The sequence below is a fragment of the Rattus norvegicus genome, chromosome 17 (genome assembly GCF_036323735.1).
Source record: "Rattus norvegicus strain BN/NHsdMcwi chromosome 17, GRCr8, whole genome shotgun sequence".
NCBI classification, from domain to species: Eukaryota; Metazoa; Chordata; class Mammalia; order Rodentia; family Muridae; genus Rattus; species Rattus norvegicus.
This window is the reverse complement of record NC_086035.1, coordinates 80,206,928-80,435,271: the sequence shown is the minus strand read 5'-3', so window position 1 is coordinate 80,435,271 and position 228,344 is coordinate 80,206,928. Positions and strand designations below refer to the sequence as shown.

General features: G+C 42.1%; 1 protein-coding gene, 1 long non-coding RNA gene and 1 other non-coding gene across 4 annotated transcripts; 2 read left to right on the top strand and 1 right to left on the bottom strand.

Annotated features, from left to right (window-relative positions):
* Positions 1–6,443: 6,443 nt before the first annotated feature.
* Positions 6,444–6,508, top strand: LOC120097971 (U7 small nuclear RNA). Its single transcript, XR_005495926.1, has one exon. It is a non-coding gene; the product is annotated as a U7 small nuclear RNA (small nuclear RNA).
* An 18,130-nt stretch (positions 6,509–24,638) lies between these two features.
* Positions 24,639–222,133, top strand: Itga8 (integrin subunit alpha 8). The gene is given in 30 exon segments (NM_001173972.1): positions 24,639–24,992; positions 25,576–25,709; positions 55,400–55,500; positions 58,430–58,553; positions 64,907–64,968; positions 67,109–67,154; positions 68,968–69,093; positions 70,044–70,088; positions 72,712–72,755; positions 74,272–74,328; positions 77,075–77,127; positions 88,041–88,246; positions 90,414–90,605; positions 124,371–124,416; positions 126,921–127,028; positions 133,568–133,623; positions 134,376–134,530; positions 135,977–136,114; positions 136,622–136,689; positions 138,664–138,811; positions 147,137–147,229; positions 152,150–152,229; positions 160,922–161,002; positions 170,773–170,878; positions 175,875–176,033; positions 191,545–191,673; positions 198,167–198,280; positions 208,837–208,938; positions 217,645–217,767; positions 219,523–222,133. Coding segments are annotated over 30 exon segments (3,189 nt in total). The 5' UTR covers positions 24,639–24,786; the 3' UTR covers positions 219,610–222,133.
* LOC120097958 (uncharacterized) lies at positions 127,291–134,680 on the bottom strand. Of its 2 annotated transcripts, none has more exons than XR_005495905.2 (3): positions 134,525–134,680; positions 133,049–133,237; positions 127,291–130,187 (listed from the first exon to the last, which is right to left on the bottom strand). It is a non-coding gene; the product is annotated as an uncharacterized LOC120097958 (long non-coding RNA). The 2 variants fall into 2 exon arrangements; XR_005495904.2 differs by having other exon boundaries at positions 132,936–133,237; positions 134,525–134,629.
* Positions 222,134–228,344: the final 6,211 nt, after the last annotated feature.

The window sequence follows — 228,344 nt, the reverse complement described above, 5'->3', positions numbered from 1 at the left end:
CAGTAGGCAGGGAACATGTGGGAACAGACTTGGAAGGTTAAGAGCAGCCTATTTGCTCTGACATCAGTCATCTGGGAAGTTGGAACTACCGCCTCCTGTGTCTGCTGAGCTAGAAGACCCAGGGGTGGAAGGGTTGCTGCAAAAGAACTTTTAACATGCTGAAAGTGGAAAGTGACCCATGTTGAAAATGACAAAGGCATTGTCAATGGTGTAAACCTCTGTCCCAGAACAGTTTTCCAGCACTGAGATGCAAAATGGAGGTTGAATTCTAATATGCTATAATTGGTTCCAGAGTAGAAGCATTGCGCGACAAATGGTGGTTTTCTAGAGCTAGGGCATCTGGAGGTGGGGTCTAGTTAATATTTAGGGTATTGATGAAAGCAGAAGACAGTGAAGCCATTCCTTACACAGGCATTAGCAGGAAATGAATGTACCCTTCCCCACGATGCAAATATGCAAAGGCCTCAAACTATGTTTAAGGTTCTGTTCTTTAGGAAGTGCACAGAAGAGCTGAGAAGATAGCTTGGTGGGTAAGAGTACTTCTTCTCTAAACACAAAGACCTGGGTTTGAATCTCCAGCACCTATGTAAAAAGCCATGCATGTCTATAAATGACTATAATCCTAAACCTGGAGGATGGACAGCCAGCTTAGCCAAACCCATGAGCATCTCATTCAGTGAGACAGCCAGTCTCTAGGCAACCAAGCAAGGAGAAATTGAAAAAGATACCAGCCGTCATGCTCTGGCCTCTAAATGCTTATAAATGGGCACCCATATCCATACCTTCACACTCATGTACCACACACACACACATGTGCTGCACACCTACCACTGCCGCCCCCACATACAAATGGGAAATAAATAGATACAAGGGCAAATTTAGTCTGTGATCAAATATTTTCCAAAGAATTTGAACGAGACTTTGGGATGAGAATTCATAGCCAGAGTGAGATGTTTACAGTTGCAGACTGATTGCCATGCAAGTCTGATGACCTGAATTCAACCCCCAGTGCCCAAAAGTTGTCCTCTGCCCTCCACAAGCAAGGCTGAGACATGAGCATGCCATACACATGTTCATGTGCATCATGAATGCACATACAATGATACTAATACATCAAATGTAAAATGTATAACAGTGATCCCCTGTTCTGGTCAGATAATATGCGCATTCTGGAGCATCCGTTCCAAGCTCACGTTCTGATGATCATTACTGCTCTTTTGAAGGTTCTGGGGGCATTAGGAGGTGAGGCTCCTACAAGCCAAGGGACGAGACAGAGGTTGGTAGAGCAAGACATTCAACATCCTCCTCTGTCCTCTGCACACATGTACAGAAGCAGGCACACCTGTACACACATGTGCACTCATACACTACACACAAACGCCCATAAAAAGTCTCTTTAAAAAAAAAACTCACTCTGATGCCATATTTACTTTGAAGTGGAAGGACTTTTGCAATGGAAAGATTCCTATTTGTTTTCCCCCAAAATAACATGAAATAGCTTCTGGAAAAACCCTCAGTCAGAACGTGGATCTCATCCACCTTTATGACTTTCACAGACGCAGACACGGAGGGGAGACAGTCTGTCTTGTGGGAGAATTTGGCAAAAGATCTCATCGTGACTTAATCTGGTGTAGCTCAGGTTACAACTGCTGTAGGAAACTGATTCCACACAGTTAATAAAGCCTGCCTTGGTTGCAACCAACCAACATTGATGCTACCACTGAATGGGCTCCTTTAAGGGGCCCTTCCACATCCTGAAGACTCTGAAGTCAGGAATCTCACATGTCTTTCACTGAACAGACCATCTTTTTCCAGAACTTGAAGACTTGAGGCAATTAGACCAGATGTAGGTGTAACCATTAGACCCCACACATGCCCCGTTCAGCACCTTACAAGATCTGGAGGGCAGGGAATTCAGCTTGTCCTCTGCTGAGTCCTCAGTGCTCATTGTTTATCCACTTAAACTCAGTAAACACTTAATGACCAACTAAAGAAAAGCCACTGCAATCTTCCCCAAACATTCATACATCCTCATAGTGATTGAAAAAAATAGGAACCGTGGGCAGCTATAGAAAAAGTAGAATATTGGATTTGTATGTATGTGATCCACAGAATATAATAACTATGATTGGTTGCAAAGACCTAAGAAGAGAGGGGGAGGGTATGGAGAAGAAAAGAATTACGAGCTGTAGAAACAAAGAATATTGGATTGGTTTTTGGAGTGAGTTTATTTATAAAATGGTCAGCGTCTTTGTAAGTCTGATTGTCCATCCATCAAATGGGTCTGGAGAATCCTATAAATACCTAGCACCCACGTAAGGCAGGCAGATGTGGCAGAATACTCATTCCACCAGACCCTTTGCTTCTTAGCCAAGTGAGAGAGGGCCTGGGAGGGGAGGGGGCCACAGGACTAGATTTTAACTATTTGAGGATAAACATTGTGTTGGCACATTACTGGATATCATCAGAGCATGCTTAGAGGATGCCTACAAGTGCCGATGTTCTCCATTTGTTGTGGCTTGAATGTGACCTGTCCCTTATAGACTCACATATTTGAGCACTTCATCCTCAGGGATTAGCACTGTTTAGAAAGGTGCTTGAGCCTTTGAACATAATAGTTCTCACAACAACACAAAGTCACTACAACGCCATTCTCTCTTGCTGAGTAGAGACAGACGGGTGGGGGGAACTGGAGTTTTCTAGAATGAGAGAGTAGCAAGAAGGCAAGGAGTACAATGGGGTATCAGAGAGAGTTAAAGGGGGATTCCAAGGAGTGCTGGGGATACTGACAAAGGGGGACACATCTGGAAAGAACCTCGAGAACAGCATCCTCAACCTGAGTCATGACCCTTTGGGGTTGACTGACCCTTACACAGGGGTCATCTAAGACCGTGGGAAAACAGAGTCATTTACTTTACAATCCATTAACAGTAGCAAACTTACAGTCAGGAAGTAGCAATGAGAACAAGTTCAGGCTTAGGGTCACCACAACATGAAGTAACACGTCAAAGCATGGCAGCAAGAAGTTGAGAACCGCTGCTCTCAGGTAGGTGGAGGACGTGCAGGCACTGTACATGAAGCTAGGGCTAGCGGCACACCTGCAGTCAGGAGGCCTAAGGCAGGGTGATCTTGTATTTCAGAGCAGCATGCATTCCGTAGTAAGAACTTGTCTCAAGAAGCGGGGAGGCGCAGAACACAACTAGACTAACACTGTGTGTTTATCTTGCTGCGTGTAACAGATTGCCCACCCCTAATTGATAAATCTATAACATAATCCCTATCCCCAAGGCTCAGGAAAAATCATGTTGCCAGGGGACAGATAGTATCTTCTATATATGACAAGAAAACTGAATCCATAAAACCTCAAAAATATGGCCCCCTAAATAAATCCTGAACACCACCACCACCAGTTGCCATGCCAATCTGAGTGAAAGAATCCCTCAAGCCCCACCATACATAAGGAACTATAGGTAATTAATGGCTGCTACAACAGCATGGGTCAACATTCTTCATGGACAAGGCAAATGAAATGTTATTTAATCCAAAGTGAAGTCATCCCCAAAACAAATAAACATAGGAGCAAAAAGACTTAATAGGCTGTAATGTATATACACACATATATGCACATATGTGTATATATAAATAAATAGCATTTTATATTCAATATAAATTTATAAATGTACACACACATATATAAAACAATAATTAAAGAAGAAGAGGTTATTAGTTGGAGAGGGATTAGAAGAAACAAGGGAGTTATAGATAGAACACTGGAAATGTTATAAATACAGTACTAACATATAAAATTCCCAAAAACTTTTAACTAAAAGAAATCTCTACCTCTTCTAAAAAAACCACCTGTCACTCCATAAGTATAATATATATTAATATATTATAACATTAATATGTGACTAGTGATATGTACAGTAGAGCAGTGAATCATGGGCTCTTTAAAATATCTTTTATTACATTTATTTATTGAGTGTGTACCATGGTGCACATGTGGACAACTTGTGGGACAGTTCTTTCCTTCCACCAACTGAGGGAGCTAGGGTCCTCAGGCTTGGCAGCGAGTGCCTCTCCTGCTGAGCCATCTCCCTGGATCTTGAGCCTTACAGAGCCATGAAAGCTCCGAGTGGGTGATAAAAGCTACAGCCCTTCTCTGAAGAAACATGTATTTTTACTCTTTCATTTTAAAATTTGGGTTTTGTTCATAAACATAAAATATGTTAAAAAGTACTTTCTGAAATATGAACTTAATTAAAAGTCACAATAAATAAAAATTATTTCTTATCAAATGTCAAGAAAAAGTCAAATTTCCTTTGGCTCAACTGAGAAAATGAAATTATAGCTGTGATTTGTCTGTCTGAGTGATACAATTATATGACATTTCAAACCTACTCCTTTAGATATAATTCTTTGGTTTTGTTTTTTAGGGGTGGGGATTGAACCCAGGGCCTCACACACAGCCAACCTCTTCTCCATTTTGACTTTCCTTTTTACATAACCATGACTGTACACAATTCTATCGGGATTCTAGGGCTCGCAGCAGCAGGAGCTCCCTGTGCTTTGAGATGAAATTAATGTAGTCTCAGGTAAAGTGTGCATCTTTGAAGTTGTCCTTAACAATGACAAGAATTACCTAAACAAACATGATCAGAAGCCAGTCCTTTAGACATTGCGTACACAGGAAAATGAACCTTCTTTCAACTCACCAGTGTTCTGTTCCCCTCTTTTCTAGTATCTTCCATACCCACGTTCTTCTTTTTCCCCATCTTTATTAAATTGGGTATTTCTTATTTACATCATACCCACATTCTTATCTCTCCCCAGCCATCAAAGACCTCTGCCACCCAATCCTACTGCTGCCATGCCATAGGGCAGCAAATAAAGTCAAACCATTTCCATCAAAGAACCTGCATGCATGACCATTGGCTCCATGCCGTTCTCCATCACCACAGCAGTTGCATTGGATCCTGTCATAAATGTGAACCACATACCCTGTACACATAACTTCTCCTGTGCCTGTGATGCTATACACACAGAAAGCCCTCAATTCACTGTCACTTTCTAAAATAACAGAATCCAGATCCTGCCGATTCTGGCATGGCCTTGGTAGAGACAGAATGACAATGCTCCTGCTCTGGGGCAGGGCCAAGAGACATGGGCCTCCATAAGTGTTGATGGCTGCTGTGGACGTAAGACTTGTCTGTATAATAATGTACATATTTTTACATTCCTCCCTTGGAGGAATGTCCTCCCTGTTAACATTAATGACTCCATGATAGTCAGAGATAGCATGAATCCAAGGAGTGAAGGTGTGGTAATGTGGGCAGAATGGTAAATGCTGGGACCTTCAAGACAGCCCCTGAGGCTGTAGGAAAGAACTCTAAAAACATGAGCACAAAATATATTCACAGGACCAACAGGCTGACTCTGTGACAGGCTTCAAATTATCAATTCAGGAGACTAGGCCTAGATCTCTGTTTCCCAGAACTGGGCAAATCCAGGCAAGTCGGTTATTGTAAACCACCCGTACCCCCACCCCATTGGGGGCACAGCCAATCAGAAGCTGCCCTGCCACCTGGCCTTAGGCAAGGACAACGAGTCTGCAACAGTCTGGAATTTCACAGAGCCTAGCCAATCCCAAGACCCACACACCTATGAAGATTGAGCCAACCAATTAAGATAAAGGTCACCTACCCCTCCCTGGAACGTGCTTTTAATTGGGCCTTTGAGTTCACCTGGGTATCTCCTTCTTGGTATATGGTAGACCCCTGTATGCTGAACTTCTGCAGGATAAACACTCTTTGCTCTTGCATACTCTATGAGTCTAGGATATCATTCTTTAGCAAATCATGGACCCTTACAATATAATTTCTGAACTATGCAAAAAATATAAGGATACCATATGAATTGCATGAGGGGCTTCACAAATCTAAATGAACAAAGGCATTAATGAGCCAGATATAAAGACAGGCAGATTCCTGCGCTCAAGGTCAGCCTGGGACAGGTAGCAGTTAGGTACAGGCCTGGTTGGAATGGTTCCAGGGTTGGGAACCATTCAGCTATCTTATTGTCTGTACTTAGGCTTGCCGTGTTTTCCTTAAAGTTCAGGGACTGCTGATTTGTGGGATAGTCAAGAAGGAACCTGGAATAAATAACCGGATTGGTATGTAAATAAAAAGATAGGATTTTTTTGGTCTATATGAGATGAGTTAGCTGAAAGCTATAGCAGTTGTTTTTAATTTTTTTGCTAGAGAGCTAAGCTGTCTGGATATCTCTGGAGAGTGAACACAAGTTCTTCAAGAGTTTTTCCTAAGAAGATTTCTGCAGAAAATCCATAGAGATTGAACACAGCTTTTTTTTTTTTTTAAGAATTGTTCATAATTCTTTTAGACTCTTTTCTAAAAGGATGTCAAAAATCCCAACAATTATTTAGAGAGTGAACACAGCTCTTTTAGAATTTTTTTTTTCTGGCTTTCTAATTTTGATTGAGAAAACCCAAGAATTACTTGTTACAATTTTTTCCAACAAGATTCCTGATTTGGTTGGAAGAAACAAAAAATTTTTTACAGCAGCTTTTCTGACTTTGGTCAGAAAACCCATGAGCTATCCAGAGAACTTTTAGAATTTTTATTAGCATAGAGGACTGTCTCAACCAGAGAGAGCTGCCTGGAGCAGAAAGCTAGCTCTCTCAACCAGAGTTTTCAGAGTAGCAAGAAAAAGCTATCTAGAACAGAGCAGAGTACACACACACACACACACACACACACACACACACAGAGAGAGAGAGAGAGAGAGAGAGAGAGAGAGAGAGAGAGAGAGAGAGAGAGCAGTCTGAAGAGCTGTCTCAACCAGACTATAGAGCCAAGAGCTATAGCCGTCTAGGGAGCTCAAGTAGAGCATAAGTCACCATCTTGGACCCAGGATTTGCCATTTGTTTTTCCTGCTCTCAAATGCTCCTTCTCTCAGCAACCCTCTCCAAACTGAGGCTGGTCCTTGGCAAGATCCGGATATCATTCATCCTGAAGAGGACACTGTATGGCTTATGCCAACCCACATTTCAACAGTCACAGACAGTGGTTAATGTTAGAAGAAACAGAAATGGGTAGCAAAGGCTCTGTTTCAACTGTTGCCAAGCCAACCTTGATTTCCTTAATTATTTTTTCCTAATAGCAGAGCAGAAAGCTGGCCTGTTAACTATGTCCTCGGGGCCTTGGTGGGTCCACAAAGTTACAGGAAAGCTAAAAACATAATACTCTAGATTAGATTAGAAAGCTGTTCCTGATCAGATCATTTGGTCAAACTTAGCTGGTGACATACCAACTTCTTCTTGATTGCCATTGGCCTTCTAACCTACAGAGAACATTAGACAAGACTTGGAAAGAATGTCCTGGCTATGCACACAGCCATTGAGGGCAACTTCCCACACATTTTCAAGCCCTAAGCCATCACCATCATCCTCCCTCTTAACTACTGGCCATGAGGAGTGAAGCTGTGCTTTTAAAACTATGGAGGAGGGCGCATTAAGTCTAGTGCACTCACCCCAAAGTCTTCCCACTCATATTATGATAATCTAATAGTCTCCCTTGGTCCTGCTAAAAGCACAAATCTCCACCACAGTGAGCTGTCCACATTCGCCACAGCAAGCCTCCACAGCATGGTTATTTGGCAAAAACAGGAGTGTTTTTAGCAACAAAATCCAAGACAATTGTGAGCTACGGTCTGAAACCAGCATAGCATAGGGCAATTAAGTGCACATCTGTTGTATCTGGCTCCCAGCTACACACACTCCACCGCCTTCACACAGAAGCAGTGCATCACTACTTTTTTTTTTCTCCATAAATTAGAGGCCCAAATTTGTTTGTGAATAACCCCTGGTTATCTGTTTAAACCTCTAGATTTAAAAAAATGTTCAGAGGATCTGACTACGTATCTCAGGTTAGCCACAAGCTCCCAATCTTCCTGACTTAGCTCCCTGAATGCCGGGACCAAGGGTGCATGCCAGAGCACTGAGTCTAAAATGGTTTTTAAACTTTCTTGTGAACTTTATTTTTAAAACTACATCTAAACACTTAGTGTTTCTATGCCTAAAAATAACAAATTATTTGAAACAGACTTAAATGAAACTCCAACTCAAAGGGACGTATACAAGGTAGTGTAACTCTTCTATCAGAAATGCCTAGAGGGGAGTGACACTGGTTGCTCTCCATTTTATGAAAACCCTGATGCCACCTCTCTGTGATGTCACCTCTCTGTGGAGCCATCTCTCTGAGGTTTGCTCATGTCACCTCTCTGGTGGCTGCTGCCAGCAGCTGGTCCAACATCCTTCCTCTTTCCCAGCCAGGAAGAGAGAAAGCTTCACTTTCCACCGTGGTTAGCTGAGCCTGGACCAATCAGGTGACTGATTGTCAGGCATTGACTGGTTATGCCTGAGATGCAAACTATATCCCTGTTGATTATTGTTCCTGGAAGGGTGGGCAGCACAAACTGGCTTATGCCAGTCAGAGCCTGTCCATGGTGAGTCTATTCCACTGGACAGTACTAAAGGAATGAGTATCAGGAGATGAGCTTCTCTACAAACTAGGAAAGACTGTTGAATGCTGGAAGGCAAACACCTGGTAAATATCAACTACGCCTTCTCCCTCTACAAACAGCCATCCCTCTTAGAACTATAATGACCCATTATAAATGTCTTTAAAGCATCACATGGTTTCTAGAGACCAACTGCAAAGATAGAAATGAGATGGTATTTCTCCAAAGAGCAATCCGATTGCTGTTACAGTAACTAGAAGCTGATATTGTGAGAGCTGAGTTCTTGAATTCCTGCTCTCTCTCTCTACCACTGAACACTTTCCTGGCCCTGGGTGTCAGTACAGGAAGAAAACAAGAGTATCTACGTCATAGGGACTGTGTTAAATCATACAAGGGAAGAGCTCTTGCAAATCAATAAGTACCTATCATTGTTACCCCACCACTGGGAGACCTCTCCATGATGGACAGAGGAACTTTTTCTGTTTCTGAGACCTCAGTGCCTCTCCTGTCCTCCTAGACAGCTAGTGAACTCTTGCGAGGAGTGAGTGCATCTGCTTCCCTATCACTGCCTCACTCCAGAACCAGCTTCAAGGGAAGGAAAGAGTTAAGGAGCCAGGGGCCAGCACAGCTGAAGCAAGGGCCTTGGTCCAGAGCCCTTGCTGAAGATCTAGGAATGGGGTTTGGGCAATTACTCTGAGTGCTACTGGAAGAGTACAGCTGACAGGGACTGAGGAAAGAGAGGTAGAAGCGTTACTTAAAGACCACATCAGGGCACTTGGCTTCCTTTGTTCTGTTTTTTGTTTTGTGTTTGAGCCTGACAGGCAAAGGGCCAAGATGGGTCATCTGGTTTAGTCCCATCATCTTAAAATAAAAAACCTGGAAATTTCCCCGTGGGAAAAGAAAACAGAGAACTCAAAGGAAAAAAGACAATAGAGGGTTTAATCCAAAACATCTACAAGCAGATGTGTTGGTGGATTTTTCAGATTCTCTATGAAGGGTTCAGTTTCTACTGACTACTGATGGAGAGGCAGGTACTAGTTCCTGTGGAAAGACTTCAACTCGGGACTATGTGTGCATGTGTGTAGGGCAGAGCATAGACCCTCCTGCTCCGTACGGATGAGCAGGCCCTCCCAAAGATTTCTTTGACCTCTAGGCTTCTGCCTGCATATGACAGAATACTGGTCACAAGAATGCATCCTGCTGGATGATGAGGAGTAGGGGCAAAGCAAACCAACAATTAAAAAAGCAACCACACAAAATCCCAAACACTGTTTCAGTCTAAGGTTATCAAAATTCTTATTGGACTCTGCAGAAGATAAGGTAAAAAGGAGTGATAAAAAATGTTTTACATTTTGTTGTAAACATTTCTCATGAGTACAGCTTCAGATTTATAGAAAATTTCCAACATACACATACACACACACACACACATGCATGCACACGCACATACACATACACACACACACATGCATGCACACGCACCTACACATACACACACATGCACCTTCTGTATCCTTGGGTTCTATATCTATAATTTCATTAAACTGTGGACAAAAAAATATTCTAAAAATTAAACTTGTGTTAGGTGTGGTGGCACACATATGCAATCTATTCTAACACTTGGGGAATTGAGGCAGGAAGATTGTGGTATTCACATTGTTTTTAGTTAAGCATCATGGATAATCTACAGAGTATTTGAAGTACACAGGAATAGGTCATATGCAAATGCAATGGCAATTTATATGAGGAACTTGAGCATCCACAGATTTTGGTACCTGCAGTAGGATATTCTGCAACCAATTTTCCACAGATAATGAGAAAAAATTGTCTACGTAACATGTACATATACTTTGCAACTAGTATGACCTGTTAAAACCTTATACTACTATGCCAGGTGGGGTGGTGGTACATGCCTTTAATCCCAGCGTTCAGGAGCCGATGGCAGGTAAATCTTTGAGTTCAAGACCAATGTGGTCTACAGAGTGAGTTCCAGGACAGCCAGAGCTACATGGAAAAACCTGTCTCAGAAAACCTTACCCTACTATGATGTGCTTGTTATCATTGTTAATATTGGCTAACATTGTTAACTCAGTGTTATGATTCCCAAAATTGATGCCTTACTAAAATGTCTTCAGTTCTTTTTCTGTCTGAGGATCCCATCTAGGTACTGACTAAAGGAGATGATGTTGAGTCACTATGTCTCCTCTGCCTCTACTAGGCTGTGACAGCTTTCAGACTTGGTAAGGACACTTCTGAAAAAAAAATGCACTTTTCAGGACGTCTCTTATTAATTTGTGTCCCTGATGTTCCTTTCCATTAGACTAGGGCTATATGTTTGTGGAGGAAAACTATAGAAAGATAAAGGGTCCACCCTCATTATGTCACACCAAGGGACAATAGCCACACAACCAAACATGGATGACTTAAGCTTCATCATGTTTACCTGTTTATATGCCTCACACGAAGTTACATTGGGGGATTCAGCCATTAAGCCTACTTTTAGCTATGCTTGTCCTCTGACCTACATACAGTGCTGTTGCACATGTACATCCTCTCCCACACACATCCCCCCCCACACAAACACACACATACATACACACATACACACACAGCAAGTAAAGTAAACACAAGCTTTTGAAAGTCACTTGGATATTCTTTATTTGAAAGGTGAAGAGTTGGGGTTGGGGATTTAGCTCAGTGATAGAGCGCTTGCCTAGCAAGCACAAGGCCCTGGGTTTGGTCCCCAGCTCCAAAAAAAACAAAAAAAAACCCAAAAAAACAAAAACAAACAAACAAAAAACAAAAAAAAAAAAAAGAAGGGGGAAGAGTTAACTCCATCTCCTCTGTGGGAACTGTTTGATGTTACCATGCTTGCTTCAAAAGAGAGCACAACACGATAGCTCCACAATTCTAAAGACCCTTTTCTGTGGTGTGGGAATCAGTTTCTTCTCTCCACTCACCTGTTTGTTCAATATTCATCTACTGACTGGGTGGTACTGGGATTGAGCCCAGAATCTCATGCTCGCTAGACAAGTGGACTACCACTAAGCTACATCTTAATGGCTCAGTGACCCTGGATCATAAGACACTTTATTTTATGTTTTGAGTTATACTTCACTATGCAAAAACTATCCAGTAGATTAGCAAAACTAGAAAAAGGACAGCAAGCTGACCACTCTCTAAATAAAACAGCCCTATGTCTTAGAGAGATGATAGATAAAATCTTAGAACTTGGTGGTCCAATATGGTAGCAGGTTACTCACACTCAGAGAGGTCATCAGTTGGGAGATCAGTTGGAAGATATTGATCTAAGTCACGTACTATTAAAAAGATGGAATGAGCTTGTGCTAGCCTTCCAATGCTGTGACAAAACGTCTGAGAAGAGAGAAGGAGTCATTTGAGCTCACGGCTTCAGTCCATGCTCTACTGGCTCCGTTGTGATTAGACCATGGCGTGCCAGAAGCAACCACAGCCAAAAACATGGTGGTGGGAAGCTGCTCCCCTCACAGAGACTATGAGGTAGAGTACCAGAAGGCTCCAGAGACAAGATGTATCCCCTCAAAGGCGTGCCCCAATGACCAGCATCTTCCAGACCAAGCTGATTACTGGCTGAGTCATCCATGAGCTCCATTGATGAAATCAGCATGGTTGTGATCCAATTCCCTCCAGAACATTACTAGTTGAGAATCAAGTCTTCAATTTGTTTTCCCAAATAATTAGGAAAACATTATATTATAATCCAGTCTTAGTAGATGAGAATTCATTTTAAACCATGAAAGGTACTAAGCCATAGATTCAGAAAGTTCCTTATATCACAAAGTATAAGTTAAATCACAACGATAGCCATCATATTAAAGCCACCAGAAACCAAAGGCGAAGAGAAACGTGAGAAGCAGACATGTTTGAAAATGGCTTATCACGTTTAGAAGAGTAGTAAGGAAACCGAGTGGGGATTTTGGGGCAGAAGCCAATGAAAATTCAAAGGCACTAAATGGTCTTCAGATGAAAACATAAATTAGATTAAGTCAGTCAACCCTAAATTTGATATATAATGAAAAACATCTTCCATAAATAACAGTAAAATAAGGTTGTTTTCAGACAAATCAAGTATCAACTGTGAAAAATGCCACTAGCAGGTCCTAATGAGTGAACTTCCGACAGAGTGGAAATAATTGCAAAGAGATAAACGGACATCTTGTAAATTGTGACGGTCAACAAAACGGTAAGTGGTCAGTGATATTAAGTAGGTATTGTTTGCATAAGGAATAATAACAATGTCTATGGCTAATTTTTTTAGAAGTAAAATATGATAACAGCATAAAAGTCAGAAGGGGAAAAATCATATGCTACAAATAGGGTTTATAGTTTTCTAAGGGCTCTAAAATTTCCTAGGAAGGGGCAATTAATTAATAGAAGATGTTAATATGAAGAGGGGGTAGAGGTAAATGAATTTGTAATAAATCATGAAATTATAATAAATGAATTATGAATAATGAATGAACATTAAATAAAAATACTGTGTAAGTTTAAAGGAAGATAAGATATCAGAGCAAGAGGAATATGGAATGAGTAGGGGAAATATGAGAGAATCTTCAAACTCCAATCTACAACATTAAATGTGAATTCATTAAATGCTCAAATTAAAAGACTCAGACTACAACACATAAAGCATCACAACCCGCCTGTGTGCTAGCTCGAGTAGTCACGCCCAAGGGGAAAGGACTGAAGAGCAACAGCAAACCAGCAATAGCCTACGTTCTGGGGATTCCCTGCCTAGGAATATGCCCAACCAAATGCCTCCAGAACAATACAAAGAGACATGGGCGTAAGTGATCACAGAAATATATGTATAAAAATTCAAATGTATCAACAAGGGAATGAACAAATAAACCAGATTCTACTTATACAATGGAGTACCACACGCCAATGCAAATATTGAATACATTTTATACAAATAACAACAGAGACGGGCTACAAGCATGTTAGTCAAAATAAGCTGGTACAAACAATATCACATATCACATATGAATGCACTGCTATACACTTTAAAACAATACAATAATAAGCTATGCTTTTTAAAGGAATATACATATATATACACATACATATACATATGCATACACACACATAGATAGATGATATAGATATAGATATAGATATAGATATAGATATAGATATAGATATAGATATAGATATAGATATAGATATAGATGATATAGATATAGATATAGATATAGATATAGATATAGATATAGATATAGATATAGATATAGATATAGATATAGATATAGATATAGATATAGATATAGATATAGATATAGATATAGATATAGATATAGATATAGATATAGATATAGATATAGATCTGATGCCGCAGAGGCCAGAAAAGGGCATCAGATATACATATCTGATATGGTTATTGTGAGCAGAATCTGTCTGGGTCCTTTGCAGGAGCAGCTAATGCTCTTAACTGCTAATCCATCTCTTCAGAACCCTAAGATATGCTTTTTAAATTTGCATTACAGTTTTGAGGACAGAGGCAGTGATTGGAAGCGACCGGAGGAGCTCTGGAGGATCTGGTATTATTTTCTTCCCTTCAGTGGTAATGCTGTTCTGCTTTGTGATTATTACACATTGTAATTACATTTTATGAATTTTTGTTATATTTCCAATTTTAACTTCAATAAATCTTCAAGTCAGGCATGCTGGTAAGAGCCTGTAATCACAATGTTTGCAGGAGTGGAGGTAGCAGGATCATTATTTGCAATAATGAGATTCTATCTCAAAAGTCAATGCTGGGGATGTTGCCCAGTGCTAGAACACTTGCCCGACATATGCAGAGCTCCGGCTTTTATCCCCAGAACTGGAGGTAACTCCTCCTGGCCATGTTTCCCTATGTACCTGCCAGTCAGTCACATAGTCCTCTTGGCGTTTGCTTTGTGTCTATCATGTCTCCCTGTCCCTGATTCGAGTCATCATTCCAACTCTGTTGTTTTACATTTCCCACAGAGACTAATCTAAATATGCAGTAACTGCTACCCAGCTGTCCTTCATTCACCAGATAGACTAACGTTTCTGAAACATCTTTGTGCCATGTTGTAAGCGAAGGTGTCTGAGGGTACCTGGAAGAGAATGGGGGACACCAAGACAAGAGTCTGATCAAGGCGACAACTTTATTTTTCCCCAAGGCTGAATTTATACCATAACATGGGTAACAGAGGGAGGGGGGAAGTAAGAAACATTTACACAGGCCAAGGACACAATATTCGTGTGGTCAGGGAGTAGGCTGATGTTGACAGGTTGTCAGAAAGGTCACAGGTTTGTCATATCTATTAGTCAGCAGGATGTCTTTATCATATTATTATTTTTCTTGACCACCAGATTTGTATTAGTCTTCTGCAGCTGACTGGGGATTTTCCATGAACCTAGTCATACTTAATTTAAACATCAACAATGGAGGGCTTCAAGGGCATCCTCCCAACACCATGTCCTTGTCCTTGCAGGGCTCCAAGAACAGACCTGACAGGGGCAGCAAGGGGATGAAGAAAAGACAATATGTAGACACACAGAAAAGCTTGGATTGAATGTTTTTGTTTTTTTGTTTTTTTTTTTCTCATCCCAATGGCGAATCCTCAGCACCCTAGGATCTTAGTGAAGGGAGAGTTGGGATTATGGTGTACAGCTCAACAAGGAGACAAGGCTACTGCATATGAAATAAACAGGAGGCAAGGTTATCTGATCTTGGTAGAAGCAACCTCTTGGGAGGCAGGGGGAGCTTCCAATATCCAGGAGGAGAAAGCTGTTGTGGACATTTTTTCGTATACGTTATCAGTATATGCACAGGGACCAGAGGGAGGCTTTGCCATTCACCTGTTTGTCACCTTGTAGGTGGAGGGGAGACTTGGCCACTTCCTATGGGTCTGAGGCTGTGGTTCTCGACATGGCCTTGCCCATGTCAAACAATATATGTTTACCCAGGACTTCATTTACCCACGGCTTCCTTCACTTCCCTCACCATTTATCAAGGTCTCAACATAATTCTTTAAGGACCCTATACCCTTCCTTTATTGCTTTTATGAGAGAGTTTAACCAATGAGACTCAACGAAGACAGCAGAACACAGTTTTGCTCAAGAAGGGAACAATTTATAGGGTAATTTCAACTAACTCGGGGTTCTCAGTGACGCATATGAGAATGAAACACAAAGCTAATGTTGTTACATACACAGTCCACAATCAGCTAGAGGTGTAAGCAACTGATGAATGACGTTGTTTTCCATGGAGTTCGGATGTAAGTTTAGACGTTTAGTTCATACCGTCTTCGCTAGTTCACGTGATTTACCATTAACGTGGTCATTTTGCAAGTAGGGAAACTGGGGAAAGGAGAAGCAATTACTTAGGCTCCTACAGGTGGGGACACGGGGCTCTAGATTCCCAAGTCTAGATTCAGAACTGTAGAGAAAATCTTTTGTACTAAGTAGAAGCATCACCTGTCAATAAAAAGCCCATGGCCAATGAGCCGGGGCAGGATTAGAAGGTGGGACATCCGGCAAAGAGAGGTTGGACACTAGAAACTTTTCAGTCATGAAAGATTCACCCAGAATGCTGATGGAGATAGACCCATGAACCTGAGGAGGGCTAACTAAGCATGACTTAGACTAGTTCAAATGGGATAACTGAGTTATGACCTGGTGGAAATGAGCCAAAGTTATTGGCCTAGACATTTATGCATATGGTTTTTAAACCAGTGATGAGACTGACTGTAAGATTAGGGACTGACGAGAGACATTTACTAACTATGCTCCAATTTTTCATTACATGGGTTTGTGTATTGCCTGTGGGTTAAGGAGTTCATACACATGCCACAGTACTCATGTTAGAGGGCAGTGTGTGAGATGCACCTCTCTCCTTCCTTCTGCAAGGGACCCTTTACCACTCATTGACCCATCTTGATATTTTAGGAGTCTATCATTTCTCAAGAGTGTGAGGAAAACGAGAAAGAATACACAGTGGTTGGGCCCTTACCACATGATTGATAAAAAGAATTAGCCTTTGGAACTCCCAGGATTGCCACTGGTCCCTTGGCTTGGCCCAAGAGCATAAACAGATCAGTTTTCAGGGATTTTAACGAGAGTCACTCCAACATCTACTCTGAACAAATCTTTCTTGCAAGCCAGTTAAAAATCAGGTTAACTTTAATCCATTTGACACAATTCTTTTCCTTCCAGGAATATTATCTTGATTCCTTTATGTTGGGATTTTGACTTTCATCTGCTGGTTTTAATTTAACTTGTATTTCTAGTCTTCTGTGCATGTACCCAGAGGCCTTTGGGGGGGGGACACATAATTTTAAATAAGTTAGAACATTAAAACCGGAGAGATCATTTTAAGTCAATTTGTCCCATGTTAGGAAAGATAAGTAGAAGGCAAGAAACTCACTTCCAACATGTTCAAGCCGTTCTTTCAAAGACCGCTAATGCTGAAAGCCAGGCCCTCCCCACATAAAGGACTGTATCTCATCTCGAGCCATGATTCACAATAAATTCATTCTTCCTTAAGTTGCTTTGCCCAGCATTTTGTCACAGCAGTGGGAAGAGTAACTAGAGCAGCCTACATGTCTGTAGTCTTCCCTAATGAAAAGTATCTCAGGAATGCTCTCCTCAACGGAGGAGAACATGTGTCTCCAGTCAGAGCATTTTCAGATACCACCCATCAGCTTTTCTCCTGGCACCCATCCATTTAATTATATTCTCCTCTTCACTCTTCCTTCTTTTCATCTATGTCTTAAATAGATCCCAAGTTCTATATGAACTGTCATTATCTCTTGATATCTGTGGGTTAGGTCCAGAGCCCTTGTGTATACAGAAATCCAGGAATGCTCAAACCTCTTATAAAATGACGTAAGACATATATAATCTACGCTCCTCCTCCTGCGTACCTAAATCACTTCTAGATCACTTAGAATAATAACACAACACAATGTCAGGCTGGTAAACAGCTGTTTACTCCAAGGGGAGTATTAGGACAAAAGAAAGAAAAAATCTGTTAATGTTTAGCTCAGGCTCCACTTTGGATATTTTCCTCCATGGGTAGTTTAAGGCCACGAGAGTAAGACCTGTAGACATGGTGGATAGCTGTGTTTCTCTTCAATTACAGCTCCACACTGGCACAGTGCCCGGGATGGAATTAAGGAGCTCGAGAGGGGCCTAGATGCTGAATGCTTGGCAGGAAATCTGACTTAAATTAGCCATTATTACAAAAATACTAATCAATTGTTTTACATTCACGTCCTTCCCAGACTTCCTGCCTGCCTCTATCCCGTCTTCTTATTTTTTTTAACCCTAATTATGAACACTAATGGTGAACAAGCTGCAGCAAGGAGATAAAACTCCTAATGCGTACAGGAGGGATCACCGGGATTATTTTGAAACTTAAATTATTAACACCTCATGTCTATTTTCAAGGGTTATTGAAACTGTGAGATCTCACAAGAAAGACTTACTCTTCGTGGAAAAACCCAAACACCTCAATGGGTTCACAGAGGACACCAGAGACCAGGCCAGGACACCCCTGAGATCGAAACACAGCATTCCTCCCTGAGGTCCCAGCACAGTCAGAGCAGCATACCAGACACTTCAGGCTCCAATTCGCCTTGCGATTGGAAGGCTTTCTTGCCTATTTGTAGGAGGTTTTCGGTGTCCTACTGACATAAACCTCCCAAGGCTGGGACAGCATCTTTGTTACATCCATGGTTGTTGCTGTTGACTATTCTGCACCTCGTGTTCGATAGGCAAGCCCTCTAGTACTGTCCTAAACCACCAGCCTCATTTTATTATATATGTTGAGTCTGGTGACTGAAGAGTTTAATTCCCCCACTCCACTCCCCAGGGCTCCTATTTAAGTCCAGAGCAAAGGGGAAATGCAGGAATATATTCAAGGGTCCCTCTAACAGTCTCTCAATGTCCTTAATGTGCTAGGGTTTGGAACCGCACTTAAAAATGAAAGGTCTGTTGTTTTCCCAAATCCTGCACACCAGGATTAGAAAGTAGATACCCAAGTTGTGCCTGAGGGGCTGGGGGGCTGGGGGGCTGGGGGTGCAGGCCTTAATCACTGCCTCTGTGTGTGTGTGTGTGTGTGTGTGTGTGTGTGTGTGTGCCCGTGTGCACACACACAATTTCCATTTGGTTCATTGAGCAGATAGTAAAAGGCATACCCCACCCACCAGACCTGTGGAGTTAATTCAGAATTCTGGAGCAAACAGGGTTTTCTTTGAAATCTGTCGGTCACCATTCAAGAACCCAGTTGTAGGTTGGAATTCCCTCAGGGGCTAGGATCTCAGGAAGATTTGTGACAAATCTGAAAGCTCAGAGAAATACATCTTTTCCTCAACTACTGAGCCAGTCGGGGAAGAATTGCCTTGGGAATCTTTGTTCTTGAAGCGCAGCTGTTTGGAAAGGCATGTTCTGAAAGGATCTCGTTGACTAGTGGAAATTTTCCTCAGATGAACCCAGCTCTTGGCTGTGCTTGGGCTTCTGCCAACCTGAGGCCACTGCTCCAGCACTTGTAACTTAGAGGTGGTTAATAAAAGCACGAAGGAAAATCATAAAAGGGAATGACAAACAAAGTCATCAAAAGCAGGGGGGAATGATTTGACTAAGATGAAATTCACTCTTCAGAGACCAGAATAGAAAATTTGCAGACATAAACTGATGTCAGCCAGAGACACTAGGATTTAACTTAAGTTTAATCAACCAGTTCCTATTAGTAATTTCCTTTACTGTTGTGGGAAAACTGAAAAAAAAATAAAGAAGTTGAGCAAAAGTAAAGTCTGTAATTGCTGTAACTGCCCAGACTAAAAGAAAGGTCAGAAAACCAAATTTCCTCCATGCCATTTACCTTTAAAGTCCATCGTGGGCCTGAAAAGGTATTTCAGTTGGGAAGGCATGTACTGACAAGGCTTATCTCCTGAGTTCAATCCCTAGAACCCACTTGGGGAAAGGAGAGACTGAGTCCCACAGGCTGCTCTCCAATTTACACACACACACACACACACACACACACACACACACACACACCACACACGCTCACTGGGTAAATAACTTTAACAGTTTAAAAGTTTAAAAGCTGAAGGGTCACTTAAGAGCACACTGTTTTCACACTGGCTTGTTTCATAAATGGTTTAGTGAATGAATGTAATAGTGTCAGAACTCCCAGGCATCTTGATGTTAACACTTGACTACATTCCATCATATAAAGAAACAGACTCAAACGCAATCAGACATCATAATTGATCCTTAAGTTACATACATATTTATATATTTGGCTATAAAGTTGGCACTCGCTGGATAAATGTTACAGCCTCTCTATTTTTAAGCATTTTGTACACGGCTGCACATCCAAGGTCATTTTCCTTTCTGGCACTGTTGTTTATTTTTGGAACATTTGAGCCAAATCTGTTCCGTCTTTGACCTTTTGGTTCTTTTCTTTTTAGGGAAACAACTATGTATACCTTTCTTGGTATTAAACATACACATACACTCACATGCTTGATAAACAGTTCCCAGACTTGCTTTTCGGACCAATAACTCGGTGCCCCGAGAGCTTTAAAATGTCAAACTTCTCACTGAGCACAAGACCTGTCACTGTCCATGAGTGCCTTTGACGGGACCCAAGACTTTCCTGATTGCTGTGGTTCCCAAGTGCCAGAAGGGTACAATGTTCAATACAATCTTCAAAATCCCCCCCCTTTCTGAGGGGGGAAGGGCCTCAGAAAGGTCAAAGAGCCCTCATCCCCCTCTGTTACAGATAATGAGGTACCATCAAGCTTACCTGGAAAAGAGCATGGTTGTCTTTTGCCCCACAAACAGCTCTCATCGCTTTGCTCAAAAGGTCAGTCGCAAACAGCTTATGCCCGGAGGAAGGCAATTTCTCATGCTTATCATAGCTGTAAGAGTGTTATTTTTCTTTTGTGTTTTCTTTTGGCTTTGAGATAATTAATTGAGATAATTACATCGTCGCCCCCTTCTCTTTCCTGCCTCTAAACCCTCCCATGTCTCCCTCCCCAATCTTTCCAATTCACAGCATTTCCCCAGTGATTGTTGCTGCATGCATTTGTGTGCATGTACACATACACATTTTGATTTACACATACATTTGCACACACCCACATATGTAGGAATCTAAATGTAACCTTTTCAGTTAACATAATGCTGCCTATATATACGTTTTCAGGGCTGATCGTTTGGTATCAGCCAACTGATTGCTGTGCTCTTCCCTGAGAGAAATTTTCCCTTCCACTCTCAGCTCTCCTTGGCTGCCTGTAGCTTTCTCGGTAGGACTGAAGCCTCGTGGTCTTTCTCTCACTCACTGCGGAATGTCTGCGGCTGATCTTGTTCTGTTCATGTTCGCCTGTCCCGTTAGTGAGACTTCAAGGACATAGCTTCTGCCGTAACTCACAAGCACAGCCCCATAGCTAGAACCTCAGGCTCTTACAACCTTTCAGTCCCCTCTTCTGAAATGATCCTTGAACCTTAGGTGTAGACGTTGTTTTGCGGATGGATCCATCAGGACTGCTTCATGACTCTGCATTGTTTTCTGTAATGGTCTCCATCCGCTGCAGAGAAGTTTCCTTGCTAAGGAGTGAGGACTACATTTATCTGTGGATATGAGGACAAATATTTAGAGTGTCATTGTGGATTATGCTGGTATAGTAAAGAGGTGGTTCTCCTCCGAGATCCATGACTTGACCAGCCCTGGGTCATTGGCTAGGTTCCCAGTACCAGGCATGATTCTCCTCTTACTGAGTAGGTCTCAGGTCTAATTAGAAAGCTGTTGGTTACTGCCAAGGTCTGGGTGCTACCATTGCACTTTGGGGTTAGGGGGCCATGTTAGTCACTGTTGTGGTTCATAGGCGTCATAGCTGGGTAGTGCTGTTGGTTGGTTCCCTCCTTTTTAAACTTGCATGGTGTCTTCTGGTCCATGAAAGCTGGTTCTTAGGGAGGAGGTTTCAGATTGGTTTCAGATCAGGGTCCTGTGGGCCCTGCGTCTGAAGCACACAGTGTCCTCAATAATAGAAACTCATCGTCAACCTCTAGAAGTCAAACAAGGGCAGTACCAATAGTCTGTCATGAGGAGATCTCTTAGACAACCCTGACCAATGACTTCTTTCATACCTGGTGTTGGGGTTTTTATTAGGTCAAATCACATTATTCTCTTGTTTGTGAGCAAATATTGTGCTTTCGGGAACCTTAATTGGGGTTCTCAGCTGTTATGTGGGGATGATAGTACTAAGAATATAACTTATATAAGCAAGAGGCAAGTCTATTTTAAAAGAGAGGAGCAAAACTTCATCTGTGTATGTAGCAACAGGAAATGAGACTGGGGAGATGGCTCGCCTGGTGGGCACCGTGCCAGCCGTGGATGAATGAAGACATGAGCTTGAGTTCTTAGGACCCATGTGAAACCTGGATGTGGCAAGACATGCCTGTAATCCCATCACTGAGGAAGCAGAGACGGGAATATCCCTGGGGTTTGTTGGCCATGCAGTCCAGCCAGGCTGAATTCGTGAGCTTCCGGTTCAGTGATCTCCTATCTGAAAACATAAGGAGAGTGATTGAGGAAGAAGGAAGAAACCAACAGCTACTTCTGGACCACACACACACACACACACACACACACACACACACACACCACACACACACAGACACAATACACACACATGCACCCACACATACATATACACATACCTGCATATACACAAGTTTATATGCACAAACAAACAAACAAACAAACACACACACACACACACACACACACACAAATGTTTTCAGTACCTAGGTATGTTGAACAAGAAGAAAAGCTGAGATATATTCCAGAGAAATAAGCAAGTGGGTACATTAGGGATGCCCTGGCAATGAGTTGGTCACCATATAACAGCGTTTATCATGCTACTTCTGTGCAGAAAGTCTGTCCTTAACCAAGTACACACCTAGGGCCATGCTGTCACTTTCTATCCTCTTAGACATTCAACATAAAACTAAGACTTCCCTGCAGTATAGCATTCAAAATTGCAGTACCCTGGTGTCAGGAAATTCATACCTTGTAGTTAATCCCCAGCCTTAGTGACCATGAGAGCTCTGAGGAGTTCCATGTGTGTACTGTGTGTGAATTGCTCTTGTGAGCTCATGTGGGGAGTCTTTACTCTTAGGAATATCTCAACCAAAGGAGCAAGCTTGGTGTCCAACATAAATTGACTTTAGGATAGAGAAGGAAAAACAGTCAACTGGTCTACCATTTACTCATAAGCTCTTATGTCTAGGATTGGGCAATACAATTAGGAAATGATGATGTGGTGATTTGACAGGAAGCTTTGTGACAACTTGCTTATTTTGATTTTTTAAAATAGGGACAAGTAGAAACACAAAATTTAAATTATTTGACAAAGTGGGTTATGAAGGAAAACAGATGAGAAAAAAATTTTTCCCCAGTAGGCTGAGATTTTTGTCTAGTCTACCCACGTTTGAATCAACCTACTGATGACTCCTCCAGTTGTAGGGAATGGTACTAATTTATCTTATTCATCCACTCCCCACATTCTTTTCTCCCAAGTAGGTAACTTAAGACTCAGCTTGAACCCTTCCTGTCTTGCACCCTCCCCTAATCTTGGCCTTTCCCTTAAATTTTATGGCTTTTCTCTCCTTCTGCTCTGTTAACCAGGTTGGGGCTTCTTCCTCATCCATCTCTGTTTTCTTTCCATTCAAATAACTGCCCATGGAACATCTGAATCTCTGTTGCCTACCATATTTCTGCTCTGGTTCTTTTTGCCTGGTCTCAGGATCCATCCAACCCTATTTCAGACTACTCCCTAGTTACTCCTTTTCGCCACGATCTTGTGCATGGTCGTCTAATACTAGGTGGTTAGTGTCTTCAGTGTTTCCCTCGTCTGCACCCAGGGCGTCCACATCTAAGTCTCTTATTCAAAGTCTCACCCACATCTGCATTTGTTTCCAACTCTCCTGAAATTACCCAGAAATTGCTTGCCTGCCCCCTCCATATATATATATATGTATATATATACATATATATATATGATTTGTTTGATTGATTTTCTGTTCTGTTTGTTTAAGAAAGTATTCTCAGGCTAGCCCTGAACTTATTAGGTTAGCCCAGGCTGTCCTCAAACACAAGATCCTCTTACTAAAGCCCTACCACCACCACCACCCACCCCCAAATAAAACAAAACAGTGTTGGAATTTCAGGCATGTGTCACTGCGTCCCACACTTCTTTCCCTATCCTTAAACTCTGGGCGACCTCAACATCATGCTGTTTTATCACCAACCTATGTCCTGAAAGTTTTTATGAACTCTATGAAAAGTTCATTTATGTTTATGAATATATATATTTTGAAAAGCCATTTATATGCATTTCTTGTCTACTCCCTTCACCTTCTGGTTCCTCGAAAAATCAACAATTAGTACTCATGGGGTGGAGTGCCTGATATTTCATACTCCTCCACCCCCTCCCCCAAACCCTGCTTTTGGAAACTGTGAAGTTCTTTGTCACAACCTCACAAGACAGAGATTTACTACCAAGTCATACAACGGGCCCTCCGGAGATGCCTTTGAGAAAGTCTGGAGAAAACCTACAGGATTTCTTTATTAGTATGTCAGCGGAATAGGAGAGGAAGAGGGTTGTTACATTTCAATCTCAAATCCCATTCAGAGAGGAAGAAACTCATTGACCCTACAAACCCCTCAAGGGTAGAGGTGACACCCAGATAATCACTCTTTTCTGGAGATGGGTTCCTCTTTTGCCTCCTGGTATCCGAGCGGCGCAATTGTGAGAAAGCAGTAAATTCCCGTCCCCTATGGAACACCGCCTCTCCAAAATAATGGCTTGAGGTGACACCCATGAAATTTAGATAGTTCTTAAACTTGCTGTGGAAATCCAGCAGGCGTCATGCCCCTGCCTGGTCCTGGACCGCAAGCTCCAGCCTGCAGCCTGAGAATTAGCCGCTAGAGGGCGCCAAGAGCGCGCCGGCCCCGGCCGGGAGCTGGAGAGGGTCGAGCGCGGGATCCACTGTTCCAAGTCCAGAGCGGTGGGGTTGGCGGGCCGCACAGGAGAGGACTGTCACTGTGGACTCACCGAGCTCACTGACCCGGGACACCGGCCTCTGGGGAACATCAGGGCTCCTCCTCCTCTGGCTCCACGGCTCCCGATCCTGGGTGAGCAGCGTTTGGGGCAGAGGACGATGTCTGCGAGAACCCACCGGGGTCCCCCGGAGAACTGGGCACCTCCGTTCGCTTGTCTCTGTTGCGTCTCGGCCGTGCTGGGGATGCTGTGGTCCCCCGTGTCTCTGGCGTTCAACTTGGACGTAGACAAGCTCACGGTGTACAGTGGCCCCGAGGGCAGCTACTTCGGCTACTCGCTGGACTTCTACATACCTGATGCGCGCACGTAAGTGGTTGGGTTGGGTTGGTGGCGCGCTCTGGGGTCCTGTCTCTGTCCCTCAGTGGTTTCCGCAACCAGGAGGAAAGGATGTCTAGATTTCAGCCAACTGCCCACTCCCGATCAGATTCTGATCTCTGCCTGCCATCAGCATCTTTACTCCTGGCTTACGCTAGATAGATGTGCCGGGTGAACCCGGACTAGGAGATTCTCCGTTGGTGTATAGTAAGTTCGGATTCATTATACAAAGAAGAGAGAGTGGGGCGGAACAGACTTGGGTCAGTTTTAAAAAGAAGGACCACAACGCAGTCTGTTCTTATCGAATCTCATAGTGCCTTAGGTTGCAGGCAGTTGGGAATTTGTCTTTCCCACCACTGTCTCCACCTAGATAGGCAGAACCATTAGCAGCCTTTTCCAAAACCAGGTTTCTGGTGATCACAGGCTTCCAAAGAGGAAATCAAGTTTGGCAGTCTTTCCATAGTAAATCTGTTTGCGCCTGCCGCTCCTGCAGCAGACCGGTGGGCATGCTTCTACAGACTGGGCGCGCAGGTAGACGACCCATGAGGAGTGACTTTCTCCAATCTCTTTGCAGAGCCAGTGTCTTGGTGGGGGCGCCCAAAGCCAACACTAGCCAGCCGGATATCGTAGAAGGGGGAGCTGTCTACTACTGTCCCTGGCCTGCAGAGAGGTCTGCACAGTGCAAGCAGATACCCTTTGACACCACCAGTAAGTGATGTTATTTTGTAATATGGTCCCTGGTTAAGAACCAGAGCCATTCCCCATGGCAACACTGCTTTTGTCCTCCGAATGTAAATTTGAATGTTTGGATGCATCTGGTAACTTCCGTTTCCCTACTGTTTCCCACTAGGGGGAGTGGGTGCTTGGGACCAGAAGAAAGTTACAACCTGCGGGGCAAGGGGGCACACTCTTTTAATCCTACTTGGTTGGCCGAGGCAGGCTGATCTCTTTGAGTTCAAGGCCGGCCAGAGTTACAACTTTACCTTCACCGTAGAGAATCGGGTTGTTTCCCAAGCGCAGACCTGGAAAAAACACTCGCTTTGGCGTATTTGTCATTCTCTAGTTCCCAAATCCGGAGGTGAGACTTGTCCTGCAGACTGTAACCTGGGTGCCTGCCATTCTAATTCTTTACAGAAAGAATTTTCTTTCAAAATATTGGACATTAGATGCAAAATACTATAGGCAGAGTGTGGATGGATTGCATTCATTTCCAAAATCCCCAGACAGATGTTTCTTATTTAATTAAAGGGAAAATACATTTTAAACAATTCAGTCTGGTTGTGTTTCGTCTGCTATTTTTTCTTTGGATCCTGAGAAAATAATTTAAAAGCGGTGTTTTGAAAACATCATCACTCGGTGTTTTAGCTTGTACCACCCAAATGTTAGTATTCAAATAATATATATTATCAGAGAATAAATACCTTCCTTTCAAAGATGCAAATATGTTAGGTCAAATGACAGGGTGTGATGGGCAGTGGATTAAAATACCTTGTACATGGCATAACTACTTTATGACATCATTCTTGCTTTCCCTGTGGTCCTGTGGTTATCTAGATGTTCTGCATCTAGAATTTATATAAATGTTCATTTTCACAGAATTTTTTAAAAAAATTATTGGGTGATATGTACTCATGACTTTAACCTTTATCATTTCTGTTGAGGGGGAAGATAATTTCAGGACTGTCAATATGGAAATTATTTTAAAGAAAAAATATGCAATCTTTACTTTGAATTATGACCCAATTAGAAAAATGTTTCATACGAGCATTTTTGAAATTATATTTCCATGTGCATCTGTGGTTACAATATCTTGTTTAAGATTTCAGTAAACAGTTCAGTTATTTGAAAACAGATTTATAAGCCTTTATCTTTTTTTTACATTCAAATTTAGCAGCTGGAAATTTAACATCTTTTGTGAACAAAATCGTGCAGTTTTAGATCCTTACTGACTTCTAGTTTCAGAATAAAGTTCTGGGGCTGGGGAGATGGCTCAGTTGGTAAAGTGCTTGCTGGACAAACATGAGGGCCTGAGCTCCAATCCACAGCTCTGTCAAAGCTAGAAATACTGGGGTGTGCCTGTGACCTCAGCACTTGGGTGAGTGGTGGACAAGAGTATTTAAGGCACTTTCTAGTCAGCTGATCTTGGCTAAAACACGGTGATCACCAGGTTCTGTGAGAGGCCTTGCTTCAAACAATAAGGCAAGAGTGAATGGAGAGAATATAGCCTCAAACTCTGGCTTCCACACAAGCTACTTGGGCAAGAACATCTGCACACACGTGTGCACACATGCATATGCCATACACATAGGTACACACAAAGACTTTATCTAAGGTTTAATCATATAAGCACAAATCATTACCATTTTAATTACCTGAGCCAAATAATTCTTGTAAGATTTATTTGTATTTATCTCTGTGTGCACCCGCCTGTGTTTGTTACATGTGTATGGTGCCCATGGAGGCAGAAGAATGTGTTGGATCACATGATGTAGGGGCTGGGAACTGAACTACTATCCTCTGGAAGAATAGCATGCTCTCCTAAGTACTTAGCCATCTCTTCAGCCACTAATCTGTATTTTTAAAAAGTAATTTAAACCCAACCCTTGAAACAGAAAGATACAATGTATTATACTATTTGAATTTGTATGCAAGAGGGGAAGCATTAAATGTTAGGATAGTTTTTTTTCCGTGAAGTAGCAATGACTAGTGATACAAATGAATTTAAGAAGTTTATAGCACATTTTAGAGTGCATGAAATCGGGATGCAGTTAGCATTTTCTTTTCATTTGCTAAAAGGAGAACTGGTACAAGTCCAGATCTTCATCTTTTTGCCCAGATGAATGTCTTTTTAAGTGATATTTTCAGTTGATGTCATGATTCAATAGATAAAAGTCATAGAATCTAGATATCAAACTGACTTTTAAATTGGCTTCTCCAGCCAAAACTTTCCATTTAAATTACAGTAGTTAAATTACAGTAGTTAATATTTTCCAACATTTGTTCTAAAGCAATTGTTTGGGGCTTTGAATTCACTTTCCTTTAGCAAACTAATGCTGAAAGATTGGGTTCAGATTTCCAGAATGGTCCACAGGAATGCACTTAACCCATATTGTAGTTGAACTCATATTTGCAACAGAACAGAAAGGGACAAGCTAGGGCAATTTTGGCAATTACCTAAGTAGAAAAATACTATCAAGAAAAGACCTTTTTTTTTTACTTAGATGGTGAAGAGAACTGGCTTCTTTGCAGAACATAACAGGGTGCCTCAGCACTCAGGCATGGGAGTTATGTTTTATAAATGTATACAGGATTTCTGATTTGTGTGTGTGTGTGTGTGTGTGTGTGTGTGTGTGTCTGTCTGTCTCTCTCTCTCTCTCTCTGTGTCTGTGTGTGTCTGTGTGTCTGTGTCTGTGTGTGTGTGTGTGTGTGTACTTGTACAAGTGCATATGCACGTGCGTTTGTATATGTCTGGAGACCAGAAGCTGACTCTGGGTGACTTCTTCAATCTCTCCCCACCTCCACATATTTGAGTTATTATCTTTCACTGAACCCTGAGCCCCAAGATTTGACTCTCCTCCCTGGCCAGGGAGCCTCGAGGAGCCTCCTCTCAGGCCTCCATACTCATGCAGGAAGCACTTTCTTGACCAAGCCATCGATCAGCCTCAGCTCTAAGAACACTGTGGTTTTTCTTTCAAAGGCAGTGAGGTACGAAAAGGCTGCACAGAGTTCCAGAGACACGAAGGGTTCAGGCTGGAATTAATACTTCAGTCAGAGACGTGAAGGGTCCAGGCTGGAATGAATACTTCAATGACCTAGAAAAGTGCAATCTCACTGAAAAAGAAGATAGAAATCTCTGGGAGAGAAAACAATCCCCATGTCAGCCGAGAAGGGGTACTGTGAGTTCAGAAACAGTTTTTCCCCCTATAGAAAATATGGGGGAGAAGGGGGTGTGAACCAGAGAAGCCTGGAGCCCCGGTGTAGGCTCCTGAGTAGACGCTGATGCTCACACCTAATCTGTCCAGTTGTTTTGTTCACGTGGCCCAGGAGAGAATAAACAGTAGCTGTAACTTGAGGCAAAGCGACGAAGGCAAAGCTGGGACGGCAGGAGCGGACGGGGCTGCTTCCTACTTGAGCCTTGTCTTTGTGACACGCTCGACATTGGCAATGAGCATCGCCAACTCTGGGTCTCGTGGTCTGCATTGTAGACGCATAAATGTGGCCGATCACTACGGCAGAGTAGCTCCTCTGTGTTCATGCTCGTCATTCCTAATCTCTCACACAAAATGACTATGTAAACACATATTCCGCGAGTCAAGAAACCAACCCTAAAGGTATGGCCAAGACCATACGATGCAGACACGGGCTGCTTTCTGAATTCCTCCCAGAAAAGGGAGAGAGCTGGTCTTCTTGGAGTAGCAGTTCAGGATCTGGACTGGGTCTATAGAGCCAGAGAGTCGCTGGGCACCTTCTCTCTGTTTACTCTGCCCCGGCCGCCATCACCTGCTCACCACAGTCGGATCTGCAAATTCCAATGTCAAGGGGCTAAACTAAGAAGCGATTTTGGCAAGAGGCTTGGAGAAACCAGATGCGGCTTGTTTTTGGTGGAAATTATGGGTTGTAATGGCCCTAGTTTATTTAAGTTCCTACCGACTCTGTGTTTAAGGTCCCCAATGTGTTACTGCCCGAGTTTTCCTAGAAAAAGGGAGACAATGGCTTTTCTTGAGAAAGTAGGGGCTATGACTTAGGGACAGATGGCGTTCATGGAACAGTGAATAGTGTCAGGCCTGTGTGTATACTATGTTATATACTTTCTGGTATTCCTCTGTAACACTAACCACCATCTATGTCTTTCACTGTGGGCTTTTCTCGTTGAATCTCAAGGCAAGATATTGAGAAAACCTGAGTTTGTTTTTTTTTTTTTCCCCTCAAGGACGTTGTTTCAATAGGTCCCAGCCCTGGGGTGTCTACCATTCAGTGTTTTCCTGGTGTAACCCACTAACTGTCCTTGGTTAGATACTGAAGGAACCCACGAAACTTAGTTTCAGAACCTACCTTAAAGACTAACCGCCCTCTTTTACAAGTTACCTGCTTAACTCTTTTTGTGAGCTGATCATCGTCTCATTTTTACTTTATCAATCAACTTGGATTTCATTTCTTACTATACGGTGCAATAAATACAAAACTAGAGGAAATTTCCAACAGCCCAGGACTTCAAACGCACGAATACCATCGAATTCTGGTCCTTTCAAGTCCAGAAAGAGGGGGTTTTAAAAGAAGCATATGGCTGTGGGGGAGGTGCAAAGAGGAGATAATTTCCCTGCTCTGTACAAAATCAAGTCATTCCAAAGAAGGACTCCTCTCCCCCCCCCCCCGTTCTACCTCCCCCATTTCAATGGGATGGAATCCCTCTATTTGCTGAATCGATTTCTCCCCCCTTTCTCTCTGCACCGTGCCCCTGTCACACACAACTCAAAACCTCACATCTGCCTCGTGCATGTGAAGCTACTCGTCCCATTTCTTCCTTTTTCCTCCACTTTCTCCAGCGATGCGTGGATGCCATCAAGGTCGGTAGACTAGAATCCTTCTGGTCAAGGATGGGTGAATGTGATCGATGTTTTCAGCTATGGCTCACAAGACGGTAAATGGTGGAGTGCTGCACCCAAAAACCATCCAGGAAATATTTGACGGTTTCGGATTCCCGAGGGACAAACTTGGAGAGGAAAACGAATGGCATGTGCTGGTAACAATAGGATGATCACTACAGCAGTTAAGACACAGGAAGTCGAACGGGGTCCACTCATAGTTAGAGACCCATGTGAACCGGAAACAGGAAGAGGTGGGAGGTGCTGCCCGGAGAAGCCAACTGAGAAAGACTGCTAGAGTGTGCCTTACTGTAGTATCTTTGTGGGAAGGAAAGGGGGTGGGGCAGAAAATGTTAAGTAATCTGGCTAGGGCCTTTCAAAATCCCAGAATGACGAGATTTTTGCTGGGAGTGAGTTGGAAAATGGAATGCCTTGTTTTGGGGCAGCTGGCTCCCTTCCTGTGGCCTTAACCTACAGAGTGAGCAGTTCTCAGCATCTGGCTGCCTTATACCAGGACTGGCTTGTTTTGTGATAGTGTGGGCTGTGCCAGTTTCCTTATGTGGGACGTAGGAAACTTGTCAGTGACAGAGCCTTGCTTTTCCTGCCTCCCCCCCCCCCACTTCCACCTCCCCAGTGGTGAGGAGATCATGTTTTGTTCAGGAACAAAGAGAAAGGAAGATACAAGTCAGAGCTACTCAAGCAAATGATGGAAGGAAGACCTTGAATGTGACAAGGCTCCGGAGGAGTGGAAGGCTGTACTCCAGGGAGCTCAGTTGAAAGGAAGAAGACGGAGGAGACACCCAGGAATGCCCTTCTCCTTTGAAGGGTCCACCATGGAGCCAAGAGCCCTGGAGCACATGTAATCTGGGCCCGGTGGAAGGCTGAGGTCAGAATGTGGACAATTTAAGGCCTCTGTGGGCTATACAGAGTAAGTCCAATTCCAGCTTGGACATCTGAGTGAGACCCAGCTTCAAAATGAAAAGACAAGGGAGGTGGATAGGACTTAGTGACAGAATGATCGCCCAGCGTGTAGAAAGCCCTAGGATCAATCACCAATCCCTAGCTCAGCAAATGGATAAGGATAAGGATGAAGAGGATGGGGATTTGGAATATATGTGATTGGCAGAGGGATTTCTTAACATGGATGAGGCCCTGAGTTTGATTTCTATAGCCGAATGAAAGATAAATAATAACGTTTTACTACTCATAAATAAATACAATATATAGAAATATTCATATATGTATGTATATATATATGTATGTGTACACACATGTGGAAAGCACTATGTATACAAATGCATATGCACAAATAGCACTAGCCATATGCTAATTTTGTCTGACCCAGGATCATTCAGTTCACCCTCTACTTTTCCCATGAAAATTCCCTGATGGCTGGCCTCACAGAGACACCAGCCCAGCATTCCTAAAGGAATCTCCATTGGCTCAGACTTCCCCACAACAAAACAACTAGGCCCTGATAGGAGAAAGGAGGAGGCATCGGACCCCACAGTGCTTAGCAACCAAGGGAGAGGGAGGAAGCAATTAGAAAGAGGAAGCCCTTGAAACTCCAACTAGAAATAGGAAACAGACCCGCTCCACGGCTAGTTGGGTAGCATGAACGCCAGGCGCCTGCTGCTTAATCTGCAAAATTCTTTCAAGAAGCTGGAAGTCTGTGTGAGGGGACAGGCTTCCAGGTTCTTGGCAAAAATACTCCAGGCAACAGACGCAGTGTTCTGTGAGAAAAATTGGAAATAGTCTTGAAATTCTCCCGAAAGAAGAAAATCACACTTTGACATTTAAGCAGACTGGCTGAGGTGTGCACTTGTGACAGCCCTGGGTATCGAGTCCTGCATCCATGATGAGGACAAGAGAAACATGGCTGATACAACAAACAGGTTTAGTACATTTAGTGAAAACGCCTAATCTTTCAAAATTCAATTTCAGCAGCGTGCTTACCAAAAACATGTGTAGTTGCACACAAGGTATATCTGCACAAGGAGTCCTAAAATAGATTAGAAGTGACGTCAGTCGTAGGCCATGTTATAAGGAGATTTGAGATAGCCCAGCAAATGGCGATTCACTGATAAGTGGTTTATACTCAAAACAGTCTACGTCCTACACCAGTTCTGCGCTGTTATGGAATGCAGATGGGTAGAGCTTGGGTGAATGTCACAGACAGTCCGGGGGGAGTGCAGCTCAATCTTGGCCATGTGGAAAGGCCAGAACTGGGATCTCAGAATCAAGTAGCAGCACCCCAGAGGTCTGTCAAGATGAGAAACATTTCAAGATCCACAAACATTGCCCAAAGTGATCCCTGGCCCTTTGGATTATTTTTGTAATGCATTTTTGCAAAACTGGGCCTCTCTCGAAATGCCCATTGAGCACTCCGAAGGGGCTGAGTCAAGCTTACGGAGACAGCAGGGGGCGATTGGGGCAACCTGGTGGGACTTTCTGCATCCTGGTTATTGTGGTGCATATTTGACTAAATGTAATTGCCCCAATCCATAGAAGAACACAAGAGTAAACTCTCCTGTGATTTGTATAACAGCAAGATCTTTAAGTGAAAAGAAAAAAAGAGCCTGTTTGGAGAATACAAGAAAGCTATATATTCAATACCATCGAATTTGTTTCTATAACCGTTGCTTTGAACACACGGGCATTAAGATTCTTTAGGCTATGGCAACTTCTGATCTAATAAAACCAGAATCCGTGAGAACACAGATTTTGGATGATGGGTGCACACCATTTCTCCTGCCTGAGACTGAGGATGTAGAACCATCTTTAATGGTAAAGAGCCATCATTGAGTAAGGTTGAGTACGAATTCATCCGTTCAACAAGATGTCCTAACCTGCAATCGCAGGGCTTGTGGAACCTGAGTCCCAGTGGCACCTCCCAGATGGCACCATTATAAACCAGGCTCTTGCCACGCTGCTTAACTAACACCTTCCCCCTGCAGTGCACTGCCGCTTTTTCCTCTGCACGCAAGCACGCAAGCACGCACGCACGCACGCACGCACGCATGCACGCACTCTCCAATTCACTTTGGGCTGTTCTGTGGCCTCTTCCTTAACCACCTAGAATAACTTGTTTTTCAGAAATGATTTTCTTTTGTTGTTGTTGTTTGGTTTGTTTGTTTTTGTCTTGTTTTGTTTTTGTTGTGGTGGTGGTTGTTTTATTCTTTAATCCTTTGGTACAGTCCAGTTATCCCCATCTCGGTCTACTCTCTGTTCTCTTCCCATTCCTCCCTGCCTCCCCGCTCCCCGCTTCCCGCCCGCCCCTGCCCCATCCCTACCCCTGTCTCCAAGAGGATGTCCCCACCCCACACCCCACACCCCAACCCCGCCACACCTGCCCACTCTCTGAGGCCTCAAGTCTCTCCAGGGTTAGGTGCATCATTTCTCCGTGAGGCCAGATCAGGCAGTCCTCTGCTGTTATGTGTCAGGGACCTCGTGCCAGCTAGTATATGCTGCCTGGTTGATGGTTCAGTGTCTGGGAGCTCTAGGGAGAGGGGACAGAGAGAGGAAAGGGGGAACATGATTGAGTATTGGGGGCAGACAGGAGAGAAGCCCCGAGGGCCAGCAGAAAGAATGGAAACAGGCAACATCGGGAGGTAGGAGGTGGGGGGACTCTCCGGAATGTATCAGAGACCTGGGAGCTGAGGGACTCTCAGGACTCAAAGGGAGAGACCTTAGATGAATGTCCTACAGTGGGGAGAGGGAACTTGTAGAGTCCACCTCCGGGGGGGGGTGGGGGGGGGACAAAAAACAGGGCATCAAGTGGAGGGATGGGGTCGCCATCCCACAGTCAAAAACTCTGACTCTGAATTGTTCCTGTCTAAAAGAACTGCAGGGACAAAAGTGGAGAAGAGACTGAGGGAAAGGAGGTCCAGAGACAGGGCCAAATTGTGATCCAGCTCACGGGGAGACTCACAGGCCTGGCACTACTACTGACGCTATGTGTGCTTACAGACAGGAGCCTAGCATGGCTGTCCTCCCAGAAATGATTTTCTGATCAAAAAGTTACTTCCTTCATCTCCTGCTGACACTTCCGAACAGAATTTGTTTCTAGAATTCTAAGATCACCACACATCCTTTTAAGGGAGAAAGATAATAACAACAATAATAATCTCAACCGCCTAAATACGATAGTAAACCAAGTCAATGCCGTAAATCACATAAATATGATAAATTCACAAAATTGAAGTCTAAAAGGAGCAACATGAACATGGGAAGTTACCTTTGTCTTTAACGTTAACTTTAAACATTCAAACCCGGGTATATAACTTTTGAAGAGTACCGGAAGGAGAGGGCAGCGGATGGCTGCCTGCTAAATACGGTTCTGGGTTCAAGAGAGATCTCAGTTGGTAAAAAGCTTGCCGGCTTGCAGGCCCAAGTTTGAGCCCTGTGACCCTCGTCCTAAGTTTAGTTCAGTGAAGAATAGTTGTAGTACGGTGCTGGGGAAGCCAGAGGAGGTCAATACCACGTGTTATTTCGCAAATGCCCCTCCCACTTTTTTGAGACAGGGATTCTCATTGGACCGTAACTCACCCAGCCTGCTAAGATGGCTGGCTAGCAAGCCCCATGATCCTCTTGTTTCTGTTTTGCCAGTACTGAGACAACAAGTGCATACCATCTTGCCCGGCTTTTTAAAACATAGATCCCAGGGCTAGACCTCAGGTTCTTGTTCTATACCATCTCTCCAACCCTGTCATAATATCGTTTTCCTTAAAATCATCTTTTATTTCCAACAGATATTTACTTATTATGGCATCATCTAAAGGGAAAATAGAGTTTTAAATAAAACTTAGTGACATTATACAGGCAGACCTTCTAGACTCTAGCATATGGTCTCAAGGAGAGCGTTGGCCTTGCCTCCGTAGGGAGTGCAAGGGAAAGCAGGGACAAGGCGAGAGGCAGAGAGAGAAGTGTATGAGAATGTGCACGAGCATTTACTTCAAATGGAGTCAATCCTCGGCGTTCTATCACTACCACGGAAGAGCATACTCCAGGGGCTTTAAACAGCTCACACTGATTGCCATAGAGCTCTGAAAGTCCGAAAGTCCAAGTCTAAAATTGGTCTCCCTGAGCTAAAGTCAAGATCTTGGCAGAGCCACGTTCTTTCTGGAAGCGCTTGGGAAAAGCTGTTTCCTTGACTTTCCCAGGCTGTAGCCTGCCTCTGTGCTCTGGCTGGTGGCCCTGCCCATTTTTAAAGCTCCTGGTGTTGGCCACATGCTTCTGTATGGCTCTCCTCTGGGCTTCCTTTTCTGCTTTGCAGAACTCATGATGTTACATTGGGCTACGTTCATCAGCAGGAGACCCTGCCCGTCTAAAGGTCAGGTGACTAGCATCTGTATTATACTTCAGACACAGTTCTCCTTTATTATTATTTACTTATCACTCAGTTATAAGTTTGTAGACATGTGATGGTTTTTATTTTTGCCTAAGAAATTTTATTTTTTGCTTAAGAAAGGGCCTAAGTTCTGTGAAGCTTATGAAGAAGAAGTATTTTAGAGTGTTGTCCGGGTTAAAATCCGGAGGCGAATGAATGAGGGCAACAAAAAAGGCTTGTGCCTAGAGAATAGGGGAAGAGTAGAAAGTTAGACCAGAGAGGCTTTGGAAGCGAGGTTGGGTCATGATCTTGAAGGCCCATGGCCTCTGATTGTATTTATGCATATATACACACACGCATGCTCTCAGGAGCCTGTGTGCAGACACAGGTACACAATTTTTAAAAAGAAATAGGTCTAAAAAAGAAATGAATAAACGCATCTTACAAAGGTTGGTAATTGGGTGCAATCAGCCTTTTAACTATGGCCATTGGAGACACTGTGATGGAAGGCAAAGGTCAAAGGTTTCATGAGAGCCATTGAAACATCATGGGAAACATGGCTTCCCAGAGACCTCCACACCCTCTGGTTCATACCATTCCTACTCCCTCTTCCACAGTCACTCCTGAGCCAATCACTGGGTTAAACAAACAGTATGTGGAGTTGGGAGGAAGCTTTGGTGGGCAGGAGATCTGGGAGGAGGTGCACAGGAGTGGATTTGAACAGAGTACATCGTATACATGTCTGAACTTAAATCCTCAGACTTAAAAACAATACCTCATGGGTAACCACCCAGTTACCCAAGGAGCTGAGATCTGTAGACATTTTAGGTTTCACAAATACAAAAAGGTCCAAAGGACATCTCATCATCTCCTGAGGAAATGTGGATGTTTTTAAGTACACGCACAATGCACACAAACCAAGTCAACATTGCGCTAACCCAATTTCATGGAGTCAAACGAACAATGCATACAGTGAAACCTTCTAAAGTCTTTCTAAAAGCCTGGGGCCATTTAGATACAGTCCTCACCCCTGGAAAGACACCCAAAACAATGCCTCAGCAGGTCTGCATGCATTGGTTCTGCCGGACATGACGCAGCCATCCCGTGTGCAGTCAACCATTCTAATGTCTTTTCTAGAGCTTGACTCTCCTTCCTGCTTCTTCCACTTCAGAGGGAATTGTGGTTTGGAGAGATTGGGGGTTTCGACATTTGGTGTTGTAATCTTTCAGGATTATGGTTTCAGAAATTTTTATATTCAAGGCACTACAAACCTTACAGACTTTTGTCTTTCAGAATCGAAACACTTAACATTATCTCATGGGATTGTGCCTGTTAAGATTCTGAGCAGCACTAAATTATATGGTACTTTAATAGCCAGGGCTGAGATTTGGCTTTTTATAATAAAAGAAATGCACAAGCAACAGGGGACTTTTTGAGTAGGAAGTAAGATCGTTTGAATTATGATTTTTTTTAAGGATACATTGAGCTTTTGGATGAAGAATATGTTATCCAGAACGGAACAGAATGCAAGCCAAAACAGAAGCCAGGGGGACAAGGCAAGGGCAGCTCACAGCCGTCCAGGGGTAGAAATACAGCTTGACATGAATAGGAATGGGGAGGAGGGCAGCGAGAGATGGATGGAACCGGATTTCACATCTAAGTTGAAAGGATCTCGTTCTGGATCAGATGAACAGTGTGAAAAAGGAGGAAGAGTTTGACCTTAGTTCCCAGAGTAAACTGACTTGAGAGTGGACACTGGGAAAGGAGCATGCCTTGGAGGAAATAGCAGGAGTTGAATCCAGATATGTGAAATTTGAGATGCTTATTAGACCTCCAAATGGATGTCAAATGGGCTGTTGGATAAATAGACCCAGGCCTTGTGCAAGATGCCAGGGATTTTAAATTTGGAAGTGGTGTGGAGATGATATTTAAGACAATGGCTGACTTAGGGGGGCATGTGTGGACCAAGCGTAGAGCGGCGAAGTGAGTAAATAGAAAAGAGGGGACCTCGAGGTTGAAACTGAGACCCAGAGCAAATCAACCTCTAGAGAAGGATGGGGGGCAAAGGGGAGTATGTAAAGTACAGGAAGCCCCGTGAGTCAAGATGTCAGCAAAATGTGGTGAGGAATGAAAGGATTTGTTTTGGTAACTGAAGGTTGCGCGTTTGGTTTTAAAAAGCAGTTTCAAGGGAATATGTCAAAACAGACTGGAAACAGATGATGAGAGAGAGCAAATGTGCAAAGCTATATGTGGAACCCAGAAATTTTAATAATCCAGTAGCTACCATAGTGTGGCTGCAATATGACGGAAATTAACCAGAGGGGATGGAAGGAAGCAATGTTGACAGAAGGAGAGAGTGATGAGCATAAGTGGGAATGGATGGGGCTCTAAAATAAACAGGGGGTCTAGCCTTGGAGAATCATGAAGGGAAGAGTGTTCATCATTAGTCCTGGGTGGAACAGTGGGAGAGGCAAAGAGCTGTGAGTAGCTGATGCCTTATGGGATGCAGAAAGGAAGTGACCTTTTTTACCTCACATTGTCTTCAGATTTTATCAGTGAATCAAAAAGCAAAGCCATCAGATGAGAATGAGGAGGCAGAGAAGACTTGGAGGAGAGGGAAAGGTAGATACCATGAACACAGAACATACCGAGTATTGAAGTAACAGAGTGCCCATGAACCATTCTCAACCATTTTTGTATGCATTTCTTGAGTGAATGTACCTTTGTCTCCACTCACCTCATAGCATGGCTGTACCTGGAGGGGTAGAATTTAAGAAAAATCTCCCAGAAGATAACTCCATCTTGGAGGTTAATCTTCCAAAGTATAAACTGCAGACAAAGAAGTCCTGGATTCTGTGGTGCCTGTTTGAACAACGTCAGGAAGAATTATTTTTTTTAAAACTCATACGAGGTGGGGGAAGGTGCCTTCTACGCAACTCTGGCAACCTGAGGTGAAGTGAACCCCTGGAACCCATAAAAAAGTGGAAGGAGAGAATCAACTCCAGAAAACTGTCCTCTGGTCTCTGGTTAACAGGGTTGCCTCATACCCATGTGCACAGGCACACGCAAGCGAGATCTATGTAAAACCATGTAATTGAATGAGCTCTTTCCTTAGACAAATGGTTGGGGTCATTTTTAGTTCATCATCTTCTATCAACTAAGATAGAATTCTGAATAATATTCAACCAAGCAACAGGATGGTAGCTAAAATATACTCTCATATGCTACCAAGAGAAACTAGTTTACACAGCCCTTTTTCTGAAAACCAGTCAGATACTGTATTTAAAGCATACCTTTGAGGTCATATTGAAGACCTTTTCGTCACCTAGTGGTCTTCCTGAGATCCCTTTTCATTAATTATGCAAATAAATGATCAGGTACTAAATAAAAACATGCTGTGCCTTTGAGAAATAGTACTGATATTTGAAGTTCTTAGGGTTTTAAAGCTGGACCTACACCTGAGGCACATGATCAAGAATTCCATGAGAGGAAGAGAATTCTAGAAGAAAGGGAAAAATCTAGAAGAGGGGTTTGATAAAGAATGAATATTTAAAAATCAAGGAGCTAAACTAAAGTCACACTGGTTGGAAATAACAGAATGATCCTTGGCAAGATGGCAGGCTCTTCATGGCTAGATTTCAGTGGAGAAACACCTCTGCCACTGAGGGGAAAGAATGGATTTGTAGGGGGCAAGCTGGAGCAAGAGCAGCCATGTTAGCAACAGAAGCTGAAGAGGGATGGTGCAGCAGCTGCCATGAGGGATGGTGCCTGAGGTAGAAAGAGAGGCAAGAGATTAAGAAAACCAACCAGCAGAAAGTGATGGTGGAATGGACTATGAGGTTGATGATTGTTCATGATGTAGTCTGGGCTCCTGACTTGGTTAACAGGGTTGCCTCATATTACAGAAAATTAATGGATAAAACAGATATGACAGTCTGTCCGTGCAATGTTTAAGTCCTAAGAAAACCAGTGCATTGAAGTTTTGTAAGTCAAGGAAAGCTTACATCATAGGAAAGGACATAGAGAGACAGCTGAAGGGTAGTGTGTGTGTGTGTGTGTGTGTGTGTGTGTGTGTGTGAGAGAGAGAGAGAGAGAGTGCAAGTGTGTGTGTGTGAGTGTGTGAGTGTGTGAGCGTGTGTGTGTGAATGTGTGAGTGTGTGTGAATGTGCATGACTGTGTATGTGAGTGTGTGTGTATGAGTATGTGTGAGTGTGTGAGTGTGTGGGTGTGTTGTGAGTGTGTGAGTGTGTATGAGTGTGCATGTGAGTGTGTGTGTCTGTGTGAGTATGTTTGAGTGTGTGAGTGTGTGTGTTCATATACATGTGCATAGGTAAGAGAGAAAACCGACCTAGTCAATGTGACTATAGCAGAGTGATTTGTAGAAGTCAAGGTTAAATTGATGTTTTTTTTCACTGCAGACCGACCACAGACAAGTCTGCCTCTCAGCCTATGCGCCACACTTGGGAGTTGCTTTTGTCCTTGTTTCTAAGACGACCTACAGGTGGCTTATGATTTCTCCTGGGGAGCTCATGGCTTTGCTTCTTTATTTCTAATTTCTTGCTTCCCTAGCTGTACCATATAAGTCAGCAGAATCCCCGCCCTCCAAAATTTGCTCACACTGTCTCAACAAAAGTCCATATGTATTTGCAGAACAAACTTTACATAAAATTTGAGTTAAGTCACATATGAAAAACATTTCAAATATTATTATATAATGTAGAAAACTCATTCATTTTTATTGCTAAACAAAACTCTAAATAGCGCTGTTTGGCTACTATAGTTATTCAAAACAAGAAGCTGGGAATGTGTTCTCTATTCTTTGGGAGATGACTTAGATATGGAAATAATTATAGAAAAATTATGTTCTTATCCAGGGCAGGAAAATATATAATAGGAATTATTGTAATATAATCTTTACTATTGCTTTCCCAAACCCATACATATGAAAATTATTATTTAAACTCTAAAAGCACAAATTTGTCTCATTTCAGCATCTTAATATTTGGTTATGTACGGAGGAGAACACTGAAATTGTGGTTTTTGACAGATGAATTTAAAAGTTTCATAATTTTCAGAATGGAATAATTTATTTTTCTGTTCTTAAATTGTGAATGGCTGAATGAGTTTACCATGTGGAGCAGAAAGTACATCCAGAAAACGGGAGTGCAATGCCCTTTCAGCTGCTTGACATTAAGTAACTTACTTTCAGCTTTTTAAGTTAACACTTTATTATTTGTTAAATTCACATCATGCACCTATCCCACTCATTTCCCCATCCCTTCATACCCACCCTCCACCCTTGCAATCTCTTCCCCCAAAGAAAAAAAATCTCACTGCAGAAGCAGTAATCTGTCATGGTCTGTCCCTCAGTGTACCCTTTGTTCCCACACCTCTTTGCTTTCAAGTGTTCATTGCAATGAGTTGTTGGTCTGGTTTGCAGCCTCTGGCTCCTACTGCATTATCAATACTGGATCCTCACTGGGACTCCTCTCAGATATCCTGTCATTACCCTGTGTCTTGGAGACCCTGCAGCTTGGGATGTACACGACTGGCCCCTTCACAAATTCCAGCAGTTCATAGATAGGGTAGATGTTGGGGTGGACCAACTTAAAGGCCTGGATCTAGGCCTCAGTGGCAGCTGAACTGGCCATGCCACCAGCTCTCCCACACCTACACTACCAGGGTGAGGCTCACCAGCTCTGCCCAGGCTAGCTTACCCAATGAGGCAGCCAGCAGGGGACGGGGCAGCTCTCCTGCTCTCAAGCCTTCAGGCAGCTCATCCAAGCCCACTCCGGCAGGGCCAGCTCTATTGTGCTGGCAAGGTACAGGGCTCACTCTCCTGAGTGCTGCAGCTGGTGAGGGGCAGGGCTAGCTCTCCAGCTTTCATGACCTCAAGGCCAGCTCTCCTGCCTGCGGTAGGTGGCAAGGTGTAAGGAAGGGATATGAAGTTACTAAGAAAGAAAGAAAGGAAGAAAGAAAGATGGAGAAGAGGAGAGAGGAAGGAAGGAAGGAAGGAAGGAAGGAAGGAAGGAAGGAAGGAAGGAAGGAAGGAAACAAAACAAACCTCATGGTCCATCCTTGTCACAAAAGAACCAAGAAAGTATCTCTCTTGTCATTGCTATATCTTTAAGATGACAAACTGTCTTTTAACCAGGTATAAAGCATTTCCCCAGGTCTTGTATTATCCCCAGAATACGGGATAATCCCATCAGCAAATAACAGAGAAAATACTTCAAGCTGTTGTTAACAACATTGCTTAGTCCCTATTATTAAGATCCACAGAGAAGGAAGCTTCTTGCAAAACACTTCATTGTCTCAAGTTTTTAAAATAACCTACAAACTTTCAACCTAAAAAGAGAATTTACAACCTTGTATATTCATTGGCATAGAACTCAGAGGCTTGTGCATACCTGGAAAGCACTCTAACGAGGAAATCCATAACCAGCCCTTTTGTTGTTTGTCGTTTTGGGACAGGGTCTCACTAATTACCCCAGGTTAGCCTCAAACCTGTAATGTGCCTGCCTTTGTCACCCAAATGTGAGGACTGCAGGCATGAGCCATCCTATCGTCCACTTACAAACAGGTTTTAAGAAAATTACTTAGAGAAGTTGGAAATAAGAAAGGAGTGTGTGTGTGTGTGTGTGTGTGTCTGTGTGTCTGTGTATATGTGTGTGTGTGCATGTGTGTGTGAGTGTGTCTGTGTGTGTCTGTGTATATGTGTGTGTGCATGTGTGTGTGCGTGTGTGTGTCTGTGTATATGTGTGTGTGCATGTGTGTGTGCGTGTGTGTGTGTCTGTGTCTGTGTGTGCATGTGTGTGTCTGTGTCTGTGTATATGAGCGTGTGTGCGTGTGTATGTGTGTGTCTGTGTGTGTGTCTGTGTATATGTGTGTGTGCATGTGTGTGTGTGTGTGTGTGTGTGTGTGTGTGTGTGTGTGTGTGTGTGTACTTCAGTGGGGAACAGGAGAGAGCTACCAGACTAGAAAGGAAGCCTCACACGTGGAGATCAGACAGAACCTGTGTCCTCTGATGTCAAGAACAGGGCGAGGGGACTCAATCTGTTAGGCAAAAGTAAACATTTCATTCACACTCCATGTGCATTTGCACATTCATGTACATATCTCCTGACATACGGTATACATATATGAGGTAAGTCACCAATTTCAGTTAGCAAATTACCCGGTCAGAATAAAACATCTCTTGAACATCTGAGGCAGAAAGGAGCCAGTGAAATTTATTTAAACACTGGATCTCTCAACAGCCAAGAATGGAGCCCCAGGGAGTTCTTTAACATGGGGAAATTGAGAGTAATTCATTTGGAACTTTAATTTTCTTTGACATAAAACCCAACCCATACTCTTTTCTTGAGTTTGTTTCTTTTAGATAAGGGATCATCGGACACCCTCATTTTATCTTGAGCTTTGCGTATGACTCTTCTTTATTCTCACAAGCATAGCTTCAACCTAAAGGCAACTTTTACAGCACATTTGATGATGACCAAGATTTAAACGTTTAAAGATTTCTTTCCCTCTTTTCTTGATCAAAACTGTCTGGACAGCTCCCACAACAGCTTGAAGAAAGTCCCTGAGGCGACAGGCTTGGAAGTGATGGCCGAAGGCTAGAGCCAGATTTACTGTTTCTTCCAGAATGAGGTCGAGAGTTTTATAAATAGTTTTCCAAAATTGTTCCGTCTGCCAATGCGTTTGGTCACACCTGTGTGGTCTTAGCCTTTCCTGCCCTCCTCTGGTGATCTAGCCTCATATCGTCAATTCTTCTCATTTTACTAAACAAGTTAGAGAACTCTGCTCTTACTCATGTGTGCGCCACCTTCTACAGCACCACATCCCACACCTGCTCTGAAACACGCATTCCCCCAAATAAAAAGACCTAAAGCTGGCCGGCTTGCCACCCACTGGATCTGTACCCGGACTGCCCAGATATACCAGCTTAAAGGGGATCACGCACAGCCCGGAAAGCAGAGTGGGCCAAACACTGCTGCTTGCTGACAGAAATCTGTATTTCTCAGGTTGGCTCTGTGTCTTTTTGGGGTATCTTCAGGTTTGTCTACACCCCCAGATTATAGAAAATATTAAAAGGAAATGTAAAGTGTGAATCTCCCTCCCTCCCTCCCCCCTCCCTCCCTCCCTCCCCCCTCCCTCCCTCCCTCCTTCCCTCCTTCCTTCCTTTCCTTTCTGACACGCATGGACTTACTTTTTCAACAACAATAAAATCATGTTGAAGAATTTATCCTTGTAAACTTCTGAATAAATGCATCAAAACTGGACCATTCATTCAATGAATATTTATGGACAACTTACAGGGTGCTGTGAATTATTTAAGAAGTGGAAACAGTAGAGAAGAGACAGGCTGTCTTTATGCGTAGAATTAATGTATATTATGAAGGGAAAGCCAACACGTGTGAAGAATATCATACTGTTATCTCAGACAAGGGTCGGTAATATTAAAAAAGTTACAAAGAATGACAAGATAGTCAGAGTTGGGTGACTTAAGGACAGTGTGTCTTGGGGAGGTGGGTGTTTTAACTTCCACCGAGCAACGAAGAGGAGAGTGCTCTCAGGCTGGGATAGTACAATGGGTAGAACATTGTAGACAACAGGAAGAGCAATGGCAGTAGGGAATTCTTGAAGGCTGGGTATGTTCACAGGGCAGATCATCACTGTGTCTACCTCTTAACAAAATCCACAAACTGATGGTGTTTGAGGCCTCAGGGAATCTATGTTGCCCCCTAGGATATGTAATAAGTGTTTTGTTTGTTTGTTTTCTCCTCGTCCTCGTCGTCGTCCTCCTCCTCCTCCTTCTCCTCCTCCTTTTCTTCTTCCAGAGATAAAATAACCATCATTGAGCAAATCGAGATTAAATGTTCAATAAGTGGTCGTCATGGTTTAAATGTGCAGTGTGTCCCACGGACTCTTGTGTCTAACACTGCTTCCCGGTAGGACACAGATAAGGAAGGTTGTAGAAGTTTTAGGGCACAGGGGTCGCAGGCAGAGGTTGGCTGCTGGGGGGGGGGTAGGCTCTCAAAGTATAACCCAGCCCTAGTCCAGTCTCATGCAATCTGCTTCTTCACTGATTGGATGGGACTAGCCAGGCCACATGACAAGCCAAGTCACGTGACTTGGGCCAGGGCCCCTCCTGTTGACATGGCTTCTTCACTGGACACTGAACGGAAATCGGTGTCTCTTCCATTCGGTGGCTTCTGTCAGTTATTTGGTGACAGTTGAACGCAAAGGACGTAATCCAACGGTGTTGGGTCACATGGCTCTACCTGCTGAACTAAGTACACAGTGTGTAAGGGCGTGAGGAGCAACGAATTCTGCATGGACAGTAAGCGCCATAAAATCAAATGACAGAAAAAAAAAGAGAGGAGATATTCACAACATATAAAACGAAAGAGTCAATACTCCAAGCGAATGATTGATCATACAATAAGTAGAGTCAACATGCAAACAAGAAGATAAGCAAAGGATATAAATGAGAAATTAATAGGGAGGAAGGAATGGTCTACAAACATAAAAAGGTGACCAAAGATACTATTATTGAAGGAGCGTAACAACACACAGCAACAGCTACAGCAGCAGCTACAACAACAACAGCAACAACAATGGCAAACGGAGATGCCGTTTCCCAGCCAAGTGGCTGGGAAAACCTTAACTGTCCTGAATAATAGATTCCCCATCCTGCCCCCGGCTCTGCTGGTATAGCTGGAAATTACAGCTAACTTTAATATCTGATGAACTGGATTTTATAAGAATGCTCAGATCCCACATATTTGGTAATATCAAAACAAAAAAAATTAAATATTCGTGTGCATGTGAGATGGATACCTAAAACATACGTGACTATCTAATGGGATATATAATACTACATAAGGATTATGTGGGAATGAATTAGATTTATCTGTTGGCCAGTCTATCCACCTGTCCAACAATGCACCCATCTATGTGTCTATATACCTGTGCGTCTGTCTATCCAGCTAGCCCTTCAAGCTGTCTCTTGCAGACTTGTTAAATGTGAAACCTAAAGATTACAGAATGCTGTTTATCGAATTAAAAATATTCTATCGAATGTTAGCAAACTACAACTAGACTGTTGTTGTTGTTGTTGTTATTCTTAAACAACCTGTAAGCTATGTGTACTTTTAAATTTTAACTGGCTAACAATTTAATGAATAGTTCATTACACATAAAAATTCTATGGAATTTCAGTTTCTGTGCCCATACATAAAATTCTTTGAGACTCAGCCGAGCCCAGGTTCCTATGTACTAGCTGTGGTTTGATTTCACTATACGTGTAGGCCTGGGCAGTTGTAACAGACTGTGGAAGACAGCAGAACCTGAAACACTTGTTATCTGACCCTTGACAGACGCTGAGCCTGAGTATATATTGTTCATGAAATTATTTGTGTGCTCATGTGCATGCCTGCATGTGTGAGTGCACACAGAGGCCAGAGCTCAGTGTCAGCTGTCTCCTTTGTTTGTTCTTTGTCTTACGTTTTTGAGAGAGGATCTCATGGAACTTGGAGCGCACCAGTGTGGCTAAACTAGCTAGCTCAAGGATGCTCCTATTTCTCTCTCCTCAGTTCTTGGGATTACACAGGCGTGTGCCACCTCATATGGCTTTTGTGTGGGTAATGGGGACCAAATTCAGTTCATTATACCTGCAGGCTAGCATTTTGACTGAGCTCTATTCTTAGCTCCAGTACTATTTTACACACACACACACACACACACACACACACACACACACACACACACACACACACACGCACCCTTCATGATTCAGCCAACACACCTAGAGGAGGAAGATAGGATGGTAGAAAATGAACTGTAATGTTTATGAATGTGAGAAATCTGGGATACTTTCAATTCTGCCCTGTGTGAACACCAGTGTCTCTGTGCTTTTCTATATTAACTTTGTCCTTCTCTAGAACTGAAAAATCCCTTCAGGTACATATCTACATTTTATCTAAATCCTTCTATTGGTGAACAGTTAGTTAGGTTAGTTCTGTAACTTAGCTGTTGTGAATCACGCTGCAGAAATGTACACATATTTTTGTGATGTGTTGGCCTGTAGTCCTTTGGGTGAATACCCAAGAGTGGTACAAACTTGGTCATACCAGTTTATCGATATGTTCTGTACAATACTGTTGTATTCTCCCTTCTTGGAGGACCCCCCCAATACTGTTTTAATGGTGACTGAATTAGTTTATATGCAGTGTATAAGAATTCCATTTGCATAGGGGTTTCTATTGAATTTCTGTCTTTTGTATCTTGGTTTCGGAGTTCTGTATATTTTAATTGTATCGTTGCTTCTCTGGAGAAAAAGGTCATATGGAATTTTACTTGTTTATTAACCTTGTGAAGGTCTCCTGTCACTTGGGAAACTTTAAATTGCATACGGTTACTTCATAAGTGTTTCCCAAGTTCGGACATTGTTTCACCTGTCTTTTGTAACCTGTTAGAGGGTTATTAAGATAGAGTGGTCTTTTTCCGGTCTGTGCAGTGCAGAATGCTCTGGGTTCCTGTCATTAACACAGTTAGGGTTTGGGTTTGGATCTGAGCAGGAAAATAGAGTGCGCTTTGCCGGTGGTCATCAGGGAAGAACTTACTACAGCATCTGAGAGCCTGTGAACCCCGGGAAGAAAGCAGCATCCATGGATCAAGGCAGCCAGGAGTGTGCCAACCACAGACATGGCTGTCAGGAGGACCTATAGGAGCTGCTAAACCGGCCAAGCATCATCTGCCCCTCCTGAATCCCACGAGTCTGCCTCCAGCTGCACCAGACAGTGACAGGCTCCCCGGCTTCCTCCTGGCCAAATCTCCTGTGAGTTGCTTGTTCATCCTGAATTTTGCTCATAAGAAAATCCTAGAAATGTGTCTTTTCACTAGGGTGTGCTGGTCTCCAGCTCCATCCATTTCCCTTCAAAGGACACGATTTCACTCTCCAAGTAATAAAACTCTCATCGTGTAAAAGGGCCACCTTATGTCTATCCACTCACCAGCTGGTGGTCATTCAGCCTTCCTTATCTTGGCTACTGTGAATGACACAGTTATAGACAGGGGTGTCTAAGGATCTCTGTGAAACGCTGACTTAGAATCCTTTGGGTAAATAGCCGGGAGTGGTGTTGTATCGCTGGATCCTGAGGCAGCTGATTTCCACCGTGGTCGCATCCTTTCATACGCCCACCAAGAGCGTAAGTGGGCTTCTGAGTTCTTCTCGGCATTTGCCACTTGTTCTCACGGCAGCCATGCTGGCTGGTGTGACGTGAAATTTCAGCGCAGTTTTACTTTGCCTTTCCCACCCAGTTAAAGACATAGAGTTATTTTTCAAATGCTCACCGTCCACATTGTCTTTTGAGAGCCGTCTGTTTATTGATCAACTTCATTTTTTCCTCGTGAAACAGAATTTCTATTTGTTTGCTTTTATGTTATTTGTTTAACTGTATTCTTATTGTACATGTGCGTGATGTGCATGTACGGGCACACGAGTGGACGGAAGACGACAACTTTATGCAGGAAGTTCTCTCGTTCTACCTTCACGTGGATCTAATGGGCTCAACCCGATGTGACCTGTACCCTTCTCACTGAGCCACCTGACCAGCCCCAAACAGAACCTTAAAAATAAAATATAAAATGTAAGATCAAATGAAATATCAAAGTTGGACAAGCCAAGCCAACAGAAAAAGAGAACTGTAAGAGAAGGCACAAGAAGCAGAGACCTACTTGTTGACGGATTTGGGAGCCCCATAGAATACTAAACTGAAACCTGTAATAGGTATGCAGAGGACCTGGTGTTGACCTGTGTAGACCCTGAGGTTGCCGCTTCAGTCTTTGTGAGTTCACATGAGCTTGGCTAAGTTGTTTCAAAAGGCCTTGTTCTCCTAGTGTTCTCTGTCTCTTCTGTCTCCCCGACTCCTTCTGCCTCCTCTTCTGCAGGTTTTCTTGAACTTTGAGGGAAGGGATTTGATGGAGAAATCTCCATTAGAGCTGTGTTCCAATCCAAGATCTCTTTGCATAATGTCTGGCTATTAGGTCTCTTTGTGTGTTCCCATCTGCTGAGGGGGAAACCTCTCTGATGTTGGCTGAGCAAGGCACTGATCTATGAGTATAGCAGAATGTCATTAGGAGTCATTTAATCATTACTTTTTAAAAAAATCAATAGCATCTGCTTTTATTCTAGGTCTTGGACTCGCTTGACTCTGGTTCTCTGTCACCCCAGCAGTGTCAGGCATGGGTCACATCTCGCAGAGCGGGCCTTAAGTCAAATCTGACCTCCATCGATTACGCTCACAAGATTCATGCCGCCATTGCCCTAGTGTATTTTGCAGGCTGGACTGATTGGAGATCAAAGGCTTTGTGGTTTGGTTGGTGTTTAATTTTCTCTTTAGGCAGCCTGTGGAGTACCATGCCGTGTCATAGACACTGGAAGACGGGATGAAGGGTCTATGTGAGCAGCATCTCTACCTCCCCATGATAAATGAGTCGTGTGGGTGTTGTCTTCTGCAATGGGGCCTTACCGCCAGTTTGTAGACCCAAACAGAACTTTACGAAGATGACTTGTGTACATTCAGAGTCCATGAAAGAATAACACACCCACATCCTAACAGATGATCAGAGGGAACTGAGACCGATGTAAATGGAATCTTCTCTGTTACAAGACTTGGGTTGGAAATGGAATCAACAAAACTCATTCATTGGCATTTTTCAACCAGAAAAAGATGGTTTCCCCCAAATAACCATACTTTCCTCTCTGGGTAAAGTTATCATCCAGCTCAACCTATAGTAGCAAAAAACCCAAAACAAAACAAAACAATAATAAAAAACACAAACAAATAACTTAGTCGCCACCCAGACAGACTTAGGCCACTCCGTCTCACAAAACCAAGTAATTTTCCTCATAATTTACTTCTTTCCTTACAGAAGCCTGTGTTTCTTAAGCCCTGTGAGGATCTCTTTTAACTATGGATGTTCCTAACCCTTTTACTAGTTAGAAATTTCAAAGCCACTCCAGTACTTTCTCCCCGGGCTTAATCAAAGCCACACTGACAACCTGGTGAGGTGTCACGCATTTTCTCCCCAAGCCCCACAAATCACTAATATAGCCTCGTATGCGTCGGTGTCCAGGAGGCCCTTTCCAATTCCCAGATGTAGGTTGGACTTTCTGAGTTTCTAATTAGATGCTTTAAAAAAAAGGTTATGAACATTTGATCAGATTGCTAGAAGATTCTGCTTCACGTGACTTCCCATTTATAAATATCCTCCATGCCATCTCTTCGGTGTGACTGTGGTGACTTTGACCACCTGAAAAGCAGCCTCAAACAGAAGGACTCACACCAGTTGGGCGGATCAGCTAACATCACCCAGTTGGTGGAAGCAAGATCCCTCGGCTGTGAGTTTTTGGTCGCCCATGCTGCCTAGACATAAATGGCGTGTTTATAAATTCCATTCCAGCCTTTCAGCTGCAAGATGACCTAATTCTTTGCCAGTTGTGTTCATTTGGGGTGAAAACTTCCAGAACTCGTCTTTTAAAACACACTCCGGAAACATCAAAGCGAAGATTTTTGAAAAGGAAATTCATGATTGGCCACTAACATGTCGCGGTGTAAATTTTAGATTCAGATCGAATATATTATTTTTTTTAAAAAGTGTCCATAGTCACAAGTAAACTCAGCCAGAGTCTTAATTAGGTGTTTATTTTGGCCTTACCTAGTAGGGCTTAGAGTTTCATTTTATAATGTATTTATTTGAGAGATGAGGAAGAAAAATAAAATCTGTACAAGAGGAAACACATGCAGGTAAGATGGCTCAGGTCAAATCTCCTTAAGAAAACCTCAGCCTTTACTCAACCTTTAGAGCACCTTGTTGGGGCGGGGCAGGTGAAATCATGTGGCAAGCTGGTCTATGAACCGGGAGAAGGGAAGATCTCTGTGTGTGATTGGGACCTGAAGTGCATTATACTTGGGCTAAGTTTCTCCCTATCTTACCTCCATCTGGTGGAGATATGCACAAGGGAGTGGAAAGCCTTACTGACAGGTTCTCCTCAGTACTACTACAGACACACATTACCCAGCTCTAAGCCAACCTCTGAGCATCCTTCATGCTGGCTTCTGATGCACTCTGAGAAACTTGCTGTTCATCTGGCCAGACAGAAGGTGTTTTTTCTTTTCTAAAGGTTTCTTTTTATTATGCAATGTATGTGTGTTTCTCTGTGTGTATAGATACCTCCCATGTGCACGGGGGTCCTAAAGATAACCTCGGATTCCTTAAAACTGAAGTTATAGGCAGTTGGTTATGAGTGGCCCAAGTGCGTGCTGGGAAGTGGTGTCTTGTCCTCTGAATGGGTAGCACTCTTTATGGCTGGGCAATCGCTATAGTCTTTAGGGAGAACTGTGCATGTTTTACAACAGAAAATGACTCAGCTTTCTTCAAAGCAGTGACAGTGATCTGGTGGTCAGGAATTACTGATATGTACATTCAGGTTGCCCAGAGCCCACAGAATATAGAAGATGGAGTTCTCTCTGCAATACGAAATATAAGGGAAACTTTCCTTTAAGTTGGGAGAGAGCATCTACACATTTTCATTTTGTACACATACAATGAAGGCCACTCCCATGAAAGCTATTTTTCTTTTCAGAGCAGGGGATCATGCATGCTAGGCAAGCACTCTACAACTGAGCCATATTCCCAGCCTGAAAACTGTAGCTTAGACTTAAAGAGATGTTCCCACAGTGTATTAAAATTAGGTTTCAAATATATTTAAATTGGCAAGTATATATATATATATATATATATATATATATATGCTATAGAGTATCTAAGTCAAACTATTTAATGTATCTATCACTGTATTAGTTTTCTGTTCGTTACTGTGATAAAATACTATAACCATGAACAACTTTGAGAAAAAAAAGGACTTTGGTTCATGCTTTCAGATGACCAGAGCCTATCATGATGGGGTATGTGTGAGAACAGAAGCTGTAAGTTGATGGGCTGGGTTGCATCTACACATAGGGAACAGATGGAAAGAAATAGGGTGAAGCTATACATCTTCAAAGCCTTCCCTCAGTGACTTTCCTTCTCTAGCAAGGCTGTGCCTCCTACAGATCCTATAACTACCCCAAACAGCGCCACCAACTGGACTGCGTGCTCAAATACAGGAGCCTAGGAGGGACATTTCTCATTCAAAACCACAACAATCAACTATAATCGTTAACATTTTTTCCTGTCCAAATAGCATTCAAAATCTATTCTCTTAGAGTTTTCTTTATATAATTAATTATTAAAAAACCATTGGCTACATACTGAATGATGAATCTTCAGAATTCACCCATATTGTTGCAAAGGATAGAATTCCCTTACTTTATCAGGTCAAATAATCTATCATGTTTTTTGAATTATTCTTTAATCTCCCTTTACAGTCCAACTGCTACCCACTCCCTGTCCTTCCCCCAACTGCTCCCCATTCCATACCTCCTTCCCCATCTCCAAGAAGATGACCCCACCCTCTCACTCCCACCCTACCAGATCTCCCCACACCCTCATATCAGCTCATGTATGCTGCCTGGTTGGTGGCTCAGTGTTTGAGAGATCTGGGTGGGGGGTCCAGGCTAGCTGAGACTACTGGTCTTCTTATGGGGTTGCCCTCCTCCTCAGCTTCTTCCAGCTTTTCCCTAATTCAACCGCAGGGATCCTCAGTTTCTGTCCATTGCTTGGTTGTGTGTAAGTATCTGCACCTGTCTCTTTCAGCTGCTTGTTGGGCTCTCAGAGGGTTTTTGACCCACATTTTTTTTAACTCATTCATCTGATGGAGCACACTAAGGAAGACTCCATATCTTGGCTGTTGTGAGCAATTCCACATTGAGCAAAGTATGAATATCTGGTCAATATACTGACCCCATTTTCTTCTATATAGACACTGGAGGGGTGCAGATGAATCAGTTCTACTTTCAATCTTTGAAAGAACTTACCTATTGATTTCCAGGGCAGGTGAACCTATACCCAGCTGCTGTAAAGGTTCCTTTCTCACATTCCCACCAGAAGTTGCTTTAGTCTTTTTAGTAATAATGTCTTTCCTCTTCCTGAGCTGAGCCAATATCTCACCATGGTTCGAGTTCTCATTCCCCTGATGATTAGTGTACTGAACACATTTTTGTTTACCTGTTTGCTACCTTTATGATGTCTTTGTCTGAGAAATGCTTGTTCGAGTCCTTTGTTCAGTTTTTAACTGGCATTATCACTGTCTTGCTGTCGGGTTGTTTGAGATATTAACTTATCAGATGTGTGGTTTGCAAATACTTTCTTCCACACCATAGGTCATGTCTTCATTCCATGTTGACACAACCCCATGGTCTATTTTTGCTTTGTTGCTTGGACTTGCAGAGATCATGTTCAAAAAAAAATCTTTGCTGAGACCAATGCCATAAAGTTCTCTCTTAACATTCTTTTAGTAGTTTCCAGGTATAATTCATTTCGAGTGGGTTCTGTATGTGAGTGTGTAGGAGATAAGGGTCCAATTTTGTTCTTCTGCCTGTGGTCACCTAATGGTCCCAACCATTTATTGAAACACTATTATCTATTCTCTGTCGTATAGGCATAACATTTTTGTTGAAGATCAGCTAGATAAACTGAAAATGTGTGAGTTTGTCTCTGTGTTCTCTACCCGGGCCCATTGGCCCATGCGTCCATCTTTAAAGCCAGTGTGATGGTATTTTGATTTTTATACTTATGCCAACGTATTATATGTTAAAGTCAAGTAGCTCCAATGTTTCCAGGTTTGTTCATTTTGTTTATGGTTGTTTTGGCTATGTGGGGTCTTTTCAACTCAGTATGAAATTTTCTTTCTGTAAAGAATATCATTTGGATTTTTAGAGGGATTGTATTAAGTCTGCAATTACATTATCATGGACACCGAACAACAGGAATTCTTCCAACCCAGGAACATGGGCTATTTTTTCCCCCTGATTTGTGTCTTTGTCAGTTTCTTTTGTGGGTTTGAGGTACTAATGTACTAAACAAATTTGGTAAAAACTTATTATAAAATTGTTGATACTATGTTTAACTGTGTTCTTTAATTTATCCACAGCTCATTGTTAATATATAATAATCCTACTGATGTTTTGGAGGATGTCAAGAGTATCCTATATAGTCTAAGCTAGTTTTGACCATTATATGCAGCATAAGCTGCCTCAAATTCACAATCCTAATGCTTCAGCTGATTTGGGGACTGGATGTGCCACCATAGTTAGTTCTGGTTTCCTTCCTTCCTTCCTTCCTTCCTTCCTTCCTTCCTTCCCTCCTTCCCTCCTTCCTCCCTCCCTTTTTTTCATGTGTGCATGTGTGTGCGTGTGCGTGTGCATGTGTTTCTGATAATGTGTGTGTGTTTCTGGTACCATAACCCAGGCCTTTACATATTCAGAACAAGCACTCCATCGTTTAGCTATGTCTCTAGCTCTCTCATTTGTGTTTATTAATTTTGTATCCTGAAACTTCATCAAAAATTTATTTCTCATGTTTTGGGCTTTGGGAAGTTTGTTTTGTTTTGGAGCATTTAGGGTTTTTCACATATAAAAGCACATTACCTGCACAGAGAATTCTTTTCCTTCCTTTCTGGTTTCAATGCTGATTCTTTCTTTTTCTTGTCTTGTGTAACTCTGCCCATTTCTAACTTTATGTTGCAGATATGTGGACAGGGCAGGGGTTTTGGGGATGGACCAGCGGTTAAAAGCACTTGCTGCTTTTCAGAAGATCCAGGTTCAGTTTCCAGCACCCATGGGGAAGCTCATCACTGCCCATAACTCCAGTTCTAGGGGCTTTGTGGACACTGTTCCCATGTGTACATACTCACATGTGTATACTCTTCACATGTGTACATGCTCACATGTGTACACTCTTCACATGTGTACATGCTCACATGTGTACACTCTTCACATGTGTACATGCTCACAAGCAAGCAGACACACAGACACATAAATAGATGAAAGAAGAGGGTATTCTTTCTCATTTCTGATCCTAGATGTAAGATTTTAACTTTTCACCCAGGAGTATGATACTAACTACAGGTGTGTGATATGTGGCCTCTCTGGGTTCTTCCTGCCATCCCTAATTTACTGAGGATTTTTAGCATGAAGGAATGCTGAACATTGGCAATGCTTTGTCTACACCTCTGAAATGATGGCATGGGTTTCTTTCTTGTGGGGTCTGTGTTTGGCTTTAAAATCAGGGTAATTCTGACCCTTGGAAATATTTTCTCCTCAACTTTTTAGAAAAGTTGAAGACAGATTGGCATTCATTTTTCTGATGTATATTTTTATTGCTGTGTATTTTATTATTCTTTATTTATTGTATTTATTAATATATCTATGTATTTTTACTTGTTTACTACTATACATTTATTAATATATATTTATTAGTCTATATTTTAATTGGCCACCATACTTCATAAACTGTTCATAATTTATCATTCTTGTCAGACAACAGGAAAATCAGAGTTAATGGAACCAAAGAGCCTATAGAATTTAAATCAAACCAATGGTTTGGAGCCACAGTGAGAGCTCACAAAGGAAAAGTTGTGGTGAGTATGAATGGGTCAGGGAACTGCTTGCCTTGTGCTTCACACAGTTTAGTGCCTGGTTGACACAAATGCCTCTTGTATTTGGGTACATTGGTAGACTTACTGGCAGCTCAAAGCAATGTGGTACGTAAAACCAGAGACTCAGTGATGGAAAGTTAAGACTATTTTTTTTTTTGGTTCTTTTTTTCGGAGCTGGGGACCGAACCCAGGGCCTTGCGCTTCCTAGGTAAGTGCTCTACCACTGAGCTAAATCCCCAGCCCCAAGACTATTTTTAAAATGCTCTCAAAGGTATAGGAAATGAAACCTTTCCCCCTCTAAAATTTCAGATATTTTCAAACACTTTAAAAATTACTAGGAAAGATGGAAAATTAAAAGCTACATTTTACAGGGGTAGACACTTTATTGCTTAAGACCAATTTAAAAGGCTATTTGAAATTGAACCAGAGAAAAACCAGAAAGTCAAGGGAAAACACTCTAGGGTTGTTTAAATGTTTGTGCGTGGTGGTAACTAGTTTAGAACAGTGGAAAGGTTTCTCTTTATAGGAAGAGCTTTAAAAACTACCAGATGATCGCTACTTCTGAATTCGTTAATGATTTTCAAAGTAAGCAATCCCACTTTTTTGTTTTGTTTTGTTGGTTTTTGAGATACGCTTTCTTTGTGTAGCCTCGGCTGTCCTGGTACGAGCTCTGTAGACAAGGCTAGCTTTGAACTCACAGAGATCGACCTGGCTCTGCCTCTGCCTCGGCCTCTGCTGGGATTAAAGGCTTGAACCACCACTGCCCAGCAAGCGACCCTGCTTTTAGGCTTGGATCACTCCGCTTGCAAAGGCTCTAACTTTGCTCTCATTCTCTTACTGCTGTAAATGATTATCTGTGCCCCATCTATGGAGAAATGAATGATTTTAATAGATCTGGAGGGTTGGGTTTTTTTTTTTTTGTTTTGGCTTGTTTTTAGTTTGTAGAAGGACTCAATGCATGTATTAAACATGAGCCATGAAAGAGGAGATAAAGCCGATTGTTTTTCTAGTCCTAATTCTGCCACAGGTTCTTCATGGTAGTTACGTGGCTAAAAATGCATTTAGTAGCCAAAGTGTGAAACCCAGTGTGACGCTCCACAGGTCTAACCATTCACCGAGATGCATACTGGGTCAGATAAAGTTTTGCGTGTAGTGTTTATTTTGTTTGCAAGATTTTTTTTAATAATTAAGTATATAAAATAGATCAACTGAAAAGATGAAGAAACCAGAGTGTGCCGTGAGTGAAGCATACTTTTCTTATTATTGTTGAAATTAACTTTTGCTGGTAAAACTCCTGATATTAAGGAAGCTAATTTGAAGAAAGTTCTCTCATTTCACCAATGTATTCCCTGAACTGGCATCACAAGGCACAGTGTAACAAGCTATGTTTTTGATTTCACCAAAGTCCTAAAACTAGAACTGTAAGCCATCTAATAAGTATCCAATATGACAAATTGCATAACATTAAATCCTAGATGCAAGAGCTCAGTCATAATAACCTGTTTTCTGTTCTCTAGATGCCACACATATGATTTCATTCATTTATTAATGAGATTTCTCATGGAAAGCTCCATGTTTAGTATGGCTAGCCCTTAAATGAATTCTAAGCAAGGCTTTAATGTGACCAAATGTTTGTGTAGTGTGCATAGTTCTCAAAGTTACTGCTCTACAGTTTACCTGGAAATAATCATGGGATGTTTTGCTTATAGCCTGCAGGGTATATTGCCAATTTAAAATTGAGCATGTATCTATGGGATGACTAGAGGAGTCCATCTCCATCATGAAGCTTATCTGGAGTTGGTCAGGATGAATTTCTCTAAAGCAAGCAGTCAGAGAATCGGGCTGTTTCCCCTTGGGTCACAATACCTTAGAAATGTGTGTCTGTCATTAGCATTTGTCCTTCGAATCCTTGCTGGTCCTCAATGCTTTTGGACCTCCCATTTTGTTTTGTTTTGTTTTGTTTTGTTTTTTTAAATGAACAAAAACCAATACATTAAAACTAGTTAAAAATATGATAATGAGGTAGCCTGCCTACATAGCAGATATTGATTAAAAGTTCATAAGATAAAACTTTAGTAATAAGCTAAGGCAGTCTACAGAGCAGAGATTTATAAACCCGCATGAGTCCATTGATTCGAAAGCCATTTTGGAAAATTAACAAGGAGACAAAAGAAGATGGGCTCCAACCTCATAGGTAGCAACGAATAGCCTAGTAAGAGCACCAGTGGAAGGGGAAGCCCTTGGTCCTGCCAAGACTGAACCCCCAGTGAACGTGATTGTTGGGGGAGGGCAGTAATGGGGGAAGGATGGGGAGGGGAAGCCCATATACAAGGGGAGGGGAAGGGCTAGGGGGATGTTGGCCCGGAAACCAGGAAGGAGACTAACAATCGAAATGTAAATAAGAAATACTCAAGTTAATAAAGATTAAAAACAAAAGAAGAGATGAGTTATTTGAAGACAGCATTAATGCATCCACTGCTTGAATGTTATTTGCTGTTAGATAGTCCCCTTTTAAAAAAAGAAATTAATAGAAAATGTGAGTTCTTGACTTTTTAAAAAATAATTTTCTTTTGCCAGTTCTCGTTTTATTTAATTCAAAACTGTACTGTGAGATCAGATCATCTCTTATATATAGTTTTTTTTTACAACTTTTAAAATGAGTCTATATTAAAAATTGGCTTTGGAAGTTTGTCTCTGGCTGCCGTGACGCTCACAAGCATGCTGAAGGTCCATTAGTTCATGCGTCATTTAACATAATTACCTATAACTTTAGGTATACTTGTCAACAATTCAGACAAGATTGGGAATATTCAGAGTGGTGTAGCCATAGACTACTAGTCAAAAATTCAAATCAAGCTGTTGTCTGAGAAACCTAAATCAAAACTGTATTTCTTGCCTTTGGTATCCACAGGCTTGTGCCCCTTTATATCACTGGAGAACTCTGAAGCCTAATCCAGCAAAGGACCCGGTTGGCACATGCTATGTAGCAATTCAGAACTTCAGTGCTTACGCTGAGCACTCACCCTGTCGGAACAGTAAGTTGTTTAGATTCCTTCAAAGTCAAGTTGAGCTTGAAAGCCTTGAAGCTTAAAAGCTGCGACAGAAGATACTCAAGATCAGAATTCTATAGATCTATTCATTTGTTTGTTTGTTTGTTATTTTTATAAGCAACTAAGACACTATGGCTAAAGCGACTTACAGAAGAAAAGATTTTATTGGGGCTTACAGTTTCAGAGGGTGAGTCCACGAGCATCATAATGGGGAACATGGCAGCAGTCAGGAAGGCATGGTGCTGGTACAGTAGCTGAGAGCTTACAACTGATCCTCAAGTAGGAGGCAGAAAGAATAAGAACTCTAACTAGAATGCTTTTGTTTTGAAACTTCAAAGCCCAGCACCATGACACATTTTCCCAGTAAGGACACACCTCCTAATCCTTCCCAAACAGTTTCATTAACCGGGGACCAAGCACTCAAATATATAAGCCTATAGAAACCATTCTCATTCAAGCCACCACGATTTTCTTTTAAAAGTTTTTATTCTGCATGTATATATACACATACATGCCACAGCATAGTGCAGAAGTCAGACAATAAAGAGTTGGTTCTCTCCTTCACACCCACTATGAGTCTTAGGGATGAAGCTTGGGTCATCAGCTGTGTCAACAAGTACCCATATGTGAGCTATGTTGCTGGTTCTTCTGTATATAAAAGTCAGTTTTTAGATAGCCTTTGGTAGAATTAATCTTTTGGATCCTTGAGTTTGGCTCTCAACTAACAGTTTCTGTTGAAAATCCATACTCTGTCCCACAAGATGTTGTCTGGCCACCCTACTTATTTATGGAAGCAAGGGTGATTGGACTGAACATATTTCTAATACCAACATTGCGTTATCAATTGTTGCTTTGTTTGGAAGACGTGTCCTTGCTGTCTGCAAGCCGCACTTTCTGATTAAAATGTTGACTCCCCTTCATTCTCAAATATCATCCTGCAGTCCTGGGTTCTCCCAGAACAGCATTCTTTCTGTGCCTCTTATTCTGGGTTTGAACTAGCTGTGTAGACCAAGCTGACTTTAAATTGTTGATCTTCCTGCATCAGCCTCCGAATTGTTGAGTGCAAGCATACTCCACCACACAAAGTAGCCTTTAAAGCAAATGAGTGTAGTCCTATGAGTGCTGACATCCAATTTGGGAAATTCAATTACTAATTAATTATCCCCTGTAAATTCCTTTGTAAACCTATCTATTTTTCTACGTTTTTGGTAGATCACTGGGAGATGTACATAAACAACAAAAGAACTTTACATCCTTCTTCTTCTTCTTCTTCTTCTTCTTCTTCTTCTTCTTCTTCTTCTTCTTCCTCTTCCTCTTCCTCTTCCTCTTCCTCTTCCTCTTCCTCTTCCTCTTCTCCTTCTCCTTCTCCTTCTCCTTCTCCTTCTTCCTCTTCCTCTTCCTCTTCCTCCTCCTCCTCCTCTTCTTCTTCTTCTTCTTCTTCTTCTTCTTCTTCCTCCTCCTCCTCCTCCTCCTCCTCCTCCTCCTCCTCCTCCTCCTAATGGGAATACAATGTGGATAGATGTCACTACAGGGAAAATTAGAGTAACTTATTTTAGATATTAACTTTTTTAAAAAAAAGACTCCACCTGAAGCTATTACAGATTGTCCACAAAACTAAAAATAAAATTTCCCTCTTCTATACACTTATTTCTTTTTAGATTCTAGATTAAATTGGGGGGAAGATAGTAAGTAAGCAGATATCAGGATAAAACAGTGAAGATAAAGAGCAGATCAGGGACTTTAAAGGGACAATAATAAAGAAGCCACTGGGATATACAGCTCCAAACCAAACCTGGACTTTTTAAACCCAAGTGGTTTAAAATCATGAGGATTTTGGCAGGAAACAAAGTTTGATTTCCTAGGTGGGAGCTAGAGAAATAGTCCTGAGGTTAAGGACTTTATTTAACATCTTTAAAACTTAAGAATTTACGCTGAGGAGAATGGGACTCAGTTATTCAGTCAACACACGTGTTTACTGAACACATTGACACCAACTGAGGTGGAAACTTCTAGGTCTTTGGGAAGTTATGTCAGACGATGGTTTGCTGGGGCACACAGGTGATAGGGTGTCTTGCTGAGGTAAACACGTGAAAGGCTGTTTTCCTGGAGAAGACACAGGTGAAAGGATGTTTGGAGATAGCAAACATGTGAAAGGACCAGTGATGAGGGGGTATAAATGTGAACCACAGACGGCGGGGAGGAGCACCGAGGGTTGGTTTGGTTTGCTCCACTTTGCTCTTCTTCCCTAAAGACATGCATGTAATTGGTTTGACTCACATAGCATTGTTGAGCACAACTTGTGGTAAAGCTGCCGTCTTAGTTAAGGTTTTACTGCTGTGAGCAGACACCGAGACCAAGGCTAGTCTTATAAAGGGCAACATTTCATTGGGGCTGGCTTACAGGTTCAGAGGTTCAGTCCATTATCATCAAGGTGGGAGCATGGCAGCATCCAGACAGGCATGGTGCAGGCTGAGCTGAGAGTTCTACATCTTCATCCGAAGGCTGCAAGTGGAAGACTGTGGTTTCCAGGCAGCCAAGACTAGGGTATTAAAGACCATACCCACGGTAACAGACCTACTCCATCAAGACCATACCTACTCCAACAAGGCCACACCCACTCCGACAAGGCCACGCCCACTCCAACAAGGCCACACCTACTCCAGTTAGTGCCTCTCCCTGGGACAATCAGATACAAACCATCACAGCTGACACGGAGAGAAACTCACCCAAGAACTGCTCTTGGGGTTCCTGTGGCAGCTTGCTGCTTCCGCAGCCTCCCCTCAGGCCAGTTGGCGAGCCTGGCAGTTTCGCTAGGATTGAACTACAGCTGCCTGCTGAAAGGATTGGACTGTGGCTGTTGGTTCATGCTTGGTTCGTGCCTGGTGTCTGCCTGCCTAGAGGACCGGTCTTCAGCTGCTGAATCGTATTTGGTGTTTGCTACAGGACTGAACTTCTGACAAAGAAGATTCAGCTCACCTTTAAGAGGACTTAAGGAACTTAAGGAACTTAAGGAACTATTGCTGAACAGATCCTCTTTCCCTGTACCCTGATAACTTTTCTCTTCCACCACCTCGGCTGGATGGTGGGCTAGAGAGGTTGAACCCTTATTTAAAAGTAGGTTGCAAAACATGCATGCCTACAACGAAGTAGGGAGTGAGTGTGCCAAGAGACTACAGAAAGCAAACTGTCCAAAGGGTGGACATTCTTGTGGAAGAGAGGGGGAGCAAACCAAAAATAAACTCACAACACAATGTCAAGTAGTAAAATGTTACATAAATAAATAATCGTGTATATATTCAATGGCGTTACCCAAATCTGGAGGGACGGAAAAAACGGAAAATTTTCAGGAAGGATGAGGGGAAGAGTTTGCTAGCAGGTGACATTTGCAGTGGGAAACAAAGGAATTTCCAACAGTAGCACCTAGGAAGAGTCCATAAGTCACACATGCCCATTGACTCTGAAACCTTAGAATCTTCTGGCAGCTGTAACGTTCGCTTATGAAGCCTGTCACCACACCTTATCACGCCTTCATGTGTTATATCCTTGTGACCTGAATGCCTGGGTAAGACGCTGACCCCAGACTCTCAACCTACGAGGTGCCTGTTTCAGCATGAGCTTGGACCATTTTTTAAACACTATAAATTATAGTGGCTAAGAATTTTGAGCTCTGTGGGCACATTATCATGCCTGTTTTGGTTTTTTTTTTTTTTTAACTCTCCATTTTCCCAGGTAGAAATGTGTGGCGCCAGTGTGCAATGGAGCTATGTGGAACAGAGGAGTAGTTCTCTAGGAGCTGTTTGGCTGCGGAACGTACCTACCCTTTTCATCTACTCAGTTAGTTCCTACTTCCTCCTCTTCAAGCCACCCAAAGAGCTGGCTTCCTGTCAGGGCTGAGAAGCCACTAGCACAAAGCCTGCTTGTTCCCGAGCATATGGTCAATACCGTGGAACAGGAACAGCAGCAATATCGTTTTCAAACGAGATCCGAAAGAAGCGTCTTGTGTTACTTGTATGGCACAGTCGTGGAGGCACCACGGACAATGTGGGCGGTAGCCTGCTCATTCCTCTGAATGACACGCCTTCTGTTCCTACTGCCATCCAAGATTCTCACAGCCCTTCAGTTACCTTAGCAGTTAACCGTTGGCAATGAATGGAGATGAGCGGTGCACATCCCTAGATCCCTGAGTTTACAGTGGGAAATAACGTTAGAGACCCTGCGAGGAAGAAAACATCCTTAGGGACTCATAAATTATATTTCAATGAGAAAAAGAGAAGCGGACTTGCAGAGCAAAGAACCCATACTCTTCTCTAACTGCCGCTCAAAACAAACATTGGAACTTGATTATTTTCTCAATGACTTTGTTTTCAGTTAGAGGTCCCTGCCCCCCAGTGTCCTGTTTTAAAGTAAAGAATTGTCAGGTTTCTTCCCTTCTGCATAATGTGCAATATTAAAAATAAAGAACCTATTTCAAAAGTGCATCTTTGAGAAGGTTTGTGTGCTTACACATCATTTCTTTTTTTTTCTTTTTTTTTTTATTAACTTGAGTATTTCTTATATACATTTCGAGTGTTATTCCCTTTCCCGGTTTCCGGGCAAACATCCCCCTCCCCCCTCCCCTTACACATCATTTCTTAAATGTAATCAAACGCAATCCACCCACGTGGGTTCAAATAGACTACATCATACATTCATGTACAGAACTGAATGTGCATACATTCTACACCACTGGATTTCTAGAAAATTAGGACCCCCATAAACTGAGGTTGTATAGATGAGATTGAAAAACATGAGTTTTTCATGAACTGTATAAAACTGGTAATCAGTCCTGACTTACAGTTGTAAATGAAAGAACGAATTTGGTGGGAGACATTGTTTGTGGTTGGTAAAGAATCTTTAACATAAGAGGAGTAAGATCTGGTGTAGTGATGTACACCTGTAATCCCAAGACCGGGAGGTAGAGGCAGGAAGATTGGGAGTTCAAGGCCACTGTTGGCTACATGGTGGGGACAACCTGGGCTGCACAACATCCCCTCTCAGCCAGCAAACACAAGCAAACGGGGACCAAGGGGATGCTGGCACAGAATTGATAAGGAGAAGCGAAAACTAGGAACTGGATGGAAGAAAGGAAAGGGTCACGGTTTTGTAAAGTTAGAAGGACCAGATCCACTTTAGAGCTGTTCTGAAACAGAAGCGTGCCTAGCCTATCAGAATTTCCTGCAGCGATGTTTGCTCCTTTCCCGCCATTTCACTGAGGCATTGCTAGAATGATATCCTCAGTGAGAGAAATGTAATTGTTAACATGTTCTCATCTAACTACGTAATAACTGAGACCCCCACACACACTTAACTACATTTTGACTATAATCCAAGTATGTTGGAAGGCGTAGGGCCTCTTTGAAAGTACAGGTTATAGTGGGTAAATGTGTGATCTTGATGTCCTAAAGACTTCAATACCGATATCCTTGGAGTCTCTATGCTCACTACAAAGCCTATAGTTTATATAAATGTGTGAAAGACCTTGCTGGCTCTCCAGTTAGTAGAGCAAGTGGAATACAAAATGAACTACTCCTGGCGGGTTTGACTTCTGCCGACATTAGTATTGCAATGTCTCTGCGAGATCACTAGAATCAGAAATACAATTTTCAAATGAACATAATCTAAGATTATGTTCCTATTAAAGAGCTGGAGATTTGCTCAGGTGGCAGAGTACTTACCCAGCAGTCATGAAGCCCTGGGTTTGGTCCCAGCGCTGCAGCCACTGGCTGAAGTAGTTGACATTTGTCATTCCGGCACTCTGGAGGTAGAGGTGGGAGATTCAGAAGTACAAGCTCATCTTCGGCAACATAAAGAGTTGGAGGCTAACCTGGGCTACATGAAAACTGAAAAAGAGGTCTTTACCAGTCTTGTCTGCAGAAAGCATGCACTGGGTTATCCTTTCAAGTTGTCACTGTAGAAATGGCAGAGTAGACACTGCTGTCACGTGAGCATTTGGGGACATCATCAGAAAATGGAGGTTTTTATCTTGGGGGTTGAATAGGAGTATACACCCCAACATAAACCCATCCTTTGCTGTGTTCCCCAACTGGAGAATGGCTTGTGTAGTCTGTGTTCAATACACCTAATATCATAAACTTCGAAAGGTCATCTATGCGGTATTCGGGATCTGAAGCTATACGAAACTGTACTCAATGTTGCCTGGGATTCGTTTTAGAAAATAAAACACCAATTGCTCTGTTTAATTCGGTGTTATATGGGGAGACAATGGAATAGTCACCTGTATTGCTTATTAAAATATTTCTCAGAAATGGCATAGCAAGTATATGCTTTGATCTTTCCAGGCAACGTTGATCCTGAAGGCCAAGGTTACTGCCAAGCCGGCTTCAGTCTAGACTTCTATAAGGTGAGTCTATGGCTTCAGTCTAGACTTCTATAAGGTGAGTCTTATGGCTTCAGTCTAGACTTCTATAAGGTGAGTCTTATGGCTTTAGTCCAGACTTCTATAAGGTGAGTCTTATGGCTTTAGTCCAGACTTCTATAGGTGAGTCTTATGGCTTTAGTCTAGACTTCTATAAGGTGAGTCTTACAGCTTCAGTCTAGACTTCTATAAGGTGAGTCTTATGGCTTTAGTCTAGACTTCTATAAGGTGAGTCTTACAGCTTTAGTCTAAACTTCTATAAGGTGAGTCTTATGGCTTTAGTCTAGACTTCTATAAGGTGAGTCTTATGGCTTCAGTCTAGACTTCTATAAGGTGAGTCTTATGGCTTCAGTCCAGACTTCTATAAGGTGAGTCTTACAGCTTTAGTCTAGACTTCTATAAGGTGAGTCTTATGGCTTTAGTCTAAACTTCTATAAGGTGAGTCTTACAGCTTTAGTCTAGACTTCTATAAGGTGAGTCTATGGCTTCAGTCTAGACTTCTATAAGATGAGTCTTATGGCTTCAGTCTAGACTTCTACAAGGTGAGTCTTATGGCTTTAGTCTAGACTTCTATAAGGTGAGTCTATGGCTTTAGTCTAGACTTCTATAAGGTGAGTCTTACAGCTTTAGTCTAGACTTCTATAAGGTGAGTCTTATGGCTTTAGTCTAGACTTCTATAAGGTGAGTCTTATGGCTTTAGTCCAGACTTCTATAAGGTGAGTCTTATGGCTTTAGTCCAGACTTCTATAAGGTGAGTCTTACAGCTTTAGTCTAGACTTCTATAAGATGAGTCTTATGGCTTTAGTCTAGACTTCTATAAGGTGAGTCTATGGCTTCAGTCCAGACTTCTATAAGGTGAGTCTTATGGTCTCAGCATCTGGTATGGGACGAGTTTTTGTGTCATGGTTGCCACTGTTTTACCCTCTGTCTTTCATCCCAATCCCCAATCCCTAAACAACAATAACCAGAGAAGCTTTGGGATCATACATGTCTGGCAACTATTCTTTGAGATTTTTTTTGTTTTTGTTTGCCTGTTCACTATTTCTATTTAAATGTATGCACACAGTAATAGCATGGAGAAACACAGGAGATTGTGACACTCCTTCCCACCCAGCATTAACCGTTCTCGAATACAAATCGCAAAAGGTCATTCATAAGGATCACAAGAGTCTGTCACTATATCTCCCCTTATCGCTCAGCCCTAATTGGTGGCTTTGATCTAATTTTCATATTCTAATGTATATGGCCCCCCAGAAAACAAAGAGCATTAACACACTTATGAGGGGAAAGGATTCTTCTATGCCTTTGAAATTAGTGTGGGGAAATTTTTTAAGCCTGTGTTCTGTTTTACTATTGGTTCACTGCAGTTCACTAGATCGCTTACGTTGATATTTTCCCTGCAAGTTACTGGTTGAAGCCAGAGACTAGGGCTGCTTGCATTCGCTAAGCTAGAATTTTTGCTTTCCTTTTTGAAAGAGAAGGATTACATTTTTTTAAAAAATGATTTTCTACCTCTTTATTTGCTCATTGGAGAGAAGTGTCTTTTATAGTGTGGGGAGGCTGAGAAGACAGCTTTGGGGACTCAGTTCTCTCCTACCTCTTGAGTTGCAAGAATCAAATTCAGCTTGTTAGGCATGATGGCAAACGCCTTTACCCACTGAGCCATTTGGCTGGCAATAGATATATTTTTAAAGGCGACACTATTGTTGCCTTGAAAATAATTGAAGTGAACTTTTTTTTTTTTTTGTTGCCAAGATTTTCAAAGGATCATGCCTGTTAAGCTGCAAACTTGGTGCCTTACTCAGTTTCAGCATGCCCCCTACCTTGAATTTATATGTTCTTAAGGGACCAGGTCAGCCCTTACCCTGAATTTATATGTTCTCAAGGGAGCCAGGTCAAAGTGCTAGAGTCAAATTAAAATTGTTTAACATAACACACTGAGTAACTAGAAGGGAATAAAAAGGAAAGAAAACGACCTTCAGGCCTCTGATATAAGGACCTCCTTAAGGAAGTGTAGTTTTACGAGAAACCAGTTGTTGGAGCAAGGCTCGTTAGCAGTGACTCAGCAGCCTTTAAAACAATTGGCTTCTTGTCAACATGTTCCCTTGATGCTTCTGTTTTGCAGAATGGAGACCTTATAGTGGGAGGACCTGGAAGCTTTTACTGGCAAGGTATGTTCCATATAAGAGGAAAGACGGGTTTGTTGTTACTAACACAGACAAGCAGACACAGCACTAACCTCCCTTACCTCCTGCTCCCCCCATCCCATAGCTCACACTTTCTTGGCTGAAGCATTGTGGTGATTTGCACTTTGTTGTGCAAAGGGTGTGTCTAAAGCATTCTTTTGTCTTCTACTCATGCCTCTACCAAGAACTTATTGAAGTTATATGAGCCTTTGTATGAGATGCAGAAGACACTGTACTGAGCACACAGACTTGTTGGGTCTGAGAACAGAGGCCTGTTGGGGCTATGCTAACACTTGCTGGCTTAGTCCCTTGAGTTAGGGTCTTTCATTGAACTGATCTAGCAAGTCACCTGACCCAGTCTCCATTCATGGGGCATACATGCATACATGGATATGCAGTACTACCCCAATATGCATATATAAATATTTCTTTTTAAAAAGCCATTGGGAAAGATCCAGAAAGATGGATATATGACTGATTTGTAAATGAAATTCCTATTGAAGTTTACTGACATAGGTAACTAAAGACATTAAATAATAATATTTCCTTCTCTTAAAATTAGTTCACAAACTGAAAAAATATGTCTCATGCCAGAGATAAATGTACACTCAACATTATTTTTATGTATATAAGTATTTTCTTCTAATCTTGTAATTAATTCCTTCATTTAAAGTAGAAAAATATCTTAAGAGATTAATAATCATTTAAGCACAAAGAAAAATTTACCTGATGCAGAATTTAAAATCTTACAGAGGCTCAACATCTCCATAAACCCAGCTAATGGGAACTAGCAACAGTCAGGACTTGGGAGAAAGGGAGGGGGAACACTTAGCTAAAAGTCAGAGAAAACTGTCAAATTCTACAGATTTTCTTCATAGAGCATCTCTTTCTCTCTCATTGACCTGATCTAGCAGGTCTTGCTCTCTCTCTCTCTCTCTCTCTCTCTCTCTCTCTCTCTCTCTCTCAGTTTAGATCTCATTGGCATAACTGCCTCCTACTGTCATATTTCCATGGTTTCTCTAAATAGTTTTTCAATAAATATAAAAAGACTCAAAGATTTATTAGATCCTTCCCTCAACTGGGCTGTGAACTTTAAAATCTGTCAAGTAAGCAAGTTCCACATATATGTGCAAAAGCAATAGAACCCCTCACTGGAACGCAAAGGAAATCTTGGTCGTGTAGCCACTAGCAAAACAATGTGACCTTTAGGAATACCATTAACTTCTTTAAGTGTGTGTGTGTGTGTGTGTGTGTGTGTGTGTGTGTGTGTTACTGTTTGATGTTACAGCTCCTTATGACTGAAACATTATACTTTTGTTGTTGTTCTTTGTTTGTTTTGGAGACAAACTCTGAATCACTGGAATTAGAGGCTCGTGTCTCCTTGCTCCCTGCTCAGTTTCATGTTGAGATCTGGATTGAACCTGGAACTTCATGAATGCTATGTAGGCAGTCTATGAAATGAAGACCATTCCCAATGTAGACTACAAATTTAAACATAAATTTCACTTGCAGCCATCTTTAGTTCTTCCTATTTTTATCACTTGAAGGCAGAGAAGGGACATAACATTGACAGTCCAGAAGGAATGGATAAAACACTGCCATTCATCCTTGGCCTTCTACTGGAATGGAAAGTTCTAGCCAGTTCTAACTAACCTCTGTCATTCTGGGGGGGGGGGGAGGCAGGTAGGGAGCGAGTCTTTGAGAGCATTCAAGAGTGTGTGGTGTGGTGCCAGGTTGGCTGAGCAAGAGCCTGACCCTTGCGTTCACTCAGTTGGTCTATTCATTTGTTCCATGGCAGGTCAGGTGATCACGGTCAGTGTAGCAGACATCATTGCAAATTACTCATTCAAAGACATTCTTCGAAAACTGGCAGCAGAAAAGCAGACAGATGTGGCTCCAGCTTCCTATGATGACAGCTACCTTGGTAAGAACCATTGCTCCAGTACAGGTAGTTTCTCAGAAGGCAAGCAAATTAAATGTACGTGCAGTATTTTGTTGTTGTTGTTGTTGTCCTGATTTATTTGGTGTTATCTGACATCTTTTGGAAGCTTTCTTTCTTATTATTTTGAGTAGACCCTTACATTGTCTTTCTTACCACAACTTGCTTTTTCATGCATAACATATATGATTCTAGCTGCTATGTATAGGCTCTTTGACATTCTCCTATGGTGCATCACTGGTAGAAGACATTTGTATCAGCAGGGCTCATGCTATGGGGCAACATGACAGCAGACACGCCTGGTTTCAACAATGAAGAATAATCTCTTTAAATGCAAGATAGTTCTCGAATACTATCGTGTGCAAACCATACATCATCATTTTAATATTAATGTCTCCCACACTTGGGTGTCCAAGTGATATTTCATTGCTTTATGCATTGAAAAATTAAATTATGGTTATGTTTCGTCATTGAAGATGGAACTTTGTGTTGGAGCTCAATGACGTCCGTGAGCCATTATCCTGAAAGGAATTAAGAGTAGCTCATCGTGATAATCAATAGCAAATCCAGAACACAAAAGATGACTTCTAGAAATCATGCTTCATGGTGAAGAGTTTGCAGCTTTTAAAATGCAACAGCCACCACCTCCACCTATAGGAGCTATGAATTGGTACTCTGAAGGCTGCTCTGAAAATCTGACCTCTTTGGGCCATATGTCTATTGAACATCAGTGTGGAAGGTCTTTAATTTTGGGAATTTGTCTGAAACTGTTTACACTGGTGTGGTTATTTTTCCTCTCAGAGAACCTTTAACTTTTAAAAATGTTAGTAAAGTTTCCTGAACAACATTGTATCATGATGGCACTATCACTTTTTCTAGATACAATTCATTTCTTACAAAATGCAATTTGTTCTTTTCTTTCCTCTTTAATATAGGATATTCAGTTGCTGCTGGAGAATTCACTGGGGACTCTCTGCAAGGTCAGAGACATCTTTGAACTTAAGTCATTTTAAAAGCTTAGGGAATGATGAATGACATATAAGTCTTATTATAAATTATTGATTTTTGCTACACTAAGATTTATGGAGATGAAATGCGCATATCTATGTGAATATATTTTATAGAAAATATATACACATTCACACAGCATTTTATTTCAAAGAATTTCATAAGAATCAGTTTCACAGCCTGGTCTACATTGTGGATTCTTGGGTAGCCAAGGCTACACAGAGAAACCCTGTCTCAAACAAACAACAAAAAATAACAAACTAACCAACCCCCCCAAAAAAGAATCAATTCCTATCCCTACAAAAATCTAATTAAGCAATTAAAAATGAGGAAAGTCTCATTGTAAACGAAAACCACAGAGATGATTAAATGGCTTAGACAATAGCTACACTTGCATAATAGGTCAGAGTGAAAAATCAAGATTTTCCACTCTAATTTATAGCATTGCCTATCACAGGTGTCCTCCTCCACCTAATGTGACCCCAACATGTCAACATTGTTCCCCTTTCTTCATTAGACATGCCCAATTCAAAAGAACAGAATAAACTACTCTCATAGACAGTTTTCTTCATTGTTTATCCTGTTTCTAAACCTCTAGTCCTGAATCTGTCTTCCCACATACTTATTTTTTTAATATTATTTATTTAATAAATATGACTACACTGTAGCTGTCTTCGGACACACCAGAAGAGGGCAACAGATTCTATTACAGATGGTTGTGAGCTACCATGAGTTACTGGGAATTGAACTCAGAACCTCTGGAAGGGCAGTCAGTGCTCTTAACCAGTGAGCCATTTCTCCAGTCCAGTACTTAACTTTTTAGGCCAGTTTTTAACTGCCATGTCCTCAACTCCTTATTTAGCATTATCCTTCTATAAATGCCTGCACCATCTCATTTTCCTGCTCTTCTAAGGTTGTTGCCACCCATTCATTGATTTGTTATAGACTTTTTATGTACCTACTCTGTGCCAGGATCTGTTAAGTACTGTGAATGCAGAAGTAAACAAATTTTTCCTTAATCTCAGAGTGCACTATATCCACTCTGACAAACACAAAGCATCTGCTGTCGTTTAGGGTTCTATTGCTGTGAAGAGATACCATGACCACAGCAACTCTTAAAAGGAAAATACTTCATGGAGGCTGGCTTACAGTTCAGAGGTTTAATCCATTATCACCAGGGGTAACATGACAGCGTGCAGGCATACCAGAAACTTTCACTGGACTTCAAAAATATCTAGAATAGGCATTCAGACTTTGTATGAGTTGAGGATTTGTAAAATATAGGCACTGTCAAACAGTTCATTAGAACATCGAGAAAATATGGCCACCCATGTTCATTATTAATAGTACACGTTGGGAGCTGTGTGAAAGAGAATGTGAGGACCTAGAGATGATTCAGTGAGCAAAAACCTACTACTACACAAGAGTAAAGACCTGAGTTCTGGTCCTCAGCACCTATGTAAAACCGTGGTGCAGCAGCAAGGACCTGGAGGCAGAAATAGGACTCCTTGAGGCTCAATAGCTAAAGTCTAAGTTGAATGGTAAGCTCTGAGATCAGTAAGATCAAAAACTAAGTGGAAAAGGATACACACATAAATAAATAAATAAATAAATAAATAAATAAATAAATAAATAAATAAATACAAACAAGACAAGACAAGACAAGACAAAAAAGAATGAGGAGGAGAAAAATAATTTTATGAACTCTAGATGTGGATTCTTAATATGGAAACCTTGGCCTGTGCTGATTGGTCCACAGATGACCCTCATAACTGAACCTCCAAGGAGTACCTTTGTGGTGGTATAAAAGATGTGTCCAGAGCAGATGTTAGCGAAGCATCAGTGAAAGGTTTATCTTTAAATCACATGCAGACCTGCAAAGACAGGAGGATGCTCCAAGGGCAGAGGTGATGCTGTCTAGTATGCAAATTGCAACAGCTCAGAGTGTGACTTTTGCTTGTTCGTTTTCTATCATCTGCAAAGAATCATCAGGCAGAATGCAACTGCAAACCCTGATTTCCAGCTTGTAACACTCTGCATCGCCTTTTACAAGGTGCCATCTTTAACCTCTGCATCGCCATTTTCAAGGAGCCATCTTTAACCTCTGCATCGCCATTTTCAAGGCGCCATCTTTAACCTCTGCATCGCCGTTTGCAAGGCGCCATCCTTACCCTCTGCGTTATTCTTTTACAAGGCACCATCATCTTTAGCTCTTGGTTGCTAAATAACTTTAAATATACTGGAAACTGAAGAGATGGCTCAGTTGGTAAAGTACAACTCATGGAAGTGTGAGGACCTGAGTTCTATCCTCAGGACCTATCTTAAATAGACACTGTGGTGGCATGCACTTGTAATTCCAGGGCTGGGAAGGCAGAAGCAGGCAGATCTTTGTGGCTCACTGGCCAACCAAGAGAGCTGAGATAATTTCATAAGCACTAAATCCCAGTGAGACTGCCTCAAAAGTCCAAGGTGAACGTCTCCTGACGAAAAAACACGTACTCCAAGCACATGAGCACACACACACACACACACACACACACACACACACACACACGCACACGTTGCCTCCATCTAAATGAATCTTCTTATCCCTAGAATTGGTTGCTGGAATTCCAAGAGGAGCACAGAACTTTGGATATGTGAGTATCAAGATACATTCTAGACATCACTGTTCTATGTTCTATGTGCACTGTGCTCTATGTCTCCCATGTAACTTTAGGCCATTTTAAATGTCCTTTACTAATTATTTCCTGCTACGGTAGTGGGCTGTTTTCCTACTCAACCCGAAAGAGAACAAATGCAAGCCTGTTAATGGCATGGCTTCTGGGAGTCCATGGGAATCGAAACTGTGAGGTTAGCAAATCGCTTTTGCAAAGTCTTAATTATTAAACACACATTCAAAGTTCTATCAAGACTTGTATTTCCTCCTTCCCAAAGGCACATGCCACTGGATTTAGAGGATACCTAAAAGATAAGCTTATCTCCAGGCCCCTGATTCATTTCTCTGCTAAGGTACTTTACAACAAGTTCTCATTCCAAAATGTCAGGTTAAGGCAGATACTATTTAAACCCACTATAACTCGTTACTAAGTTAAAAAAAGACATTCACAAAGAGATGACACGAAAGGGCTTACAGGGGGAGGGAGAGAGCTCAGTCAGTTAAGTGCTTACTGTGCAAGTACAAGAACATAAATTTGGCTCTCAGACTTTGTGTGGAAAAAGTCAGACATGGGGTTCCCAATATTAAGGAGGGAGAGACAGATTGACCCCTAAAACTTGCTGCCTAGTCTGCTTAGCTCAACTGGCAAGCCTCCAGCCAAAGAAAGACCTGGTCTTAAAGAAGTAGGTAGAGGGGGGTTGGGGATTTAGCTCAGTGGTAGAGTGCTTGCCTAGCAAGCGCAAGGCCCTAGGTTCGGTCCTCAGCTCCAAAAGAAAGAAAAGAAAAGAAAAGAAAAGAAAAGAAAAGAAAAGAAAAAAGAAGTAGGTAGAGGTTTCCTGAGGAATGACAGGTGATGTTGACCTCTGGCTTCCATATGAGCATGGACACATGTCCAACTGCACCCTCACGAGCATATCCATGTAGCCACATGCGTATTTAAGATGTGCATGATGTTGATACTTTCCTACCACTCAAGAGGCTGGAGTTCAGAAGAATCCAGAGTGTGAAGTCAACCCATACTACACAGGAAGTTCCAGGTCAACTTAAGATGTATGAATCCCTGTCTGAAAAAGTAAAGCAAAATAAAATATAATCTAGACAATGTATACAATTTCAGGTTTGTATTTGGCTAAAGAGAGTTAAAGGAGACTTTTTTCTACATGGATAGGATTTAAAAAGCTTATTTTCCAATAAGCCATTTATCAGCCTCCCAATAGCATAAGCACACAGTTCTGTTTATAACAACAATCATGATCAGACAAAATAACTGGCCAACATGCCAACTGCTCTCCGTATCTTTGGATTTAATTATTCCCCTTCTAGGGTCATCAGCATGTTCTTTGTTTAAAACGTTTAACTGCCTCTTTCTAAGATCATGCTTGGGGGCTAACCAACTATTATATGTTGTAAGACTTTTAAACGATTTTAAATTGCTATCATTTAACATTGTCTGATTCTGTTGAATGATACATTGTCTCTCACTTCTGCAATTTCAGGTCTCCATCATTAACTCCACAGATATGACCTTCATTCAGAATTTTACTGGTGAGCAGGTAAAGACTTTTCCGTTGTTGTTATCTTGATACAGTCTCAGTCAAACTCTCCTGGAACTCACTGTGTAGTCCAGGTTGGTCTTGAACTCATGACAGTCTTCCTGCCTCACTCTCCCCGGTACTGAGATTACAGATTTGCACTGTTATACTCAGCCTAAGGGACAGACATTTAAATACAAAACAACCAATGTTCATATCATGCATTGATCCCTTTGTTCAGGAAGTAATGAACACTGGGTACAATGGCATACTTAATCAATCCCAGCCCACAAGCTGCTGTGTGTGGAAGAAGCAGAATGAGACAGTTAATTCTACTTCAGATGGCGATCAATGATTCGAAGAAAATACAGCAGAAGTATATAATATGGGGGAGGTCATGCAAAGGCTGACAGCCTCCCAGCAGAAGTGTGTAACACAAAGCCAGTGGCAGAGGAAGTATAGGTTTTCACACCGGAACTAGCTGGACAAGTCGGAGGCTCCTGAAGGCTGCCACACCTACAAGCGAGCAAGGAATAGTTCAGAATTGAGGGTAAATGTGTAGCACCTCCTGTGAGTGCTAGTCTAGAACTCTCTGGTTTTAAGGGTTTTCTTTTTGCCACACTCATGTGTAAAATCAAGTGCACACCATGAAGCTGACACTAACAACCTTCATTAAGTCCCCTCCCCCCATTTGTGGTGCTGAGGATGAAATGCAGGCCCTTGCACACATTAGCTATGTGCTCTACCCTGAGCTAACCCCTAGCCCTTATTGGTTTTGATAGTCTCTCACTATGGTATTTTGACCTGGTGAAATTTTTCACTTTTTTTTTCAAGCAATGAAAGTAATCCTGCCCTCCAGGAAAACAATGTCCAGAGAACCAGTTAGCAAGATTTTTGAAGGAACAGAAAGAACCTTTCATATCTTGTGCAAAAACTTGAGTTTGAGCCCAGGTACCCATTTGCTGTGAAATTTTCAACAAGGAATTTCGTACCTCTCCGGGTACTTGGTTGCGTGGTAGGGATAAATGAGGCTGGGGTGACAGAGAAGGTAGATGAGTTGGGAAGGTTTGACTAGCTCTCCGGAGGGATTTTGTGTCATAATGGAGTCTACCCTGACCCATACATTGTTCAGGAATTGCAAGAAGGAGAGTGTAGCTTATCTTAGCTACTTTGTGGGTTCTTCTTTTTCCCATCCATTACACACCCCCAATATCAGCCCCTATCACTAAATAGGTGAGAAAGAAGAGAGAGAAATCTGAATCTAATTTCATTCTTCTTGTTCTCTGATCATAAGTACTAATAATCTGCAACCAGCCTGAATAACCAACAACCACTCAACTTACCTATAGGGCTCTAGCATGTACACATCCTCTGTAAAGTTCTAGAATTCCAGGCATCAAACAATTGCAGAAACTATCTGCAGCTGGCAAAACCGTGTCTCCAGCAAATCACAGTCGATTGCTACAAAGCGACTCCATATCCCCACACCCAGGGTTAAAATGAAAGCACATTCTTACAATGTATCTGAGTTTTCTAAAGAAACCAACATTCCGAAAGTGTTGGAAAGAGCTCAAAATAGACTGGAGTTTGCTTTCCGAGGAACACAGTTTCTACTGGACTATACTTTGATTGAATCAGTGGATGATTGGAGGTTAAGTCAGCTAAAATGTCAAACTGAAGACTTAAGAAACAAAGGTGGAGCTAGGGTCTTTGGGAAGGTGCGTGAGATGCAGACTGGAGTACCTGATTTGCAGTACCTATTGGGGAGGAGCAGGTACAATGGTTAATGCCTGAACCCCAGAGCTTTGGGAGCCAGAGAAAAGAAAATGTTGCCAAGAATTACTTCCTGAATTTATCCAAGATTAGTAAAATCCAGATTCAGTAAGAGTCTCATCTCAAAAATTTATAGTAAGGAAAAAGTGAGGAAGATGCTGATCTTTGGCCTCATACACATGTACACATGCATGTGTCTGTACATACCTGTGAACATGTAAACACACAGAGAGAGAGGGGGGAGGGAGGGAGGGAGGGAGGGAGGGAGGGAGGGAGGGAGGGAAAGAGAGAACAACATGGTTAAGACAAAATGATGACCCAAACTGAAACAAATTATGGACCTATTTTAAAACAGTTCTGAGGGAAAACTGTGGGAGATTATTGTATAGTATTTACACTCACTGAAAAGACTCAGAAGTCTTATTAAATATGATCTCACTGTAATTTGATGAGTTGTGGATCTCCCTAAAATTAAAATCATATTGTGATTTAATAACACAGAAACCAAACTAGATAGCACAAGTCCTACTTTACTTTTCTGTCACTGTGCTAATGAGTGCCATCTGTTCTTTGAGGATACCATGTGGAATCTCAGAGTGCAACAGTGTAGCATCTGAAAACGCCCTGAATGTCCTCCACATGTGGTGGATCTGAGTTGATTCTGTGGGGTTTCAAGATGGCTGAACTGAGTATGCTAAAGCACTAGATGTCACAGAGAGACTACAAGTAGCAAAGAGCCTCTTAATAGTTTTGTCCACCAACTGAATGGACCTAATGTATTCAGAGGATATAGCAGCAGATGTCAGGATTATTATGGAAGGAATTATTCATTATGTCAGAGGTTAGACTAAATGACTTGAACACTTGGAACTAGGTCTTGGGTCTGTGAATTCAAATGCAAAAATGTACCACAGTGAGAGTCATTTCTCATGAATAATTAAGAGGTGACTATAAACTTGGCTTCCTGAACACAAAATCTATTATTGTATTGCAGATGGCATCTTATTTCGGATATACTGTTGTGGTATCAGATGTTAACAATGATGGGTAAGTTTATAAGAACTTCCTCCCTTGTCGAATGTTATGTCCATCCATAAAAGATGTTATATATTTCCTTCAGAGACCACATCCTTTTGTACTTCCTGAACAAGATAGAGGCTCTCTTGTTTTAACTTTTGGTTCAGGACAAGAGGATGCATGTAATAAAGAATTCTGTCATCTTATTTTATGTCTTGCTGAGAGTTTCCACATCTGCCACTTCTAAAAAGAGGACAATTTTGTTTGGTTTTGCTCTGATATTATTCAAGAAATAGTCATTTGCCATTCAAACACCACAGCCAATGAGGAGCTTGCTAATCTAATTTCTCTTTGTGTCTAGAGGTCCTCCCTCTGTGTGATACAGTTATAAAATGTTTTAAACATTTATAATTTTTTCCTTCTTCCATTGCTTTAGCCAACCTATCTGCAGAATCCATAAAGAACATGAAAAATTAAATTATTTCAAATCCTGGCAGTAAATTACAGTTGAGTTTGAACTAAACTCCACTACTGAATTGTGGTTGTATGGAAGTTATTGTATCCAAAGTAAATGATTATACACAACCTTTGTTTTATCAAGACACTTGAGAGATAGTTTGGTAAAAAGAAAACATTAGCCAAGTGTGGTGGTGAGTGTGTGTCTGAAACAAGCCTTTCTGAGACTGCAATGGGGCATTTTCCAAGTATATAGTAGAGCGTATAGGACAGAGCAGAGTGTATAGCAAGAGAAGGAAGGGGGTTGGGGATTTAGCTCAGTGGTAGAGCGCTTGCCTAGCAAGTGCAAGGCCCTGGGTTCGGTCCTCAGCTCAAAGAGAAAGAGAGAGAGAGAGAGAGAGAGAGAGAGAGAGAGAGAGAGAGAGAGAGAGAGAGAGAAGAGAGAATGAAGGGCCAAAGGAGAAGGAGGAGGAGGTTGAGAAGGAGGGAGAGAAGGATAAGGATGTGGAGAAGGAGAATGTGGAAGAGGAGGAGGAAGTGGAGGAGGAGGAGGAAGTGGAAGAGGAGGAAGTTGAGGAGGAAGAGGAAGAAGTTGAGGAGGAAGAGGAGGAGGAAGTTGAGTAGGAGGAGGAAGTTAAGGAGGAGGAAGTTGAGGAAGAGGAGGAGGAAGAAGAGGAGGAGGAAGAAGAGGAGGAAGTTGAGGAAGAGGAGGAAGTTGAGGAAGAGGAGGAAGTTGAGGAGGAGGAGAAGGAGAGAAAAGTCTGTAAGTTGAGATGCACTGGTCATGCATTTAACAAATGCCGTTGGAGGATCTCCTATGGAAGGTACTATTCTCAGGCACCTACAGCACTATATAATGTGAGTGAGGCAGATGGGGCTCTGCCCTCACAGAGATTACATGATTTTGTACAAAGCAAGTATCTGAAGTCCTTACTATATTTTATGGTCAAAGCCAATCATCTTCCATAGATCATCAATAGGTTATTTCTCTCTCACACTTACAAAACTGGAAGTATATTTATCATGGTGTGGCATACAAATAGAAATAAATTACTTCTTTGTGTCCATTCTGGAAAATGCTTTTACTATTCTTTTGTTGAATGTACGTTTTTGTTTTGTTTTTTGTCTACTGTGGATTGGTTGAGTGCTGTACTACTGCGTAATTTATGTTAGAGCTTGGAGGTGGGAGTTATCGCCCCAAATTAATAAGTCAATGAAGAGGATGTCAGATGGTGGTAAGTTCTATGAGGAAAAAAAGCTGGGAAGAAAGAAGATTTATTCAGTAGAAAAGTGAATAAATAAACTATGGTAAATCTAGAGAGTAAGAATTTACTCAGCATTAAAATATGTGAGCTGTCCAAAAAAAAAAAAAAAAAAAAAAAGCACACACACACGTGTAAACCCTAAATGCCTATTACTACATTACTAAGGAGGAGGAGGAAGTGGAGGAGGAGGAAGAGGAGGGAAAAAGAAGAGGAGGAAGAGGAGGAAGAGGGAGGGAGGGAGAGAGAGAAGGGGAAGGAGAGGAAGGAGAGGGAGAAAGGGAAGAATAAAATCTGTGTCTATGGAAAATTCTGGAAAAGATATATACTATATATTTCAATGGCTATTTGAGAAAACTGTGCAAATGGGAAAAGCATCAGTACTTGCCCAAGATTCTAGGAGGGAGGGATGAATGGGTAGGGCTCAGAGGATTTATCAGCCAACATAACCATTGTGAGAAACAGTCTTTGCATATTTGCTAAATCTCATAAAGCAGCAAGACTGAGATCCAGGTAAACGAGGCACTGGGAAAATCATTTCTGAATACTGGTTTAATGTTTAATAAATGCTCTTCTGTGATAGGAGATATGACAGTAGGAGAAACTACCCGTGAGAGGGCAACACAGGCCTCTCTGTATTTTGTCCAAATTTACTTTGAATCTAAAAACCGGTCTCTAAAATGAATTCTGCTGACTAATTTGTAGAGAAAAACAGAGATGTATCGGGAGAGATGCTATTTTAAAATGAGAAAGGTCTGTGTGAGAAAATAACAGCAAAATAGGGCCATAGCTGTAAGCAGAAGGGAGTTCCTCACCAACCAGCAAGAGAACAAATTCCCAGAGGTGGGAGGTTTCTGGAATATTCTAGAAACAGCAATGGCGTTTAAAGAGTGATGAGAACTTGGACTGCAAAATGTGTAGACTCCACTGCATTTAATAGACATGGCCCTACAACATTGCAGGGAGGCTAAAAGGAATCTGCCTCCCAGGCAGGCATTATCCTATGGACTACAGGGGATTCAGAAGGAGACCATTCTCTCTGGTGCACTGTCTGCCTGGTTATTCCCCAGAGGAGGCGGGACAATGGCGTGCAGGCTGAAGCACGTGAATACTGGATATTGTTTGAAGGACTTGCTGAGTGCTGACTTCATCCTGCAAGCTGCTCATTTTGAATGAAATAATGGCATTCAGCTCCAATTGTCTTAGCTGCAGAGAGAAAGATAACTTTAGGACCACTGGTGACGATTCCCAATCTGATGGACTATAATTATTATGGTGCCCTCTTAGAACTTCAGGAAGAAGGTAAGCTAAAGAAAAACACAAAGCCCAGACATGGCATGGCATCCAGATTCGATGAACCCACTCTATGGTGAAATCAATGCCACAGAGAGCGGTCAGATGTGCAGAACCGTATTTCTTTCTGGGACAGGCATCTGACCTCCACCGAACTTGAGTACTGAGTGACACTCCATTAGGCCTGCCCTTTCTCCAAGAGCCTTCCTTTAGGCCACTCCCATTTCTAATCCTGTGACTTTTCCCAGAGTTCAAGACTTGCTTCGAAAGACTCTCTTTCCTGGCAACATCCTCATTTACATGACAGAAATATTTAGGGTATACATTTTGCCCTGCAAAACAGAAAATGCTGTGAGAAAAGGCTTCTTTGGTTTCTTGCTGATCAAAATAACTTGTTAACAACAAACTGTTCGACTAGAAGATCTGCCCTTTGCTGCGGTTTTCAAATTTGCTGTGTGTAGTAGTTCTTTTTAAACTTAATTATTTTTTGAAATTAATAATTTTTTCTATGAAATAATGGATTCATGAACCCCCTACTTTCTTCCAGATAAAGAGCCCACAGATTTTCAGTGTCCTGATAATATTAAATTACTTGACTATGATGATATTCAATGTCCTATAATAAATAAAACGTATTCTGGAAGCAAAGGGGATTGATCGAAGGCAGATCCATGATAGAGCTGGACAACTCATGTGAAATCAAGATCATGGTGGTAGTTTATAGTGTATTCAGAGAGCTAAGAAAATCACTTAGCTCTCTAAGTGATGATGGCTCGTGTTTAGAAGGGCTTCACCCATCTAACACACACACACACAAACACACACACACACTGACTTTGTCTCTCTGCATGTGTCTTTATTTGTGTGTGTCTCTCTCTGTATCTCTGTCTTCTGTCTCTGTCTTTGTCTATCTCTCTGTCTTTGTCTCTCTGTCCTCTGTGTCTGTTTCTCTATCTTGATCTCTCTATCTTTCTGTCTCTCTGTCTTTCTCTCTCTCTCTTTCTGTCCCTGTCTCTGTCTTTCTCTCTCTTTGGGATGATCAAGACTTTTTCCACACCAAAAGATTATTAAGTGCTGTGTGTGAGACAGCGAATGAAGATTATTTGACAGTGTGCATGTTTATCTGGTGTGTAACAGAATCGAGGTCCTTACCAAAATCCAAACACCAAGAAAGAAAACATGGTGATATTAAGCAAAATGACAAAATAAGGTGATGGTTGCTGTTGATTTTACATAAGCATTTATACATGTATGTATTTATTTATATATGTATGTATATATTTTTTGAGACAGATTTTGCCATCTAACGTTCCTTGGCTAACCTTGAAATCATGATCTTCCTATCTCAGGCTCCCTATTTTGGGCTTACAAACACCACATCTTAATATTTTTATTTGGAAAAAAAAATCTACCGGTATTACAAATGGATTCCAAACATTTGGACCACGCAATTGTGCACACGCTGGTTCGTATGGGATATGATCAAGTCTGTCACGGTTTTGAAACGATGGTATATACAGACTGAGAGTAAAACAGAATTAACCTCGGTGTTTGTTTCCTGATGCAGTTTTTGCTAGGGACTTATCTATCTATGTAAACTTCTCAGGGGTTTTTGAAACAGCAAATGGAAACAGTAATTTTTGTCATATTTCTAGACAAGAGACTCTGTTTTAATTTTTCATCATAGTGCTTGAACCACGTAGCATTGTTTAGAGAAGCTTTTCGAAAGAAGTAGCTTTCAGCAGCTAAAATTTAAGCTAGATTCAGGCCAGATATTTTTATTCATGTAGGAGACGTTGTTATAAATAAATTAGGTAGAAAGTCAGGAAAAATAAAACATAGCCTGGTTATGAGTTGGATTTGGTTCACTAATGAAGCTGGCTAAATCACCTTGGCTAGTATGTGTCATAAACCAGTCAGGTTGCCTAGCTGTCGCCTCTGCAGCCCACTGTTCTGGAGTACGTCAGCAAGTGAAACCATTAGCATGCAAATTTTACTCCCGGATAAAATGATGGAGCTCCTCTATTAAATTAATTTATTAATATTACCATGCTTCTCCAGGAGTTATGCTCTAATCCTTTACGTTTGCTGTTCTCATTGGCGGGTCCCCTCCCACGATCACAGGTAGCAACTGTTTGTCCTGTTCCGCGTGTCCTGTGAAGGGTGAGGCACTGGCCATTATATCAGGTCATCAGAGCAGATTTATGCATAAATTGGAGAGAGAAATGAAACCTATATGAGATGTTTGGATCATACTTAAGCGTATGGCCTTCCAGGCAAAATGAAGTTGATGTGTGCATCCTACTCCATGAAACGCCTTTCCAGGAAAAGTTAAATCTCACCCCCATCCCCACCAATGGAAATAGGTTTAGTGAAAACTCATCTTGAACATGCTTTCTTCATCGTTGCCTTATAAATTAAACCATTTGAACATATGTAAACATCTTTATATACATAGTCTTCAGCCTATCATACACCATTACTGATCAAACTGTCAACAGAAGTTACCTGTGCTAATAAATACTTTTCAAATTTAAACTTGAATTGGGCACTCACACAGAAAAGGGATTTATTCAGCTATGATGACATACTCCTCTAATTACAACATTTTGGAGTCTGGGGCAGGAGGATCCCAAGTTCAAGGTCAGTGTTGGCTATCTGGCAAGACCCTGCCTTTAAAAGCACACATAGTTTACTGCAAATAGTCCTGATGACCAAAGGCGTTTGCCAGTTGGGGATGTATCTCAGCTGATAGAGAGTCGGGCTAGTGTGCAGGAAGCTCTGGGTTGGAGTGCCACATAAAACCAGGTTTGATGGCATATCCCTATAATAGCACTTGGGAAGTGGAAGTAGAAAGATTAGACGTTCAAGGTCATCTTGGCTATATAGCAAAATCAAGGCCACTCTAGACTCTCAGAAAGAAATACAATTGCATCATACCCAGTGTATACACACACACACACACACACACACACACACACACACACAGACACTCTCACACACACACAGACACACACACACACAGACACACACACACAGACACACACACACACACACCATAAACTTTTCCCTCCTTGGTATATATAATATATTTTCTTGGTTTTCTATATTATATTCTATTTTATTTAATTGACTTCATAATCCTCTAAAAGATTTTAAAGTACCAGCCTAAACAATCATATGAATTGTAGGTATAAGATAATATTTAGAGCAACCAAAAACTAGTCTGTGAAGCACGTCGTGACAACCGAATCTGAGCTGTTTTTTGTCTCTTAATTCTATGAGGGCATAAGTATAAATATTTAAGGTATTTAGGAGACTTATGACTTAAACATCTAAGGAAATATATCTCCAAGAAGATAAATCAAGGCTGCCACATTACTTTGGAGTTCAAACATTCCGTGAGTGTTCTGGTCTCTCACCGTCATAGGGCAAATAATTTCCCACTCCTAGGATCCTTTCTTGTGTGCTAGGAGAAAACATATTGAGCCAATTGTGTCAGCCCTTGTTATAGTCACTCCTTCATGAACCAGTCAGATGGTTTCCTTCCTTCTCTGTGGGACGAGAAGTTGTTCTGGTTAGTCTCTGCAATGGAGAACTGGTGACTTCGTGTGACTTACTTTGAGGCTGCTAGGCAGCCTCACTCACAGACAGTTAATAAATGCTCCTTTATGTTTGACGGGACAGTAGCAGAAATAAAGCCAGCCATGGCACTCTGGTACAAGACCAAGGGCTTGAAATATGGATCCCTGCTCTCCTCTCCATATGGGGCACAAGAAGGCAAAAAGTAGGGTGTTTTTTATTTATTTTTGACATGTATTTTGGAGCATTTTAAGTTGGGTGTGGGTCTGTAATTCCAGCACTCGGGAGGCTAAGCCAGAAGATTGTTGTGTTTCAGGTCAACTTGGGCTACATAGTTAGACCCTGCCAAAAAGAAGAAAGAATGAAAGAGGTAAAGGAGAGAGGTGGGAAGATGGAAGGAAGTAAGTTGGGAGGGAGAGAGAGAAAAAAATCACACTTAGAAATAATTCTTAGGCTTTGAAATCTAAAACAAAAGTAAAAGTCCATCCTAAACTCCGTCCCTCAGCCCCTACAACCTCCCCACACTGCAAGCAGCTGCAAGGGCCTCCTGGTCGTTTTCGGATGTTGCGTCTACTACTGTGCGTGACCTGCTCTAAAAGTATTTCTAGACTCCAACCATTCCCTTCTACTTGTCTGTGGCCCCTGCAGAGTGAGGAAGAAGGAAACATGAACTTTGCTCATTGGACATGAATTTTTTTCTATTTACATTGGTATAATGTTAAAATATTGGGTATTCTCACACACAGCCCAAGCCCTTTTTAATACTTCTACCATGTGTTAAATGCTACTACTGTACGGGGAGTGTCAGCGCAGGCGAGAGGGAACACGGAGAGATGTTTTCAATGGTATTCGGTGACCTGGTCAATTATCGCCCACATGTAACAAATGCAGCTATTCCCCATGCTGTACCTGCTTACGGCGGTGTTCGGTCTACATCACTATTATTCCAAGATTCCCACCCTTCTCATTCCACCTGGATTCACCTTACTTCTTCAAGGACCTTTCTTTGCCACTAGTTTTAATCTATGTCCTTCTTAGGTTTATAGGAGAGATGATCAGGAAGTGCAACATTGCCACGCTCTTCCTGGACCCTCCTCCTCCCCCTGCCCTTAAAGTCTTGCATCAGTATGGTGCAGGTTTTACATAGGAGGGAGCTATTGACAGCAAGAGTCCACTCTGTCTTAATAAGGCTCTGTGGTTCTTGCCATGTGGTGTCTATATGTATCCATCAACACAGTGTCACCAGCAGACTGCAGTACAGTGTCTTACAAATTCTAGGTATCTTCCTCCTTACCCTCTCCTCTCCCCCTTCCCTATCCCTGACATCCCCATTCTTCCGGGTTCCCACCGGTTTGCCTTTTCCTGTATGTCATCACGTAGTTGGAATTATGCAGCATCTGCCTTTTCAGATTGGTTTTTTTTTCAGTCATTAATGTGTGCCATTTCCTCTGTGTCTTCCCATGCCTTTGTGCTGATTTCTATTCACTATTGAAGAACAAACAGTCCACTGAGGACACGGTTTTTAAAGGCCCCTTGGAAGTCTCCAAGTTTTAGCAGTTATACTGCAAATGTCTCCATGCAGCTTTTCATGGGAGCTTCAGTTCCAACCCCACTTGGGACACTAAAGGGTGTACACGTGTGAGTTCACACATGTGTTAGCGTATGTGCAGCTTCGTAAGGACATGATAGGCTGCTCTAGAGTGGCTGTGTTGATGTCCACATTGCTTCATCCACACCAATGTAATGGCATTTGGAGTTTAGCTGATTTACAGTAGGACCTCAGTATTTAATTTTTCAGTTCCAATGACGTGTGATGTTGGATGTCTTCCCAAATGTTTGCATCTTCAAAAGTATCTAATTCAGATCTTTTGCCTGATTTTAGTTGATTGTGGCTTAGAGTGCTTATTATATATTACATAAATATGATGTAATTATAAAATAATCTATGGTATTCTAAACATTACATATAATAATACAACAATATATGACATTGATATATATGATTATTGTTCAAGTTTTAAGTTCTAAGAATTACTTCTCTTTCCAATTAAATGTGCTACAATGCTCAGATCATAGAGTTCTCCAGACCACTCAGTGCTCTCTGACTCCCTACTCTTAGGTACCTGCCTTGGCTCACAGAACAGTGAGCTTACTTCTAGATCCACCAGCAGATTCCCACATGTGATCAGTGCTATCCCTACATCCCTTCCAAGCTCCGGTCTTCCTCTGTCTGCAATCTCAGTACTGATATAGATCCTAATTTTATTTCTTCAAGCTGCCTTGTTTGCATTTACATGAGTGATAAGCTGAAATTATACTGTTTCCAAGTTTTGACTTGACCCACAATCCAAAACTGGATTCTTTAGATTAATAACATCACTCTTAAACCTAGCAGGTATATACAATATATTTTTCTTTTTTTATTATATCTTTATTATTCAAAACAAATTTAAATTTAAATATATTTTGATTATATCTCTCCCCTCTGCCAAGTCCTTCCAGATTTTCTGCCCTTCCCTACCCACCCAATTTTAAGTTCTTTCTTAGAGAAAACAAAATCTAATACAATAAAACCCTCCAAAATAAAAAGCAAAAGAAAAAAAGAACACTAAACTTTAACCAAATAAAAGCATACACACACTCACTCACACACACACACACACACACACACACACACACAGCTCTTTATATGTTAATGAACTATCTGAGGCCTGTTTTGGAGTGCTTATACCCAGGGTCAGTCTATTGGAGAAAACTGATTTTTCCTCTGCCAGCAAGTATAAGCAATTCTGTTGTTAACCTTTACCCTAGTAGCTAGCTTTTCATTTATTTGGTCATTCATTCAAAAAATACAACAAAGAATAAAATATAATAAGATGCCACAAAAACTATCACATCAAAGTTGGACAAAACAGACCATCAGAAGAAAAAGAGCCCCAAGTAGAATGTAAATTCCAAAATCAGGAATAGCTTGGAACAATGGAATCAGTTTAGTGTGTCATTCCTACTACTTAGAGCTTCTGGAAACATGTTGCCTGTACAGCTGAGCATGGTGGCACACATCCATAACTTCAGCATTTTGGGAGGCTGAGATTAATAGATCATGAGTTAAAGGCCAGCTTGGGCTACATAGGAGATCCTGACAGAAAAGAAAATATAAAAGGAAAGGAGAGAGAACAAGGTGGGGTAAGGAAGAGAGAGATAAAGTGGAAATGGAAGGGAACAGTAAAGAGAAGGGAGTAGAGAGAAAGAATAAAGTACCTGGCTCCTTACTTTATAAAAGTATATTATAAATATGTCATATATTAATGTATTGTGTGTATCAATAATAACATCAAAGCATTGATTTTATAACACAATTAATATACAGTATTAATGTTCTTGCTGTATTAATAGTCCAGTGTTAGTAGTAGCATCATGGCAATGTATAATTAAAATATAGGATCGAAAGCACCTGGGAATTAGAGAACTTGGCAAGCTTCAGCATTAGTGTGCGTAGAGTAAGAGTCAAAGGTGACCGTGAACTCGCACACTACTGTGTCTGCCAACAGACGCTCATCTCCAGACAGACTTGAGCACTGGCTGTTAGTAGAGGTCAGTAGAGGTCAAAGTATGTATTTTTGTTACTAGGAACTTTCTTAAAACTTCGGAAAATTAAAATCAAATACTTTAGAAGTCTCCTGACAAAACAGAAAATTTCCCATCCTGTCCACTCTGTGGTATCTACTTCTGTGATGAGGACACCTCCAGTGACTTTTGGTTTTTATCCTTATGGTAGTCACAGCTCATCTCTAAATCTAAGTCTTAAAAATATGTTATTAGACTCTTGCTATGACGTACACAGGATGACTGCATACTTCATCAGGAATAAGAATTTGCTTTCCAGCCAGCATTAATTACTTCTCTGGCCTCTCTTATTTAACCAGAGGACAGACAGGACAAAAATTATTTGAAATCTTATTATTGCAAGAAGTCGGGGTCAGCTCAATAAATTACGCACAAACTCTCAAGTCCTCAATGAAACAGAACGTGCTCAGGTTTGATGTGTTTTCCACGTGTGACTCAAGTTTCTGGAAATGCATTAAAAAGACAGAAAGGACAAAATGTCTGTGGTTTCTTAGACATTTCTTGCATAGTTGGAAAGTTCAACATGGTGACTTAACAAGTTTTATTTTCTTTAGCATTCTGCTTTGTAGACACAATAAAGCTATGAAAGAAATCTGATGATTGTAAAATGACCCTCAGAAAAGGAAACAGAGCAACGGAAACATCCTTATCTGGTGGATTACAAATACTCCAGAGAACCTTGAATGCCAGTTCTTGACTGTCCCCTCTCTCCGTTCCCTGCAGCATGGATGACATATTGGTCGGGGCACCTCTCTTTATGGAGCGAGAATTTGAAAGTAACCCTAGAGAAGTGGGTCAGGTCTACCTGTACCTACAAGTGAGCGCCCTCCTCTTCCAAGACCCACAGGTCCTTACGGGCACAGAGACTTTTGGGAGATTCGGTAGTTCTGTGGCCCACTTGGGGGACCTGAACCAAGATGGATACAATGGTGAGTTAGAACAGTGTGTGGGACTCGCTTGCCCCTCAGTGCCATGCTACCATTGCAAGAAGGAAGCTATGACATTTAAAAGGTTCTTAGTAGTGGGGGCCCAGTTATTATTGTTGACTCAATAAATTCTGAAAAATCTCAAGGCAAATTTAAGTTTGTAAGTTTTGATTAATTAAGATACTGCATGGAGATTTTCTCCTGCAATCTCTCATTGGTGACGTGAGAGCTGTAAAAATTTTCATATGAATAGATTGGAGATGTTTACATGTTGCTATGGTAGCAAGCACGTAGTTTTGCATGTTTATACTGGCCCATTCTTGGTCCGTAAATGTCATTTTAAAGGTCCTTTCCATGTTTGCAAGATGATCCTTATTTGGGGCATGTGGTTCTTTAAGTAAGCAATCCATACATGCTTCCTAGACACGGACTCAGAGAGTACTGCATGCTCACATCGAAATTCGCATACATCTTGGGGACGTGTGAGTGACGAACCAAAGCACAATGTGTTTGTCATTCGAAGAGGAAGCTGTAAGAGGGATTTTGCTGGATTTAACTAGCATAGGGAGGATTCCCATCAGATGGATATTCACATGCACCAGTACCAAGTGTTTCAGACTCAAAATTTCTTTTGAAATAAAAGTCTCAGCAGCTAGTCGTTGTTAGAGTCCTATAAACCGCTATACATGCTTGGTTCAAGAACACGAGTCAGCAGTGGGCCGTCTGCCTAGCGTGAGCGAGGCTCTTGACGCAAGCCCTAGAATAGAAGAAGAGAACCAAGCTTGTGTTAGAGGCTATGTTCTGAGAGAATGAAAAACACAGTCCCCGAGAAATAACCTGACTTGTTGCTGTCTAAAACAATCATCCCAGGGAATTCATATTGTCAAGTTATGCGTTACCTTTCTCGTCCTATTTTCTGGTTGTTTTCCCCCTTGAACCAGTTCTGACATTATTTAAAGCTAAGAGAAAAATCTCTGGGCTTTGGTGTTTGGGAGTACAAGAAAAATGTCGCCAAGCTAACTGGGCTTAAACTTGGGGGCAGCTGGAAAGTCAAGGACTTAGAGTGAAGAAAGCGCTCCTTGCTACCAAACACATGACAGTGTTTTTATTCGCTACTGAACTCATTTTCTTCTGAGTTGCTAGATTATATATCTTGGGCAAGCCAGTAGACATGAATTCATAATTTTCCTCACTATCGTATAATTCTCAAAGACAAACGACTCCCGATTCATTCAGTATTGTCCGAATAGCAACCTGCCGTGAGACATTTCACCAGCAAAAGAGACTCCCCCTCCTTTGGTAAACTCCTATGTTGCCATTGGTGACTTTTCAAACTACAAAAGTCTCTATTTAGTATTCAGGACAATCCTGATAATTCATGTGACAGAAGATAGTTGTTTTATTGGAGGGAAAGCTGGCTCTCTCTGGGTTTCCTAATACTTTTAATTATAAAATGGGCTTTCTCTCGCTGATTAGATTAGGAAACAATTAAATAAGCAGTTCATAGGGATGGAGCTTTGGATTGTATTTTTTGAAAGAAGGAACTCTTACAACAGTACGTTTCTTGGCCCACCGGCCTCCATATATTAATACGGCAGGGCCTAGCTATGCCTCTCATCATTGAGGTCCCATGTAGATAGTCCTCTGACTTCTCTGGCTCCCAACTTGGCTATGCTGCTTCCACCTCTGGATCTTTATAAGTCAGCTACTTCTCCTGAAAGGGGAGCAGAGCTCTTCCTTTAAGTTGCCTCATGCTTGATTCCTTTGTGACCTCAGATTTCAGTTTCAAGTGACAACTTGTCTGACTACCTAGTCTAAAATGATGTTCCATTGTGCCAGTATTTTAAAAAAAAACATTTAGTACACCATTTCTTGCTTTCAATATTTCCTTAATTGTGTCTCTATTCAAAGTCCCCCCCAACTACAAACTTTCCAAACACCAGGGTCTTCGAGTGTCTCATTGGCTTTGCCAGTGAGTACCTTGTACACTCACAGCACACACTCATCACGACGACAAACACATGACATTCTTCGTGTTGCTACTGCACTCTAGAAACCTCTGGGATATAGAACGAGCCATTTGGGCCTTGTGGCATTGCCTTTAGATTGTACTAAATCTTTCTTAAAATTTCCCTCTTTCTTTTCAAATCTGATTTTGTGTCCTCTGTAGATATTGCCATCGGTGTGCCCTTTGCAGGCAAGGATCAAAGAGGTAAAGTCCTCATTTACAACGGAAACGCCAGAGGCTTGCACAGCAAGCCTTCCCAAGTTCTGCAAGGAATATGGGGGTCACAGACCATCCCTTCTGGATTCGGCTTTTCTCTAAGAGGAGACGCAGACATAGACAAGAATGATTACCCAGGTAAGGTTCTCTGTCTTTTCCCACATGAGTACTTGTTTCCTGGCAATGGTCCCTTCTCTGGAAAACACATTATGCAAAGGCATTTCTCTCATAAAAGATGAAGGTCAAATTTAACATGGCACAGGCTTTCTTTGGTATGATTCCAGAGTGACTTTCACAAGTATTTAAGGCAAAACAAACAGTTCCTTTATAGTCAAGAGACATGGTTAGAAAGGCAAGATGGCTTTCAAAGCTGCCTTGGACATAAAGCTTATCAACTATGCAACCCAAGTTTTCATTGAAAACCCAAAGTCATGTGGTCTCCACTGACATTCAGCTGGCTTTAGACACTTGTCTAAAGTAATTTAGTTTAACCTGTTATTCCTTTTTAAGCTCAGAGTTACTATTAGAGTATAACCTCAATTTTTTTGTTGTAAGTTGTATGTTTTCAGACTGTATTTTCCAACCATATTCCTGGCCGTTCCAAAGACAGTGTGACTATTTTAAAGTAGAAAAAGAAAGAAATGGTTCATGATCGGAAACATGAGCTCTTCTTGATTGGCATTTTCATAGTGAGAGTGTGTGGTGATCTACACAGCTTAAATAGATACTTTACATTTTGCAGATGCCATGTAAAAGTATGGGTTCATCCTAAATGATTAACTTGGTAATCAGAACATTTAGTGGAGAGCATTGGACTTTTTGGTTTCGTGATTCATTGGTCACTTTTATGCTGGTTTTTTAAAAGATGGCTTTAATAAATCTTAGAAACCATGAATACTTGAATACTGGATGGACAACTGTATTTATTAAAGCCTGACACTTTCACCATTCTTTCCCCGAATTGGGAATTTTCCATCTAGAGGTGGATCTCCGGTTTGGGGGAGTGGTTCAGTAGGCTGATGCACAAGACTACATCCGTAATTTCCCTCGTCTGGCTTTTGTTTTCTCTTCTGTAATTAGGCAAAACAAGATAACACAACATATTATCATAAATTTCCCAGAAACTTTCCACAGCAGGACTATGCCGTGTGTTAATTGCTGTAGCAATGCCCAAAAGCCTTAGTTAAGTCTGTACTCTTAAGCTATACAATACTAATGCATGATGGTCAATACTTTGATGGGGAGAAGGGTCTACTACATAACGTGTTCTAGTTTTGATTAATTAAAAATTCTACATCCTTCATGTTGTTACTGTTCCAAGTATGTCAAGGTGATTAATGAAATCCAACTCATGTGTTGGGATTTCAGTTTGTTTAGAGAGTTATGGTCATTCATTATGTCTGTCATAAAACATCCTTTCCCCACTGGTAATGACAGGGAACTCGACGGTCAGAATGGCTGTGCTTTCTACAGGGCAGAGAAGCAGAGGATGTGTCAATCTAACAGCCACTGCACCACTTCCTGTGAAGGCTGAACAAGGGCTAAATGAGGGTAACACAGAAACAACTGTCCATCAGATTGTGTTCCTTCCCAATGAGCAGGACATGGAAGGAGAATTAGAATAAGCAGGGGGTCTTCCCTGTGTCTCTTCACAAGTTCTCAAAGTGCAGTATGGCTGGTCTTCACGTTCTACCTGGGACGAGTTGTTAGGTAATAGGATTTAGACTCAGGTTTTGAAACTTAGCAGACACGCCAGGTACTTACTGGGCCTGCTCATAAAAGCTGAAGAGATGGCGTCCCTTGGACACTTTGATTTGTCAATGCTGGAAGATGCTAAGGGATTTGAGTTTTGAACCTAGCACTCTATTTTCCAAACCACGCTTCAGAGTCTTTGTTGGCAAAAATGTTTTATCTAAGCCCCTGTATTTCCTTTCTCCTGACAAGGATATCAAGTTAAGCAGCGGCTCTTTTCTTACAGATCATTTTTGTGTTGTTGCTACCAATGTAAGGTTCTGCAGGCTACAGGCTCATCGGAAGAACTGAGAGAGGAAGGCTCATCAGTTTAAAGGCACTGGCCTACAATTATTGGAAATTATCTGAGTAGTCAAAATGATGTTTTTACAAAGTTTCATTTCATTTAAAATGCACTCTCACAGTATAAAGTGTGTTGTAAACTTTGTAAGTATTTGTAAGAGGTTAAAGGATTATCTCAAGTTACCTCCTGACCTCTATATGTATGCTGTCCCACACACACATGGGCATACAGGTGCGCACGCGCGCACACACACAAATAAATAAATTATTTTTAAATGAAAGCAATCTCAAGACAACACAAAGGAGGAGCTCACCAGACCCTGGAACTATTGCCATCTTCCCTCCCTTCACTCTCCTCTGCTTTCTCTTCTTCCTTCTCTGCTTGGTCCTGTCCTCTTTCCTCCCCTCTCTTCCCTTCTGTCCTCTCCTCCACTTTCTTCCTTTCATCTCCCCTCCCCCATAGCCTCTTTCCCTCCTCTCATTCCCCTAACTTCCCTCTTCTCTCCTCCCCTTTATTCACCTCTCCCTCCCCCTCTAGTTTCTCCTCCCCTCTCCTGTCCATTCTCCCCCTCTTTTTCACCTCATGCTCATTCTCCCTCCTCTTACTCTATATTCCTTCCCATCTTCTTCCCTTCTCACCACCTCCTCTCTCCTACCCTTCTCACCCAGCCTTTCCTCCCCCTTTTCCTTGTTCCCCTCTCTCTCTCCAGACCAGATTTCTCTGTACACAGGATGAGCTGTTTCTGCTCCCAACCCCACAGATGACATTTCACTTGAATCCACTTGAGGTCTGAGACTCATCTTAGTCTAAAGTCCCCTGGAAAGAACTTGGATAGACTCTGACACAAAGGGTGGCGTTGCCCAAAACAGACAAGAGTTGACTTGTAGACTATGCAGGCATCCGGGAAACACTCAGTATGGCAACCCTATCAAGCCAACAAAACAAAAATGACTGCAAAGAATAAGAATGGCAATAAGAAATGAGAACCACAATCTAAAGGAAAATAGTACTTGAAATGAAATATTGGTTTTAAATGTCTCAGCCGTCTTATTGTGTTGGCTGTTTTAGTTTAGAGGCTTAGAAGAAAGATAAGATGCTTCATTCTGTCAAATGGTAATGCTCTGCTCTGTTATGGACTACACACTGCACTGTGGCCAGACAAGTTGCTGCCTTTTCCAATTTTAAAGTTATAGGCAAAGCTTACAGCAAAGGACAGGGATGATGTCATAGGTGAAGTAAAGCTCATTGTCACGTGGTGGCTGCTTCTCACTGTCTATAAAGGACCTCTAAGTTGACCCATATGAAGGCTGAGTATCAGACAACCATGCAGGGGAGGCAGGGAGGAAAGCTATGTTGAGATCATACGACCTCCTGTAACAGCTCAGAGGCATCCAGAGTCAGTGACAAACCACAGGGCAACAGGCAGACAGAAAAGCTGGAGGCAGACTGAGAAGCCATTTTGCATATCCTCTGTTGTGATAGGAAAAGGACACACTGTGTGTTTCTCACTAGCTTCAGCGTGGGAACTGGATAGATGGGGAGCAGTATGCTATAGTTCAGTGGAAGATGAGAGTGATCGTGACCTTGGTTGTGATGGGATGGTCATGAGGATGTAGAGAGATGAAGAACATCTTTGTAGGTGAGTAACTGTTGTATGCACAGCGAAGGAGGGGGTGGGTTTTTAAATGACTCCCATTTTACAGACTTTTTACAGACTTTTTTTTTTACTCCCATTTTACATCTAGCTACATGGTGGGGCCACTCCAAATTCATTCAAACAGAAAACAGTGAGGAGGAGTTCCAGACCTATGGCGGAGGTGATGATTTGTAAACATTGTAAACTTGGCCTTCTGGTGACAATGTGGAGTAGGGGTAGGGTGCAGTGTGTTTAGAGCATGGGGCTTCTCCAGGGTGCAGCAGACCCAGAGGACATGGGCACTGAAGCAGTGCCTGTGTAAAGTGCCAGTCTGAGGGATGATGCAAACACAGTAGGATTCCACAACCTGTAAATTACCATCTGGAGCCCCTGCTGAAGACTGTGAGAACCTTCTTAGCCTATGAGCATCTACTGCTCAGGTCCACCACATAAGATGTTCAAGACTGATATCCATTTTGTATTTTGACAGTCTCTCTCTGTCTCTGTCTCTGTCTGTCTCTGTCTGTCTCTATCTGTCTCTGTCTCTGTCTCTGTCTCTCTCTCTCTCTGTCTCTCTCTCTCTTTCTATCTCTCTGTCTCTCTTTGTTTTCTTCCCCTCCCCCCATATTGTGGCGATGGTAGCAGTGGATGTGACGTGTGTGTGTGTTTGTGTGTGTGTGTGTGTGTGTGTGTGTGTGTGTGTGTCTGTGTGTGTCTGCTCACATGGAGGCCAGAATAAGATACCAGGAATCTCCTGTATCACTCTCTACCTTATTGTCTTGAGACAGGATCTTTCAGTGAATGAGAAGCTCCCTGCTTTCCCTAGGGTGTAGCTCTAAGGATCCATCTCACCCCACCCCACAGTGCTGAGGTTATGGGTGTATACACAGACATGCCCAGCTTTTTTCTAGTGTTTCATATAGGTGTTGGGAATTTGAACTCATATCTTCATGCTGGCAAAGCAAACACTTCTACCTACTAAGCCATCTCCCCAGCTTCCTTATCTTGACTTTCTTTAGGAAAGCCATCAAATGGAAAAGTAGCCAAATTCACAAAATACTTACATATCTTGAAAATGCAGCTTTTTAAAATAGAAGAGAATAAAATATACTCACAAAAAATTTAAAGTGTTGTTGAACAATACACTTGTGAACTTAAAAAGTATATAGTTTATGAGAGAAACAGCATTAGTGTTTAGACATTTTATAATCATTTGGTCTTAATTATGTGCATTGCCAGAAGAGAATGCCCAGGCTCTGTCATTTCATAAACAGGCACCTCCAATTCCCTGATTACTTCCAGAACATGAGCTGGTTCCAAAGTCAAAACTGATAGACATGACACACATACCGGTTTCACCCTGTCGAGGAGGAAGTGAGGGCAGACTCATCTAGCAGGGAATTCCTCCACTCGGTAAGGCCAAAGGCACACTTGAGTATTCACACACAGACACCTTCTTCATGGTTCCAATCTAAGCCAGTCAGAAACAAGACCTCAAGCCTCTATTTCCTCAACCCAGTTACCTACAGAATTTATGAAGCCAAAAAAATACAAAGACAGATTTAAAAGTCTAGGTTTGGACCAGACTAAGTCCTAGAAGTTGTTACCTATAGGAAAACAAAACTGGCGTTTACTAACACTGATAGCAACTGAAATTACAGAATGGGTTGTAATGGGTTTAGTTTTCTGCTTATTAAAATGCACACTGCCTCTCATTGCAAGATCAATAGGTTTATCTCTATAACTCTGTTGGCTTCAATCTTCCTTACTGCCTGCTACACAACCTTTCCTTCTGGTCAGTCTATTATTAACCTCCCTGTGGCGTGTTGTGTCAATTCATAAGTAGCAACAAGAATTCTAATTTTCTTAATACAACCTGGCTGCTGTCGACAGAGAAAGGGTAGGGTCAATTGCCCCAAATGTGCTCAAATTCACCAAGTTCAATATGTCATGTATTTGAGCAGGGACACTTTGTCTCCCCATCTTTGGAAGGAGAGAGGTCGGCATTGAGCAAACATGGGGTCGATTGCATTATTAATATTTTGCAATTATAAGCATGAGTGTACATACATGCACGTGTTGGGGGAACAGGGGTATGTGTGTGCCAGTGCAAGTGACCATATATTCATAGAAGCCAGAGGAGACCATTGAGTGACCGTCTCTATCACTCTCTGCCCTATTCCCTTGAGGCAGGGTCTTTTACTGAATCAGGAGTTAGATTGGCAGCCAACATGAATGGATAATCCTGTCTCTCTACCCTTCCCACCTAGCACTGAGATTCCAAGGCCGCAGAGCCATTCCCATTTTGCAACTGTATCTACTGATTCTTAAGAGTCCCAAGCATGCTAGACACTGCCGAAGATAAATATAGACTATATTCATTTGGATATTATTCTTGAATTCTTCTTATAGAGCTACATAAGCATATATATGAAGGTCTACTTTTATTCGCTCATGTCTATGTAGAGCAGAAGTATGTACAGTAAGACTGGATGACATTACCACCGACGGCCTGACGCTCAAGGAGCCATTTGACTTCTGTGAGCTTCTGCTTTCTTGGAGCATTTGCGTTGTTGTGTGTATTTGGACTTCTAAGTTGGAAAAAGATACTTACAACATAGTGTGGATATCTTAAGATAGGAATTGAATCCGCTTGTTATGGTGAGAGTCAAAACTGCTTTATCAAGCTGTTTGGTGATAGAAGATCCCGAGAAATGGCATTCTACTAGGCTGAAGACAGGCTGCCCAGGTTTGAAAACTTGACCTCCCTAATTTCTAGCGTGTTAAGAGTGAGAAAATGTCTCAACCTTAGTTTCCTCGCCTGTAAAATTGGACAAGAATGTGTAGACGTGGGGTTGGGGATTTAGCTCAGTGGTAGAGCACTTGCCTAGCAAGCACAAGGCCCTGGGTTCGGTCCCCAGCTCTGAAAAAAAGAAAAGAAAAAAAAAAGAATGTGTAGACATAAAAATTAAAGGAAGTAGGATGGGGACGATGCTTCAGTGTCAGGAGAGCTCACTGTACACGTGTGAGGAGCTGAGTTCAAGTCGTCTACACCAGGGCTGGGAGTGTCCCCTCATGCACATGTAGCTCTGTGGCTAGAGGGGTGACAGAATTGGAGGGCGGGTTAGCTGCCAGCATAGCTGTGGGTTCAGTGAGAGACTGGATCTCAAGAGTCTAAGTTGCAGAATGGTGGATACCCACTGTCCTTGTCTGGTCTGTGAGCACACTTCTTTGTATGTGCATCCAACACACAAACAGGCAAAGTTGTATGTTACAAACTGAGATCACATGAAATCAAATCAACTGAGATCATACATACCACTTAAGGGATGGCAACTCTCCACTTTACTTTTCAAAGTGTATGTTTTTGAGGTCCATTTTTTTTCCTTGCGTGCTAACATACATTCTCTTCTTTTGCTTGAAGAAACAAACTTCCCCAGCATAACCTATAGAGGTACGTCTGCTGCCTTTATCCCCAATAGGGTACGAGTTAGGTTGTAGTCACTGTGAGCCCTCTGCTTAGGAAGATCTCAGCAGAAAGTTTACCTATAGCCTGTGGATTGTTGTCACCTGAGATGATACATTCCACTCCTCAGTGCCACTGCTGGCTGGCAGATGAGGTATTGGGGACTCCCCCCACGGGTGTCTGTGCTTTGCTGGCTTCCAGAGACGGGCAATGCACGTATTTCCCAGTCCCTTAGTCATTCGAATATGAAATTATAATCCAAAGAGACCTCAATTTCTACAGGAGGACAATAGAAATTGAAAGAAACTTCTAAATTGTGTAAATGAAAGGCAGACTGATCTGTGGGGAGATGAGAAGGTCTGATGTAACACAGAGGAGTGGGAGAGAGTAAGAAAACGTGAGCATGAAAGATAACTCAGATATTCATACAGGATAGCGGAGACTTCATTTCAAAACTATAGACGCTAATTTATAGATAATGTGAAAGGTTTTCACTCTCCCATTTATGGTATCCAAATCACATGTCTTAGATGTCGTATGTGTAAAACATGTTGTCACTGGCACACATAAATAGGAGCCGCAGACATTTTCGTTTGAGAGCCAAAATGGAGAAGTGTTTAACTTTCTCCATGAGTCCTCACTGGAAGCTGAAGGCTGACCGGAGGATTCTGTGTACATTAATTGAGTGAAAACATGCCAGAGAAGAAACAGCTGTGATAGCCGGGAATCCTAAAATCCAATGATCTTGTCTAATCCTGTTAACCAGGACTGCATAGCAACTCAGCCTGCCAAACACACAGCCCAGGCACCGGAGCATGGAGGAGGAGGAGAGGGCGGGCTCTGCTGAGGAACACAAATCTCACAAGCAATAAAAACCGGAGAAAACGTGGGCTGAGGGCCAAGGCTATCATTGTCTTGTTCAGGCTCCTAATATACAGTGATTATATCATGAAGCCATTTCAGACAATTACACTCAATGAAATAAAATGACCCATCTGTTTTAGTGAGTGCTAGGGGAGAGCAGGAGAGGGAGGGGAGGAAGGAGAGAGAGAGAGAGACAGAGAGAGAGAGAGAGAGAGAGAGAGAGACAGAGACAGAGACAGAGACAGAGACAGAGACAGAGAGACACAGAGAGAGACACAGAGAGAGACAGAGAGAGACAGAGAAAGACAGAGAGAAAACCAGAAAGATAGAGACAGAGACAAGAGAGAGAAACAGAGAGATAGAGACAGAGACAGAGAGAGAAACAGAGAGACAGAGAGAGAAAGAGACAGAGGCAGAGAGAGAGAAACAGAGAGAAAGAGACAGAGACAGACACACAGAGAGAGAAACAGAGACAGACAGGCAGGCAGACAGACAGAGGAAAAACAGAGAGACAGCAACAGAGAGAGAAAGAGACTGAGTCAGAGAGTCAGACAGACACAGAGAGACAGATAGAGACAGAGACAGACAGACAGACAGAGACACAGAGAGAAAAACAGAGAGACAGAGAGAGAAAGACACACACACAGAGAGAGAGAGAGAGAGAGAGAGAGAGAGAGAGAGAGAGAGAGAGAGAGAGAGCGCAATGCAGTAAGCTAGGCCAATCTCTACTTGAGGGGAAATAAAAGGGAGATTTGATCCAAAGGGAATAATGTGTTTCCTCTAAGCTTGAAGCCATTGATTTGAAGTTTATTTGAACTGCATTCAGATCTTGTAGTGGAAGTTTTGTTCACTTCTCATAGTGCGTCCAAAAGATAGAAGCAAAGCAAATAGGACATTCTTCCTGAGGCAGCTACTCATGAAGTCATTGTAACACATTAGAAATTACAATGTCGCTCTACTCATGAAGTCATTGTAACACATTAGAAATTACAATGTCGCTCGCTGTTCTTGGAAACATGCCCATGAGTTTAACTAGAATTGATTTAGTTCAACTGAACAAGATCTTGAGTTTGAGTCAAGCCAAAAGGGATACAGAGGTAACAGCCTTCAGTTTCTAAGCTCTGTTACCCACTGGGGCTTAGCAGCTGGGCACCTCCGAGCTATGCGTTCACTGTCTAGAAGTAAAAGGGATGCGAGTTGCTACTCCAAAGGTCTGACCCACAGCATCTTTGCCTATAACTCAGAACTAGACACACCACCCCCAGATTCTTCCATAACATTCTGCAGACCCCTAAGGATTTGTCTTAATAATAAAAAGATTTGGCAAAATTATAAAATAAAACAGGTTGGGGAATTTTAGATTCCCAGGAAAGTTATGAAGATACTCACCGTCATGGTACTTTTACTTGGAGTCCCCTACAAGCAGCATCCTGTGTAACTGTAGTTCAACAGCCATCAACATGTACATCTGTTAGAGACTTAACAGCACTGAAGTGTTTTAGTTCTTACCTCCTATTGTCCCACTCTGCATCCATCAAGGATCCAGCACTGACTTTTGTCACGTTCTCTTACCTCAACTGCTGACGCTCCCTTGGCCTTTCATTTACTGTCACAACCTGGACGAATTGAAGAACGTTGACCAGGCATTTTTGAAGAGCATCAAACTTAGCTTTGTCTCGGTGTTTAATGAGAATTAGACTGAGCTCATGTATTTGACAAGAGTAGCACCCAGTGGTCCTAGACCCTTCTGGGTGCATCTGATCCAGGGAGTGTGGTCTGCTGTCTTCTCAAACTTACTGTACTTGCATGAGGGGCTGTCTTCAGGTTTCCCAACTAGAAACTTGTTTGTTTTCTCTTGCAGTATTTGAAAAAAAATACTATTAGACTATGGAAATTTCTGTCTCCTAGGTTTTTTTCACTAATCTTAGCATCCATAAGTGAGCCTTGCCTACAGATGATTACTGACAAACTGTGATATATCTAAATTCATTCTATATCTAAATCTATTCACTATAACTCTAATATAGGAAATATACAATCATTTATTTATATATATTTATTTACTTATTAATACTAATATGGAATCATAGACAATTAGTTAATTTTGTGTCATATCCCATCCTATCTCACTAATGTTGTTGAATATGTCCCACATTAAGTGACTGGGAAAATCTTCTCATAGGTTTTACTGACATTTAGTTATTGATAATCTTTTTATAAGTATTTCCATACCCTAAAACATCTCACAACACTCCAGGATTCTGTGGGGTTTTTGCTGTTGTAGTTGTTGTTTGGTTTTGTTTGTTTTGTTTTATTTTTGCAGACCTCAAGGTCAGTCTTTCTTTAGGAAGCCGTGATTCTTTCCTTTTATTTTTCCTTAGAAGTGATATTTGGCACTCAAGATCTGGACACCAAGTGTTCACACAGCTACTAGAATGCCAAAGATAAACCTGGTAATGTGCTGACTTAAATAGGCTGCCTCACGTATATCATCTGTCTACTATGATCCCTTCCCACATACTCTGTGTCTACTCCAGACCATCAACATTAAAATCAGCGAATTTCATATTTTATCACATAGCTAAACTTGAAATATATATTTACCTTATTCACTATTCACAGATACTTAGGCAAAATAAGCACTGCTCAGTTAATTTCTTGAACAGCCACTAATTTTCTTTATTCTTTTTTTCTCTCTCTCTTTAAAATTTTTTACTATATAGTTCTTCACTTATATTTCAAAGGTTATTCCCCTTCCCAGTTTTCTGTCCATAAGCCGCCATTCCCTTCCCCCGTCCCCCATATGGGTATTCCCCCTATACATCCCCCTTATTGCCCTCCCCCATATTCCCCTGCACTGGGGGTCCAACCTTGGCAAGACCAAGGGCTTTCCCTTCCACTGGTGCCCAACAAGGCTAGTCTCTGCTACATATGCAGTTGGGTCAGTCCAGGTATAGTCTTTCGGTAGTGGTTTAGTCCCTGGAAGCTCTGGTTGGTTGGCATTGTTGTTCATATGGGATTGCAAGCTCCTTCAACTCTTTCAATCCTTCCTCTAATTCCCCCCAAGGGGGTCCTGTTCTCAGTTCGGTGGTTTGCTGCTAGCATTGACCTCTGTATTGGACATGCTCTGGATGTGTCTCTCAGGAGCGGCCCCTTTGTGCATGCATTTTCTTAGCTTCATAAATCTTCTCTAGTTTTGGTGGCTGTACATATATGGGCCATATGTGTGTCAGGCTTTCTCCACCTCCTCACCAGCACCTGCTTTCAACTGAGTTTTTGATCTTAGCCATTCTGACTGGTGTGAGGTGGAATCTCAGGGTTGTTTTGATTTGCATTTACCTGATGACTAAGGATGTTGAACATTTCCTTAGGTGCTTTTTGGCCATTCGATAGTCCTCAGCTGAGAATGTTTTGTTTAGCTCAGCTCTGTACCCCATTTTTTAATAGGGTGATTTGGCTCTCTGGAGTCTAACTTCTTGAGTTCTTTGTATATTTTGAATATTAGCCCTCTATCAGATATAGGATTGGTAAAGATCTTTTCCCAATCTGTTGGTTGCCGTTTTGTCCTGATGACAGTGTCTTTTGCTTTACAAAAGCTTTGCAGTTTTATGAGGTCCCATTTGTCGATTCTTGATCTTAGAGCATAAGAGATTGATGTTTTGTTCAGGAAATTTTCCCCAGTGCCCATATGTTCAAGACTCTTTCCCACTTTTTCTTCTATTAGTTTGAGTGTATCTGGTTTGTTGTGGAGGTCCTTGATCTACTTGGACTTAAGCTTTGTACATGGTGATAAGAATGGATCAATTTGCATTCTTCTACATGCTGACCTCCAGTTGAACCAGCACCATTTGTTGAAAATGCTACCTTTCTTCCATTGGATGGTTTTAGCTCCTTTGTCAAAGATCAAGTGACCATAGGTGTGTGGGTTCATTTCTGGGTCTTTAATTCTGTTCCACTGATCTACCTGCCTGTCTCTGTACCAATACTATACAGTTTTATGACTATTAATCTGTAATACTGCTTGAGGTCAGGAATGGTGATTCCCCCAGAAGTTCTTTTACTGTTGAGTATAGTTTTTGCTATCCTGGATTTTTTGTTATTCCAAATGAATTTGCAAATTGCTCTTTCTACCTCTATAAAGAATTGAGTAGGAATTTTGATGGGGATTGCATTGAATCTGTAGATTGCTTCTGGCAAATGGCCATCTTTACTATATTAATCCTGCCAATCCATGAGCATGGAAGATCTTTCCATCTTCTGAGATCTTCCTCAATTTCTTTCTTCAGAGAATTGAAGTTCTTGTCATACAGATCTTTCACTTGCTTGGTTAAAGTCACACCAAGGTACTTTATATTATTTGGGTCTATTATGAAGGGTGTCGTTTCCCTAATTTCTTTCTCGGCTTGTTTCTCTTTTGTGTAGAGGAAGGCTACTGATTTATTTGAGTTAATTTTATACCCAGCCACTTTGCTGAAGTTGTTTATCAGCTTTAGTAGTTCTCTGGTGGAACTTTTTGGATCACTTAAATATACTATCATATCATCTGCAAATAGTGATATTTTGATTTCTTCCCTTCCAATTTGTATCCCTTTGACCTCCTTTCATTGTCTGATTGCTCTGGCTAGGATTTCAAGTAGTATATTGAATAAGTAAAGAGAGAGTGGGCAACCTTGTCTAGTTTCTGATTTTAGTGGGATTGCTTCAAGTTTCTCTCCATTTAGTTTGGTGTTAGCTACTGGTTTGCTGTATATGGCTTTTACTATGTTTAGATATGGGCCTTGAATTCCTGGTCTTTCCAGGACTTTTATCATAAAGGGGTGTTGAATCTTGTCAAATGCTTTCTCAGCATCTAAGGAAATGACCATGTGGTTCTTATCTTTGAGTTTGTTTATATAGTGGATTATATTGATGGATTTTTGTATATTAAACCATCCATGCATTCCTGGGATGAAGCCTATCTGATCATGATGGATGATCTTTTGATGTGTTCTTGGATTCCATTTGCAAGAAATTTATTATTTTTGCATCAATATTCATAAGGGAAATTGGTCTGAAGTTCTCTTTCTTTGTTGGGTCTTTGTGTGGTTTTGGTATAAGAGTAATTGTGGCTTCATAGAAGGAATTTGGTAGATATCCATCTGTTTTAATTTTGTGGAATAGTTTGGACAGTATGAGGTCTTCTGTGAAGGTCTGATAGAATTCTGCACTGAACCCATCTGGACCTGGGCTCTTTTTGGTTGAGAGACTTTTAATAACTGCTTCTATTTCTTTAGGAGTTATGGGGTTGTTTAGATGATTTATTTGTTCCTGATTTAACTTTGGTACCTGGTATCTGTCTAGAACATTGTCTATTTCCTCCAGATTTTCCAGTTTTGAAGAATATAGGCTTTTGTGGTAGGATATGATGATTTTTTTTTAATTTCTTCAGATTCTGTTGTTATGTCTCCCTTTTCATTTCTGATTTTGTTAATTTGGACACACTCTCTGTGTCCTCTGGTTAGTCTGGCTAAGGGTTTATCTATCTTGTTGATTTCCTCAAAGAACCAGCTTTTGGTTCTGTTGATTCTTTCTATGGTCCTTTTTGTTTCTACTTGGTTGATTTCAGCTCTGAGTTTGATTATTTCCTGCCTTCTACTCCTCCTGGGTGTATTTGCTTCTTTTTGTTCTAGAGCTTTTAGGTGTGCTGTCAAGCTGCTGACATATGCTCTCTCCTGTTTCTTTCTGCAGGCACTCAGAGCTATGAGTTTTCCTCTTAGTACCGCTTTCATAGTGTCCCATAAGTTTGCGAATGTTGTATCTTCATTTTCATTTAATTCTAAGAAGTCTTTAATTTCTTTCTTTATTTCTTCCTTGACCAAGTTGTCATTAGTAGGGCTTTGTTCAACTTCCATGTATATGTGGGCTTTCTGTCATGATTGTTGTTATTGAAGACCAGTCTTAATGCATGGTGATCTGATAGGATGCATGGGATTATTTCTATCTCCTGTATCTGAGGAGGCCTGTTTTGTGAGCAATTATATGGTCAATTTTGGTGAAGGTTCCATGAGGTGCTGAGAAGAAGGTATATCCTTTTGTTTTAGTATGGAATGTTCTATAAATATCTGTTAAATCCAATTGGTTCATAACTTCTGTTAGTCTGCCTATGTCTCTACTTAATTTCTGTTTCCATGATCTGTCCTGTGATGAGAGTGGGGTGTTGAAATCTCCTAATATTATCATGTGAGGTGCAATGTGTGCTTTGAGCTTTAGTAAGGTTTCTTTTATGAATGTAGGTGCCCTTGCATTTGGAGCATAGATATTTAGGATTGAGAGTTCATCTTGGTGGATTTTTCCTTTGATGAATATGAAGTGTCCTTCCTTACCTTTTTTAATGACTCTTGGTTGAAAGTCAATTTTATTTGATATTAGAATGGCAACTCCAGCTTGTTTCTTCAGGCCATTTGCTTGGAAAATTTTTTCCAGCCTTTCACTCTGAGGTAGTGTCTTTGTCTCTGAGTTGTGTTTCCTGCATGCAGCAAAATGCTGGGTCCTCTTTATGTATCCAGTCTGTTAGTCTATGTCTTTTTATTGGGGAATTGAGTCCATTGATGACAGAATGATATTGATCATGTGACATTGAAGAGATCATGTTTTAAGGAGTACAATTATTCAATTATTCAGCAAATGTATACAAAGTGCCTTCCACAGCCTAGCACTGTTCTACCTGAAGAGGATACAGCACTGAATTAAATAATGATTCAGCTCTTTGGGCCTCAGTTCCAATCCTGAAGGTGACAATGGCTGCAATGGGACTTTGACAATTGATATTACTAAGGTCCTCAGTTTCTTCATTAGTGAAGGAGACATAGTACCCAATCTGGGGTTAAGTTAGGTAATATGCATAAAGTAGCTACATCTTTACTAATATCAGTCCTAAATGAAATAGTGTCAGTGTGTAAATATAATCTGTGCCTTTAGGGAATACTGCAATCACAGAGCCAATGCGTCTAATAGTTGGCTTCGCTACAAGGCAGAATAGTGGACAACTTTTAAGAAGGTTGAATATGGGGGGATTTTAGGGAGGGCATCAGGGTAGAAAGCTCAGTCATGAGAACTTGTTATATAGCCATAAGGACCTAAATTCGATTTTCTAGAGCACTCATCAAAAGGGCCTGCATGGTGGCATTTGTCTGCAATCTCAGCAGTGGTGATGTGAAAAAAGATAGATGCCTGGGACTCCATATCAACCAGCTTAGCCTCATTGACTAGACCCAAGCCATGAGAGACAAACTAAGGTGGACAACTGCTAAAGGATACTGAGATTGCATAGTCATCTGTCTCCACATGCGAGAACACACACACACACACACACACACACACACACACACACACACACACACTCAAACCACTGCTAAGATGATCAAAAACTCTCTGGGAGAATTAAGTTGAACCAGGTCCCAAGATGTAGGTGATCACCAACAGTTATATGAAGAAGCAGCCCCAAAGAACCCAGCGGTGCATGCCAAGGGTTCTAACCATGACAACAACAATGAAGATGACCCTCTGGTGTGGACAGATTAAAAGAGTAAACAGAAGGAGAAGACTCAGTTGACACTCCAACAGAGGGTCATATGCCTTCAATATGTTATGACCACCATGTGACAAACACAATTTCCTACTTCTGAGAAGCCTTCATTATATCAAGGTTAGAGTGTTTGAAAACTAATTCTCTGACTGAGTGATATTCTAGTGAGGATGAAGAACCCACACATTTCTAGGTCTGAAAGGCACAGATTTTTTTAAAGGCTCTTGGCATACATAATGAACGTTAACTGTTTCTTTTAACCTAATAAAAACATTAGCTAATTTGTCATTGTTAGCGTACATAGGAAAAAAATGTAAAGACATACCATTCTGTGTTGTCAAATCGTGCTAAGAAAGAAACTTGATAAAAGCAAAAGGAAGTACTCTCTTCTTTTTACTTTTAGAGCAGTTTAGCCCAAATTGATCGGAGCATGGATGGAGGGAAGGAAAGTTTAGAGAGATTGGGGATATATGTTTCAAAGGCCTTGAATAATGTGTTAAATATTTGATACTGTGTTAGGAAAGTAATGAGAAATACTTGATACTTGAAAATAGCCTCAGTCTTTATAGTAAACAGAATAAAATGTTTATATATCTGGGTTCCATAACTTCAACCTTCAAGTACACTCTTACATTTGCAGGTGTGTTTGCAAATGTTTTGCAACTATTTTCCAAGAGCAAAATAAATAGATAAACAAACAAGCAAGCAAGCCCATATTTGTAACACGTACCAATTTCCACCCTGTAAATTTTTTCTACCATGATTGATTTCGAACTTTAGCAACTCTCAGGCGACAAGAATTATACAATTGCCCTAGATACAGCTGAAATGAACCCTACATAACTTACTTCTCTGGTCCAGCCACTTATAAATATTCTAACTTCCCATTTTTGTGACATCTTGTTAAGACTATCTAGGCTCTCCTTTTTCAGGAGGTAGTGTAGAAGCCACTGTGTGTATTTCTCAATAGATATCACAGTTATATTCTTATTAAGATGTGCGTATATCAAGCCTGGAATAGTGACTCAGTCCAAAAGGTGTTTGCTCTGCAAGCATGAGGACCTGAGTTTGATTTCCCCAGAACCCATATAAAACAAAACCAAACAAAAAACAGGCACAGTGGTACACATCTCTAATTCCAGCACTGGGTAGGCAGAAACAGGATGACTCCTGGGACTTACTGGTTTAACTCCAGATTGCAGTGAGAGGCTCCTTCCCAACAAGCAAGGAGGAGGCTCCTTGGAACAGGAGCTGTGGTTGTCTTTATCTACACTGCCTCTTGTTTGCCCCTGAGCCACACTGAAATAGTGTGCCTTCCATCCAAAGCTAACTAATCATACTAATCATAGAACTAACCATAACTTCCTCACACCCGAGTCTGCCACTAAGTTAAAAATATCATAACTACTTTGTAAGCAATTTAATCCAAAGTCTATTTTAAAATGTATTTAAATAACACCCAACTTGGAAATAGTAAAACTGTGGCATTTGCCATGTCCAGTGAAAGAAATCAAGTTGTATGGCTATTACGCTTCTGCATAAGGTGGCGTCTAGCCCTTTAAATTTGAACTAATTTCCTTCTAAGGATCATAGTGCATAGTGGCTTTTTCTCTGAAAGCCATGGTATCATTAGGCACAATGTGATGTGATTTACAGCTGATCTTGCTTGTAAAGACATAAATTCCTCATGCCATGCCACAGCTTTCTTGAAGCAGGTCAGGGGCAAGAGTGGCATGCACAAAAGCTAGAATAACCGTAAGCATGACCATGCCTAGGGTCACATGCTATTTCTGTCCTCTTGTTCTCTATTCTTTCTATAAGTAATTAAAGTTATTTATATGCAAGTGAATACTACCATAGTGCCTTTATTTTTATGTACCCTTTCTGTTTCAAAATCTTTGCACACCCTGGTCATTTTCCCATATTTGCACTCTCCACTTAGAAACTCGGGCCAAATGTCACTTCCTCAGGAAGCTGTCCTTAACTGTTGAAATGCCCTGGAAACACACATCTCAGATGAAAGCTATATCAGCATACTAGTATTTGATAAATATCCTTCTTAAAACCAAGGGATGAATAATGTTTTGGTTACTTTGGAGTCTGGGTGCTCAAACCATTGGCAGATACAAAAGAAACCAGGTAGAGACTAGGTGAATGCGTGACTCACTGTCAGAATGAATTCTCTGAATGCGTGAACTAAGGCACCAATAACTTACAGACACACATCTCTCTACCTATGATCCCCTGGCCCCATCGCTCTTTAACTCACCACTGGTTTCTACCTCTGCTGGAACATAGGAAGCCATTTTATCTCTGTGTAGAATGAGCATGGGAATATAAGCAAACATGAAGATGAACTTTGGTACTTCTCTCCTGGGGGGTTCCTCTTAAAACGGAAGTTCATTTTCAGCAGCTTTGGCCTTTCCTCCTAGCTTTAGCCCAACCAGACATGTTGGTATTTGTTATTCAAGCTACTGTAGCAGCTGTGTTAAGTTTTTAGCATCTATGATAAAATACAAAATAACTTAAAGTAAAATACAGTTGTTTGGCGCGCTCTCTCCCCCCCCCTCCCTCTCTCCCTCTCTCTCTCTCTCTCTCTCTCTCTCTCTCTCTCTCTCTCTCTCTCTCTCTCTCGGAATTTTTTGTCCGTCATGGTGGGAGAGAGGGAAGAGTGGCTCACATCATACCAGATTAGGCAAGAAGCAGAGCAGGACAGTGGCAGGTAGGGCCCTGGGAAGATGTAGCCCCCAAGGACACTTGGGGAATGCTTGGAATTTAAAGCCACAGGGGATCTACTCCTCCCACCCAGCCCCTCCTTCCACAGTGCCACTTCCTCTCAATCTCTGTTCCAATTTTGAATCCATCAGTTAATCAAATGCTGATAAAGTCAGAGTCCAGTCATCTCTGGGAGTGATCTCACAGACATACACAGAAGTGTGCTTTACAGGAGACCAGCGCTTCTCACCCCATTCAAGGTCAGGACTGACCCATCACATTGGTGATATGAAGAGTAGCACGCATGAAGCCAGGAGCCCACCATCATGAAACTGACACCGTCTTGGAATATGTTAACCTCAGCTTAGCTAACCTTAAAAAAACATTATCTAGACCAATCCTCACCGTTCAAGATTGTTCCGAAGACAGTTTGAAAACTCTAATAAGATTCTTATGACTAGTCATTTCTCAACTCCTCCAGTCAAGTGGAAGTGACAAGACAACGGTCCTCAGTTTCAAGGCAAAGGTTTGAGCTCTTGGCTTCAGATTCAGTCCTGTGTTCTAGAATGATGCCTCAGATAATCACAGTATAGAGCTTCTTACCAGAGGGTCCGTGTGTGTGTGTGTGTGTGTGTGTGTGTGTGTGTGTGTGTGTGTGTGTGTGTGTGTCTGTGTGTTTCTATGAGAATGTGTGCATGTTTGCATGAGAATGTGTTTGTATGTGTGTGTGTTAATGTGTGAGTGTGTGTATATGAGTGTGTGAGTGTGTGTATGTGAGTATATGTTCATAAGAGAATTGTGTGAGTGTATATGTGTGTGTGTTTGTATGAGAATGTGTGTTTGTATGTGTATGTTAGTGTATGAGTGTGTAAGTGTATGAGTGTGAGGAGTGTGTATGTGTGTGCATGTGAATGTGTGACTGTGTGTGAGTGTATGTAAATGTTTATATGAGAATGTGTGCTTATATGTGTGTGAGAGTGTAAGTATCTGAGTGTGTATGTGAGAGTGTGTATATAAGTGTGTGTTTGTATGAGAATGTATGTGTGTTTGTATGAGAATGTTTGTGTGCTTGTATGTGAGTGTGTGAGTGAGTACATATAAGTATGTGAGTGTGTGTATGTGAGTGTATGTGTATATATTTGTATGAGAATATATGTGTGCTTATATATATGTGTATGAGTACTTGTATGTAAGTGTGTGTGTATGTGTATGTAAGTGTGTGTGTGTATGTGAGTGTATGTGTGTATGTTTGTATGAAAATATGTGTGTGCTTGTATGTAAGCGTGTGAGTATGTGAGTATATGTGAATGTGTGTATGTATGTGTGTTTGTATAAGAATGTGTATGTGCCTGTGTGTAAGTGTGTGAGTGTGTGTATGTGAGTGTGTGTGTGTGTGCTTATACATACATGTGGAGGCTAGAGTTTGACACTGATATATTGTTTCTTCATTCTCATTTATTTTTAAGACCGAGCGATGCAGCTGGGCTGCTCTGTACATGTTACCCGCTTGGGTTTTCACACTGGTGCTGGGGATTTGAACTCAGGTCCTCATAGTTGTGTAGCAAGCAATTTGCTGAGCTCACCCTCACCTTGAAATGGCCCATTTGAAAAATAAAAAACTAGTAAAGTCTTCTTGAGCCCTTTCTATTTGGAGTGTTAATGGGATGTTTTTCCGTGTGATATTAATATTTTATTGATAGTTTCTTATGATGTTAGGGATCATTATCTAAAGCTATTACTTAGCCTAAGAGGTTTTTACAAGAGAGCAAATGAACAGAAAGGCTGTGATCTGGCCAGGCCTTAGATGGAATCAGGAAGCGGGTGGAGCTCTTTGGGGATGCTCAGAGCCTCTCTGCATCCTCTTTTGTCTATTCATGGAAGCTGCAGGATGTCCACTGTTTGCCTTCCCGCAAACCTGTTAAAGAAGGATGGGCAAATATCATTGCTATCGGGTTAGGGGCGATTAGGAGAGCCAAGATCCATCTAGAAATTTTACTGCCATGGGTCCTGGTCTATGCGGTTTATTGTCTCCCTTTTGCTGGGGACGGAAGCAAGGCCATATGTGTACTGAGCAAGCACTCCACTCTGTGCCTTGTCAGCGCTTGACCTCAGTGTTCACCAAGCCCCTTCCTGCATGGAGACTGGCCTAGTGCCTGAAGCCTAGCAGCACCTGTGTGCGACAAAGCATGGCTTGTGCTCCATGTTCAGGAAGATGCTGAGGAATGAGATGGTGTGTGGAGCACAGAGCCGCTGGTATAAACGCCCGTCTCCTCTACTCCTCTTCAATCTGTGATTCAGATCTTTACAACAGCCCTCCCAGACCTGGAAAACAGAACAACAAAACAAGAACAAAACCCATGCATTTCCTCCTACTCTTGTGAACAAGAAGTCCAAAACCAAGATGGTTGTGGGGTTGGCTCCTTCCACAGCTCTAGTCTCCGTTTGTGCTGAATTCAAGTGCTCTCATGGTGGAGGGTGCATATCCTGTCCTCTCTCACAATATGAGGCCTATGGGATTAGAAGCCACCACATGATAGCATTTTAAATTAACACTCCTAAGGAAGAATTTTTACATCATGAGATCTGTTTATATTTTAATGAAAGATTTAGATATGTATAGAATGTATTAGCATTTTATTCTCCCCATCACCCATTTCTACCACCCTCCCACTCCTTCTGAACCCCTTCTCCTCCACCCAGAGCACCCATCTACTTTCACGTCTTTTGAAAAAGTACACACTTCAGCGCATGATACGTAGAAAGCATATAAAACCACATCATGTTTTAATCATAGGAGATTTGCCTCTGGTAGGATATGAGAGGACTGGGAGCTTGTGGTTTTTCTGGGGACTGTGAACACATTTCCTATAAACTGACAAAGGACCCTAGTCCTGAAGAAGAAGACTTTTCCCCAGAATGTTTGCAGCTGCTGGACAGCGTGCATGTACACACACACACGCAGGCAGGCGCGCGCGCACACACACACACACACACACACACACACACACACACACACACACACACACAGAGCATGGTCCCTGACAAGGATCCAGTGAGATGACTTGAACAGTGACACCGAAAGCAGGAGGTGGGGGAGGGGTGGTCCTTGCAACCACAGGATGCTAATAATGTGTAGAAAACTATTTTCATAAGGCACACTCATTGTTTGATATTCTTTTTTTTGTGGGATTTTTTTTTAAAAAAAAAAAAGGGAAAATAAACCCTTTGTAAATCCCAATGCTGAAACCTAATACTATGTTCAGGCTCATAAAGTTTTTCTTCAGAGTTCATTTGGAAGCATTTCAGACAGATTGCTAGCATTATTGCCTTCTGGGATAAAATCGTGCATCACCCCCCCCCCCAAACATTTCTTCCTCAACTCATAACCTTTTTCTCAGTAATATTTTGCATGTTGTGATAAAATAGCAAGAGAGGCAGACTCCATCTATTTTTAGATTAACACAGTTGCCAAACTTAAGGAGACTCCCCTAATGCCGGCTTCCCACAGGCATGAGCTGTGTTTTTGCTGTCCCCCAAATGACAATTTCTCTATTGCCAGGTTGTACACACTGCCACTTTTAACCCCAGCACTCCCTAACAGGTGTCTAGTCTTAGAATCTCTCTTAGTGTCCTCACTATGTAGAGGAACAGATCATAATGGGCCCCCAGAAATGAAGTTTACTTGACTGCTTATTTTGGTCTTTACATACTTTAGGAAGAGGCCTAGAGGAAGTGAATCCTGGGACAGTGATAGGCAGGCCCTAGAAGAAAGTCTATGCTGTATAGGCCACAGCACTCTCCAAACAGGGATCAAGACTTAGTAGGTTGAGTCACAAAGGTGTGGATACATGTACTGGTTGGAAAAGCCAGGCTGAATCGCATGCAAACGTGCACACACACACACACACACACACACACACACACACACACACACACACATCTACTTCTGAAGGAAAAAGGCTACAGTATAAGGCTAGGAGGGGTTTGGGTTAAATAACACTTATCCGACCCCAACAAATTCTACTCCTCGGGTTTCTTTCTTATTTCGGGCCCTTCCAAAGCTCCATCAGATATGAGTGAATGGAGATTTGTCCAAGGGCATGAAGAAGTCAGCGGCAAGGTAAAACAGGATTTGGAATACCTAGTTCTTCACCTTCCAAATCCAGCACTGTGCCACCCGACAGACAGCACTGCATTTAAAACAGGGCTCCAAAGGTTTTAGAGGGAACTCAAGGAGAGACCGCGTGCAAGTCAAAATTGCCCTAAATGTAAATGACCAATCGTATACCTGTGTAACCACGGATATACACCTATTTCCTGTGATTCTCCAAAGTCTGGAAACATCTCTGCAGTCTCACAGTCAGACCCGACCATCTTGCTGTGGGCTGTGTGACATTAACTGGGCAACTTGAGAGTTGGAGGTAAGAGGATCTGGAATTCAAGGTCATCCTTGGCTACATGGGAAGTTCAAGGTTAGCCTAGGCTATATGGACCCATCTGGAAAACAAACAGCAGCGACCTTCCAAGAAAAATATAAGTTTATGCTCTCATAAACCAGGCACGGGAACTCATGGAGCTCCCTTACCCTGCTCCCCGCCCCATCTCTCGTCCTTCTAAAGGAAAAGGCTAAAAACAGTGTCTCATTCTTCCCCTCCTTGGCAGTCCTTGGATGACTAGCGAAGTCATCTGCCTTCCCGTGTATTTGTTGACCATAAATGTTTTATGTGAATTCTCCCCTTATAGTTTTTCATGAGTTTGTTCATGGTTGTATCAACCCATATGAGTATTTCTTTTAACAGATCAGGCATAAATAATAACTAGCAGTTCTCTTTTTACTAGGTGTCAAACACTCTGGTACCCATTGAAAAATGCTAACCTTTGATCAGGCCAACATGGTAGCCATGATTCCCTGCTGCTTCTGTTCTTTCAAACACACTCGGGTATATTTGCTTAATATTATAATTGGAGAATTCCAACATGATTTCTTTATTTTTCTATATTTAAGATGCCCCCTCTTGAGTTGTGTTAATCTTTTCTGACAACTACTACCTACTATCTTAGGGTATATGTTTGTTTTTTTAATTTATTGTATGGGAGATGAGTGTGTCTATTCAGAGGCCAGCATGGGATGTTGGGAATACTGTTATTGATCTCTGGCTTATTGCCTTCAGACAATGTTTCTCACTGTATCAGAAACTCACTGTTTCTGCTAGGCTAGGCGCCTGCTTTTGCCCCCAAATACTGGAGCTAAAGGCACAAGCAAGTCATAATTGGCTTTTTAGATGGGTGCTTGGATTTGAACCCATGTCCCCATGCTCTTACTCACTGAACTCCCTCTCTCCAGGTTTCTTTGGATGGTCTTATAACAACTCTCATTCTCCAGAAGAACTCTAAATTAGTAAATCTTGTACATGTATGTGTGCAAGTGTGATATACACAGGCATGCACACATATGCTCACCTGTGTGTGCACATCTGGCAGCCAGAGATGGACAATGTGTGTTTCCCTGTATCACTGTCCACCTTAGTTTTACTACAGAGTCTCTCACTGAACTTAGAGCACAGGCATACAGCTAGCCCACTTGCATCAGCCACCCTCAGGAATGTCCTCCCCAGCCCTGACACTATAGACACATCCCACAGCTGGATTTTACACGGGTACTGAGAATCTGACTCTCAAGCTTGCACAACAAACACTTCGCCTACTGAGCCATTCCCCAGCCCAGAAAATCTTATGGAGTTCCAAATAAAAGGGAACCGTCAAAAGGCCTTTGTTGTAGTGCTCTTCAGATTAGGGTGTTTCTCAGGACAATGAGACAAGGAGAAGCTTCCAGAAGTGGGGTTATTCACAGGCAAGAAAGGCTGCCTGAGCTTAGAGGGTAGAGATACATGGGTGACAGAGACTGCTCCAGGAAATGATCCTGAGTGAAGTTGCGGTTTTGTTGTTCTTGTAGTCTTGATTTTTTTGTTTGCCAATATCATGCGGTTTTCATTATGATAGTTCCACAGTCCAGCTTGAAATCAGAGATGGTGATGCCTCTATAAATTCTTTTTATTTATATTATTTTGTTTATTTATTCACTTTACGTCCTGATCGCAGCCTCCCCTGCCTCCTCTCCTCCCAGTCCCATCCCCTCCTACCCTTTCCTCTTCTCCTCAGAGAAGGGGAAGCCCCTCTTTGGTACCACCCTACCCTGGGACATCCAGGTGCAGCAGGACTAAACACACTGATGAAGAATTAGTGGAGCACTGTCACCTCTCTGTTGATTCTGAGCCCTCCTTCTCGGAAGTCTCCCCTCCTCACTGCCCACTCCCCACCTGACCAACCTTAAGCACACCCTCCAAAGGAAATCAGCCTTTGGAACAAACTTTCAGCTCTAAGATTTCCTTCCTTGTGAAGGCAGACTGTGTAGCCCAGGTGCTCTCTTGACAACTTGGGTGTTTTTCTTCCTCCTTATTAAAGTTAAACCAAAAACCTATTTAAATTATTATAAAAATATTTTAAATTTAAAATGGGGGGAGATGGATGGCTAATCTCTGAGGTCAAGGACAGCCCGCTCTACAGAGTGAGTGACAGGACAGCTGGGCCTGCACAGAGAAACCCTGTCTTGAAAAATCACAAACCAACAAGGTAGTTAATATGCTCAATTCGGCCGCACATATACTGAAAATGACAGTTAGGGGACTGTAGTGTAGAACACGATAAATGTTGCTCATCCCTAGTGACCTCACCTATTACTGGGTTACTTTTTCTGGACAACTGACCCTGCCTTTATGCTAATGTCTCCTTTCTGTTTCCTTAAGAAAACCCATCCTGCCTCAAAAGGAAAACAGATTCTGCATTTCAGGCCAGCGGGGTCTTGACAAAAGCCTGAAGCATTTGGAGAGCGTTTTCTGATTGCACGGAAAGAAGGATCTTAGTTGCCAGTAACTTCTTCCAGAAAAACAAGACAAAACAAAGACAGCTAATGTGTATACGCAGAGGAGGGCAACGCTTTTCACTTGGTTTCGGATTTGATTTTGAGGCATTTCTTACAAAACCGAGAGCTCACCTCGCAGTGTATAGGACCTGTTATCTATAAGGGGGTTGTGTAGAAGGTTCACACGGTTATGGAGGCACAGAACAGCAGCAAAATTACGCTGTGTCCAGATTACCAGCCTACACAGAGTGGCTGACAAGATGGTTCAGAGGGCAGAGGAGGTTGCAAACAAGCTCAGTGGTAGCAGTCAGACCCCTGAGGGCAAACTTCCAACTCAGAATTGTTTAGTAAGCATGACTTCTGGATGTGCATAGATATTTGCGCATGCACACATACAATACATATATATTGCATATATATATACAAGAATATATTTATATGTGTATAAAGGATATATAGATATGTAAATGGATACACAAACATCCATCCTACATTGTGCAACACATTGCGAGGCAGAGGGATAAAGAGAGAAGCCGTGTGCTACTCATCAAAACCATCCTATCTTTTAGAAAGACAGATTACTTAGAACCGAGACCAGTGAACCAATTCTCCTCCCTTCGAGAGATCTAGCCAACGTGACATCTTTTCCAGCAGGCGTAAAACCAGGTGGGGGTCTCAAAAGACAAGCACACTTGTGTGGTAGGTAACTGTTGGACTCCGAATAACTGGCCACACTCTCACGAAGGAAAAAAAAATGTGGCCTATTTTCCTGTTAATTTAATTTTTCCAGAACTGGAAAAACTCCCTCCATGAAACACAGGAATTAAAGAGTTGAGAAGGATGGCTCTCATCTTTGTCGTCGGTAGGAGTCTGTCTCTGGGCTTATTGACTCTAATGACAGTCTGGTGGGATGGAGCCTCCACATCGCTGTCTAGGCTCTGGACGCGGTGTGCACATGTGTACACTTCTTCCAGTGCCTCTAAGGTGCAAATACATGGCAGGACCCCCACTCTGGCTCCTACTAACCTGTTGGGATAAGCATGGTAATTCTTCATGCTGCTCGCCCTGAGAATATGGACTCGGCCATATTTACTCTTTTATTTAGCAGGAAGTTGTAGGCCTCAATTTTGTATCTGGCCCCATGCCCAGTACCACAGATGTGAAGATTTGTTTCCTTTTCCATTTATTTTAACCCACACTGTTGCATGAAGTCTTTGCCTAGGCAAACACAAAGACTTCTGCCTTCTGAGGGCTTATAATTTCATGTTCTTTCACTTTTCTTTTAAAATCACTTAATCTCTCCCTCTCTCTTTGGTGTGTGTGTGTGTGTGTGTGTGTGTGTGTGTGTGTGTGTGTGTGTGTGTTATAATGGTACATACATGGCACAAGTGTATAGTATACATGGCACAAGTTCATACATGATGATGAAAAGGCTAGGAAAGGACATTGGGTAAATTTCTCTGCTTGTCTTAGTCAGGGTTTCTATTTTTGCACAAAACATCATGACCAAGAAGCAAGTTGGGGAGGAAAGGGTTTATTCAGCTCACACTTCCACATTGCTGTTCATCACCAAAGGAAGTCAAGACTGGAACTCAAGCAGGTCAGGAAACAGGAGCTGATGCAGAGGCCGTGGAGGGATGTTACTTACTGGCTTGCTCCCCCTGGCTTGCTCAGCTTGCTTTCTTATAGAACCCAAGACCACCAGCCCAGGAATGGCACCACCGACAGTGGGCTGGGCCCTCCCACCCTTGATCACTGGTTGAGAAAATGCCTTACAGCTGGGTCTCATGGAGGCGTCTCCTCAAGGGAGGCTTCTTTCTCTGTGGTAACTCCAACTCGTGTCAAGTTGACACACAAAACCAACCAGTACAACTGACCCCTTGTCAACTTGACACACAAACACATCCACCCTTACTTTAAGCCTCAACCCTTACTTTCTTTTTCATCCCCAAATCTAAATAATTTTAAAAGTCTCACAGTCTTTACAAATTCTTACATATTAAAATTTCAATCCCTTCAAATATCTAATCTCTTCGAAAGTCTTTTTACAATTCAAAGTCTCTTAACTATGGGCTCCACTAAAATTTTTACTTCAAGAGGGAAAAATAATCAGGGCAAAGTCACAATCAAAAATAAAATCAAACTCTAACTGTCCAATGTCTGGGATCCGCTCACCATCTTCTGGGCTCCTCCAAGGGCTTGGGTCACTTCTCCAGCTTTGTAGCACACACCTTGTCTTCTAGGCTCTGGCTGCCTATACTCCACTGCTGGTGCTGTTCTTGGTGGTCATCTTATAGTACAGTGTCTCCACTGGACTGCACTTTCACAAATAGCCTTGCATAGGCTCCTGTCGTGGTGCTAAGCCTCAACTTCTCTGTATGATTCCTCCAGTCCTGGCCTTTCAACTGCCATTGAGGCTGCACCTTCACCAATGGCCTCTCCTGGCCTCTCACTGTGCCAAACATCAGCTGCTACCCCTTCACGTTTCAAAACCAGTACCCACATAGGTGACTTATACATTACCAAGTCTGACTGCCAATAGGAAGTACAATTGTGACTGCCTCTGGAACACAGCTTCTCTGTGCTCTTGAAAAACTCTTCCCAGAAGATTTCACTTCAATGATGCTGGTCTCTTCTTAATCATCACTAATTTATTAGCTCCAGCTGACCAGCATCAGTAGTCCCAGTAATGCAAAGGTTTCACATTAGTAGTTCTGATATCTTGTTAATCACAGCTGAGTGGTCAGCCCCAGCTAACCAAAATCACAGAATCTCCATAATCAAAATAGCAATGGCCCTGATAAGTCTTTAATCTTCCCTCTGAAAATTCACAAGAAAAGCCTCATCTTCTGCACTGTTCTCAACATTATCTTCCAAGCTCCCACAGAACATCCCACAGAGATCATAACATCCCAATGGCTCTTCTAGCTCAAAGTTTCAAAGTCCTTCCACAGTCCTCCCAAAAAGATGGTCAGGCTGTCACAGGAATACCCTTTTGCTACCAATTTGTCTTAGTCAGGGTTTCTATTCCTGCACAAAACATCATGACCAAGAAGCAAATTAGGCAGGAAAGGGTTTACTCGGCTTACACTTCTACATTGCTGTTCAATACCAAGGGAAGTAAGGACAGAAGCTCACACTGGGCAGGAGCTTGGGGACAGGAGCTAATGCAGAGGACATGGAGGGGTACTGCGTACTGGCTTGCTTCCCCTGGCTTGCTCAGCTTGCTTTCTTATGGAACCCAGGACCACCAGCCCAGGGATGGCACCACCCACAAGGGGCCCTCCCACCCTTGATCACTAATTGAGAAAATGCCTTACAGCTGGATCTCATGGAGGCATTTCCTCAAGGGAAGCTCCTTTCTCTGTGATAACTCTAGCTTGTGTCAAGTTGACACACAAAACCAGCCAGTACACTGCTGCTCTCCACCTTATGGCCTTGGAAGAAGGTCTCACACGAAGTCGAAAGCTCATAATTTGTGCTAGGGTAGCAGGCACTGAGCTCTTGGGATTCTCCTGTCTCTGTCCCCCAGTGCAGGGGTTACAGGTATGCACAGCAATGTGTGCTGTTTACCTGGGTGCTGGGAGTCAACATCAGGTCTCCGTGCTTGAGGAGCAAGCACTCTTACCCATTGAAACCCTTCAAATGAACGTTAAGATTTAATCTCTTTTTAGCTAAAGGTACGATATTTGGATACAAATGTTTTACTTTACCCAGTCCTAAGAACAAAGCCCATGGTCCTCTTGAGACTGTAACAGAGCTGTCCATCCCATCATGTCAACAGATAACATTCAAGTGAGGCTACCCATGTTATACCCATCTCTGGTTTGGGGGTCTGTGAGTACACAGAAGAGTTCATATTCTGGGGACAATAAAAAATAAAATGCACAAGTATCCCCAAGGACAAACATGTAACAAAGAATACACGTGAAAACAATCAGAGAAACTAAAATTCTGATACAAGTCATTAAGCAGAGTTTTTGAACTGCAAGATTTAGGAACATAGACATCTGGCTGCAAGGACTTAAGGCAGAAACTGGGTAAACTGCAGCCCTCTTCTCTGGGTTCTCTAATTCCATAAACACAACTCTCTTTAGATGCCTTGTGCTTGATTTACTCAAACAATCGAGTGTACACTGCCTCCTCTGAGTCAAGTCCCGAGTCTCCTATTCCAGACTCCACATTAACAAAACAGAAAGGGTTTGTCTGAGGTTTTGCTCTAGATGTTTGAGCCCACTACGGAAGAAAAAATATTCAATGAGAATTATTGTATCTTAGGTTGAATGGTGGTCCCCAAACAGACAATAACCCAGGGACTAGGAAACACATTGTGTATTGGAGATATGGATAGAGAACAGACGAAGGGAGACTCAGAAAGGAGGGATGTGATGAGGATCTTCACAAATCTGGATGCCACTGTGGGCAGATATGGCTTCTTCCGGCTGGGGACATGAGCAGACAGGGAGAGACACCCCTCCAAGTGACTCAACTCAGACACACTGTTGCCTAGTTCTAGCTCCCAGCCCTAAATGGTTGATGTTATTCCCAGGAGTCACCCTGGTGGTGGAGGGGAAGCCAGGTAGAAAAAGAACTGACCAGACACCATGGTGCTCCGTTGTGCTGAGTCGTTTAGCTCTGACTCAGCAAATGGCCGAGCTTCCCCTTTTTCCTCCGTAAACTTACTTATCCTTCTCTTTCACCAGACTCAACCACAATGTGCTTCATTCTGGAGCCCTTACTCCCCACAAGGCCACGCTCTGTACACTCTGTAGATTTAGCCAGTGTCGTTTGTCGTTTCTAATGTATTTCCACCAAGAGTTGCTATAAATTAGATAGAGACAAACAAGCTGGGAGCAAATCACTGAGACAGTGGCTGCCCCTGGAAGAGTCCAGGGTTTCCCTATTGCTGGCACTCAGACCCACCCTGACCTGCTTGTGTGACATCAGTGCGTTATAATCTAGTCCTCCTAACATTCAGTTTATTGCTGATAAACTTTTGAGTTTCCTCTCTGAAAAGAATCACTGGAAAGAATTTTTTGATAGAACATTGGGTTTGTGTGCTATTATTACTATAGTTACTGAAGAACACAAGGATAATATTTCAGTTATTTAACAGGTTTTGAACTACTTTACTGAAGGGGAACCCATTAAGCGTACTCTGGGAAGAGGGAGGGTGCTATCTGACTGATACTCAGAATGTCACATTTGCAGACAAAGATCCTTGCTCCCTGGGTTGTACTCTGTAAGAGAGATAAGGCAGTGTATGTAATGGGCCAGACTTTCCGTCCCTCTGCAGCTTGTAATTTTTTTTTCCCCTTTGCCTTTTCTTGGGTCATCTGTCTTGAATCTAGAGGATGGCAAAAGAATGCCATGGTGAATTCTCAAGCATGTCTGACACACTGTCCTATGGGCGGAAGGCATTTGGAAGCCACCTTTTCAGATGTCATACTGTCATTACAATGAGGTGCCACTGCCTTTGCAAGTGTCCATGAGCAGTCTGAGCTCCTCCCATGTTTATACGGCTGTCACTCTGCAGTGGGCACTCGGGAACATTCCATCTGCTGCTTCAGACTTTTAGCTGTGTGCAGATAAAGCTGAGCCAGGTCTCTCGAGAAATGCTCCGGGACCAGAAGTGTTTAGGATTCCGTTCATTTTCTTTGCTGCTTGGGACACATTTGCATACACATTTGCATACGTAGTCAGAGATCTCAGAGATGGGAGCCAAGCATAAAGGCAAAACCTGTTTACATTTTACACATACCCTATGCACGCAGCCTGGAGGTAATTTTATACAAAATTTTTTTTTATTATTAACTTGAGTATTTCTTATATACATTTCGAGTGTTATTCCCTTTCCCGGTTTCCGGGCAAACATCCCTCTCCCCCCTCCCCTTCTTTATGGGTGTTCCCCTCCCCATCCTCCCCCCATTGCCGCCCTCCCCCCAACAGTCTAGTTCACTGGGGGTTCAGTCTTAGCAGGACCCGGGGCTTCCCCTTCCACTGGTGCTCTTACTAGGATATTCATTGCTACCTATGGGGTCAGAGTCCAGGGTCAGTCCATGCATAGTCTTTAGGTAGTGGCTTAGTCCCTGGAAGCTCTGGTTGCTTGGCATTGTTGTACATATGGGGTCTCGAGCCCCTTCAAGCTCTTCCAGTTCTTTCTCTGATTCCTTCAACGGGGGTCCTATTCTCAGTTCAGTGGTTTGCTGCTGGCATTCGCCTCTGTATTTGCTGTATTCTGGCTGTGTCTCTCAGGAGTGATCTACATCCGGCTCCTGTCGGTCTGCACTTCTTTGCTTCATCCATCTTGTCTAATTGGGTGGCTGTATATGTATGGGCCACATGTGGGGCAGGCTCTGAATGGGTGTTCCTTCAGTCTCTGTTTTAATCTTTGCCTCTCTCTTCCCTGCCAAGGATATTCTTGTTCCCCTTTTAGAGAAGGAGTGAAGCATTCACATTTTGATCATCCGTCTTGAGTTTCATTTGTTCTAGGCATCTAGGGTAATTCAAGCATTTGGGCTAATAGCCACTTATCAATGAGTGCATACCATGTGTGTTTTTCTGTGATTGGGTTACCTCACTCAGGATGATATTTTCCAGTTCCAACCATTTGCCTACGAATTTCATAAAGTCATTGTTTTTGATAGCTGAGTAATATTCCATTGTGTAGATGTACCACATTTTCTGTATCCATTCCTCTGTTGAAGGGCATCTGGGTTCTTTCCAGCTTCTGGCTATTATAAATAAGGCTGCGACGAACATAGTGGAGCACGTGTCTTTTTTATATGTTGGGGCATCTTTTGGGTATATGCCCAAGAGAGGTATAGCTGGATCCTCAGGCAGTTCAATGTCCAATTTTCTGGGGAACCTCCAGACTGATTTCCAGAATGATTGTACCAGTCTGCAATCCCACCAACAATGGAGGAGTGTTCCTCTTTCTCTGCATCCTCGCCAGCATCTGCTGTCACCTGAGTTTTTGATCTTAGCCATTCTCACTGGTGTGAGGTGAAATCTCAGGGTTGTTTTGATTTGCATTTCCCTTATGACTAAAGATGTTGAACATTTCTTTAGGTGTTTCTCAGCCATTCAGCATTCCTCAGCTGTGAATTCTTTGTTTAGCTCTGAACCCCATTTTTTAATAGGGTTATTTGTCTCCCTGCGGTCTAACTTCTTGAGTTCTTTGTATATTTTGGATATAAGGCCTCTATCTGTTGTAGGATTGGTAAAGATCTTTTCCCAATCTGTTGGTTGCTGTTTTGTCCTAACCACAGTGTCCTTTGCCTTACAGAAGCTTTGCAGTTTTATGAGATCCCATTTGTCGAGTCTTGATCTTAGAGCATAAGCCATTGGTGTTTTGTTCAGGAAATTTTTTCCAGTGCCCATGTGTTCGAGATGCTGCCCTAGTTTTTCTTCTATTAGTTTGAGTGTATCTGGTTTGGTGTGGAGGTCCTTGATCCACTTGGACTTAAGCTTTGTACAGGGTGATAAGCATGGATCGATCTGCATTCTTCTACATGTTGACCTCCAGTTGAACCAGCACCATTTGCTGAAAATGGTATCTTTTTTCCATTGGATGGTTTTGGCTCCTTTGTCAAAAATCAAGTGCCCATAGGTGTGTGGGTTCATTTCTGGGTCTTCAATTCTGTTCCATTGGTCTATCTGTCTGTCTCTGTACCAATACCATGCAGTTTTTATCACTATTGCTCTGTAATACTGCTTGAGTTCAGGGATAGTGATTCCCCCTGAAGTCCTTTTATTGTTGAAGATAGTTTTAGCTATCCTGGGTTTTTTGTTATTCAAGATGAATTTGCAAATTGTTCTGTCTAACTCTTTGAAGAATTGGATTGGTATTTTGATGGGGATTGCATTGAATCTGTAGATCGCTTTTGGTAAAATGGCCATTTTTACTATATTAATCCTGCCAATCCATGAGCATGGGAGATCTTTCCATCTTCTGAGGTTGTCTTCAATTTCTTTCTTCAGAGTCTTGAAGTTCTTATTGTACAAATCTTTTACTTGCTTGGTTAAAGTCACACCAAGGTACTTTATATTATTTGGGTCTATTATGAAGGGTGTCGTTTCCCTAATTTCTTTCTCGGCTTGTTTCTCTTTTGTGTAGAGGAAGGCTACTGATTTATTTGAGTTAATTTTATACCCAGCCACTTTGCTGAAGTTGTTTATCAGCTTTAGTAGTTCTCTGGTGGAACTTTTTGGATCACTTAAATATACTATCATATCATCTGCAAATAGTGATATTTTGACTTCTTCTTTTCTCATCTGTATCCCCTTGACCTCCTTTTGTTGTCTGATTGCTCTGGCTAGAACTTCCAGAACTATATTGAATAAGTAGGGAGAGAGTGGGCAGCCTTGTCTAGTCCCTGATTTTAGTGGGATTGCTTCAAGTTTCTCTCCATTTAGTTTAATGTTAGCAACTGGTTTGCTGTATATGGCTTTTACTATGTTTAGGTATGGGCCTTGAATTCCTATTCTTTCCAGGACTTTTATCATGAAGGGGTTATACAAAATTTTTAATAATTTTGTGTGTGAAACAAGGTTTTCTGGTATGGAATTTTCCACTTGTAGCCTAATTCCTTGCTAAAAGCTTCAGATTGGGAGGGCATTTCTGATCCGGGCTTTCAGGTTCATTGATTACTTCTGTAAAACTTATGCATGGATTTTGATTTTGCTTTTTTTTTTTTTTCAGATTTACTTGTCGGGGCATTTGGAGAAGGGAAAGTGGCCGTGTACAGGTACGTGACTGCTGGTCCGTAAATGTTCTGCATTACCTGTGTTTCCCTTACACTAAAGATGTTGCCCTAAAGATGTTAAAGACCCATCCCATCTGTTTATTCTGGAGATGGGACCCATGCACCTTTAAAACTCTGTGTGCAGTTTTCCCTCTCTTTTTAACCTTTCTCTCATTTCTATATACGTTTATCCTCATACTTTTTGTGTGAAACTCTAGCCCCTATCAATATAACTGACATTAAGTAAGGCATTAAGCTCACCCAAACAGAAAATGACCCATGTTTTAGGTGGATCCGAAGTCGGACACTCTATGGTTTGGGGATCATTGATGTCCACAATTGTAGGACAGAATCACGACAGGCGGAATGTGACTGCTCACACTCACTCCTACACCTGAGTGTGGACAAGAAGTAGGGGAAAAGAACACACCAGGAGTCAGTCATCCCCTCCCAAGCAAGACCTGCTGCAGGACCAATGCAACAGCACCCATGCAGCCGTACCACTAATGCAACACCAATGCAGCAAACCTGGATTCAGAATGTGACCCTTCCACATACTGTTTGATTTCGGGGAAAGCTCCTATAGCCTTCGGAGCCTCTGGTTCTCATCTGTAAGCTGGACTATCAAATCAATATTTATCTCATGAGATTACTTCTGTCAAAAGACTCAGTGAGGATCTGAATGTAAATTATACTAAGTAATAACTGGTTAGGTAGTTGGGGTTTCTTAAAAGATTTACTATGAGCCCAAGAAACTAGGTTAGGATTTCAAGGCAAGGTCGTGCATGTATGCATGGACACAGACCTGCGTGTGCAGGTGTTTTAGGCATAGGATGCTAATGTAGTAAATTTCCAGAGAGATCCTAAGGTTAGCTCTCCTCAAATCAGTAAGCTTCTGCTCCTCAACCCCAGTATAAAAACGCATCATGGATGGATTTGGGCCAGCCATTCTCACTAAGGTTATGGAGAACCAGAGAGCTGAAACCCCTAGCAGCTCTCAGTAGGAGGCTCAGCTTTTTTATGGCCATGAACTGACTTCACCAGAACCCTGGCTCTGTCTGCACTCCCAATCAACCACGGCTCTGGACCAATCCTACATTTCCAATGGTCTGCTCCAGCCTGTTGCTGGCACAAGGACTTCAGTGCCTGTGGATCCTTGCAGAAATAGAAATCCTGTCACAGGCAACTCTGCTCACAAACACCCCAACGCCCACACCAGAATGTTCTCCATCCTGTCCCTCACTGTTCTTGAAAGGATTATCACCCCTACCTTCCTCCACTCACTCAGAGGTGACTGCCATTGCAAACCTTGAGCATGCCTGACACCATTTTATCATCTTATGTTTACAGATGATACAAATTTGAAAATAATACTCCACAGATAACATCTAGACGCTTTTTAAAAAAACAATTCCGGTAGTCTCCATGTTATCATCACAAAAATGCGTGAATTAGTGGCTTGTACAGCACTTTGCCCTTAAACATGGCCATCCCTTCTGTCTGTCAGAGGAAACCTATTCACCATGCCACCAAGTATATACTAAACTCTGGAAACTTTGGCTCTTGGCTAGTATCTCTTATACTTAAGCTTCAAAGCTGCTTCACTCTCCTGCTCTCTGATTGACTTTCTTGTCTTGTTACCCTCTCCTCAGATCTATTAGAATTACCTGGAGAATGTGTGTAAGATTCCAGCCTTGGCCCTTACCCATGGAGGTTCGAGTTCCACTGACCCACGATATTGTCTGGGCATAGTGTTTGCTAGAAAGTTCCTGAGTAATTACACTGTGCAGACAGGATTGAGAACCACTGCTCTGGGAAAAGAACAGAACGGTTCTATAATCCTACTTTCATGTGTTCAGCTAAATCTGCAAAGCCTAGCTATAAAATTACCGATCAATTTGAAAAATTATCTATGAGCCAACAATTTTAAAAACCCCCAAGTACTTTTTATGAGTCACTGTGCCTTGGGGTTAGACAGCTGGCTCAGTGGTGAAGAGAGCTTACGGTCTCACAGAAGACCTGAGTTTGGGTTCCATCTCCCACATGGTGTGGCTCACAATTACCAGTAACTCCATCTCTGGGACTCTTGATGCTCTCTTTGGCTTCCCAAGTAACCATCATGTGTGCACACACAATACATATAAATAAAAGGAAAACAGATCTTTGAAGAAAATAGATGTCTCCCAGGTCATGAACTTCAAGAAAACAGTAGTATAGTTTAGTAGCATATGCATGTCATATTATCACAAGATAGTGAGTCTGCTGGATAAAGAAAGGAAGCCAATGAATGTGTGCTTGTTAGGCCTCCAGCACTCTTTTCAAGACTTCTCTACTCTCAGGTAGTTTAGAGATCAGTGGTTGGGTGCCCATTTGTTCATGACATGAGCAGGATTCATTGGTCAAGGCTGGGTATGTTGACGGTGGCTTCTAGAGGAAGAGTTCCTTTCATCAGAAAGGATCCCTCTGTGACTTGTGACTTCCATTCATCCCTGGCTTTCTCCCTACAGAGCAAGGCCAGTTGTAACAGTGGATGCCCAGCTTCTGCTGCACCCAATGATTATCAACCTTGAAAATAAAACTTGCCAGATTCCAGAATTCCCGACTCCTGTGGCCTGGTAAGTTAGCTCATTGCTACTCACATTCTAACATGGGTTCAAATTGCCTAGTGTCTTATTTTTAAAAAAATACAGATATGGGTGCAGAAAGTCTGAGGTAGGGCCTGAGATCATGCACACTGTGGATCTAGAAAAATCTTCGAGAGGATGTTGAGATTTCTGAACTACAGACCAAGACTGAGTGACAAAGAGTCAGTGTTGCCAGAGGAACATCATGTGCTGCTAAGCTCTGACTTACACAGGGCCAGCGCTCTAACCTACAGGCTCTGAGGTTAAAAAAAAAAAAAAAAGACCCAAACATTTTGGAAAAAAGTCAAACTTTTCCATGGCACTCTGAATGTTCTCTAAACCCAGAACACATCAAAATACCTTGACTCTTACTTTTGCATGCTAAATCTGTTGTGTCTCTCTTTAAAAAAAAAGAAAAATAAACTAGTCGAGATTACTTAGTTTCAGCACAACTAGATAGAAGTTCAGCGTTATAAAAAAGGAGATTTTTATACCCTGAGATGTTCTTGTGGCCATATTACGAAGGACAGTAGGAAAACATGGTGGACCCAGCTTTTGATCCAGCTTGTCACTTGAAATGACAGAACGGAACTGGGTTATAGCCCATCCCGTGAAAAAAATACCAGCTTGTTTGTTAATGTGGGGTTCTCCAGGCCTCAGAAGACGATATACCATGGAACCAGGGCATTTCCTCTGGAAAATCAGCAGAGATTTTGAGATTTTTGAGATTGACCCTCATTTGCCCTGTGAATGTTCAGAAAGCATCTTCAGTTCTTGAAAATATTAGAATACAGAAGAAGCCAGTGCTGACGAGGAGAAGCTATTTTCGGCCCACCCTAGCATGTTGCTGAAGGCCTTAGGACAGGAGTTCCTATGGGAGTCAAAGCTGTGGGAGATGAAGGATTAAAAGTTCCAGGATCCTGAGGAATTCTTTGGAAAACATCCTGTCATGGGGAACCCCTAGTGTGGGAAGGCAGGGCCTCTTCTTTAACTGCCTATGAAAGTGGTTGGGAAATGCCCCGAGCACATTTTAAAACGGTTTTAAACCATAAAGTAGTATAATGAAACCCGATCTGAGAAAACACAGGAGAAAGCCAGCATTTCCCTAACGCCTGGCATGATTAAATGAACACCACATAGACTCAGAGTGCTACTTGGCTGGAAACATCAAGACTAACGTTCTCCAAGGAGCTCTTGTTCACACCTCCAAAACCCTGGGTTTCCACACTGCGTTCTTTTAAGAATAATGGCAACACTCCAGTATAGAACGTGTTTATTTTGAAATAAAGGACCTTTTTCCCTAAGAGTTTTAGTTTTATTGATTAAAGAAAATGAGGGGAGAGAGGGGGGGGGATTGGAGTCTCTTTCAAAAGATATAGGACTATTCACTTCTGTTCAGGAAAAAAAATACATTTTTTTTCAGTCTTTGAAATTTTTCATATGTATATAAAATGCATCATGGTCACCCCACCCCTCACTCCACCCTACCGCCCCTCCCAGGACCCTCAGCACGTCTCCCTCACAACTTCTTGTACTTTTCTTGTAGTTGTTTGTTTATTCACTTAGCACACTCACTCCTGCATGTGTGTTGATACATGCAGGAACACAGATGGTCACTTAGTAGGGCACTGGGAACCCAGCAGTGTTAACAGTACTGAGGACCAGCCACCCTCATCTTCAGCAGCTGTCAGCTGCCAGTAGCCTCTGCCAATGCCTTTCCTTTGGCAGCTATTTTCTTGTTCCCTGAAGTCACAGCACTACGATAAAATGGAACTTGTTCTGCGAACAAATTATACTGCTGTTATTTAATTCTATCACACTACTTCTATTTAATTTGATTGTATCCTCTTCTGAAAAACACTTAATTTTCCTTTTTTGTTTGTTTGTTTTTAATTGGATATTTATTGGGTATTTTATTTATTTACATTTCAAATGTTATCCCCTTTTCTGGTTTCCTCTCTGGAAACCCCTGGTCTCCTCCCTCCCCCTGCTTCTATGAGGGTGCTCCCCAGCCACCCACCTACTTCCACCTTACTGCACTGGCATTCCCCTATACTGGGACATCGACCTTCACAGGACCAAGGGCCTCTCCTCTCGTTGATGTTCAACAAGGCCATCTGCTATATATGCAGCTCGAGCCATGTGTCCCTCCATATGTACTCTGGTTGGTAGTTTAATCCCTGGGGGCTCTGGGGGATCGGGTTGGTTGATATTGTTGTTCTTTGTGAGTTGCAAACTCCTTCAGCTCCTTCAGTAATTTCTATAACTCCTCCATTGGGGACCCCATGCTCAGTCCAATGGTTGGCTGCAAGCTTCTGCCTCTGTATTTGCCAGACTCTGGTTGAGCCTTTCAGAAGACAGCTATATCTGGTTCCTGTTAGCAAGCACTTCTTGGCATCTGCAATCTTGTCTGGGCTTGGTGTCTGCATATGGTATAGATCCCCAGGTGGGGCAGTCGTGGGATGGCCTTTCCTTCAGCCTCTTCTCCACACTTTGTCTCTGTATTCCCTCCCTTGAGTATTTTGTTCCCTCTTCTAAGAAGGACTGAAGCAAACACACTTTGGTCTTCCTTCTTCTTGAGCTTCATATAGTCTGTGGGTTGTATCTCGTTATTCCGAGCTTTTAGGCTAATATCCACTTATCAGTGACTGGATATCATGTGTCTTCTTTTTTAACTGGGTTACCTCACTCAGGATGGTATTTCCTAATTCCATCCATTTGCGTTCATGAAGTCATTGTTTTTAATAGCAAGTGGATGCCTTTCCTTGTGTTTTGGAATAGTCAGACACAAAGTTAGGGGTTGAGGGAGTATCTCAGTGGTAGACTATACTCAGAACCCAAAACCAACCAACCAGACAGAAGCTAGGAGGCAAACAGCTGCCGTGTGTAGCATGCTTTGAGGATATAGAATGATTCATGGATCGTTTACCCAAAGTGTTTCAAAGGCATCTTTGCTGTGACACTGGCCTGATCAAACATCAGCGTATACTGTAGTGAACTCTTTTGCAAACTCCAGTCACAAATCATTCCTCACTTCCTTCCATGTGTCTTCCTGTGTCATTCAGTCAGCTGTCTGGGTTTGGGCTTTGTTGTTCTTATTGTTGGGTTTCTTTTGTTGTTGTTGTTTTTTAATATCTGCTGTTGATGTTACTTAGAAAAAAGGAAATGAAATTCAGCATAATAAATATTAAGATAATTGGTTGCAAATGAGAAAACTACTAATATTTTTCTATTTTGCAAACATAAAACAAACTAGCTACTTCTCCAATCTGAAAAAGAAAAGAGAGACTTTTTTCAGATATAAATGACATCACGTAAAATCTTTCATCATTAGAGTTGGATTGGTAATAATTGGGCCAGTGAGACGGTTCACCTTGTAAAGGCTCTTGCCACACGTGCCTTGGGACATGAGTTCAGTCCCCAGGACCCTGGTAAAGGTGAAAGGAAAACCAGCTCTACGGAACTGTCCTCTGACCGCCACAGGATCTCCATAGCATGTGTGCTCCCCAACACACATGTCAAGGACATATATGCATGATAATAAATACATAATTTAAAATTAGTGATTGCTCGCCTTGTGATTTCATTGTTCTATTGTCCATGCATGTGGTGTTTGTACGGTGTATGTATTGATATATGCGTGCACATGGGCATGTGGGTGTGAGAGCCACAAATTGACATCAGCTGTCTTCCTTAACCCACCTCCATCTTGGTTTTGAGACAGGGTTTCCAGCTGAGCCTCCGTCTCATGGATTAGGCTACCCTGGCCAGCCGTGAGCTCTAGAGCAGTGGTTCTCAACCTTCCTAATGCTGTGACCCTTTAATATGTTAAGCCCTTCATGTTTAATACGTTTACCCTTCATGTATGACCTTAGCCATAAAATTATTTTCATTGCTACTTTGTAACTGTAATTTTACTGTTGTTATCCTTATAATGTAAATAGCTAATATGTGCAACATCTGATGCAACCCCTGAGAAAGGGCCATTCACAAGGTGTCTCCATCCACATGTGGAAATCCACTGCCCTGGAGTCTCCTGCCTCTGCACCTCTTCCTCACTGCCCACCCCAGCACTGGATGGCTACTGTTGGCCCAGATGCTGATGATGTAAATACAGACCCTTATGCTTCTACAGCAAGCACTGGGCCAACAGAGCATCTCCACCATCTGGCTTTGTGTTTTGAAGCCCCATTTTGCATTTATCCCGTTTTCCTTACTGTATAGAACCACAAACAGACTTACACCACCGGCGCATTTTCCACCGGTTCCTGGCAGACGAATAGCGTGGGGATCACGTTGTGGACTTCCTGCCTTCCGTGTACACCAGCACGACTGCAGATAACTTTATTTACATAGACTCAGTGAGAATGCTCAGTTGATTCCATGTGGGAATTCGGGGCTTTGTTTTATTTTATTTTTCAATTAAAAATAATCAGACTACTGGGCTTGGCTGAATTTAAACATGAAATCATAGCTTAAAATTACATTTTGAATTAAGTCACATGTCACACATTTGCCTGGCACAAGTCACAATTATCTATGGACCTGATTCTTTGGGATCAAACTCATGATAAGTCTTTAGACATTGATAATAAATATTTCTCTATATTTGGAATGAATCTGCTCATCCACCAATATAGAATTTTGAAATTAGAGTTTAGAACAGAATTGTGGAAAAACTGCCACTCAGGAAAGATATGTCAGTTAAAGCCATGTTTAACCTTCTGGGTTCAGCTTGGAATGCTACTGTAAATAATTCAGCAGGCTGTCGCAGTTATAGTAAATTTGGATGAAAAGAGTTAAAGTCATCCAATCGTTAATGAGATTGACTGACAGGAGGATGAAGAAAGAAATATCGGTGTGCTTGACATAATTCATAAACTGAGAATAAAGCCTTCAGTTGACAGCATTTACCAAATCCCTCCTTACCAAAGCAACATCCATATTTATAGTTCTAACTTACTCCTTTGTGAAAGCTATATTGCTTCACCTTGTATAAAACAATTAACGTCTCTAAACCTGTTTTAATTTTATATATCGATAAGTTCATCATAAATGTGACATTTCTTGGGCAAAGCTTTGTCTATTTTGAGGACTAGTGCATCAGTCAGATATTGGTCAGTGCACCATGGTAACACATGCCAAGTGCTTATGGAAAAACTGAATATTGGAAGGCCAATATTCAGAAAATTTAAAGATACGTCTACCCACCGACCTTCCTTGAATAATTCTAATTGAACAAGAAATGGGTCGGAGTCTGTGATTTCTCTGGGGAAGTGGTATAAACACTTGTAATAGCACAAACATCTCAGGAAACTTTTGACTAAATAGTGTGTGGCAAATTACTTACCCTGAAGGGAGGCATTGACTCAGGTCACAGAGATAGATGAATCCCAGATGTGACACATTTCTCTTACGTTTGATACAGGAAGCTCACATCCAACTAAAGTGTGATTGGAGAGTCTTTGCTGTTTTGAATCCCATAGAAATACTCAAATCACACTAGAATTTTTAGTAAAACCTTTTAGGGCTGCCATTCAATCATCCGTCTCTTACACCTTTACTCTCTTGGCAATGTGCACAGGCCCTGTCTGCAGCCATGACTGTTAGGCTATTATTAGACTCTTAGACTAGGAAGGAGGTGAGGATATTTGGTAAACTCAGGCAGAGACAAGTAGAGGTTTCTCATTCAGTCTATGGCCACAGACCAGGGCAAGTTCCGGTCATGGGACAATCACGCCTACCACAAACATTTCTTGTGTGGAAGGAAGCGCATGCTGAAGGTAAATTACAAAACGCCTTCCAGGCAGTTGTCACTGTCTTTTTACCCACATCGCTGTGCGCAGCTAGCTGGAATCAGCTGTTTTAACTTTTTCCCCCTCTCTCCTTTCCTCTCACCTTCATTATTATCTCACTTCTTGCACGGTACCGAGTTCTAGTCTCCTCCCAGCAGAGGGATGGATTGATGTGAAAACAAGCATGCTGCTCCATGTTTAAGATTAAATGCACACCTCGCCATGACTTCAAAGCTCCATCATGCACTCATCAAACAAACCAGCCAACTGCCCATCTTTCTGGGGGCTGACTACATTGAAAATCTCCCAGTGCTCAAGCGGAGCCATGCTTTTCCACAGCCTTTCCACCAGGGTGTTGCCCATTTCTTTATTCCATGGCACAAAGAGTATATTCGCACGTAGTCACTGCATAAAGACATCGGGGGTATCAATTAATCAATTGATTCAATCTCTAGTAATATTTTCAAGTATTTGCCTTCCTAAGCAAAGCTACCTGTGTCAATTGTATTAGTATTTGCACTGAGCTGGTGTGTGTGTGTGTGTGTGTGTGTGTGTGTGTACTCACTCGTGTACTCACACATGCATATGTGTGTACATGTATGCACATGTGTAGGTGTATGTAATTAAGAGTATGAAGGGAAGCCATGTGTTCATTCTATCTGGAAGGATGGGAAGGAAGTTCTCAAATTCAAAACTTTACTAACCAATGAATTACTGACTACTGTCTTCCCACAGCTTTTCTTTAAGAGTCTGTGCATCTATAGCAGGCCAGAGCATTTCAAATACAGTAGGTGAGAATATTTTCATTTTATGCTATCCTATGCAAAGTAAACATGACACAGACAATAGAACACTAAAGAGCCCTTTATGAAAGCTCAGGTTTTTATTGTATATTTAAAAGCTATTGAATTGATACTGTTATAATAATGGGCATCCGCTATCAAAAACATAATTGTTGGAAAAGTGGCATGCTGTAGTCTTTGCATAAGTGGAGAGAGACCGGTTGTGCATTCTTTCTGAACAAGCACGAGGGCCAGAATTGAGGTCTTCAGTGCTGTATAAAAGCCAAGTGTGACAGATGCCTCTATGATTCCAGTACTGGAGAGGTAGAGACAGGCCCTTCCCAGATCTCCCTGGCTAGGTACCCTAGCCAAACTGGTAAGCCTCAATGAAAGACCCTGTCTCAAAAAATAAGTGGGTGGAGGAAGCAAGTAAGACAGCCAGTGTCACCCTCTGGCTTCCACGTGCACCATACTCACAAACAACACACACACACACACACACACACACACACACACACACCTGCATGCATAAACACATGACCAAGTGCTCTCACATACACCACACATGCATGCAAAGTCACAAAATATTAGATACTGGGATGATTTTTTAATACATCAGCTTATGTGTGGTCCAACTAGGAAAAGAAATAGTTTTCCTCAATAACCATCTTGAAATGACCCCCTTCCCCCCGTCAGTACAGCATTTACTCAATGCTTCTCCCAACACGGTTTTGTTCACTCTCTGTCTGTCTGTCCTTTAGCCCTGATGGCCGAGGTGCAGTTAGATTTCCTGAAGCAAAAAGGAGCCATCAAACGGACCCTCTTCCTCCACAACCACCAGTCCCACCTCATCTTCCCCTTCGTGATGAGGCAGCAAAAATCCCTCCACTGCCAGGATTTTATGGTTTACCTTCGAGTAAGTTCTCTGAAAATCCCCTCTGGTATTTATCTCGTTCAAGTTCCAACCGTTTCTATCTGGTTAGCCGTCATGCTTGCCGTAGACACCCACATCCGGCTGTTCTCACTTTTGTGGGAGGAGACGCTAGCTTACAGCAGGATGTGTTCTGACTGACCCTGGCTTCAAACAGCCCAGTGATTTGTTACTCATAATTTCTAAGGCTTCTCATTTGTTTTGGACAAAATGCTGCTCATAACATCTGACTCAGGTGGTCTTCACTTTTAACTGCCTCCCCTCCCTCATACATAAAAGTTCAACACAATTTATTTCATTTTTTTTGTCCTATGTGGGTACATCCTGTTAGGTTTTTATCAGGATACACTTAGAGCTGGCTTGGGGAAACATTTAGACAACCAAGATTTCATTACAAATAACATGTGAGTGTGCTTATAATGGTGATAAGGTTTTACAAATCCCCATGAAATTTAAAAATCAAATTATCTGGAACCCAATTGTCATCCACCATCCCGCTGCCAGCTGTTAGAAACTAGTCAATAGCCCCATTTATTCTCTTCTCCTCAAGGCTTAGTTAACAAGGAGAATCCTAGTGAGGACTAAAGGTTCACAACTACACTTTAGAATAACAACCCAGGTCCATGGTACCCCTCCCCCAACCTAGTAGGACCTTGGTTAGCACAACTGAAAGCCAGGATACTGGTTGCACCCTTAATGCTTAGTACTTAGTGCTTAGTGCTTGGTCCTCTGTTCAAGGAAACTTCAAATGCGCTGAAGGTATCTTGATCGTGAAACAACTTAAAGAAATAGCAAAGGGGGAGAGAAAAGTAAGATATTTTCTTCCTCTGAGCCCAAGAGAACCTTTTGGCAGGTTCATCAAAACAAAAACTCCTAGGTGATGATGTTCTCTGGCACTCATGGTATGAGAGTATAGTGTTTTACTCAGCGACTTGATGGATTCTGTGCCAGGTGTTACAGGTCTGGGGTGCCTGAAGATCCCCTCTAGACCAGTGGTTCTCGACCAGGGTCCTAATGTTGCGACCCTTTGATACAGTTCCTCATGTAACCCTAGACCATAAAATTACTTTGTTTGCTACTTCTTAACTGTAATTTTGCTACTGTCATGAACCATAATGTAAATGTCTAATATGCTGGATATCTGATAGGCAACCCCTGTGAAATGGTCGTCCCACCCGCTCAAGTTATTGCAGCCCACGGGCTGAGGCTGCTCTAGAGTATCCCAGGGTAGCCATGGCTCTAGGTGATTTCCTCACGGGACTTGTGTATGCCGGCTACTGCAAACCACATACATGAGTGCCCAATTCATCCTGTTGTGCTGAACATTGTCATTCACTAACACTGACAGGAGTCCAGGGTGGCCTCCTGCTTGACATAGACTAACACCCGGCAGTCATTTCACGGGCCCGAGTTGGTGATTATTTTTCCTAGGATGAAACTGAATTCCGAGATAAACTGTCTCCAATCAACGTTAGCCTGAACTACAGTTTGGATGATTCCACCTTTGAAGATGGCCTGGAAGTGAAGCCGATTTTGAACCACTACAGGGAGAATGTCGTTACTGAGCAGGTTAGTCTCTGAGGCAAGAGACTGAAGGCTTTTTTCATTGCCATTCTCTGGAGAGAGTTGTTTCAATGATCTGAAGATGAAAGTCAGACCCTTCTATTTCCTTCTGTACACCAAGGTATATAGCATTAGGGACACCTAATGTATATAGCATTAGGGACATGATGCTAACATGTTTCCTTATGGTGCTCTTGGAAACCTTTCTCCCCTTAGCAGTTAAGATTTACTTTGTTCAAATGTAGTAGTACTGGAAACAATATAACCAACAGTCCTCACAGTAGAGTCAGTTAGCAACATCTAAAGACATTTCAGAAAAAACTGGAAATGGGTTACAAAATATAAGCTCTGTCAACATGTCCCTTCATGTCCCAGCAGAGGGGGTTGTATAGACTTACGTGAAGTGGCACAAAAGCTTAAGTTTAGTTGAGGGAATCCTTCACGATCTTCATGAGGAAGGATATAAGTTGAACTTTCTCAGCTGTTTTCTGATGCTTCCCTCGCTCAACACAGGCTCACATCCTGGTGGACTGTGGAGAAGACAACCTCTGTGTTCCTGACTTGAGGCTGTCAGCTAGACCGTAAGTTTAAATAAATAAATGTGTGCACCGCACCTGGTGGTCTCTGGGCGTTTACTCAAAGCTTCTTTTGAGAACGTATATGCTTCTAAGAAATAGAGGAGGGAAAGTGGTTCATGAAATTCTTTAGCGTGGCCACACTTGGGATTTGCCTCTGATCTGGTCAGTTCTCTGTCACTGTTGTCAAGTGACACACAGCCTGAGATCTTGCCTGGGCCATTTCATCTTTCAGCAAGCATCAGAGGGGGAAAAGTGTTTTTGTTGAAAGTAGACTCCTGTGTGGTGTGGCTCTGGTTCTGTTTACTTACCTCAGTCAAGTGAGAAAGGGTTCAGTCCACACCTTAACCAAACGTGTTTTTGTAGCACCCCATGACTCAAAGGCCTCCTTAAAACTGTCAAAACAAAATTAATTTCAATTTACTGGTGGTGGGGAGACTTAAAAGACACACCAGGAGGTCAAGCAGAAGGTGTCAGAAAGTCAAATGAGAATCAAAGGGCTCCACAGGCACCAGTAAAGGCGAGCCTTGACTGGCGCTGGTAACTGCACTGCTGTGTGTGGAGAGAAATGAGTTGGGGCTGAGACATCACTGGGTGGAAAAGCAGGGCGGTGCTCCTCTCACCCAGGAACTCCTGAACTGCCAGTGTTTGGGATCTGCTTGCTAATCTCTCAAGGGGACTTGCCCCAGCGTTCATAATTTAATAAGTGTCAAAAGCAGTAGCTTTGAGGTGGGGTAAAAGCAAAAGAGACATTTCTAAACACTGGTTTCATTGGGAGTTCAAAGTGAACTAAATTTCCTTAAAATACTTCAAAACCCCTCCCTCGGCCACTTGAGATCCTGTTTCGCCTGCCTGTTTCTCCCTCTTAGCATCTGTGTTGCCTGGTGTCCTCCCTCTGTCACTGTCTAAAGGGGTTCTCTTTCTCTCCCTACAGCTTGCTCTCCTGCTAATGTGTGTTCTCAGTGATATGAAGGAGCTGGGGACCCTTTATTCTGGTTCCGAAGTCAAATGTTAAGTTTGCAGGAGTTTGGGTAGCCTACCATTCTGTGCGTTGATGGCTTCATATTGGTCATGGTGGGGGGGAAGAGCATGACACTGGAACCCAAAATTGATATGTATCCATTTTATTTATCTTTCTTTTTTAGAACAAAATGTTAAATGGCTGTTTACACACCATGGGACATTATCCCACCTTCCCTATTCAGAAATTGTTCTCCTAAATCTCCCAATAAGCTTTTCAGGACCTTCCTTTTCAGTCCTAGCCTTACATTTACCAGTTTCTCTCTCTTTCTCTCTTTTTTTCCTGCTAAATCATTTCTTTTCTTGGTTGGTTAGTTGATTGGTTGGTTGGTTAGTTGGTTGGTTGGTTGGTTAGTTGGTTGGTTGGTTGGTTGGTTGGTTAGTTGGTTGGTTAGTTGGTTGCTTGGTTGGTTGGTTGGTTGGTTGGTTGCTTGCTTGCTTGCTTGCTTGCTTGGATGGTTGGTTAGTTGGTTGGTTGGTTGGTTGGTTGGTTGGTTGGTTGGTTGGTTGGTTGGTTAGTTGGTTGGTTGGTTGGTTGATTAGTTGTTTGGTTGGTTGGTTGCTTGATTGGTTGGTTGGTTAGTTGATTAGTTGGTTGGTTGCTTGGTTGCTTGGTTTTGAGACAGACTCTTGCTATGTAGTTCAGTAGTCCAGGATGGTCTCAAACTTCCAATTCTCCCACCCAGTCTCCTGAGTGCCTAGATTTTCAGGTTTTTCTCTCTCTCTCTCTTTTCTGCTAAATCATTATTTTTCTTGGTTTGTTTGTTTGTTTGTTATGAGACAGACCCCCCTACTGGGTAACTCAATAGTCCAGTCTCGAACTTCCAGTTCTCCTCACCTGGTCTCCTGAGTGCCTAGCTTTACAGGCACACATTATCTACCTTTCTTGAATAGAGTATTCGTGAAGGCAGTGATGTAGAGCTTGCACACTCATTCTTTATTTTAAACTGTCTCCTTTAGAGATAAGCAGGAGATAATTATTGGGGATGAAAATCACCTAATGCTCATAATCAATGCAAGGAATGAAGGAGAAGGAGCTTACGAAGCTGAACTCTTCGTCATGATTCCCGAAGAAGCAGATTACGTTGGGATCGAGCGCAACAACAAGGTAAGGCTAGAAGCCAAGTAAATATTAAGTCCGATGATCAAGGCTGAGCCTTTCTTCCCCAAAGAGATCAGAATGGTGTCTTCCTTTGTCAGCTCATAATAGCAATGAGACAGGGAGGAGATGGGCTACGAAATAGTAAAGTCTCTCTCTGCCACAGCACAGAGATAAGTTGGCCAAAGACTGGGAGCTGAAGCAAAGACCAGCCAAAGAGGCAGATGACTCATTTCTCAGGCTAACCCCCCTCTCCTCATGGCTTTTGCAAACCCTGGTTTGAGTTCCTCTAAGTTCCAAGCCGATCGAAGTAGGTCTGGTTTTTATTACCGGTGATAGAAGAAGAGCCAACCAGTCCTGCTGAGCACTGATAACAGCCCGGACGGGAACTGCACAGGAAACAAACTCATCTGTCTTTCTTCTTAGTCCGCATTTTTGGGACTGAGACTAGAGGAGGGCCTGTGTCTTCCTAGTGTACCAGTCTTCAATGTTGCTGTTTATTGACAAGGTATCAGTGCTATTTATTCATGACCTTCTGGATCGTTACCAGAACATGATTCTTCCCACTCAGTGTGTTTCATTTTGTCTGAAAAAAAAAAAACATTCTAAATAGGCCAGTAATCCTAGCAGATAGGAAGCTTGGGCAAATGGATCCATGAGTCAAAGACCTGCCCGTGCCACAAATCGAACTCAATAAATGGACTGAAACAAATAAGCAATCAGACAAAAGCATCATTATAAATGCTTGATAGACTGGCAGTTTCTCCACTTCTGAGTACTTGAGAGATTCAATGAAGGGCAGAAACTAAGGTTCACGTTCCTTCACAGGCATAAAAATAACACAGGCCCTCAATAAACGCCTGCTGATGGATTTATTTAGCTAAAATTTATTATATGTCTACTACTTTCTCAAGACCACATCTTAGAAGGGACTTTCAGAGTCTAAGGACTGAACTGTGTTGTGGAAAGTGACCTGTCTGATGCGATGTTGTCACTGTCTGAGCCTTTAAAAAATGTGCAGACAGAGCCTGGTGTGGAGACGTGCCCCTACAATCCTAGCACCAGAGAGGGAGAGGCGGAATGACCACAAGTTCAAGGCCAGCCTGTACATAGAGTACCCTGAGGGTGGGTGGGTGTGTGGGTGGGGGAGGAGGGGGAGAGAGAGAGAGAGAGAGAGAAAGAGAGAGAGAGAGAGAGAGAGAAAGAGAGAGAGAGAGAGAGAGAGATTGGGTGAGGAAGAAACAAACAGGGGAGAAAGACAGGAAATGGGTAAATGAAAGAAGAAAGGAAAAAGGAAAAAGTTAGGGGACAAAAATTCTCTATTTCCATTTCTAGAATCATGGATTCTTGTATTTGTTGAATTATTTTCTCAATTAAAAATAAAAAAAATTTTGAACCAAACATCAATCAAGTGTCTTTGACACTTGTGCATTCTATGATTTAAAAGTATCTATACTCATCAGGTTATGTCCCAAGACTTTTCCTGCCAATTACACCTTAATAAAAGAATTTAAAAGGATCATGCAGAAGTGTTTGACCCAGCCTCACTGGCAGGGACAACAATGAAAGGGAAAGTCTCCTGGCTCTGTCTCTTTCTCGATTGCGCTGGCACTGGCACTGCTCTCCTCCACTGCAAGCCTTAGCATCCATTGGTATTCTAATTTCTCCAAGGAATAACGTAAAATCCTCTCTCTTCTCCTTCCTCTAGTCATGGGATTTGACACTTGTTCCTCTGTTGAAGTTATTTCAGTGTATAAAACCCAGAGGGAAGTGCGACACATCCCACACATCCATAGCAGACTTTTCCACTGAAAATGCCATCTCGAGAGAAACCCTCTTCAAGCAAGAGGAACGAAAGAGAAGGAGGGCTGAAGAGATGGCTTAGGTGCTAAGAGCACTAACTGCTCTTCCAGAAAATCCTGTCAGATGCTACCATGCCCACAAGCAGCTCACAGTCACTGCAACTTCAGCTCCTGGTGATCTGACAGCCTCTTCCGGCCTCCACACACGTCTATAGGCTCACCTCCAAACACACACACACACACACACACACACACACACACACACACACACATACACACACACACACACCTAAAAATAAGTCTATTAAAAGAGAGAGAGAAAAAATGTCACCTACAAATGCTTACATGCAAACGATACATAAACAAATATAAATATATAACTTAAGTGTGTTATTTAAAAAAAAAAATTTCTGGGCTCCTCTACTATTTTCATTTTCGTCCAGTTTGCTGCAACAGAAAACAGCACAGAAGCTAATCACTCTATTGATACACACATTGTGAGAGACATCATCCACAATCTCAACTTAGCGCTAAAGTACCCTTTTTAAAAACCCTTTGACAGTGTCCCTTGGGTAGACTTTACTGGATTTTTACATCTTTCAGGAGTAAACTGCATTTGTGTTGTAAGTAGTTTAAAGTTTCTGAACCTCTACTTCTAAACTTAGTATAAGAACTTTGATCATACGAAAGGTTTGTCTCATTCTCTCATGGGAAACTTTCATCTCCTGGAAAACTGAAATTCAAATGCCTACATTGTTATTGTTTCACACATACTATCTAATCTACCACTTTAACCAGTGTGTGTATGCGTGTGTGTGCACATGAGCATGCATGTGTGAAGATGTACACGCACTCACACATGTAGGGATGCATGGTGCATGTGTCGGGTGTATTTTATGTTTATATGCTGCTGAGTCCGGAGTTGAGAGGTTGATATCAGGATACCCTTCCTTACTACTTAATTGTTTTAGGCAGGTTCTGTCATGAAACCTGCATCTAGCTCTATTAACCAGACTAACTAGCCTGTGTGTCAGCCTCTGAGTCCACCTGTCTTCACCACTCCCCACCCAGTGCGGGGATTTGCCGCCACTCCATGCTTTTATGCAGATGCTGAGAATCCAAATTCAGTTCATCTTAGCTGTGCAGCAAGCACCGTGATGCACTAAGCCGTCTCCCTGGCCCAGTTTAACTGTGAGCACAAGCGTGCACACACACACACACACACCACACACACACACCACACACACACCACACACATACACACACCACACACACACACCACACACACCACACACACACACCACACACACACACACAAACCAAACACACACACACCACACACACACCACACACCATACACACACCACACACACACCACACACACATACACACATACCACACACACACACCACACACACACGTACACACTTACACACACACACACCACACACACACAGACACACACAGACACACACATACCACACACACACAGCACACATACACGCCACACACACAGACACACACACACCACACACACACCACACACACACCACACACACACACCACACACACAGACACACACACACCACACACATAACATACACACACCACACACACAGACACACAACACACCATACACATACCACACACACACCACACACACACAGACACATACCACACAGACACACACCACACACACCACACACACACAGACACACACACCACACACACATAACACACACACACACCACACACACAGACACACAACACACCATACACATACCACACACACACCACACACACACAGACACATACCACACAGACACACACCACACACACCACACACACACACCACACACATATATACACACACACCACACACACCACACACACCACACATACACACACACCACACACACACCACACACACCACACACACACCACACACACACAGACACACACACACCACACACATACCACACACACACCACACACACACAGACACACAACACACCACACACATACCACACACACCACACACACACACAGACACACACATACCACACATACACACAACACACACACACAACACACACATACCACCACACACATATATACACACACCACACACACACCACACACATACCACACACACACAGACACACACTTACACACACACCACACACACACAGACACACACAGACACACACATACCACACACACAGCACACACACACACCACACACATACCACACACATACCACACACACATAGACACACACATAGACACACACACCACACACACACATACCACACATACATAGACACACACACCACACACACACAGCACACACACACACCACACACATACCACACACATACCACACACACATAGACACACACATAGACACACACACCACACACACACACATACCACACATACATAGACACACACACCACACACACACACATACCACACATACACACACCACACACACACCACACACACACACACCACACACATACCACCACACACACACACATATATACACACACACCACAAACATACTACACACACCACACACACACACATCACACACACACCACACACACCACACACACCACACATACCACACATACAGACCACACACACCACACACACCACACATACACACCACACACACACCACACACACACCACACATACCACACATACACACACACCACACACACCACACACACCACACACACACACACCACACATACCACACATACACACACACACCACACACACCACACACACCATACACACACACCACATACACACCACACACACACACACCACACACACACACCACACACACACACACCACACATACACACACATACCACACACACACCACACACATACACACACACACCACACACACACATACCACACACACACACACCACACACACACACACCACACATACACACACATACCACACACACACCACACACATACACACACACACCACACACACACATACCACACACACACACACCACACACACACCATACACACCACACACACCACACATACACACCACACACACACCACACACACACCACACATACCACACATACACACACACAACACACACCACACACACACCACACATACCACACATACACACACACAACACACACAACACACACACCACACACCATACACACACACCACATACACACCACACACACACATACCACACACACACCACACACACCACACACACACACACACCACACACACACACCACACATACACACACATACCACACACACACCACACACACCACACACACACACCACACACACACACACCACACATACACACACATACCACACACACCACACACATACACACACACACCACACACACACACCACACACACACCACACACACACACATACCACACACACAGCACACACACACACCACACACACACACACATACACACACACCACGCACACACCACACACACACACCACACACACACACATACCACACACACAGCACACACACACACCACACACACACATACACACACACCACGCACACACATACACACACACACCACACACACGCACACATACCACACACACCACACACACACACATACCACACACACACAGCACACACACACACCACACACACACATACACACACACCACGCACACACCACACACACACACATACCACACACACGCACACATACCACACACACCACACACACACACCACACACACACACACACACACACACACACACATTTGTATATCCACCACTATCATCTAACTCCAGAACCCACTTTCCCAAGATGAAGCTCTGTCCATGCAAACACTAATTCTCTATTTCTTCTCTCCATTAGTCGCTTTACTCAGTCCCGTCTGTGGATTTAGCTGTTCTAGATACTTCCTTTACATCCAGCTCAAATCTCTCCCAACCACCTTACCTTTGCCATCTCCATAGCTAGACTTCTCTCTCCTACATCCACACGGCTCTCGCCCGCATTTCCTGTCTCAGATAGTGGTACCTACATCCACCTGCTGTCTACAGCTTCAAACCAACCTGAAATCAGCCTGGTCCTTAGCCTTCTCTCCAAGCACTAAGAGTACTTAGTACCTTCCCTCAGGCTGACTTGACTTAGAGCAGAATATTACCCATCTTCCCTTCCATCTCCCCACTTCCCCTCTAGCCCCTTTGATGCACGAGGGCCATCTATCTTTCTAGCAAGCAAGTCTGACTCTGCTAGCATCAGTCTTAAAGCCTTCACTGGTTCTCCACTGCTTTCTGGGTCAGACAGAAATCCTTCAGAGGGTTAATCCTTCAAGCTCTTTCTTCTCCATATGTCCTCAGTCTGTCTCTCTCTCTCTCTCTCTCTCTCTCTCTCTCTCTCTCTCTCTCTCTCTCTCACCTCAAATTCCAGCTGGCATGAACTTCTGTTCTATCTTCCATCACACTCTTCCCCCAGACTGACTAGCTCTAAAACTTCTCCTTCTTCAGAGACCTGACTCCTTTCTACTTATCCTTCAGGTCTTCGTAATAATTAAGAGCCACTAACAACCGCAGTGGCTAATAAAGGTCAGCCCTTCCTGTGCAGGTGTGACGGACTGGGTACTGCTCTGAGTTCTTGTGTGCATTAAATTTACATGATTATGATCCCGACCTTACAGAGAAGCAGCAAATCTGTTCTAGGTTTCATAGACAAGGAGACAGCAGTGTGCTCCAATTACATGTTGCATTGCAAAACCAAGAATCAGGTCTCGGCTGTTTTGAACTACCGATAAGCCCTGTCCCCATAAGCTCAGATGCTACTTTCTCCAGGAAGTCCTCTCTGATTGCATAAAGATGCATGCATCTTCCTTAAATCCTACTTTCTAATTAACAAAACAAAACAACACGGAACTCTTCTGTAACTGTGTTTCCATTGCTTGCTACGAGTCACCTGTTAGAATTGTTACAATGGTTGGAAATTCAGACTTGGGAGTCTTGTTTACCTGGTGATTGCAGGCCCAAGATAAATATTTTCAGTGAGTGAATAATATTCCAAAAGCTATAAATGGATTAGTACAAAAATGTCCCTGGAACCACTGAGAAAAATAATCCGGAAATGTCTAGAAAAACAATTGCTCTCTTCTTTCATCAGAGAGAGGAAAGAAAGACTAAACAGAGAAAGGAGGTGGAGGTGATGTGGGAGGGAAAATGTTTCCATTGATATCAGTTGTTGGTTCAAAGCTGGCAAAATATACACGTGGGGGGCTGGCAAGATGACTCAGAGGTTAAGTGCATTGACTGCTCTTGCTGGGGACCTGGGTTCGGCTCCTATCACAGAGGAACAAAGTGTCTGGAAAGTGAAGGGTGGATTTCCAGGCCACTGGCTTTAGTGCAAAGATGTAGGTGGGTCTGGGAGGGGCAGAAAGCTGCAAAGAGAAGACTGAAGAGTTAGCCAGCGAAGAACTAGAACCTCTACAAACTGGAGTTTTTGCAAATTCTAAACCAGTTAGGAAGTTACAGGAGGGACATAGATAAGACTGAAGACTTAGCCAGCGAAGAACTAGAACCTCTACAAGCTGGAGTTTTCACAGATTCTAAACCAGTTAGGAAGTTACAGGAGGGACATAGATAAGAAGAACCAGTGGAACATAAATCTAAAACATTAGTCAGAGGACACGGTTGGGTACAGTACAGGTGGGACTAGGAAATCACTGTGTACAGCACATAGATATGGAAATGCCCCGCTGAGACCTTAGAGGCTTTGGTCTTATCAGGACTGAAACTCCAAACAGAGATCCAACACCCTCTTCTGGCCTTTAAACTCACTCAAACATTTCTGTACTTACACACACAAACACACACACACACACACACACACACACACACACACACACACACACACACACCACTACCACCACCACCAAAAAAAAAAAACCCACCCAACTATTGTTCAAGAAAGAAAATACCATAATAATGAATCTATTCTTTTGTATGCTAACCTAAGGAGTTTTTTTTTAAACACATCTTAAATATTTGAAAGATTGAACACATTTGATAAAATCTTCTTAAAATTCCTGTGCAGAAATTTGGTTCCACAGAAGTTCCCCTACAAATGGTCACGGCGACATAACGACAGCATGCACCCCTGTTGCTTCACTCCTGTGGTATGAGCGTAAGGACGAACTCTGTTTGCTCACATTTGATTGCCTTCTGATCTTAATGCTCTGAGTTTAACATTAAGGTTCGGTGAAAGTACAAAATGTTCACGTAAATCCCATTTGAGCCTCTTATCCTGCAACAAAACATGGCTTTTCCTCAAGTTTAACTGGTCCTGGTTTGAGCCAATGGTAGCGGATTAACTTGGTGCAGCGTGACCCACGCAGGTGTTTAAAATCAAGGGCAGCGCTCGGGCCTCCCACGCTGGAGGCCACAGGATGTAACTCCTCCTGCCCCTGCACTCCAAGATGGTTGATGGTGTTCTTTTCCCCCTGCAGGGACTGAGGCTCCTGAGTTGTGAGTACAAGATGGAAAACGTAACCAGGATGGTGGTGTGTGACCTTGGGAACCCGATGGTGACTGGAACGAATGTAAGAGAGTAGCAGCAGCCCTTAGCGATCTCGGGCTAACTGAGTCTCACAGAGGACTAGTGGGAACCTCCTCATTAGCAGGCGGCGAACAGCAGCTACAGCACATAGGGCAGGACGTTGCCAGCATGGACGGGTTGAGCATTTTAACCTACATGGGTGATAACGGCAGGTCAGATACACAAAATTGTCTTGGCTTTCACACACTTTCTCTGTAGATGGCATGTTATGTCTTACAGTCACAGCAAGGCAATGGGACATTCGCACCTCGGGAGTTTGCCTTTTATTTTCTTTTAATTCTAGTATAGATTTTAAACGGTAATGCCAAGTTTAAAAGCTCTAGACTAAGCTATTCGGGAGGGACAAGGACGTAGCGCACTTGGTAGAATACTGGCACACACATAGCCCGGGGGTTGGATCCCGGGTACTGAGAAAGTCAACCAACCAGGAGTGGGGTCACGTGCCTGGAATGCCGAAACTCAAGAGTGGGCAGAAAGAGGAGAATTTATTCAGGAGCATTCCCAAGCTATAGTGAGTTCAAGACCAGCCTGCGCTGTATGACTCTCCGTCCAAAGTGGGGGATGGGGTGATTTTAAAATATATTATTAGCAAAGAAGACTCTTTTCCAGTATGGCTTCCATATGGATAGGACAGTGTTTTCACATTTAAAATAGTCATAGTCTGGTTTGTGAATGATCTTTATGAGGTCTAGATTTGAAAAAGAGCCATAAAGAGGAGCTTCAGCAGTGTGAGTGCTCGATGCCTTCCTCCCCAGGATTAGAGTTCAGTTTCCAGTACCCATGTCCGGTAGCCACAACCAACCTTTAATTCTAGCTCCAGAGGGTCCAACCCCCTCTTCTGGTCTCCATGGCCTCCTTAGTCATCCGCACACATGGGACCTGCACACACACACACACACACACACACACAAAGAAATCAATCAATCAGCCACATTTTAAGTAAAATACATTTGAAAAATAACACAAAGGGATCACAGCAATGAAAGAAAAGCCAGCTGAGTAATGATCTCCTGAAAACAGGAGTTGACCCACGAAAACTCAGAGGAAAGAAAGTTGCTTTATCCATCTACAGTTTGAGTAGAAAGAGCAACACCCCCGTAATAAATACAGCAGTAGCCATTTTGAGGCCAGGGAACAGATTCTGAAATCTGAAAAAGGCTACACAATTAAGCCACAATAAAGAGGACTTCACGCTACCCTCTGCTTAAAATTAGGTGTCCTGTCGCCAACGAGATTGCCTGTTTGAAAAGAACCTTGCGAGAATTTACGATTGCATAGGTCTGAGTGAGAACACTTCTCTGCCCAACTCTGCCCTTTGACCATCCTGTAAAGGGAGCTCTGTGGTCATTGTAACTTATCTTGGGCATCCCTAAGGGAGCTCCAGGGTCTTACATTTCAAAGATGCTGATAAGTCTTCTAGCAAATAAATCTTTCATCTCAGTGTTTCACAAACTTAACTGAGTTTCTGCAACGCTCTCTCAAATAATCTCTTCTCAACTGATACTTCAGAACAGTACGTACATCGGAGAATAGTTTTCCCTCTCTATATTATTGCATTGCGGCAATCTTGGGTATTTAAAAAGTGTGGCTAGCTGGAATACTATAAACTTACTTCTTGTAAAAACTATTAATTAACCTTATAAAACCATTTAAATGCGAGTCAAATTCCCATAACGGATTCCCATTAGTTCCATGGATTGAATGCCTTCCCTGCTCCAAGCCCAGCACCAGAGAATAACTACTTTAATGTTACCTTACTGCATTTCACCTACTTTTCCAGACAAGGACACTCTGGCCTGGAAAAGTCAAACACATTGCCCGAAGTCACATCGATGATGAAAGGCAGAAACAGGATTCCAAGCAGGCCTGACCGCAAAGTCCATGTTCTATGCAGTCTGCGATGCTGTGGAAAGAACTTGAGTGAAACTAATGAACAGCAGATGGGATGTTTACAAAGAAGATATGAAAGATAGGCTTGGCATCCCCCCCATTAGCATCCTCTTAGTCAGAAACCAGCAGCCCATCTTGCTCTTGTTCAAGGAAATAAATCCAACCCCTTGATATGATATAATGATATTTACCTAAAAGACAAGAAGAAACCAGATTCGACATGAGAGTATCTGTGTCAGCATCCGTATTGTAATTGTTTGGTATTGACAATATTAAATCTAGACTGCTGATGGTCTACAATCTCCAATAACTATGACGAAAGATGGACTAAAAGCCGCCCACAGTGCTATACTGAGGGAAGGGTGAAATAGCAGAACAGTCTGAGCTGTGGAGGTGTTTATGTGAGAGGCCATCAATCCATCTTACCAGCAAATAATCTGGAGAAGGCAGGGAAGTAAATTGTTTAGATTCATTTATCTCTGGGTCTCTAGGAGAGGAAACCTAATAGGTTTCTTATCTTGCCCTTTAATGCCCTCAGACGCACCTCATTTTATTGCTTTCTGTTTTGTTATTAAACATGTTGGTGCACTCGCGTCTTCATTTTGTACCTCAAAAGCAATCTCTGGCCATAGAGTGGGACAAATTACAGATGGAAAGGCAGTCCTGGTATTTTAAAAAGTACAAATAAATAAATCGCCAGGAATATTTATCCTGGGCCTAATAGTCTTTTAAAAAGTTTTCAAAAGTAAAAAAAAAAAAAAAAAAAAAAAAAAAAAAGATGATTTTCATTTAGTCTTCTCAACTGAGCAATCACAAGTTTGACTTCTAATTTTTTTTTCCGGAGCTGGGGACTGAACCCAGGGCCTTGTGCTTGCTAGGCAAGTGCTCTACCACTGAGCTAAATCCCCAACCCCGACTTCTAATTTTTAAAGGGAAAAGTTGCTTACATGTAACTGTCATTGTGATATAAAATAGTTACTGTCTGCTAATAGGGTTCATAACTTGCAAATTTCTCTAAAAAAGTCAGCAAGACAGGTGGGTCCAAGCACTTTAGTTCACATATGTGATTTTAAAAAATATTTATTCGATTTTATTTGCATGCGTGTATATGAGAGAGTGTATGCCCACATCTGTGGAACTGCCCATGGAGGCCAGATGAGAAGGAGCAGCAAGGGCTCTCAAACACTGAGCTCTCATCGCTCTGTCCCTGCTGGGACTATTACAGACAGCAACTTGTCACATTTCACTTTGTCATCACCTTGCATGCATTGTTCTGTAACCAGGACCATCTTCAGGTAGCCTTCATCACGTGATACAGAGGGACTTCCATGACTGCACCTATAAACAAGGTCACACTCTTATTCCTTATACAATATTTAATCACAGCATTCTTGATGTACCACCATAGGCCTGCAACTTAGAGACTGTACCTGGTGAGAGAATATGAAAATACACTGTTCCCAGCCACAAGACATTTGATATTAGCAACATTTTAATAATTATGGAGACCGAGAATGAGGAAGGAAAAACCTGTCTCAGGTCATAGCATCAGACAATTCATTACCCTTCTTACCTGGGGGAGTTTCTAGAAACTTTCCAAGTAGAAAAAGCAAAAGTAAAAAATCTTCCAAAGAAGAGAGAAGAGCACATTCAGAGGTCTAACAGAGAATGGACATTTTTGGAAAAGTAATTCCTCACTGAAGCATAAACTATTACACATGCGTTATAATCAAGACTCCTGTGCTCTCTCCAGCCACGCACTTTCGGATAAGCCTGAAACCAAGTGCTGGGGAGGCGGACAGAAAGATCCCTGGGGCGCTCGTTCTGTTAGAGATCCTGTCAAAGTAAAACAGAAATAAAGAGGTCGTGGAGAACTACAGAAAGAGACGCCCAATATCAACCTCTGGGATTTACACACACACACACACACACACACACACACACACACACACACACACACTCACAAGATGTTAGTGCACATAGCCTAAACACACCAGGAAAAGACCATGGGAAGGAGGATTTATAATAAATTCTTGTAGGTCATTGCTGCTCATTCTCAGTAACATTGCTTTGTTGCTGGCTTGACTCTCACAGTGCAGTAGCTGTGGTGACTCTTCCTGGAATCTGTCCCACAGGGATTGAAATCCCAGCTCTGTCACTTATTTGTTCTGTACCAGGAGCAGGGTCTCTCTAATCCTCAGTTAGCTATTGGATTGGAGGATGTCAACATAACCATCCCTACCTGGAGACTGTGATTTCATGAGATAAGGCAAACAGGGCTCAGAACAATCCTTGGATGACCAGGTAGCATGTAGCATCATCATGTATACACATGGTATCATTGTATACATGTTAGTTTCCTCATCCGGATTCCCGATGGGCTCCCTTCTCCATTTAAAACTCCATTTTTGGGATACAAATATACTAAGAGCACTTTTTACACCTTGGAAAATAAAGGAGAATAAAGAAATCCATACAACCATTCTCCCAATCTGACTATAGCATATTTTCCTGGAATATTTCCCTAAAGTTCATTCCCATTGTTCTCAAACATATAGTAATTTTGCTTGTGTGGACTTTCCAAACCGTAACTAACATGCATGACACACAGAAGGCTGTACGTTTCATTCTTCATAGAGCATCACTGTATGAGAAGAACCACCCAGCTTACTGCACTGCTGCCACAGCTGTGATCTCTATGACCAGCTCCTATCAAACATAGGCTTTGTGGCTCTCTAAAACTTACATTACTTGTATTGTTAGAATTTTTACATCAGGGAGGAAACAGAAGATAGGTTATAAACATGGGAGTGGAGGGGTAATGTATTAAACTGAATCTTCTATGCCCTGTGGTCTCACTGCAGACTTCTTATCTCCCAGACATCCAGAATAGGTGATAAAGGCTGTGGTGGAGGTTGGAATAGAGGTTGCTAAGGAGAAACTGTCATCCTGTGTATGGGGTCCTCCTTGAATACCTTTGTGTCCCATGTGTGCTGTTTTGTTTTCCTTCTAGTTTTCTCTGGGCCTCCGATTTGCTGTTCCTCGTCTTGAGAAAACAAACATGAGTATTAACTTCGATCTCCAAATCAGAAGGTTAGACTTCTACACGCCTACTTTGCTGACATCACTTCCTCTCAAATGAAGAAATGCATGGTGGCCAAGGGCCTGTACGTTAAAATTTCCCTTCAAAGGAGAATCTAGACTGTCACAGCCCCATTCTTCTTCATTCAGTTATTTCAGCCTGTTTGTTGGTATTGTGCATTTTGAAAGAGATTAAATAATGTAGGTCAGGGTATAAAATAGTCAGCTTTTTGTCTTGAACTGCTTCAAGTACTGCTGATTCATCTCCAGTTTTCTTCCTTCCAGGCACAGGCTGCTGTGCTGCACTGTACAGGACTGTACTATACGATGCTAATAGAATAAAGCACTGAACCCACTCTTACCGTATGCATTCAGCAGCCACTCAGTAACTAATCCGTGAGGCAAAATCTGAAAAACAAAATATGTCTCTCAAGTGAAATTTATAACTTCTTAAACTTTCAAAGAGGACTGAATCTGAGGAAGTTTTAGTGGTTGTTCTGTGGTAGGTCAAGGTGACATAGGACAGTTTGAGAGCCATGCAAATAGCTGCCCCTGGGTGACCTGTTCAAATATCTGGCTATGATTTTGCACTTTTGTTGACTATTCTGTTTATTTTGTAGCCAGAGATATTTCAGGAACAGAAAGACCTACAGAGAAATAAATCGTGCAGGCCTGGATTTCCCAGATAGGGACTTCAGTGCAATTAATTTAATGGTCCTCGACTCATTAAAAGGAAAGGAAATAAAATATATATATAATATATATAATATGGTGTAATTGTCTTATATATGAGCCATTGCTCATTGAAAAACATAAGTCTAATGAACCTTTTTACGTTTTTTAGTCACGCATTTAAAAAGCTTTAAGAACATTTATAGATGTCATATGGTACTTTCCATCATAATTTATATCTTGTCTAGTATATGGAGGCCTTGCTGTAACCATATGAATAGCTGTGAGCTTGGTGTCTATTACTTGGCTCTCAAATACTATGTAATTTACTTTAATGGCTTATAAGACGAGGGGATATTAGAATGTGATAGATTTTATAATAATTAATCTTTGTGGCAGATTACTTTTTTACATCAATGAAAGCTACATCCATATTAAGCTTAGAGAAACCTTAGGATAAGAATGTAATTGATTAGATCTAAAGGTATTAGTACTTCCTTTCCCTGATCCAACTTTCTAGGGAAAGAATTCTTCTAGCTGGTTCAGATGTTCATTTCTCACCATAATTGGCTCCTTCTTGGATGTAAGTGGTTTTCTGGTGACTCCTAGAACTTTAAATCTTACCCATATTAATGATGGGGTCTGATTCTCTTGTAGTAATTCTTCATTCTATCCAAAGATTATTAAACCAATTCTTCACATCCACCAAAATATATTGCCCCCAAAGGTTCACGTGGTTCCCAATTCTTCCATTTTGAAAATCCCATGAGTGTGTATCACCAAGCTTAAAGAGAGGAAGTCTTAAAGTGGAGGCTTTGATGTCACCTTAGACAGAAGCCTGAAACTTCTGTTTCTCCCCATCACTGATCCTTCATGGACATAAGGCCTGTATCACCTGGGGAAAGACACTTCTCTTATACAGACACCTGCCTCTCATCTGGGAGGACCATCCAGGACTGAGAAACAAAACAAACCCATTGCTTCCCTCTTGGTTTTTAGAAAATTGATGCAAAGTGTTGCTTACCAAAGGGACAAGGGGCCCTATATCATGTCCTAAGTGGACATCCCCAGAACCCACCGGGCAGGCCATAGTCTAAACAATGAATTTATAAATGAAGGATTGAATCTGTTGGAATCAGAAATGACCAAACGATCAACCTTCATGTTCTTCTAAAAACAAATCCATTTCTTTTTTTTTTTAATTGGATATTTTTATTTACATTTCAAATGTTATTCCCTTTCCCAGATTCCCGGCTCTAAGCCCCCTATCCCATCCTCCTCCCCTTCTTCTACAAGGTATTCCCTCTCCCCAACCACCCCCTCCTTCCTGCCTCCCCACCCTGACATTCCCCTACACTGAGGGCATCCAGCTTTGGCAGGACCAAGGGCTTCTCCTCCCATTGGTACCCAAGATGGCCATCCTCTGCTACATATTCAGGTGGAGCCATGGGTCTTTCCATGTATATTTTTGGGTAGTGGTTTAGTCCCTGGGAGCTCTGATTGGTTGCTATTGTTGTTCTTATGGGGTTGGAAGCCCCTTCAGCTCCTTCACTCCTTTCTCTAATTCCTCCAATGGGGACCCTGTTCTCAATTCAGTGGTTTGCTGTTAGCATTTGCCTCTGTATTTGTCATGCTCTGGCTGTGCCTCTCAGGAGACAGCTTTATCAGGCTCCTGCCAGCATGCACTTCTTGGCTACAACAATATTGTCTAGTTTTGGTGCCTGTGTGTGTGTATGTACACACACACACACACACATATGGGCTGGATCCTCAGATGGGGCAGGCTCTGAATTGTTATTCCTTCAGTCTCTGCTCCAAACTTTGTCTCCATATTCCCTCCTATGAATATTTTTGTTCCACCTTTTAAGAAGGACTGAAGAAAGCACACTTTGTTTGTCCTTCTTCTTGAACTTCATGTGGTCTGTGGATTGTATCTTGGGTAATTCAAGCATTTGGGCTAATATTCGCTTTTCAGTGAGTGCATACCATGTGAGTTTTTGTTTTTCTTTTTGTTTTTTGTTTGTTTTGTGATTGCATTACCTCACTCAGGATGTTATTTTCTAGTTCCATCCATCTGCTTATGGACTTCATGATGTCATTGTTTGTAATAGCTGAGTAGTAGTTCTATGTTGGGGCATCTCTTGGGTGTGTGCCTAGGAGAGCTATAGCTGGGTCCTCAGGTAGTGCAATGTCCAATTTTCCGAGGAACCTCCAGACTGGTTTCCAGAGTGGTTATACCAGCAATCCCACCAACAATGGAGGAGTGTTCCTCTTTCTCCACGTCCTCGCCAGCATCTGCTGTCACCTGGGTTTTTGATCTTAGCCATTCTGACTGGTGTGAGGTGAGATCTCAGGGTTGTTTTGATTTGCATTTCTGCGATGACTAAAGATGTTGAACATTTCTTTAGGTACTTCTCAGCCATTCGATATTCCTCAGTTGAGAATACTTTGCTTAGCTCTGTACCCCATTTTTAATAGGGTTATTTGGTTCTCTGGAGTCTAACTTCTTGAGTTCTTTTATATATTGGATATTAGCCCTCTATTGGTGTAGAATTGGTAAAGATCTTTTCCCAATCTGTTGGTTGCCATTTTGTCCTAATGACAGTGTCCTTTATCTTACAGAAGCTTTGCAGTTTTATGAGATCCCATTTGTCAATTCTTGATCTTAGAGCATAATCCATTGGTGTTTTGTTCCAGAAATTTCCCCCAGTGCCCATGTGTTCAAGGATCATCCCTACTTTTTCTTCTGTTAGTGTGAGTGCATCTGGTTTGATGTCCTTGATCCACTTGGACCATGGATGTGTGGGTTCATTTCTGGGTCTTCAATTCTATTCCAGTGATCTACCTGCCTGTCTCTGTACCAGTACCACACAGTTTTTATCACTATTGCTCTGTAGTACTGCTTGAGATCAGGGATGGTGATTCCCCCAGAAGCTGTTTTATTGTTGAGGATAGTTTTCTCTATCCTGGGTTTTTTGTTATTCCAAATGAATTTGCAAGTTGCTCTTTCTAACTCTATAGAGAATTGAGTTGGAATTTATTTTGATGAGAAATCTGTAGTTGCTTTTGGCAAAATGGCCATTTTTACTATATTGATCCTACCAATTCATGAGCATGGGAAGTCTTTCCATCCTCTGAGATCTTCTTCAATTTCTTTCTTCAGAGACGTGAAGTTCTTGTCATACAGATCTTTCACTTGCTTGGGTAGAGTCACACCAAGATATTTTATGTCATTTGTGACTATTGTGATGGGTGTCATGTCCCCTAATTTCTTTCTCAGCCTGTTTATCCTTTGAGTAGAGGAAGGCTACTGATTTGAGTTAATTTTATACCCAGCCACTTTGCTGAAGTTGTTTATCAGGCTTAGTAGTTCTCTGGTGGAACTTTTGGTGTTACTGTATTATCTGAAAGTAGTGATATTTCGACATCTTCCTTTCTAATTTGTATTCCTTTGACCTCTTTTTGTTGTCTGATTGCTCTGGCAAGGACTTCAGGTACTATATTGAATAAGTAGGGAGAGAGTGGACAGTCTTGTCTAGTCCCTGATTTTAGTGGGATTGCTTCAAGTTTCCCTCTATTTAGTTTGATGTTGGCTACTGGTTTGCTGTATATTGCTTTTACTATGTTTAGGTATGGGCCTTGAATTCCTGATCTTTCCTAGACTTTAACATGAAGGGGTGTTGAATTTTGTCAAATGCTTTCTCAGCATCTAATGAGATGATAATGTGGTCTTTTCCTTTGGGTTTGTTTACATAGTGGATTATGTTTATGGATTTTCATATATTGAACCATCCCTGCATACCTGGGATGAAGCCTACTTGATGTGTTCTTGGATTCAGTTTGCAAGAATTTTATTGAACATTTTGTGTTGTTATTCATAAGGGAAACTGGTCTGAAGTTCTCTTTCTTTGTTGGGTCTTTGAGTAGTTTAGATATAAGAGTAATTGTGGCTTCATAGAAGGAATTGGATAGTGCTCCTTCTTTTCTATTTTGTGGAATAGTTTGGATAGTATTGATATGAGGTTTTCTATGAAGATCTGATAGAATTTTGTACTAAATCCTCCTACTCCTGGGCTTTTTTTTGGTTGGGAGACTTTTAATAACAGCCTCTATTTCTTTAGGAGTTACGGTACTATTTAGATGGCTTATCTGATGCTGATTTAACTTTGGTACCTGATATCTGTCTAGAAAATTATCCATTTCATCAAGATTTTCCAGTTTTGTTGAATATAGGCTTTTGTAGTAGGATCTGTTGATTTTTTTAATTATGTGATGGGAGGAATTTCTTTTTTCTGGTCCAGTCTATTTGGCGTTCTGTAGGCTTCTTGTATGTTTATGCACATTTCTTTCTTTAGGTTAGAGAAGTTTTCTTCTATAATTTTGTTTAAGATATTTACTGCCCCTATAAGTTGGGAGTCTTTGCGGTCTTTTATATCTATTATCCTTAAGTTTGGTGTTCTCATTGTGTCCTGGGTTTCCCAGATGTTTTGATTTAGGAGCTTTTTGTGTTTTACATTATCTTTGACAGTTGTGCTCCTGTTTTCTATGGTATCTTCTGCCCCTGAGAGTCTCTCTTCTATCTCTTGTATTCTGTTGGTGATGCTTGAGTCTATGACTCCTGATCGCTTTCCTAGGTTTTCTATCTCCAGGGTTGTCTCCCTTTGTGCTTTCTTTATTGTTTCTATTTCCATTTTTAAATCCTGGATGGTTTTGTTCAATTCCTTCACCTCTTTGGTTGTGTTTTCCTGTAATTCTATAAGAGATTTTTGTGTTTCCTCTTTAAAGTCTTCTACTTGTTTTCCTGTATTTCTTTAAGGGAGTTATTTATGTCCTTCTTAAAATCCTCTATCATCATCATGGAATGTGATTTTTAAATCTGAATCTTGCTTTTCTGTCTTTTTGGGATATCTAGTATTTGCTTTGGTGGGAGAACTGGCTTCTGATGATGCCAAGTAGCCTTCGTTTCTGTGGCTTAGATTCTTCCGCTTGCTTCTTGCCATCAGGTTGTCTCTGGTGTTAGCTTGTCCTGCTGTCTCTGACAGTGGCTTGACCTTCCTATAGACCTGTGTGTCAGCACTCCTGTAGACCTGTTTTCTTTCAGCTGGATCTGGAAACAGAGAGCTGCTCTTGGGTTTGTGTGTCCTAAAGCCTCCAGGCAGGTCGCTTGGAGCAGAAAAGTTGGTCTTACCTCTGCTCTCAGGTGTGTCAGCGCTCCAGGCAACTGGCTTTCAGCTCTGGGCACAGGCAGAAACTGGAAGGGTCCTGCCCCTGACTGCTCATAGCTTCCTGTATCCAGAGGGCACTAGGCAGGTTTCTTTTGGGCCAGGAATGTGAGCAGAAGTTGCAGTCTCCCCTGGGCTTTCAGGATTGTCTGCACTTCTGAAAGTCCAGCTATCTCCCCATGGGATTTGGGTACAGAAAGCTGTGGGAGCAGTGATCTGTCCCAGATGACTTCTGCCTTTGTGTGTCCTGAGGCCACCAGGCAAGTCTCTTGGAGCAGAAGAGTTGGTCTTACCTCTGCTCTCAAGTGTGTTGTCACTCCTGTGACTAATAAGTCCATTTCTGTTCAAGACAATTGCAACTGGTTTTAAAATTTTGAAAATGAAGAAAAAAAACACCCTTGGGCATACATCATGGAGCAAATTCCCAAAAGTATTTGAGAAATAAAAGAATTTGAGGACACCTGCACAGGAAGATACTAAAGCACTTGAAAGGTGTATATCTGTAAGCTTGGCTGGCTCACTACAAATAGGTTAGAACTCACAGAGGTGGCTTTGTATTCAAGTTAAATGTGTTCAAATAAAAAATAAATTAAGTCAAATGCTCTACAGCTTATGCTCTAACATGTATTGGTTAACACACTCCATGACAAAGGCCTGTTTCTCCATATTAAAGTTAGGAGTAAGTTGGCTTCATATATTAATACACAAAAAATATTTCCCATTGCCAAATAAGGGCATTAAATGGTCTCTATAAGCTGTGGATTTCTATGGGGGACTTCCTCTCCACCCTGAACAACAGGACACAGTCACACACACACACACACACACACACACACACACACACGCACACTGTGTGTACTCGCACCTTTGTAAACATCCTCAAAGGTGCTTTCCCAGCCAAAGTTAAATGACATGTTTGCATGTCGCTACGGTGTTAATGAAGGAAGTTTCCTTCCAGGAAAGAAGTCCAGGAAGCATCTGAGTTATGTATCAAGCCAGAGCCTTCCTTACCAGAAGACTTCATCCACTGTGAGGATACAAACACTGCTATACTGTGAAGGAAGCAGGCTCATTAAGCATCAAGGAGTGCACTGTGTCAGACATTGCTCTTACTGAATTTCAGAGGAGACGTCTCAACAGACCATTACCTGTTGCCAAGCCTGATGGTCCTGCTCAATTCCCCAGGACCTACCATAGTTTTACAGGAGAGAACCAGCTCCTACAGGGGTTCCCTGACCGCCTCCTGCAGGCTGTGACACATGTACACAGATACACCCATACAAACAAAAGATACATAGATGTAATTAAAAATCAAAAGTCTCTCACAGCCCAGTGTTTAGCCCAAGTTCAGAGACAATTTTCAGTAGCTGAACTTTTTGAATGCTTTCTTTTAAAAGGGAAAAATAATCACACCCCTCCCCCAAGATATGGTAGTAATGAAATTAGATGGTCAGAACTGGGCTTTAAGCTTTGGTATGGAAGTCTCTGTAGACTCCATTGCAAGCTTAGTAGGGGTAAGTCCCCTGCAGTAAATGAGCCTGGGATTGGCCATTTACACCTCTTACTAATGTTTTCAGACTTTAAGTTGCCTTATCAGTAAATACAAGTGATCAGGACTTTCAAAGGCCCTCCTGGTTGAAAAGCAGAATTTTATCCAACCCCGAGCGAGAAAGCATTAGAAGATTGACGTGAATCTATCCACCCTGTTACCATCTTCGCACTGAGAGCTTGTCCAGTGAATCTAAGTGGTCCTCATGAGGACCACAGGGCAGGCTTTCTATTCTTACAAACCAGATTACAACCACCACCCAAGGTGGCTGTTCCATCACCAGGCGGCCTTAATAAAAGCACAAATGGGGCGTGATGTGTAGGTGGTGGCTATGTCCAAGGCTGAGGCACTGCTGGAGCCTCTTGGGAGTTCTATTTCATTTTCCTTACAACCTCGAGTGCTTAGCATGTATACTTTTTACTAAATTCAATTTCATAATTGATGAATTAATTATGTTTGCTTGAGAGGAAAACAGCAAACTTAAATTTTTCTGCCACATTCAAAGAGGAATTATGAAACCCACATCCTCTGTCTTAAGACTCTTGATGCATTTCACAAGCACCCACGTCCTCTGAACTGTGCTTATGCAATACCAGCTTTCTTGTGCCTTTCCATGCCATAGCTAGGCTTCTAATACCCTCCCTTTCCATGGACAGCCCATAAGTATATAATGACTGTAAACACTTATTTAATATATTAATATTAACTTATATACAATAAGACACATTTCAAAGTAATATTAACTTATGAAAGAAACCATAAGAAAGATAAAATTCTGATAAAACAACATATGGTGTGATGACTTTTAGAGCCAAACCCAAATGTTTTCTTGATTATATGCTGCCCTAAATCACAAATGCCAGGTCTCTATTTTATTAGCATGAAAAATCTGGAGTTGGCTGTGCTGTCGTTTCCTATCTGAAGAGCACTGAGCATGATATGCCAAGAAACAGAAGATTTTGTCTTGGGTAGAAGTTGGAACACAAACTCAATTCAGTGCCCTTTGGTTTACTCTAGCTAAAGTGTCAGCTTCTTTCTGTCTCTGCTGTGCTTCCAAATGAAGTACCTCCCTTCCAGGGGACAGTTGATTGGTTTCTATAGATCCTAAGAGCTCTTCATCTCCCTGGACAAATGCTTATGATTCTGTAGAATAAATCCCATTGTTTTGTCCAATTGGAAATGTGGTTTTGCTCTTGATATACAGAATGCTTCTCGTGGTTGTGAGAATATATAGTGAAATCATGTCATCGCTGTGTTTTAGCTCCAACAAGGACAATCCTGACAGCAATTTCGTGAGCGTGCAAATCAACGTCACTGCCGTGGCTCAGGTGGAAATCAGAGGGTAAGTGATACATTGTGAGGTTCAGTGTTTGTATGTAAGACTCGGGGTGAAGTACAAGGCAAAGATTCATGTTTAGTGAAGTGACTGCTTTTCACCCTTTACTAATGAGCCCATCATCAAGCTAAATAAACCTTGTATTAAATCTAAGGATATCAAGAGGTCATTTAATTATCCAGACCAAGATTTTAGTAACCAAACTAGAAATATACTAATGAGAAGATAGATAGATGATAGATAGATAGATAGATAGATAATAGATAGATAGATAGATACATAAATACATACATATATACTTAGATACATAGATACATACCTATATACATAGATACAGGGATAGACACATAGATACATAGACATACATACATACATACATACATACATACATACATACATACGATAGTCTGGAAGAAAACCTCTCACTTTTCCTATAATTATTTTAACAGTATGACCATTTAGCTTCACCCCATGTTCCTGTGAGTTTAATAAGCTGCTAGCATAGATGTGAGGGCCCATGGGTCTGCTTTCTATATCTTGGTCTTTCCATCCATCCTATGCCGTGAAGAAGGGGCCGATAAGGGAAGAGAGGAGGAAGGTCAAGAGAAGTCTGAATAACTCTCAGCTGGGAAACCTCGCCTGCCAAAGAAGGAAATTGGACTCGATACGTTGTCATTGTATACAAATGCATGTTTTATTGGTTTTGTTATTGTAATTCTGCTTTCTTCAGATCAATCACTTAGCTAAAAGCGTCAAGTAGTATTTTAAACCAAAGTATCCTTGGGCTCCAGAGTCCTGCCTGTCTTCCTTCCCACAGGTCTGGACTGGCACTCACTCCTTCAGGGTGTAATTGTAGATCTCAGCATGCAGAAGCCACGCTGTGCTGGCACCCTCAATGCTCAAGTCAGGGGGTTGTGGCCTTGGAGTTAAAGGCCACACACCTAGAAAACACGGAAAGCTCAAATGTAAACCCAGGCAATCTGTCTCCAGAGCTCACTCCTAGAAATGGTGATCATACCCCTCCTGTGGGTGATCTTTTGTACCTTGTTCTGTGACCTTATCGGTAAATATTCCTGTGGCTTTTGATCCACACAGATACTTTTGAGGTTTGCCCACCTTCAGCAGCCATGCTTATAGTTTTCCCTCTTACTGACACAGGAGTGGTATGTTCAAAGAGTCTGCCATGATCCATCCAATTCTGTGAACATTCGGAGTTTGTGCCACTTCCAATTTTAAGAACTTTTTCATGCACCTCTTCTAGTACAATGTGCAAGGATTATAGCAAGGCGTATGTGAAGAAGTGTGATTTCCAGGTCAGACAGAGGAAGTGTGTGTGTGTCTACTTACTTTAGTGACTGACACCCAATTATTTTTCCAAAAAAAAAAAAAAAACCCAAAATCTTTATCAGCTGTAGAAGTTCTCTGGTAGAGTTTTTGGGGTCGATCATGCATACTATTAGTATTTTTACCAAATCCCACTCCAGAACTGAGTGGAAATTTACACTGTGCTATGTTATAACTAGTTCTTAGAGTGGTCCAGTTTTAAATTCTAAGGCTGCTGGCTGGGATGAGTGGAAGTGTGTAACTGAAGACTTAACTTATTGTTTCCTAATTGGTAAGTGAAATTGAGGCACTTTTTATATTTTTGACTTTATTCTTCCATCAAAGGAAATTTCATATATATATATATATATATATATGTATGTATATATGTATATATATGTATATATGTGTGTGTGTGTATATGTGTGTGTATATATATATATATATATATATATATATATGAAACAATTCAAACAATTGACTTTTCTTACTAACATGGAATTTTTAATACTTACCTTCTGTGGGGTGCTACAGAGCGCTGATTACAATTTTAAAACTCAGTTCTCTCCAGCACGTGGGACAAAAGTCAGATCATTAGGTACTTTGACCTACTCGCTGCTTCATTTATAACTATGAATGTAGACATTAGGTTATCAGTCAGATGTGTACAGATCTTTTCATAGTTTACTGGGTGTCCGTGTTGTTTTGAAAGTCAGGTTTGAGATATAAATTACGTGCTGTAGAATTCACGCTTTGGAGAGCCCAGTGTGTAAGTTTAGAATACTGTGAGACCATTGGAAATAATGATTTATTCGGGCTCCTTTGTAGTCTGCCCTTACGCCATACTCTGGCGTCTTGGTCTATTTTCTGTTATGTTATTTTTCCCTTTCCCGGAATGTCACAAAGGGAACTCATTCAGAATGAGGACTGCTTCTTCTAATTAGCATAAGGAACACGAGAAAAAGCCATGCTCTTGCATTTATATCAGTAGTCTGTTTCCTGCTACAGCTGAGAAGTATTTCATTGTACGGTCACCCAGTGAGTGATTCATCTACCATTTGGTGACCATATAGGTTGTCTCCATTTTGTACCAATAAGAAAAAAAAGTTGCTATGGGTATTCACATGCCAATCTTTTTGGGTACATTTGTTTTCCTACATGAAGCTACTGAGTTATATGGTAACTCCTCACTTATAAGAACTTGCCCGAGTGTCTTACAGAAGGACTAGAGGGCTGGGCCTAACCATTCCTGTGTTCCCATTAGCAATGCAAGAGTCTCATATGTCCCATCCCTGACAGCGTTCTCTCTCTCTCTCTCTCTCTCTCTCTCTCTCTCTCTCTCTCTCTCTCTCTCTCTCATATATTAAGTGTGGCTTAATGACTGGTTATATTGCCTCTCTTCCTGGAAACTGACCACCAGTCTTGTCTTTTTTCATGAACTATCTATTTTAGTCTTTCATCCATTCATTAAGGAATTGTTTGTCTTGATACTGAGTTATAAAATTCCCCTACATGTTCTGGTAGAAAATCACAAAATTCCTTACCTGGACTTGAAATAGTTTCCGGAAGTGTGAGGCATGGGGCTCTATGTTTTCTTCACAACATTGTTTGAAGAATGAAAACCTAGTAACACATTTTTTTAACGGTTTGTGTTCTTTTTGCCTTGTCTGAGTGACATTTGTCTCTCTAATGGCAGAGCGAGTTTCGTCCCTTTTGCTCTCCCACATTAGGTTTCATGTTTAGGTCCTGTGGTTTCTTTTACGTCAGCTTCTGTGGCTGCCGTGAGGTAAGGCCCGAGATGCGTTTCCCTCACGAATATCCATGTCTTCTTGACCTGTTTGTGGACAAGCCTGTCTCCTTGCCCCTTCCATTACTTTGGAATACTTTGGGACTTTTAAACAAATCATTTATTCAAATGTGAGGGTCTAGTCTGCCATATCCCATGCAGATTAATGTTTAAAATGAATGAGTATATCCCCATGTTTTGGCAAGCATGTAAGTCATAGTGACGTGTGTGTGTGTGTGTGTGTGTGTGTGTGTGTGTTGCCTATGAACAAAAATAGTTTTCCCCCTTACTCTCCAAACTGTATATGCATAAATTTAGCCATCTAAAAAGTTAAGGATTCCAAAACAGAACAGTGTCCTAGGGTTTTTGGTTGGTTGGTTGGTTGGTTGGTTGGTTGAGGGTTTTTTTTTTTTTATTGTTCTGTTTTTTGTTTTGTCAAATTGACACAACCTCGCCACCTGGGAAGAGGCTCCCTTTCCTGAAGAATTGCCACAATAAGATTAGCCTGTGGCCATGTCTGGAATGGTTAACTGATGACTGATGTGGGAGGACCCAGCCTCCCTAGGTGGCCCTAGATGTCAGTCAGCACCATCTCTGGACCGGTGGACTGAGCAGAGCCCTGTGAACTAGCCAGTAATACCATCCCTCTGTGGTTTCTGCTTCAGTTTCTGCTGGAGTTCCTATCCTGAGTTCTCTCGGTGATACATTGTTACCTAAAACTGTAGGCCGAAATAAACCCATTCCTTCCCAAAGGTATTTTTGGTTGAAAGATTTTATTACAGGGACAGGGACCAAGCTAGAACAAGAGCCATCATTTCTCACACCAGCTGCTTACAGATCTCATTGAGATCTGTAATTGCTCACAGCCATTTCAGATTAAGGTCCTCAAAGTAAAAAGGCAAGAAGAAAGAAACCGGACAAAAGCCAAACACTGGCTTCTCCTTGTCCTGGTCTGGAGAGTAGGTCCTATTACTTCCCAGTATTGATGGATAACAATGTGCAGAGTACCACAAGCCATGCCCCAAGCCTCAGGGACAGTTTCATTGGTCCTTCATAGAGGAGCAGTAATTGATTAATTGATTAATGGTTGATTGCCTGCCCACCTAAGTGATTTTCATCTCCAAGTTAACTACAATGACATGACCAATACTACCATCTAATCATACCGTTGATCTTTCTGGCTTGGACAACTCACAGGAAGACGTCTTATTGGAATTTCTAGTGTGTCACAAAGGCTCAGACAAACCTTGTCGCTTTGGGCATCAATAAAATTATATCTTCAAAATTATCCTGCAGAAAATGAGGACTTCTTCTTGGACAAAGTTGAATGTCCATGTCTTCTTCTCTTATAGCAAAGACTACGCTCACTAGTTCAAGACTGAATAGACACAGATCAAGGACATCATGCAATCTTTCACGTTTAGTCTGATGTTGCCTTTATGGTTTTCATAACTGTTTTCTCTCAAGTTCTGTCTGTTCCCTTTTAAATTTTGTTTGTCTTCATTTTGCTTGAGAACTGCTGGGATGAATGAATATGTGTTGAGCTCTATCAGACGCTTCTCTATGCTTATGAAGATGATTACAAGGTTATGTCTGCCTCTCCACAGATCCATGAAAACTGTAAACTGATTTGTTTTTGTTTTGAAAGTTTAAACTAAATTTGATTTCTGGAGATACTCTATGGTTGAACTTGGTAAGAATGTGCTGGTGACTTTCACACTTATGCTCATGAGAAGTATTAGTCTATAGTTTCCTTAGAGTATCTTTTTTCTTTCTTAAGTCTTAGGTTACTAGATTCATTAAACATATTAGAACCATCCCTCCCCCCAAGTGTTCCTAACTACCGAGCATCTCTCTAGCCTCAGCACCTGCACATGCATTTTTCATCCCAACAGGATTCATCCAGACCCTTAATTCTACTTCTCCAGCCCTGGCCTTCAGAAGGTGCAATGTGCTGCTGACGTGTACCTGACTGTCATCCCCTATCTTCCCTTCCTCCCTCCTGCTGATGGCAAGTTCTCTAGCTTAGGTTTCTTGTTCTTGGCTCCCTCTTGGATTCCTCTGCCCCACCAGCAAGTCCTAATTTCAGGGGAGCTTGGGTGGCTCTCATGCCCCTCTCTTGATTAAGACTTATGCTCAGCCTCTGACTTCTTGCTGCTGTGCCTCTTAGGGCCAAAGCCATCCTCTTCCATTGCCACCTCATTCTGAGGAACGAAGAGGAGGGTGGCTGCTCTACCAGCACTTGTCCACATTTCCCTCCCTGTTTCTTTCTTGTGTGTTCGGTTTTCTCTCACTCCCTCTCTCTCTCTCTTTCCTAGTTCTATCTAGAACCTCTATCTCTGGTGATTTTTTTCCATATATTTTTCTTTACTAATGACTTATTAAGGGCTAGGGAGATGGCTCAGTCACTAAAGTGTTTGTAGGGTGAGCATGATGACCTAAAATCCAATCCCTAGCTCCTACTCTAGAAATCAAATATGGCGCCCGTCTATCACTGTAATCTTAGCACTGTGGAGGTAGGAGCAGGAGGGTCACTGGGGCTAGTGGGCAGACAGTCTTTTACAATAGGCAAACTCTGATGTCACTCAGAGTCATGTCTCAAAAACTACACTGGAGGAAAACATTGACATTCTCACTGGGGTCCACATGTGCACACACAGGAACACACGCACACACGCACACACACACACACGCACACACACGCACACACACACGCACACACACGCACACACACACGCACACACGCACGCGCACACACACGCACACACGCACGCGCACACACACGCACACACGCACGCGCACACACACACGCACACACACGCGCACACACACGCACACACACACACACACTCACACACACACTAAACTGTTGCTATGTTGGGTTTCGTTGTGATTTTTCTTTATATTTATCTCACTCAAGGGAAGTGACTCATTTGCAGTCCAGGGATGTGAACTTAGTTATTTTTGAGTTTTAACTTCATTCCAAGCTGCTTTAAGAGCTCAGGGAAGGGAATATGGCGTTAGTCTTCACTGTCTTCCTCTCTGTATTGTCAGCATCTAGCATTCATGCCTCTCATCTCACACCACTGCTTATCTTACAGCTGTGTGTTTCTTTAGCTGAGCTGGGTTTGATGTGCTTGAATTGGTTTTTCTCGGGGCTAGGGATTGAACCTAGGACCTCAGGCTTGCTAAGTAATGCTCTGCCATACAGCGAAGTTTCCCAGGTGGGCCTTGACCTCACTCTATAACCAGTATCAAACTCACTCTGCAGCTTTTGGACTTCCAATCCTGACACCTCACTCTCTTGATTAGCAAGTTACAAGTCTGTGCAAAGCTGGCACTACAGATCTGTGCCGACAATGCCCTGTAGTTTATTTTAGTTTTGCTAACAAGAAATTATAGGAACCAAGCCGAGCATAGTAATACATTCTTTAATTCCAGCACGCAGAAGGCAGGGCAGATGGATCTCTGAGTGCATGAGCAGTCTGATCTGCTGAGCGTACTCCAGGACAGCCAGGGCCTTGTCTCATAAAACCAATAATAATTAATAGTAATATAATAATAACAAATGACAACACCACGCACAACACACACATATGAGCTGTGTTGTAATTCTAAATTTAAATTGTTCTGTAAGTGAATATGAATCAGGGGAAAGGTTTTTTGTATTCAATAATGTATAAGTGATTCAAGGCAGTTGAAGGGGCTGATGGCGACTGCCTTCTTTCTCTCACATTCATTTTATGGGAGTGATGTTTCCACATGTATTTCTGCCATCGGCTGCAGTGAATGGGGAAATTTCTTCATTGTTGCCGACAATCCAAACAACCAATTAAAACTGGGTTTGTCCTGTGGATGCAGTTGTTTTTGGTTGCTACGTTAATGTCCAATACTTGACCACAGTTTATCCTCTGACAGTTTAAAAGTTCTTTCTGGCCATATCACGTAGTAAACTTCTTTCCTCTGGTTATTCTTTTAAAATTTTGGTTCCAATGTTTAATTCTTCAAGGAACAAATAATTGCTGTGTTGAAGACCTTCTGGGTCCGGCCTTTAGGAAAACCCAACTTTCTTTTGGCCAATGGCGTTTATTCTTAGCTACTTGATCATGCACTATGTTAAGCCCATTTTTATTTCTTGTTGTTTTTATAGTTTAAAAATAATCTTAAGCAGAGTTTCTTGAGTAGGAAAAGTACTTAGAAGTGTTCCGTTGGAGTCAGTATTACACGCATCAACATTGTCTTTGAGCCAATTGGTACACGATTCATTAGGATAAGGAATTGGTTTAACCCAGATCTGCATTAGGTAAACATAGCCATCAGTGGAAATACCACATATATTGAGTTCATGAAGAATTACTGAAATACCCAACCTTTAAAAAAATAATCCAGTAGAATAGGCTGTATTAAGAGACGAAGCAGCTCACAAGACAGCTCGCCAAGTAATGTTCTTCCTGCCAAGTCTGAGAACCCAAGTATTAGACTCAGAACCAAAACCAAATATGGTAGAAAGAAAGTGCTGACTCACAGAAGATGCCATGGTAAACACACACACACACACACACACACACACACACACACACTCTTAAGGTTTCTATTACTATAGACACCATGACCACAATGACTATTATAAAGGGAAACATCTGATTGGAACCGACTTGCAGTCTAGAGGTTGAGTTCATCATCATCACAGTTGGAAGAAGCATGGCAGCATCCAGGCAGACACGGTGCTGGAGAAATAGCTGAGAATTCTACATCCGGACTGTCAGGCAGCAGGCAGAGAGAATGACACTGGGCCTGGCTTGAGCATCTGAAACCTCGAAGTCCACCCCCGGTGACACACTTCCTCCAACAAGGCCACCAGCAAAGCCACACCTACCCCATTGAAGCCATGCCTCCTAATAGGGTTTCTCCCTATGAACCTATGAGGGCCATTTTTATTCAAACTAACACACACACACACACACACACACACACACACACACACACACACACACAAAGAAAAAGAATTTAAAAAGAGAAAAAGATCACGAATAACCAAGGCCTATGTAGCTAGCAAAATCAACATTACTTAAAACAATAAATGGCGCTCTTTGCTATGTGGGATTAATAGAAATTAAAAACAAGGCCTCTTATTTAAAAAAAAAAAAAACGGAGCTCACATCATATAACCAAATCTTTAGTTTTGGAGTTCCTGACAGCAAACACACCTCAACTTATCGAAACTCTTTTACTTTATCTCAAAAAAAATTTTTTTTCTTCCCAGAGAATGAAAACTTAAGTTTACACAGAAACTTGTATATAAATGTTTATAGAAATTCATTTGTAATAACCCCAAACTGTAAACAACCCAAATGCTTTCCAATGAGTCAACAGTAAACAACCCATACGTAGAAGAGTATTTAACAATGAAGACAAACGAACCCTTAATAGAAGGAACAGTGTGGAAAGGGGGAAACGGGGCTGCTACAAGCTGTAGCGGTTACTGAACATCCCTACCGCAGCCTTTTAGACCCACAGAAGGATACATTCTGTTGAAATTAATCTTAGCGAAATATTGAGGGGTTCCTTTAGGATAATAAACCTCTAGAACGCCGTAGGGAAACTTTTAGTGTTCTACTGTGGGGGTTGGGGACGGCTCGGAGTAAATGCTCAGCAAGAATGAGGACCCACGCTTGGATCCTCACAACCCATGGCAAAAGCTGTGTGTGGCTGTGCAAGCCCCTGTAACCCCGGCACAGAACGGCAGAGACGGGGACTCCAGCGGCTCGCTGCAGGGCCAGCCCAGTGCAACCAATGCGGTGAATGAGAGTTCGGTGAGCTGTCCTGTCTCAAATCTAAGGCGCAGAGCGACTGAAGAGCACATCTCAGCGTCAAGCTCTGGCCTCCACTTCCTCCAGGGGAGAGGAGTAGCTATGAGAACGTGTGCGCACATGCACATGCCACACACACACGTGCACACGTGGTGCCACAAACTAAAGTATGTCTGTGTGCTCACTGCCAATGTCAACTCCGTACTTCGGTGATGGCAGCACTTAGCGCCACCTCTCTTGCCCCTTGGGCTTTCTATAAATAACTCTGTGCCTCGGTCATGCTTGACCCTGTCCAGCTCCGAGTCTGGCTCTGCTCCCTGCAGTAACATGTTGGAAGCAAAGGAATCTAGAAAGAAGGAACACATTCAGAGTGGTGTAGACGTTGCTCGATGCAGACAGCTTTAAGCAGAAACTATTCCTCCCCAACCGGATATTGAATAGAACTCACAGGATCCTAGATGTATTTATACACCAACGAGCAACACAGACGTGCATACACATGTTTGCAAAGAATAAGTAGCAGGCTTTATGAATGTACATAGGTGTATGTGTATTCCATTGTTCGTGTCTGTTCAAGAATACTCTCTACTCTGCCCCCTAGTGTCCAAAATATGCAAGACTGTAAAACAGTGGCTGTGAAATCGACCAGTAACCAAAAATGGACAGTGCTTCTGAGTCTCCACTACTGAATCATCGTTTCACCCAGCCTCATTGTCAGTATCTTACCACGTACTGTGTATGTCTTCAGATAACTGCCGCTTGCTTCCTCTGACACCAGTGTAACTATATAGTAATATGCAGCAAAGACATCCTTAGCGGGCCCTCATCACTAATTAACCTAATATTCCATATTTCAGAGTGTCCCACCCTCCCCAAATTGTTCTGCCCATCCACAACTGGGAGCCAGCAGAGGAGCCCCACAAAGAGGAGGAAGTCGGTCCTCTGGTTGAACATATTTATGAGGTATCTATTTCGTCTTTAATTGTTATTTGATTAATTTATGTTTGAGAGTTTTACCTGCATGTATGTCTGTGCACCTTACATGTGTACCTGTGAAGGCTAGAAGTGGGTGACTGATCCCTGGAACTGGAGTTACAGACGGTCGTAAACTGACCCATGGGTGCTGGGAACTGAACTCAGAGCGTCTGGGAGAGCATCCAGTGCTCTTAACTGCTGAGCCATCTTTTCAGCCCAAGGTAGTATATCCTATGTTACATTTTTGAGGTTTTATTCATATGCCATTTACTAGTAAGTACTTCATAGGACCTCAGGCCTAACCTTTGTAACTTATGCTATTATGGTACCATTTTGCAATGGCTGCCAATGGTTACCCTGCTCAATAACCACAGTCACGGACACTCAGTCCTCAGGGGTAAGAGTGACAGTGCCAGGTAGTAATACCTGGCAAGAAACATCTTCTCTTACTAAGCGACATTTTAAAATCGATTTGTCTGTTCTCCACTTAATATTTGGACAACCTATTTATTTAAATAACCTAGCTCCTTTGGTTGTGTCTGTTCCTTTTCTTCTTACATGTTTAGATTCCCTAAACGCACGCATTGATAAAGTGAAATATTATGTATACGGTACTATTCAACTACTAGATGAATGAATTACTCATTACTGCATCGATATATAGAAGTAATTTATGAGGAAGAACATGATAGCATAACTTTAATTTTTACTTGGGTAAGTGAAATAGGAAATGTAAAATGTATCCCGAGATCTGAAATGTTCCAAGGGTTGGTAAACCATCCTCAGGGGCAAACAGCAAGCGACGGAAAGAGCCCAGCATTCTCCTTCCACACAGAGTGTTAAACTGTTAACAGTGGGATATTTATTGATATGTTACCTAAAACATTTAAGCTTTTAATGGAAAAAATAAATATATAAATCAAGGCTTAATTTAGTGGTTATTTAGGTTTTTCTTTAAAATCAATACCACCAGCCCTATAGTAATTTATTTTCAGAGAACCCAGCATGGAAATTAAAAAAAATAAAGTTCCAAGTGACTTTCTGATTGAGATCCTTCTCCATTCATTCTCTGTTAACTCATGGTTTGGAGTAGGACTTCCTCTTTCTTTCCTTCTTTCCTTCTTTCTTTCTTCCTTTTTTCTTTCTTCCTTTTCTTTCTTTTTTCTGAAAATAAATTTTATATATAATATATTTTGATTATGGTCCCCCACCTCCTCCCAGTTCCTCTTCTCTTCCCTACACACCAATGTCCACACCCTTTTCTCTTTTTCTTTCATTAGGATACAAACAGCCATTTTAAAATGATAAGTTAGGGGTTGGGGATTTAGCTCAGTGGTAGAGCGCTTGACTAGCGAGCGCAAGGCCCTGGGTTCGGTCCCCAGCTCCAGAAAAAAAAAAAAAAAAAAAAAAGACCAAACAATGATAAGTTAGGTTAAGAAATCAAACAAGTAAACAGAGGAGCCAAAGGAAAAGCTCAAGAAAACACATACACAGCAGCAGGGACCTGTATACATTTGGGCATGCAGAAAACCCATAAAAACACAAACCCAGAAACCATAATATACACACAAAGGACTTTTAAGAGGAGCAAGCAGAAGCCTGACAAAGCATTGTAAGACAAACCTCAAAATCCCATTGAGCTACTTTGTGTTACATCTACTGCTGGGCTTGGGATCTGACCGTAGGAGTGGCTTCTATACCCAGTGAGGCTCCACTGGGAAAAAAAAACATGCTTTTATTTAAAAGTGGTTATCTATTGGAGATCGCTTCTGGGTTAGGGGTGGGGGCTTGTGTCCACTTCCTCTCTCAGCACTGGGATTCCACCTGGCAAAGGCCCATGCAGGGCTGTGCACGCTGGCCACAGTCTGTGAGCTAGCATGTGTGTCGACCCTGCTGTGTCCGTCTCCTTGGTGTCCTCCATTCCTTCTGTGTCTTTTAACTCCGCCCCCTCTTTTGCAGAGCTCCCTGAGTCGTGAGGGAGAGGGAATTGATGGGAAGAAACATCCCATTCAGGAGCGAGTGTTCCAAGGTGTCTCACTCTCTGCACATTGTCTTGCTGGGGGTCTCTGTGTGTGTCTCCATCAGGAGGAAGCTTCTGATGATGGCCAAGCAAGCCACTGATCTATGAGTGTAGCAGAATGCCATTTGAAGTCATTTTACCTCATGGGACAAGGATGCCTCAGTTACTTTTTTTTTTCTGTAATAAAATGCACTAACAGCAGTAAGTACAGAGTACAGGGAAGATGCTTTGTTTTAGTTTATAGTTACAGGAATACAGTTCATCACAGCAGGGAAGACACTATGGCAAGCAGGGAGATCGGAGCAGGAACAGAAGGCTAGCTGGTCACACTGCCTCTGCGCTCAGGAGTCAGAGAGAGATGCATGCATGCGTGAGTGGTCAGCCCACCTGCTCCCTCTCTTTTAGCCCAGGGTGAATAGTACCACCTACAATTAAGAAGGAGCCTTCCCGCATCAATACAAGACCAAGATAATCCCTGCAGGCCCAGAGGCCCATGTCTCAGGTGAATCTAGCTTCTGTCAGGTTTACAGTTAACCCTGGCCGTCACAAAGGGCCATGAAGAGCTCCTTCTGGATTAGCAGTAAAGACATTCCCAAACTGGAGCTATCCATCTATAGGGAAGAAGTGTTAACTCTTGAGTTGTATTGGCACAGAGAGTCCCTTCATCTGTCTGTCCAGAAGCTCAGACCTTAGCTTGAGCTCTTTCAATAACAAAAGGACAGCTTAGCCCAAGCATAACTCTGGTCAAGAACCTCACAGGGAAACAGGAAACTGCCCAGTCACTCATTAAACCATGTGAGCCTAAGAATGGTCAAACTTCAGAGTTTCGGAAACATTGTTCAGACTTAATCATTTATGTGCAGCTTTACTTCTAGGATTAGCATAAACGTTAGTAGTCACCAGGATGCCCAAATAAATAAATAAATAAATAAATAAATAAATAAATAAATAAAAAACAAAAAACTAAAACACCTAATATTACTTACATCCTGATCGCTAATCTCATAATATGCTGTCAGTGGGTGCCATACTCCTTTAATGATGTGAATTAAACAGGCCATCAAGTAGCAAAAACAGAAAACACATTGCTTTATAGATCATGGTGATAATTGTCAGAACTGAGGGGGGACAAAGATCTCTACTACTCTTGAAATGAATTCGTAACTCACAATATCTTCCACTGTGCTCAGTGTTTGGGGGATGTGGTCTGAGTAGAACTCACATGTTTAAAACTCTCATCTTCATGAGGTGTGGACTTCCTTTCCCTAGGATTTGCTAATGTAACTAGTCAGCTTACTCCAGGAATTGCAGCTTTGAAACATGCACTCGCAGAGAACTGTAGGGCACACAGACTGTCTTTGGCGCTTGATGGATGGCCATTTTCCCGGCGGGTGAAAGAGAGTGCCTCGCAGATGGTTGCAATTGACAATCCAGTAGTCGGGCGGGAGGCAAATCTCAATGTAAAGAAAGGATGGCTACATTTTGGAAGCATATAATTAAAATAGCATCTCTAGTGCTGCCATTAGATTTATGTAAATTCGAGGTAAGCACAGCTACGATTGTAGGCAGCGAGTATGGATTGAGCCTCTCCAATCTGCAAACAACATGTACTTTAAAGTCCAGTTGCTCTGAGCATTCCCATGATGCCTACTGCAAGCAGAAAATACCACACCTGACCTCCTGGGACAGACTCGAGGCAAAGCACAAGCAAGTTAAAAAAAATATTTATAACAGGCTGGGCAGTTGGTTCAGCAGGCATGTAGGTGTGGCAACCTGCACGTCATCCAATGTTTAGAAAGCAGAGACAAGAGATCCCTGGAGGAAGCTGACATGAGTCCCATATTACCTCAATGTATAAGAAGTCCAGGAAGACAGTTGATGTCAACATCTGGCCTCTACAGGCACATAAATGCACAGGCACTTCCGTATGCACACAGATACTTTAGATAGATAGATAGATAGATAGATAGATAGACAGACAGACAGACAGACAGAAAGACAGATAGATGATGGATGGAGAGGTGGATAGATAGATAGATAGATAGATAGATAGATAGATAGATAGACAGACAGATAATAGATAGATGGATGGATGGATGGAGAGATGGATAGATAGATAGATAGACAGAAAGACAGATAGATGATGGATGGAGAGGTGGATAGATAGATAGATAGATAGATAGATAGATAGACAGACAGATAATAGATGGATGGATGGATGGAGAGATGGATAGATAGATAGATAGATAGATAGATAGATAGATAGACAGACAGATAATAGATAGATGGATGGATGGATGGAGAGATGGATAGATAGATAGATAGATAGATAGATGATAGATGGATGGCTGAATGGAGAGATGGATGGATAGATAGATAGATAGATAGATAGATAGATGATAGATGGATGGATGAATGGAGAGATGGATGGATAGATAGATAGATGATAGATGGATGATAGATGGATGGATGAATGGAGAGATGGATGGATGGATAGATAGATAGATAGATAGATAGATAGATAGATAGATAGATAGGTGGATGGATGAACAGACGGATGGATGGACGACAGACACAGAGAGATCTTTAAAAGGTTGTCTTCAAGCTATGCATAATAAAGTGTGAAGGAAACATCAGTAGATTTGTGATCACAGTAGATTCTCATCCCTAAGATTCTGCATTCTGTGTATGCAGTATTCTGAAATTTAAAGTACTTCTGGTCCCAAGTATCTCCAATATGAATTGCTCCACCTGGATAATCCTTGAGTAACCCATGCCAAGAGCTTTGCAGCCCGAGTCTTCCCTGAACATGTACACCCCGATTTCAGAACTCCCTGTGCCTAGTTAGATTCTGGGTTCCATTTCCTATGCCATAGTTAAAGCTAATAACATATGCTTTTCAAAACAGACACGTGATAGACAGAGTCGGACTGTGTCACTCCCTAATGTACCACCTTCTTGCAGCTGCACAATATTGGACCCAGCACCATCAGTGACAGCATTCTCGAAGTGGGCTGGCCATTCTCTGCACGGGAGGAGTTCCTCCTCTATGTCTTTCATCTTCAAACTCTGGGACCTCTACAATGTCAAACAAATCCTGAGATCAACCCGCAGGATATAAAGGTAGGACTTGTGGTCTAACCGGTGGCTTGACCTAAGTTGCTTTGGTAATCACCGGGCAGAACATTTCTCTATTTTAAAGGCCTAAGCCAGTGTAGTCTTGGCCTGAGCAAATGGTTACTGTTCATAGCAACTGTCGGTTATCGAGCTCCCGTGGGCCCCTTCTATAGATTGTTTGATCAATAACGCAACCAAACCAAAACCATACTGAGGCCTGTCCCATTTGGGAGAGTTAGTATAAAATGCTACTTTAAAAAGTAAAAAAAAAAAAAATTTGGTATATTGCCCAAAGACATGAGGATCTTTGCCAAAATGGAGTCTCACAGATGTTGTCAATAGCAAGTGGTAAAATGTGAAAATTTGCCAAAGGCTGTCTCAATGCCCTGAGGACCCTCAGATTGGAATGTTCATGGTAGCGAAAGCTTGTAGAGAAGCTCAGAGCATCTTGGTGCAGACTTTAAGTGCCTCTGGAGGTCTAGTAACAGGTATGGTCAGGAAGTGGCCTAGGGCATGACCTCAGGCCTATTAGAAAGCAGAATCAGGGCAGGGCAGCCTATTAGAAGCAGGGTCAGAAACAGTTCTTGGAGATGTCTTAGAAGGCAGGGTCATAGAAGAGCCTCGGGGATGAGGAAAAGTATAACAGGCCCTGATGTAAGGGTCTGCAACCAGGCTGGGTCAGGGCAGAGCCCGGGGCTTCATTGGAAGATGCCTGGGAGTCAATTGAGAACAGGTTCTGGGCTGGCTCTGAGCTTCTCCTTCCTGTCAAGCAGCTTGTCTGCTGGCCACTTGTTCATCACCCAAGAAGCCAAGTGTCTCAAAGGCAGATCCCATGCAGGGTAAGGTCCAAACTGAGCTTTGGCTCCTTCTGGAAAGTAAAGAAAGGAAGTAACATAAGCCCTTGAAAATGTCACATTTGCATGAAAACAGAAAGAAAACTGTGAATCCGACATTGTCCTCAGAAGACAACTTCTCTCAAGAACATTCTCCTAGAGGCTACAAGGGCCCAGTGTCTCTGTGTAAGGACAAACTTCCTGAACCACAGACTGAGTCATCCAGGACCCAGGCCCAGGCCCAGGGTCACTGCCATCGTGAATGGCTCCCCTTCTCACCCCCAAATGCTCTGTATATAGAGGGGAGAGGACTGTCCTAATGGGAAGCTCAACAGTAAAGGACACAAGAGGTGATCGATCTCCCTCTTAATGCAGAAATGATAAATGCTGCCATTATGCGTCATGAAATTATTTCAAATACTTCCTGGAACTTTTTTTCCTCATTTCCTCTTTCCCTACCCTTCATTGAGATGATTCTTGACTTCAGGGACAACAGCTAATTAAAGAATAATGTGTTCTTCAAATGTTAGTGTATACTGTTCAAGTAACCCAGGTCTTCGCAGAGGCACCCTTGTTTAATGCATCTCTCACACAGACTCTTGAATCACACGCTCTAGCAGAAGGCCCCTAACTCTCTTAGAGTGCAATGTTTGCCTTATGTCTGACACTGTTTATATATGTTTGTATATATTATGTAACTTGTTTAATGTGCACTATGCTGGCTGTATGGGGCTTTTCCCTGCTCTGTGGCAATTTAACAATCCGTTTCAGTGACAGGGACAGCACTAACAGATAACGTGCATTAAACCCTGACAGATCCATGCAAACCGAGTGGTAGTGTATACCAAGCACCTGGCATCTTCGTTTACTCTGCAGGAGTGTTCATAGACTTACATTAAAAAAAAAAATCAGCCCAAGGCTAGGAAATTCTTTTAATGCAACTTAAGTATGCTTCTTTTAAAAAAGAAGAAAATGGCTTTCAGTCCATGAAAACTGAAGGTAAGATTTTATGAATATGAAGCAATAGCTCCCTAAAATATCTTAATTAGAATAATGTAGGAGTTCTTAAAGGCTGGGAAAGCTGAATGTCAGGACATTAACACGTGTTATAAAGATTTACCGTAATCTATGTGCGTGAGTGTTTTGTCTGCATATATGTGTAAATTCCACAAGTATGCTGGGTTTAGGAAAGGGCATTGGGTCCACTGGAACTGGAGTTAGAGATGGTTATGAGTCACCAGACAGGTGCTGGGAACCGGACCCGATTTGTCTGGAAGAGCGGCCAGTGCTCCTAACCCCTGAGCTGTTTTCCCAGCCTCCATAATACACTTTAACAACATTTACTATGCTCCCCAGGGAAATTTCAAAACAACTCTTAGTAATAAATAGACATCAGGGGCTGGAGAGATGGCTCATTGGTTAGGATCACTGGCTGCTCTTCCAGAGGTCCTGAGTTCAATTCCCAGCACCCACCTGGTGGCTCACGACCATCTATAAAGGGATCTGATGCCCTCTGCTGGCATGCAGGTGTACATGCAGCAGAGCACTCACATATTGAATAAAAAAAAAACTTTAAAAATAAGATTGCAAGAGGTTAAAAAAGATTTAAAAAATAACTAGATACTAGGATAATATTTTTACATCAGTGGCACTTATAATTGAGAGTACTTGATATTATTTTTCTCTTAAGATATCAAATCGATTAATGACATCGCTATTAACTCACTCAGCAAGTTTCTTCCTCCCTAGACAACACCAAGATAAACAACTTGTTCTATGTTAAATATGAGTAGACATTAATGTAAAATGGATTACAAAATGTTTTCCCAAACATAGGTTTAAAATTTTCTAAACGACAATATGATTATATATATATATATATATATATATATATATATATATATATTGTTTCAGGTATGCTAGTTTGCATGTGTATGTATGCTTCTGTGTATCTATGCTTGTGTGTGTGAGTATAAGTATGTACGTGCTTGAGTGTATGGTATGTATGTATAGTGTGTGTGTATGCTGTGTTTATGTCTGTATGTGTCTTTGTGTGTGAATATGTGTATATGCTTCTGTGTATATGCTTGTGCATGTGTCTGCATGTGTGAGCATGTCTGCATGTGTGCATGTGTGTATATGCCCATGAGGTTGGGAGTTGTGTATGCTTGGGTGTGTGTATGCTCGGTATTGGTGGTGTGTGTGTGTGTGTGTGTGTGTGTGTGTGTGTGTGTGTGTGTGTATACAGAGGCTTGTAGTTGATTGAGGTTGGAGATTTTCACTAACCCTGGAGCTGACCTATCCAGTTAGCCTGGCTAGCCAGTGAATTCAGGGAACCCTCGTTCTCTGCCTCCCCAGGGCTGCTGGTGTGACAGACATGGTCCTGGTGTTTGATGTATGTGGGCCCTGGGGATTCGAACTCAGATCCTCATGCTTACATAGCAGGCATTTCACCAGCTGAGCCATCTCCACAGACATAATCACTGGGTTTTAAAAAATACAGAAGAAAGCTTTACATTTAATAATATTCAACGGAGAAAGCAGGTTTAGCAAAAGGAAGATGGAAGGAAAGATAAATGTTTTAGAGGCAAGAATTAAATTCCAATATGCTGTCGTACTTCACTTAGCAGGCAGAAGGCTCCAGTTGGGACATGTTGAAATGTGTCACCAGTGTAAGTGTTGAGGGATGGTAGGTCCTTTAAGAAGTGCTTGAGACATGGGGCTCCTGCCCTCACGGTGAGTTAACACCATTCTCACAAGGGCTAATTCTCAGGAAGTCAGTAACTGGGTGCAGAGAGTTAAGCCACTGAGATAGCTTCCCCAACTCCTCTTTACTTTTGCTTCTTCCCTTTCTGTGTGGCTCCTCTCCTAACCAGGAGCCAAGAAAGCAGGGGAATAGCAGCCCTCTGCTGCTGGGCAAATACAATGTCCATGCTATTGACCCTTGAACTTGTCTGGGCACACCACCCACCCTCAAGGACTCTGTCCTAACAACTGGGGCAGCTTTCCTGTCCTCTTTTTGTAACTTTACCACCTTGAAGAATATATTTTTTGTTCCTTGACAATGTCATTGATGTATACAATGTACTTTGATCATGTCCACTTCCAATGTCTCTCATCCCAATTTCACCTGGAAATGTCAAAACACATCTCCCTCCTGCCTCACACTCCTCTCTCTCTCTGTCTCTCTCTGTCTCTCTCCCTCTCCCTCTCTGTCTCTCTCTGTCACTATCTCTCTCTGTCTCTCTCCCTCTCCCTCTCTGTCTCTCTCTCTCTGCCTCTCTCTCTCTGTCTCTCTCTCTCTGTCTCTGTCTGTCTCTCTAACTTCCATTTTTCATTATACATGCTTTTCTCTGTTTTAAGAGAATATATATCTTACATTTATCTTAAAATATATTTTGATCACATTCATTCCCCTCCCCTAACTTCCCTTCTAACCTCCCTACTCACCCAACTTCATGTTATTTCTCCCGCTCAAAATATAAAATCAAAACAAAAAAAATAGACCAAAAAAATCAAACAAAACAAACAGCACACACAAAAAAACCATGGGGTCTATTTTATGTTGGCCAACTACTCCCTCCTGAGCATGGGGCTTGTTGGATGATAAACCCCATGTTCCTTAGAGAAAAGCCAGTTTTCTCTAATGGACTGATTCTCTCAGCAGGTATCAGTTGCAAGAGAGCTTCTTAGTATGGGATGGGACTTTGTGTTCATTTCCCCTTCAACATGCTGAGATTTTTTTTTCTAGCTTTTTTTCTAGCTTTTTTTCTAGCTTTTTTTCTGCATGTCTTATACATGTTATCACAGTCTCTGTGAATTTATATGTTATGTTTAAAAGATACCATTTCCTTAGAGCTATCTACCACCTCTCCGTTTTATAATCTTCCAGCCTGCTCATCTACAGTCTTGAGGGAAGGGATTTGATAAAGATATCACATTTGGGACGCAGTGCTCCAAAATGTCTCCCTCTGCACATCCTCCAGTTGTGTAGTCTCTGTGTTAATTACCATCGAAGGCCAGAAGAAGCTTCCCTCTGTCACATGACCTTTCAAACATCCTTTTAAATAGGAACCCTGCAAGATCTAATTGGTGCTTCCCTCTTGCGCATGCGTACGAGGTCATCTATCAGGACATGGGCAGTCTACTAGTGGCCACGCCTCCAAAGATAAATGATACCCCATCCGAAAGTCATCAACTGCCAATCTTCGTCATCTCGGGATGGAGCTTTGTGACTGCCTCCTCTAACCATGCTGGAGTTTTAAATAGGTTGACCCTGTGTCATTTTCGGGCAGGCGACCATAGCTACCTTGAGTCCATGAGAGCAACTGCCTGGTCCTATCAAGAGCACAGCCTTTCAAACACCCCTCCTTGTCCTGCAACTCCACTCCGTCTTCTACAACGGTCCGTGAGCCCTAGGACCTGGAGGTGCTAGAAGTGGGCCGGCTGATGAGATAGTTCTCCCATTTAGGACTGAGCACTCACTTGATAGTCATTCTTTTCTTGTCAACACTCTGACCAGCTCAGAGTCTCTGCATTAACTGTGGCCTACTCTGCTGTGCCTTAGTGATGCAGGGTGGTGAGCGCCTCTTGAAACATCTGTGTCATGAGCTGCCCATCTTCTGCCACCTTTCCTGAGATTTACTCTTAGGCACCTCCCTCGACGACTGTGCTCAGATATTCTAGTCAACTTGGTCTCTCTCCTGTGAATTCTTGGCTGTGTTCACTTCTGACTGAAAACATTTTCTGTCTCTGATATCTCAGCAAAACTCTGTTAACAAGCTTTTCTTCTCCCTTTTATGATTTTCTTTTGCTCTGCTGGGTTTTTTATTAATTGTGTTATTTATTTACATTCTCGACATTGCCACCACTTCTAGCCCCTCCCACAGTTCCTCATCCCATTCCCTGTTCCCCTTGCCTCCAATAGGGTGCTCCACCTCCCCCCTTTCCTGGGGCCTCAAGTCTTTATAGGATTAGGCACATTCGCTCCCACTGAGGCCAGACAAGGCAGCCCTCTGCTACATATGTGCTAGGGCCATGAACCAGCCCATAAATGCTCTTTGGTGCTTCAGTCTCTGGGAGCCCCCAGGGGTCTGGCTTCGTTGAGACTGCTGGTCTTCCTATCAGGTTGCCACCATCCCCTTCAGCTCCTTCAATCCTTCCCCTAATTCCTCCATGGGGTCCCCAACTTCAGTCCAATGGTTGGTTGTAAATATCTGCATCTGTCTCAGTCAGCTGCTGGTAGAGCCTCTCAGAGGACAGCCATGCCAGGCTCCTGTCTGGCATGTATGTAAACATATCATAGCATCCATAATAGTGTCAGGCTTTGGTGTCCTCCTCATGAGAAGGATACAAAGTTGGGCTGGTCACTGGACAGCCTTTCCCTCAGTCTCTTCTCCGTTTTTTGTCCCAATGGTTTTTTTAGACAGGAACAATTCTGGGTCAGATAATTTGATGGTGGTTTGGTTACCCTGACCCTTCACTTGGGGCTCTGTCTATCTACTGGAGATGGTCCCTTCACGTTCCCTCTACCCACTGTTGGGTATTTCAGCTAAGGTCATCCCCATTGAGTCCTGGGAGTCTCTCAAATCCCAGGTCTCTGGAACTTTCTAGAATGTCACTGCCCACCCCCAGAACCTGTGTCTCCCTTGATTATTTTATCCCCCATTCTAAGTGGGACTAAAGCATCCTCACTTGGCCCTTCCTTCTTGTTACAGTCTGTGGGTTGTATCCTGGGCATTCTGCTCTTCATGGCTGCTATCCACTTATCAGGGAGTGCACACCATGCACGTCCTTTTCGGTCTGAATTACCTCACTCAGGATGATAGTTTCCAGTTCCATCTGCCTGCCAAATTCATCATGTCCTCATTTTTTAATAGTTCTGCTCTGTTTTGATGCAAATTCTCACTATGCAGGCTAACTTTCCGTTCTCCAACCTCAGGCTCCTGGCATTTGGATTATGGGGTGCACCAATGTGCCTGTTTCTATCATACTAATGAAAAGAAGCCATTCAGATTTCCCGAGAAGCATTTCCTAGGCCACCCACTACAGGAAACCAGAGCCACCTGATAGAAAGGCTTTGAAATGATCAAGATACTCTCCTGCAGCCTACCAAATGTTGGCACACTTTCCAGATCCCCTCTATAAAACCTACCCCTACCCAAATGCTCAACATCACAGAGCAAACAAATAATTTTTCTACTTTTTTATAATCACTTATATGACCATTTTCTTGGATAGTATTATTTTTATTACAAATACACATTTTATGACATCAAAACCATATTGAAATTTAAATAGGGTTCCCCCTAGAGATGTGTGTGTGTGTGTGTGTGTGTGTGTGTGTGTGTGTGTGTGTGTGTGTGTGTGTGTACTGGCTTGAGTATTGAGTTGCCATTTAAAACATGACTTTTTAAGGAGAAATGCTGCTTTAATGCCAAATATCTCCCCAAACCCTCTGAAATCTGACCTGTGCACAAACAAAGAGGTGTTCCAAATTCAACATAAGCCTTAATGTCTTCTTACATGTACGCAAGGGTCCAGTCAGTCTGACCTCAGCAGGCCTCAGGTTTCACAATAGAAGCTGGCTATTCTATCAAGCTACTTCAATGTCTCCCAAGTTTCAGGAAGGGACACTGAGTGCCTTTATAAGGCACCAGCATAATAATCCTAACCCATGGACACTGTCGGCAACAATCAGCCATCATCTCGCCCACATCCACCTTACTTGTTGCCCAAACACAGAACATCATCAGCCAAGAGGAGCCAGGGTGACCACACAGACACGGCAAGACAGCAGTGCATTCTTTAATCTCACTGTAGATGTCTTCCTAACCAAGCTAGATTCACTTAGCTTCGTCTGTCAAGGCTCAGAGTCTGAGGAGAAGTATAAATGGGAAGAGAAGAAGCAGTTACACAGCTCCAATTTTTCTCACTTAAGGAACACTGATGCCCAGCTGAGGTCAACACAGAGCGATGGACTCCTTCCCACAACTTGCACATTGACAGTCCAATCTGAAGGTTGGGGTTCTATAATGCAGGGGTTCTCTTTGCCTCCTGGGATAGGTTACCGGTCTTCTATAAGCTCCTGAGAAGGAGCAGATACCCATGAAGGTTCTGCCTACATGAATCATGGTCTAGGTCAGAAAGAAAAGATTTTAATGTGGCAGTGTCTCTCCATTCCGACATCTAAAACATTTTGAAGCATTCAACCATCTGTAGCATTCAGACCAACCCATTAAATCTAATTTGTTCCAGATCCTTCTTGGAATAAGATTTTAGAGTTGAGAAAAGTTTGTTTCTCAACTATACTAAAGATGGTAAAATAATTGTTTTTTTTTTTCAAACTGCCAATTTTGTTATTTTGGTGGACTTTATCCTGGGGGTTGGATAGCCTTTCAAACATGCTATGATCTTTAGATAAGATGAGGTTGAAAGAGGAAACCCAGCCAAGGAACCACAAGTTTCATGAAGAATAAAGGTTTTTAAGTTTTTCGATGGGCAAGATTGTGCAATAAACAGTCGAAGTATGAGCTGACCAGGGTCAGGAACATGGCTGAAGAATGTGACTCTGTGCTTGGGGAGACAGGCAAAGATTCTGAGAGCCAGCCCGCATTAGAACCCCAGAATGCTTCCCAGGAATAAGTTCACAAAAAAGGAGAGCCCCCAGGTATAAAGGGGCTTGCAGAGATGAGAGTAGGAAGCCGTCATCCTAAGCACAGCCCTTGGAGGTATGGAAAGAGGTGGCCTCTGAGTCTCTCCTTGCAAGACTGAGCCCACAGGAAGTCCAAATTACAAGCAGATCATACATATCATACAAACAGGGATGGCGGAAACCCAGAACCCGTGCGTCTGCCAAGGATTAGAGGCCTCAGATAGTTTTCTAGACTCAAGTGGCCAGCAGACAGTGGTTTGGCAAATTTGCATAGTTTGTCTTATCCTTAAGAGTACTTTCTTTTCGTTAACCGCCCCCGTGTACTGGTTCCCATCAACTCAAAACTGGGAGACATTTGTTAGTTCAAAAAAAAAAAAAACACCAAGCCCTGGCCCAGTCCCACCCAACCCCCTCCACCCTCTGCCCAACCTTTAAAATGAAGACATAGAGAAAAAGAAAAGAGCTTGGAGCTGGCCTTTGTCATTACCTATCCACTTCTTTTTGTGCCTTTTGGAGCCATTTTAAAGGGCTTGAATATTTGCAGCCACGGTTTGTTTCACGGCAGCAGCACTGGTGGATGGCTGTGATTTACCCCTGTAATCGTCAGGTGTGGGCTGCAAGCACCACCTCCTCCTTTGAGGCCAGCAATGGCTTCAGTTTGGGAGAGATAGCCCTCTTGGCTCTGGTTCTCTTATCCAGTTAGGATGCTGAAGGTGCCTTCTGTGCTTACTACTGAACTTATCTCTCTCATGCTAGTCTAATGCTACCACCCCTCAGTAATTACTCCCTCCAGCTCTTAACAATACCTTTTTTTTTTAAAAAAAAAATCTATTTAGTATATATAAGTACACTGTCGCTGTCTTCAGACACACCAGAAGAGGGCATCTGATCTTATTACAGATGGTTGTGAGCCACCACGTGGTTGCTGGGAATGGAAATGGGGAAGAGCGCAGTCAGAGCTCTTAACCACTGAGGATCCAACTCTTAACCACCAAACAGAGCTGATTCTCTAAACAATGCCTTCAGTTTTGCTCGTTGAGAATGTCTTCAGCCTTGTCTACATGTGCATGCATGCTTATGCATGTGAGCCTGTAAGTGCATATCCATGTGGGTAGATGCATGCGTGTGTGCATGTGTGCGTGTGTGCATTGACAAAGATTCTCATTATATAGTCCAGGTTGGTTTCAACCTTAAAATCCTCCTTCTTAGTTCTAAAAAATGTTGGTATTATTATAGGCATAGACCACCAATCCTGGGCATTGATGCATATTTGAAAAAAGCAATAACAATGATTAACAGCAATAACAATGGCAGAAAGGACAAGCACCTGAGCACAGACCCACTAAGATCTGGATGCATTTGCTGATGAGGGGGAGAAGAAGAAATAGTCAGAACCCTGGAGCTTCCTGGCCAGCTACCCTAGCCTACTGACCGCGTTCCAGGCCGATGAGTGACCTCTCTCAACCAACATGTATGTGGAAGGTGCCTGAGGAATGACACCTGAGGCTGTTCATTGACTGCCACTCGCATGCACACACAGGTGCCACCGAGCACCCACATGCATGCACATGTAACACATATAACATATATGTGAACACACATCATATGCATGTACATCCCATAGAAATAATACAACGGGGAAAAAACACATCCAAAGACTAAGGAAACATCAACACCATTGGTGGAGTGCAATGGCTCTTCTAGGTAGCCTGTGAGTAACTCTCTCAGGAAGAAAAAAGGTGCGTTTCCCTCTGCACACAAATCCTTAACATGTATGACTTAATTGTAGGGTGCACTGGCCCTCTAGGCTGTTCTGCAGATTTAATTATAGTCCATGAGTATAGTCTGTTCTTTCATGCATGCTAGGAATACCTAAAGTCCAAAGGCACATCACAAACAAGAGAAGCGAGGGATAGTGTTTAAGTCTGGCTTCACAGGTCAATCGGTCTCATTTAGTGCTGACCTCCTTCTTCAAATTCCATTTTTCTAACTGCACTGCACATTCTGACCACATATTGTTCCTCTTAATCTGCAAACTTAAGCGGAAACCAGAATAAGGAGTCTGGGGGGCGGGGGTATTGTGAAAACACAAAGGTCTTGTTGGGGTCAAATTCTGACGAGCAGCTGGAGAAAGATGCATATTTACTAACAGTTATTTCCTTGTTGCAGAAAGCTGTTTGCATTTTCTTAGGCAGTCACTGTGATGTTTACTTGGAGATTCTCACAGCACTGAACCAATTCAGTCTCGACTTGTGTGCTTGCCTCACCCGGATGCTCAGAGAGCAGCCTCCCTCACCTCTAACGATCTCAGGCCAAGGAAATGCATGGTCTGTGAGACCATGGCCAGCTCAAAAAGAGACTCCACTATCCATCTAGAAAATGAATTTTAATTGTTGTTTGCATTCCTTAGATAACTTCTCCCTTCTTAAGTTTTATTTTGTGAAATATTTTCTGGAATGCTATTTGAGAAAACTGCCTTTGTAAGCTGCTTGAAGACCTTCTGTCTGCAAAACAGTGGCATGAGAAGAAGGGGGCAAGTCCCACCGCCCCCTGTCTTGCAGGAGCGTTGTTTTCTAGCTCACAGGAAGACCTGTACTTCCTCCAGAGACCATGTATTAATATTGCCAAATTATAATATACTGCAGTACATGTGTTTTCTTTAATCTCCACATAAGTCACATCAGATGAAACCACACAAAGAATAGTTGGCTCAGGGCCATTGGTTTATTAATACTGATAACAATCATAGGTTAAAAAATGGGAATAAAGAATCACAACTAGAGACTAGGAAGATGGCGTAGCCAGTATAATGCCTGCATGCAAACACAAGGCTGTGAGCTTAATGCCAAGAACCTATGTAAAGAAGGCAGATATATGTGGTGGTACATACTGGTCATCTCCAGTGGGAAAGAGTCAAAGACAAGCACATCCCTGGAGTTTGCTGCTATGCCTACCTAGCCTACTGGAAAAGCTCTGGGCCAAGACTAGGTCTCAAACAAACAAACAAACAAACAAACAAACGAAGAAACAAAGCAAAACAACCCCAGGAAACCCCATGGTGGACAATATCTGAGAAACCATAGCCAGCAGTGGCTGTGGCCTCAATGTGCATGTGCACAGTCATACGTGCCTGCTCATGTGGGTGTGTATGTGCACACAGATAATCATGACCCAGTTTTTCCAGTAGTTCCACTCTGTGTTTTAGCTTCTAGAGGCTGGGGTAGGAGACTGCAAGTTTAAAGTTTGTCTGAGCTACAACATGAGGCCCTGTCTCAAATAAAGAAAAAGAAAAGAAAGAGAAGTTACACCTAATAAATCTGAAAGCCATGACAGGAGACACATACAGAAAGTATAATAGGAAACATATGAGGAATTAGGGATTTACATGATTCTTAATTGTCTGTTGAGCTCAGTTTTTCTAATCTTGAGCTGTAAATACATTTCTATCAGATCCTCCATTTCTGTGCATCTGTAAACAACCTCCTCCTGGCAGGAGGTTCATCCTCTTGGCAGGCCCAGGCTCTGTCATTGTCTTAGGAGACTCCAACATTCCTGGAGCTGACACTTCTGGGTTCTCACCTCACTCTATCCATTCAGTGCACCATCCCAAAGCTTGGCAAAGCCATTGGTCTTGAACATATGCGATGGTTTGCATATGCTCAGCCCGGAGTGGCACTAGTAGGAGCTGTGGCCTTGTTGGAGTAGGTGTGTCACCATGGGTGTGGGCTTTAAGACCTATTCTTCTACCTATTCTGCTAGCAGCCTTCAGATGAAGATGTAGGACTCTCAGCTCCTCTTGCATAATGCCTCCCTGGATGCTGCTATGTTCTTGCCTTGGTGATAATGGACTGAACCTCTGAACCTGTAAGCCAGCCCCAATTAAATGTTGTCCTTATAAGACTTGCCTTGGTCATGGTGTCTGTTCATAGCAGTAAAATCTTAACTAAGACAACATGTTCTCTAGATAGCTTACCTTGCTGTACTCAACATCCCCTTTGTTATCCATTCTCCTAACCTTGTATTGGCCTTACTTCCTCTCTCTAGCAAACCTATTCTGTCTTACTTTGAAGCAGTTTAGCCCAGCCCAGCCCACCTTTGAGGCTACCATTTGGCCAAATTTTCTTTCCAGTTATGCTGAGAAGGCGAGATGACTTACCTGGACATTTTTTTTTTAGAAGTAACCATGATCTTTCTTCTGTAGTCTCTAAACCCCTGCCCTGAAACCCTTGCCAGACATAGTTCACAGTCCAGCTTCTTCACTCTTTAGCTGGTGGTCCCATGTTTGCCCACTGGCTGAAGCATCTATGTGGCCATTCTTCTCACAAGGAAGCTCTATCCTTGTCACTGTTCAAGTTGGCGTCTCCAATCCATTGCACTCTTTGTCCTCCCTTTCATTTTCCTTCACGTTATTATTGATAGTGCCCTGAAGACAAGTATGTCTTCAAAAGTTCAATTCCCACATCACCGAATCCAGCTCACGATCTGGACCTTCTGATATCCTCTTTCTCATCTTCAGCTTCTCTCTGCAGCACTTTTACAGAAAAGCCATTCCTTCTGGCAGCTCCAGGACTAATTTTTTCTACATCAAATGTCCCATTTCCTTTTCCTGTGTTTTCGATCTCTTCTCTACCATCTCTTCCTTCATCATCAAAATAAAAAGTAAGCCAAATAATTTGACCTATGTTTTTTTCAAGAATGGACTCCTTGCCCTCCCACTTAAGGTTCATTTCAACTTGAAAATTAGTTTTTGTTTGCTTGTCTGCTTGGTTGGTAGCTGCTTCTCTTCTGTTTCTGATTTCTCCTCCTCCTCCTCCTCCCTCTCCTCCTCTTCTTCCTCCTCCTCCTCTTCTTCTTCTTCACAGGACTTCACAATGCAGCCCTGGTTACCAGAAATTATCTCTGTAGACTCTGACATGGAAAGAAACTTCTTTAACATGGCCAAGGGACATCATCTGATACCTTTCCAAATAATTGTTCCTTTATCCAAATCTTCTTGAGTGATTATAATTCAATTTTCACCTGCAGACTCTCCCACTCAGGAAAGGACATGCACAAATTCTTAGCAGACAACATTCAGTCAATACTTAAAATGTTCCTCACCAAGTTTTCCTCTTCTTCTAGATCTATGTGACCTAGAGGCCCGTTTTTTGCAAATTTTCTTTACTTTCCTGCTGGACTTTCCCATCCGATATCCCTGTGTGAGTTTTTCTTGTTAGATATCCTTTCTCTGCCTGTTTCTGGTGTTTCCTAGGAGCATGCCTGTAACTCTGCTTCTCACTTTATCTTTCCTCATGGAGACCAGCTAGTGGCCATTGTGAATAGTCCTGATGGTTACTTACAGGCCATGGAAGTCATGTGTGATATGAGATGGAGGCCCAGGGCTTCACGGTAGTGCAGCTCAGGAGTGGAAACCAGCTATGACTCTATAGAGCAGAAATCAAAGTGATCTTGGTGAAATGAATCTGGAGAAGCCAACAGATGCAAAATTCAGCATGTCATGACATAAAGAGTTTGGATTTCATTGCTCTGTCTGGGAAAGTCTTCTAGACCACTGACTCTCTCAACCTGTGGGTCACACACCCTTTGGGATCACATATCACATATCCTTCATATCAGATATTTATATTACAATTCATAACAGTAGGAAAAGTATAGTTAGAAAGTAGCAATGATGTAATTTTACGGCTGGGGGTCACCACAACATGAGGAATGTTATTAAAGGGTTGCAGTGTTAGGAAAGATGAGATCCACTGCTCTAGAACATTATCTACACTGAGCATCATTGTTTTATCTTTTGTGGTACATTGCACATCTGTAATGCCAGAATTTCTTCTTTCATTCCAGACATGACTGTATTAGTGTTATTCCCATCACATACAGACAAACCGATAAAAGAAAGGCTTAGTATTCAGGGTGGAAGAAGGGGCAGGTTTCTATATTCAGTTGGTCATAGGTGTTTCCAATCTTTTGTCATTGGGAGACAACACTGTGATCTACCAAGTTAAGTTTACACTTGAGAACTGCATAAACAAATTATTGAAGAAACTAATCTTATAATGTTTTAAGAATATTTACTACTTGATGCCAGACTTCATAGTTTTTCATGCAGCTTATGTCCCATGAGCTGTAGGTTGGCCACACCTACAAGCAAATAATGTCACTAGGATGTTGTCTATGATCAGGCAGAAGCTGTGCTTAGCAGGGACGTTGAGATGAAAGTTACCAGTTCTAGAATACTAACTAAGGGTAGAAAGCAAGCCATCCTACAGCAGTGTGTGCATTGGAAAACTCTTGCCCTTGGGGCACAGCTCTCCTCAGAAACACTTCACATGATCATGGGAGCATGGTCAAAATCATGAAGACAACAGTCTGAAGACCACATCAAGCTATTCCCCACCTCAGGGTTTATCTTTCCTCACAGAAGCTGCCTCCATGTAGCCAGTCCCCCTTCATCATGAGGGGAAAGCGATAAGAGTAACTCAAGTCTACAAAGTCAGAATCTTGGTTTTTACCCTTATGGAGAAATTAGTTTTCCTGAAAAATCTCATTCTCACAAGATAAATTTTCCAAGAATGTGCTCTCCCACTCTTCACAGATTCCTGGAACAGAAAAGTGGACTGGCTTAGGATTTGTCAGCCTGAGTCATTTTGGTGTTGAATGTGCCAATGGTAAAGCCCAACCTTTGTGAGCACTCATGTGAACCTAGTTCAGTCACCCAGCAAGAATTTCATCTTTTTCTTTTCATATATGAAATAAAGAATATAAACATAAAAAAGCTCACCAGAAATATCATCATCATCTTAGCAAGCCAGCAAACACCCAGAGACTTGGGTGATACACACTTACAATACCAACACTTGGGAGAGAGAGGCAGAGAGATAGGAGTTCTAGGTTATCTTTGGCTATGTAACAAGTACAAGGCCAACCTAGGCTATGTGAGGACCTGAAGTTTGATTAGGAGTTGAGGTGAAGAGAAAGGTGAAATCTGTGAATGTAGTTATGTGTGATGATTCCTGCTTTCCCTCTGCAGCCTGCTGCCTCCCCAGAGGATACCCCTGAGCTCAGCGCCTTCTTAAGAAATGCTACAATTCCCCATCTTGTCAGGAAGAGGGATGTGCCAGTGGTCCAGCCCCACAGACAGAGCCCGGCAAAAATACTGGTAAGTTGTTGTCACATACACAGGACTGAAGGGAAACTCTGGATTAGGTAGAATTTCTGGGTATAAAGGTTTTTAACTTCAAGCTTGCTTTTAGTCTCCTTCAGTGCTCAGATATTCCTGACAGTTTGGAGCAGCATGTATTGTAAAAGATTTAAGGACTGTTTATAATATAAACTTTATATTTATCTAAATCTACCATGAAGGCCACTTCAGAGAAGACAGGAGGAAGGGCAGGAATAATAATATTCATATATGGCATTATGATTGTCTTAGGTTTTGCTGCTGTGATCAGACACCATGACTAATGCAAGTCTTATAAAGGACAGCATTTAATTGGGGCTGGTTTACAGGTTCAGAGGTTCAGTCCATTATCATTAAGGCAGGAACATGGCAGCATCCAGGCAGGCATGGTGCAGGAGGAGCTGAAAGTTCTACATCTTCATCTGAAGGCTTCTAGAAGAATACTGACTTCCAGGCAGCTAGGATGAGGGTCTTAAAGCCCACACCCACAGTGATATACCTACTTCAACGAGCCCACACCTACTGCAAAGGGGCCACACTTTCTAATAGTGCAACTCCCTGGGCTGAACATATACAAACCATGACAATAGTGAATTCCATTGTTTTGTAGATTAATTTTAAAAGTCAATTTTAAGTCATACAGGTTCAGTTGTTAGCCTACCCAGAGGCGCTGATCTATGCAGATGGAGTGAGTACCGAGGGCCCCATCTGCCCAGTGTGTCTTTATAATGTCACACTTATCCCCGAATCTCAAGAGGCTTGTTCAAAAGAGGCAAGAACTGTGTGCTCAAGGAAACTAACTCAGCTCGCAGTCCTATGCACCTCCATGTTTGTTGAGGCACCACTTACAAGAACCCAGCTACAGAATCAGCCTAGGTACTTGTCAACACATGAATGGATAAAGGTGTAAACAATGGAGCCCTGTAGTTCCCTGAAGAAGAATGAAATCAAGTCATTTGCAGGAAAATCAATGGAACTAAAGGACATTTTATTGAGCAAAATAACCTCCACAGAAAGCAAGAATTTCATCCTTTTCATTCCTTATGTGATATATAGAATGTAAAAATTAAAAGCTCACCAGGAATCCCATCATCATCTTAGCAAGCCAGCCAACACCCAGGGACTTGGATGATGCACACTTATAAGCCCAACACTTGGGAGAGAGAGGCAGAGAGTTCAATTCTAGGTTATCTTTGGCTACATAGCAAGTTCAAGGCCAACCTAGGCTATGTGAAGACCTGAGATTCAAGTAGTAAAGGAACTGCTGAACAGTGTGATGGACTAAGGAGTGGGATGGCAAAAGAGGAGGGGAGCTGGTAGGCAGATGAGACTAAAGCATGATATCTGCATTGTATGAGGAGTCACAGTGAGCGCCAATAGCGAATATGCATCAACTTAAAAAGACCGAGTAGCAAAAGGATGTGAAGAGAAACCAGCATCGTTTTTATGAGGAAATCTGTTGCTTTGTATTTGTATGTATTAGTCAACACACAATAAAATCTCCCTCTAGAAAAAGAAATAGTGAATTCAGGTTTTCTGGGATGAAACATGAGGTACAGAAGGGCTCTGGGATTAGCCTGACCTTAGTCAGGACTTTGCAGAACTGTGAGCCAGTGTCAGCATTTTTTTTTTATGCAAGGCCCTTATGTACCCCAGTGTGAGTTGTCATCTTATCCCCTCACAAGAATGTTCATCCTCTTTCCTGACCATGTAGCAAAGGCTCAAATCAACCTTTAGTTCATCCATGGGTGTTTCACAGATTGGATGGACCAGTCAGCTACGGGTGCATTCTTGAATTCTGCAGAAGTCAGAGACCACCAGAAATCTCTTTCAAGCATACCCAGGGACTTAGAGTAGGGACAGGCTGGGAACCTTGTGCCTTGATAAAACAGAGGCTTCGTTCCCAACAGCTGCACCGAAGAAGCCCAACCCGGATGTTCATTAACGTATGCTGATTCCAACTGAAGCTACAACCTCAGGCTAAGAGTTTCCTATCCAAAGTCACAAACAGAAAGGAGAGAGAAAAAGAGGGGTGTTGGAGGGGAGATCTTCATCGGGAAGCTTCAGGACCAAGGAAAATATGGGGAAAGGATGGTAAAGATAGAAACCTGAGCCAAAGAGAGTTCTACAGCTGTTTCCACAGGGGCAGCAGTCACCACACTGACCAGGCAAGGAGCCAGGAAAACCCTAAACTGATTCTGTTGTCCTTTACTCAGAAATGCAGAATGAGTACAAGACTCCCCTGGACACACCAGTGTGCTGATTCCCATAGCTCTTTCCCTACCTCTCTACCTGTCCAAAACCCACAGAATATGTGTGCTTTTCCCTGCGTTGCCTCCCCCGAAGGTCAGCACCTGACTCGTATGCTCAGTGACCCTGTGAGCAAATGCCTCAGGGATGAATTCACAGAACCACTAGTGTTACTTTTGAAGTCGGATTCAAATGCCCTCAGAATGCCATTCTCTTGGCTCCTACTCCTTCTCTTTGGCCCTCGATCCTCCTAACTCTCAACCCAATTATAAAAAAATATCTACTGCACAGATTAAAAGATAGCTTGAACACTGACCAAACTCATTAGCCACCACATTCACTGAATTGAAAATATGATGTCCATCCAGTGAACACCATTGTTCTAGCCAGTCATAAAACTGACATCATTCAAGGTAGCTAAAGGGAGTGAATCTGTGTCCAAGGATCTGAGTCTAGGGGCACAAGCTAGGGTCTGGAAAACCAACCAAACCCTTTTATTCACCTCAGACCAGAGGATGGTGTCGTCCCCCTTTGTGGGTGATCTTCCCATCTGGATGCTCCACAGGCACACCCACAGGTCTTGCCAAATCTCCTAGGGGATTGCAAATTTAGTCAGGAATGAGTAACCTTCACAAATCTTGGTTTACAGAATTGAAAAGTTAAACGTAATACTTCGCAACTGGTAAAGGAGAGAATAGTGGTATCAATGAATGCCGATGATTGTTTGCTCCCTGTTGCAGGATATTTGGTCACACTGTGAATTCCAAGATTGTATTATTTACTGAAAATCCTGTTTCTAGTTGTGGTGTGGCTCAGGCCTCAGTGCACACCTTTAGCCCCTCTGGCTGGAATACAGACACACCCTTACTACACACCTTTAATCCAAACAATGAAGATACAGTTAGTTTGTAGAAAGCACCATATTTAAAAGTGAAGTCAAATTGAGTGGCAGACAAAATGACCAACCAGAGAAAGATTTGATAGAATAGGATATACTCAATGCTCATAAGAAAAGTGATAAAAATCAGCTGAGGGTAGGGGATGGAGAAAGGGAGGCAGTTTTACCTGGAGAGTTTTACAGAGACAGGTTGAGTAAAAAACAGGCTACACATGGGAGACAAATGAAGCAGAGGCTAGGAAGGAGCTAAAAGTTTAGAACAGATTGCCAAAGTTAGTATGAGGTCAAGCAGAGCAATTCAGGAAAGGCCAAGAGAGAGAAGCCAGAATGAATCAGTCAGCTTGGAGAGGAGTTTTAAGCAGAACCTCTAAGTTGAACCAGCCAGCCAGATATTAGAAAGAACAAGAAAGAGTGAGATTATTCAGCAGTAAATCTCAAGAGACTGGAAGCGTTCTAGGCCTAGATAAGATTGTGCTGAGGCTAGAAGCTTCCAGAACTAGGCCTAGGTTGGCAGGCAAGAGGTAGTAAGCCTCTGACACAACAATTACATCAGGAGATTAAAAGATACATTTACAGCTTCTAACCAAAGTGGAGGATTCACTGAATCTGAAGAGCATCTTGTCCCCTCAAGCAAATTAGTTCAATTGTGGGATGGGTGGAGTATTAGAGAGACAAGAGAGGGAGAGGGAAAGGGAGGGGGGAGGGCCTGGACTCCTAAAATGACTAGGGAGTCTTATGTAATTATGTCTTGGAGCTGGAGAGATGGTTCACCCTGAAAAGTGGTTTCTTATCAAGTGTGAGGCCCTAATTTTGATCCTCAGATCCCATGTAAAATAATCAAGTATGGCGATGTGTGTTGATCCCAGTACTGAGGAGACAGGCAAATGAGATGCCCAAAGCTCACTGCCAAGCCTAGCATCTTGGTAAGCTTCAGGTCAGTGAGAGACATTATTTAGAAGGTGGGCAGTACCTGAAGAATAACACCTGAGGTGACCTCTGGTCTACACATGCATATGCACACATGTACACACACACACACACACACACACACACAGGGAGAGAGAGAGAGAGAGAGAGAGAGAGAGAGAGAGAGAGAGAGAGAGAGAGTTATGTGATATCCATCTATTTCTTCTTAAAGAAAAAAATACAGGAGAAAAGCTTACAGCAGATTATTATTTAAAGGCCTGAACATTTGTAAGCCTATACAATGACTTTTAACATGTTAGAGAAGACAATCCATATATTGTCCTTCTTAGACTAAATTAATAAAGTGGTGTGCTGTCATTAATGAAGGCTCACATCTATAGAATGCTATTAAGTACAGCAGAGATGAGAGGAGCCCATTGGGAAACCAATATCTAGACTTTTACAGAGGTAAACGTTTGTAAAAACAAGACTCAATTCCTCTTGTAAATATTACTTTGTGCATGAATCTTCAGTACAAGGGTGGTAGAGATACATAAATGGAATTCTCTTAAAATTGCATGCATTTATATTGTGGGTCCAATTTCTTCCCTTCTGCTATTTCTCATTAAATATTTTACCATAAATTTCAACTTCTAAATATCATAGGAGCATTTTACTTGCAAATGATTGCCAAGACAGTATTAGTATCTGATTTCAAGCTCATGTTCCGTTCTCCTTTCCTCTTATTGGTTCAAAAGCTACCAACCTTGCAACACCCACCCAGGTCCTTGAATCAGGACAACTCTGGGGAGAGGGTGATTATGCAAAGTTTATTCTAAAATCAAAAGCTAAAGAAGACCTCCTACAGTCTTTGTTTGGTTAAAACAAAGCACTTAATCCCATTCCTGATTAGGAATTTGTAAGTGCAAAATGCCAACATCCTGTGTTGGGATCATAATTTCCAGTTTGCATTTTTTTAAAAAAACAAACCTGTGTATCTCCAACATGGAGACTTAAATATTCTCCCATCTCCAGCCATCTTTGCCTCCCTCTCCTTCAGGCTCCTGCTGCTTCTGTCATGGCTGCCTCCCTCTCCTCCTCTCCAAACTTCTCTCTGTTTCCCTTAGTTACTCAGCTTGCAACAGACATGGATTTCTTTTCTGCATTTGATTCTATTAAGCACCTCCTGAAAACTACCACAGCCCCTCCCTTGCTTTCTCTGCACGTCTTTTCCCTGGTGTCTTCCTACCTCTTGGTTAACCCACCTTAGGTGCTCTTTGGACCTCTTCACTCTCTGTACCTGGAAATTCCACCTCCAGCCTCCTGCTCTCCTCTGTAATAGACTCCACTCTTCTAGGGGGTCCTTCTTTGATTCTACGATCAGATTTCCAGTGCAATCAGGGAGGCATCCTTCTGCACATGACCCGTGGAAAACCAACCGTGCATACCCCTGTATTCACACACCGGGCATATTAATCATCTTTGCCAACACTGGGACCAAAACGCCTTACAGAGCAATTTAAAGGAGGACAGGTTTACTTGCGTGCAGTTTCACAGGGGCTTCAGCGTGTCACAGTGGGGGAGGCAGAGTACCAGGAGACACTCTTTCTGGGTTGTCCAGGAAGTACATAGAAGTCCACATACATAAACAGTCATAACGTAGACAATGCAGGTTGAAACCAAAGGCATCCTTGAAAATACTCCACTAGTGATCACCTCCCAACCAAGTCCTACAAGCGAAAGGTTCTCCAGCCTCCCCAGACAGTGCCACCTGCTGGGAAAGAAGTGTTCAAACCCACGAGCCCGTGGAAACCAGGATCCAATAAGATAGATTTGATAGAATGTCCTCATCTTGAAAACTTTCCACACTGTGTGTCTTGTATTTAAAAGGGGATCCCTGGTAAGATGGGTCAGTGGCTGGTTCAGCAACAGTTGGAACTTGTGAGAGTCTGCTCTATGATTGAGAAATGGATCGGACAGAAGAGAGAGTGTTGGGAAACAATTGCTTGTCAATGAGACAGAAACCGAATCTTTGGGGAGACATGGACTCAAGAGCTCCTTCTGCAGTCTTCCAAGTTTTCCCAGTGCCTCTGTAGTCCTGAGAAATGTCTTCCCAAGTTCTGGGATATGGTTCACTGGCTGCTACAGAAAGATGGGCCCTTAGAGAGGAGCATGTATTTAACTGTATTTATGATCCATGTTTGCCTTTCTGTTAGCAGGGAATTCATTGTTGTACCGTTTCTCATTGTTCTCTGTCTCCGTTATTTCAATGAATTTGTTCTTTCCCTAGATTTCATGGAGCAAATCAGAGTTGCAGGCAAAGCAGCTTGCCTTCTGAGGAAAAAAAGTAATGTCCCCATTGACTCCTTACAGCCATTCAAGGCACTAATGTCCTGCCTCTGCCTTTGTGCTTTGCAGAACTGTACCAACATTGACTGCTTGCAAATCTCGTGTGCAGTGGGTCGCCTGGGAGGAGGAGAAAGTGCAGTTCTGAAGGTCAGATCGAGATTGTGGGCGCACACATTCCTCCAGGTAATAATGTCACTGACCCACTAACCCGTACCTCACGCACCACTCACCCAGAACCGCTCCACAAGAGCTCACCACCAAGACCCTGTGTAAGAACTTTTCATTTGCACATGTGTATGTGTGCACATGTGCTATTGACGTTGTTGTGCACATATTTCCGGGAGGCCAGAGGTCAATGTCGGTGTCTCCTTCTGTCATCCTCTGTACTTTCTGAGAGAGTCTGTCACCGAACGTGGAGTTTACTAACCCGGCTAAGCTGGCTGGCCACCTCTCCCCAGGGCCCCTCACCACTGCCACCAGCATTGGCATGACAGACATGCACCACTATAAATGGCTTTTTACGTGCATGCTGGGATCCAGACTCAGGTCCTCATGCTTGTTCAGCAAGCAGCCATCTTGACTGAGCCATTTCCCTAACCCTAGTTTTTCATTTTTTTATTTTGGATTTTTTTTTCATTTTTAATTTAAAGATTTTCATTTTTAAAATTTAAGACTTCAAATACTTTCAAAGGGAATGTCTGTAGAAGAGACAGGCCAAGAGCAATTGGTAAAGACATTCAAGCTAAGTGCAAACACAGATACATTCTCTCTCTCTCTCTCTCTCTCTCTCTCTCTCTCTCTCTCTCTCTCTCTCTCCACAACAAAGCTCAACAGACTTCCCTGCTACAGATAGACAAAGCAGCTAGCAATCTTCAAATTCAAAAGATCCAAATTATGCCTGGTTAGAGCCTGTGGTGTACTGCTGCCATCTAAGAGAAACTTTCTAGAACAATCTTCCGGCTTTACTTCCTGGTTGCCTCTTCCAGCAAGAGGGGAATAAAAGCTTAACTCTCCCGAGTTCCTGAGAGTAAGAGGCAAGACTTGGCTCCCTGCTGGATGGCAGGGCCGGGGGCACAGTAGGACCAGTGTGAAGAGTGGAGATGCGGTCCCACATCCAGAAAGCTGAACAAACAGTAGCAAATAAAAAGAAATAACAAGATTATAATAAAAGTTTCTCTTAGACCGCAGGCGTACAACACGGGTCTAGCTAGGCAACCATCGAACTGGAGTTTGGAGCTTTTGAACTTGAAGACTGCCCACTGCTTTGCCTGCCGGTGCAGCGGTGCAGCGGGAAAGTTCATTGAGTTTTGAGACGGAGTGCTGAGTGCACGTGTATCTGTGTGAGCATGTATAAATTAAGGTGGAGTGTCTTGCCCAGTTGAGCTCCCCGTTAATTGTTGAGGCAAGATCTGTTGCTGAACCCAGAGCTCTTGAATCCCAGCTAAACTTAGCTACTCAGCCAGTGGTTCTGGGATCCCCTGTCTCTGGCCCTCAGGTCCTGGGATCACAAATAACTACCGAACCTGCCTGGCTTTTATGTGTAGAGTGAATGTGGAGTTTTAGGCTTGCCCAGCAAGCGCTGTGTCCTCTGAGACGGCTTCCCAGCCTGACTATGATTCCATTAAAGATTTAAGTCTCCTTACAGCAAGAAAATGAAATTCAATTAAATGATACTGCTGTGTTATGACCTTGCTGTTTGGGGAAGTTGTAAATAAGTCTAATCTCGCTCATATTTTACCTCCTAAACTAGGCAGATTTATCTGCCTCATATGACGAAGAAAATCCTTTTGTCTACCTATTAATATAGAATTTGCGGTCTCTGAATTTTGCCTTTTCCAATATTGAAAAGACTTTGATAATCACACTAATCTCTAATTTTTATTATAAAATAAACAAGAAGAGGGAAAATATTTTCTACTTTCAATGCATCTTATTTAACCCTCGAAGCTTTATATACTCACATACACAGGTACCACACATCACACACATATATACACACACACTGACACAGACTTCACATACACTGCACACACAATATGCACACAGCACATACCATACACTCACATACACCACACATACCACACACACCACACACACCACCACATCGCATACTGTACACCCACACCATACACATACATACTACACATACAGACACACCACACCACATGTCCCACATACATTCCACACACCACACACACATACACACATACACAAACCACACACATTTACATACATCACCACTACCTCATACCATACACTACCCCCACCCCCCACCCTCCCCCACATACCACCAATACCAACACCATTACTAACACCATCACCACCACCACATACCATATACACAACACACATACACACACATACCACCACACTACTTAATACACACTACACACTACATACCATGCACACCACACACATATATGCATATACACGCATACCATCACCAACACCACATTTCATACATACACTACACACACACACACACACACACACACACACACACACACACACACCACTAGAAGTCATAAGTCAATGTAGTGAAGATGTAGGTCCTTCTTGGCCGTCACTGGTTTGTGAGCATCACTCCAGCCTCAGCTGCTATATTACCTCATCCGTGCCTTGTGTCTTCTTTCTCTGTCTTTTGTATAAGGGTCTGTCTGTATACATGCATGTGCATGTGCATATGTGTGCACACGCAGGTCAGAGGGAGAGGTCAGGAGTCTTCCATTATGCCTCCCCTCCTTACCTTTTGAGATAGGGCTTCCTGCTGTACCCAGCACTCATGACGGGCTAGCCTGCAGACCATGAACCCAGAACTCACTGATGGGCTAGCCTGCAGACCAACAAACTCAGTGAATCTACCTGATTCTACCCCAGCCTACCCCGCAGGGCTAGGACATGCACAACCTCAGCCGCCTTTTTAACACAGATGCTGGGCATCTGAACTCAGGTCCTCAAGGTTAACAAGGCAGGCACTGTGTCACCTGAGCCCCTCAGCCCTGTCTTCGTCTCTTTAAGGACACTGTCCTTTGATTTATAGCCCACCTGAATATAATGTCAGTATAATGTCATCTCAGTCTTGACCTAGAGTCCACGGAAATCTTTATATCACAAGAGTCCATGTGGCCACGGACTCGGAGGAAGGATGCCCAGTTCACTACGATCTGCACTGCTGCATCCCCCCTAGCAACCGTTGCTATCCCATCTTGCTACCGTGTAATGATCTAGCTAATGTGCTTCTTAAGACACTTCCGAAGCTTAGTGCTAGGGAGAATTAATTAATTAATTAGGGTTTAAGACTTTTATTCTGATATTTTTTCTCTTTTTCTTCTGCTCATTTGATCCTTTCCCATCAGCTCTCAGATACATAATTACTATTCTTGGGCAAAGCTTGTAATTAGAGGCAAGCCGATGGAGAATTCTTCTTTCATTCTTGGTAAACATCGGCCAAAGTATCTACGAGAATATGTGGGGAAGCATGTTTATGGATTTCATAGACAGATTCATATCTGAAAACTACTCAGGAGCCAAACGCTCTGTAAAAGTCTAAATGCACACATTCAAAATAAAAATTAAAATCCAGGATTGATGTTCCCGATTCTCTGTATTCACTGTCTTCAGCGCTATGGGGTCAGGAGGCCCTAGCTCAATTCCGTGCTGAGCTGGCTGTGTTCAAGTGAGCTTTCTGGGGTCTGAATTCCCTCCTTCGTGAGATGAAAGGGTTCGATGAAAGTCTCCTTTCTTTCCTGAAAACTCGGTGATATATGGCCAGCTCATATGGAACCTCTTCTCATAAGTTATTTATGGTGTTTGTTCTATTTAGCCGAAGTCAGCAATAACGCGGCGTGCTTTATTAATGGCCTCCTTTTGTATTGTGTTGATACTTTGGTTGACTCAGAGCAGACTATGTCAGAACAGCCCTCTCTAAACATTAAGGAACAACCAGCCTTTCCAGAGAGGCCTGCCTGTCCACGAAGAGCCAGGCTCCTGTTGAATGATGACCATGCAGCTAGGCACGAGGATAAATGTTCATGTGTGAATTACTTAATCCTTAAAGCAAACCTGTGGGAGACACATGGTTATTATCAACTATGGGTTAGCGGGGAGCAAACAGAGACACAGAGGTTAAGTAGCCTTCCAGGGACACATAGCTGGTAAGAGGAGGAGACTGGGAACTCTAGCCCTGTATGCATCACTAGATTAGAGTGCTAAACCAGTGATCACCACATGATACTCACCCACTAGAGATTTCAGGTCATGATCACATGGCACAGACAGCTAACCTGCACCCCCAGTAGTGTAGGTGATTCTGTGGTAACCCCAATTTAGACATTTTTTTCCCTAAGACGTATAGGGCCTTTCTACTGTGTTAAAGGATCTAGATGGTGCATATTATTTAAGAATCCAGGAAGGAAGATATTGGCTAGCTTGAGACAAGAGCCCAGGCTGGCCTCCAACTCACAGTCCTTCTGCCCCTGCCCCCTGATACTGGGATTACCGGCATACCATCCCCATACCCCTGAAAAATAAAAGATAATTCTTGGGTTGGAGTGCTTAACAGAACGGTAATAGTAATAAACTTTGGATTCAAAACCAGGAAGCATTAAGTTCTCTTCCATTTCCTCTGCCAAAACAGACAGTGAGGGCACCACATGGCATGGTCAAACCTCGTTTGAGGCAGGTAACTCTGGTCAAAGACAAGCACATGTTTTCTATTGCCTTAAGGACATCGGGCAAATTCCTTTCTACTTTATAGTTGGAGTCCACAAAGCAAGCATGTACATCAAAGGACTTTGCAAGATATTTTACACGTGTACAGCTTATCTCAGAGAATGCCACACACAGATCTTTGCATAGTTAACTAAGTCTATTCATTCCCCTGCTTGGAAGGGAATCTTCAAAAATAAAATTTTACATTAAAATGCCCGATGGTTTCTTGAAAAGTCTTTCAAAAATTTAGAACTTTAGATAAGAGGGAAACATGACAAAAAACTCAAAAAGGGAATTTCAATAAAAATTTTATTTTCCCTGTTTAACTTAGAAAATGTGATTATCAGTCTCTTCATGATAAATTGCCACCCTGACTTTTATAATTTAATTACTTTTCTGACATGCATATGTGAATACTAATTTCCTCAAAGGCTGAGTCACAACAAAAACGGCCATTAAAAAAAAATATTTTCGAATGGCACAAATTTGGAAATGATCACTGGTCTTTTGCTAGATAACACTGGTGCTCCTGGAGTCACTTTCCCACGTGACTACACAGTGTTTGAGAACCCAGAAGATGACCCTGCATCTTGCACAGCATAGGACAGCGGGAGTTACTCTGCCTGTTTGCTATTGCTTCTTATCTGAGGGTTGGAAGAGAAGTGCCTTGGGGAATTCCCAGATGAAAAGTCTAGACTCTGCCTGTTGTTCTGAGCACCGCATCCTCCTGAAGCAAGAGAGAAGGGCTCATGGATGAAGCAGGACCTGTCATCACACCATTGCAACTGGGGAGGGGGTGAGGATGTTAAAGTACCTGCTTCAGCCTGGTGCATAGAGTTCTAGCCCAGCGTGAGGACCACAGAGAGGAGATCACAGCTTCCTCCTCCTATGGAGAAGACCCAACTGCAGAAATGGCCCAGTGATCAGGAGCAGTGGCTACTCTCATAGAGGATCTGGTCAGTTCCCAGCACTCACATAGTGGCTCCTGATGGCATATGACTCTAGTCCAGGGGATCCAAGCGAGTGTATGTCTGAAGGAAATCTCTAGTGACTGAGGGACTGTCTAAACAATAGTTAACAGAGGAGTCAGACTAAAACCCATACCAACACTCTGAATTCCTTCCAGAAGGAGGTCATTGTAAAGCTAATAACTTAGAGCAGGTCACTGCGTGCATACCCCACACGCACCCATGCCTGTAGCCACAATGGTTGTATTTCCTACAGTCTCTGCTTATTAACCCCTTAGAATCCTGATGCCAAAGAGGAGTGCATTATCAGAAACTTCCTGTCGCTTATATAAACATGTAGCTATATATATATATGTATATATATGCATATATATACATATGTATGTATATATACGTAGACATTTATATAATTATATATATAATTATATACACATTTATATAATTATATTTAAGTATATACATATGCCTCTGTGCGTGTACATGTTTATATATTCATTTTTAAAAGTAGTTTCGTCATACAATCTATGAAGAACTAATGCTTTCTGCTCCTGTTACACAGGCTAGAAATTTAAATTTAACAGGCAGTCAGGACTTGCTTCTCTCTCTCTCTCTCTCTCTCTCTCTCTCTCTCTCTCTCTCTCTCTCTCTCTCTCTCTGCCCCACTGTGGTAGACATGCAAATTGGTCAGAAAAAGATTCTACTTATTATAAATGACACCTTATTCCATGAGCATTGCTTAGAGTGAAACCTTCTTTAACTGTTGAAAGTTTCACCAGGAGTTGCTCAGAAACCTCAGAAGCTTGGGATCTGTAAACTAGTGAGTATTTAAATCTAAAATGAGTGCGTGCTTAAAAATAATAATTGAGCTGAAATGGAAGCAGAAATCTTGAATTCTAACATGCGGGCAATTGAAGCAGGAAGATGGTAACTTCAATAGCAGCTTGACCCACATTGAGAGTTCAAGACCAGTTTGAGCTACCTTGAGAGTTCTTTCTCAAATAAAATCATTATGATTAGTCTTGAGAAGGAATTAAGCAGTTCAAAGACAAGGCAGAGAAAGCTCTTGATATTGGCAAATGCTTAGATATTTATCAAGCTCAGAAGCCTCCTCTCCCCATGTATCGCCAGCACTGAAGTTGTCCTTAGTACCATAAGGAAACCCTAACGAGGATGTGCCCACTAGCTGGCTAGGAAGACAGCTTAGTCTGGAGAGTGTCTGCAGCAGTAGTATTGGGGCCTAATCTTGATCCCTCCAGAACCCAAGTCAAAACCAGGGCATGGTGCTATCTCAAATAATTCCACCAGTGAGATTCAGGTATGTCCCCGAGTCACAATGGCTAGCCATCCTATCCTATGAACGAGCCCCAGGTCCCAGGAGACCCTACCTCCAAAAACAAGGTAGACAGACCCTAAAGGGGAAAAAACACCAAGATTTTTGTCACATACATACATACATGCACACACACGCACAACACACGCGCACGCGCACACACACACACACACACACACACACACACACACACACACATGCACTACACACTAGAGACAGCCAGTGAATTGCAAACCGTAGTTTAAACAATGTGATAATGGCAGAGGAACAGTCATTGTTGAGGACTATTAGCAATCTGAGACAGGGTGGAGTTTTTCCATCCTCAACTGCTAATGCATGGCAATGTGTGCAGGAGTTTGCTTTATTTTGTCTTGTTTTGTTTCGTTTTGAGACAACGCCTCTCATGTAGTAAGGCAGAGCTCAAACTCCCTACACAGCAGAAAATAACACTGAACCACCGTCTGCACACCCCCAACTCGCCAGTGTTGGAATCGCAGTCACGAGTTTACATGATGAACCTGATATGACTGCCCTCAGTGATGGACTGGCGCCTATAAGTGTGAGCCAACTTAACCCTTTCCTTCCTGAAGTCACTTACAGTGTCTTCTCGGTACAACAGAGAGGGTACTAACCAGCACAGTTTCCAGGATATAGAATGGAAAGTATCATCCTTTCTTTGTCAGAGGACAGCAAATGGGTCATAGGAAGAGCCCAAGGTCATCCAACAGATAACTCATCCATCGTTACATGTAGTAAGTCCAAAGACTGCATAGTTTGTGGTTCACTATATATCCATGGAGTAGTCCTTCCATTCTGTATCAGCAGGTTGGAGGGAAAAGAGCGGTCACATATCACTGAACATCAGTTAACGTCTGGTACCGTGAATAGACAGGTTTACAACAGGCATCATCCCCATGGAATTCTGGAGAAGAGCCAACATACCCAACTGAAACTATTCCCTGTGGGAGGTTTGGGAGTGGTGGTGGTAATAATGGTAGTGGGATGTTTGTTTTGTTTTTGTTTGGAGTTTTGGTTTGGTTTGATTGTTCCAGTGCCAGGGATTGAACCCAGAGCTTTGCTTTGCTGTCTTGAAACAAGGTCCTATGCAGCCCAGGCTGGTATACCAGCCTTAGGCTCTCAAGGCCAAGACTGGCCTTGAATTCCATATCCTCCCAAGTGCTAGGACCAAAGGCATGCACCATCACCCAGCCCCTCCCCCAGCTCATCTTTTTTGAAAGCTGTCCTGGTTGTGTTTTTGCCAACATGAAAACTGCTAGCGTTACCTAGGAGGAAGAACCGCCATTGAGAAGAACATCTCTGTCAGATTGCCTGTAGTAGGGGAGTCTGTGGAGCCATCTTCTTAATTAGTGATCCACGTTGGTGGGCCTGGCTTACTGTGGGTGGTAGAAAGCAGGCTGAATAAGAGATGGGGTGTGAGCAGTAAGTGGTGTTTTTCTAAGGCTTTTGCTTCAGTTCTGACTTCAAGGTCCCTGCCTTGAGTTTTTGCCCTGACTGCACCACACACGATGGAGTGTGACCTTCGAGTTTGAAGATGAAATAAACCCTTATCTTTCCTGAGCTGCTTTCGGTGATGATGTCACCATGGTGATAGAAACCCTGACTGAAACAAAGGTTCAGGGGCAAGGACACCACTGCATATGAGGTGACGATTCTTCCCCATAGAATCTTATTAATAACCTGTGTGGTAGCTCATGCCTGAGGCTGAATGAGTGGGATTACCATCAGTTTGAGGCTAACCTGGGCTACTTCAAGAGTTCCTGGCAAGCCTTAGCAGCAGAGTGAGATTCAGTCTCAAGCCAAAACAAGGTCACAGAATCTCATTGCTGGAGCACTTCTTCTGTGAGTAAGTGAGATTGAAATCATCAAGTACTAGCAAATATTCCCACATTTTATAGACAGTATCAACCCATACATAAAAATCCAGCTTTGGGGTTGGGGATTTAGCTCAGTGGTAGAGCGCTTGCCTAGCAAGCACAAAGCCCTGGGTTCGGTCCCCAGCTCTGAAAAAAAGAAAAGAAAAAAAAATCCAGCTTTCAGTTAAAGTGGAAATGATAGCCAAGGACAGGTCATTAAAGAATGCTACCCTGAACATATGTTTTTTTCCCAGATGGATAGAGTTATTTACCCTTGGACAATTAGAAAGAAAAAGGCAGAGTTACTTTAAATACATAAAAGGTACATTTTATGATCTGTGCTTATCAGGCACAAAAAGTAAGGTTTACTAGGGGCAGAAAAATTCAGTCACAGGGAAAACTTAACTCATAAAAAAAAGTTTGAACAAAATTTTTATTATCCAAATGTTAGACTGGTTCCAAAAGGCCCAACGCTGGATTATGGGAGAAGATGCACTAGTAACTGTGTGAGGTATGAACATTTATGTGTGGGAGGACGCAAAGGGCTCTGTGGTTCTGCCATTCTCCACAGTATAAATGTCCCTAGTGGCTAGCTTTAGTGTGTCAGCACCACGTTAGAAGTATGAACTCTGGGAAGAGATGCCCAAGTGCACGTCACGGTATGGTGCGTTCCTTGACAGGTTAAGTAGATATAAGTAATGGAACACTGGTAATAGTAAAATATGAAGACGAAGTAGATACAAGTAGTAATAGGAGCATTGGTAATAATAAAATATAGTTTACAGACTTCAGTCTTGACTGTTACATTTTATAAATTTAAACTATTTTGTATAGTTTAATTTTAGTAACATTTTATTTGTTTTAAACATTTTTGCACATGCGTACCATGTACCTTCCCTCCAACTCCCCCAGAAACCTTCGCAGCACAAGTCCTTCCCACCTCATGTCTTATTTCATTGATTTGTTTATTGATTGGTTGGTTGGTTGGTTGGTTGGTGGGTTGGCTGGTGGGTTGGTTGATTGGTTAGATGGTTGGTTAGTTCATTGGTTAGTTGCTTGGTTGGTTGGTTGGTGGGTTGGTTTATTATGCTGTGATTTAACAGCTGACCTCAAGGGTTCTGAATTAGCCATTAGCTCTCAGGAGGACCACAATCCCTACAGCTGGCATATGTAGAAGGGAGATGGCAGAGACTGCTGAACACCTTCGAGTGCGCAGGAAGGCCTCCAGGCACCTCCAGCCTCAGGAGCTCCAAGGCTGAGCAGCCCTTCTCTGGGTTATCATCTGTATGAATAAAATGTGAAACCTTCCTTTGTAAGCTGTCACCAGGGTCTTCTCTAAAACACCTTCCTCTTTTTGATAGCATGTGTCTGTAATCTCGGGGATTCCTTCTCCCCTTCACCAGCAATAACTCCAGAGAATCCTTGAGTTTATTTCTTTTTGGAGCCTAAATTTCCTGGAGCAGGATTTCTCTTAAACTTAGGCACAAATATTTCACCAACAATATATATATATATATATATATATATATATATATATATATATATATATCTCCTAACTGGGCATGGTGGCACATGCCTTAAATCTCTTTTATATACATATGTGTATGTGTGTGTGTGTGTGTAATATACATATATATGTAATATATTACATAAAAATTATACAATAAGTTTATTATATTTGGGTGGACAGGTGGATGGGTGGATGGAAGGATAGATGGATGGATAATATAAAAGAAAAACAGAATAAAGGAGAGAATGTTGCACTGGCCATAGAAAATACCAAAAATAACTGAGTGTATAGCCACAGGAAATTTAATTTTCGAGGACATACATTTAAGTAAATAATTTTCCTTTCAGAGAAAGAACGACCCTTATGCTCTTGCATCCCTGGTGTCCTTTGAAGTCAAGAAGATACCTTATAAAGAGCAGCCAGCAAAACTGCCAGCCGGGAGCACAGCGGTGAGTGCCTGCCTCTTTAAGAGTTACAGATACAAAGAATAGAACTAAAGTTATTTCTACAGCACTGCCAGCTTGGGTTTGGTTGGACATTTACATGGATTGGAGAACACTGTTCTTCTTTATCACACCATTTCCTCTCTCATTCTAGAAACTGCGCAGTGCCCTTTGATCCAGTTATTAAATTTTCATATAAATGTCTACCTTAAAAAGCTACAGGTGTAGGACTCACACGACATAGCACTTTTTAAAGTCAGCTGTTCTGTTTCAGAGAAACACATTCCAATAGAAACAGTGGTCGTGACAAAACCATACTGGTTCTTTAATTTTGGTAGCAGCATGGTCAGTCTGGTAGGGAGAGAGGAAACTTCCCCAGACAGCCTGCAAACTTAGAACCCTCCAGCCTGTACATGTCAAGAACAATTCTGAGCTGAGGGGTGGAGGAAACGTGAGCCTTTTAAGAATCAAGGCTGTTAAATATCACTGAACTTCACAGCTGCCACAGAACAGCTTTTGACATCTTCAAGAGGGCGGTAAACCCAGGCAGAGAGAAGGGCATAGCTGGGAGATTGGTAGGCTAGCTAACAGAACTCCGCCTTTCCAGTCACTTACAAAGATGATCTAAACCTGAAAGACTCACCTCTCTTTAAGACAATATTAAACCCTGGCATGGTGGGACACACCTTTAATCCCAGCACTTGGGAGACAGGCAGACAAGTCTCTGAGTTAGAAGCTATTGTCTACATAGGGAATTTGAGGACAGCAAGACATACAGTGCAAGATCCTTTCTCAAGAAAGCAAACATGAACAGCAAAGCAAAAAGTAGTATTGAAGTTCCAAGCCCCACCATTTAGTTATCAGTGGATATTTTCAACACCCAACTTGAACTCTGGGTCCCTAGACCTTTATTATTCAAAATGTGGTTTGTAAACAAACAGCCTGGATCCTGGCCTCTCCTGGGAGCTTCAGGCTTCACTCCAAAGCTATCCAGTTATCAGGACATCCACACAGTCAGGTTTGTGGAGCGCTCCTTTAGAACGTATGAGGTTGACCCTCTTTGGTTTGCATTTCCAGCCCAGGTTTTCCTGTAGTGGGTCATCTTTGTCACCTAACTGGCCTTTGGTAATTGAAAGTGTGCAATGAAGAAATAGTTCAGTCAGTAAATCGCTTCCCTTGCAAGCATGAGTCCAGTATCTGAAACCCATAATTTGTTTGTTTGTTTGTTTGTTTGTTTGTTTGTGTTGTTTGTTATTTTTAAAGAAGGGGACTGGAGACATGACTCAGCAGTTATGAGAGCTGGATGTTTTTCCAGAGGACCTGAGTTTGATTCTCAGCACCTACATGATTACAGATACACATCTATCTATCTATCCCCAAATCCAGGGAATCTGATGCCCTCTTCTGGTCTCTGTGGGCACCAGGCATGCATGCATGCAGTGCACAGCCATACAAGCAGGCTAAGCATCCATACACAGGAAGTACAAAATAAAATAAAATAAAATGAAATAAAATAAAATAAGGGGCTGGAGAGATAGCTCAGCGGTTAAGAGCACTGGCTGCTCTTCCAGAGGTCCTGAGTTCTATTCCCAGCAACCACATGGTGGCTCACAACCATCTGTAATGGAATCCGATGCCCTCTCCCAGTGTGTCTGAAGACAGTGACATTGTACTCATATACATAAAAATAAAGGTCTTTAAATAAAATAAGGTACAGGGCTTGATGACACCCCCTGTACTCCCAGCACTAGGAAGAGAGAGACAAGCTCACTAGGCCTCAGGCTCCCTACCTGGCTGCCTCGCCTACTTTACCAGTTCTAAGCCAGTAAGTAACCCGATCTCAAAACAGAAATAGATGCACACATAAGCTGTGTCCAAAGAACAACACCTGATGTTGCTCTTTACTTCTACATACATGCACATGCATGTGTGTATGTGCACTGATAGCCACACACATGCCTAGGCACATATACACACCAAAAATTAAACACATTATTTATTGATTATTCAGTCAGTCTCAACTTGGAGTATATGCTTAGAATTATTATTTCATGCTATGTTAAATACGTAAATGTGCATGAAGCTTCACCTCATGCGACTGGACTAAATAAATAGATCTAGGGTGGAGCCCCGGACTATGCTTTAAAATTCATATAAGAGGAAATTCCTCGGGGTGGGGGGAGGGGGAGCCAAATTTGAGAAATTCAACACCACAGATCACTTAGAAGAAAAACTAAGGTTTTGGGGCCCTTCCTCAATCTAGTTAGAAACTGCGTCTATCATATGGAACTGTTAAGATAATTAATAAAGTTACATACCCCAAGTTTTGGGGGTTTATCTGGGCTTATCTTGAATCTCAAACATTAATAAACATCCCCAAATGTTTTATCTCCTCTGGCTAGGTCTAGTAAGCCCACGTTGAAATGACAATGAAGATTTGAGCAATGTATTTTAAAACCAGCATGGCCACATCTTTCTTCGTTTAGGTCGTCTCCCTCTCTCACGAGTTGTCTGCCATAGCCTGGATTTATGTTCAACCCAGAAAACAGAGGCTTAGGATTTTAATACGAAATGCTCATCCAAAGAGGTTCAAAGACTCGCAGCTCTCGGGGAGATAAATCCAGACCCCTTTTGTTTTCTTGGAGCATGTGTTTCATAACAGAAACATATGTTCCAGTGGATTCCGTCAACACGACTGGATTGCATCTTTCAGGAATGACTACAGGTGACAGCCCTGCTGTTCTCAAGTCCTGTCAGAAACCCAATGAAAAGATCAAATGCATGCTTCCTCTCATTACCATCTTAAAGATGAAAAAATCCGTTATCTGATGACCATGATTTACCGCATCATTTAGATAGAGGTCGGGGAAAGGAAATGCCTTCAAGTCTCCTAATATCTGACTTACAGGAGAAGATCACACTAGTACAAAGTTGGCTATTCAGTGTAGGAAATCTGTCTTTCTGTGGCTTGGAGAGAACTCTGGCTGGAGGGGGCAGACATCTTGTTGACAAACTTCTCAAAGGTCACATTGGTTTTTTTTTTCTTTTTCCTCAAAAAGAATCCAGCCAAAGGGAAATGTTAATGTGGTAGAGTCAGTTAAAGGAATCACTTGAGAATTGATCAAGATCCATCTGGACACTGGGGAAGACTTTGAAGGGGGACAAACTCATATAAGGTTGTTTTCCTAGACTCTTGCATGGGGTGACTTGGTTGGTATTTCCTTTACCATATGGTCACAATTCAGCTATATCTTGAGACTTGAATGCCTCCCCCGCTCCTCTCTCTCTCTCTCTCTCTCTCTCTCTCTCTCTCTCTCTCTCTCTCTCTTTTCCTGACCAGTGAGACCTAGCCATTCGCTTGTCATTCAACACACACCCAATTCCACCACTTATACATAATTATAATCATAAAATATTCATGAAAATCCCTATGTAAAATCTCATTTCAAATACGTTTTAGAAACAGAATTCCTGAATAACATGGCTTTTTGGGGTACAGACTTCTGATGGAGTGACACGTCACATATGGCTGGTTAAACGTGTGCTCAGCTGAGCCCCTTTGCATCTCTACTTTCTTCTAAAGGGCATTGCAGGTACAGCGTCTTGGTACATTTATTAAAACATTCACCTGACCCCATTGCAGTGTGTTTGTCTAAGCCTTTGTGATACGTAAACACATATGTCAATGCTAATTACAGTTGCAAACACAAGGGAGCTGTTTCCTCCTACCTTGGCAGGTTTTTTTAATCAAAATACTCAAAAATATATCATAAATGCCCGTGATGGAGTGTACACACATTGGAGTTTATTTATAGTCTTCCCACTGTAATAAAGAATAGCAAGATTTACGATATGATGAAGGTAAGATTAAATGTTCCCTGCTTAGGATCACTTTGAGAAAACCCAACTGCTTATAATTTATAGACTCCACTTCCTAAAGCCGCAGATAATGATAATAAGTGAGTTGCTAAGTTTTTATACCATTTCTTTAAATAGCTTCAAGTCCCCGATAAGCAAGAATGCATGAAAGTAGATATCTGATTTGTTGGCAAGCAGTTGGACTCCCCACAGCATTTTAAACTCCCCAGTTACTCAATATTAACCTTTGTTAGGAAGTTCAAGTGCCCAGTCACAAGCCTGTGTTCTGAAAATAGGACTGTAAGGTTTTCTTTTTTTTTCCTTAAGAGCATGCACACTTAGACCTAGTGGAGGTCAGAGGACAATGCAGGGGTTGGTTCTCTCCTGCCATCTTGTGAAATCCGCTCAGGCCATTAGTCCTGGGCCCAGGGCTTCTATCCACGCTGACCTTGAAGAACGCTCTGGACGCTATTACACAGCAGCCGAAGCTCACAACGAGGAGTCAGGATGTCGCCAATCGCCAGTGTGTCCCATGGACACACTGCCAGGCACACACGTAGAACCTGAGCTCCCGTAACCTGGAACGACAGAACACACTCATAGCTTGATTCCATTTTGATTCTGTATAATATAAACTATAAGGCCTGACACTGTACAAATATTTCTTCCATTTAGCACGGTCCGTTAGTTTTGTAGGGTGTACTTCACTTCGGAGATTGAAAACTTTGCAGCTGTTATGTGCCGCCAGCGTGGACTTTGGAGATAAAATAATTTTTTTTAAAAAAATGTAAGAGATATTTATTTTTAAAATATTAATTACATGTCTACATAGCAATAGGTTTATATTAACAGATAATAGTTGATATTTTGGTTTTAAGAGCGTAATTAACAGTTAAAGTTAATGTCTCCTGGTCTCGTTATATTTTAACGTGGCTTACATCTCACAGATGGCTTACTTCTCTGTTGGGCAGCACTGAGAAAGACCAAGCTTACAGCTGGTGATTCCTACAGAGATTCAGAAACCATGGCGTGTTTCATCTCACTTGACATGAGCACAAAGTTCTTAGAGAAAATCCAAAGTTGGTCATACGAACTCTCACATTTTATGGTTCCTTTTTCTTTAGTTATAAACCTTTGAAAACTAAGCTTTGTGTGGGCTTGTCAAGATGAATATGACAACGTTTTGGTATTTATCAGCATTTTATCTTCATTCAAACATCTCCAAAGTAGCCTTCAATTCCCCACCTCCACGTATTTAAATAAACTTAGGTCGGAACAAAATGACCAGCTAAATCATTTCCTTTTAAGCTATGTGCAGTTCAAGCCTCTCATTTATCCATATGGAGCAGCGAGTCTTGGGGAAAGCAATGTTTTTTTGGTGGCCCACCATTAAGGCAGATTCAGACCTGAATGTCACCTGACTTCCTAATACCTTGTGGAGAAACCTCTCCTTCCAAGGCATACAGTCTCTGCAATGGTTCTCACTGTCCAGCTCTTTGCAGTCATTCTATCAACTCTGCACTGCAAGCCAGGCAGTGATCTGAGTCACTGTTGCCTTCTGTGGTGTTGAGATTTCGAATTGTGCAACAGTAATACAGGATCATCTTGGGGAGACATCAGGATAAAGAGAGGTCTGCAGTTACACACGTCATAGACTGTGTCCCATGTGGATCTAAAAGGCAGAGGGAAACATTCAGAATCCTTCACGACCTTCTATTCCTCTCCCTTAGTGAACTGCATGGGATGACATACAAGGAATATATACAGCATGGCTATCCCTAACACTTCAGGGGACTCAGAGGATCAGAAGGCAGTGGTAGCATTAAAGTAAGTCCTATGTTACTGGAAGCAGGATTCTAAAACTAAAGGAGGATTTCAGAAATTTTTGGATCACCACAGTGAACATCCTCCCACAGGCTGCCCTAAGGCAGAGCCGTCAGAATCTCTGGAGACAAATATAAACCAAGAGCCATGGAGGAGTTGTTCCCTGCTTCAGAAGCACCTGTCAAGTGCTTTAATTGTGCTCTGTCATGACTGTCGTGAGGAGAAAAGTCCATCAAGTGTCTTTCTTCTGTGTTTGGAATGCACTTTCATGCCTATTTCAACGGTCCTGCAAAGTTTGCAATGTCCAAGTAGGGAGGACACCTGGTGCTGGACCTATCATCCGTTAGTATGTCTGATAAATAGGGGCGTGGATTAAAATGGGCTTAGGACTAACTGAACAGAGAATTGGCATGGTGTGTCCAAGTCTAGTTAAGAAGTCAGAAATTTAGACAGACAGATGGGTGGACAGATGGACAGAGAGATAGATGATAGATACAAAGATAATTGATAGATCATTCATACATACATACATACATACATACATACATAGATGATAGATAATAGATGATAGATGGCTAATAGATACATAATACATGCATACATACATACATACATACATACATACATACATACATGGATAACAGATGTGGCTAGGACCCAATATTAGCTTCCAGTGAAGAAAATGTCCAGTCATTCCTGCCAGACCAGTTCACGGTTACCAACTAGTCATGATTCCATCTCCTGCTGGAGGGAAAGTTATAAGATTGTGATCTAGAGTTCTTGTGTCATTTCAATGAACATATTTAAAATGAAGACCATGCAGACCAGTTTCGAGGAAACAATGCTAGACGTACCGTTGACAATACCGTTAAAGCCAGACATAGTATATGTGGTAGATAATATTCAGATCTGAGAATATTTTTTTATTTTTATTTTCTCTAATCAAAGGTTTCAGCAGCCTGGATGGGTCTCTCTACTTTATGTAGAGTCTGTAACCTCCTTGCATAGATTCCCAGCTCTTGTGCAAGGGAAGTTCTTTTTCTGCCCATATAGGAAGGCAGTGTTCATAGGTTCTGAATCTTACTGGGGAGGCATCTTTTATTCTGATTCTTTTCAACAGTGGGGAATGGCTAGGCTCCTATTGTCTCTGGGTACTAACTCCAGCTCTACCCACGAAAATTGGACTTAGGCTGGAAGGCAGTCCAAACACGTGTGTGTTAACCCCACATCACTCACAGCACAGTACAACATTAACTTGAACAGTAATCAATATCTCCTATTAATGATCCATATTAGGAAGTAGAACATCATTGCAATGAGAATTCATTTGCTATAGTAAACTGAGTGTGCTTAGAAAAGGTGAGCAAAGGAAAATCGTGTGTGTGTGTGTGTGTGTGTGTGTGTGTGTGTGTGTGTGTGTACCCATGTATGTGAACACAAGAGAAATACACCAATACTAGGTCCTTGTCTTCCCTCGTTTTTGTTGTTCATTGCTCGTTCATTAGGCTAGTTGTCCCAAGAGCTTCAGGGAGTCCCATTTCCACCTCCCGTCACTGGTAACCACGCAGGAATTACAGATGCTCAGACTACATGCCCAACTCACACTTAGATTCCAATGGGGGTTCTAATCCAGGCCTTCTTGATTGCACAGCAAGTAATTTATCCAATGTAGCATCTTCTCAGACAGTGCAAAAAAGTGAGGAGGGAGAAATGAGATATTTGACAGAATAATCATTAACCTGGGGATTAATAACAAGAGTAACTAACGTTATTCTAAGTTAATCAGATAGTTTCTGGGCAGATAACTTTACAGACCTAGAGTGTGTGTGTGTGTGTGTGTGTGTGTGTGTGTGTGTGTGTGTGTGTGCGCGCGCGCGCGCGCGCGCACGCGTGCACATGTGCATGTGTGTTGAAAAAAACATTTTAATTTTGGCAGATTCTTCTTTTTCAGATTTTATTTGTATTTATGTGGAGAGATGAGTGTGAACATTTGTGTGCAGGTGCAGGGAGTCAAACTCCAGTCCTGTGCAAGAGCACTTTCTAGTGCTCCTGACCACTGAACCATCTATCCAGCCACTCCTAGCAGAATCTTTGTTACTGGTTACTACCAAGCAAGCATTCATGAGATCCCTCCTTTATTTTATTCCTGCCTTTATTTATTCCTGTTCATTCGGGCTGATACACATGGCTTCACTCTCATTCTGACAATTTTTACATCAAGTAATTCCATTACAATGCATGATAGGGACTCACAAGATGGCTTAGTGGATAAGGGCACATGCTTCCAATCCTGACAACCTGAGTTCTTCTCATGGTGCAAGGAAAGAACTGACACTTGCAAGTTGTTTTCTAAACTATACATACTGAGACATACATGCATGCTTACATACGCGCACACACACACACACACACACACACACAAACACATGAGAGACAGACAGACAGACAGACAGACAGACAGACAGACAGGGAGAAGGAGAGAGGAAAAAGGAGAGAGGATAAAAACAGAGGATGGCTAGCTTCAAGGTCTCAGCTGTTATTAATTACTCCATCACAAGGTCTACAGATGAAGAGACACAGTACTGACATTAACTCTTACATGTCTAATATTTCATGGCTGCTCACAAATCTACCTTTTAGTGAGATGAGCTGAGCTTCATGAAGAGATGTGTAGATACTCTTGACACTCACAGGCGTCTCCTGATTTGTTGTTTCCATAACAGGTCACTCCAACACAAAGTCCATCCTATTGGCTTCCCATTTACCTCAATTTTAGTCTAGGGTTCTATGGCTACAGGTAACCCACTCAACAAGTGTCTGTTATTAGATTCTCACTCAACCTGCGATACATGGGTGTGCACTTGCTTTAGAGAGGTCAAGATCAATTGCTGTGGCCTCCTCATTTCCCCTGGAATCCCATTATCTAATGAGAATCCTTTCAGAATGATCAGCTGTGGGAAATCTGAAGGTCCTGCTATATCTTGCCAGACAGTTTCAAGTTAATACTCATTCGCTTCACTTTCTTTACAGATTAAGACATCGGTTATTTGGGCCACTCCAAATGTCTCCTTCTCAATTCCACTGTGGGTCATAATACTAGCGATCCTTCTTGGCTTGCTGGTTCTGGCCATCTTAACTTTAGCTTTATGGAAGGTAAGCTAACTCCCTTTACTTTTTTGGGGGGGCGGGGCTTCAGAGGCCATTGGGAGTTATTAAATATAATGATAAAATTTTAACTTGCTAATTTTGATAAATCCTCAAGGATAGGAGAATAGTGTGCCTATTTTGCATTGGACCTTGTGAGGTTGATAGTGTAGAGGATGTTCATAAACTATTTCCACATTGAAGGGTTTTTGGTTTTATTTGTTTGGTTGTTTGGTTGCGTGGTTGGTTGGATCAGGCTGTTGATTTCTATCTGAGTGTTAAGACTTGAACCCAGGGCTATGAACAGGCTAGGCAAACCTTTATCTCCTGAGTAGTATTCACAAAGCCATTATCTTGAAATTTTGTTTATAAAGAAATATATTGAATAATTTTCTTGGGACATGTGATCTCCTTCTCAATGTGCTTGGAGTAATGGTACCACTATTGAGACTTCTACTTTTCTGTTAACCAGCAAGTTGTGTGTTTTATTGGCACGTTCCTATTATCAGCCCTTTGAATTTCTCTTTAAAAGTAGTAGACCCATGAAGCTAATATAGGTCAGTTCTAATTTTCCCATGGCAAATATTAGGCCAAATAGGCTATGCATAATGTGTGTGGACTTTGTCTTCAAGCTTGCCAGCTAGTCTGTCTCTAACAGGAAACCTTAGCAAATTGTTAGATGTGTCCTACTGGCACTTGTTTGAAAAGTCTCTAAGAGCATCAGATTTATAGCCCAGTGACTTGTCCACCTGCCAAGTTAGACAGAGCCTTCCACTCAAAATGAAAAACAGTGTCACAACGACTAGAAAAAGAATGATCCCCATCGCAGCTTGGTCAACCACTATTGTGTAGATCTCCAAGAACATGGCATTCATAAATGTTGAAACAATAGCATCTGTATGCTTTACAAGACTGTAAACTTAGAAAACTTTGTTTGAATTAAAGAATAGCTTTTCTAATCATTATCAGCTGCCTGAGCTGTCCTGAGCCCATATCGCCTCTGGCTCATGTGTAGAGATAACTTTAGCTGTCTGCTATTTATGGTAACTGGATACAATTCTATGTTCTAGTCTTATAAAAGAACTCATGTTGTGTTTCCCACATGAGAAACAATAAATAACAACTTAAGGTCCAGGAAAATATGCATCCTCTAGGGTTAAACGTTAATTTGAAATACAATAGAAAGAAGATTCTGGAATCATCTTAATCAGAGTACTGGTAAACCCGTAGAAAGTCACAAGCTTGTCCCTTCCTGCCTGGTGCTATCATTGATATAAAGGACAAATTGGATTTTCCTCTAAAAACTGTGTGCGTGCGTGCATGTGCGTGCGTGTGTGTCCCACCAAGAACAGAAGGACAGACAACAATGTCACTTCTTCCTAAGTGTCCTAAGGACACCATAGGAAACAACAGTTGTCATGTCAGTAAGTGCCATGAGGAAAGCATGCAGACAAGTAGAGAGGGATTCTTAGAACACTAACTATAATATAGGAAAACATCCAAGGTCTGCAAGTGTCACTCTACCAGTGTGTAGCAGGAGAAAGACACAGCAGCTCTGCCTTCTGCCAACCTTGTCTGAGCAATGAACTCTCTCCACAGATAACTAACACTGATTTCCCCTCTTAATTTGGAGAACTAGACAGATAGCACTCACATCTCCCAAGGTTTCCTTAAAAACATGTACAGGGTGGAAATGCTCTAAATAAGGTATTTTACAATTTCCCCCAGATAACTTGATTTTTAGCTTGTTTTTCTCTCTACTAGTGTGGATTCTTTGATAGAGCAAGACCTCCTCAGGATGAAATGACAGACAGGGAACAACTGACCAGTGACAAGACCCCGGAGGCTTGACTTGGAACCATGAACACCTAAAATTCAAGCACTGGTCCTGTTCAAAGAAAGAAAGAAAGAACACAAGGGTTGAATGATCATAGCCTTCCACACCTGCCAATGACCCAGGGAATGGAAGAGTCCCTAATCTGTGTAACGCATTGGCAGGGACTACAGAGAACCCCACCGGAAAAGAAACACAGCCACCAACACTGTAGGAACAATCCACAGCCATGAAGATTTCCTTTGCTCTCACCCTTTCACATCTGGCCAATATTCTGGAACAGCTGTAGGAACTCAAACAACTGTCCAGATCAGCCCAATGTGACTCACAAAAACACAGTTCCTACAGAGACGAGATGGACCAAGATCGAACACTACTGTAATCCGATGGCGTCTCGGACACCCCCCTATGGAAGAGAACCCTTTCTAAGGATGTGATGGCTCAGGGAGAAAAGCAGATACAACGTTGGGACTGTGAAAGTGCTTGCAGAACTACAAAGATGATTTCACTAAGGAAGGACCAAAAATGTATTTATTTATGTTTCGTTTCTCTAGGTAGAAAATTGGGCCATCTAGAGGATTTGGAGAGGACGATTTGGTTAGCTAGATTTCATCAGCACTCAACTTACTCCCTCTTAAGATAACTGTTCTGTGCAGATAGCGTGTTTAATTGGGCTTCTTCAGGTGTTAGATGATGTTACACATGGTTTGGCATTAGGGCTCTTTTGTGCTTAATTTCCTGCTGCCTGGAGTGACATTCCTTCATGTTCTCCGGGAACTCATGTCTGCATAATTCAACTTTACAAAATCTTATATTTATAGTTCATTTTATATGTGTGAAAAATCTATTTCCACTGACTTCTTTAAAGCATTCATTTCAAGGTACTCACTACCCTGATGCTGTTGAAAACTACTAGCACAATTTGTAGAGTCCATATAAAAAAACAATTTAACTATATGGGTGAATATTATCTTGATAGCTATTGTAAACACCAACATTTACCTTGAAATTTACACACTTGTTTTCATTGTAATACCTCACATTCATGTAAAAGAGAAAAGTGTGTTGAGCATAAATAAGATAGAAATATATAAAGTCATACAAGTATGAGCCAGGCAGACACACACTCTTAAGGACCTAACAATGTTTATTACAGCTTTATTAGCCACTCTTTATGGTTAATCTGTCCTAGCAAGTAATCTTGGAGAATAATCTTTTATATTTAAGCTATTTTACCATCATCTTTACTTAAACGTTGCTTAAAGCGCTTGTAAATAATTCATAGTAATTCGTAATGTTATGATTTTGAAGTACTATTGAACAGCCAAATTCATAAGATTACCTGCACACTTTTATATCCTTTTTATAATAATGAAAAATGCTACGGAGAAATGCTGAACAAAATGTTATGTGCAATATTTTATAGAACTATGTATCTGAGGCATGTTTACACTGGCATTAGTTTCTTTTTTTTTAATTAATATCCTGAATACTAAGTCTGATATAACAAGCTGACCAAACGTTTACAAAGCAGTTGGGAAAATCTGTGTCTCAGTTTCACCAATGACACTCTTTTTGAAAGACGATCCAAACTCACAGACAGTAAACATGATGTGGTGCCTTAACCTGGAAAGGAGCCATTTGGCTTCAGTTGCCTGGAAAGCAAATGAAATGCAGAGTCGAAGATCACTGCTGTTCACCTTGCCCTGCTTGTCAGTTAACCTGTCCTGATAGCTGCTTTATGTCTATCAGGAAATCAAATATGGTTCCCCGTCGATATGGCTAGTGCCTAGGGAACACTACACTGGCCTCAGAGAGTCACACACCAGCCTCTGGGGTTGTCTTTACTGTTAGTCTTTTCTGTAAGACATTTCATAAGCAGAACGCTATCTATATGCTATCATTTGAGGGATGACAAACAGCTCACTCTACACTTTTAACGCTTGTGATTTCTGAGGTGAGACCAATACAAACTCTTCAGAAGTTTAGAATGCATCTCTGATCTTAAAAGAACTCAGAGAACTCTTAGGGCAAAGCACAGGAACTGTGGGAGACAGCCATGTGGGAAAAACTAAAGATGTCAGGGACCAACACAGAAGGTATGGGGATATCAAATCCAACTATGGCTTCCCATGGTCTCAACTGTGGAAGCGCAGGGGGCCGCCATACACATGCACACAGAAAACCAAGGTCAGGTGACCTCTCCTGGGACATGTTCCTCACAGAGAACACTGAGAATACAGCAGTGCTCATGGCGTCGCTGACTCTTGTGACCCATTCTGTATTGGTATTCACGGGGATTCTATCTATATTTCTCTTCAACAAGTTCTATCCTAATTCTCACAGCTGTTTTTATAAGACACAGGGAAATGAGCAGATTTTATAATCTTGGAGATTTTTATACACTAAAGCGTTCTAGTTGTCACTGAAATACAAATCTTAGAATTCTTGTCTCATTTAAATACTTGTATAGAGACAGCGTAGATTTTCATATACCTATTTACATTGTCACCAATAAAATTAAAAATTAAAGATGGAAAATCATGTTTATAGCTCATTTAATGTACAGCATGAAGCTTTCCCATTCATAGCAGGCTAACAGTATAACAGTCCCATCTTTCTACCTTGATTCCTTTATTAGAAGAATATTTGACACTGGAAGAAGTTACCTTTGTGAAGTAAAACTTCTCTATATTTGGCTTGTGGTGATGGTTGTTCAACTCTGAATAACTGTGTCCTTTACATGGGTACATTTATAGTTAGGGGTGGTGTTTGAAAAGGGGTTCAAATGTTTGCATGATCCCTAATAGTTCCATAATCATGCAACCGATTGGTCTGATGTGTTTTAATGTGTACCTCTGTGACTCTCTTCCCTCGCATCATCAGCTAACTTCAAGGTTCTTCTGTCCACCTGCCCTCCATTTGACTCACTTCCCACCTGTGCTTGTGACTGCCTCTCAACTTGATTGTCACTCAATGAAAACAGTCACCACATCTTTTCAGCCGTGTGCTTCCTACACTTAGTCACAATGCCTTGTATATAGCAGACGCTCAAAACACTGAGGAGTAAATGGATATGTATTTGCATATTAATTATTCATAACGAGCACATGCTTTTGTGGACCACCTTAAATACTAAATACCAGAGCACACATAAATGTGGGGCCCCACTTCTATTCCTAATACAGTGTTATTAGAAGTTGAATATTCTGATCTAAAAATCTGAAATTCAGGTTCCAAATTTTGAATGTCAGCATGATTCCATAAGCCAAAAGTTCCATGTATGGGTTGTCTGCCCCAATTAAAACACAGGCACTGGGACTGGAAGTATGGCTCCCTGGTTAAGAGCACTGTGCTGGTTAGTCTGTGTCAACTTGACACAAGCTAGAGATATTGGAAAGGAGGGAACCTCGATTGAAAAAATGCCTCCATAAGATCCAGCTGTAAGGCATTTCCTAGTTAGTGATTGATGGGAGAGAGCCCAACTCATACTGGGCTGGCGGTCCTGGGTTCTATATGAAATCAGTCTAAGCAAGCCAGGAGAAGCAAACCAGTGAACAGCACCCCTCCATGGCCTCTGTATCAGCTCCTACTTCCGGGATCCTGCCCTGTTGAGTTCCTGCCCTTACTTCTTAGATGCGGAACAGTGATATAGAAATGTAAGTTGAATAAGCCCTTTCCTCTTCAACTTGATTTTAGGTCACAGCTTTCATCACAGCGATAGAAACCACAACTAAAACAAGGAGCTACTGCTTTTACAGAGGACTGAAGTCCAGTTCCCAGCACTCATATCAGAGGGCCTTGTAACCACCTGTGATTCTGGTTTCAAGACAGAACTCTCTTCTGACTTCCTAGAGTACACACACACACACACACACACACACACACACACACACAAAACTAAAACAAATACATAAATAAACACATGAGCAATATTTTGAGAAATATCTCCAGGTTATATGTGCAAGGTGTATGTGCAACAGAAATTCATTTTGTGTCTAGACATGGAATTAATCCCAATTAGCTCACTACAAACATGAAATGTCCTCGATAGATTCATGCACTTGAACACATGGGGGTCCAGTTGGATACATTGCCTGGGGAGAAAACCTTCTGTAGAGCCTTCCTGGAGGAAATGGTCACGGACATAGGAGAATAGGCATTGATATTTTATAACCAGGCCCCACTTCCTATCTACTCTCTTTCCTTGTTCTTTGCAATATGGAGATTCTCAGTCACACACTCAGATGCCATGAATACCAACATGAATTACCCCCCCCACCCTAATGGACAGAGCCATCACTAACCATGAACCAAAACAAATGTTTCCTCCTTCGAGAAGCTTCTTGTCAGGTACTTGGTCACCACATGTAGAAAGCAACTAAAACTCTCAACACACATCTTCAATAAGGATAACAACTCACCCTATAACAGGTACCCAATGTTCTACTCAGTCAGAGAATGTCACTCACTACTGTCTCCTTCTTGTTGGAAACAGCTGTTTCAGATATTCAGAATAACATTAAATCCAACACATTTGTCAGAGTTTCTTCCCTTTTCTTCACTAAATGAATTTTGTAACCCTGGAGATTGCTCACTCAAAGGAAATGAAATTATTTCTAGCTCTCCATAAACAACATGTTGCAAATTATGAAAATTAGATGAACTTATAACGACCTAAACATACTACTTCCTTCACAATTTGGTCATCAATATTAAACAGTTCCATGATAAAAATCAAATCTAATTGATTTTAACTTGTAGTTCATTTTTTAAATTAAATAAATTTAATGGATACATTTAGTTTCGAGTTCTAATCCTTAATCATACACTCAACACACACTGATTTTTTCTTTTTTGCTAATGCCCCGTAAGATGTTTAAAGTCTCACTACTTTTCTCAGTGGTGAATTCCATGAATCACAATGATGAGAAGAACCTACATCCATCTGTTTACTTCCCCTGAAGCTGGGAGCAAGCCATGGAATGAACCCTCTGCTTTAAATCATTTGTCACTCACAGTTTCAAACCATATCTAATGGAATACGACCAAGCCAAGGAATTCAAACAAAACCATTGCAAGGATTCAAAATTCGTGGTGTTGGAGGTATGACAGAACCCACACCCCAACAGAAACCTATGTACGTGGGGCTGGACTTGTTTGACCCATAAAGATAATTATCCCCTGGGCTAGCACCATTGGAGAAAACCTGTGTATCCTACTAGTGAGGAATAAGGAAGATTCCTACTGGCCTTTGCTTGTGGAAATTGCTTTATAGCTACAAGTAGGAGATGGGGATTGGTCTGCTAAGCAATCTTTTGATATTTGGAATACCTCCAACCATTCTGTTTGTGGGTAACCCAACTGTACCAATACTCTCTAAACACTGACCTGACTTCTGGGTTGCTACATTGGATAAAATGAATTAAGGAGCAATCCTGGCAGAGTCTTCTGATGAAGTAAAAGTTTTTTGTGGATGCCCCACTTATGCTGTAAAATTTGTACCATTCCCCACAAAAGAACTCCATAGAACGATCCTTCTGGTGTCCTCAGGAAGGGCTAAGACTTGAAAACCTTTATCTTATAGCCACAAATGCAAACATTGTACCTCCAGGGTATCTAGTGGGGTTTCTCCCCTCCAATACAAAAGATTTTTCTTCCACATAAAGAAAATCCAGATGGAAATTTAGCCTTATACAAGACCATAAAAGGTCTCAGATTTTACATCCATTGGTGCCATGATACAACACAGTAGGAATGGTAGCGGCATCTAATTATTATAAAATGCTGATTTCTTGCACATGAGAATTTTAAAGCATCACGTCATCAGACTTGAGACTCATTTGGAATCTGAGTAAAAAGCATAATTGACCCAGTGATATTTCACTCAGTGATGAGTTAGCATGATCTGTGTGCAGAAGGTAAGACTCACTTGCCATTTTAGACTCTTCCCATCCCACCTTCAGAATACCATCCGTCTGACTCACCACCTTCAGATTCTTTATGAGCAAGCTCACAGTTATTTATGAGTTTTGGTCAAAAAAATCCATATGGAAATGTAGCCTTATACCAGACTGTAAAAGGTCTCAGATTTTACATCCATTGGTGCCATGATACATCACATTAGGAATGGTAGTGGCATCTGTGGTATTACTTATTTTGACAGTTCACTGTGCTGCAGAAACACCCTTGTCATCATCACATTGTGTTACTATCCAACTGTGAGATGGGCTTTCTCTAAAAGGTAGTCATAGTGGACACCTGCAGGGTTGATCTCTTAGCTTTCAACTTCCATTCACTTTGTGGACTGTAAGGTTCATATAGATCTAAATTTTTATTCCTCTAATGAACTCTCTGTTTATTTTTGAAAACACAATATCTGCCCTATGCTTTAATCTTCCAAAGCCATCATAAGTTGGAGCATTTAAAACAACACTAATGTGTAAGCTGATGTCTATACACAGGTGAGGGATGGCATAAGTTAGGTCAAGGACAGTAAAAAGTAAGGTGGGGACAACATTTTTGTAAGACAGGGGAGAAGGGAAAAGAGAGGAAGAATCGAGATGGAGACAGAGAAGGACGACTCAGATCCAGGTGGTCTTAAATGACTGTAGGTAGTTATGAATATTTCTTAAGGGATGGATTTCTATAGGTCAGTTTATCTTATCTAGGTGGGTGGTTTATAGCTTTATCGATTGGTTGTGAGTTTATTGTGTGAAAGTATTGTGGATTGAGAATTTAACATATAAATCTGATTGCTAAATTACAGTTTATTGAGTCTCGATTTTAACAGGTTGTCGTGAGTTTTTACTATAACTGCCAGGGATCGGTTGCTTGGAGTGTGGGCAGAATCCGAGACAGGAAGCCTCAATAGGTCAGCTGCTGCTGGACTTCTGGAGTCTTGATTTTGCCAGGTAGCTGGGTAGTTTTCAGCTAACCAGCCAGGAGAGGGTGACTAACAATGGGAGCAGAGAGACTGCCGGGGCAAGATAGCCAGAGGTAACGTGGCTTGGTGCCACACTAGAACCGGCTGCCACTGAGATGAAGGTATCCCACAGATGCCTGTGGCCCTACAGTGCTGGTACTAGCGTGGGATGAAAGGTTACATTTTTAAAAAAAATAATTACTGCAACACTCATGTATTGTCTCAGAGTCTAAAAGATTAGGAATCCAAGACCAGATGGTGTGTTCTGCCATGCTCCATCATACCAGGAAAGCACCTGTTTCCATACCATTCTCCCAGCTTCTGTTCATCTCGGGTACTCCTGGCCTTGAAGATGTATTATACTGGCTTTACCTCTTTACCTGCTACACTGAGGGCAATCCCTCACAGCACCTTCCCTCTGTGTGTATGACAACATTCCCCATCTAAGGACATCAACATCTCTCCTACTGCTGTCATTTAGATTTGCTTACCTCTGTAAAGTGCTCTTTCCAAACAGGATTGCATTCTGAGATTCTGGGTACTAAGACATCAACACACTCCTTAGTTCTTGTGAGGAACAATTCAACTCACTACCTCCTCCTTCCATAGTGTCTACTGCACAATATCTTGACAAAGTAAATATAAATTAAGTATAAGCTGGAGTCTAAAGACAACTATATTACTCAGTTTCTACTGATCCAAACAATAATATACTGTGCACGAGTATTTATAAATATTTCTTCCATTGCTAGCTCCATGTACTAAAACTGTGCTTTGAGATGATTTACCTACTGGACACTTCAGTTTCTCCCCCACAAACACCCACATTCTTCATCTCCATTTTAATTACCCTGGAAATATTCTTTGCTTGTGGACAATATGGAGAGTTGTAAATATTTTTGATTGTTAGAGTTTTTATGTTGAATGTTGTCTGTACTAAAGGTGTAGACCCCAAAACACTACTGAGAGATGATAACCCATTAGGGGATGAGGCCAAAAATGGGTGGACTTTGGGTTATGGAGCATGCCCTGGAAGGGTTGTGGGACCCTGCTCACTTCCTTTCTTTCCACTGCTGCCTGCTGCTTGAGTTAGAAGTGGATCTGTTTTCCCTTTTGGCCATCCAACATCGTCAGCAGAGGCTTGCAGCAATGGGACCACTCAGCCATGGGCTTGAACTTACAACAATGGACTAACTGCAATTTTCCTTGCCAAGTTTATTCATCTCAAACACCATAGAACAATGTGGAAAGCTTTCCCTTGCAGTGGGGTAAGTAGACTCCTCACTGCAATACTCTGCTCCCTGCATTAGCAAGGAGCCACTGTTGAACTGGAGGCTTGGTTCCTTTACCCTCTCACTGGTCAAGGATCCTAAGAATGTATTGTTCAAACTCAGAGTGACGCAACGCTGAGAAAATAGATACCAAAAATATCTACCAACATAGATGGTGGGTGCAAGATTATAAATCAAAAGTAAGTAGACTTTTTTGGGCACATATGGTGTATTACACTGAGCCACATACCTGTTATAGAAAAGGGAACTAGCCAGACAACACCAAAAGGCAGACAGAGCAGTGCCACAGATGGGGGGAGACACCTGTCAGTGGATATCATTCTGATCTTACAAACTGGGGGAGACGGTCTTGTAATTTTGTCATCTCTTGCTTCCCCTCTATCTGTCTACTTTCCCCCCTCCCACCTTCCATTCCACTGGTTATGAGATAGGCAGTCCCAGCTCTACTTGGACAGCAAGTAACATCTCCTTCTGGCCAGGAGGTTCCCAGCACACAATCAAGTGTAGGAGTTTGTGAGAGAACAAGAGCTCCAGC